At 41.7% G+C, this 288,358-nt stretch overlaps 2 protein-coding genes and 2 pseudogenes across 17 annotated transcripts; 2 read left to right on the top strand and 2 right to left on the bottom strand.

Annotated features, from left to right (window-relative positions):
- Positions 1 to 75,212: 75,212 nt before the first annotated feature.
- Positions 75,213 to 76,540, top strand: LOC308253292 (nuclear prelamin A recognition factor-like; annotated as a pseudogene). The gene has a single exon. The product of its transcript is annotated as a nuclear prelamin A recognition factor-like (transcript).
- A 23,723-nt stretch (positions 76,541 to 100,263) lies between these two features.
- On the top strand, positions 100,264 to 220,120 carry CAST (calpastatin). 12 transcript variants are annotated; one of them, XM_080682326.1, is made up of 32 exons: positions 100,617 to 100,861; positions 117,776 to 117,838; positions 136,859 to 136,930; positions 162,359 to 162,418; positions 167,784 to 167,849; positions 168,427 to 168,468; positions 170,653 to 170,709; positions 171,210 to 171,323; positions 172,356 to 172,433; positions 176,274 to 176,342; positions 178,752 to 178,850; positions 180,668 to 180,748; positions 181,557 to 181,595; positions 182,082 to 182,174; positions 182,307 to 182,396; positions 183,753 to 183,854; positions 186,801 to 186,884; positions 187,816 to 187,863; positions 188,998 to 189,093; positions 190,747 to 190,842; positions 196,083 to 196,181; positions 196,680 to 196,763; positions 198,313 to 198,363; positions 198,530 to 198,601; positions 200,294 to 200,395; positions 203,549 to 203,650; positions 204,825 to 204,917; positions 206,218 to 206,253; positions 206,657 to 206,746; positions 207,832 to 207,903; positions 217,094 to 217,159; positions 218,048 to 220,120. In XM_080682326.1, exons 1-31 carry the CDS (start codon positions 100,787 to 100,789, stop codon positions 217,142 to 217,144), a joined length of 2,376 nt encoding a protein of 791 aa, XP_080538452.1. In that variant the 5' UTR covers positions 100,617 to 100,786; the 3' UTR covers positions 217,145 to 217,159; positions 218,048 to 220,120. The 12 variants fall into 12 exon arrangements, with proteins under 12 accessions (XP_080538456.1, XP_080538455.1, XP_080538452.1 ...); XM_080682322.1 differs by having other exon boundaries at positions 203,546 to 203,650; XM_080682328.1 differs by lacking the exon at positions 100,617 to 100,861 and adding an exon at positions 101,368 to 101,535.
- LOC308255214 (small ribosomal subunit protein eS27-like) lies at positions 128,803 to 129,054 on the bottom strand (annotated as a pseudogene). Its single transcript has one exon. The product of its transcript is annotated as a small ribosomal subunit protein eS27-like (transcript).
- A 922-nt stretch (positions 220,121 to 221,042) lies between the features above and the next one.
- Positions 221,043 to 258,460, bottom strand: ERAP1 (endoplasmic reticulum aminopeptidase 1). 3 transcript variants are annotated; one of them, XM_080677917.1, is made up of 20 exons: positions 258,163 to 258,236; positions 255,517 to 255,604; positions 252,140 to 252,685; positions 249,241 to 249,379; positions 245,557 to 245,691; positions 242,377 to 242,497; positions 241,456 to 241,610; positions 241,005 to 241,118; positions 239,695 to 239,826; positions 235,354 to 235,485; positions 235,125 to 235,196; positions 233,648 to 233,802; positions 232,116 to 232,195; positions 231,364 to 231,547; positions 229,923 to 230,079; positions 228,872 to 229,056; positions 227,851 to 228,012; positions 226,413 to 226,553; positions 225,813 to 225,894; positions 221,043 to 221,702 (listed from the first exon to the last, which is right to left on the bottom strand). In XM_080677917.1, the coding sequence occupies exons 3-20, from the start codon at positions 252,664 to 252,666 to the stop codon at positions 221,547 to 221,549; spliced, it is 2,829 nt and encodes a 942-aa protein (XP_080534043.1). In that variant the 5' UTR covers positions 252,667 to 252,685; positions 255,517 to 255,604; positions 258,163 to 258,236; the 3' UTR covers positions 221,043 to 221,546. The 3 variants fall into 3 exon arrangements, with proteins under 3 accessions (XP_080534043.1, XP_080534042.1, XP_080534044.1); XM_080677916.1 differs by lacking the exon at positions 255,517 to 255,604 and having other exon boundaries at positions 258,163 to 258,460; XM_080677918.1 differs by lacking the exons at positions 235,125 to 235,196; positions 255,517 to 255,604 and having other exon boundaries at positions 258,163 to 258,460.
- Between the last annotated feature and the right edge of the window lie 29,898 nt (positions 258,461 to 288,358).

Raw genomic sequence — 288,358 nt, 5'->3', positions numbered from 1 at the left:
CTCTGGTTGGAAATTGTGCCATGAGGGGTCTGGAAAAAGGAAATTACCCTGATATTCCAAAGGTATGTTATCCTAGATGCAAAAAGACAATAGACAGGATCATTAAGGTAAAGATTGACCTTTGTCAAGGAAGACTGGCCTAGGACATGACTTGCTTTTAGTTAGGAAGTTTTAATTTCCTATGTGGTTACTTTAGGTCTCTGAGTTTGTAAGGAGGCCTTCCCTGAGCTTGTCAGGCTTAGCATGTGGTCCCCTTTTTGTCCACAGATGTTTTAAAGAATCCCTATCATACCTCATGCTAAGGAGCAATAGCAATGTGGTTGGCAGATAACAGGTTCAGTAGGGAGCCGAGAGGGCTGCGGTCCTCAGAAGAGAGCCTTGGAAGGGGCAGGGAGGTGACTGGCCCACATTTCCTCAGTGCACAGCCATGGAGGAAGCGGGGTTAATTATTGTAATCCACCTGGTGGTTTAAATTCAAATTTAAATGGTCTGGATGTTTATAAAACCTTGGTTTTAATTTGTCTTTGAAAAAGTGCTATCTCAACTTTAAAAATCCCCCTGAGCTCTGTGACTCATACCATCAGAAATCTGACCTTTCAACCAAAAGAGAACAATCTAAATTGTTACCTTGACAACAAAAGGTAGGCAGTATGCTTTGAGCTCTGGTTTCTGCTATAAATAATCCATCTTTGGCTAGACACCAGCCAGAAAAATATTACCGTGAGCATGGAGAAGGATAAGCCAGGTTGGCTGTGAGGACAGTCTACATTTCAGGAGATTGTTTTAATAGCCATTTTTAGGAGTCATTCCCAGAGACTCTTTTGCAGCAATTAACCAATAAACCATTAAAAGGGAATGAATTCAATTTTTAAAAATGGGAATTTACACAAATGAAGAGTGATACGGTTTTTTTTTGTGTGTGAAGGCTTTCTCTATACTCCTGCCGTTGTCTAAATTCTGTTGTTTGCTTTTGGAATATTTATTTTTTGGTTTCCCAACAACCTATAAAACAGAACAAAAGAAGCTGACAAGGAATTTTGGTCCTTCAGCCATACTTTGCATGTTCCTGCATGGTAGCAGAAAAGGAGTAACAATAAAATTGAATGGCTTTTTAAGACTGTGGATTATTAAAACAGAAAAGAAATCAAAGTCCTCTTTTGGTAGGAAGTAACAAAAGATGACTTAATTTTAAAAAAAACCAGCTGTACTATGGATGGGTTTAAGATTTATGGCTGTGATTATATTTTTGCTTGCTGACGTAAATTAGTCTTCTGGGAAGTCCAAGTTATTTCTCAATAAGCTTTAATAGTCTGTGAGTCAGAGTAGGTGCTGCTGATAATGAGTCTTGCAGGGTTTATAGGACAGCAAGTAAAAAATTGAGGATCATGTCCACCCAATGGCCTTTGGAAATAGTGGCTAAAAATATTTTCTGAATAAGAGCCTTTGCTACAGTAGAAGGATTCTAGCTGCTTTTCAGTAAATATACTTAACCTAGGGAGATTTTCTAAAGTTACCTTCCATTTGGATGAGATTCTCCTTGACAACTAATGCTTATTGCTGCAGTGGGGTCAAAATTGACACCTTCAGACTCACATTAGCAAAATAGCATAACTTGATTTATTTTTTTCCAGCTCATCTTGTGTTTGTTTGTTTGTTTGTTTGTTTGTTTGTTTTCTCAAATTCCTGCTCTGGATGATTGCAGGGGGAACTGCTCTCAATGGCGACATCCTTGATTTATCTCAACTCAAGCCAACTGGAAATGTCAATGTGAAGCGAAGATATTTAAAATAGACTGTACATTAGCTAGTCCATGAAATGATTGTTCATTGCTTAAGGTGTGTTAATAGCCTTGTGTAAATGCTATTGTGGTAATTGGCTGTATTTCTTGACATGCCTACTGAAGTCCATAGAAGCATAATGACATATGCTATCTAGGATTTGCCGTACAATATTTTTTCAAAACAGAGGAGTAGGCTATAGAGGAAACATGTGGCAAAAATCTATATTAATAGTGATAGGTATGTGGGGGTTCATTATACTATTCTATTCTTGTATTTGTTTGAAAATATTCATAATTTTTAAAAAAACTTTTCTAACCTAAAACAGTCTCTCTCTCTCTCTATCTCTATCTCTCTCCCTCTTGCTCTCTCTCTCTCTCTCTCTCTCTCTCCTCTTTTCCAAGACAGAGCCTTGGAAGGACGGTTAGCATATCCTACTGTAAATTGTGTAGGGGGTGATATGGAGTCAGACCCTCATGGTACTCTCATTTCTGAGTCCTCACCGGGTCTGCCTCTGAAGAAGTCTCTAACATGTAATTGAGTCAGGTTGAGGCCCCATGGTTTCCTCTTGCCTATTTGTCTCTCATCTCTGTTTTCGTTGGTGCTACTGGTGTTCTGTGACAGAGATTGCCTGTGGTTTGCCCAATACCCAATCTTCCCCCTTTCCTTAAAGGCCCAGTTGATAAACAAGAGTCATTTGGGACCATGAAGCGAAATTAATACTAAAAGCTACACATTAAGAATGGTAGAGGGAAAGAAGCTTGGCTTCCTGCTAATGTATTAGAGCCACCACACTAGCATCGATCATCTTATTTCCCGGTTTCATTTATGTGAGAAGCAACCCCTCCCCCAGTTTGTTTAAACAATTGTGCAGGTAATAATTCTGTTTTCCCTCGGACCCACTCCTGCGTGTCCAATTCTGTTCTGTATTTCAAGAAATTGCACTTCCCAGGCTCTCTTGCCTTCTGCTTTTCAGAGACAGTCAGCTAATGGGAGGCACTGGATAAATACCAGAAAGCATTCTCTCATTTTAAATTCCACAGAGCAAAATTCAGTGCTTGGTCACCTCTGTCCCCTTGTGGTCCTCTTCAAGGGAGGATACACCAACTACACCAACAGCCCAGACTGGGTCTGCACATAATTTGTGTGCAGTGGTACAGGGTCCTGGCTTATTTCCTTTGGTGTGGCCAGTTCCTTTACTGTAGTTCAGCAATGCCACCTCTCCCATATTTGTTAGGTATACTCCATTACAAGAATAAACCCAAATTTATTCATAAGTGATCACAGATGTGCAAAAGGTTCAGAAGATTGCCCAAATATTCATTTATTATTCCCATAGAGGTTTCTTTTTAGACCATACAGAATTAAAAGTTATTTTTCCCTTTGCACTCTCTGCCCTGTCCTCGTGGTATCTGTGATCAAGGCTAACAAGGCCTGTCCCTGTTTCTAGCCCCAAAAATCAAAGATAGATTTGTAAATCCTTCAGTGTGCCGCACCTATATAAGACATATGCTATCTAGGATTTGCCATACAATATCTTTGCTAATATTGATCACGTCTCAGATCCTAACTTCAGTGTCTGCATGTTCTGTGAGATGTGTCCCTCTCCCTTGAGGGCAAGAATAAGGAGGAATAAAGAAATTGACACCAGACTCCATTCTGCTATAGAAGAGAATACCCAATGTGTTAATTTTATAATAATGAAGGAAAATCAGAAAATTTATTTTTAAAAAAGTTTTAGGGCAAATAGAATTGGAATAAATAGAGATGAATAAGGATTTCCAACAAAGATCCATACAATTAAGGGGTCTTTTTTCCTTTAGTCTTTCTCTACGTAATTGTTGTTTTATAAATAAATCTTTTTCAAGAAATACAGATAAAGACAGGCTGATAGATAAATCTGCAGTTTATACCCAATTATCTATGAAGAAATTAACATGATAAATTAACATGGGAGGATAGAGAGTCTTGTATACATTCTTTCTACAAAAGCAATTCCTTCTTTCTTTTTTTTTTCATATAGAAAGTGTTGCAAGGGGCATACAAATGCTGTGAACTGAAATGGAAACATCAATATATTGCTTTTGCTCAAAACATCTCTGCCCCGGTTCACTGATCTCCCACACTCCTGAATAACACCATGAATCTTTGAGTTAAGTGAAAATAACAAATTAGATTTGTTCTAAATAATTCCTTATATTTTTAGCATGTTGCCTTTCCTCTTGCTATGAGGCAAAGAAATAAGTTGACCTGGTGCCTTTTAACATCCATTCTCATTTCTCAGGCAGAATTGGGAGAGTGCAGAAATCTACACATCAGCGAGTTTCTTATTGGTAGGTGTTTTCAATGGCAGAGTGATGTGCCCTAAATCATACATTTGCTTTGAAAAATATATATATATAACTCACTCTCACCCACTCCCCCAAACAGATTTTTCTTCTTTGATGAAAATGTTGGGTAACTGCCCCGGCCGGCGGGGCAACAACGAGGGCACACAGGAACCACCTAAGAGAATGAAACAAACAAGGAACACGAAGAACGGAGGCAAGACAGGATTCTGATCAAGCCTCGTTTTTTATTCGAGCGTTGTGGTATATAAGCACTTAGGAGGGGAGGGGTAGGATAAGGAGTTGCCATGGGATGATTGATTGGGGACTGGGTATCTGTCCTAGCTGATTGGTTTTTCTGATGTGGGAGGTTCTTCTGGCCCTTGGCGCGCGTGGGCTTTCTTCTTGCTTAATCAGGAAGTAGGGCTGACCAGGAAGTGAGACCGAACTCTGCTTTTATGGCTCCCGGCAGGTTACAACACAAATGATAAGAACGCATGTGATTTAAGTCAGTTAGCTAGAGTTCAAGACTGCCCAGTGGCTTGGCTCTCTGTCATATCTAAGCATGCTCAGCTCTGACAGAAGTGCACTTTTACTTCCAATATGCATTTATAATTGGGAAATGAAGCGTGATAGACCATCTTCATAGAGAACTTGGGTGCTCCTGGGGAAAATACCCATCGCTACTATACGTATGGAATCACACATTCAATCTGAAAGGAACCACAGTGATAATTTTATTCAGCCCCTTAACAATGTGAAGAAAATTAGGAAGCCCCTAGGCTGTCCTGATTTTAGCACTGGAAGTCTCATGTGCCAAGAAATCCCTCATTCCTGAGCTGTTGGAAATCCTAAGATTAGGTCTAGATTTCGGGTCTTCTGATTACTGATTCAGTGAGGTTTGCCCCACACATTTTTGTTTTTACTGGGATATTAGTTGATCTACCATTAAAGACAACTTGAAAATAAGTTTAAATGCTAATTATGCATTCCTTACATATTTAAGGAATGAAAAAATGTTGGTTTCACTCATGCATTTTTTAGAGGCTTATTTCCATATGAGACATGCCTAAATATTATTTTACTTCATTCTCTCTCCTGTCTCTCCTTTCTTTTTATTCCTGGAAAGATGTAGATTTGTGTTGTTATGCATGGCTTAGGCTGATAAATCAAATCAGTAGACATTTCAAATAAACAAACAAAATGAATTTGAGAGGTTATTAGTGTTTGCAAGTGTCACCGTGGAGACCAGAAAATGGATTGTCACCATGGAGACTTGCATAAACACTGCCTGTATGATTTTCATGTGAAATCAGATACAGAGGATATTAGGGAAGGAGGATATATAAATGGAGCTGGCAATTAGGATGGCTGGAGTGAGTTGTGTAAAGCGGCTGGCGGATATTAAAGCAAATTGACAGTCTAAAATGTGTCTGTGCTCACTATTGCTCCCTCAGTGAGCAAGAAAAACCTTCAGGGAAAACCCCAAAGTTTAGAGAGTGAGAAGGGTGTGTTTCATCAGCTACTAAAATCCTACAGGATTGGAGGTGGTTTCTACCCACTCTTTCACTTCTTTGTTCACACTGGCTATCTGTTACTGTCATAATGTGATGTGATAAGAATGACAGCTAGTCTTTTTTAAGTCTTATCACTTTGAAGGGACTGTGAAAAGCCCATTATTGTTATTATCACATTGAACCTCAATACTTATAAGAAAATGCAAATATTATTCTCATTTTACCAATGAAGAAACCAATGCACAGAGAAGTCAAGTATCTTATCCAAGGTCACACAGCTAGAAAATGGTAAAGCCAGGATTCTTATCAGGCAGTCTGGTGGCAGATCCCATGTTCTTAAATACTATATTCCAAAGAGAAGATGAGGTCCTTGTTTTTGAGGTACTTCAAATCTAAATAAGGAAATAGGAATGGAATTGAAGTATATCATTATACACTAAGGCCGTGGTCGGCAAACTGCAGTTCGCGAGCCACAGGTGGCTCTTTGGCCCCTTGAGTGTGGCTCTTCCACAAAATACCACGGCCTGGGCGAGTCTATTTTGAAGAAGTGGCGTTAGAAGAAGTTTAAGTTTAAAAAATTTGGCTCTCAAAAGAAATTTCAATCGTTGTACTGTTGATATTTGGCTCTGTTGACTAATGAGTTTGCCGACCACTGCACTAGGGCAACAACATGTGTTTATTAGCACATATACACATTTTAGCTAGTACTTAATTATAGGTTAATATCCACATGAATCTTACTCCTTTTCTGTCTCTCCTCTTTTTCTTTTTTTTTTTTTTTTAAATATATTTTATTGATTTTTTACAGAGAGGAAAGGCAAGAGAGATAGAGAGTTAGAAACATCGATGAGAGAGAAACATCAATCAGCTGCCTCCTGCACACCTCCCACTGGGGATGTGCCCGCAACCAAGGTACATGCCCTTGACCGGAATCGAACCTGGGACCCTTGAGTCCACAGACCGACGCTCTATCCACTGAGCAAAACCGGTCAGGGCTCTGTCTCTCCTCTACAGGTATTCTATCATTGGGGTTCTTAGTCTCAGAGAATAGAATCCATATTAGCTAGCTAACGAAGAAAAGGACTGTATTAAAGGGTATCAGTTTGGTCATAGGATCGAAGGGTCAGAGAGTCAAACTTGAAAGCTACAGACCCAAATTACACCTTATTCCTATTTCAGTGTATACCCACCAACCCACCAATCACATTTGCCTTAAAATGTACATTTAAACTTTCAAGGTGGATAGACTCCAGGTTAGACTCAGTTGGAATAATGCTGGCTTCTCTAAGCTCTAATTTCTCACAGCAGCCCATGGCCAAGCTTCTCTAATGGTTACAAAGCTCTAGATAAGGGATTCCCAGTGATCTCAGGAAGCTTTGTGTTGGGCCAACCAACCATTCCTGAGAAGCGTTGTCCGACAGCAAGGATCAACAGAATTTATTGCAGTCTTAAGAAGGCTGTAACTATCAATAACCTTGGATAAAGTCCTTTGACTCAAATCTTGTGGAAGACTCCTTTACAAATGAATGGTACACAGCATGAGACGCAACCTTGATTTTGCACTAAGTACTTAGCAGATAGCAAAGTATGCAGGACCTTCTTTTTCTGAGGGGAAGCAAAGGACACTGTGTGAAGTGCACTGGATCCGTACTAAGATTGAAGTTGTTTTGAATATTAAATTAGAAAATATGAGGGTAGTGCCTGGCCCCGAGCAGACATTCTATAACCGGTAGTTCACTCCTCCACCCTGAGACCATGAACATAATTCCAGACGAGGCTTGTGAAAGCCAGATTGGAAGCAGTTCGTTGTGTTTTTAACCCTTTAGATACTGTCAGTTAGGTAAAGAGGTTGTTTTCATTTTTTATTGATTGAAAGTTAACCAAATCTGTGACCCAACTTTATCTAGCAAATGCATAGGATTTTATGGCAAGATTTTTAATGTACACCTAGCTTCATCTTACTTTCTAATCCTCCTTTCTCTTTCTCTCTTTAAAAAACTATTTATTTGTACTTTATTTCACTACGTTGCATGCATCTTTTCATGCTTCAATCCGTTTTTGGAAAAAAGTGGCAAAACCATTGAACCACCCTGCAATACCCCAATCACTCTAATGTTGGAAGAGGAATAGATCTTTGAATTGTTTGTGCCACTCACACTGAGGGTAACAGGACAGCCTATCAATAATTTATCATGTTTCCTTCTCAATGGTGTCGATAGTTTTCCCTCCCTCACCCTGAAAAGGTGGCTAAGCCTTTTGTTCCTATGGCCAAGCTCTTGTGTTATGGGGCCAAGAGCAGAAGTGGCCAGGTACCTAGCCAGTACACTAAGCCTCAACTTTTGTTTTCAAGGCATAAGCTCATGAAAGCAAAGTAGCAAAATACTTAAAAGGGAAAGGGGAGTCCAAAGTTTGAAGAAAGTAGAATTGGATCAATTTAAGGGGAAGAAAGGCTTTAAAGCTTCCTTGGGGATGAAGGGGTCAGGGCTTTGGCCATAGGCCAGGGAGTGAGGACCAGCACCATGCTCATTCGTAGCACGGGGCACACAGGCATCCTGTGTGAGAATGGCCACGTGCTGTGACTCAGGCAGCCAATGTGGGCGTGGAAGGACCTCTCACACTTGGAAATGTATCCTATGCCCAAGCTGCCCACTTCCCAGGAAGCAAGACCTGGATGAACCCAACAGTAGGGTGTTCTTCTCTTCTGCTGGACTTACAAGTCAGCTAAAACTATAATTTAACCCTGGAGAAGTGGGGAAGCACCTCCAAACAGGATTAAGGATAAATTCTGTACCATCCATCCCAGGCAGATATAAGCTTGGGGAGAATCTTCTTCTTTTCCAACATAACGTTTTTAAAACCAGCATGTTGTTGTGTTAGTATTTATTCTTGCTACGCAGGGTAGAGCTGGAAGCGGAACTCAGGCCCCCTGGGTGTTGACCTTGCAGTATTCTTGTGTAGCTCTGCTGTCTCTCAGAGTCAAGGGTAGGAATAAGGGAAACAATATTGATCCCTGAAGAATGAGTCATCCTAATTTCTCATCTTGCTTCCTTGGCTCATCATTTGTTCTGTTTTCCCCCATATTAATTTAATCCTACATGGTCACCTTGTAGGCTAGATACTTCTTGAGGGCAGGTACTTGGTCTAATCTATGACATGGACCACAGGTGTGTTGACTTGCTCACAGCTTGTCATTTCACCAATCCTTCATCAGATCATCATGGCGAAAGTTATTAGCCAGGATTTTTCTGTTTGAGCTGGATCGCTCAGAAATCAGATCTAGAGAGGCGCGATCCCCTCGACAAAGTTGTGAGAAAGAGGGATACCACGGTTCTTTCCCTCAATCTGGGGCTTGTTACAGATTTAAATGCCAGAACCCGGTCTCCAAAGGAAACCCAGGGAGCTGTAACCAGTGATATTAATCATTTAGTAGGTAATAGAGGGTTTTTTTTAACTTTAGATGAAAGCAGTGGGTTATGAGGAACCATTGTTCAGCTGAGTCATAGAAACAAGTTCCTGCCCTCTTGCAGTTACAAAAGCATGAAGCATTTTCAAAAGGCTATTGAGAATGAGGCTTGTTTACATCCTTTCTCTTTCTTTACTTAAATATTGTCCATATGATTACACTTTTGGAGGTTTCCACTTTTAATGAATTGTAATCTGGTGTTTTTAAATGTGAAGCCTGGTTACCACTTAGTGAAACTAAAGAAAAATATAAGCATTATACGGAAGCCAGCAACAAAACAAAATATAAATGTCAGTGTGTTTTACTGTGCTTTGCTACAAAGGTTGGCAGGCTTTGAAACTTGGCCTGCCAAGGCTGGCTCTCTCCCCGAGGTGGATAACACAAACTGTTAACTTGAGGCTGGAAACATTTGTCAGCTACTGGGTTTTACTGCCCCGTGGTAGTTCCCTCAATCAGAGGAAACTGTGGTTGGGGGGTAGGGTGGCACTTGATCCCTGACAATGAAAACTGGTCTGTGTCTCCTAATTGGCCCAAGTGCCACAGATTGCCGGTGTCTGCATTGGTACCTCATAACTGGATTTCAAATATTAAGTTTTGCAGCCATGGTTCTCTGAGATGCCATTGCTTTTGCTATTAGAAACATAAAAAGACATCAGAATATTTCCCTTGGCTGAATATTGGAAGAAAGTCCAGGACCTTGGAGAACTTACTATTTAAAGACTGATGATGTCACATAATGTGCTGCCCTCTTGTAGTTAAAAATGCATGAAGCTTTTCAAAAAGCTCTCGAGACACAGCACTAGACCTCCCTCCCCCAGGTTGCCCAGCTCCTTGACCCTGATCTCACAGAGCCTAACCCGTGGAGATTCTAACCTTGCCAGAGTCCCCCACACCCATGGAGAAGTTCAGTAAATCTCTCTCTCTCTCTCTTTTTTTTTTTAATTTTTAAAATTGATTTCAGAGAGGAAGGGAGAGAAATAGAGAGAGAAAAACATCAATGATGAGAATCATCAATTGGCTGCCTCCTGCATAGAGGCAACTCGGGCATGTGCCCCTGGCCAGAATCGAACCCAGGACCCCCCAGTTCATAGGTCAGTGCTCTATCCACTGAGCCAAACCGGGCAGGGCTCTTTGGTCTCTTTTTGTATGCAGCACTTACTCCTCCTTCACAGCAGGCTCACCAGTGGTAAAAGGCAGATGTCAGGACTCTCCAGAAAACTTAGCATTGTCACTGAAATAATAGAAATAACAATGATGATGATGATGATGCCACCGCCCTTCTCAGAAAGGCACACCCTAGGACCAGTAACTATGAGTAGGAGGTGGGACTATGCTGATTCCTATAGGCCCCAGTCACGTCTTTCACCTCTGAATCAGGGGGATATTGAGCCAAGGGTGTGTAGAGCTTCACCCAAAGTATAAAGGCCTTGTAGGGGTGGGTAGGCAAAACCAAACGAGAATGCCACATTTCCAAAAGGAGGATGAACGATGGCAAGGTAGCCGCAATGCCCACAGCAACTAACACTATTTATTTAGCACTCACTTTATCTTTTCACAGTTTTAACAACTTTTTCACTTAATCCTCACAAAAAAAAAAAAAAAAAAAAAAAACCTGTAGAAAGAGGTTTCAATTTTATGTACCTTTTCAGATGAGAAAATTTAAACTCAGAGAAGCTAAGTAACTTGGTACAGTCACACAGCCAGGAAGTGGCAGAGCTGATATTCAAATCTGCGTGGTCTGACTTCAAAGCTCAAACTTATCCATTCTCCTCATAAGGAAGCGCTTCCAAGTTTAGGCAGAGCGCCCCGAGGGAGGCAGGAGCCATTCTGGGCCTAGGAGACCAGCAAAGCTATAGAGCCAGAGCCAGTTAATTACACAACTTCCTCTCCACCTGTGGTTCTGGCAATAGTCACCTCTCCAGGCAACCATCTACACCCTCCGCTGGCTCCTCCCGCTTTACTTTACACCTCCCCTGAGAGCAGAGGAAGGCCTTACAAGGGCGGTATGACTTCCTGTGAACAACATCCCCATAGGGTGGGGGCAGCCTGCAGGGACTAGTGCAAATGCTTCAAGTGTCTCCCTGGAAGAGAGGGTTAGAATGGATGCCCTCCCCTAGCAATAGCTTCCCCTCGGATGTGATAAGACAAGCTCTTGTTGCTACACAAATGATGTACTCTAATTTAAAAATGGGTAAAAGGTTAATTTCTAGGAATTTTCCTATTAAAATAATGAATTAAAGCATATAAGATTGTCTTTTCTTATGACAGCTAATAGCATTTGTAAGGTTAGCCCAAATGATAATAGAAGGCTCTTGTGGTACTGACTAGACCGGGAAAAATATCACATCTACAACCGTTAGTAATATCTTATTCTGTCAGTTTTGAGGGCTTAGTTCTCTGGATAACCAGTCTTGGGTTTCTGTTTTTTCCCTGAAGAAGTGGGTGTTGGGAATCAAGCCAGGAATTGGTAGCGGGACAATTGACATGTATCTGGTGAATACAGCTCCTCCTGACAGTGAGATCCTCTCGATTCATCTGATCTAGTTCATGACATTTTATTTGGCAAGTTTAAAGGAATGAGATACAGAGAGCTGTCTGGGTTTAGCAGGAAGGTCTCTTGCCTCTTTATTGTTCCTGTGTTCTCAGGTGGTGTCATGATTCATAGTTCATTCTGAACTGAACAGTTGTGGCCCTTACCAAACAAACCATGTTAATTTCATACAGTTGGATCAAAAGGATGAAAGGAAAAGACTGGTAGGAAATTTATTTGGAGGTATAAACCCATAAATGGTTAAAGAGAACTTCAGGAAATTGTATATGCCAGTTAAAAGGCATCCATTATTGTTTTCTGGACTAAACCATTTTTATAAGTATTACAGTCATATGTTTTAATTGAGCTACATTTTTCAGGTTTGAATTAAAATTTAAAAATTAAATAAGATAAGCTGTTACAGTATTTTTGAGGTCCTTTGAGGCAGTTTTAAGATGGTTATAAATAAGAAAGCTTTTGAGATTTCATTATTTATTTTAAACATTATCTACACATATTTGTTAATTTTCTCCTATTTGTCAAGCACTATGTTAGTATTGGAAAAGCAGTGATGAATATGGCATCATAGTCCTACCTGGAGTAGGCCTTACCACTTCATAAGAAAGAAGGAAAATCAGCATAATAAATAATTTCAAACTTGAAAAGTTCTATGAGGGTTGATAATAGAGTGCCGAGAGATAGAATAACAATGTGGAAAGGAGGGACCACATTGCAGAGAAATTATGGAAGGCTTCTCTGAGGAGACACCAAAGTATGAGAAGAAACTAGCCAGGCAGATAGAGAAGAAAACAGTATCCTGGGAAGAGGAAACAGGATGTCAAAAGGCCATGCAGAGGGAAGGCGCCTTAACTGAGATAGGGAGCCCGAGAAGAGGGGATCCTGGAAACCAGTGTTTGAAGTATCTGTGAAACACTGAGATTTCACGTAGGCAACTGGAAAAGAAACCTAGAATAGTGATTTGCAACCTTTTCCATCTCATGGCACACATAAAGTACTTACTAAAACTCTGTGGCACACCAAAATATATATTTTTTTGCTGATCAGACCCAAAAATAGGTATAATTTGGATTCATTCACAGCAGATGACTATTGTTGTGTTGGTGTCATTTTTTTATTTTTATTTGACACCCTAGGTCAGTGCCCCTGACTAAATAGTCAGTTGTTGCATGTTTTAAAAATTCTTGCGGTACACCAGTTGAAAATTGCTTCACTAAGTCCAGAAGTAAGGTCAGGGTGACACCCCCCCTTACTCAGCCCTGCATTCTGATTCTCTGGGGAGAAAAATCCTATAGGGAAAACTGGAGGCCTGCACTCTCCAGCTTCTAGAAATTGTCTGGTATAAATAGTTTACCTCCATGAAAAGCACCTCAAAGTAAAATCTGTGAGCTGAGAAGGTTTGCCCTATACCCAGAGCTCCCAATTAACTTTTTTATTGTTTCATTCTGAAATGTGAATAGACAAAGTTCACGAGAATGTTTAAAAGAAAATCTCTAACATGAAAGAAAGAGATCAAGATAAATCAATAGGTAAAAATGACACTGGGGGAAGTGAAAATTTAATACATGGAATAAAAAAAAATTCCAAAACTTGATTTCTCATCAGAGAGATTTGAGAAAATATTGTGTCATAACACAAGGCAAAAGACAAAATATAAGAAAGATGTCTTAAGTAATAAGATATGACTACCAAAAAGAAATATTCAATATAAAGATTACAAATGAAAATGAAAAAATTACTTGGAAAGTAGAAAATCCAAAGAGATAAAAAATATTATTTAAATATAAAATTATAAATGTGGAAAGAAAATTAAAGAATATATTCAGGTATTCAAAAAATGGACTAATGGAAATTCCAAAAAGAGAAAACAAATGATAAAAAATGATTATCAAAGAAATAATGCAAGAATATTTCAAACAACTTAGTTGCATGAATGTAGATTTCAAAGGTCTAATGAGGGTTTATAACAATGAATAAAAAAAAAATGAAAAGACCCACACATAGGCACATTGTGTTGAAACTTGGAAACACCAAGGATATAAACATAATCTGAAATGCTTCTAAGGTGGCGGGGGTGAGGGGTGGCGCGTATAAAGGAAACAACTTAGAAATAAACAAGAATCACCTTCTGATCAGACTTAGCAATAGCAACACCAAGTGCTAGAAGGCAGTGGAGCAACGGGAATTTTTGAGGGAAAATAATTTTCAAACTGTTATTCCACATTAGCTAACCATCATGTGTGAGGATAGAATGAAGATTCTTTATACGTGTAAGGACTCAGAAAAATGTGCCTCCCATATAACTTTCCTTGTGTTGCAATAAAACCAAGAGCAAACAACAGCAACAAAAGATGGCATGGGATCCAGGAAACCTAGCTCTAACCCACAGCTTGGAAGGGAAGTCTCAGGACTATAGCCCAGAGAAAAAGATGTTAGAGGGTCCTCAGAGGAAGGTCTCCAGGACTAGACTAGATTAATGGTTCTCAAATCGAGCTCCACTGAAGAACATGGAGACCTTTGCAGGAAGACTGTGAGACCAAAACTCTTTTCATAATAATACTATGACATAACATGCCTTTTAATTGGCTTTGGCATTTGTACTGATTATGCATAATAGAAGTTAAAATTGTTGATACTTTATCATAAATCAGTGTGGGGTACCTAGCAGACATTGAATTCTTCTTTATCAAGCACTCTAGGAAAAAACAAAATGCCACTTTTCATTTAAGAATACAATAGATGAAGCAGTGAAAGTTACTAATTTTATTAATCTGGGTCCTTGAATACATCTTTTCAGTATTTTGTATATCAAAACAAGTGTGCATAGTCTTCTATCTACCCCAGGATGAAGTTGTTCTTGGGAATAAGCACTGTGCAACTGTTTGAGCTGTGAGCTGAGTTTAGATGCTTTTGCCATGGCATACTATTGTTACTTGACTGAACAAATGGTAGGAAAACTATGGTTATTCAAACTTGGAGTTTGAGCAGACATTTCCTAAACTGAATGAAATGAGCCTGTTGCTTCAAAGAAGAAAAAAAAAATGACAGCATTTATTGCCACTGATAAAATACAAATTTTCATAAGAATTTTGGAAAACTTGTATCCACTACTATGAACCTGACACACTCCCCATACTTAAAGTTTCCTGATAAGATCAGTGATAATATTAACAAACTAGAGGCCCGGTGCACGGGGGGAAGAGGGGTGTCCCTCAGCCCGGCCTGCACCCTCTCCAATCCGGGACCCCTCGAGGGATGACTGACTGCCTCTCACAATCCGGGACCACTGGCTCCTAACCACTCACCTGCCTGACTGCTTGATAGCCCCTAACTGCTCCCCTGCTGGCCTGATCGCCCCTAACCGCCTCTGCCTTGCACCGCACCCGGGACCCAAGATTCCCTCCTCCGGGCCAGTCGCAGGCACCCAGGACCCAGGCTTCCCTCCCTCTGGCCAGCCGCAGGCACCCAGGACCCAGCCCAGCTTCTCCTGGCCAGCTGCAGACACAGGGGACCATGGGCGAGCGGCTTTGCCCGGGCTGCAGTCACAGGCACTCAGGACCGTGGGGCAGACGGCTTGTCCCTCTCCCTGGCCACAGCCTGGCTGGTCCCCATTCCTCCCTCATGAGCTCATTTGTGCCTGGCTGGTCCCCATTCCTCTCTCACAGTGTTGAGTGTCTGAGCAGTTCCAGCTCGAGGGGCATGAGGGTGTGACGACCATTTGCATATTAGCTCTTTATTATATAGGATGTTATTTTTGATGTTGTAAAATAAAATGTGTCACCATTTGGAAAATCTGCATAACTCATTCAATCAACATTTTCTAAATAACCAGTGCATGATGTTACAATATAATACATGAGTAAAAGAGCTCTTCAAAGTAAGAGACAGACCAATAGATTTTATTTAAGTCCTCACCTGAGGACATTTTTCCATTGATTTTTAGAGAGAGTGGAAGAGAGAAGGAAAGACAGAGCAAAATATTGATGTGAGAGAAACACATCGATTGGTTGCCCCCTGCATGAGCCCCAATCAGGGCCTGGGCCAAGGAGGAGCCTGCAATTGAAGTTCATGCCCTTGACTGGAAACAAAACTGGGACCCTTCGCTCTGCAGGCCAATCAGAGCAATAGATTTTAATGTGACAGGGTGTGAAGATATCAGATTCCACACTGCAATCAACTTGTAATAAACTATTATTTGTCCTATTTTGGTGAAATATTTTAAAAAATATTCACAATAGGAATTATTAGCTCTTCAGTGAACAATATTTACAAAGTCACAATAATGTAAGCACTTTGTTGATTTTCAGTATTTAGAAGCAACTTATTGGCCTAATTATTGTTAGAGAACAGATGGTAAATAGTATCAACCTTGTCAATTCAATAGAGCAAGTACAGAAGCCAGAAAGTGGGACATACACCTGGGAAAAATAGATAAAGAATAGGGCAGGAGCACTAGTCCCCTACCTTACAAAAAGATCAAGCTGTTACATATAGTTGATGGAATAAGAATTTGATAGTATTGGCATTTTACTAACTGCTGTAAGGAAACAACAATTAACAAAGAAAGTGTAATTCTATTGAGAGAATGGGAAAATGAGGAGAGAAAGGAATAGAAATTATGCAATGAAACTAAATCCTCATTTAGTATCACAGAAGCAAAGAGATAATGTCAAAAATCAAGAAATTTAAAAATATTACTTACAAATATGGAACTATCAGAAAAAGCAGCTTATAAAAATTAGGAAGTATTGCTCTGGCGATGTGGCTCACTTAGTTGGTTGAGTGTCAGCCCATGCACAGAAGGGTTGCCAGTCAGGGCACATACCCAGGTTGCAAGTTCAGTCTTCAATAGGTGTGTGTACAGGAGGCAACTGATCTATGTTTCTCTCTCACATCAATGTTTCTCCCTCTCTCTAAAATCAATAAAAACATATTTTAAAAAATTAGAAAGTATTGCTTCTGGGGAGCAGGACAAGGCATGGGACATGGTGGAATGAGTTAGATAAAATATAACCAGTTAAATTTGAATTTCAGATTAAAAAAAAGAATACTCTTTTAGTGTAAGGATGCACATGTAAAGTTTAAGACGTACTAAAAAAGTAATTGTTGTTTATCTAAAATTCAAATTTCACTTGGTGTCCTATAATTTTGTTACATCTGATAAGTACATGGATGGTGCTTTTCTTTTGTCTTGTTTTGTTCTAATGGCCCCTTTATATGTTTACATTTTTAATCACATGTTAAATTTTAATATTTTTTAAAGGAGGAGGAGGGTGAAGGTAGACCAACAGTGTCCAATGCCAGTGAGAGGGTGACTAGGCAAGGGTATAGGCGTGTCTACTGCATTTGGCACATGAAGAGCAATGGTGTCTTTGACAAGAACAGTTTCAGTGCAGGGGCTGTACCGAGACTGTTTGAATTAAAAAGTGAATAAAAAGTCAGGAAGGGGAGGTAATTATAAAATCGGAAAAGAGAAAAGTAAGGCACAGGCATGAGATTTGAAGAAAATCCTTGGATTACAAAGTAATGATACATTTTTCTTTCTATGTATCCCTCACATATTTTAATCTCTTTTTGAGCTATCATATCAAATCTGTGCAACATTATGAAGGATATGAAATTCTAAGAATAATTTGGGATAAGTAAGGGTCTGACCTTCTGGTGGAGGATATTTGGAACAATATGAACATTCTTTATAGAAAGGAGGAAGTAAGTAAAAATATAATATAGTGATTTGCCAAATATTTCAATCAGATATGGAGCTGGGTGGGAATTTGCAATCCCATTCTCGTTGATAAACGTCACCAAAGCACCCTAACTTCTTTCAGGAGAACTTGGAAGTCCAACTCTCATGGGGTTTAAATCTACCCAGTGCTTGTACTGAGCACATACAAATATGCCGAAGACATGGAGTCTGCTTCCAGGGAGGAGAAGCTTTCAGTATAGTGGCTGGACTAGTCAAACGTCCTCTGACTGCCGATTGACTCGCTGGCGTGGTGCCAAATCAAAGACTGCCCCTGCTGAGCTCTGTCCCATACATACACCCTTACCCGGACCCAGTCACTATGCTTCACTTCCCCCAAAGCTCCTCTCAGAACTGGATTTGAACTGGCTTCTTTACCAAAAGATATAAAACCAACCTGACTCCTTTCAGCAGATTTTATAAAAAATGTCTGAACACATTTTTCTCTAGTTGAAACAATATGCAAGCCATCCTGACATCTTTTAAGCTTTCCAAGTACTCTTTGTTCCCCATCCGCTGTGTTGTGATTTTAAAAAGCCAGCTGATTTGTATTGCTGGAATCACATATGTGTATGATGAGCCATCAATAGCTTTGAAATGAGAACTTATTAAAAACCCTTCAGTTATATTTCTCTGAGCAACACAGGAAGAGTAAAAAAAGAAATCCCTATCTTTTCATCTTTCATGGCCAATGACTCATCATTTCCTCTCCTCCTTGGAGGTTACCCTCCTTGGAACCTCATCTCACTTCTCTATCACTTCTATGACCTCCAGACTCTGCCATCTTGAAAGCGGCAGGAAAAGGAGACAAGAGCAGCAGGAGGTGGATGACTTTCCCTTTGTGTTAGAAGTGCTTCTTCCGGGAGTAATCAGGTTGTCACGAGGCCCTTGGGCCATGCTTCCTTCTCTCTGAGGCCAGTTTCAGCACCCTTTCCCTATCAAACCTGCAAGATGTGCAATGTATATGTTTGCTAATACTTTTGAGAGGAGGAGGAAATTATGTTGCACATTATGTAGTGAAAGCTTCCTTTATGTCCTCACTGATCATCTCAGCAATCCCCTAAAATGTCTCCCTACAGCAGCATCCACTCTTCCAGCCTCATTTCCCACTTAACCCCTCTCTTCTCAGGCCCTCAAGCAATCAGGCTCTCTCTGTTCTCTCCCTTCGGACCCCTGAAAACCCCATTCAGATAATGTAAAACTACACACAAGGCAAACACTGATTAAACAACAGCCCAAAAGAGAAGTATGCTTTATTAAGCACACCAGGGGCACCTTGTATCCTTCAAGCCTTCCAGCGAGTAGCTTCCTTTCAGCCACAGAGGTTATCAAGAGCAGTGTGGGTTCTAAGGATAGCTCTTTGACGGGATACAATTACCAGTTCATGTGAAGCATTTAGGAAAGTAGGTCATTAAATGGTAACATATATGGATGTAATCCTTATATCATGAAGGAGAATTCCTCTTCTCCTAAATTCATTTTTTAGAAAAAATAATGAATGGTTGAAAGTCTTTTGCAAGCCTACTTGCTTTGAAAAATATTATTAAACTTTGGAACATCTCTTGATTTATGAATTTATAATATAATTGAAATCAGTGGGAAAGCTAGAATATGTTCAAATAGCTATAAAATGGACCAACCTCAACCTTAAATTTTTGTCCTTTATAATAAAAAACGTAATATTGAAATACTGTGTCATCAGAAATACCTAAGGTTTCCATACCTCACTCAGCTATATGGTCTTCTGGTCAGAAATTGAATGACCTTTGGGATATAATCTCTGTTTCACACTGTTGGATAGAAATATCAGGTTACTGCAATCTGGCAGTTTGGGGCTTTCAAAAATATTTTTAAGGAATTAAAGATAAAAAGTTGATATTATGTGACTCATGGAGGCATTTTTTAATGGTTCTGCTGCTGTCATGTCATCCTAAGAGAAAGCTCTTCAGATTTGGTCAATATGGTGACACTACATCATTCTGAATTTTATATGAAAGACCACAGGATTATTTTCATTATAATGATCCTGCTATGATGATTCCATCAACCACTAACGTTTGCAGTTAAACTATATGCAGACTTTGTTCTCTACTATTTGTACATTCTCATAAAATATGTATGAAAACAATCAGAGAAAATGTCAAAATATCACCCTTTTTGAAACTTAACAGGACTGACTCATGATGTTCAAAATTGAGTAACATATTGAATGGCTGAAAAAAACAAAAAACAGTCAAAGTCTTAGGATAACACGCTTAAGCCTGTTTGAATGGACAATGAAATCCTTATATAATGCCAACTAGTTGAAAGTGAAAGGTGTGATGTGACAGCTTACATTCTTTCATTATGTTATTAAATGTCTAAAACTATATATAGTTGATTAATTGACCCCCTTTATCATTATGAAGAGATACTCTTTATTCTGAGTAATATTCTTTGCTCTGAAATCTCTCTTGATATTAATATGGCCACTCCAGATTTCTTTTTATTAGTGTTATATCCTTTTCTATCCTTTTACTTTTAACCTGATTATGTCTTTGTTTTAAAAGTTTGGTCTTCTTTTTTTATACAATCTACTAATCTCTAACTTTAATTGGTATATTTATGCCATTTACATTTAATGTTAATATTGATATCTTTGGGTTTGAATCTGCCACCTTGTTCCTTGTTTCTATTTTGACCTATCTGTTCTGTACTCCTTTTCTTCTGTCATATCATGGATTAATTTAATATATATATTCCTCACTTGAAGATATGTTTTTATTTTTTTAATATATTTTATTGATTTTTTTTACAGAGAGGAAGGGAGAGGGATAGAAAGTTAGAAACATCAATGAGAGAGAAACATCAATCAGCTGCCTCCTGCACGCTCCCTACTGGGGATGTGCCCACAACCAAGGTACATGCCCTTGACCGGAATCGAACCTGGGGCCGTTCAGTCCACAGACCGATTCTCTATCTACTGAGCAAAACCGGTTAGGGATGTTTTTATTGATTTTAGAGAGGAGAAGGGGGGGAGAGAGAGAGAGAGAGAGAGAGAGAGAGAGAGAGAGAGAGAGAGAGAGAGAGAGAGGAAACTATCCATGTGAAAGAGAAACATCGACCGGTTGCCTCCCATATATGCCCCAACTGGGAATGGAACTCGCAACCTAGGTATGTCCTCTGACCAGAAATCGAAACCCCCACCTTTTGGTATATGGGATGACATTCCAACCAACTGAGCCAGGGCTAATTGAATATTTTTGTGGTTAATTTTATCTTGTTTTTTCACTTGTTAGATATAACTCTTTGTTGTTATTTTAATGGTTGTTTTAGGATTTATAGTATACATCTTTATTTTATCACAGTGTAACTTTAAATAGTATAGAATAAACATCTTACAGTAGGTTTTTCCCATTTCCCCCCTCCTGGCATTTATGCTATTATTGGCATACAACTTGTGCATATATCATAAACTCCACAATACATTTTTTTTTTGTTTCAAACAGCTGATTATTTTTAAAAGAGATTTAAATAATAAGAAAAATTTCAACCCACATAGTTTCCATTTCCAGGACTTTTCATTCCTTTGTATAGATCCAGATTTCCATGTGGTATCATTCTTCTGCCTTAGGATCTTCTTTAACACTTCTTGTACTGCATATCTGTTGTTGATGGATTCTTTCAGGCTTTCTAAGTCTAAAAAAGTATTTGTTTCACCTTCTTTTTGTTCTTCCAATAATTTTTTACATTAATCAACTGACCATGCTTAGAACTGTTCTAGAGTCACAGAAAATAAATATGAAAATTTTCATTTATCTCCCCACAGAGCTTCCTCTATTATTGACATCTTACTTTAATATGGCACATTTGTTACAATTAGTGAAACAATATTGATACTCCATTATTAACTAAAATTTGGTAGTTTATTCAGATTTCCATAGCTTTTATTGAATGTCCTCACTCTCAGGATCCCATCCCAGATACCATATAACGTCTAGATCTCAAGTTTCCTTAGAATCCTCTTAGCTATAATAGTTTCTCAGACTGCCCTTGTTTTTGATGACCTAGATAGTAATGAGGGGTTTTCAGCAAGTATATTATAGGATGCTCCTCTATTGGATATTGTCTGAAACTTTTCTCATGATTAGACTAGAGTTGTGAATTTTGGGGTAAAAGACCACAGAGGTAAAGTGCCATTTTTATTACATAATATTAAGGATATATACAGGGCGTTCACCCCAAAAATGTATACACACTTTGAATAATTATTAATTTCAATAGTTTAAATCTGAAAAGAAAGAAACATCAATTGAGTTATCAGCTGTTAAAGTGTGTATACATTTTTTGGGACACCATGTACCATAAATGAGTGTGATTGATCACTGGTGATGTCCTCCTTGACCACCTGGCTGAGGTAGTGTTTGTTAGGTTTCTCCACTGTAAGGTCACTCTTTCCCTGCCCCTTCCCATACTGTACTCTTTAGAAGGAAGTCATAATGCACAGAGCACACGTAAGGAATGAGGTCTTATGCTCTGTCTTCTTTAAGGTCGAGTATCAATATCATTTATCATATGAGAGATTTTTCTGTTCTCCCTCATTTATTTATTTATATCAGTATGAGCTCATGAATACCTACTTTATATTTTCTATTATAATCTAATATTCTTCCTTCCTCCCTTCCTCCCTCCCTTCCTCCCTCTCTTCCTTCCTTCCTTCCTTCCTTCCTTCCTTCCTTCCTTCATTCCTTCCTTCCCTCCTTCCTTCCTTCCTTATTTTGCTTTTGTTGTTCCAGCCTTGGCTATGCAGAGCTCTTTCAGTTGGCTCCTATGTCCCTTTAATATATATAACAATATGTATATTTGTTTTTGAGCAATTACTTATTTCTGGCACTAAGAGATGCCAAGCTGCTTCAGGCTCATCCTCTATACATACTGTTCCAGTCCTAGAAACAGCCATTTCTTCAAGGAGCCTTGTTTCCTCTTATTGGAGAATGCTATTAGAAACCCAGATCAGGGTTGCTAAGTCTGCCCAGGCTAATGGTATATCATTGCATTTAGATCCTTTCAACTGATAGAGCAAAAAAATATGTGTATACTAACATGTAAACACTTAATGGCCAGATTATTATGATCTCTGAATGCATAATAATCTGGCCACTCAGTGTGTATCTTATATAATAAAAGGTTAATATGAAAATTGTCCCCTTGACCGGGAGTTTGATCAGCAGGCAGGCCAGCCAACCGCCCAAGTCCCCTCCCCCTGGCCAGGCTGGCGGGACCCCACCCATGCACGAATTCATGCACCAGGCCTCTAATATATATATACTGAGTGGCCAGATTATTATGCGTTCAGAGATCATAATAATCTGGCCACTCAGTGTATAACACATATCTATAAATATTTCTATTTGTAATTATCTGTATCTACTGTAAATCAAATTATATACTTCCAATCCTCAATGAGACAAGAGACCCAGACTCCCCTGAAATAATAGATTTGGGGTCTGAAACTAAGTGAGAAGCTAGATTGTTCATTGTGGTTACTCAAGTCAGGTTTTTACAACCATAGCTGGAGTTTCTGCGTTATATAGATCAACAAATACTCTAGTCGATTGCCCATAGAGGGTGCTAGGGACACTGTGATCAATTAGTTACCACCAAAGATCCTGCAGGACAAGGCATTCTGGTAACAGTGCTTCCCTGTTGTCCTTTATGGTAGACTAGAGGCCCGGTGCATGAAATTTGTGCATGGGCGGGGGGGGAGCATCCCTCAGCCCAGCCTGCACACTCTCCATTCCAGGACACCTCGGGGGATGTCCTGAACCAGTTGTCGGATATTCCTCTCACAATCTGGGACCGCTGCCTCCTAACCGCTCACCTGCCTGCCTGCCTGATCGCCCCTAACCACTCTGCCTGCCAGCCTGGTTGCCCCTAACTGCCCTCCCCTGCTGGCCTGGTTGCCCCTAACTGCCTCTGCCTCAGCCCCCACCACCATGGCTTTGTCCGAAAGGATGTCCAAAGATGTCTGGTCTAATTAGCATGTTACCCTTTTATTAGTATAGATAGCCTCCCTTGTTTGGGGGGTTAAGTACTGCCATTGGCTTCTGTTATTCTGGGTTCTCATCATCCCCATTGAATTTATGGAATCCATTTCTGTGGCAGTACCCCCTATGATCACACCCAGCCCACAAAGATGAGCAACCATAGAGTTTTCAAGGTTGCTGATACTCCTTTTTCTAACTTATTTCTCGATGCCTCAGTCAAGAGAGTATCTTCTGAATAGGATTGCCAGATTTAGCAAGAGCAGAACAAAGAAAGATGCCCAGTAAACTTGAATTTCAGATAAATAACAATACCAAATTTAGTATGAATTTACCATAAGCATATTTCTGTTCTGACCCGAGTTTTCCCAAGGCCAGAGCTAGTTCACAGCTGGCAGGCAGAGTCTCATGGACAGGCAGGAAACTTTGAGTCAAGACTGGTAAGCAGAAACTCCTCCACAGGAGTATCAGCAGACTGAGGCCGGTAGGCAGGGAAACTGAACATGAGAAATCATACCACCAGGATGACAGTGGTGAAGACTGGTGGGCAGAGATCCACAGACCAGGCCATGCAAACTTGAAGGTACATATCACTGAGTGACTTGCATGCTACTGGCTGCTGGAGGAGCAAGCCAAGAAAACTACAAGAAACCAGAAATAGAAGCCATTTCCTTTTGTAGCTACTCTCTTGCACCCTCTACTGGCAAGGGAGAAACACTTACAGGAGCCAGCTCCAACATCCCTGGGGGACAATGAAGGGTAGATTTAGAGCTGGATTTAACTGATACAGATACAAATGATAAAATTCTGTGCTGCTAGCATATGAGTGGAACACCAAAAACACCAAAATAGATTTAAATCATTCTGGCACTTGGCATATGAAAAATTAGGCATTTCAAATAAGTACAGGGAAATGGGTTATTTAAAAATTGGTGTTGAAAATAGCAGAAGGGCTGTTTGCAAAAATAAATTGAGCTAGATCCTTATTTTGCTTACTAATTTAAGAGAGGAACATTGATTTATTGTTTCACTTATTTATGCATTCATTGATTGATTCTTGTATGTGCCCTGACCAGAAATCAAACCTGCAACCTTGGCATTTCAGGAAGAAGCTCTAACCAACCATATTTTATTTCTCATACAAAAATTCTAGGTAGATCACAATTTAAATATTCAAAAAATTAAAATATAAAAACACATGGGAATGATACATATGTAAAATATCAGAGTAGAAAAGTCTTTTTAAGTATAATAGAAAACTGTGAAGTCATTAACAACAAAAAAAATGTCTATACTAAAAACATATATAGGGTAAAATATTTTGAAAAGTCAAAAGAGAAATGACAAACCTAGACAGTTTGGTTCAGTGGATAGAGTGTCGGACTGTGGACTGAAGGGTCACAGATTCAATTAGGTTCAAGGGCACATACCTTGGTTTTAGGTTTTAGGCTTCATTCTCAGCCTAGTCAGTGGTGCATGCAGGAGGCAACCACTCAATGTGTCTCACGTCGATGTTCTCTCTCTCTCTCTCTCTCTCTCTCTCTCTCTCTCTCTCTCTCTCTCCTCCTTCCCTTCCAGTCTCCCTAAAATCAATGGAAAAATATCCTCTGGTGAGGATTAACAGAAAGAAACAAAAAGGGAGGGAGAGAGAGAGAGAGAGAGAGAGAGAGAGAGAGAGAGAGAAATGACAATTGAGAAAAATGCTTGCAGTTTATCACAGATCAGATGAGAACACAGATCTGTGTAGGCTCAGGAGGCCTCACCAATGAACAGGGAGGGCAGGCTTCATATGGGGAGAGGGCTCCTTGCCAAATTATGTTCCTTTAAATCCAACTAATAATGGAATCTAGTCATTGCAGCAGGAGCATAACCAGTAAGCTGTAATCTTTGAACATTTTTAAAAAATACTTATTTTTATATAGGTAATACATGTAATATGGACAAAATTCAAAAAGTTATCTACTAGTAAATGTAGACAGTTCAAGTATGCCTTATCCCCACTCCCAACAATTCAATGTTCACCTCATTAGAGAAATCACAGACAAATCAGTAAGAGATAAACAATTAAATTATTTGCAAAATTACATGAACAAATATTTCATAGAAAAAATGATATAAATGGTCTGTAATATATAAAAATGTTCACTATAAAGGAAATATAAATTTCACTCATAATTAAAATCACAATGAAATGCAAGTTCTTACCTCTTAAACTGAAGCACTGAGCAAAAAGTTGTATAACACATTGTGATAGTAGGGGTGTGGGAAAATAACTCATACATATTGGATTGGAGTATGACACTACTTTCATCATAGGCAGTTTTGCAAAATTATTAAAATTACATGGAAACATACTGTTCCACTCAGCACTTGTACTTCTACAAACTTTACTGTAGATATACTAGCACTCCTTGCACTACTGTTAGTGATAGCAAAAGATTAAAAACTACCTCAGTGTCTGCTATGGTCTGTTTGTGTGTCATCCCCCCCACCACTTCATATGTTGAAATCCTAACCCCCAAAGAAGATGGTACTAGTAGGTAGGGTCTTTAGGAGGTGCTTAGGACATGGGGATGGAACTTTCACTAAGGGCACTAATGGGGTTATTTTAGTCTTATAAAAGAGACCTCACAGTGACCCCTCACTCCGTGTACCACGTGAGGACACAACAAGAAGATGCCAGCAATGAACAAGGAAGAGGGCACTCACTCGATCATGCTGGCATGCTGACCTTGGACTTCCAGCCTCCAGAACTGTGAGAAATACATTTCTGTTGTTTCTAAACTGCCCAGTCTGTGCTTTTGTATTATAGCAGTCAGTCTGAATGGACCAAGACAATGTCCATTAAGGGGATTTATTAAGTGCTTATGATATCTCCACTCAGGGAATACAATGTGGCTCATTTGTAAAAGTGAGGTGGCTTACTCCCATTTGGAATGTGGAATAATGTCCAAGAAATATTTTTAAGTGAAGAAAATCAAAGTGCAGAAAATATGCATAGCATTATACTACTGCCATGAATATGTATATGTATCTATAAGCATGGGGTCCCTGGAAGGAGACACAAGAAATTGGTAATGGTGGTTTTCTCTAAGGAGGTGAACATTGACTTGTTGGGAGTGGGGGTAAGGCATACTTGAACTGTGTCTACATTTAGATACTTTTTGAATTTTGTACCATATTACATGTATTACCTATATAAAAAATAAGTATTTTTAAAAAAATGTTTGAAGATTACAATTTACTGGTTATGCTCCTGCTGCAATGACTAGATTCCATTGTTAGTTGGATTTAAAGGAACACAGTTTGGCCAGGCGCCTCCTCCCCATATGAAGCCTGCCTTCCCTGTTCATTGGTGAGGCCTCTTGAGCCTACACAGATCCGTGTCCTCATCTGATCTGCAGGGTTCTTTGCGTTTCACTGAGTGTTGGCAGCACTCTGTGCTGTTAGCGTCTGTGGAGAGCATTCATCTTAGAAGGTGTTGCTTGAATTTCTGAGCTATGGAGTGACGCAGGCTCAGTAGTTATAATTTTGTAGTTATAATTTTAATTTAAGAGGCTCTGTTTCATCATACATTTCATAAATAATGCTTTCTTCTTCATAAGGCTGTTGCCTCTGCTTCTACACAGTGTTTGATATGCAAGAGAGAGACATGCTTTTATTCACCCCACAGAATCACCAAATACCTTAGTTTTATAGGCAATAGATGCAATAAGGGATCCTCTTATGTCCTACCAATTAGAAGGAACATGGAACACTTTTGCTCAGTACCTTTTTCTTTATTTGCTTTGGAAATATAAAGGATGCCTCTCACAATATATCAATTCCAGAGAAAAGGAGAATTGACCATATGGTCTTCAAAATCAACTTTTTCACTTAGATCTGCTCTGATTCCAAAGACTATTTTCTGAAGCTGCTTTTGTTTTCCAGATTTTTTTTTCTTTTTAAAACAGAACCCCATCCTGGTGTCCAGAAAATATTTTGAGTTCAAGAGGATTAATACACATTGAAAGAAGGAGCAGCTTTTCCAACAGACACCACCTGGCTATAATGAAAGTCCTACAGGCCCCAAGGCGTTCAACTAGAGAACACATCCGTTAAGATGCCACGCTAAACATCATCTCCTCTGTGAAGCTTCTACCCACTCACCCGAGCAGAGTTACTCTCTCTCCTTCCTTTGAATTTTTAAAATATGCACATACCTCAATAAAAACATGCATCACATGTATTATAAGCATTTTTATACACATTTCTTCCCTCCCGATTGGACCCTTCCCTCTAGCTAAACCAGCAGCTAAGTATGTTGCTTAACATGATGCTTGGCCCATTATCATCACTCTTTAATTAATAAATAAATGAGTGAGTGAATAAGTGAAATGGTACTGAGCCCCCTGAGAAGGAAGCATTTAAACAGGTGGACCCCTGGGTGAGTCAGGGAGAGGCCACTGAAAATAGGCTGCCTAATTTCTCTGGAGCCAGCCTAGAGGATGTGCAGAACAAATACAGGAGAGATGTTCAATCTCCCCACAGGGTGGACAGGGCAGGAGGGAATACCTGCCCTCCCACAGGGTAATTGGTGCTCAAATCAAACCTAGAAATCCTATATTCACCCTCCCTTTTAGTGGGAAACACTGTCTGTCTAGCTAGAATTTCAACAGACATATTCCCAACTGCCTTTAATATCATGACCTAAATATAAATATCATGGCAGGAGCCAATGAGGTGGGAGCACGATTTATTCTAACTGGAAATAGAGGTGGAAAACATCAGCCTTAGTATCCTCGATACTAGAGTAGGGTTGCCATAGCAACCAGCTGAGTCACTAATGAAAAACGAACAGTTGTGCTATGACTAGGCTGACATTCTGTGACATTCTCTTATTTTACTGTAGCTCTAATGATGTCTTCAGTAGGAATGAAAAAGAGAAAGTGTCTGACCTCTCTATTAAACCTGCAACTGCCTTGACATGCTCTGCCTTTAGCCTAATGCATGTGAATTTCTGTGTGCAAATTCTGCCTTGGAGAAAAGCACTTTAGGAATCTGTCTGATTCATATATTAAACTTGTTGATACCATTGTTCCTTTAATGAGGTCCCTTCTCTTCCAAATTAAGATGGCAGTGCTGCAGATGAGCCTCAAAGCAAAATAGGAAGGGAACAGAATAGTGAAAAGATGCAACAGGGGCATGCTAATCCATCACTGATGACATGAAACTGAGGAAAACAACCCAAAGCAGTGTCTGCCCCTTCTTCAAACAGGATGAACCACAGGCAATTAAGCAAGACATCTAGGACACTCTGCAAAGACAGGGGGCCCTGCTGGATATGGTCAGAGAGCTTCATGACCCACGTACTCACTGGTCGCCACAGTCAGAGCCCTGAGCTAGGCACTATGGGTGTTGCAAAGAAATGGTATCCTCAAGTCATTTGAAGTCTAAAGCTGAAGGAGGGGGTGAAGAGCATTAGTGACTTAAAGTGCAAACTACACGTGACCCCTACCACTGCCAGGAAACATGTGCAGGAACCCGCACATTTATAATGTTAAGTTTTCAACATTGAAGTTGATAAAATAGAAAACTGCCACAACATTGAGTATACACGTGAAGTTTTAAAAATAAAAGTGATCAAGACACTGTCGCTGAGTTTGTAAAATAGTGAATGCTTTATTTATGTTTTTCCCCAAATGTACTTGTTTGCAAACATACGGACTTGTTTTAAATCCAACATTGGGTTGCTTTCATCTGCACAAGAAGGGCCACAAGAACTGGTGTCAGCATTTGCTGCACACTGTGTGGGAGTTTCTGAATGTGCGTGTAGGCATATACATCCCTTCATCGGCAGGAGAGAAGAGAGCTCCTTCGTTATTAAACAGCCTTCCAGCTACCCGCTCTCCCGTCGGCATAGCAATGCTTGACAAGTTTTCTTCATCTATGACTCGAATCATGTTATTCTTCTCCTCGAGGTCTTATTTACCCTTTCACATGTCACTCTCCGGTTCAGAGCAGATGGTGGTTCCCCTGCAAAACAGATCACACCCAATTCTGCTGCCTGATTTGAAATGCCCTCCACGGTTCTGCCCCAGCATATCTTATCCACACGTATATCTAGTCCTCCCCAGCACCAGTCTTCCTTCCTGCCAGGCTGTCTCCTGCCTGACCACAAAACGGCGTTGCTAGTTCTCACCCCACAGCGTTCTCTCTGCCTGTGCAGTGCTAACTTGTCCAGTGGGAAACAGCAAGGGCCACTTCTGAGTTCTCGGAACGGCTGCTGCTTTTGTAAACAGGCCTTCGCTCCCCTGACTACTCAGCATTTTCCTAACATCTTCTCATTTTTTCTGTTGACTACATTGTCTGCCCCTTGAGAGAAGGCCTCACATCCTATCTTTCTTTTCATGTACATATTCTCCTAGTTCATTTACAGTCAGTCACACCAGAATGCATTCGTTCAATAAATGTCTATGAACATTAGGCCAGGGTAGCTCAGAAGACCTGTGGGCATCTTCATGTGGGATATTTAGACTTCGCGGCATCTGGAAGGTAGAGAAGGGATGATGCTGGCGGGGCGCTTTGGAACCAGACAATGGAGAGGATTGGAGACACCTAAATATTTTGTTATTTAATCAGCCCTGCTTTGGTGGAGCGACAGGGTCTCATCCAGGGGAGGGGACAGCAAGAAGGGCAGGTGACATGCTTTTTTCTTGATTTAACCAGAGCAGTTTTGCTTACATCTATTCTGTGGATTTAGATGTCTTGCACTTGGAGCTAAAATTTCTTTTGAAGTAAGGGCCCTTTTTGACTGAACATTTGAAACCCTCTTTTCTGGGTATTGGAGAGCCTTTAGTGTTTGTAAGTGAGGAGGGAAGAGCAGGTTTCGGCTCTGAGTCGAGACGGAACCCACCACAGAATTCAGTACATCACTTAGCCCTCTGGGGGCTTTCACACCGGCCGCATCATGTATCTCTGACAGATGTTCCTTCACTGTTTGTTTGCTAGTAAGACACAGAAGGTAAAGGTGGTTGAATTATCCCCTTAATCCTGAGAGGCTTTGGGAAAAAGTATTCTGTCATTATATTTTGTCTTCGTTTACCAAGAAATAAGGTGCTTCCTTCTCTAGTCTTTCTGTGTTTATTTCTTTTGTTTTCATAGGGGATGTTTACTTTCTTGGCTTGTCACACAAGGGAGTATTTTAAAGGCAGAAGACAAGTAAAACAGATCTCTATCATATTGTATGAGAACTGAATCTATATCTAGGTAGAATACAGTTAACAAAAGCCAAGCATACTAGTAAGGGACAGTGGAAGTGGCGTGGAAAGGGAATACTGTATGTGTGAGAAATCAGCACAGAATCGGCCTTTGCTATTGATATTGAGTCAGAGCCCAAAATAGAAGAGTGGCTGGTGCAGCACAGCAGCCACCCTGCACAGGCCAGGCCTCTGACGCCGCACTCCAGAAACAAGCCTAAGGCTGCCACCTCCTCAGCTGCTGCTGTGACATGTTTTAGGCTAATGAGTGGAAGCAACTCCCTGAGGGTTTCTAGGTGCCAAACCAATAGAAACACCCTTCATTTTATAGAATGCCTCTCTGCTGAAATAGACATTAAAAAAAAAAATTCCTAACACTTCAGCTCCTGAAAGAAACAGGCACAATGAGAGAGACCTCTCACTCATAGCTCTGTTTCTGTCACAGGAATTGACATGTGTGGCAATCAAGAAAAAGCATCGTGTCAGAGTCGGAAGCATTCAGGCTTGGAAGTTAGATGGTGCTATGTTCAAATTCTGGCTTGGCCACTTGAAGACAGAGGAACAAAAATTAGGAATAATTATCTTGCTCCCTCGGGCTTGCACACAGAAGGGAAAGTCCACTGGGAAACCCACTGAACACCGTATCTCTGAGACCTAGAGGCCACTCCCATCCTGCTGTCCTTGTAAGCCACATCTCTGCACCTATCACCCTGCTCCAAACATACCAGACTCTGCATGTCCCCCTCCCTGAGCTCCCATAGCATGCCGCTGATTTCTACATCAATCTTCAATTTCCTTTATTGTGATTCTTAACTTCTTCTTGTTTCACTGCTAACTTAGGAATGATAGAATTTAGAGACTGAAAGTCTCAAAACAGCAATAAACAAGTCATGAATATTGACAATACAATCACAGCTCCAGTATAATATGCTGTGGTGCCTATAAAAACACCCACGGTGATTGCATTCTTCATTTGGACACCCCTCAGCACTGTTTTACTGTTGGAACAGAACTGTTTGCTGCCTGCCTACCCTCTCCCATGTGCCCAGAGCAAATTACTCCTATGAGTCAGTAAACTGGACAATCTGATTATGGCCCTGGTTTGACATTCTGCCTCACCTATTTCATTTGCTGAACACGCATGGCACCTGGTTCTCAATCACATTTCTCCGTCTAAGACCTTCTCAGTCTAATTCCATCTGAATGACATCACAGGGACAGGTTGCATCCTCAGATAGAACAAAAATAAATGTATATATAGCCAGATCTAAAATCGGTGGCTCACTTGAGAATGTTGAACAGCACTATAGTTGAAAACCACAAGTTTATGAATTTGACTGCCTCACAAGACTGTGAAATCCTTAAGGGTCTTGGGAAAAGTGATTATGTCTTGTTCTCCACTGAATGTCATGTGCTGAGCAGATGTCCTGGTCTTCTCTTCCCTTACCCCCTCCAACTGTAGCTGACCTGGGCATCAAAATAAGGCTTGCACGGGTCCCTCGGCTGAAAATACAGCCTGCTTGCTGCTAGTCTCTGCACTTTGGACAGGCTTACTGTTTCCTCCAGCATGTGCCAGCCAGGAGAACAGCTGTGAGCCTGTCGGAGCCAAGAGGAGCTCTGTATTTGTCCACCAAGTGTCTGTACTCCTGGGGGGTATGGCTCATAGCACCATGCACAGCCTGGTGGGAGTTGGTGAGACAACAGGAAGAAAGGTTAAATGAATGGAAGAGTTGGTGAGACAGCAGGAAGAAAGGTTCAATGAATAGCAAGTGTGCTCAGGACAGAATAGAAATAAGCTGGGCAGGGAGTTGAGTGGTGACAGGAACAAGTTACCTGATGACTAATTGGTGGGGAGGACAAAAGCTGTGAAACTGAAGGACAAGGAAGAGCAACACATGGTGTAGGTAACTGCTCTGGTTGCTGAATCTATCCCGTCAGGTGATTTATTTTATTTTTTATGTTTTATGGTGTATGCCCTTGGATTGTGCACTGAGTGTGATGACTCAGATGGTTAAGAGCCAGATGGTCTTCTACCATATCTCCATGGGAGTCCCCAGACAGGCAGAAATTTGAATTTTAAGCCATTTTCTGTTACCATAAAGCTTACTTTTTCTTGTTTTTTATTTTGTCTATTTATGCTTTTTATAAAATAACAAGCACAGATTGTAAATATAAATGTACAGTCTGATGAATGTTGACAACTGTGCCAACCCATGCATCCTGCACTGCAAACAAGATAGAAAATATTGACATCAACTTAGTGAGACAGCCCCCTTGTGCTCCTTCCCAGACAGTACCACCCACCACTCCCTCAAGCAACCACTCTCCTGATTTTCTTCATGGTAGGTCACTTTAGCCTATTCCAGTACGTCATAGAAATGCAATCATATAGCATATACTCTTTGTTTTCTGGCCTCTTTTGATCAGCATGATGCTTTTGGGATTTATTTCATGATTTATGTATTAGTTTTTCATAAAATACTAACACATAACACATTTTTATTGCTGAGTAGTATTCTATTGCAAATATACAAAATTTGTTATCCAAACCCTCATGTATTTGCTCATTTTCTAATTGAATTGATTGGTTTGGTCCTATTAGATTTTAACAGTTCTTTATGTACCAATCCTATATTGACTATGTGGCCTGTAGATGTGTTCTCCCATCATGTAGCTTAGCTTTTCAATGAGGGCTTTCACATAGCAATAGTTTTTATTTTGATGAGGTCCAGTGTATCAGTGTCTCCTGTTATGGATTGAACATTCTGTGTCAAGTCTAAAAACTCTTCGCCTGCCCCTGGATTCCTAAAATTTTATCCTGTTGGGTTTTTTTCTAAAAGTTTTACAATGTTACACTTTACATTTATGTCCATGCTCCATTTTTTGGTTAATTTTTAATGAGGTATAAAGTTTAAGTCAAGTTTATCTTTTTTGCCTATGAATATTCAAGAACTCTAGCACCTTTTGTTGAAAAAGCTATAATTTATCTATTAAATTACTTTTGCACCTTTGTCAAAAACTAGGTCAGCATATTTGTATAGGTCTATTGCTGGGTTCTCTATTATGTTCTGTTGATAAATGTGTCTATTCCTCTCCCTATGCCTTTCCAAATAAATTGTAGAATAAGCTTGTATATTAAATAAATACATATATACATACAAAATAAATAACCAGCCTTACTGGGATTTTGACAGAAATTGCATTAAATCTTTAGATCACTTTTAGGAGAATTGGAATTTTTATTGAGTCTTCCAAACCAGAAACACAGTAAATCTCTCCATTTAATGAGGTCTTTTTAATTTTTTTATCAGCATTTTGTAATTTTTAGCATGTAGATACAGTACCTATTTTGTTATGTGTATACTCTAGTAGTTTATTCTCTGGCATAATCAAATGGTATTGTATTTTTAATTTTAGTTTCACATGTTACTCATATAAAAATGAGATTCCTTTTTATGTGTTGTTCTTACTGAACTCACTTAGTTCTAGGAGGGTTGTCTGTTTGTTTTTGTGTATTTCTTGGGATTTTTCTGCATAAACATTAAGACATCTACAAGCAGAAAAAGTTTCATATATTCCTTTCCAATTTGTATGTTTTTATTTCTTTTTTTCAACTTATTGCAGTATTATGTTGAATAAGAGTGGTGAGTGAACATCCTAACCCTGTTCCTGATTTTTTGCTGATGGTGTTTGGCTAGTTTCAGAGGGATTCCCCTTCAATCTAGGGGAGGAATGAGCCTACCTGGCCTGCCTCCATTGCTAGCTTGTGAGCCAGGAAATACTAAGTCTGGGTTACCTTCTTCTGTTATGTACATAAGGCCTGCAAGATACCCTACCATTGTGCTGTTTCTCCTGTCTGGACTCCCAAACCAATGTGCCTTCTTCTTATCAGTTTTCAGAGTTTCCTTTGGTTATCTTCTGAGTTATTTCCAGGGTTTATAGTTGTACTTTGTAGGGATGAGCAGGGAAAAACAGGTCTACATTATCTTCTTCACATTGGAAGTAAAATGTACCTTTAAAAGAGGAATTATTAATAAATTGAGTCCATTCCATTAAAAAAAATAAAAGAGGAATTATTTTTGGTTCTCAACTGTGTTTAGTAATTCTAGGGCCAAAGCCATTGTTGCAGTAATCGTTTCCAGACATTGCTAATTTGAGGTACTAACACAACCCCCAACTTTCTTCTGGGACTAGATGCCTGATTCTGGCCCAGAAGCAGGTGGTAAGGATGCGGGGTCAGCACGTGGTTGTTTTGAAAAAAAGCAATGAGGTCACTCAACCACCACCACATGCATAAATATCTTCAGTTAAATGTTGTATATTATTATATTGCCCTCTTTATCCTTCCCCTGAAGGCTTATTGTAATATTGATCTTAATTGGATTTAATATGTCCATAAGACAAAAGAAAGGGTAGAGGGAATTATCGAGAGTCTGATCATACCTCTTTATTCAAAGTTTTAGATACATTTCCCCCAAAACTGAGTAATGAGAACCTCTACATTAAAATCCAGATTCAATATTTAAATAACATATCATAAATCAGAATTATGGGTTGAAATGAATACAATGAAATTTATTGGGAATAAGGGTAAAATCTTTTATTTAGGTACAAAGTGTTCATTAATAAATACACAATAGGGAAATGGTTTAACAATAGTTTATTTGAAGGCAGGATAAAGAACTTAGTTACTGTGACTTAAATACTATGGTAATCCTATATAATAAAAGGCTAACATGCAAATCAACCCAGTGGTGGAACTACTGGTCACTATGATGCGCACTGACCACCAGGGGGCAGACGCTCAATGCAGGAACTGCCCCCTGGTGGTCAGTGCACTCCCATAGGGGGAACACCTCTCAGCCAGAAGCTGGGCTCACAGCTGGTGAGCGCAGCGGCAGTGACAGGAGCCTCTCTCGCCTCCACGGCACTGCTAAGGATGTCCCACTGCCAGCTTAGGCCTGCTTCTCATGGGGAGTGGGGCGAAGCCATCAGTCGGACATCCCCCAAGGGCTCCGGGACTGTGAGAGGGCACAGGCCGGGCTGAGGGATCCCCCTGCGTGCATGAATTTCATGCACTGGGCCTCTAGTCTTACTATAAATATCAGAGCCAGGGGCAAGAATTAAAGACCCTTCATGCTCTGTTACAGTCTTTCTCAAGTCTTAGTATGTATGCAGATTACCTGGGTACCTTGTAAAACTGAAGCTTCTGATTTAGAAGACCTGGAGTAGGGCTTGAGAGTCTGCAGTCTAACAACTTTCAGGTGATGCTGGTCCTAGTCAGTGGACCACACTCAGAAGCCCTACTGTGCAGGTCACTTTTAGGAGATATTCACTTATGAGCCAGCAGCACATCTTATGAGAATCATTGAGAAGCAAACTTGTAAGGCAGGATAGAAGTTAAAACATAGTTCCATGAGTAACAGTAGAAAAGTCAACGCTTAATCCACTAAGAGCTCTTTCAAATTGGTAATATAAACCATCCAAAGACAACAGGTAAACAATTAAACAACAACAAAACACATAAAACCCAAATACAGATAACCAATTAACATTCAAAAAGATGTTTGACTTTAGTAGTGATCATGGCATGCCGATTAAAACAACAATGTGATATCATTTTGCTCCTGAATAGGCAAAATTTAAAAACTTCGTAAAATCCACCCTCGCTGGTGTGGCTCAGTGGCTAGAGTATCGACCTGCGGACTGAAGGGTCTTGGGTTCAATTCCAGTCAAGGGCACATGCCCCGTTGTGGGCTCAATGTGGGTTGTGGGCTTGATCCCCAGTAGGGGGTGTGCAGGAGGCAGCCAATCAATGATTCTTATCATTGATGTTTCTGTCTCTATCTCTCCCTCTCCCTTCCTCTCTAAAATCAATAACAATATATTATTAAAAAATAAAAACTTGATAAAATCCAATGGGAAAATAGGCATTGTCATACCCTATTGTCATGTTGGTGGAGCATGAAGTACCACAGTCTTTTTTAAAAGTAATCCAGCATTAGCTATTAAAATAAAAAGGGTGCACATATACTTTGACTCCATAATTCCACCTGGAGGAGTCTTTGCTGATGAAATAAACCTAGAATTATGGATATACTCACAAAGATGCTTATTGCAACATCATTGAGAAAAACTGGATGTTCACCCACTGGTGATGGACTATGTGCCCTGTGCGATGTTAGAGAGAACTTGCTATAAACTCCTGCCTCCCAAGGGTGGAATGATAATATAGGAGGCTTCTTACACCAGAATGCTCAGTCAAAGGCCATCAGAAATGCTATTTAGGAAATCCTGTGGAGGCAAGACATTGGTCTGCATGAGTTCCAAGTTTCCTTCCGACTATAAAACGCTCTGATTCTATCCACGGAGCACAGTGACCCTTAATGAAAGAAAAAAGAGGAAGGGAGGTGAGTTATCTGCCCCATTTTTGTCTGCTTTCCTCATTGTATAATTGGGACTTTGGGAGCAGGTTTAAGAGCTGGAATATTTTCATTGGCATGTACAGAGGCCACAGACTAAAGCTGTTTCATTTAGAGACATAATAAATGAAGAAGAAAACTTGTTATTGGTTTCTCTGTCCCTAATTGTTGAAACAAGATCCCTGTTTCAGGAATGCCTCCTTTATATTCACAGTCACTAACGGAAAGTGACTAATTTGTGACTGTGCAGGGACACAGCGTCAAACACCCTGAGCATATGGATAAGTGACTCTCTGTGTGTCTAAGATCAATGAAGCCTGATGCCTGCTGCTTTGCCTGTGCGTGGGCCAGCATAAATGCTCTCTGGAAAGGGAGCCGGCATCCCATTACACACTGGTATGGGGTGACGCCTCCATTTCCCTCCTCACTGGTTTGCACATTATGATACTTCCTCAGAGGTGCTTCTGGGCCCAGCAAGCATTTGTTTAAAATAAGTTTTAATAATTATTTTTTTAACAATTTAAATAGTTATTTTTAAAACTGTAAATAAAAACTAACCAGCAAACACATTCAAATGTGATGGACATATGCCAAATTTTAACATTTGATTGTCTGTTTAGAAAGTAAATATCAATGTCAATGCTTAAGGTAAGTTCATATAAAAAGTACTGTTTTGCTTGATCTATGGTACAATATAATATTTTATTTGAAAAATAGAAAATTGTACTGCTATAATGTTTTATAATCACTGCCCCAAATAACAAGTTAGGGAAGACGGAAAAGTAAAAGTGGAATAAGTGAAGCCTGAGAAATTACTATTAGAATAATTAATTCATATATATCTCAAATCTTTCAATAGTCCTCACCTCCTTCAGAACATCCCACTTGAACACAAAAAGCTCTTTTTTTTTTTTTTTTTGCACTTTAGAACACTCGAACCTATTTTGTTTCTTTTCAGAATCTGAGATAATGTTCTTCTTCCCTCATTCTTAGGTTTTACTGTCATTTTGAGGGAGTGGGGATTGGACTGGGAGTTGGAGCTGAGTTGAATGTTGGTGATAAGGGTTAATGTGATGACTTGCATGACTGTTTCTGTTCAAAGGGCGGGGGTTCTTCTCAAAACATTCAATTCTTTTTCTATTGCAAACATATTTTGAAAAATTAAATGAACCAGGAAATCTTTCCAGTGCAGGTTCTGGAGTTTGAGCACCTAGGTTCAAATTCTAGGTTCCCCATCAGTAACATCCTTAGATGTGAAATAAAGAACTATCTGGAAGGTTTTATTAACCAAACTTTTAGAATCTATTGTAATACTTTGACAATAATTAAATGTCTTTTCAAAAATAAAAACAGTAGCTAACATGGAAAACTTCTGTGTCAAGCACTACTTTAGGCACTTTACATACACTGTCTCATTTATGTCTCACTAGCTCCCTATAAAGTACATGCTTTTATTATTCCATTTTACAGATGAGAAAATTGAGGCTCTGCGAAGTTAATTATCTTCCCCAAGGTCACACTGCTACCAGGTCCCAACTAGCTCTTTGAGAACTAATAAGAAGACAGGTCAATAACTTCTTGAGAATTACCTTTCCGTTTTCCCCGTGTCTAGAAATAACTTTTTTATATCTGGTTTTGATAATTTGAGATTATCAAGAAGGATTATAATGTCAAGAAATACTATAATGTAAATGAGTCAAAATTTGCTTTGCTTAAACAGAAATGTTATATCCATAGGTGGATGAGGAAGCCACATCTCCTAGCCTAGAAGTTGAATGTCATACTCAGCAAATCAGAGACAAGATCTTGCTGCAGCAACAGTGTGGTGAGCAATAGCTCTTCTAGGTAAGTTATTAATCTAGTAATCAACATGGCAGAAGGCTCCAATTCATGAAAGCAACCATTTACTGAAGGCTCCCACTTCCATGATAGTTCTGACCCTGCAATCAGGATCAAAGTGAGGAAAGAAAAGCTGCTGATCCACACAGCACAGGCACATCTCGTTTTATTATACTTGGCTTTATTGCGTTTCACAGGTGTTGTGTGTTTCTTTCTTTCTTTCTTTCTTTTTTCTTTTTTTTTTTTTTTTTAGACAAATAGAAGGCAACACCCTCCACCAGCAAGAAAGATTTTTGCTTGCTTTATTGCGATACCGGCTTTATGATGGTGGTCTGGAACCGGAACCACAATATCTCCACAAAGTATGCCTATAAGTAGTTCCAGTATAAATTACTACAAGTTAATCTGGGGTTAATGCAGAAAAGTGAGAGAAGAGGAATAAAAATCGCTACTATTCATCAGGTATCTACTATGTGTTAGCCAGGCACCATGTTGAGCCCTCTCTATAAGTTATCCCATGAAAACCCCAAGTGAACACCCTCAGGTATTTTTATCTCCATATTACAGATAAGGAAATAGAAGGTAAATTAGACTGCATAGCATGTTCAAGATCACCGAGGTAGGAAAACTGCCTTCAAACTCAGGTTTATTGCGTTTAAAGACTATAGTGTTCTACTGCTTCAAGCTGCCTCAGCTATTACTGGATGCTATTTGTTTCTATAATTGTTATGGTTATTTAAGCAATAGAGTTTTGTTTGCAGAAAATAAGACCCTCTTTCTCAATTCACCACTTCTGCTAGGAAGGTTCGTCAAGTAGCTCTTAGCTCTGAAAAACAAAATTGACCCATTAACAGCAACCTGTTACAGCTGCGGGAGCCATGGCCTCTGTAGCTCAAAAGGTCTATAGCAGGTGCCTGCAATCCTACACAGCAAGGTAATAATGCATTCAGTCATTCCAAGGATAAAGAGTCAGAATTGAGAGTGGCTCGCTGGGAGAACGGATGGAGACTTTCCGACCAGGGAAAGGATAGTAATGTTGGTAAGAATAGGAAGGAACAATAAGAAATATTATTTCTCGAATGGTTGCTACTCATTAAGTTGGTAAATATTTTGAGTGTCATCTCTGTGAGAAGTGAATTGTTGGGGCACAGAAGGAAAATGATTGTTTCTTTGTTTTTAAAAGGCATGTGACTTAAGCAGAAAGAGGGGTAGAAAGTGGGTAACTAATAAGAACATTAGACAAATTAATCATGATAAATAATACACTTATTGGCAACCTCAGTGCCTCGAAGATGTTCCAAAGGCTTTTAATTTCAAGTGATAGTTAGTTGTATTCAAGTCCAGAGGAAACGACTGATTGAGAAACGTGGAAGATCGTTAAATTCCCAAGACTACCAAGGTAAGAGTATTCTTTATTTTTGTTCTAATTGTGCATGGTATTTAAATAAGGAACATTACGGAAGTTCTGTTTAGCTGTTTCAGAAGAGCCTTTATTTTTATGAAAAATAGTCTTTCTTACAGGTAACACTTCTTATGAGAGCACATCTGCCAAGTGCCTGGCACAGTGCTTACCACGGGGTAGCTCAGCTCTCTTTCCCTGCTTGGAACTCGAGCTGTTCGGACACATTGCATGATCCTGCACCACCTGGGTGTAATTACCTGGGCTGGAATCACTTCAGAGAAAATAATTGCTTCAGCTTCTAGAGTGATATTTCTTTTATTTACCAAAAGCTTTACAATTAGATAGTACAGCCCATGCTAAATTCATATTTTCTTCATAAAAATAAGGTATCAGTTCACCAGGTTTTGTCATTTGATAACTATAGTGGTCTAAATCTAATTCTGTTGATGTAGATAAGAAAAAAAAGGGCTTTTTTTTACCCCACTAGATGAAATTACAGTGAGGTGGCTTGAAAAATGATTTATGTTCAGATCCCAAGAGAGTAATCAATTTACACTCTGAAGCATGAAATCCGATTGCCCTTTTCTCTAATGTAAAACACCATGTACTACAATTTATTGACCATAAAACTACTCATCCATAGTCAAAGCATTTCTTTTATAATTTCTCTATGCAATCTCCAGAGAAAGGATTGATGTAAGATTGATCAACTATTTTATTTCATCTAGAGAAAGCCCCACCCACCCTTTTTTAGCTCTCCATAGAAGGGAGGCCTCCATAAATTGGTAATGGAATTTTGCAGTTCAGTTTCATAATTTATTTCATTCAAATGCATAGTTATTTTTTAGGCCTCCAGAATAATTAGTCTTCCCACATAAGTATTTTTTATTCCCTAAGTTAAAGGTTGACAACACTTTTCTTTTTCAGCTTTTTAAGGTTATTGCTATAACTACCCTGCCTTCCAAAGACATTTTCATTCAGAAAACAATTATTTCACTTACATTACTTTAGAGATAGTAGACTTCTAAATAATGTCCAATTCTCTTTCTATTAATGTATATTTAAATGTCTCAAATGATGCTTATATTACAAGGATTGTTAGACTAAATTGCCAAATGATTAATAAACTTTTCAGAGGTTGAAGAAAGGTGTTTGGATTTTATATAAGTAAATATTTTCATAAAGTTTTTCAAATTTTTTATAATTTGAATTTGAATAGGAATATAATTTATTTTAAATCTCATAGCATATCAATGCTTTCTCTTCAAAAACTGGTATGTATAAAATTAGAACACTTACATTTGTTATTTTCAAAATGCTGGAATTTTGGGAATTCCTTTCCTCTTTCAAAGAAATTATAATGCCACTGAGCTTATTTTAAATGCCACTTTCTGCTATATCTAAAAGTCATTTTTACATTTGCCTTTAAATTTATTTCCATTTATAGTCTCCAAATCTGCATTCATTGACAGCTGGACAGAAACAGTAACAGTTTCTAGAGCAAAAAATCTTAGTCACAATCTGAGGAGAAAAGGATATTTTGTTTAAGTTCAAGTGATTCTTTTAATAGTTTCTCTACATCAAAGGTCCAGGAGAATATAATAATTTTAACATAATTATGCATTTCTTTGAGTACATTCAATCTAGCAAAAACATCTCGATAAATAATCAGCTCTCTGCTTTGCAAGGGTCTTTCTTTGATTACAAACAAAAACAAATTTAATAGTTTTCTGCATTCCAGGCAAGTGTTCCTTATAAGAAGAACTGTTCATAACAATGACTTTAAAATAGGTTTAGGGTGTTACCAAGAACAACAATATGAACCTAATCTAACATATTGGATGTGCAAAACTGAATCAAGGCAGTTTTAGTCAAATACAAAAGTTGGACTTTACCTGAAATTCGAAAGAGGCTGTTTTATACTGTTTCTGGTTTGATATTCCGGTGACTAATATTAGAAGTCAGGACGTTTTATGAGTTTTATACGTTTTCTAAGTTATATTACTTTTTTTTTAATTTTGCAATTTTTCAGAGAAAGTTGTACTAATGAATCATCCAGCTCCTTGTTACACCAAATATGGTCCATGAACCACACTGGTGTCTCCTGGGAGCTTGTTATAAATGCAGAATCTCAGACCTACTGAATCAGAATATGCGTTTTTAATGAGATCCCAATGCACTGCATAAGCATATTAACATCTGAGAAGCACTGAGCTAGTTAACATTGATACTTGGAAGGACTAGAGACTGTTACAGAGCTTCCTGCCTTACATGCTGAGGCAAGATGCTGGGCTGCAAATGGGTTGCAGGTGCACCCAAGTAAGGGCTCCCTCAGCCTCAGCAGATGGGTAGGGACTGACACAATCGGAACCCCCTACAGTTGCAAGTGTCCTTGTCCATTAGCCTCTGCGTGCCATACAGATATTATCATTTTCTATGTGTGCTGCTACATGAAAAAAGGTAGCAGACCACTGCTCTGATGAATTAGATTTAAAGGGTGAAATGTTTTGATGGGGAATATGTTGATGTTTGGGACACAGACAGATCTAAAGTGAGGAAGCCAGGATGAGACTGGAAATTTGCTTCAATTTTCTGGTTCCTTGCATAATAAGTAGAACTTATGCAACAGCTAAACGATGTTGGAAGAATAGTTCCTGGCTCATAGATTTTATTTTTTCCCCTAGCTCTAGCTTTAAGATAAACCAGCATCGTCAAAAACATGTTTAAAATTCTTCAGCAGTAAATCCTTGGTAATGGCAACAGAAGGATCACAGAATAATAGTAGGATATAGACCAAATTTTAAAAATAATATTTCTTTTAGCCATATTTGTTAAAGCATTTGTCCAGGGCTTTGAGGAGAGTGGCTTGGAAATTATATAAGAATCTAACTCTATAGCAATTGTGGTTGCTATAAATGACATTGTGCTTTAGTTAATATTTTCACTTTCATTCTTCAATATGAGTCTGCCTTTCTCAATGATTTTTTTAAAGGGACAAAATTAAAAAATCCCACAGTCTGAGCTTCTCTCTTGTAGCACAGCAATGGTTTCAAATCGGTTTCTCTTGCTATAGTTTCCCTCCTTCAAGCCCGTCATTCACATAAAAAAAGGCCCTTTGCAAATACAAATCATTTTATGTCACTTTTCTGCTTATACTATCCAGTGACATTGCATAGCTTTCTGGATCATTTAAATCCCCCATTTGGCACTCACATGCCTTTAAGACTCCTTAAAAGGATGGCACCATCTTTTACTTTTGGGGTCCAGGGCTCATATTTATCATGGTTATGAGGGCCACATCAGGAAACATTATGAAAAATACTTCCAGAACACCTTTTAATTTCCAGGCTTAATTTGACTTCTTAAGATTTTCTAAATATCACAGTCTGACCAGGAATTTACCCATTTGCCCTAAGAAAGAGAAGTCAAGGTTAGATATTGTCACCATTTCCTCAAGCACCTATATGAAATGCTAATTACAGAAAGGACAACAGAGAAAATACTGTCTTTTTGTAGAAACCATGCAGCTGGGGCCTGCTACCAGGAGATATTTATACAAACGGGAATTGCTCTCAAGCAGGCCACATAGGGTACCATCCCAGCTCCATAAAGTGCCTGGGGAGCTCCTCTAATTACCAGGACTAGAGACTTAGTCTTGTATCTCTTTCAAATAATGTCAGCAGCAGCCACGACAGCCTGCACCTTCCAACATCACACTCCTTCATTAGTGTGCTCTGACTCACCCTCCTCACATCCGACCCAATAAACCTTTCACTGGGTGATTTATTTTTCCATGTACTGAGTAGCACTGAAGCCACTGCCTTCTTTCTTCTTTATTTTCTACCAAATAACAATCAAGTGTTTCCTCTGTGCAAGGACATTCATGTAGGCTATTTTATTTATCATATTTTTAAACTTTAAAGTGCAGTTGACATACATTATTATATTAGTTTCAGGTGCATACAGGCTATTTTATTTAGGCCTCACGGTAACCCTGTTGAGTAGACATCACCCTCTATAAATGGGAAAAGTGAGTATCAAAGCAGTTGTGTGGTCAGGCAACAGTGTTGAGTCATCCTGATGGGCATCCAGAGGGATGGGGAGTAGGGGGAGAGCGGGAAGGAAGAGGGAGAGATGGGTGGAGGAAAGAAGAGAGGGGCCAGCAATCTGCAGCACAGTTAGCTGAGCCCCATCTCTGCCTTCCCTCCAGATCAATACGGCTCCTCACATTCCCACAGTTTTATGCCCAGAGACTAATTTTATGGGAATTCATTGTAATAGAAACTTGAATAACCTACTTGATGAGAATTGGTTGGACTTTCTGTCCAGACAGGGCAAAACTGTAGAGCAATTCTATAAATAAGCTGTGACTCCCATGCCTAATGAGAGCGTACAGTCAGCCTGAGGGAAAATATACTCTATCTTTGCTGTCAATTTCTTTTTGTCCCAAATGCAAGAGAAGTGACATTTTTTTCTGCCTTTTCCCCATATACTTCTCTCTATCCAAGTTGGGATAGGGCCCCAAATCTGCCCACAGCCCAGCCAGTTTCTCTGTTCCCAACCTACACCCTGGGCAGGACCAAGAAGGACTGTCATGTCCCACCCACCCAAGCACCAGGTGAAACAAACTCCTCCCCACCTGCCCTTTCTCTAGGGCAGCAGCCTTGATTTCTTCAGGAGAATAAGCAATGGCCTGGCTCTAACCTCTTTCTTCCTCTCTGTGGCTTCTAAGCTGGGCCACAGGGACTGGTGCCACAGGACAAACCAATGAACACAGCTCTGCTTCTGTTTTTCTGTGAAAAAGGTGACGATCACTGTTGCAGACTGAATGCTTGTGTCCTCCCAAAACTCATAGGTTGGAACCCTACAGTGTGATGGTATTAGGAGGTGATAGCATTAGGAGGTGGGACTTTTGAGAGGTAATTAGGATTATGGGGTCATGAGGATGGAGTCCCCATTATGGGATTAGTGCACTTATTAGAGTCACGAGAGAGCTTGCTTCCCCTCTCTGCCATCTGCCATGTGAGGAGATAAGAAGTCCGCTGTCATAACCCAGAAGAGGGCCCTCATCAGAACCTCATGCTGGCACCTGATCTTGAATGTCTGGCTCCTGGTACTGTGGGAAACAAATTTCTGTTATTACCTACCCGTCTATGACATTTGTGTTACAACAGCCTGAGATGCTTAAGACAATCACTGAGCCACAACTTTGTGAGACTTTTAGCATTATGGTTATGTTTATAGAAAAATTTCAAGTTGTCAGACAAATGCACAATGTAAAAACCATTGCCTGGTAACTTAGGGGATTGAAGAGAGGAGGGCCTGGTGGCTAGTGTCCCAGTCTCCCCTCAGGCTGCTTGAATTCACTGTTGTTCCCAGTGCTCAAATCAGTGCAGGTGGCATGATCCCCTGTCTCTAATTATTTGGGGGATTCGAGAAATACCCATTTCTATAAGTCAGGTGAGGTACAAGTTCAGGCATACATTTAACCAAGTTATAAGGAAATTCATCAGAGGTAATATTGAGACTGGCTGCCTATTCAGTCTGATAAGAACCTGAAAATCTTACAGGGTATCCAGAAAACACTTGAGACCATCTGCCTTTCTGGGGTCTTCATTCCTTAATCCACCCTGGACACCACTGACTAAGCTCACAGAGGTCCTTCAAAGTCTGGTAAGTTAGGTCACATAGGAGGAACAGAAAGGTTTGCAAAGAGGTGGGTGCAAGGACACCCACTGCCCACAGACCTCTCTCCCTTTCTTGCCACAGGGAAATATTTTTGCTCTCTCTTCTCTTTATCTTCTCCCTCAAAGAGCTTATTTAATTCCTGTATGTCTCATTCCCCTCTACCCAAAACAATTCTGCATTATGGTTTCATTGGGCTTGGTTTAAAAAACAAAAAACCTCCAAAGTTATTAACTTTAGATGGCAAGTTTGAAGTGTTTCGTATCAGTTCTTCTGGATGTAGTGACTAACCTTGGCTTTGGGTTGGTGAGGTACATGTAGTGCTTTAACTAGGCTGCAGGGCACTGTGGAAGCCATGTGCCCAAGAGGAAAAAAGTCTGATATGCCTGGTGATTGATAATGAAGCTGTCCTAGTTTAAAGCATCTCAAACCTCCTAACTCACTCTCCCTGCTCCTCCTTTTTCTCTGTGTTCCTTCTGCTCTCTCTCTGTGTGCCTACCTCCCACCTCCCCCGCTACCATTTATCTATGATAGGACTCCCTTACTCTCCCCCTGCCTCCTCCCTTTCCTTTCTCTCTCTGGCCTCTTCCTTCTGTGTGAACGTCTCTCCCCCATTCTTCTTCGGTGTCTCTCATTCTCTTTTCCTTTCTTCTCTTTTCCCTCTCTGGTTACCTCTCCCCCTATTACTTTCCTTACTGTCCCTCTTTAAAGATTACAAAATGGAAAGGAAACGTATTTATTAGTGCTTGTCATATTTTGTGTTCTATTTTTTATTTAATAGCCGGTGAACATCTACTTTATTTTTTAATGAAAGGAAATACCTAAGCAAGCTACTTTTGCATGTGTCCCTCAGCTGATTGTTGTCTCCAGTATTCTGTGGCTTTGAGAGAAAACAGAGGTTCTCCAAGTATAGGGCTCTGCTTAGAAGGTTACCAGGGAAACAATAGATTCTCTGATCAGTTTATATTGGAAATAATTTTTTTAAAATCTCCCTGCTGTTTAAATAAAAGAGAAAAGAAAGAGAAAAACACAATCCATTATTTACTAAATTAGATTGTTAATCCAAAAGGGACAGAGCTGTTATTGCAGTGAAAATAGTGATTTTAGTTTCATTATACAGAACTTATCTCTCTTGGTGGTACCCTGAAGCTGACATCAATCGTTCCACTAGGTTAGTTTAGTAATGTTCCCATGTTGCACATTTACTTTGTGAATCTGAAAGTAAAGTTTCAGAATACATATTACTCTTCGTAGACCAAGTCCAAAGCCCTTGTCATAATTCTTATTATCCTGTCAAATGATTAAAATCCCTTTTGGCATTTAATGTCAACAGAGAAAGTTATCCAGCATTTGGTAAGCATTCTAATGCTAATTACTCCCTTTTGTATCCAGGAGCTTAGTCTCCTGCCACCTAGTGTCTTAATAAAAAATTGCAGTAAATGATCCATTCAGTCAAGTCTCCCGGGCTCCCTCTGAACTCATTGAACTCCTAGGGTTTATGTTCAGATTCTTCTCTCTGTGAGAGGCTACTAGACCTGACTTGAACAGCATAAACCAATAAATTCTTTTCCCTCTCCTGCAACAGCAGAATCCCATCTGTCACAGTCGGGAGAAGTCCCTCTGGTCTATATGTGAGTATACCCAAAGGAATGCTCTTTCTCCGAACTTTATGGGAGAGCAAAGGATGGTTGAAAATAGCTGAAACATACCCAAATCATGACACGAAAAGTACTTAAAGTACATACACTTAATGTTATATTGTTAACTCAACAATAATTACATGTAGTGATTGCACTGACATTTTAATTTAACATTTCACAAATGTTTAAGTGTAATATGCGCTGGGCATCATGCCAGGAACTGAGAATGAGGCAGTGAGTGTCGGATGAGGGTCCTGCCCTCACAAAACTTATGTTCTTTGGAGGAAGATGGGTGACAAACAAAACAAGATAAATCCACATTGGGATATATATTATAAAGGAAATAAACAGGACCATGAAATAAACTTATTGGAGAAGATGACTTTGTTTGAGGTGGTCAGGGAAAGCATTTCTGAGCAAGTGGCATTATAAAAGTAGCTGGGGAAAGTTGCAGAGGGGTCAGCAAGTGCAAAGGCCTGGAAGAAGAAAGGGACATAATGTGTGCAAGGGCCAGAAAAAAGGGCACGATCATTCAAGTGTGATGAGCGGGAGGTAGAATGGTGTCTGTTTGTAGACATTGCCGATTTAGGATGTGAAAAAAATAAAGTTGTCCTCTAAGATTTAAATTTTGAAATCAATGCATAATGGACTATGTATTTATTGCGACTCTTTAAACCAAACCAAATTAAGGGGAAACAAAGTCATGTTGCAGGAGAGGGAAAAGAATGTATTGGTTTATGTACCCAGAAAGGATATTAAATGTTGAATGTTGAATTCAGTCATTCTAGCAGGAGAAGCATGGATCCTGGTAGCTCTGGGCTTACATATCCTAATCTAAAGCTTCTTTCCTCCCGACTCAGGGAAGGACTCTGATTGCCCTGACTCTGTGCTCAATCCTTGGGTCCAGGGAAGTGAGGAACTATGCCTTGCCACCTGCACCATGTGCCCATCCCTGGGGCCAGGTCACTTACTACAAATGGAAGAGAAGTGTGTGGTGACACAGATATGGCCCCTGGGATACTGAGCTATTTTTGTCTACCAGAGATGAGAAGAAAGATATGCTAAATCATATTAAGACTAGAATGCCAATAATATGAATATGTTTCTTTTTTGTTTCTTTCATTTATTTTTTCTTAATCCTCACCCTATGATATTTTTTTCATTCATTGTTTAGAGATGAGACACATCCATTGGTTTCCTCCTGCACATGCCCTGACTGGGATGGGAATGGAATCTGCCACCCAAGTATGTGCCCTTGACTGAGAATTGAACCTGTGACCCTTAGGTGCAGATATCTAACCACTGAGAAAACTGGCCAGGGCAGTAATATGTTTCTTTAGGTTATAAATAAAAGGGGAAAACAAGGGATTGGATAATGTTAATACTATCCAAAGAGGCGGGGGGGAACAGTGTCCTTCTGAAGGAATCTCGGTCAGCCATTAAAATACAGATAAGAGGAAAGCCACTGAGATGAACCTTGGTGAGTCTCACCTAAACGCTGTCTGGGGGAGAGGAGGTCTTGGCCAGTGGCCCTTATGGTAAGGTGTATTGTTGAGCTAGCCAATCTCTCTGAGCTAGCACCTCTGTGGGCTATTTCATTTTAACTCTACATGATCAGTGCGTTTTTGATTTTAGTTTGAAGTACATCCTCACTGAAGAACTTAAGAATCTTTGCCATAGTCAGGATAGTCTTAGTTCTTTTTCCAACCAGGTCTTTTTCTTCTTGCATGCTTCAGACTCTGTTGATATGCTTCTATGTCCCCATACCAGTTCAGATAAGATTTTGCCTTCTTATAATATTGTTAACAGGAAAATCTAAGTCTCTGCATCATCTATTGCTGTTAGCTCACAAAATTTGGCGTTGTTTTTGCTAATGACACTTTACTTCTCTCTAAAGGGCTCCACAAAATGCCCTCCTGCTAGTTACTTGCTATAGGAAAATAGCTTCTCACTCGATTTTTATGGTACTGCTGCTCAGCTCTGTGTGTGTGTGTGTGTGTGTGTGTGTGTGTGTGTGTGTGTGTGTGTGTGTTTCCCTCTGGCTCTTAGCTGCCTTGTTAACAGTATGATCAGCATTCCACCTTTTGGAGAAGGTCTTATATAGCATTACTTTTGACATAAAAAGTAACATTTAACCCTGCTGAAAACAGATCTAATGTTGGACAAAATTATGAATGATAGTAAAGATCAAAACAAACAAACTCATAATTGAGTCACACAGATACCCATAAAGCAGTGACTCTCAACCCTGACAGCACATTAGAATCACCTGAAGAACTTTTCAAAATACTACAGCCCAGGGCCCCACCCTGAGATTCCAGTTTAATAGACCTGGGTGGGGCCCAGGCACCACTAAGATGCTAATAGATAGCCAACATGGACAACCAAGGACTCAAAGTGAGCAGATCAGAGAAACAAGAAAGAGCTTTGGAGGCAGATAAACCTGAATTTGAGCTCTACTTCCCTACCTCCTGGCTTTGTCACTTTTGGTAAATTAACTTCTCTGGGTCTCTGTTTTTCATCTGTATAGTCAGAATAATACCTACTTCATGGAGTTATCCTGAGGATTAGGCATAGGCTGTGCCAATGTAATAAATGTGGATGGAGTGGCTGAGAGCCATGAGCGCAAGGACAGAGGAAGGGACCAGAGGAGGATGAGAAGCCAGAGCAGAGAGGCAGGCAAGGGGACCAACCAAGCTAACTAACCTGCCTCACCCTTATAACGATTCAGTTCCTGACTCATATTTCCTTGAAATCTAGGAAACAGAAAGAGGTTAGGTCAGAAGGAACAAGGACTTTTACCCTGAGGAAGCCCTGCAGTGTGGAAAACCTGATGCTCCCAGTCACCCTTCTCATGCTCTCTGACATGGGAGGGTGTGCCCCACCTGTGCACAACGTAGCACCCAGCTCCTGGGGTTTGACACTTGCTCTAGAACATCACACTCCCCTAGTGGTCCCAGACCAGTAGCAGCATGTGGAAATTTATTAGAAATGCTAAATCTTGAGCCCCTTCCTAGACCAACTGAATCTGAGATTGTATTAAAGTATTATAGCAGGTGCCCTCGGCAATAACAATGGTTAGCAATAAGTAAACACCAGAGCACTTTTCATTTCATTCACTATCTATCCTATCTAATAAAATAGTAATATGCAAATTACCATCACTCCGCTACACCCTTAAGCCACACCCACAAGCCAATCAGGAGCAAATATGCAAATAAACCCAACCAAGATGGCTACGGCCACAGCAGGAGGGAGGCTTGGGTTTCCCCGGCAATGGAGGAAGCCAAGCTTTCCGCCTGCCCTTGCCAGCCTAGGCCTCCACTCAAGGCTACAAAGTTTCAATGATAAAAGATACATAAACCAAACAGAAATGGCGGCAGCCACAGAGCTGGAAAGAGCAGGAGGCTAGGGTTGCCTGCAGCGATGGAGGAAGCCAAGCTTCTGCAGCCCTGGCTGGCCCAGGCATCTGCTTAAGGCTACAAAGTTTCAATTATAGAAGATACATAAATCCCAACAGCAATGGCTGCCACCACGGAGCAAGCAGAAGGCTTGGCTCCGCTCCAGGCTACAAAGTTTCAATTGTAGAAGATAAATAAACCCCAGATACCAGGGCCTCCGCTTGGGTCGCCAGGGGGCGTGGCTGGCCTGCAAACCACCACAGGCCTCTCGCCCAGGCCACCCCACGCCCCAAGGGAACCCCCACCCTGATCCGGGACACCCTTCAGGGCAAATCAGCTGGCCCCCACCCATGCACCAGGCCTCTATCCTATCTAATAAAAGAGTAATATGCAGATTGACCATCACTCCAACACACAAGATGGCTGCCCCCATGTGGTCAAAGATCCTGCCCCCATGTGGACACAAGATGGCCAGCAAGGGAAGGCAGTTGGGAGGGACCAGGCCTGCAAGGGAGGGCAGTTGTGGGTGATCAGGCCTGCAAGGGAGGGCAGTTGGGAGGGACCAGGCCTGCAAGGGAGGGCAGTTGGGGGTGATCAAGCCTGCAGGGGAGGGCAGTTAGGTGTGACCAAGCCGGCAGAGGAGGGAAGTTGGGGGCGACCAGGCCTGCAGGGAAAGGCAGTTGGGAGGGACCCAGGCCTGCAGGGGAGCGCAGTTGGGGGGGACCCAGGCCTGCAGGAGAGGGCAGTTGGGGGGGACCAGGCCTGCAGGGGAGGGCAATTGGGGGGGACCCAGGCCTGCAGGGAGGGCAGTTGGGGGGGACCAGGCCTGCAGGGGAGGGCAGTTAGGGGTGACCAGGGCAAACAGGCAGTTAGGGCAAACAGGCTGGCAGGGGGGCAGTTAGGCATCAATCAGGCTGGCAGGGGAGTGGTTAGGGGGTGATCAGGCTGGCAGGCAGAAGCGGTTAGGGGCAATCAGGAAGGCAGGCAGGCGCACAGTTGGGAGCCAGCAGTCCTGGATTGTGAGAGGGATGTCCAACTGCCCGTTTAGGCCCGATCCTGGTGGGATCGGGCCTAAACGGGCAGTCAGACATCCCTTGAGGGTCCCAGATTGGAGAGGGTGCAGGCTGTGGGGGACACCTGCCCCCCGTGCACGAATTTCATGCACCGGGCCTTTAGTATATATATAAAAGCCAAGTGGCTGGCACACCTGAACGACTGGAACGACTCGTTGCTTTGACATGCACAGTGGCCCTGATCAACCCCCCAACCCCAATTGGGGGCAGGGCCGGCTGGCCAACCTCCCACATTCCCTCCCCCTGGCCAGCCGGCCCCAATCAGGGCGGGCCAGCTGGACCCCACCTGTGCACAAATTCACGCACTGGGCCTCTAGCTGCTAAATAAACTCCTAATTTTTGCCTCCTTGGCTCAATACATTTAATAAATGAGGAGATATCCAAATCATTAAATTCTCTCTCAGAAAGAAATAGGCAATCATCCTTTAGAGTTCACTTGCTAAAACTGTCAGACAATACTTTTTTTACATGTTAACACTGGTATATCTACCTGTGTATGAATGTGTGTCCTTTCCTATGTTTAATATGTATTTATTCATTTGTCCACCTTTGCAAGGATTTCCATTCACTATCACGTTTCTAGATGTCTCAGGTTAATCTGCTGCTCTTCCCAATTAAGTGTGTCCAGAAAGGTCTGCCACTGGTGAGCCTGTTATACGTCCACGATGCTCTTCACAGCGCAGGGAGAGACTGCCGCTGCAGGACGCAAAGGCTTAGATTCTGCAGTCAGCGGGAATAGGTTTAATCCTATCACCATGTATAATATACACAATGCCAGCTTGTATTTTGGGATAAATTATTTAATCTCTCAGAATCTTGTTTCTTATCTATGGAAATGGAATTAATAATATTACCATGCCTACCTCATAAGGTTTTTGAAGAACATGTTAAATACTCAATAAAAAATACTTTTTGGTACTATGACTTTCAGAAGTCTCTTTTCTTGTAATGATGATATGAAATACTTGTAGCTTTTTGAAATAAGAAGACATGATTGGAATCCTAGGGTTTTTGTAGAATTTGAGATAAAGCGTTCAAAGCAGTGCTTTTCAAACCTTAGCATGTGTGCGAACCACTGGAGGGTCCTGTGGCAATGCAGCTGTCGGTCCAGAATGTCTGAGGTGGGGTCTGACATTCTGCGCTTCCAACAAGCTGGCAGGGGCACCAGTGCTGCTTGTCCTGACCGAAAGCACTGTGCGTGTGTCCTCCCACGTGGCCAGCACTCAGTAAGCATTAGCTCTTGGTATTGTGACTTCCAGAAGCCTCTCTGCTTAGAATAACAATTTGAAATACTTGCAGAGTTTTGAGCAGAGTTTTGAAGCACATGGGCATTAAGTGGAATCTATATCTTCCCAAACCAGGAGATGCTTATAAGATCTCGCTATTCTTAATTGCTTTGTTTAGGGAAAAGTGGGGAAGGGACTACTTTTTCCTCTTTTTAATAATGAGCTGCTCCTACACACACCCCCGCAGAGGGCTTTTCTACATGTGCTTCCATTTCCCTTTACCTGAAATGCGCCCCCCTTCTCTTCCTTACCCTCTCAAATATTAGCCTGACCTCAAGGTGTGACTCTTATTTTTTTTAATATATTTCTTTATTGATTTCAATTATTTATTTGGCAGGATTTCATTTTTTTGCATAACATGAGGAAGGGAGAGGGAGATAGAAACATCAATGATGAGAGAATCATTGATCGGCTGCCTCCTGCACGCCCCCCCCCCCCCCCCACTGGGGATGGAGCCCACAAACCCAGCATGCGCCCTTGGCCGGAATCGAACCTGGGACCCTTCAGTCAGCAGGCGAGGGCAAGGTGTGGCTCTTTTAAGAGAAATCTAGCTCTCAGCGGGCTCTACTATACAACATTGCATCATGTGACTCTACAGGGATAACAACACATTTTAAGTAAAAAACTGCCCGCACCGACATACTTGACGATGGATGTTGTTCTCAGGACCATTTTAAGAGATTGGGTTCATGATGCTGCTGCCATCGCTTACAACAGTTTTTGGGACTTGCGTGGGGGCGATTGCCTCTGTGTTAGAAGGCTATGTTGCATGACAAAAAATGGCCCAAAATTGTCATTAGCTTAATGCTGTAAAAGCTTATTTCTCTCTCATCATATTCCATTGCAGCTAAGGGGCTTTGGTGGAGGCTCTGCTCCAAATAGCAATTCAGGAAGTAAGGCTCCTCCCATTGTCTGATTCTGCCGTCTGTCTTAGCCTGGCTACGGGCTGAGGAGGAAGAACGTGGACAGTTGCTCAGGAGGTCTGTGATCAGGTTGAAAGGCGTTCCCACATTCCAAAACCTAGTCAGGTGATTCCAAGGTCGCCGCTAGCAGGATCCGGCAAACTGTGGGCCTCCAAAGGGAGAAACGGTACTGGAGAGCGTCGGCCAGGTTCTGCACACACTGAGTCGTTTTGCAGGATGTGCAGGAAGGTGAGCTGCTCTGTGTTACAGAGCTTTTCAACCAGGGTCTGAGGTCCGTGGTGTGCAGTGATTAGTCACAGGTACGCAGAGGTACTGCATCCCTCCGCTCTCAGGGGGCTGGGCAGAGGGATATGGCAGCTTGGAGGGCCCCCCAGGGCAGCCACCGCGGTCATAAACAGCCTCATACAAGTATCATCTTGTCATGGAAAACAAAAGGAATCACTACTATGTGGTCATGCGGAGTCATTGACCAAAAGTCATATTAACTAATTTGGCTCTTCTCCAGAATCAAACTTAGCTCCCAGATGTCTTTCTTATAGAAACTCAAGCTTTAGTGCTATCTACTCTAAACGTTATTCCAAAAGGGGCTCCAAAATTATTTTAGTTACTAATGATATCTCCGGGATAAATGTTACAAATCGTGAGGGGCTGCTTTGAAAAGGATCACCTTCATTTTTATGTGTGAAAGGGTGTGCTTGTTAAAATAGCAGTATCATTGCATCGCACAAGTAGACTCCATCCTGCCTGGAATAATTATCTTTCTCTTCCTCCTCCTGCTCTTTCTCCTTCTTTCTTATTTCAAGTATGCTAGCAACCAGGTATTCTGCTCCTGTATTCCCCTCACAGTAAGTAGCTTGGTTCCAGGACCCTGATAGGTGCCCAGAAAATAAATGATTGTTTGATTACTTTGCTCGGTAGACATGTTGATAAAAGAAAATAGATTTAAGCTAAAGTATGTTTTAAATTTTCCTCCCAGAAATAAATATTTAATATCAGAATAATTTATTTGGCAGGATTTCAATCCTCTTTAATAATCACAAATGCATTTTAATATGTGCCATTCATTTTATGTACATTATCTTTCTCTCTAAACTGTTGCAAGCATATAAAAATTCCAGAGAACATTATAAAAAATGTATCTAAGCACTAACCTTAAATTATTAAACATTGCAGATCTTACTGAAACTCTGTATCCTTACTGGAATGCTATCATCTCTTCCTTTACAGAAGTAGCTACTAACCTAAATTTAGTATTTATTATTCCTATGCCCAAATGGTATTATATTGTTCATATATCTTTGACAATTGCCTTTTTTTTATTGCATAACATGAGCTTCTGAGATACGTGTTATGTGCAGCTCTAATTTACTTGTTTTATTGCCTATATGGCATTCAGTTCCAAGAGAAAATATATTCACCCATTCTGCTGTGTTAATATACTTCTAGGTTATTTCCAATTTTGGGCTTTTGCAAGAGCTTCAATAAAGTCCTTGTGAATGCTTCCTTGGTGCCTGTGCTAAAGTGTTTCCAGGATAAATGCATAGAAGTGGGGTTGGTGGCTTTGTAAGGGTGTGCTTTTAACTTTACAAGGTCATGCCAAAGTGTCCTCCAGGGATGCTTGGTTGGTGTTCACCCCCCCACCAACCTTCATGGAAAGTTCCTCCTGCTTCTTCACTTGGTATCATCAAACTCAAGCTGGTGGTTATAAATTGCTATCTCATTTTTCTTTTCTTTTTAAAATAATTTTATTGAGGTATAATTGACAATATTAGTTTTAGGCATACAACATAATGAATATATATATATATATATATATATATATATATATACACACACACACACACACACACACACACTAATAAAAGAGTAACATGCAAATTTACCATACCTTCTCAACACCCACCAGCCAATCAGGAGTGAGTATGAAAATTAACCCAACAAAGATGGTGGGCTAATTTGCATATGCAGGCGCCGAGCGGCCAGGGCCGTTCCGCACTGCCCCAGCCGCTCAGGGCCTCTAGGCAGTGTGGGAAGGCGGAAAGGCAGCTCCAGCCAGAGCGAAGGCGGTGCCGGCAGCCAGGGGAAGGAAGGCCCATTCTTGCACGAATCTTCGTGCATCAGGCCTCTAATATATATATATATATATATATATATATATATATATATATATATATATATATATAGAGAGAGAGAGAGAGAGAGAGAGAGAGAGAGAGAGAGAGCTGATCACCACAATAAGTCTAGTTAACATCTGTCACAATACGTGGTTACAAACATTTTTTTTCTTCTGTGTCGAGGAATTTCAAGATCTACCCTCTTGGTAACTTTCAAATATGCAATATAGTATTATTAACTATAGTTACCATGCTGTTTATTATATTCCCATGACTTATCCTATATAATAAAACCCTAATATGCAAATCGACCAAACGGCGGAACGACTGGTCGCTATGATGCGCACTGACCACCAGGGGGCAGACACCCAATGCAGGAGCTGCCCCCTGGTGGTCAGTGCACTCCCACAGGGGGAGCACCGCTCAACCAGAAGCCGGGCTCATGGCTGGTGAACACAGCGGTGGTGGCGGCAGCACTAAGGACCTCTTGAGGAATGTCCGCCTGCTAGCTTAGGCCTGCTCCCCACGGGCCTAATCCAGCATGCAGACATCCCCCGAGGGGTCCCAGACTGTGAGAGGGCGCAGGCTGGGCTGAGGAACCCCCCTCCCCGCCCCAAGTGCACGAATGTCGGGCACCAGGCCTCTATTTTATAACTGGAAGTTTGTACCTTTTGACCCCCTTCACACATTTCACTCATCCCCCACCCCCTGCATCTGGCAACCACAAATCTGTTTTCTGTATCTGTGAATTTGGTTTGTTTTGGTTTTTGGTTTTAAAGTGTGTTTTTTAGATTCCACATGTAAGTAAGATTAGATTGTATTTGTCTTTCTTTGTCTGACTTCAAATGGCAAGATTCCATTCTTTTTATGGCTAAATAATATTTTGTTATATATATATATATATATATATATATGGATTGTTTCCATATTTTGGCTATTATAAATAGTGCTGCAATGAACACGGGTGCATATAGCTTTTCAAGTTAGTGTTTTCATTTTCTTCAGATAAATATGCAGAAGTAGAATTGCTGAATCATATGGTAGTTCTACTTTTTGATATTTTATGCTACATCATTATTCAGTTTGCATTTTTCTCTGTTAAGTGCTGAGACTGAGCCCTTTGTCTAATAGACATTGATATATTTTCTTTTGTGAAGGGCACGTTCACATTTTTTCTCCATTTTTCCAATGAGTTATCTTTCTTTGTTTTTATTTATGTACTCTGATACAAATCCTTTGTCAAGGATGTATTGAAATATCTTCTCCCATTTGGTTTCTGGTCTTTTCATTTAATTTATGGTGTCTTTCCATGCACAAATTCTGCTTTTCAAAATGCTCCTTTATTTAGGCATTCACAAATAGCTTTCAAATAAATATTTACTTTTTGCATAATTGCACATCTTTTGTTAGATTTTATATTAGGCATCTTACATTTTTTATTATTACTGCTCATGTTAACTACATTTCCTGTTTAAATCTTCACAAACGCATGCGTTAGATATTTTATAACTAAGGAAACTTGATTTAGAAAGATTCAGTAATTCACCAATGTCACAGGTAGGACATGACCAGGTAATACTAATACCATTGGTCCAAAGGACTCACTTGCGAACCACTGCTCTGGAAGTCTCTGCAACGACCTTTAATTAACAATGACTAAAGGAGAGCGCTCCACCAGATGGCAGCAGAAGCTCATCATGTCATCTCGAGTGTGTTTCCACTTCCCTCTGGATGCAGACCCCCGATTGTTAGGCTGTTTCAGGAAAATGAATCGGGTTCCCTTCATTCTTGCGGCTCCGTGACCTCCCACCTACTACGGCGCGTCAGTATTGACAAGGGATTTTCATCAAGAGCACCCAGCTGGGTCAGGGTGTCGCGCCCACAGCTTCTTCCATAAAGCTTATTTCAAGAGGCTTGTAAAGGAGGATGAAAAATTGTTTTCCATCACTTGCTTTTTCATCACAAGGAGTTCAATTTAGGCACTTAACCAAGAATGGCAGGCATAATTTGAAATATTTGGCAGGATATGAAAGGAGGAAATGACTCATTCCCTGTGGGGGAAGGGAAAACTGTTCAGGCAAATAACCCCAAACAGAGTCCAAAGATCCAGGGGAAACCCAAGCAACGAGTTGGAGGACCATTAGCTTCACGCCAGAGCCCAGGTTCAGCTTGTACGGAGAGGCCTCTCCCCTCACCCAGTCCTTTTCTTTTCTCTCTGAACCTGAAAAGAAATTATTTTTAAACATGAAAAGGAGTCCATTATCTCCTAATGATCCCCCCCTGAGCATGGTAAGGTAGGAACCCTCCAGCCTCATGAAGGAGGAAACGGACTATTGATTTTTAGTTACTCAAAAGCATGAGCTTGTGCCCTGGGGAGGCCCTCCCCCAAGTCCGCCTTCAGCGCGCTCAGGCAGGCTGAGGTGTTTGGTGCCACTCAGTAGTCCTGGGGAGGTCCCGCCTCCTCAGCTCACCTCACTCTGTGGTGACCATTGATGTGGTCAGCACTCATCTTGCAGAGACTCCCACAGGTTTCAGATGGCTTCATCAGTGGGGCAAGTGGGCACCTTGGAGAATTAAACAAACCGAAGGGGGGAGTTTGAGGCTGTGCTGGCTGGCACTAGCACTGATGGGACCCCTAACACGCTCCAGAGCTCAGGGCACCAGGGAGGCAGGGAGCCTGAGGGGGGCAGCTGGGGTAGAGGACCAGATTGTCAGGGGCCCTGTTGTTTAAGGGTTCCTGCTTCAACACTGTCCTAGGGGGCGGGAAGGAGGACAGAGAACAGGGCTCATGCCACTGAGGCCCAGAAATGAAAGCTTAGAGAGGTCAGGCCACTTCTCTAGTCAGATGGGCTACACAGTGTGGAGCTGAGCTGAGGTCCAGGCTCTGAGGTGTAGGCTCCAAAACTCAATAGAGGTCTAGTGAACTTATCTGTGAGAGAAGTTGCACTTCGTAACAAACAAACAAAAAAATACAGAAGAAAACACCAGACATAAAAAGCCAATCGTCTAGAGATGGGTTAGTGGCAGAGAATAGGAAGGTCCTTGGCAATTGGCTGTGGACCGTGGACCCCACGGCTCTTTCCTCTGGGTCTCGGGATCCCAGTCTCACACAGGGTGTGGTGCCGGAGATGGGCTTTCAGCCACACTTCCCCGCCACTTCCCTGACCGCACCTTCCTTAAGGCTCTCGGATTTCTGCCTTTGATGCATTGAGGCTATAGCCTGAATCATAGGCTAATACACTGGGATAAGTTGCTGCTGTGAATCATTTCATAAAACAAAGACACCTTTTGTAAAAAATAAAATTTCTTCCGAGGTAATTCTTGTTAACTCACCAGTGGTTGTCAAGTATCTTTTGATCACAGACTCCTCTAGCCTATAAAAGAGGACACACACACACACACACACACACACACACACACACACCACGCGCAACAGCGCATACAACTTCAGGGAGGGTCATGTACCCCAGAAAATCCTATCCAGAAACCCTAAGCTGGGAAATCCTGCCTTAATGGCCATTATTTGGAATTTTATTTAAGTTGAGACACAAAATTTTATGGTTGTCATTTAGTAAGGAATAAGCTAAAATCGGAAGAGATGAAATTGGAAGTTATCTTAAATTTGTACCTTTTTAGGCAGACATAAATAATAGTTCTCTTAAAACCCCATGGAAAGTATTTTAATAGGAAAACTTTAAAGGTATTGTAATAGTTTTAAGTGGCCACATTGGGTGGAAAGCAGGGAGAAGGATGTGGAGAACATTTCAGCACCGTGCGACAAGGACGCGGGCTCTACTGCACGCAGGGCAAGGCTCTGCTCCCGGCAGCACAGGGCTCTCCTGGGTGTGAGCCACTGGGTGTGGAGCTGCAAGTCCCAGCTTAGATGGTAAGAGAGCGCAGAGGACACTTTACTTCCATCACACAGTCCTGCTAGCTCTACTCCAGGGCCCTCCTCTAGTGATGGGAGCAGATCCCCACCCCGAAGGTGAAAGTTGAACAACCTTAGGATGTTCTGAGGACATCTGTCTGAGCTCTGTGCCTGTTGGAGCTTAAAGCTAAGATACACTTAGCATGATACTCTCTAGGTCTCTCCATGCTGTCTCGAAGGGTAAGAGATCCCTCTTTTTCATAGCTGCATAGTATCCCACTGTGTAAATGTATCACAGCTTTTTTATCCACTCATCTGCTGATGGGCACTTGGGATGTTTCCAGATCTTAGAGATAAAATTAATAAAGAAAAATAAAGGTAATATAACACAGCTTTGTGGTCAGACAGCTAGAGTGACCAGCCACCTTTGCCTGCTGCTCTTCTGGTAGTTCTGCATCTCAGGAAACGCCTCAGTCCTGGGCAAAAAGGCACAGTTGGTCACCCTACTTGAACCCTAGGTAGTGACCTTGGGCCAGATGCTTAATCTCTCTGAGCCTCTGTTTGCACTTCTGTAAAATAAGGTTAACCCCCTGTGTTCCAGGGCCTTCGTGAAGACTAGATTAGGGACAATGCATGTCAATGCCCAGTGTTTGGTAGGCAGTCAATAAGCAGAATGGTAGTCTTTTACTGTTGTTCTTTTGTTGTCATTGTCCTCCTTGTCTTTGCCTGGAAGGCCAGACTTTTGGAATGCCTCGGGGCTACAAAAATACTTTCAGTTCCCTTATCCCTGTCCCCTAGGGCCTCTGAGGCAGGTCATGAGGCCCCAAATCCAGGAGGGTTAGTAGAACAGGCCCAAGATGGAAATGTGATAGAGGCAAAGCATCTTTAACTCTCACTTTCCAAATCCTTCTCTCTTCTGCCCACCCTGTTCCTCGTCAAACTCCTCACCGGCCCCTTGAGCTCCCTGTCTTCCACCTTCCAGTCTGCCTCAGGAAAGGAGCTGCCAGAAGTCATCTGCCCTTTAGGTGGTTTAAAAGAACCTCCCGAAAGTGATGGCATGTTAAATCTCTTGTCCTGAAAATAAAAGTCTAATGTCTCCTTTTAAAGGAGATTCGCAGGAGAATTTGACCCTTTGACAGCTGTGTCAGGGAGGCTAGGTTCCGCTGCCAATACCCAACACATAAAGTTATAGTAACTTAAGCAAGATGGGAGTTGATTTCTCTCTCGTAAAAGGTCAGGAATGGCAGTTTCGCAGACATCATAGACAAGGCATCTTCCATCTTTCTCCCCCTCCACCCCAGTGCTGGTTTCTAACTTAAAGGTCACTTCCTGCTCCCAGGAAGCTGCTGGAGCTCCAGTCCTTACAGGTCATTAAGGGCAAAAGAAAGAAAAAAGCTAAAAGAGCAGAAAGGATACCTGCTGAGTCAGTTCCTTTAAGCAGCCTTACTGAAAGTCCTACCTCCTTGGCCAGGGCTTAATCACATAGGCACCACTAGTTGCAAAATATATTGGGAAATATGCCAAGGAAGAAAGGGAGAATGCACCTAAAAATGCGCCCCCCCCCCCCTTGGGGAGCTGCACTGGTGAAAGGTTTCGCCATTTCCCTGGTAGCTGGTTTATCAGATTCACCATAGTGGTGACCAGTGGGAATTAGGCACTTCTCAGTGACCAATAAGAGAAAGAACGAAGGGAATTACACTAATATTGGAGGGATTTGAGTTCAATTGCTGGTCACTGGGTCAGATTTTCAGGGAATGTTCTATCTCAGGATTGTAAAAACCTGTTTTAAAAATCTTTATCACATATCTGGAGGTTTAAAGATTGTTCTATTCTCTTATGATTTTATTTATAGCTTTATAGTTGTTTCTCAACTATGTAATGAAATTAACTTTTAAAAGCAGTCAAGCCCTGGCCAGGTGGCTCAGTTTGTTGGAGCGTCGTCCCACACACCAAAAGGCTGCCAGTTAGATTCCCAGTCAGGGCACATACCTAGGTTGTGGGTTCGATCCCTGTGGCATGTGCAGGAGGCAACTGATCAATGTTTCTCTTTCACTTCAATGTTTCTCTCTTTTCTCTCTCTCTCTCCCTCCCTCTTCCTACCCCTCTCTCTAAAATCAATAAAAACATATCCTCGAGTAAGAATTTAAAAAATAATAAATAAATAAAAGCACTCAGAAACTCTTAAAAACAGAGACTATTTCTTTCCCAACTCAGCTTGTGAGTTAGAATTGCTAATGTAGCATTGGTAATATAGTGGGGGCTGATTTCTGAGGAAAAATTTAATCCTGTGGGACAATTTCTAGCCTGTCCAAGGAGTAAATCATGTCAGCTTAGTTGCTATGTGCAAGCAGGAGCTGGGATTTCTCTCTAACATTACAAATGACATCAGACGAATGCAATGCACATAGTGCTGAGCCTGATGCCAAAAACATTCTCCTGACTCTTTTTCTCTGGATACATGATTCTTTTAACATTCACGTTTAAATCTCAGAAGTATAGGCAATAAACTAAATCACCCTTTCAGCTAAAAAGCAATGAGTAATGAGTGCAAGCCTAGGGTTGGCTGCACAAATAGGACAGCTATGATCCATGAGGAAAGCACCCCTAGATATGTAAGTCTGGATGACCATAAAAGAGAGTAGGAAATATTAAATGCCCTAAAGCACATTTACTATTTAGGGAAAACATTGAACACAAAGTCAATCAGGAGGTATATTTATTTTGAACTGAAAAACAAGAATGAATAGTCCTTTTCTCAAGGACGAAACACAAGATTTGAAATGGACAGTCAGTTGCATTTGCTGACCCATCCTTTGTGGAACCTCTTGGAGATGTTACACCACCAGCCACAGCAGCAGCGGCCTGAGCACATTAGTCCTGATGGAGAAAGAGTGCGTGGCACTGTTTTCTGTATTCAAAACATTCATGTCCAATTTTGTATTTTAGTGAAATGCCTCATTCCATGAGGAATATAAATCATTTTTCCTTCACAAGTAGATTGTACCCCTGGCATTTCATAAATTGCATCATATCCAGTGTGCTTCAATAATTGTTGTACCCATGCTCTTAACTGTCCTCTTCTGTGATTGTCTTAGTGACAGGTCACAGAATCTCACATGCATTAATAGCACCTGTTTCCATCAGCTCCAAAACAGCAAGTGGAGTGACTGTTACAGTGAACGGACACCGCAGATTCATAGGATAGCACCTGGGCGTGAGATGGAACCCTTGGTTTAATTCTTTCAAAAATCAGCAATATTAATAGCAGCTGTCAAGGGGAGTACCCACTTTGAGCCAGGCACTCTAAACATAGCTTTACATTCATGGTCTCTTTTAATTCTCCCGACAACCTTCTAAGAAAGTATTTATATCTCCATTTTTTAAAAGAGGAAAGTAAGGCTCAAGGTCTTATTGATATCAAATGGCAGAGTCGTTATTGAAATCTGGGTCTGCCTGAACCCAAATCCATGCTATTTTCTACATTTAGCTGCCTCATGAAGGTTCAGATTTCATTCTCCTCTGATTATTTTAGCATACCTTCTTGAAATAAAGGAGAGAAAAGTTAAAGTTAGGGCTTTTCTTTTTTTAGATTACAATAATTTTGTTAATAATACTCATGCCATATTATTTTAACTAGATCTAAGTCACACCCACAGCTTTCTGTACATTTTCCTAGATTAAAACTAGGCCTGTCCTTTTTTTCCTTAATAAATCTTTATTGTTCCAATTATTACAATTGTTCCTCTTTTTTCCCCCCATAGCTCCCCTCCACCCGGTTCCCACCCCACCCTCTGCCCTTACCCCCCCCCCGCCACTGTCCCCATCCATAGGTGTACGATTTTTGTCCAGTTTCTTCCCACACCCCCTACACCCTTTTCCCCCTGAGAATTGTCAGTCCACTCCCTTTCTATGCCCCTGATTCTATTATATTCACCAGTTTATTCTGTTCATCAGATTTTTTATTCACTCGATTTTTAGATTCACTTGTTTTTTTTTTTTTTGTTTTGTTTTTTTATTGTGTATGGCTAATTTATTGTATTTTCTTTTTTTTTTCTTTTTTTTTCTTTTTTTTTTCATTTTTTTCAAATTTTTATTAAGGTATTATATGTGTACATTTCTTACCCTTGCCCCCCACCCCACCCCACTCCCATACATGCCCTCACCCCCCAATGTTTTGCATCCGTTGGTTACTCTTATATACATGCATATAAGTCCTTCAGTTGATCTCTTATTTCCCCCACCTCTCCCTAACCTTACCACTGTAATTTGACAGTCTGTTTGATGCTTTACTGCCTCTGTAACTATCTTTTTGTTCATCAGTTTATAATGTTTTTCATTATCCCCAAATGAGTGGGATCATGTGGTATTTTTCTTTCATTGACTGGCTTATTTCACTTAGCATAATGTTCTCTAATTCCATCCAAGTGCCTACAAATGGTAGTAATTCCTTCTTTTTTACGGCAGCATAGTATTCCATTGTGTAGATGTACCATAGTTTTCTGATCCAGTCATCTGCTGATGGGCACCTAGGCTGTTTCCAAATCTTAGCTATGGTAAATTGTGCTGCTATGAACATAGGGGTGCATATATCCTTTCTGATTGGTGTTTCTGGTTTCTTAGGATATATTCCTAGGAGTGGGATTACTGGGTCAAATGGGAGTTCCATTTTCAGTTTTTTTAGGAAACTCCATACTGTTCTCCACAGTGGCTGCACCAGTCTGCATTCCCACCAGCAGTGCACGAGGGTTCCTTTTTCTCCGCATCCTCGCCAACACTTGTCGTTTGTTGATTTGTTGATGATAGCCATTCTGACAGGTGTGAGATGGTATCGCATTGTCGTTTTGATTTTCATCTCTCGGATAATTAGTGACTTTGAGCATGTTTTCATGTGTCTCTTGGCCTTCCTTCTGTCTTCTTTCGAAAAGATTCTATTTAGGTCCGTTGCCCATTTTTTTATTGGATCCTTTATCTTCCTTTTATTAAGTTGTATAAGCTGCCTGTAGATGTTGGAAATTAAACCTTTATCAGTGATACCATTTGCAAATATGTTCTCCCATACAGTGGGGTTTCTTGTTGTTTTGTTGATGGTTTCTTTTGCTGTGCAAAAGCTTTTTATTTTGATGTAGTCCCATTTGTTTATTTTCTGTTTGGCTTCCATTGCCCTAGGGGCAGTATCACTGAAAAAGTTCTTTTGGCATATGTCTGAGATTTTGCTGCCTGTGGATTCCTCTAGTATTTTTATGGTTTCCCGTCTTATATTTAAGTCCTGTACCCATTTTGAGTTTATTTTTGTGTATGGTGTAAGTTGGTGATCTAGTTTCATTTTTTTGCATGTATCTGTCCAATTTTCCCAACACCATTTATTAAAGAGACTGTCTTGACTCCATTGTATGCTCATGCCTCCTTTGTCAAATATTAAATGCGCATATTGGTTTGGGTCGATATCTGGATTCTCTATTCTGTTCCATTGATCTATATGTCTGTTCTTGTGCCAGTACCAGGCTGTTTTGATGACAGTGGCTTTGTAATACAGCTTGAAATCTGGTATTGAGATCCCTCCTACTTTATTCTTCTTTCTCAGGATTGTTGTGGCTATTCGGGGTCTTTTTTTATTCCAGATGAATTTTTGGAGAGTTCTTTCTAGGTCTGTGAAATACGCTGTTGGTATTTTAATGGGGAGTGCATTGAATCTATAGATTGCTTTGGGTAGTATGGACATTTTAATGATGTTGATTCTACCAATCCATGAACATGGTATGTTCTTCCATCTGTTTACATCTTCCTCTATCTCTTTTTTCAGGGTCCTGTAGTTTTCCGCATATAGGTCTTTTACCTCCTTGGTTAGGTTTATTCCTAAGTATCTTAATTTTTTTGGTGCGATGGAAAATGGGATTGCTTTTTTAGTCTCTCTTTCTGTAAGTTCATTGTTGGTGTATAGAAATGCCATAGATTTCTTGGTGTTAATTTTGTATCCTGCTACATTGCCGAATTCATTTATTAAGTCTGTTAGTTTTTTGATGGAGTCTTTCGGGTTTTTTATGTACAATATCATGTCATCTGCAAATAAGGACAGCTTTACTTCTTCTTTTCCAATTTGGATGCCTTTTATTTCTTCTTCTTGTCTAATTGCAGTGGCTAATACTTCCAGTACTATGTCAAACAGGAGTGGTGAGAGTGGGCATCCCTGTCTTGTTCCTGTTCTTAGGGGAAATGGTTTTAGTTTTTGCCCATTGAGTATGATGTTAGCTGTGGGTTTATCATATATGGCTTTTATTATGTTGAGGTATGATCCTTCTATTCCCACCTTGTTGAGAGTTTTTATCAAGAAAGGGTGTTGGATTTTGTCAAATGCTTTTTCTGCATCAATTGATATGACTATGTGATTTTTATCTCTCAATTTGTTTATGTGATGTATCACATTTATTGATTTGCGGATATTGAACCATCCTTGCATTCCTGGGATAAATCCTACTTGGTCATGGTGTATGATCTTTCTGATGTACTGCTGGATCCTATTTGCTAGAATTTTATTGAGGATTTTGGCATCTACATTCATGAGGGATATTGGCCTGTAATTCTCCTTCATTGTGTTGTCTTTATCTGGTTTTGGTATTAGGGTGATGCTGGCTTCATAGAAGGAGCTTGGAAGTGTTCCTTCCTCTTGAATTTTTTGGAATAGTCTGAGGAGGATAGGTTTTAGTTCTTCCTTGAATGTTTGGTAGAACTCTCCTGTGAAGCCATCTGGCCCCGGGCTTTTGTTTGCCGGAAGCTCTTTGATGACTGCTTCAATTTCTTCCATAGTTACTGGCATGTTGAGCTGTTTAGATTCTTCCTGATTGAGTTTTGGAAGGTTATATTTTTCTAGGAATATGTCCATTTCCTCCAGGTTGTCCAGTTTGTTGGAATAGAGTTGTTCGTAGTATTTTTTAACAATCCTTTGTATTTCGGCGGGATCTGTTGTTATTTCACCTCTTTCATTTCTGATCTTGTTTATTTGGGTCCTTTCTCTTTGCTTCTTGGTGAGCCTGGCTAGAGGTTCATCAATCTTGTTTATCCTTTCAAAGAACCAGCTCTTGGTCTTGTTGATCTTTTGTATTGTTTCTTTGGTCTCTATGTCGTTTATCTGTGCTCTGATCTTTATTATTTCCTTCCTTCTGCTTACACTGGGCTTTTCTTGTTGCTCTTTTTCTAACTCTTTGAGTTGTTGGGTTAGGTAATTTATTACCCCTGTTTCTTGTTTTTTGCAATAGGCTTGTAGAGCTATGAACTTCCCTCTCAAGACTGCTTTCGCTGTGTCCCATAGATTTTGGATTGTAGTGTTTTCATTGTCATTTGTTGTCATGATGTTTTTTATTTCTTCTTTGATCTCTCTGGTAACCCAGTCATGGTTTAATAGCATGCTGTTTAGTCTCCATGTGTTTGATTTCTTTGGGTTGTTATTATTGTAGTTGATTTCCAGTTTTATGCCACTGTGGTCTGAGAAGATGCTTGATATGATTTCTATCTTCCTGAATTTGAAGAGACTTTGCCTATGTCCCAACATATGGTCTATCTTTGAAAATGACCCATGTGCACTTGAGAAGAATGTATATTCTGTGGCTTTGGGGTGAAATGTTCTGAAGATGTCAATTAATTCCATCTGGTCTAGGGAGTCATTTAGGATTGATGTTTCCTTGCTGATGTTTTGTTTAGAGGATTTGTCCAATGGTGATAGTGGGGTATTAAAGTCTCCTACTATGATTGTATTGCTGTCAATCTCTCCCTTGATATCCTCCAGGAGTTTTTTTATGTATTTGGATGCTCCTGTATTGGGTGCATATATGTTTACCAGAGTTATTTCTTCTTGTTGGATTGCTCCCTTTAGTATTATGAAATGGCCTTCCTTATCTCTTGTTATGTCCTTCAGTTTGAGATCTAATTTGTCAGAAATAAGTATTGCTACCCCAGCTTTTTTTTCAGTTCCATTTGCCTGGAAAACCTTTTTCCATCCCTTCACCCTCAGTCTGTGTGCGTCTTTTTTTCTGAGGTGGGTTTCTTGTAGACAGCAGATATATGGGTCGTGTTTTCTTATCCAATCCGTTATCCTATGTCTTTTGATTGGGGCATTTAATCCATTTACATTTAAAGTTATTATTGATAGGTACTTATTTGTCGCCATTCCTATTCTTTACCCCTGTGTTACTTCTTTGCTTCCTATTTCTTTCTTTCTTTTTTTTTTTTACAGCAGACCCTTTAGCATTTCTTGCATTGCTGGTTTGGTGGTAATAAATTCCCTTAGTCCTTTTTTGTCTGTGAAGCTCCTGATTTCACCTTCAATTTTGATTGACAGCCTTGCTGGGTACAGTATTCTTGGATTCAGCCCCTTCCTTTGCATGACTTTGTATATTTCATTCCATTCCCTTCTGGCCTGATGAGTTTCTGTTGAGAAATCAGTTGCTAGTCTGATGGGGGTTCCTTTGTATGTAACTTTCTGTCTCTCTCTTGCTGCTTTTAAGATTCTTACTTTGTCGTTGGTGTTTGCCAGTTTAATTATAATGTGCCTTGGCGTCGGTCTTTTGGGGTTCATTTTGCTTGGGACTCTGTGAGCTTCTTGGATTTGTGTGTGTTTTTTCTTCCCTATATCTGGGAAATTTTCTGTCATTATTTCTTCAAAGAGGTTTTCTATTCCTTGCTCAGCTTCCTTTCCTTCTGGAACCCCTATTATGCGGATGTTGTTTTGTTTCATGTTGTCCCAAAGTTCCCTTAGACTCTCCTCCTGCCTTTTAATTTTTTTTTCTAGAAGTTGCTTTTCTTGGGTATTTTTTTCCATCTTGTCTTCTAGCTCACTGATGCGGTCCTCTGCTTCTTCTAGTCTACTCTTGATGCTTTCTATTGAGTTCTTTACAGCAGCGATGTCATTTTTCATTTCTTCTTGGTTCTTCTTCATTTCCTCTTGGTTCTTGCTCATATTGTCGAATTTGTCTTCCATTCTTTTCAGCCACCTTATGACCATTTCTCTGAATTCTTTTTCTGGAAGGTTGCTTGCCTCCATTTCGTTTACTTCCTTTTCTGGTGATGCCTGCTTTTCTTTCATATGCGGGCTGCCTCTTTGTCTCCCCATGGTCTCTCTTCTCTGGGTGTCTGGTTATGTAGTTCTCTCTCTCCTGGGTTGATTTAAAGGCACAAAATACAGCACTACCACGTACAACTCACAAGGCACTGAACAGGAATGTATTCACGATATTAATAACCTCCAATAAAGGTGACCACCAGAGAAAGGCAAATTAGGTGATAGGAGAGAAAGAAGAAGAGGAAAAAAGAAAGAAAGGAAGAAAAAAAGAAAAAAGGAGTGTGAAAATGAAATTGGGAAAAGGGAAAGTAAAGAGAAAAAAAAAAGTAAGAGAGACAAGAAAGTGACTAAGAGAGAAAGGGGAACAGACTATATATATTGGGGATAAAACTCCAATAGAACAATCACTAATCCCAGCAAATGCCAGCAACAAGTGCCTGGGTATTAGTACAAACTACAACACTAACTAATATGGAGTGAGGCAAGGGAAAGCTGAAGCACAAAACAAACAAAAAAAATAAACAAAAGAAGAATAAGCAAAACAATCTCACAAAAAAGCATAAAAATTGGATATAATCTACATTCAAGCAAACAACAACAAAAGGACAGAGAGAAGGACAAGTTTATGGATAGCTCAGACAGTGAAGGGAGAGGTGTATGTGGACTTGGAGCAGGGGATTGGAGATTAGATATGTAAGTAGGGTGAAATTTTAACAAGGGGTAAACAGAAAGAATAGGGAAAATCTAAAGCAGTAAAAGGGTAAGATAAACAGGACACTGAAAAGGGGGAGGTTAGGAAGAGAGTGATGGCCTAAAGGTAGAGTTGAGATAGAGTAAAACGATGCTAAAGGAAAGATAAAAATAGAATGTAGAACCCTAATCCCAAAATAAAATGAAGAGAAAATAAAATGACACTTTAAAAAAAAAAAAAAAGATAAAATAGCAGTAGTAATAATACGGATTGAAAATAAAAATGTAATAATTAAAAAGGTAAAATCAAGTGATGAAAAAAGAAAAAAAAGTTTCTTGATTAAAAGATGCAAAAAATGAAAATAAAAAAAATAAAAAAATAAGAAAATAAAAGGTAAAAATAAAATGTGAAGTAGTGAAGGTCATTCACTTCCTCTGTTTTTCTGTTTGGCACGCCTGTTTCTCAGTCCAGACAGTATTGCAGTTCCCTGCGATCCACTGCTCTTCGGTGTTGTAAGCCAGTCCTGATTTTAAGCAGGCGGTGTGTCTTAATTTCTCGTATTCCTTTATTTTTGATTACACAAGAGTCAATTTGTGATTCAGCCCCTGGGTGGCAGTGTTTCTGGATTAACTTCCGGGTCTATCTATGGCCTCTCTAGGCAGTGTTAGAGCCTTCTTTCCCTGTGGCACTCGCCACCGGCCTGTGGGAGTGGTCTGCCTCAGAGCTGACTCTCTGATGGTCACTTCCCGTTCCGATCCCCAGGTTCCAGAAAAACAACCTTCCCCTGCAGTCTCCCAGGGTGTCCCCAACTGGGTGATCCTATGTATTGGGCTTAGTAATCAGAAGCAAGAATTTCAAGAGGAAAAAGCCCAGTTGTGCGAACTCCGGGACTGCGCATAAGCCCAGGCACCCAGGGAACGCAGGGGCTGCGCGTAAGTCTGGACTGCCTGAAATTCTTAGGGTGTCCCTGCACTTCAGATCAAAATGGGTTGCTTTTTAGAGTGCCCTTCTCTTAGCAGCTCTGAGGACCCCTTTCCACAATCACAGATCACGCCAGCCCCTACAGCCACGGATTTTTCTAGGCACAGACTTCCCTGGTCCTCCAGCTCCCGCAAAACGCGCGTTCCTCTCTCCCGCCGGGACCAGAGACCTCACCTTATCCCAGGCGAAATCTGACCTTTCCGTGGTGGAGTGTAGAGCTCCTCTGAACCCGTGTGCTTGCGCCAGTTGGGGTGCGTTGTTCTGGGGCTCGCAGCTGTTCCTGGGGTGCCGCAGTTGTGGATTCTCCGGCTTCAGATAAGCTCCACTTTCCGGATCAAGATGGCGCAGACTCCGCGTCCAACCCCGCAGCTCCGGGAGGGGACCCAGCCGCAGTTGGTGCTGCCAGGTCAGGGGAACCCCGTTCAGCAGTCCCCCACCTCCTTCTGGAATTCAGCTGTCTCCCAACCAGCCAACAAACACTCCTTGTGCGACCCTCAGCTGTTCTTTCTTTCTGCTCCGGGACAAGGCTCGGAACACGTCTGTCTATTCCGCCGCCATTATTCTAATTTTTCTAGATTCACTTGTTGATAGATATGTATTTGTTGTTCATAATTTTTATCTTTACTTTTTTCTTCTTCTTCTTCTTTAAGAATACCTTTCAGCATTTCATATAATACTGGTTTGGTGGTGATGAACTCCTTTAGCTTTTTCTTATCTGTGAAGCTCTTTATCTGCCCTTCAATTCTGAATGATAGCTTTGCTGGGTAGAGTAATCTTGGTTGTAGGTTCTTGCTATTCATCATTTTGAATATCTCTTGCCACTCCCATCCGGCCTGCATAGTTTCTGTTGAGAAATCAGCTGACAATCATATGAATATGCCCTTGTAGGTAACTAACTGTTTTTCTCTTGCTGCTTTCCAGGTTCTCTCTTTGTCTTTTGCTCTTGGCATTTTAATTATGATGTGTTTTGGTGTGGTCCTCTTTGGATTCCTCTTGTTTGGGGTTCTCTGTGCTTCCTAGACTTGTAAGTCTATTTCTTTCACCAGGTGGGGGAAGTTTTCTGTCATTATTTCCTCAAATAGGTTTTCAGTATCTTGCTCTCTCTCTTCTTCTGGCACTGCCATAATTCGGATGTTGGTACACTTGAAGTTGTCCCAGAGGCTCCTTACACTATCTTCATATTTTTGGATGCTTTTTTCTTTTTTGCTTTTCCGGTTGGGTGTTTTTTGCTTCTTTGTATTTCAAATCTTTGACTTGATTCTTGTGATCCTCTAGTCTGCTGTTGGATCTCTGTATATTATTTTTTTTATTTCAGTCAGTGTATGTTTAATTTCTAGTTGGTCCTTTTTCATATCCTTGAGGGTCTCACTAAATTTATCGGCCTTTTCTAGAAAATTCTTGAAAAACCTTATAACCATGGTTTTGAACTCTATATCCAGTCATTTGCTTTTCTCCATTTCTTTCATTTGTGATCCATTTCTTTGTCTCTGCATTTTGGCTGCTTCCCTGAGTTGATAGAGTGGCTTTGTGTGGTAGGTGTCCTATAGGGCCCAGTGACTCAGCCTCCCCAGTTACCTGAGATGGACACTCTTGGTGCACCCCTTTGTGGGCTGTGTGCACAGTCTTGTTGTAGTTAAGCCTTGATTGTTGCTGGTATCACTGGGAGGATTTGACCTCCAGGCCAATTGGCTGTGAGGATCAGCTGTGTCTACGCTGGGAGAATTTCTGTGCTGGAGACTCCCTTATGAGACAAGACTTGCAAAAGCCTCTGTGCTCAGGTTGGATGGGGCAGAGTCTCAGGGCGGAGCAGACAGCAATGGCTTCCCATCAGCCCTTCCCTAAGAGGCCCCTGGGTTTCAGTGTCCCATGGTAATTGCTGCAAGTACCTCTGAGAGAAAGCCGCCCTCGAGTTTCGCCTGCTGCCAAACAGTCCAGTTTCTCCCCGAATGAGTCTGGGTCCCCAGAGTCTCACCTGGAACTGGAGTTCAGAGCAGTTGGGAGCTTTTGTCTCCCTCCCGCTTGAGAAAGCCAGCTGCGTACTCAGTTGCCCGCTCTCTCAGCGTGCGCGCCTTGGTACCTCTTCCTTCCACAGTTCTTCTGAGTCTCAGTGTGCTTTTTTCTTTCCTGAAAGTCCAGTTTCACCCCGTATGAGTCTGGGTCCCCAGAGTCTCGCCCAGAACTGGAGTTCAGAGCAGTTGGGAGCTTTTGTCTCCCTTGCGATTGAGAAAGCCAGTTGCGTGCTCAGTTGCCAGCACTCTCCGGGCGCGCGCCTCCATACCTCTTCCTTCTGCAGCTCCTCTGAGTCTCAGTGTGCTTTTCTCTTTTCTTCTAGTTGTAGAATTTCCACTCAGCCAGCCTTCTTGTGGTTCTGGATGATGTCTGTTTTGTCTTTTAGTTGTAGTTTTGAAATTGTTGTGCAAGGCAGCAGTTTAGGTGTTTACCTATGCCGCCATCTTGGTTTCTCTCTGTCTTTTAACCATGTGCTCTACTGGGGATTTCCACAAATGTTTGTGGGTATAGTGAGGAAATAACCACAACTAATTCAAGGGAACAGTGTTCTGATACCCATCCCATTGTGTGTGTGTTTTCTTGGAAGAAATTCTAGGCACAACCTTCCTTTGAGAAACAGACAGCTATTCTTAGCCAGACAATGAAGCACTGACTAAGAATATGACACTGAACAAGTTTAAAAGAGTCTGGGAAAATAGAATAGATAGTGTGATTCCAATCTTGTAAACACACACTAGCACATGTCTAGTTCATTGTTTAATATATGGATGTAATTATCTGGAAAGAATTATACCAGCATCATAACAGCAACTACTGAATGGTAGCATTAGTGATTTTTCTTTTTTCTTTTAGGTGTTTTATAAATGTCCTAAAACAAATGGGTTTTACTAATATAATGCCCTTCTGAAGTAATATTTTTAACAGGCATAAAAATTCCCAAAACATTGAGTGAGTTGCGGGAGGCAGAGCCATGTTTCATAAGACTTCTTAGTATGGCACCCATCTCTTATTTATGAATGTAATCATTAATAATAAGATCTTTGCTATTTCTTTGCTACTTTTTCATTAACTGAAAAGAGAAACTGGTCTCAAAAAAATGGCAAACTCAAAGCGTTTACCATGGGTTTAATCTCTGTGAACCAGCATAATTTAATAAGCAAATATTCTCATCCATTTATGTCTTTGTACTTGTGTTCCTTTTATGTGAAAATTGTTTCTAGAGATAAGAAATCACTGCATCATTTTTGGTTATCTATTTCCATGGCAACACATGGATTCAGGGAAGAGTTCTTGCTGTCTTGGCTATTTGTTATGTGCAATTTTTATAGACACATGGTCCTTCTAAGTTAGTAAGGTTAATGTTGTGTAAGACTGCCTCAGTTGTCATTTTTCATGACAATTTCTCTTAAAAGGTCACAAAACAAAAATCTTTTTAGGATTACTAGTTAGTATAGAGTATAATGATGATGGTGTTTCTAGTTAAGGTTCTACTTTCTCTCGAATGCACACACACACACTCTTAGAAATCAGAATATGGATTTTTCTTAATCTTTAATAAAAAAGAATAGACAAAAATGTAGGCCAGTATTCCCTCATTGAAATGTTTTTCTGATGAATGCTTCAAGCTAGCAATAAAATTGCAAAAGCTAGGAGGCAGAATTCTGATCTTTTACCACGGTCTCTGTAATCTTAGGCAATTTTTCTAACCTCTTTGTGCTTTCAATTTCTCATCAGTAAAGTAATATCTATATATATAAAAATCAGCCACCTTAACAACCAGAACAACCCATAGACCAGTCGCTATGAAATGCATTGACCACCAGGGGGCAGACACTCAGTGCAGAAGCTAACCCCTGGTGGTCAGTGCGCTCCCAAAGCAGGAGCGCTGGTCCTGACCAACCCGTTCAGGCAGCCCACCAGCCCAGTGGCAGCCACTCACTCCCTCAGTAGTCCTGCAGGTTTAATCTCCTGAGGACAGGCCAGGCACCAACAGACCAGCGCCGCTGGCACGATCCCAACAGCACTGCTGCCCTCCTGGAACTCGGCCTTGGCACTGTGGCCGCTTCCCCTCCCTAGACGCTCCACAAGGAAGAAAGGATACCACCAGCAGCGCCAAGGGCGACCAGTGGTGACTGCTCGCCCCGTGCTTCCTCCAGATCACTCGAGCTGGCCCATGCCCGCTCTGCTCCTGATGAAGTGTGATCACTATACACGGAAGGAATGTAGTAAAAAAAAAACATAAATCAATGACCAAGAGAATGCTGCAGTCAACGTCCGGAGTCTGGCTCAGGAGAATGGAGAGAAGGGAGAATTCCATAAGTTGGCCGATGCCAAGATATTTCTGAGTGACTGCCTGGCGTGTGACAGTTGTGTGACCACAGAGGAAGGAGTCCAAGTTTCTCAGCAGAATGCCAAGGACATCTTCCATGTTCTGAACCTTAATAAGAAATGTGATACCTCACAGCACAAGGTGCTGGCAGTGTCCGTGTGTCCTCAGTCTCTGCCTTATTTTGCTGCTAAATTCAACCTCAGTGTCACTGATGCATCCAGAAGGCTCTGTGGCTTCCTCAAAAGCCTTGGGGCGCACTGTCTTTGACATGAAGATAGCTGCGACTTCAGCATCGTGGAGAGTCAGAAGGAACTTGTGCATTGGTACTGCCAGCACCGTGAGGAAGAGCCCCGGCTACCCAGGCTGACCTCCACCTGCCCCAGCTGGGTCCGATATGCAGAGCGCATGCTGGGTCACCCCATCACCCCCAACTCTGCACGGCCAAGTCTCCCCAGCAGATCATGGGCTCTCTGGTGAAGGATTACTTCGCCAGATAGCAGAACCTGTCCCCAGACAAGATTTTCCATGTCATTGTGGCCCCGTGTTATGACAAGAAACTGGAGGCCCTTCGAGAAGATGTTCCCACAGCTTTGCATAGTTCCCGGAGTGCTGACTGTGTGTTAACCTCACGTGAAATTGTCCAGATAATGGAGCAAAGTGACCTCTCCGTGAACGACACTGCCGTGGACACTCTGTTTGGAGACGTGAAGGAAGAGGAGGTGAGGCTCTACGAGGGTGCCAGCTCCGACGGGTACCTGGCGCACATCTTCAGGCACACGGCCAAGGAGCTGTTCAACGAGGACATGGGGGTGCTCACCTTCCACACCCTGAGGAGCAAAGACTTCCAGGAGGTCACCCTTGAAAGGGACGGAGCGGTTCTGCTATGATTTGAGGCTGCTTACAGCTTTCAGAACATCCAGAAGTGGTCCTGAAGCTGTAGAGGGGCAAGTTCCCCTGCCACTTTGTGGAGGTCCTGGCCTGCGCTGGGGATGCCTAAGCGGCAGGGGCCAGGCCCAGGCGAGGACGGGCGTGCAGACAGGGCACTGCTGTGGCAGATGGAAGGCATATACGCTGCCATCCCAGTGTGGCCCCTGCAGACCAGCACCCATGCGCAAGAGCTGTACCAGGAGTGGCTGGGGGCGGGGAGGGGCGACTCCCCCAGGACCCAGGCAGTCCTACACACCACCTAGTAGGGCCCAGGGCAGCCTGCCAGGAAATGAAATGGTAAAGGTCCAGCAGACGCCCGGCCTGCAGGCCGCCTGAAGAGGGGTATCAGACATGTGAAGGAAAGGCTTAGCATCTCTGTCATCGCTTTGGTTTTCAGAATTCCCTGCTCCCCGTCTGTCGGCTCCCTTCCTCTGAGGGGCACTGTCGTCGTCACATGGGTGCAACTGGAATACTGTATCTTGAGAGGATTGCCCCAATGTACGTATCCTTTTATTCAACGATGAGCAAATCCCAAAGAACAAGAATGGAGACAGACTACTGTCCTTTAGGCTTAAAAACAAAACAAAACCCAGCAGTGTCCCCCAAAGAGCTGAGACTTGGTTCTGTCCACGTGCCTCAGGAAGATTGGATGAGGAAATGGCCCGGTTTGGCCCTGACTTTACCCACTTATGTTACTCTTGAAAGTGCCTTTGCCACAATGTGAATAAACTGCCATCTTTTGGAATAGGGGCTCATACGAAAGTCTGCATTGCCAACTTTTCTTGAAACAGATCTATGTTCTGCAGCTGTGGCCACCGTCCTGAGATCAGGTCCTGTCGACCAGGTCCTGTCGCTGGGAATCAGTGGGCACTGGAGTGGAGGCCCACCCTTGTGCCCTTTTACATTCAGGGATTGAGCTGAATTCACTTAGGGGAGGCCTGGCAAGGGTGACAGGTGTCACAGATGGAAGGATGGAGAATGGAGAGGCGGACACCCTGCTCGGTCCCTCCCTGGGTGTGGTCAGGCAGATGAAGGCGGGCCAGCCCACCCCATAATTGGGTGAGATAGCGTCCTCTATTTCCACCTCTCACACTGTGGGTCCAGCCACTCCCCTCAGCTCCAGGCAGCCCTCTGCGTTCCCTGACAGCATGCTCTGCCCTCACGTGCTGCTCGCCCTAAATGAGAAAGAAGAGAGCAGTTGGCCCACAGACAACTACACAGAAAGATACGCAGCCATCACAGAGCCCAGCACCCCATGCACGGTAGGGCTGTCCTGTGACGTGAGGCCTGGTGTTGGTTTCTAGAGCAATTAGATTTTGTTACCATGTGGGTGACATTCTTGAACCCCTCAGCCTGTTAGATTTCCCTCATTTCTGTGTTATTGTAACTGTGCACCCATCTGGGTTGATAACTGGGACATTGTGTGAAATTACCTATTTTCTGCTTTCAATCTATTTACAGTGGGGTTTCATCCTCTGTGGTAACGTAGATCCATTTCTGATTATGGAATAAACAGTTGAAGTGTCAAAAAAAAAAAAAAAAAAGCGGCTGCCAGGTGGCTCCTGACAGCTGATGGGAACATCTGTGGGACGGATCCAGATCCCAGGCCCGCAAGGATATCCCACTGCCCGCCCGGAGGGCCAATCAGGTCCTGGCTCCTCCCCACCCGCTTTGGGACCCTACTCATGCACGAATCCATGCACCGGCCCTCTAGTAAGCTAATAAAAGACAGGAAAACCAGTTTGAAAAAAGAGTTTAAAAAAAGAAAATAAAAAAGGATTTCCACTCCACACAATTTCTGTTCGTTTTCTCCATAAGTGCAGGATTCATAGAAGGAAAGAAAGAATACAAGAGGCCCCCTTGCTGTTGTCCAACCACACATATAAACCCCCAGAAAATTTCAGTTTGTCATTTACTCCAGGCTCAAGCAATGTACTCCTAGGCCCCAAAATTCATGCGGCTGGGGGTTTATCTAATACTCCATTACCTAATGGTCCATTAAATTTGTACCTACCAAGACTAACTAGGCAGTCAAGGATTTTCTTCCAGATTTTCAGAGCAGCCCTCTGTCTTCTTCTTTTACTCTCCTTAGTACTTTTTTTTTTTTTAAGGAATTTATTAAAGGATACTAGAGGGCTCATAGAATTTCCAACAGGGCCAGTCTCAGAGAACATATTTAAACCCAACATAAGTAAATGTTTCTCTGGGGACTGAAAACCCAGAGAGAAATAATAGTCACAAGTCAGATTCTGCCGGCTGAGCAGACTGGTGGGTGGCTGTAACCTGGGAAATCCAGGAAGACACAGTGGCCTTGGCCTTGGCCTTGGGACAATCACTCTAATCTAACCCACAGGTGAGCCAAGAAAAGGGAATTGAACCAAACGAATTTTATCCAGCCCCTGGGCCCTGTATTAAAACCCCAGGCCCTTGGGGCAAGCTGATTGCAATCTTTTTTTCTAGGGCTTTCAGGTATTACTAAAGTGTCCCGAGTTTTCCTAGCTGGTAAGTAGCTAAGCCAGGATTCCAGCCCAGGGTCTAGGTTCTTGATGCTCCACGTGTGGTTTGTGGGTGCGCAGTGTCAGCATCACCAGAGCGCATTATTCCACATCTCGTAGCCCACATTCCCTGACAGGTAACATGAGAGTAATTCTTGTTCACCTTCTGTAAAGGTTGGAGGGTTTTTGACAGAGTTTTTACTGCTCTGCAAAAAAATGAGAAAATTCAGGATAATATACTGAATTTTCCAAAAAGTTCATTGAAGGCAATTTGAAGGGCTTTTTATATTAACTGACCGCCTTGCTCCTTTGCTATGACCATGGCCTTTCTTTCATGAGTGATGGTAATTGTATATGACAACCTTTTTCTCTCTCAAAGATGGTTATTTAACAAAATACAAAGTTGGACACTCTAAGTTGCTATTCCTTTTTTTATTTTATTTTACTAGTCTGGGAAACCCAAAAATCTGCAATCCACCATATGAAAATGCTTGGAAAGCTGCAAAAATGTTTAAAAAATAACATGAGGTGTTGCTATTTTCTTAATTAAGCACAGATTACTTCCTGAGAAAGAAGTTTATGCTCAGGGCACACTAATGTCAATGTTTTACTGTCTCCTGGATTGTGCGGCTGGTTCATGGAAAGAAAGAGAAGGGCCTTCTGGGGTGACTTGCAACTTGTGCCCTTAGGATACCACTAGAAGCTGCTCCGGACCCTCTTCAAGTCCATGCCTCAGGCACCCTGAGTTTCCTGGTCCCAAATAAACCCTCAAGGTGAAATTTACCTACTTGCCATACTTTCACTTTCATTTCACTGGGCACGTGCTTTATCCCACAAAGTGAAGAGGAAAAACTGGTTGTTTGCTTGGTTGCCATCAGTGACTTTATTGTAGGAGCAGAACACTCCTATATTAAAAGTGCACATAAATATTACCCTTTACTGTACAAATATTTAGAAAGGAAATAAATTCTTTTCATCATTGTTGATTTTTTTAAAAGCATTCTTTTAAAGGGACCACTTCAGTGCACAAAAACTTTTCTCCACTTAATTGTCTATTTCGCTATGCCCCAAACAGTTTTCAGTTTTCAGCAACTTGTTCAAATTGCTCTATAAAAAAAGACAGTTAATAAATAAATTATTCTAGCAGATCAGACACTCCCCCATGGCTAACATGTTTGGAACTCAAAAGGGTATCACCCAACCTCTTGTTGCTCAGAAGAGACTTCCCCAAAGATGACAAGAATCAGTTTTGACCCTTCTATAAACACATAACATTACAGCTGTGGGTACAAACTGAGTAAGGTTTCTATTTCTATGTGATAAGTATGCCCTAATCATACATGAAGCATTAAAAATATAAGGAAATTTAGAAATCATCCAACCAACCTCCTTTAAGGATCCGGAAGGTTGAGTGATACAGCTGAGATCATGCAGGCTTAGAGCCAGGCAGACAGATCTGCCCTGAGCCTGGCTCTGCTGTTTGCCAGCTGTGAGGATTTAGGATGTCATTCATCGCTCCTTATCTGTGAAGTGAGGATAATGATATTCTGAGATAATCTAAGTCACAGAGACCTGGGCAGTGAACTGGCTTTCTCAAAGTGACCCAATTAGTTTAACCTTCAGAACCCAAATTAGAAAGTTGTTTGGGTGCTGTTTTCCCTGCATAATCAAAACGTAGCCAGTGAACAAAGAGCTTACTCCTGAAGGGAGCTGTCATGTGATTACCCAGCTGCTTTTTATCTCTGTGGCCCTGCTTAGGGCCAGCATAATGCTGGGAAGGAGGTTCTGAGTGAACTTGAAGTCTGCACTGCACATCTCGTCCTGAAGTTCCCAGCGGAGTTCAGCGTCTATAACAAATACTACCTCTCCATGGCGGCACAAGAGACAGGCAATGCCTTTGACTCCTCAGAGTCACTCACCTGTCTTTGAAGGGTAATGCCTCCTCGTTAAGTGACAGTATGAAAAGTTCACCTCGAGGAGCCTGGCACTGGAGGTAGGCAATGAAGTTCATTTCCTCCGTCCCCTTATTCTCTTTCTGTAAAAATAACATCACAGGTAGAATTAAACGGCTTCTAGCCAAAAAGGGAAACATGGCCTTTTTTTTATCAGGCGATGGTCTTAAAAAGTCTAAATGATTTTAAAGTCTTATATTTCAAAAACCAAACCAAGGAGAAGGATATCAGAATGTCATCTTTGGCCTAACAATGTCTCAGGAAGAGTTAAGGAAGATGAAGGGGTCCTCCTGCGTGCTACCTATTGTTTAAAAAGGAAGGAATTTGATACTATTTCTTATGGGCTAAGCAAGGAAGATAAACTATCCCATGGACAATATTTACAGTGAAAAAAAGTAAGGAAAAAAGCCCTGTTACAAATGTCAACCGATGCTCGGGTGGGCTTGTGTGGTAGAGGGGGGACCAGCGAGCAGACCCCCTTCAGGCAGACTTGTCCAGCTGCAGAGAACCTGGTCAGCAGGCAGCCTCCACTGCAGCTCCCTTCAGGGGGGCTCCGCTGCAGAGAACTGCTTGGCCTGAGGCCGTGCCCTCACTGGGCAGCCTGTATGGCCACTGAATGGGCGCGCAGGGGTGGGAATACAGGGCCGTACGTTTGGCAGGATGTGACCACCCTGTTGAACAGTTCTCTTTCCAGAGCCCCCTCTGGGTTGGCTAAGGAATTGTCAACCCTCCACCACAGTTAACATCTCATGCCACAGACTGTTTTAGCATCGCCTTCAGAGAACCACACCTGCAACAAGTGTTACACCTTCCTATGAAGTATGGGTTGGCACTTGCCTCACTCTCTCTCCAGCAACGAGCACATTGCTAAACGTGAGCGCTGTTCTAGATCAACCAGGCTGATTTCAAACTCTAACATATCTCAACCTTTCTTCCAACCTCACCCTCCACATGCCTCCCATGAGCCTTTCACTCAGCAGCATGGGTTTGCTTGCTTCCCATCTTCAGAACCCACTGGTCTGCTGCCTGAGAGCAATGCCCGCGCCTTTCTGCCCCACCTTCACTAGTCCAGGCCAAGCCATGCGTCACCACCCTTATTTGGGGTTGACTTTGGCAGAGATGATTTTTTCCCTCTGTCAGGTGCTATAAAGTTTGCAAACACAGAGTTTAACCACAGCCAAGCCCTAGACCAGCTAAGCCTGGGCTATTGTGGACCAGGCTGGACAGAATCAGCTTCAGAACAACAAGGCAGTGCCGGGCGCTCTGGGCCGGTAATCTGAGGAGGCTTGTTCGACCATCCCTGCTGTCTGCCTTCACAGTTAGTCATTCATTCAACTAATTTTTATGGGTCACTGTCCTAGGCAGTGGTTATGTCACTGAAGAAAACAATTGTGTTCCCTGTCCTCAGAGTTAGATATAAAAAGCCATCAAACAAGTAAATAACCATAATTGCCTGAGTAGGACACTACCGAATGCAGTGACGGGAGATAAAGGTGAGCAGTGGGAATCTACCAGGGGGCAGGGGCAGGGAAGGCCTCTCTAGAGAAAGACTTAAGTTGGGCCTGAAAGAGACAAGGCATGAGCCCTGGGGAGCCAGGGGGAGTGCATTTCAGGCAGAGGGGTGATCCCCAAGCATTCTTTGTTTATTGATCAACTAAATTACTTCAAAGTTGAGGACCAAAATGCAGAAGGGAAGAAAGCCATCTTCTAATCACACAAAAAATTAGTGCTGTATTGACTTATTTTTAAAAATTTGTTTTTTGTGTTTTAGCCTATAACTGATTCTTTTTTTAAAATATATTTTTATTGATTTTTTTTTTTTTTTTTGAGAGAGAGAGAGGAAGGGAGAGGGAGAGAGAAATAGAAACATCAACGAGGAGAGAGAATCCTTGATTGGCTGCCTCCTGCATGCCCCCAACTGGGGATTGAGCCCGCAGCCATGTGCCCTTGACTGGAATCGAACCCAGGACACTTTAGTCCGTAGGCTGACGCTCTACCAACTGAGCCAAACCAGCCAGAGGGGATTCTGCTTTTATTGAGTCAGGTATGGAGGCCCAGTGTTTCCTGGGCTCACTATTGGTGAATGTAAAACATAAGAGTGGCTAATCAACATGCTGTTGTCTGTGTCTATGAGTTTTTTGTTTGTGTGTTTTTTGCTTAATCCCTTAACCTTTTTCATCCAGCCCTGCAACCCTCCTCCCCACTGATAGCTGTCAGTCTGTTCTCTCTATGAGTCTATCTCTATGTTGTTTATTAGTTCATTTTGTTCATGAGATTTCACATATGAGTGAAATCATATGGTATTTGTCTTTCTCTGACTGGCTTATTTCACTTAGCATATTGCTCCCCAGGTCCAGCCATGGTGTCGTAAAGGGTAAGGTTTCCTTTCTTATGGCTGAGTAGTATTCCATAAATGAAAAAAAAAACCCACATAAGACCAGGAATATAAAGCATGGAGAAGAGAAAACAAATAAATGTACAGATAGTTACTGAAATCAACTAAGATCTCTAAAACAAACAGCCTCCTAGTGGGAGGTGGCTGGGATCTTTACTCTTGTGGCTGGAAATGTGTTTATTCCGATATTGTTTTTGTTTGTTTTTTTGTTTAAGTGGATGCCCCTCTGGCTATCTCAGCAATCAAAGCTTAAGTCAGTCACTTGCATTACAAAAAAGAAAAAAAAAAAAAAAAACGTCAGGACTTATGCTACATGTAGATATTTTTAAAGTTTTTTAAATAGTTGCTTGCAGAGTCCTGAACTGAATAACATATTGCTTCATGGCTCTGTGCTTTTGTACATTTGATATTCTCTGCCTAGAATTTATTTCTCCACTGTCCACCCATAGGACCTTTCCTTGCTTATTCTTCACAACTCACTTTAAGCATTTTTCTTTTTTAAATAGCATTTAAAAAATTAAGATATACTTCATATGACATAAAATTTACCATTTTTAAATGTGTACTTTAGTGGTTTTTAGTGTATTAACTATGTGTTGCAATCAATACCACTATCTAATTCCAGAACATTTTCATCACCCCATAAAGAACTTTAGTACCAATTAGCAGTTAGTCCCAACTCCACCCCATCCCTTCACAACCACTTATCTGCTTTCTGTCTGGACATCTTCTATAATTGGAATCATACAATATGAGGCTTATTGTGTCTGGCTTTTATCTTTCATTTAGCATATTTTCAAGGTTCATTTTTGTTGTAGCATAGATCAGTATTTTATTCATCTTTATGGCTAAATAATATTCCAATGTGTAGATATACCATTTTCCAATAAAAAGAATCAGAATGCCTTGAAGAAATGGTTAATTCTAGTGCTGCAACAGGGAATACATAAACGGGCCTGAAGCATCTTGTAAGGCCAGAAAGAATGTTCAGAGATAAAATGATGGGGTATGTCAAAGGGAAACAGAGCTGACCCGAAAGAGCTCCCAATTGCTCATGCTGGAACATTTCAGCAACACAATAAATAATGTAGTATAAACTATAACCCAAAGTATAAAATACATATCCATGAGTCCATACTGATAGAAATACATCAGTAGGGGAGAAGAGACAAATAGCCCATACAGAAGAACTGCAACTAATACTTCCTCCTCAAGAAAGTAGAGCTTAACTTTCCACCCCTTGAATGTGGGCTGTCTAGTGGCTTGCTTCCAAAGAGTATAGACAAGTGTAAAAAAGTAAATTTATAGTCATAGAACCTGACAAACACTACAACAGCCAAGTGACCCAGATTAATATGGTCAGTGGTAAATCATGTTAAAAGTATGTACCACTGATACATTCTTATAACAAAGGCTTATAAGAAGGGCCCTTTGTTTCTATGGTCCTGAAAGTCTGAGAAGCCTTTACAGCACAGGGGAGCCTAATGAGACATGAGGACTGACTGTAATGTGGTGTCCTGGATGGGGTTCTGGGACAGAAAAAGGACATCAGGGAAAAACTAAGGAAATTAGAATAAAGTCTGGTTTAGTTAACGGTAACATACCAGTGTTGGTTCATTGGGTGTGACAAATGTACCATGGTAATGTGCAATGTTAACAAAGGGGAAACTCTCTATACTATCTTTGCAACTTTTTTTGTAAATCTGAAACTATTCTAAAATTTAAAAATTATTTTAAAAAAGAATTAGTAATAGATTTTCATACAAATATATACTTGAATCAGAATTTCTATAGAGTAATAAATAACAGAGACAAACACCAAGGTGAGCATCAAAAGTTCCATTTGCTGGAGGCCATCATATTCTTACATAGTGGGTAAGCAGACAGCATAGTGGGTAAAGCACACAACCTTTAGATCCACCCAGCTGTGTTCAAACCCCAGCTCTGCCACTTACTGACTGTCTAACCTTGAGCAAGTGACTTAATCACTTTGAACCTCAGTCCCTTTATCTGTTACCTGTGGATAATTAAATTGGAATACCTACTTTCTAGTGTTATTCTGAAGACTGGATGAGGCAATGTATTAAAGCACTTAGTACAGTGCCTCATGTATGATCATTGTGTACTACTGCTGGTTGCAATTATTGCATTACATTTATTACTGTTCATTGAAAAAATTTAAATCCCAGAGCATCCTCTGGACTGGGGCAAACCAATTTTGGCAGAAGTCAGAAGCAACTTCCTTCCAGCTGATGAATGTTGTTGTTTTTTTAATTTTCTAAAGTTTTACATATGTCTCCTTTTTCCCCAACTGACCCCCCCCCCCAGCCATTCCCACCCCCCCGCCCGGGCAAGCCCCCACCCCCCCCAGTGTCTGTGTCTATTGGTTATGCTAATATGCATGCATATAAATATTTTGGTTGCTCTCTAACCCCTTCCCCTCCCCTACCATTTGTCTCTGGATCTATTCTTGTTCATCAAATTATGTTGATCAATATATCTCACATATGAGTGAGATCATGTGATATTTATTTTTTTCCGGCTGGCTTATTTTGCTTAGCATAATGCTCTCCAGTTCCATCCACGCTGTTGCAAATGATAAAAGTTCCTTCTTTTTTATAGCAGCGTAGTATTCCATTGTGTAGATGTACCACAGTTTTTTAAACCACTCATCTGCTGTTGGGCACCTAGGCTGTTTCCAAATCTTAGCTATGGTAAATTGTGCTGCTATGAACATAGGGGTGCATATATCCTTTCTGATTGGTATTTCTAGTTTCTTGGGATATACTCCTAGGAGTGGGATCACTGGGTCAAATGGGAGTTCCATTTTTAACTTTTTGAGGAAACTCCAAACTGTCTTCCACAGTCTGCATTCCCACCAGCAGTGCACGAGGGTTCCTTTTTCTCCACATCCTCACCAGCACTTGTCATTTGTTGATTTGTTGATGATAGCCATTCTGACAGGTATGAGATGGTACCGCATTGTTGTTTTGATTTGCATCTCTCAGATGATTAGTGACTTTGAGCAGGTTTTCATATGTCTCTGGGCCTTCTGTATGTCCTCTTTCGAAAAGTGTCTATTTAGATCCTTTGCCCATTTTTTGATTGGATCGTTCATCTTCATTTTGTTAAGTTGTATGAGTTCTCTGTAAATTTTGGAGATTAAACCCTTATCGGAAATATCATTGGCAAATATGTTCTCCCATGCAGTGGGCTTTCTTGTTGTTTTGTTGAAGGTTCCTTTTGCTGTACAGAAGCTTTTTATTTTGATGTAGTCCCATTTGTTTATTTTCTCCTTAGTCTCCATTGCCCTAGGAGCTGTGTCTGTAAAGATATTGCTACGACATATGTCTGCTATTTTGTTGCCTATGGAGTCTTGTAGGATTTTTATGGTTTCCCGTCGTACATTCAAGTCCTTTCAGCATTTTGAGTTTGTTTTGGGTTTAAGTTGATGATCTAGTTTCTTTTTTTTTTTTTTTTGCATGTATCTGACCAAATTTCCCAGCACCATTTATTAAAGAGACTGTTTTGACTCCATTGAATGCTCTTGCCTCCTTTGTCAAATATTAATTGAGCATAATGGCTTGGGTCGATTTCTGGGTTCTCTGTTCCATTCTATTGGTCTATATGTCTGTTCTTGTGCCAGTACCAGGCTGTTTTGAAAACCGTGGCTTGAATATAGCTTGATATCTGGTATTGTGATCCCTCTAACTTTGTCCTTCTTTCTCAGGATTGCTGTGGCCATTCGGGGTCTTTTTTTATTCCAGATGATTTTTGGAGAGTTTGTTCTAGAACTTTGAAATATGCCATTGGTATTTTAATGGGGATTGCATTGAATCTGTAGATTGCTTTGGGCAGTATGGATATTTTAATGATGTTGATTCTACCAATCCATGAACATGGTATGTTCTTCCATTTGTTTATGTCTTCCTCTATCTCTTTTTTCAATGTCCTGTAGTTTTCTGAGTACAGGTCTTTTAAGTCCTTAGTTAAGTTTATTCCTAGGTATCTTAATTTTTTTTGGTGCAATGGTAAATGGGATTTTTTTTTTTCATTTCTCTTTTTGTGAGTTCATTATTGGTGTATAAAAAGGCCATAGATTTCTGGGTGTTAATTTTGTATCCTGCTACATTGCCAAATTCATTTATTAGGGCTAGTAGTTTTTTGATAGAGTCTTTGGGGTTTTCTATGTATAGTATCATGTCATCTGCGAATAAGGATAGTTTTACTTATTTTTTTCCAATTGATGAATGTTTTTGATACGTCCCCATTCAGTCAGCCAGCAGTCCAGACATTCTCCAAACCATAGGGTGGTCCACAGCTGAGCAGTACTCTAGGAAAGCCCTGATCTAAACCCACATATCTGACTGAGCTGGCAACTGGAACTCATCCTGGTGTGTTCATCCTTGAGAATGGATGCTTTTTTCCATTTCCTCATGAACTTAATTGAGGTATTTGTTTTATTCGTGTTTGTACTGATAGGATTTCTGGTTATTGAAACAACTGCAGCATTTGCTAGGCAACCAAGAAAACAACTTTAGGATGATGCATTCATGGTAATGAATATACCAAACCCCAGTCCTTTAGTATCCCCATCCTGAGGTAATGGCATGCTCATTATGGGCCCTCAGACCTGAGGCAACACTGAAAACTGAGTCACACAATGAAGTACTCTGGCTGGCAAGTGTATCTCTCAAATTATATTCTTGAAATCTGGCTGTTTTCTTCTAACTTCCATTCCTCTCACAAACACCATTTTATTGAGTGAATTTCCTATGTAAAAATGTTAGCAGCCAAATTCTCTCAAAGGTAAACAGCTTACTTCAGTGCTTAGCAAACCAGATTTTCCTTTATTTTTTTTATATTGTCTTTCACATTTTTTCTTTTTTTTTTTTACTTCTTTTTTTAAAATAAATCTTTATTGTTCAGATTATTACAGGTGTTCCTCTTTTTTTTTCACCCAGAGCTCCCCACCACCTGATTCCCCACCCCACCCCATGTCCTTACCCCCCGCTACTGTCTTCATCCATAGGTGTAAGATTTTTGTCCAATCTCTTCCTGCACCCCTCACACCCCCTTCCCCCTGAGAATTGTCAGTCCACTCCCTTTCTATGTCCCTGATTCTATTATATTCATCAGTCCATTCTGTTCATCAGATTTTTTATTCACTTGATTTTTAGATTCACTTGTTGGTAGGTATGTATTTGTTGTCATTTTGTTGTTCATAATTTTTATCTTTACCTTTTTCTTCTTCTTCCTCTTCTTAAAGAATACCCTTCAGCATTTCATATAATCCTGGTTTGGTGGTGATGAACTCCTTTAGCTTTTTCTTGTCTGTGAAGCTCTTTATCTGACCTTCAATTCTGAATGATAGCTTTGCTGGGTAGATTAACCTTGGTTGTAGGTTCTTGCTGTTCATCACTTTGAATATTTCTTGCCACTCCCATCTGGCCTGCATAGTTTCTGTTGAGAAATCAGCTGACAGTTGTATGAGTACTCCCTTGTAAGTAACTAACTGTTTTTCTCTTGCTGCTTTCAAGGTTCTCTCTTTGTCTTTTGCCCTTGGCTTCTTAATTATGATGTGTTTTGGTGTGGTCCTCTTTGGATTCCTCTTGTTTGGGGTTCTCTGTGCTTCCTGGACTTGCAAGTCTATTTCTTTCACCAGGTAGGGAAAGTTTTCTGTCATTATTTCTTCTAATAGGTTTTCAATATTTTGCTCTCTCTCTTCTTCTGGCACCCCAATAATTTGGATGTTGGTACACTTAAAGTTGTCCCAGAGGCTCCTTACACTATCTTCATATTTTTGGATTCTTTTTTCTTTTTTTTTTTTCTGGTTGAGTGTTTTTTGTTTCCTCATATTTCAGATCTTTGGTTTGATTCTTGGGGTCCTTTGATCTACAGTTGAATTTCTATATATTCTTTATTTCAGACAGTGTATGCTTAATTTCTGACTGGTCCTTTTCCATTTTTTTGGCGTTCTCATTAAGGTCCTTGAAGGTCTCACTAAGCTTCTCGGAGGTCTCATCAAGTTTCTTGGCGGTTTTTAAAAGATTCTTGAGTAACCTTATAAATATGGTTTTGAACTCTATGTCCAGTAGTTTGCTTTCCTCCATTTCTTTCATTCATGACACGTTTCTTTGTCTCCGCATTTTGCTGCTTCCCTGTGTTGATGGAGTGGTTTTCTGTGGTAGGTGACCAGTGGTTCAGCCTATCACCTGAGGTGGACACTCTTGGTGCACCCCTTTGTGGGCTGAGTGCAAAGTCTTGGTGTAGTTAAGCCTTGATTGCTGTTGGTACACTGGGAGGAATTGACCTCCAGGCCAATTGGCTGTAAGGACCCACTGTGTCTATAATGGAAGAACTGCTGTGCTGGAGACATGCTTATGGGGCAGGACTTGCTTCAGTGGGGCTTTGGTGCTCACTGAGTCTTGCCTCTTGAATGTGTCACTTATGGATGTGAGTAGTTGAAATCTGGTGTCGTCTCACACTGACCACTAGATACACTAGCTTCTGGATCTCCAATGGGGTGCAGGTCAGCTACTGTCTGAGGCCACCCAGCAGGAGCTACAGCGAGTTTTCTCCTCTTTGCTTGGGGTTTGGAGGTTTTGGAGCTGTCTGACCAGAGCTGCAGTTTGTTAGGTTAAGCTGCGATAAGGCAGACCATTTATATGCAAAAGCCGCTACGTGGAGCTTGGGTGGGTTTGTAGATTGTGCGGGGTGGGGTCTCAGGGAGTCACTAGGCGAGGGCATGGCAAACAGCGATGGCTGCCAGTCAGCCGTCTCTGCGTCTCCGCATTTCCAAGTCCCCGCATCCCGCGCCCCAGCGCAGTAAACAATGATTGCTGCGCGCACCTCTGCAAGAAAGCCACCCTCACTTTCCGACCCGATGGCAGACAGTCCAGCTTCTCCCAGTAGGAGTTTGGATCCCCAGCGTCTCCCCAGAAACTGGAGTTCAGAGTAATCGGGACCTTGTCTCCCTTCAGGTTGAAAAAAGCAGCGCACCGAGTCGCCCGCCGCCAGCCCGATTCACGCGCCTCTGTACCTCAGCTTTTCAGCGCTTGTGCATGTCTCAATGCTCTTTTCTCTTTCCTTCTAGTTGTAGAACTTCCACTCAGTCAGCTTTTCCATGGCTCTGGGTGATAGTCGTTTTTTCTTTTAGTTGTAGTTTTGAAATTGTTGTGCGAGGCCCGCAGTTTAGGTATTTACCTACGCCGCCATCTTTGTTCGGATCCAAGATTCTCCTTTAATGTGTTGTTTCTGTCTGGAATTTACCAAGACAAAGTGGTCTAAGAATCAATTTTTATTTATAAGAGTTATTATACCCATGTGAGACAGTTTTCATATGAATTATCTTATCCTTTCTATATATCCTAATCTACCCCTCCCACTCAAAGTATAGTCACCTAGCTTTTCCTTCCTCCTTGCCCTCATTTCTTCTTTCAGCATGTCTTTTACCCATTAATAAATATTTCTTGCAGTGTACCTAGAAGGTATTTAACCTGGGCTGATATGCTGAGCAAACCATATTTCCTCACTATAGAGAAAAAGAAACCACAATTGGTCATCAATGTGACTCACCCAGGCTTCTGCCACCACACCCAAACCACATGTTACTGCAAATGCTTTGGTTAGATTTAACCAAGAAAGAAGTCATTAGCAGAGCAAGATTTTGTATATTAACATATGCCTAATGTCACATTTCTTTGGCGTTGATAATAGTCTTAATCTGTCTTATTTCTGATCACTTCACATTACATAAATAATGGTGTTGGATTTATATTCCCTCCCCTCCTATATTTCTGTTGTTTCAAGCCCAGAGGACAATGTGCCCTTTCCAAGAGGCTCCTCAGTGGACTACACACCCATCCCATGTCCAGATTTCTTTTTATTGAGAAAAATTATCTCTTCAATTATAATACTCAAGGTCATTTTGGGCACTTGCTAATCTTGATTTTTATTTTATTTTATTGCAGTACATCTTTAAAGAGTCCCTAATTTTTTGAGAGCATGCACAGGACCATTTGGAGTATCCTCCCAGCATGTTCTAGTTCCTCCTTCTTTGGACTAGTTTCCTAGAGCTCATTATGGCCTCATCACTCCACCCCCTTCCTCCCAACCCATACTTGATGGGACCAAGGGTAGACCTGACTTGAACTGACCCAAACAGGGTTGCTTTCTTCATTGGGAGGTGAGGCCTGGATAGAAAGGTTAAGAAGACAGAGAAAAACTTTCTAAATGACAACTATAAGAAGCGTGTAGAACTGGGATTCATTATGGGAAGTGACAACCCAGAAAGCCAGCCTGCAGAGAAAGAACAGGGTAGGTCCCTGAGGGAAGCAGAGAGACGGATAGAGATAGAGGAGGGTGAGCTTCCTTGTAGCCTTCCAGCCATGAGTTCCAGTCTGAAGTGAGGCTGGTTGCACTTCAACTCTTTAGTTTTGGCAGATCCCTTATTTCCTGGAACTAATCTGCCCTCTTTTTTGTTTGAACTTATACAGTTGGCTTTTTCTGTTACTTAATAACAAAAGAGTTTCAATAAATACAGAGCATAACTAGAAAATCGCTCCTCTCACTACTGTACATCACGTTCATGATTCTCTTTATGGAGAAAGACTGTGGGCTACACTCAAACCTATTCCTCCCTATTTGGTTCTCAGAGAGGATAAAGAAAAGTTGCCCTAAACCCTCCCTTCTCCCAGCCCTACTCACCCTCTCCACAGGAAGCCAGCTCTCTCCCCCTTCTCTGAAGTTTTCCACATTGCACTGCCTGGAGAGTCTCATCCCCTGATTATTTAAATCCTGCCTATGCTTCAGGGTCCAGCGTAAGCCCACCCACCATGAGGCCTGGCCTATCACTTACCCCACAGTTTTCTCTTCCCTTTCTGATCGCTTCAAACACTTCTAATACATATTTATTGACACCAAAAAAAATATTCAAGATCCTATTTTAGGTAAATAATGCAGTTACAAATACCTTTATCTACATCTCTGTCTATTACAGAGATGTAGATAAAGATAAAATTATATATCAATAACTTAACTGTGTATTGGGATTTGGGGGTAATTTTATTTCAGTTTTATTTTTCCTGTTTATGTTTTATTAATAATAATTTCTACAATAAACATAATAAAAGGAAAAGTCTAAGCTCCTTGACCTGGCTTTTAAGGACTTCCATAATTTGCATTCTTCCAAAATTTAGCACAAACCCATATTGTCTTAAATTGTTCTCATTTATTCAGGTTAGCTCCCACTTATAAATGTATTATAATATACTTAATATTTTTATTGGTTTCAGAGAGGGAGAGAGAGATAGAAACATCAATGATGAGAGAGAATCATCGATTGGCTACCTCCTACATGCCCCATACTGGGGATTGAGCCCACAATCTGGGCATGTGCCCTGATAGGGAATCAAACCAGCCATCTCCTGGTTCATAGGTTGATGCACAACCACTGAGCTGCACTGGCCAGGGCTGCTGTTCATTTTCTGTTTCCATAATTCTGATGTAACAGTGAGTTATTAATTGATTTATATATTCTTGAAAACATGAGTAGTCATGTAGAAGCTCATACTATGTGTAAATGTGTGAGTTCTTTCTGAAAGATGCAATAGTCAGCCTTTCATTGTTGGAGTCGACTCCTGTGACCACCATTTCTGTCACCAGACTCTTTGTTTCTGGGAGACTTCAAGTATCACATCTTACATTTTGCAATGCATCACTTCAATATAGGCGAGATAATCACATGTCCAAATAAGACATGTCAAGTGTGAGTCTTAATAAGTAAATGGCACACACTCATTCCTTGAGTGGGCTTGGCCAAATGCTGCACATCAGGAGGTTCTCTGACACAGGGCGTTTAGTGGAAGCTTCACCTAAACGTGTATTTTCCACCTTGTAGGTGTGTCATGAGCTGATTGTATCTGCAGTTAAACTTATAATTAGGTGCTGTGGATTACTCCCTCACTTTTCTGCTTCACATCTCTCCCTTTGGGTTTTAAGCACCATTTAATACTTTAGCTAAAATGGTATTAAATCAATTATCTTTGCTTAAAAATATCCTTGTGACAACATTTGCTTTGATTATCCAACATAACAAAGGCAAACAGAGTTGGAAGAAAACCTTAGGGTTGTCTAGAACTTGCATGACCTGTATCACGTGCCCTCCTAGGACTACCCCTGACAGAGGCCGCCTCGCCTCTGCCTAGGTGACTACTGCAGGTAGGATGTGTCCTGGTGAAGGGCTTGGGCTTTGGGCTCAGTTAAATATAGGTCTGAATCTTAGCTCTGGTACTTAGCTGGGAGCTTTTAGGCAATTTACTAAACTTCTCTGAGACTCAGTATCTGCATCTGTAAAATGAGCCTACTAATCCATACTTTGCCAACAAAATTGTTGCATCAATTTATATTTCAACCAGCAGTGTGGAATACTAGCTCTTTCTTTACATTATTGCCAGTGTTATGTGCTGTTAATCCTTTTTGTGTTTTCCAATCTAATAGGATAAAAATGGTATCTGATTGTGGTTTTATGTGTTTTTGCCTTATTTTGAATCAGGTTGGAGAGAATTTTCACTTGCTAATAATCCATGTAATGTCCTTTTTCTGTGAAATTTGTACTTGAGACCTTTACAATGTGATGTTTCTATTGAATTGTTGGTTCTATTATTGGTGAATAGTCATTTTTATGTTATCTTTTTTATATACTTATTTTCTGTGAGAAAATTTTAATGTAGTCAGATTTATTAATCTTTTCCTTTAGGGCTTCTAAGTTTTATGTCATATTATAGAGAGAGCTTTCCAATCTAAGATTATGAAAAATATTCTCCCATTTTGTCCTCTGAACTAGTAAAGTTTGAGTGCTTTTACTGTGTTTCCTCACTCATTCACATCTTAAAATTTTTTAAAAATCATAATTTTAAAAGAATTATACATACACACATTTCACCTCTGGGAAAGTAAGAGTCACACTGTCTTATAATTTAGAACATATTTCTTTCCAAAGCACTAGAATCTAAACAATTTAAAGTTTAGTATTAGATGTTAAAGAAAAAGAGAATCCCAGTCAATTGTAATAAATTTTGAAATAATTTTTGAAATAACTGGTGAAATTCAAATAAGTCTGGAGTTTAGTTAATAGTACTATCCCAATGTTGGTTTCCTGGTTTTGACAAATGCATTTGAAAAATATGAAAGATAGTCATATTCAGGGAATCTGAAACTGGGAACCCTCTGTAAAAATGCAACTTTTCTGTAAACCTAAAATTATTTTAAAATAAAATTTTATTAGAAAAAGTTTTATGTTTAACAAGAATTTTCTAAAAATAAAAACCCCTAAAATATTTGAACTAAATTTTTATTTGTAATAACCATTTTAACAGATTTAAAGGTAATTTTCCAGCAATACATTTATTGCTTGAAGTAGCTGACCAACATGCAGTGTGAAACCTCCCAGCAGGAAAACTAGCCCTGCTCTGAGTATCTTTCTAAAATCCCTGGAGGAGCTGCACATGTAAATGGGTGAGTAGAAGATTAGGTGATAGCTTTGTCCTGTAGATGGATCTTAAAGTGTCCTTGTGAAATTCATAGTTATCATGTTGAAGACAGGTTTGTAAGGAAGCATTTTTTAATAACAACTTTATTTTACATACTATACATTTCACCCATTTAAAGTGTACAATTCGATGTTTTTAGTATATTTCTTCAATTTTATTCAGACACGTAAATTGCCAGTTTTAGAACATTTTCATCATCTGAAAAACAAACAGCCCAGCCAGTGTGGTTCAATGATTGAGCTTTGACCTATGAACCAAGAGGTCATGGTTTGATTCCTGGTTGGGCCACATGCCCAACTTGCAGGCTCAATCCCCAGTAGGGTGTATGCAGGAGGCAGCCAATCAATGCTTCTCTCTTATCAATGATGTTTCTATGTCTCTCTCTCCCTCTCCTTTCTTCTCTGAAATCAATAAAAATATATTTAAACAAACAAACAAAACCAAATTTCCAAATCCTTTCCTTATCGCATCTTCTGGTTGGTTTTGGAGCGTATAGAAGTTTCAGAGCACGGGGGAGTTAAAGGGAATAAGGTAAAGAGAGAAAGGAGTAAGATGTTCAGCTGAGTGTTCAGACTGTGTGCCCGCTCAGGCATTTTCAATTGCAGTAAACATTAAAATGCTTTTCATTACCTTGGCAATGCTGGACCACTGTTGCTTTAAATACAATCTGCATTTAGGATTGAGCCATGCAGATTCTGGACCTTATTTGGGGTATAGACAGTTACAATAAATGAAATGTCAGGGAAAGCTGGAAAGAGCTTTGGGAATGGAAAGGGAGGAATATTTTAGGGGATGGGAAATGAGCAAAAGCCAAAGCATGCTCCAGGATCTGAAAGAGGAGAGCACGGTGGATAAAGGCATGTGGAGCCCCCAGGTCAGATCTTGCAGCACCTGGGAGACCATATCAAGGGGTCTAAACTTCATCCAGAGAGAGGCATCTAGGAGCCATCAAGGGCTATAAACATTGAAGAAGACGATTCCGCAGGCTGGTTATTTGCTGGCCTGCAGATTGTACTAACCCCGAGAACTGTGCTCTTTTCATAAACCCATACCCCCAAGGATGGAAAGCTGCAAACCTGAGGGGAATTAGCGATGGAAACAGAAGACAGGTGAAGGCTCTTAGAACTTCATGGCAAGCCGCGAGTGTCTTATACCTACCTCCTTGCCTGCTGCCAAACCTATAGAGCAATCTTTTTTGTTTTAATGTTACTAGATAAAACAAAAAACATAAAAATTTTATTTTCCCTTTATTTCTAACCATTCTTAGCAATCACCACTGTAAAAATGTTGTTTCTCTGTATCTAGATAGTCATATTAACAGCTTGGCTGCTCTGTGAAACAAATTGCTCTTCAGTGACCCCTCTTGAAGGCAAAAGTCATTATAAAAGGGGAAGAAATTTAATTGAATGGGTAATATTTTTAAAACTAATGTTCTGTTAAATAGCAATTTGACAACATGCTTTTGCAATATTTATTCCCTCCTCCATTCTATCTGCAAAATTGTATGATGTTGTATAACATTGAAGAGTGTAATGGGTGTGATAAGCTACCCTTCAGGAATAGAAGAGCCCTTATCTCAGCCTCTGGGAGTGCCACCAACAGAGAACCCTCATCTTCCAGTCCCCTTTGGGGGTTGCCCCAACTCAAGGGAGCTACCTTCCTCCCCTAAAGCCATGTTCCCGCCCCCTCAATCCTATCCAGGGACTGGTTAATTCCAGCTTCAAAGGCCCTTTCTTGCCAACACCAGCCATCTCTAAGGCCATCTCTAAAGGGCATCCATGTCATCCTTCCCTGCAGGTTATCTGCGGCTTCTCCTAGATAGGCATCCCAGCTCAACTGCTGCCTTTGCCCATCCTTGCCTCCCTTCCACAGACATGTAATCCCAAGTGACTCTCTAATAAATCCCTGACCGGCGGTAGGGGGGGGGGGGGATGTAATTTCAGTCCTCTTTGGTCCACATAGACAAGAAGCAGGAAATTTTGTCATGCTGAAGAATAGACGTGAAGGTATTTTTAGGTGTTTAACTATCTGGAGGGACATAAAGGATGAGACAGAAAACCTGAAGTCCTAACTATAGGCATGTGTGTGACTCGAGTTCTTGTCTGGTAGTTCTTGTCTGGTAGTGAAAATTTAAAACTACTTCCTCTGCTGTTTATTTTTTTCTCTTCTGCCTCTGTCTCTCTGTCCTTCCATCTCCTCCCCTCCCCCTCCCCCTGCCGCCATCCATGCACAAGCCCATGTGATCTGAGAAGCACAGTGTCTTAGTCCATTTGGGATGCTATAAAAAAGCAAACAAACTATGGACTAGGGAGCTTAGAGGCAACAGAAATGCATTTCTCACAGTTCTGGAGGCTGGACGTCCCACATCAGGGTGCAGCCTGTTTGAGTGAGGGCCCTCTTCTGAGGTGAGGCTTCTTGTTTCTTCACATGGCAGAAGGGGCAAGGGAGCTCTCTTGGGCATTTTTTTTTCCAAGGGCATAAAGCTCTGCCCTCATGACCTAATCGCCTCCCAGAAGCACCCCCCCCCACACACACACACCTACTAATGCCATTGAGATGGGCATTAAAATTTTGACCTATGAATTTGAGGGGCACACAAACATTCAGACCATAGCAAGGCTCCGGTGGTCTACACGTATTCTCCAACTGACTAGCACCTTCCTCTCCTTTGTTTTCATAAACCCACACCCCCAAGGATGGAAAGAACTTCCCCACTGAGGCTTCATTCTACAGTCAGATGCACGCAGCTCCTACTCAGATCCATGATGGTATAAGGGAAAGGAGGCTGAGAGCCTTTGCATATTTGCTAATTAGTCTTTGCCCGTTTACAAGGATTATTTTTTTTTTCTTCTTCTTCTTCTGGTTTACTCAGGAAAACATCACTGTGGAGTAGAGCAAAGTTGACCCAGAATCTGGAGATGGCAGATAGGACAAGTATGTTTCAGTGGCATTGGAGGACACTGGGATGTCAGCCAGAAGATCTAGGGTAACGTCCCTTCCTGGGGTACGTGGTGGTGTAGGAAAAAACACCACCCAAAGTGAAGGGGACTGTCCAAACTGTGGGTACCTCAGAGAAACACAGTCTCCTTCTCAGTTTTACCCATTGACTGTTAATCAAAAACCTCTCAGCTGTCACATCAAAAGGACACTCTTCATACATTGTCCCTCCCACCCTTTGAGTGACATTTTTTATTGTGGAGCAGCCCTTCCTTTTAGAAGGCCCCTCCCGTGGCCTTTAGCACCACTTCTCTATTAGCTTCCTTCTGCCCCACCGAAGCTCTATCTTGGGCTCCACTGCCTTCTTCTCTGGATTCCATCCTGTCTTTTTCTCATTTTATATGCTTCCGGATGAGAAGTGATAAGTTCCCAACAATTACAGGGATGAAGAGGAAGAGGTAAAACGTGGAGCTTACTTGGAGGGGATTTCAACTCACTCAAGTCAAACCTGGGGGGAAGAAGCTGCCCCTATGCTCACCCGCCCCTAGGTCAGCACGAAAAGCCCCTCCTAGGACCCTACAGCACACTTGAAATACCGCTCCTGGCCGTAGTCCTCACCTGCGGTCACTTGCTTGTGGATTTATTCGTTTGTCTTTCCTTCTGGACTGTGATGTCCTTGAGTGTAGGAGGTCCCTGGTTCCTCCACAGAGCCTGACACACAGTAGGTATCCTGTTACTGAGTGAATACAAGGATTAAATTCTTATAATATATGCAAATAAAAATGTAGCAAAGGTTGCCATATATATATTTAAAAGGAGCTTCCCAAAGATACTCAACTGCTGGTTCTGGTATTAAAGTTTCGAATTCCTCACTGACTGCAAGAGAAATTGAGACCATCCCCCTCTTCTTCAACTTTCTAAAAATTTTTCTTTACTCACAGTCATCAAATCAATGCACTGTTTAGCCTGCAAGTGTTCTGCTTATATGAGTTCCAACTATCTCTTCCAGATTTTGGTATCAACTATCTCATGAGCACAGTGTAGCTGCTTAATAAGTAAGTTGATAAATGGATGAATGGATTGCTCCTGAACTTGGACTAGCAACTTCAGCCAGGTGGATGGGCACTTTTTATTTCCTGAACTGCTTCAACCCTTTCTTTTTCAGTCCACATCCCGCCAGCGAGCCAGCCCACTCAAGCCTCCTTTCTCTTCCTATAATCACAAAAATCCACAGAACCCCCAACTCCTAAAACACATTTGTACTATTCACACATTGTGTGTCTCTCAATGACACCCAAGTGATCACATGTTATAAATGCCACATGGCTTCAGCTAAAGTGCAAATCGCTAGAGGGCAGAAAATGTGTATTTAAATCTTTATTATCTTTTTTGTTGTTGTTGTTAATCCTCATCTAAGGATATTTTTTCCAGGGTACCTGCCCTTGACTGGAATGGAACCCACAACCCTTCAGTCCATGGGCAGATGCTCTAACCACTGCGCAAGCCAGCCAGGGCTAAATCTTTATATCACTCCCTCTACAATTCCTTTCACAGTGATATACATGGAAGCCTTTCAGGAAATATAAACCTAATTGGTTTAAATTCCATTTCAAATATTCCCTTAGAAGACATCTCAAACTTTAATGAGAACCGTTCTTCCAGATTCATGTTCTCTGGGATCTAACACCCAAATCTAGGGCCTCTAGGCTCCTGAGTTAGGAAATGGTTCCAGCTCCTGGGCCCGAGGTGGGGCTGCCTCTCACCTCACCCCTACAGTTTTACTGCTCACTTAAATTACTGCCTTCGTTTGGTCACAATCAGAAAAGCATTTTTTTCAGGCTTATGACACTTTCCCCAACTATGCATGTAACTGATGCCATCAATCACTTTTTCTTGAAATGACAATCATAGACCCCATATCCAAGTTGTTTCTTTTTTTATGTACAAATTCCTTTTATGTATAAATTCCAACACTGTAGCTTGCTTGTTGGAAATGCTACATACCTAGACAGTAAGGAGAACACCTTAAGAGGAAATGCATTTAAATCATCCCTCCGTCCTCCCCCAATTAAGAATGAGGCTAGCCAGTCTCTTGAGTAAAGGGGAATCAGAATCCCTAAAAATGAGAAAAAGCAAGAAGTCCATGCTGCCCAAATCCCTATAGCCTGACAAATCTTTCCCAATAATCTGGCCTCTCTCTCTTCAACCTGCCTAAAACACAACGCTGTGGTGACCCTGAGGCACAAAGTGTCAATGCCATTAAAGGGCAACAGGTTTTATGGTCGGGTCTGATCACAAACAGGCAGCAACCGCAGGCTGACAGTCTCTGCGGACGAGCGTTTTCTAGTCGGGCTTATAACATTTCACTTCCACCCCCAAACCAGGAAGTGCTGTGTAAGATGAGCCAAAGACAAAAGCAATCAGCCTCAGAAAGAAAACCCGCCAGGCTCCGGAAAGGCTTTAAGGGTTTCAACTTGGGACTGTTGTTCTATTTGGATCGGGACTTGGCAGCTTCCTCCCAAAAAACCTTACTACATTTTCCAAATTGCAACACCACTCCCCCACTGAAAAAAAACACAAAAAAACAAAAACAAAAAAAACCCCCCAAAAAACTAAATGACAGAAAACATATGCAGGCGCTCGCGCACGCACATTCACAAACAGACCGATTTGTTTTTGTGATCCGCTTTCCCATCCGGACGGTCCCGGACCAGATTTGGGTTGGTAAATTCTAGCTAAGTCAGGGCAGACTGCAGAAAAGGTGTCTATTTCTCGAGATTCTAAGGGAGAAGAGTCCAGAAGTAGACGGCCACACCCGGGTCCCCGCTCTCCCATGGCACAACTGCACAAGTCTGCCCAAGTCTAAGAAGGAACCTCGGACCTCCTGCCCTCCTCTCTGTGACCCGCAGGGAACCGGGCAGGCCAGGGGGTGCGGGGGCGAGGGTCACTGAGTGAAGACGGGACCGATAGTGTTAAGTTTCAGGCCCGGACCGCTACAACCCGCAGCGGGCAGGAAGGGGAGGGCCCAGCGGGGCTTGGGGCAGCCCCTGCACGGGCTCGGGGCTGGGTCGGAAAAGCCGCCTCACGGGCGCGCCCGCCGGCCCCTCCCCGCCCCAGGCAGCCTCCCTTCCAGTCTCCGCTGCGCCCTCCCGGAGGCAGCGCTCGTTGCCGCCTCGCCATGTCCCAGTCGGGCCAGAAGCCCGCCGCCTCCCCGCGGCCCCGGCGCGCTGCAGCGGCCCGCCGCACCCAGGAGGTGAGTGGCGCTCCCGTCCGAGCCGCAGGGCCGTGCACTGGGAGGACCCCAGCCCAGAAGCCGCGGGCCGCCTCCACTGGGCGTAGCCTGCCTGGCTTGCCACCCCGTGCGCCGCCTCCCGTTCTGGGAAGGACTCTGTGCCCGCCGCGGGCAGGGCAGGTGGCGGGAGGTGGCCAGGGATTCCCGGGCCTGGGCTAAGTGCGCTGGGCGTGGCGCGACCGGATCGGGGGTGTCCCACGTCGGGAAAAGTTGGGTGGTGAGACGCGAGTGAAATGATATGAGGATGAAAGGGACCAACGTTCATTCGGGACCCCCCCCTCCGCCCCAGGGTGGGTGGGGTCGTTCAACTGCACAGCTGGCTCGGGTCTTCCGCGTAAAGACTGGGCTGCAGGGCGTGGCTGCCGGGAGGAATAACACCTCTGCCTACCAGCCCGGAGCCAGATGGGGGCGGGGCCAGCCCGTTTGGGGCGGGGCCTGTGTCAGGCCCAGCCCAGGTGCCCGCCCCCCTGGCAGCTGCGGGACTCGCTGAGTTCTGTGCCAGCCCGGCCCTGGGCAGGTGGAGTGGAGCCCAGCGCCTTCAGCACCGCACCCCGAGTTCTCGCTGGGTCCTGCGTCGTGTTGCTCAGAGCAAACCGGTTATCACCATGGCATTCGCAAGCTGGTGGTACAAGACGGTAAATAGAAGCGAACGCCCCTGGGCAGGACCGGGAAGGGACGGGATTGTGTTCGCTTTGCCTTTCTGGGCGTGCGGACGAGGTATTGTCCGGGTTTGGCGGGGAAGGGGTGGAGGCCGGGTGAGACCTCCTCTCATATCTTCAGGCTAGGCTCCGGGAGAGGCCCAGACTCACCCTGCAGTGGTATGTGGGAGCGCGCCCGGACGTGCAAGTCTGTGTGAGCAGATGCACCGGCCTCAGCTCATGCTCAGAAGTTGAATGAAACAGGAATTTTTGCTGGAGGAATTCCGCCCCAGGACGGGGATTCCTGGATGAACTCGGACTCAGCTCTTGAGAACTAATATCTAGTGTTTGTTTTTAACCCATGAGCAAAGCTTAAAACTGAGGCATGTTGTTGGCCGTGCATTCTCCAAAGCAAAGGAGAGGCAGCTGGGATGGAGGCGTGGAGAAAACCCCAAACTCCAAGGAGCAGAAGCAACTGAGTGTGGTTAAGACGCTTGTGGGGAAGGTGGGAGGTAGCGCTGCTCTGTACTTTATTACTTTGGATGAGGGACAAAGATGTTCCATTTGTTTAGTGTTTTGAATGCCAGGCCAACCGATTAGGTGTGATATCCAGTCAAGCTGGCATTTTTGTAATGTGTAGGAACTAGGAGGCGATTTAACATTAGATTACATTAGTTATGTATACCAGTCTCTACCAGCATGCAATATTGTGTTTTTTTTTAAAAAAAGGCAATGGTGTTGTAATCAGACCCTGTTTAGAAAGCAATCTTGTGTTGGAATTAGTAAACCGTCTCTTACTAGCCAGTGACCATATACTGAACATCTATGTGTCAGGCAAAGTGCTAGCTTCCAGGTACACAGTGGAAAACAGGACAGGGTTCTTGTTCTCAATGGGCAATGAGTCAACTTTTTTGAACCTGTTTCCATATCTATAAAATGGGGGTGATAACAGGCACCACATAAGGGACTTGTTAGATTCATGAATCAAAGTACCATGGCTATATACTTTTAATACTGGGAATTCCAGTTTCCCTTGAGATATTTCTTCATGACTGTTTCCCATTATGTATTCTGGGCTTTTAAAAGTTTGCTTTGAGTCATTATTGTCCTGAGGTTATCAAAATGAAGTCTGCAAATATGGATGTCAGTGGTTCAGAGCTGATATCAGAATCCTTCCAAACTGGTGATTCTCTAAAGGAAATTATGGGGGAACATTTGGAGGAAAGTAGTTTAAATCTATGCTTTTAATTCTTACTTTTAAGAATAGGGTGACATTTTTGTTAAAACCTCTATTAGAATCCAATTTTGGAACTATAGTATTATAGAAATTGTTTGCTAGTAGGAAGGTCCTAAAGTCAGTAATATGCCTGTGGCCAAACTTGGACTTTTCCTAAACCAGCGCTGTCCAGTAGAAATATAGTGAGCCACATATGTCATTTTAAATTTTCCAGTAGCCACATAAACAAAAGAAACAGATAAAGTTAATAACATATTTTATTTAGCTCACTATATCTCAAACACTATTTTAACATGTAATCACTGTATAAATCATTTATTTTATATCTTCTTTTTCATATTAATTCTTCAAAATCCAGTTCACACTTGCCACATTTCAAGTGCTCAGTAGGCATGAGTGACTAATGGCTAAAAAGGTGGACAGTACAGCTTAGGCTCCTAACCAGTTATGGTGATTGTGAGGGGGTGATCAAAGACCATTTAAGAATTAAATGCAAGTTAAGGGCCATTTTTCCACAAAAGAATATATACTTATACACCAAAAAACCCACCAATAAATCCCCTAAAGGTCCATGGAGCCAATTTATAACATATATACATATATGATATGTATGCATGTTTGTATATATCATAATATATACTTATATATGTATAATATATTGATATATAATAGCATGGCTTTTGGTAAGTCTTATAGCAAATATCTTTAGTGGGATTCTTTAAATATTGAAAAAAATTGTGACTGGCCTAACTTTAAAAATTTAGGCAAATATAATTAATTAAAAGACATGTCTGTGATGTGTTTGTTTAAAGGAATGCCACATTCCCTTAAACATTGCAGTGTATATTTTCACATTGAATAACATCAATATCATTGATCTTCTGAAGAATTATGTATAAAGTTAGAGTTGAAGAACATCTGATGAGCATCATAATGATGAAGAGTAAATTTGGTTTACACCAGTAATTACATTCCTGAGTCCTAAGTTGACTTGATTAGTCCATGTTAATTAAAGGTGTTCCTTAGCCTAATTAGACCCGTGGGCCCCGTGGCAGCATGATCAAGGAGCCCAGTCATTTGGGAGGCCCATCCTTGCAGCCAGCCTGGGAAGAGTGTCTGTCACAAGCCTTCCATGGCTGGACAGACCACTTGGCTGCAGTGATGCTTAGGAGTAGGAATGCAAATTATAGTGTCTGCAAAAAGGGCACAGTCTTTAGGTGAAGAGAGAATGAAGGTCAGACACTTTAATCTTTAGTTTGGCAATTTATGAGTTACTTTGCTTCCCATTGCAGATAAGACTTTTAAACTAAGAGTGCTATCTCATGATAGTGTTCTTTAATCAGTTTTGACACTTCCCAAAAAGTTAATTATATTCTACAAGTGCTTTTTAAAGAATGATATAGCTTGCTGGGGGTGTAAAAGTGGGTGGTCATTTGAGATTCTTAGGTGAATGAGTAGATAATTCTGAGTAGGTTGTTTCAGTGGAATACAAGACTTCTCTAAGCAGCACATTTCTATTCTATCTTTTCCTTGAGGTTTTTTATTTTTGTTTTTAATTGTGGTAAAATACACATAACATAGAATTTACAATTTTAGCCATTTTTAAGTGTAAAGTTCAGTGAAATGAAGTATATTCATAGTCTTATGAAGCCATCACCACCATCTATCTCCAGAACTCTTACCTTGAAAATATTGAGACTCTATACCCATTAAACAATACATCCCAATTTGTTTTACAAACATGAATTCAAATATATAGAATTGTATTTAGTATCTATGTTCTTTACCATTTTCCTTTTTTTATTTTATTGTAAGGACATTTAAGATGGTATTCATATATATGACATTTTGTTTATTCATTCATCTGAGAATGAACACGTAGGTTGCTTCCATTTTAGCCATTTTTAAAGGAACCACCTTACTGTTTTTCAAAGTGGTTGTACTATTTTACATTCCTACCACCAGTACACAGAGGGTCCAACTTCTTCACATGCTCACCAATACTTGGCCCACTGCCTTCTGACTTGTAAGGTTTGCAATCTTATTGAATATGCCTTGTATGTGACAGTCAATTTTTTCTTGCTGCTTTCAATATTGTCTTTGTCTTTCAACAGTTTGATTGTAATGTGGATTTATTTGAGTTCATCCTAATTGAAGTTTGTTGAGTTTCTTGTTTATATTCATATCTTTCATCAAATATGGGAAGTTTTAGGCCATTATTCTTTAATCTACTGCCTCTTTTTCTCTGCTCTCCTTCTGAGACTCCTACCAAAGATCCATTAAGTTCTGTTCACTTTTCTTTAATCATTTTTCTTTCTGTACCTCAGATTCAATAATTTCAATTGTCCTATCTATAGGCTATTATTATATTTCTTCTGACTCCTCAAATCTTCCTTTGAAAATTCCTCTAGTGAATTTTTCATTTTAGTTATTGTATTTCTTTGCTCTAGAATTCCTTTTTACTTTATTTTTATCTGTCTTTTTACTGATGTTGCTTTTTTTAATATACCTTTTTTTTTTTTTTACTTTCTCTACTCACTGATTTTTTAAACGTAAATATACCTCTTACATTAGCATTCTCAATGCGTTTGGGGTTTTTTAATTAAAGTAAAATGGGCGAGTAGGGAAATACATAGTATTGAGATAAGAGGACTCCAAATTTTTCAAAAATTTTTATCACAGAAGAAGAGAAAATAACATAATGAATTCCTCATGTGCCAATCACCTGACTTCAATAATTATCAACATTGTAACATTATGCCAATCTTGCTTTATCTATCCAGCTTCCAGCCTCACCAACACACACACACACACACACACCCTTCCAAAGTATTTTAAAGTGTGGGAATCAGTATAGGTTGTTTGGAAAATGAATTCTCTTTACCCTGTGTACTTCATTTTCTTAGATATAATATGGAAATGTGAGATTAATATAATACACAGTCATGATATAGACAAAGTCATAAACATAAACTTATCAGATGAACCTAGTTTCTTTGTTCTTATAAAAAGCAAAAAATAAAATCTCTGTTCTAATATTTATAGACTTAAACTTTTGCTTGCATCTCATATTCATTTTACTGCCTCATAATTCGCCACAATCAGATTAGTGCCAGAGAAAAAGAAGGGAGTGGAATAGCTTTTATTGTAGTATTCTTAAAATGAGCCAGGCAATGGGCCAGGTTTCTCATTAATTCAGCCAATTTCATAAATATCCCATAAATATCCCTGGGGGTAGGTACCATTAGCTCCATTTTACAAAGGAAAACACGCACGCGCGCGCGCACACACACACACACACACACACACACACACGAAGGTTAAATTATTTGCCCAAGGTCACATAGCCTTTACTTCCATACTTTTTCTGTCCTATTAGAGTTTGTCAGGGAATGGAATGCAGGGAATTGGTTACACAGGTTATAGAAGAGGCTGGGAAGCCAACTGGGGTGGGTGAGGCAACCCAGAGATTAGAAATTGCAGGAAACTGCTACAATTCCTAGGCTGGAAAGACAAAGGGAAGAGCTGGATCACCCTGCAGAAGCTGGAACCACCATTGGCTTGTCCTTCAGGAGACCCTGCTGCAGAGGCTGCCAGAGGCAGAGAGGAGGGGAAATACTGCCCACCCACCACCTCCAGTCCCTTGCTGGTGCCTCCCACTGGCCAAACCCAGCCTGAGGCCATCCATCTTGGGAGCCAGCAAACATCCCTGCTACACCAACAGGGCAGGCTCAGGGCGGCCCAGAACTGCACTAGGGAGACTGTGTTAAAGCAAAACCAGCGTTACATCTTGGTCCTCCTTGTTTGCTGAGCAATCCTGTTTTAGCAAGCGAAATATACAGAAGAATGGATTCGAAGGGATTTGGCAGGAAATATCAAATTTGCACAGTGTCTTCAATATGTATATATATATATTAGCTTTTTGTTCTTTCATCTAGTTTGTGGACCTGAAAAGAGCAAAAGTGCTTCACAGGGAACATTTAGCGATTTGTGGAAAGAGGTTTGTGGAAAGTATTCATTCAATCAAGATTTAGTTGTCATACCCCCACCATGGGAAAAAAAAGAATAGAATTTACCATGTGGTTAGGAAGGCAAAATATACATTTATGAAGTAATCAGTGAGCAAGAGAGTCTACAATAAAGTGCTAATTAGTTTGCTTTACTAAGAAAATAGAGACTTATGTGCCGACATGAAGATATGATGTGCCATGCATAGGGCAAGGCTCAGAGTTAGTCAGGAAGCGCTGGTGTGAACACAGGCCCTGAGCCACCAGCGCTCACCCAGGAGGCCCAGAGCTGCCCCAGCCTGCCTGACCAGGACAAGCCCCCATAGAGGCTGACTCAGTGGGTGATTTGAGGAGCAGAAACCTCCACTTCCAGTCATGGTGCCACAAATCTCCCTGCAAAACCAGTGGTTTCCAATCCTAGCTGCATATTAGGAATTTTAGAAACTATATTCATGTCCAGGCCCCACCCTGAGCAAACTAGCTCCAAGTCCCAGGCTCCGGTGTGAGTGTTTCCAAATGTGCCCCAGGTCCTTGGGCCCTCTCTGAGGGTGGGACCCCCTGCTGACTGAAGGCTTTCTGACCTTAGGAGGCCCTGAGACAAGCCTTCCTCAGTAGGTGCAGTGGTGGTGCAGCGAGAGCTGAGCTCTGTGCACTGGGAAGTCCAGAGGGCACCAAGATAACATTTTATTGCTTCACGGTTTTGGTACAGTGGGCGCTGGACATGCAAATACTGATCTCTGTGGCCTTGTCTCCAAGTTGAAGACGGAAAATTTTCAAATAACTTTTATGGTTTTTTTAAAACAACTTAAAAAATATAATTTACAAACCATAAATTCACCCATTAAAAAACATACAATTTAATATTTTTTAATGTACTCATAGGGTGGTACAACCATCGCCTCAATTTAATTTAATTTTATTTTTAATATTTTATTGATTTTTTTACAGAGAGGAAGGGAGAGGAGAGGGATAGAGAGCTAGAAACATCGATGAGAGAGAAACATCGATCAGCTGCCTCCTGCACACCTCCTTCTGGGGATGTGCCCGCAACCCAGGTACATGCCCTTGACCCGAATCGAACCTGGGACCTTTCAGTCTGCAGGCCGACGCTCTCTCCACTGAGCCAAACCGGTCAGGGCTCAATTTAACTTTAGAATGTTTTTGTCACCCCCTAAAAGAAACTGTATCTTTATTTATTTTTTTAGTAAAGCAAAGACATTTCAGTGTTGGGTGCTCTTTCACAGCTGGCCTTGGACTTGGAAAAGCTCATTTGTTTCTGCCTTCTCCCCTCGTTCACATGTGTAGAAGTTTGTTGATTGTGTCTTATTCTGTGCAAGGTATGCCCTTGTCTGTGTCTGTGTCATGGTGCATCTGGGTAACAATAGGGAGGGTGCCCAAATGCTGGAAGGTCCTCAACTGGGTGGGAGCAGGGGCTCCAGTCTTACTGCTCCTGGCTCTCGTTATTTCCTGACAGGTTCAGGGTTTGGTTTGCTAGGGTAGAAGATTTTAGCATATAACTGCTGTCTCCTAGAATGAGGACAAAGGCAACTGTACTTCCCAAATACGTGGTGATGTCAGGGGCTGGAAATCGTTTGGAAAATTATTCCTTTTTGAGGGAGGAAAGGAAAGCCCTTCATTTGATTTGTTTCCCTGCGTCTGAGCTCCTGTCTTCGGGGGCCTGGCCTTCCCAGTGAAATGTTCCTTGCTTTAGGGCTGGCCTCCTGCTCTCCCTTTCTTTGGCCTCACCTCCAGCTGCTTCTACAGGATGAATGTACAAGTATTGTGTGTCTGACTGATTTTATAAAACAAACTAGTCTTACAAAAGAAGTGTTTTGTTTTGCCTTTTTTTTTTTTTGGAGGTGATTTTCATTTCAGAGCATTGGATTGAGATTGTTTTTTGTTAATCCTCACCTGAGGATATTTTTTCCATTGAATTTTAGAGAGAGTGGAAGGTGAAAGGTTTGGGGTTGGACCAGGGTCACACAGAATGGACTCAAGCCTCAGTGTAATCAAAATGATATTTATTCATGGCACCTGGGTGCACGTGGACTGATTTCGAGAAAGAAACCAGTGGCAAATGGGGAGGGAGCAGGCTTTTTATGTGCTCAGGGAGAGCTGCAGATGGGCCTTCGGCTTGACACACGTATCAGGACCGTGACCCGGTCGTAGTTTTACAGTCTTGCCCTTTTGTCCTTCTGCTGGTGCCAGACGTCCTTCCTCCGGGGGGCTGTGCAAGAATTATGGTCTTCAGGAATTTCTGTAAAATAACCACTCAAGGGGAGCATGTTTGTGCAAGGCTGAGGCTCGCAGAAGGAGCTTTCTTTTGTTAGCCCCTGCTGCGTTAGCTCTGTTCCTTGATTAACCCTTTCAGAAGGGAGGGGAAGCAACAGAGAGAAACATCGAGGTGAGAGAGACACATCGATTGGTTGCCTCCCGCATGCAGCCCAACCGGCAACTGAGGTACATGCTCTTGACCTGAATTGAACCCGTGATCCTACGGTCTGGGGACCTATGCTCTAACCACTTAGCAACACAGCTAGGGCTGGATTGAGACTTTCTGGATGTGAATCTCAAGATCTCAGCTAGCTTTTAACTAGATGCAGCGTAACCCAGCCTCTGGCCATAGACTGTAAACCTGACATGTGGTGTGACCAGGGAAGACCTCACCTTTCAGATCCTCTACTTTTCCCCCATTTTATTTATTTATTTATTTATTTTAATACTTTATTGTTGGAAATTTTACATATGTCTCCTCTTTCTCTCATTGACCTTTCCCTGCCTGCTCCCACCTCCCAGTACATGCCCCCACCCCCCTATTGTCTGTGCCCATTGGTTATGCTCATATGCGTGGATACAAGTCCTTTGGTTGATCTCTTACCACCCCTCCTCCTCCCTCTCCTGCCTTCCCTCTGAGATTTGATGGTCTATTTGATGCTTCTGTGTCTCTGGATCTATTTTTGTTCATCAGTTTATGTTGTTCATTATATTCCACACATGAGTGAGATCATGTGATATTTATCTTTCTCTGACTGGCTATTTTGCTTAGCATAATGCTCTCAGGTCCATCCATGCTGTTGCAAATGGTAAGACTTCTTTCTTTTTACAGCAGCATAGTATTCCATTGTGCAGATGTACCACAGTTTTTTAATCCACTCATCTGCTGTTGGGCACTTAGGTTGTTTCCAAATCCTAGCTATGGTGAATTGTGCTGCTATAAACATAGGGGTGCATATATCCTTTCTGATTGGTGTTTCTGGTTTCTTGGGATATATTCTTAGAAGTGGGATTACTGGGTCAAATGGGAGCTCCATTTTTAATTTTTTGAGGAAACTTCATACTATTTTCCACAGTGGGTGCACCAGTCTGCATTCCCACCAGCAGTGCACAAGGGTTCCTTTTTCTCCGCATCCTCGCCAGCACTTGCCGTTTGTTGATTTGTGGATGATAGCCATTCTGATAGGTGTGAGATGGTACCTCATTGTAGTTTTGATTTGCATCTCTTGGATGATTAGTGACTTTGAGCATGTTTTCATATGTCTCTTGGCCTTCTAAATGTCGACTTTCAAAAAATGTCTATTTAGGTCCTTTGCCCATTGTTTGATTGGATTGTTTATCTTCCTTTTGTTAAGTTGTATAAGTTCCCTCTAAATTTTGGAAATTAAACCCTTACCGGAGATAACATTGGCAAATACGTTCTCCCATGCAGTGGGTTTTCTTGTTTTGTTGATGGTTTCTTTTGCTGTGCAGAAGCTTTTTATTTTGATGTAGTTGCATTTGTTTATTTTCTCCTTAGTTTCCATTGTCCTAGGATCTGTATTGGTAAAGATATTGCTACGACATATGTCTGATATTTTGCTGCCTATGGACTCTTCAGAGATTTTTATGATTTCCCATCTTACGTTTAAGTGCTTTATCCATTTTGAGTTTATTTTTGTGTATGGTATAAGTTTCATTTTTTTGCATGTATCTGACCAAATTTCCCAGCACCACTTATTAAAGAGACTGTTTTGACTCCATTGAATGCTCTAGCCTCCTCTGTCAAATATTAATTGACTATAATGGCTTGGGTTGATTTCTGGGTTCTCTGTTCCCTTCGATTGGTCTATATGTTTGTTCTTGTGCCAGTACCAGGCAGATTTGAGAACTGAAGGGTTTTGTTTTGCCTTTTTTTTTGGTGGTGATTTTCATTTCAGAGCATTGGACTGAACAGTGGCTTTGTAATATAGCGTGATGTCTGCTATTGTAATCCCTTCAACTTTGTTCTTCTTTCTCAGAATTGCTATGGCTATTCAGGGTCTTTTTTTATTCCATATAAATTTTTAAAGAGTTTGTTCTAGCTCTGTGAAATATTCCCTTGGTATTTTAATGGGATTGGATTGAATCTATAGATTGCTTTGGGCAGTATAGACATTTTAATGATGTTGATTCTACCAATCCATGAACACGGTATATTCTTCCACTTGTTTATATCTTCCTCTATCTCTTTTTTCAATGTTCTGTAGTTTTCTGCATACAGGTCTTTTACCTCCTTAACATTAAAAAGATCACACACCATGACCAAGTGGGATTTCTTCCGGGGATGCAAGGATGGTACAATATCTGCAAATCAGTAAATGTGATACTTCACATAAACAAATTGAAAGACAAAAACCACATGATCATATCAATTGATGCAGAAAAAGCATTTGACAAAATTCAACACCCTTTTTTGATAAAAAAGTCTCAGCAAAGTGAGAATAAAGGAACCATACCTTAACATAATAAAAGCCTTTAAGACAAACCTATAGCCTACCTAATACTCAATAGGCAAATACTAAAACCATTTCCCCTAAGAACAGAACAAGACAACCATGCCCACTTTCACTGTTCCTATTCTACATAGTATTGGAAGTGCTAGCCATAGCAATCAGACAAGAAAAAGAAATAAAAGCTATCCAAAGTTGAAAAGAAGAAATAAAATGGTCATTATTTATAGATAACATGATATTGTACATAGAAAACCCTAAAGACTCCATAAAAAGACTACTGGATTTAATAAATGAATTTGGCAATGTAGCATGATACAAAATTAACACTCAGAAATCTTTGGCATTTTTATACACCAATAATGAGCTCACAGAAAGAAAAACTAAAAAAAATAATCCCATTTACCATTGCAACAAAAAAAATTAAGATACCTAAGAATAAACAGATCCTCTATTCTTTTTAGTAGATGCTTAGCACATGTTAGTTTCTTTTTCCTCAGGGAAAACTGCTTGGATTTATCGGGTTTGTGGTTCGATTCTCTTCCCTGACCTCTCTCTCCTTCCCTTTTAATGCTCATCACCTCTCCCCATCTCACCAGCCTCACGTAGTAGCAGCAAAGTTCTCTCTCTTGGTTCTTAGAAAGTCTTCCTGCAGATTCCTAAACTGTATAAAATTTGACATATTTCCTAAATATTTCATTTCACCATCTCAATTATGTCAAAAGTGCTCAATTATTCTGTGAATTAAAACATTAGGCACTTTGACACTCTCTCAGTAAAAAGATATAATTGATTTTATGTCATTAATTGAATGCTGAGTGTTGAATGAGCCCCAGAAAAGGGTCAGGGCAATGGTTCATTCAGAAAGTTGCTATGTACTGGAAATTGAATGGCATTAATAATACTTGTTAATCTCTTAAAGTGATGATGGTGGAGTAATATGGGAAAAGTCCTCAATTTAAGGAGAGGCATGGTGAAATATATATCTATAATATATGATAGATACATAGATACATAGATACATAGCTCTGTGCTAATAGTTGTTGAATCTAAGTGGTGGGAATATTGGCATTTAGTGTATTCTTTCAACCTTTTGTATGTTACCAAAATCTATATATATAAAAGGCTAATGTGCTAAGTCCCTCCGACCGTCCGACTGGTCACTATAACATGCACTGACCACCTGGGGGCAGATGCTCAATGCTGATGTGACGCGCACTGGCCATTTACAAAGAAACGTCACTGCAGACCTGGCGCCAACAAAGTAACATTTAGCTCTTCCCAAGTAGGACACAGGCCCCCACCACCACCCCAGAGCAACACCCCACCAAATCGCAGCCAATGCTGCTGAGACCCCATGGCGCAAAATGTGGCCCACAGCCCAGCCCATCCTGGAAACAGTTGCTGTGGGCTCCAGGCAATGGCATCACATAGCAATGCATGGCTTCCTCTCCCTAGTGACTAGCCTCCTTGGAGTTTCTTCAGCCCAGGAACATGACTTGCTTTATAGCCAGGTGCAAACATTTTACAGTTTAACCAAATGTCTGTGAGGCATTTTCCCATGCCTCATCTTATTTGATCCTCACAGAAGTCCTGGAGTAGGTAGATAGGAGACTCAGTATAATCCTATTTTCTTTTCATTAGCCGGAAAATGGAGATTTAGGAAGTTTAGAAACTTGACCTGACTGAAAAGTAGTAAGAAATGGTGGACCTTGAAAATGACTTCAGGTTTTCTCACTGCACAGAATATAGTCAAACACTGCTGCAGTTAAATATTTTACCCTTTGTTCTTTCTACATGATCTATAATAATAATCTGCTTCATGTTGATATTTATTGCTGTGTTGCTGACAATTATCTGAAAGAGAAGTTGGAGTGCTTCACTGGGCTGGAAAAAGTTTAGCTAAATCAGAAAACAAGTCTAATTAAGCAAGTTTATTCTCTACTAGTGGCCTGGTGCATGAAATTTGTGCACAGGGGGCGGGGAGGGGAGTGTACCTCAGCCTGGCCTACACCCTCTCCAATCTGGGACCCCTTGGGGGATGTCCAACTACCAGCAGTCGGACATCCCTCTTGCAATCCGGGACTACTGGCTCCTAACCGCTCACCTGCCTGCCTGCCTGATTGCCCCTAACCACTCTGCATGCCGGCCTGCTTGCCCCCAACTTCCCCCCTGCCAGCCTGCTCACCCCCAACTGCCCCCCCCACCAGCCTGATCATCCCCACTGCCCCCTGCCAGTCTGCTCGCCCCCAACTGCCCCCCCTACTGGCCTGTTCGTCCCCTCCTGCCCTCCCCCAACTGCCCCCCCACCAGCCTGCTCGCCCCCAACTGGCCCCCCCTGCTGGCCTGGTCACCCCCAACTGCCCCCCCCTACCGGCCTGATCACCCACAACTGCCCACCCCTCTTGGCCCCTAACCACCTCTACCTCGGCCCTGCCACCATGGCTTTGTCCAGAAGAACGTCCGGAAGGTCTCCTGGAAGGTCTCCCAGTCTAATTAGCATATTACCCTTTTATTAGTATAGATAGAGGCCTGGTGCACGGGTGGGGGCCGGCTGGTTTGCCTTGAAGGGTGTCCTGGATCAGAGTGGGGGTTCCCTTGGGGGCAGAGCAGCCTTGGCGAGGGGCCTGTGGTGGTTTGCAGGCTAGCCATGCCCCCATTGGGGTGGGAGTCCCCACTGGGGATGGTGCTGGCCTGGGTGAGGGGCTGGGGCAGTTTTCAGGCCAGCCATGCCCCCATGGGGTGAGGGTCCCTGCTAGGGGTGTGTGTGGCTAACCTGGGTGAGGGGCTGAGGGCTGTTTTCAGGCTGGCCATACCCGCTTCAGGGTGGGGGTCCCTGCTGGGGTGTCTGGCCAGCCTCAGTGAGGGGCTGATGGCTGTTTGCAGGCTGGCCATGCTTCCCAGCAGGGACCCTCACCCCATGGGGGCGTGGCCAGCCTGGGTAAGGGGCTGAGGGCCATTTTCAGGCTGGCCATGCTCCCGAGCGGGGACCCTCACCCCTATGGTGGCATGGCCAGCCTGGGTGAGGGGCTGAGGGCCGTTTACAAGCCCCTCCCTTGGCGGCCAGCCCAGGCGACCCAAGCCTCCTGCACACCAAGGCTGGCTCCATGGCCCCTCCTTCAGTGGCCGGCCAGGGCGGGCAGGAAGCGTGGCTTCCTCCATCTCCGATGGCGACCCAAACCTCCTGCTTGCTCTGGCCTGCTCTGTGGCTGCTGCCCACAGGCCTCTCTTTTGGCGGCTGACCCAGGCAGACGGGAAGCTTGGCCTCCTCCATTGCTGGTGGCGACTCAAGCCTCCCGCCCACTCCAGCTGTCTCCATGGCCACTACCATCTTTGTCCCACTAATTTGCATATTCCCTCCTGATTGGCTGTGGGCATCGCAGAGTGATGGTCAATTCCCATATTGATCTTTTATTAATAGGATATATACAAGGCTAAGTTGACTCATGCATGTGCGATACATATAAAGCTCTGGCTGGTTCCAGCCGCACATGTGTGTTTCGATCTGTCATTGTCGATCGTTAATTTGGTTGACACTTCTATTATAGGGAAAGGGCAAATAGTGATTTTAAAATATTTCTTCTGATTAATTTCCTTTCAATGTGCATGAATCCATGCACTGGGCCTCTAGTTTTATAACAAAAAGCCAGGTTAAAAAAGTAGAAAATGGGAAAATACAATACATACAGTTCCTAAAATTTTTGCCACTTGTTTTTGTGATTTTTATTTGTCATTATGCTTTTGAATATTATAAAAAAGCTTCCTATTGAGAGCAAATATTTCTTTTGAAATGACAAAATGCCAATTCTTAAAATCCATAAGTTTTATTTATAAGTTGTCATTATAACAACATTTAAAAATATTTGTTATATATATATATATATATACATATATATATATATATTCCAGACTATTATTTAGAACCATTATTTTGAATAATTTTGAGCATTTCAATGAAAGCATGTAACTGATATTGTTGCTTAATCTGGAGAACTGCAACTTTGAAACAACTTTTTAAAATTTTCTGAAGAAAAATAATCTGAATACCAATAGAGAGAAAAGCTGTACATTTACTGTGGGATAATAAGTCATAACATATATTTGCTACATGAGTAGAAAGCAGATTGAGACCTTGTGGAGAACATGGAACCTTGCACTGACTAGTGCAAACTGCTCTTTATTTGTTTTTTCTTTTTAAATATATTTTATTGATTTTTACAGAGAGGAAAGGAGAGGGGTAGAGAGTTAAAACATCAATGAGAGAGAAACATCCATCAGCTGCCTCCTGCACACCCCCTACTGGGGATGTGCCCGTAACCAAGGTACATGCCCTTGACCGGAACCAAACCTGGGACCCTTCAGTCCTCAGGCCGACGCTATATCCACTGAGCCAAACTGGTTAGGGCTGCCTCTTTATTTGTAAAATGGAATAATAATACCTCCTGGCAAGTAAATGAGACATCCTAGACAGTCTGTTCAGTAAAACAGTGGATACTGTTGTGTTATTACCTATATCTAATCTGACAATGATATGGAATTGGAGATTATAAATGAATGTGATATCATGGCTCTAAATGACCAGTTCTGGGAGGAGACAGACTGAGTAAATCTCTATCACTGCAGATCTGTCCCTCTCAAATTCTGTCTCCAAGTGTCGCAGAATTCTTCCCCCTAGTTTGGTCTTTAGGAATCTTTTGCTCACCAAATATTCTAAAACTTACCAATTCCCACCTTGCTCTGGTGCATATGGGCTTTTAAATGGCGTTTTCCCCCAAGATTTATTAACTACTCAGCACTGGTTGCTCTCAACTGTGGACAAGCAGACTCCTGACTGGGACCCATGCGTAAAACGAGGCCTGTGTAGAGGGCTTCATTCACGGGCCAGTGCAGCCGCTGCCTGCTTTTCTGCGGATCCCACACACAAATTCGTGAGAGCTTGTCCTATGGGGGAGAACTTTCCAGTCATGAAAGTGATTTCTTCATAGTCTTTCATACAAAAATGCCCATGTGTTGGGCATTCCTTGGCCTTTTTTTTTTTTTTTTTTAAATTTTACTAAAATATCTGTTGATATGATTAAAGGGAATAGTATTCTATCTTGCTGTTTGTATAATGACAAACAACAGATTTTAAGTCACAAGACTTGCTTTGTAAAGTTTTCCCATTTGTTAGGTGTCTGTCCTTGTGAAAAACACAGCAATTGACTCTCATTCTTAGTATTTTATCCGCAAAATCATATGAGCCACTTTTATTGTCAAATAAGAATGTATCTGAAAGTGCCTTGTAAATAATAAAGAATGATATAATTATTATTACTATTTCAACTCTTATTAATCTGACTAATTTCAATTACCTACATATCAGGTTATGATTCTGCTCTAGGGAATGTAATAGAATTTTATATTTTGGTTGAACTGAAGATAATTGTGATTGAACCCAATGATGAGCTTTTTTTAAAAAAAATTATTTAGGCTTCCTTTTCCCACTTTTTTGAATATCCCACAATGTGCAAAAAAATGAAATAATTCTTTGTACTCTCTTGTCAGGATTATGCAATGTTCAGTTTTCAAAAAAATCAATAAACTTTATAGCTTATTTTACCGTAGCATCAAAACAAATGAGCCTGTAAGCTACTTGAAGCTTTTATGTACCACATACAAAACTTGCATTCATCCCCAGTGTTCTAGTGAGAAAAATAATTCTGTTTCTGGATATTACAAAGCCATAGTGAGTGGAAGTTGCAGGTGTGGTCTTGCCACTTCAGGGTTTATCTCTCTGAACTGGTGAATGCTTAGAAGAGCCGTAGGGAATTCCAAGAGCCATCGAAGTGATGGCTGACTGGGAAGATCTGGTCCTCCCTCTTGTCCATGCTGACGGAGGCTTAGGTATGGCTTTACCCTCAGCATGACCCTCAGACATCTCATCTCCCTCAGGAACCAGACGTCTCCCACACTGGCAATTTGGCATTTTGTAAGAGATGAGATGCCACCTTAGCATCACCATCAGATCTGTGTCTGGTTAATTACAGACTGACTTTCTATACCCCAAATGCATGTCTGTAGTTTCCCTTGAGTTTTGAAAGCCACCCACATCATTGGGGATAGAATTATCAACATTCCCAGGAGGAAGATTAAAGGGGTCCTTGTTCTTGACAGTCTATATATTTAGCCCTTTGGGATGAAAGTCACTATTATATTATCTTGTATCACCTCCCTCTATTAAACATTATTTATTTATTTTTTTTTTACAGCATGTCTATGAAAAAGACAGTGGATCGCCTTCCAGGTCAGGAGAAAAGAAAGGAGCAGATGAGGTAATTTCCACAATATGGGCTTTCATTTTCTCTTGCTTTTAAATTGTGAATTCTTCATTGAAACAAATAATGCGGTAGCAAAGAGTTCCTACTAGTATATCGGCAAACTTAGTTTTAACTAAATTTAATTCAAGAATATAAATGGAAATCATTAAAAAATAAAATGCTTGCCCTGGCTTGTGTTGCTCATTGGTTTGAGTGTTGGCCCACACACCAAAAGGTCGCGGGTTCGATTCCCAGTCAAGGGCACGTACCTGAGTTACGGGTTCGCTCCTCGCTCTTGATTGTGGTGCGTGCGGGAGGCTACCAGTGGATGTGTCTCTCTCACATTGATGTTTCTCTCTCTCTTTCTCCCTCTCCCTCCCTCCTTCCCTCCCTCCCTTCATTCTCTCTGAAAAGCAGTGGGGGGAAATATCCTCATATGAGACTTAACAATAAAGTAAAATGCTCCTGGAGAAAAAAATTTCTAGAAAAAGAACTAAATTATTTAGGGTATTTTTCCCATAGGAATTGGTGAATCTTAAATGTTCTGTTGTGAACATGGCAGATTGAGAAGGGGAAACCAAATGCTGCAGCAGAAAAGGAAATCTTTTTATTTTATATTTTATTTTATTTTTCAGTTATAGTTTACATTCAATATTATTTTGCATTAGTTTCAGGTGTACAGCATAGTGGTTAGACAATTATATATATTTTACAAAGTGATCCCCCGATATTTCAAGTGCCCGCCTGGCACCATACATAATCAATACAATATCATTGACTATATTCCCTATGCTGTACTTCACATCCCAGTGACTGTTTGGTAACTGCCAATCTGTACTTCTCAATCCTTTCACCTTTTTCACGCAGCCCCCACTCCCCTCCCCTCTGCAACCATCAGTCGGTTCTCTGTATCTGAGTCTGTTTCCATTTTGTTTGTTTATATTGTTCTTTAGATTCTACATGAGGAAATCCTTTTAAAATTGGAGTGCACAGTGAAAGGAGGACAGTGATGGCCTGGATTAACCAGTCATTCAAGTTCCTAAACAAAAGGAAGAGAGAAAGAGCTATTTTTATTTGGAGTGATTCTGTGGAAATGCTAAAACCAAACCTCCCCACTTTGAGTTGGGTTTTCTGTGAGCCTGTGAGTTTCTCCTTTCAGTGAACGATGCACCATTGTGTGCACCGGCAACACTGGCCTGCTTCTCCAGGGGAAGGTCATGTGAAAGTGCTGTCCTTCAAAAGCGACTGGACTTGCCTTCCTTTTGCTGCTTTTTACCTTTTAAATCTCAATAGGTAGACTCATCTTCATTCAATAGAGATTGTTTCATTCCAACTTGCTAAATAGCTCCTGAAGACGATGTGCAAAGTTAGAACAGCATGAAGTGATCTTTTTATTTTTCTCTATTTTATCAACATGTTTATAGAAAGTTCACCCCGCTTTCTGTTTATTTTCTGCACTTTTGAAATACTCAATATATTCCATATGTCTGGAGGACATAATGGCTAGAACCAGCCAGGAATTATATGCACTAAGGTTTACTCCTTTGCTTTCTACTACCCATCCTATCTAACAAAAGAGAAATATGCAAATTGACCATGCCTCTGCTACACTCACAAGCCACGCCCACCAGGCAATCAGGAGTGAGTATGCAAATTAACCCAACAAATATGGCAGTGGCCATGGATCTGGAGCAAGCAGGAGGCTTGGGTTGCCCCTGGCAATGGAGGAAGCCAGGCTTCCTGCCTGCCCTGGCCTGCCCTGGCCTCCGCTCAAGGCTACAAAGTTTCAATTATGGAAGATAAATAAATCCCAGATACCAGGGCCTCTGCTTGGGTCACTGGGGGTCGTGGCTGGCCTGCAAACCACCACAGGCCCCTCGCCCAGGCTGCCCCACATCCCAAGGGAACCCCCACCCTGATCCGGGACACCCTTCAGGGCAAACCAGCCGGCCCCCACCCGTGCACCAGGCCTCTATCCTATCTAATAAAAGAGTAATATGCAATTGACCATCACTCCAACACACAAGATGGCTGCCCCCATGTGGTCAAAGATGGCTGTCCCCATGTAGATACAAGATGGCCACCACAAGATGGCCAGCAGGGGAGGGCAGTTGGGAGGGACCAGGCCTGCAAGGGAGGGCAGTTGTGGGCGATCAGGCCAGCAGGGGAGGGCAGTTGGGAGGGACCAGGCCTGCAAGGGAGGGCAGTTGGGGATGATCAAGCCTGCAGGGGAGGGCAGTTAGGGGTGACCAGGCCTTCAGGGGAGGGCAGTTAGGGGTGACCAGGCCTGCAGGGGAGGACAGTTGGGGGGGACCAGGCCTGCAGGGGAGGACAGTTAGGGGTGACCAGGCCTGCACGGGAGGGCAGTTAGGGGCAATCTGACTGGCAGGGGAGCAGTTAGGCATCAATCAGGCTGGCAGGGGTGGGTAAACTTTTTGACTCAAGGGCCACAATGGGTTCTTAAACTGGACCGGAGGGCCGGAACAAAAGCATGGATGGAGTGTTTGTGTGAACTAATATAAATTCAAAGTAAAGGAGCGGAGTGGAGAGCAAGAGAACCCTCCGCTCTTTCGGCTCTGTGGGCCAGATAGAACAGCCGAATGGGCTGGATCTGGCCCGCGGGCCGTAGTTTGCCCACGGCTGGGTTAGTGGGTGATCAGGCTGGCAGGCAGAAGTGGTTAGGGGCAATCAGGAAGGCAGGCAGGTGAGCAGTTGGGAGCCAGCAGTCCTGGATTGTGATAAGGATGTCTGACTGCCCGTTTAGGCCCGATACTACCGGGACATCCCTTGAGGGGTCCCAGATTGCAGAGGATGCAGGCTGGGCTGAGGGACACACCCTCCCGTGCATGAATTTTGTGCACCAGGCCTCTAGTGAGAATATAATTTAGATTATTTCTTACTAAGAAAATTTGCAGTACATTTTTGTAACCATGGAAGGCAAATGTTTTTTGAAAGAGAAAAAGTAAAATTTTATTAAGCTTTTTATATGCTTCTTGGTTAAATTATTAAAAACTGAGTGTTCATATGAAAAACACATTTTTCCTCTTTAGAAGCATGAAAATCTATATACTATTATTCAGTTCCCTTATCAATCTTACTCTTAAAATATATTCCTAGATAAGTTTTCTATCAAATAATGTTCTTTTTTTTAAAAAAAAAAATTGATTTTATAAAGGAAGGAAGAGGGAGAGGAAGGAAAAGAGAAAGAGAGAGAAACTGGAACTTGCATGTGAGGGAGATTCATCAATTGGTTGCCTCCCGTATGTGCCCCGACCAGGGATCAAACCCATAACCTAGGTTAGGTATATGCCCTGATCGGGAATCAAACTGGCAACCTTCTGGTGCAATGGAACAGTGCTCCAACCAACTGAGCCACACTGGCCAGGACTATCAAATAATTTTCTATTTGAAAACTGTAGTGTTTCTTTATTCTCCAAATAAAGATGTAATATTTTTAGATGTTATTCTCTATTAATATTATTCAAGATTAAACTATTTGTACAAAAAAGAAAATGGTTTTGAATACAGTCAAGTGGTTAGTAGTCTAGTTTTTATGGGCTATTTCTCCCCAATTATGTTATCATTATGTGGATGCTTACGTGTTACATCTGGAGCGTGCATGCATTGTTGGGTGTGCGTGACTGATAACATAGTGTTGGGACTTATTTTTTATAATATCTGGACTATAAAGTGCCTTGTTTCCGTTTTTATAAAGGGCTTGGCAAAACTGATAAGGAGCCCTGTTACAGATGCAGCCAGGGGAGAATTCGAGATTTCTGTCAGAGGAGGCAGACTAAATGAACTTCTACCTCAAGAAAAGGAGGAAGCAATTTTTCTTCTCTTTATCAACCGATTCAAACAGTTCCAACATTGTTTCATAACACATGAGAAATTCAGATTTACAGCTCCTGTACTTGTGTTGGAGCGTGGACGTGTGGGTCTGTTCTGCTCTGTGCTAGCCAATAGAAGCAAGGAGAGGGTAGAGGCTTGTCCCTGCTCCCATAGAGTAAAGCACTGTAGAGATTCATATAGTCTGAGGTGGAAGATTGTTTATCATCTCACCAAATTCTGCCCAGGCCTACTTACCGGGGCGGACAGACCTTGGGTGGGATGACTTGGTGGGCAAAGAGCCTCTAATTCTGTATGTTATGTGAAAATAAGTATTGAGGAGATGCTGTGGCCTTGGAGACAGTTCAAGGAAGTCATCCTGCATTAGGCATTATTTTAGCCTTTGTATTCACAATTATGAAACCGTGAACAATCTGGAATTGTTATCTACCCTGCCTCCCACTGCGGTTGCTTCTCAAGATTACAAGAGAAGGATTTCCCGAAACTGATTCGTTCTCCCAAATATTTTTCTTACTACTGCTCTGCTGAACAAGAGGTAAGATTAGGAAACGTATTTTGGGTTTTGGTAATCCATTTTCAAACTAGCATGCATTCCCAAGGTTAAATATCTCATTGTCCTCAACATATGTAAACATATTGGTTGGACTTCCAAGGACAGACCTAGGCCTTTGAAATAAAGTCAGTTTGAAAATTTGCTTTCTATGCTCAGGGTACTTCTTGGTGGTTTTTCTTCTCCCTTTATTATTCTGCTGCATTTCATTTGGAGGTGCAAGAAAAAAAAGGAAGAGGACTTTGGGAAGTTGCAACCAGGAGAAAATAACTGGTTTTATAATTCCTCTATCTCTGAGAAGGACCTAGCAAATTCATAATGATTGAATAAACAGACAAATACATTCTCATAGGCATTAACTCTAATCCAATCTCAAGCGTTTGCATTGCAAAACTGCCTTACAGTTTTCTCTCTTTGACCTTTACCTTTGCGTTCTGGGAGAGTTTCTGAAGTTTATCCCCCATATTTTTATTTCTGTCATCTAAAGTCTGCTCTTTGAAACTTAAAATACAGATTTAAATTTTGCCCTTTTTTTGGGGGGGCGGGGAGGGTGTTTACTTGCAGCCCCCTCTACGGTCCACTTATCTTTCTGTCTCACTCTGTTATCTCTCCATCTCAATCAGTTCTGGACCTGCAGCTCTCAGGTTTCGTGGAGATAAGACCATCTTGTTTCCTATTAAGGATGCAAACTTTTTTCCTAAAATTTTCTTCTTGTAGCATATCATTTTGTGAGATCTATTCTCTTTTTCAGTCTTCAGGAAAATGATGCTCTCTCTCTTCCTCTGCAGTGTCTTTGAGAGTCCAGATTTCTTTATTTCTGTGTGATCATTTTGAAGTAGAACTCTGTGTGCATCTGGTTTGCCCATACGCATGAGCCTGTCGCCCACAGCCCCGCTCTGGCCACGTTCAGGCTGGTTCAGTCTCCTCAGATCGACATTGTTTGGCAGGTGGATATGTACACTACTGGCAAAATCCCCGCTAATAACAGGCTTTCGTTCAGTACAGAAGACTGTCATCTGTGCGAAATGACATGCATAGAAAAACGTCACTTCTTAGCCCATTTACTGCTAAAGGGGCTCTTCTTACCCCTGTCCCCAAGGAGACCACTTTACTTAGGACAACTGCTCTCCCAGGCTGCAGTGTACCACCTCCACACCTGCCCCCAGCCCCGCCCTCCCACGTCTTGCCCCACTCCACTGAACCCACTCCGAATGCTGCTTCGTTGGTCCTCAGATTTGGGAACCTTGGCTTAGTTCAGAAAGAAGAGACGCTCGCATAGAAAGAGGCACCAGTGGGGAATAAAGGTGGACTGCCTCATGCCTCGGCTTGCTAGGTAGTTGCATTTCAAAACGAGGAGCCTGAGCGTTCCGGGAAAGGAAAAGGCCTCTCAGGGACGCGCAGGCTTGCTCTGTTTCACCACTCATGACACGGGTGGTTCACCAATTGTGAACATACAAAGTGTTCTGTCAGTGCTAGCTGCTGTTACTGTTGTTGTTATTGTTACCATTACTTTATTATTATTATTATTAATTTTCAGGGCAACAAAGAGAGCTCCCATGGCGATAAAGGCGAGCCCTGTATTGGTTTCTAACCATGGGATGGGACAGGACTCAAATTCCTTTCTTGATTACGTATTGCAGAGCCCTACCCATGAATAAAGGAAGAAAGTTTTGTAGTTCATTAAGCTAAGTCTTCTGTTTTAAAACCAACCAAGTGTAACATCTAGAAACATATGCCAAAACCTGTGTTTAAAATAGAGACCTTTTGTATCATCATTCAATAAATAGTTTTATGAGAAGCTGTTTTATGAGAAGGTTTTAAGCTAATAATATTTCTAGTTGGAGATATTATAAGTCCCTGTGGAGCTGTTTCTGCTACGATTGTGAGGGAGTAAGTGGGGATTCTGCACTGATGCCTCTTCTCTCTCAGTGTCATACATGGATTCATGTGCTGAACATCAGATAAAGCAAAAAAAAAAGTTGAAATCGGTGTTTATACAAAAAGAGATGTGTGTGCCAAGATGCATTACATGTTACAAATTTCTTGAATTATTTCCCAGTTGTTTATAGGTAAATGGATTCAATGGTTAATCGAACAATAGCTAATAGGGACATTATTTGGAAAGAACTCACGAATGATTTCCAAACGTATATTTATCTTCATTCCTAGGGCTCTAGACTTCCTGGTTGCTTATTCACATTGAGTTGGCATCCCTGGGCTTTCCCTTTTGCAGATCAAGTCTTTGATTCCTAGATCATCTAATTTGAGCTCAAGGAGCAGAGTTTTGGGACGTTAGTATAGCCCAGAAATAGATCATGCTGAATCTGCAAATACAGTGTTGAAGAAAAACATTTCTCTTTATAGGAAACTGAGAGCTAAAATGATATCCTATTCCCATTCCAATTTTGGTTTCACTTAGCACTTGGATAAAAAATTGCTTCTCTGAATATAATTTTGTTACTCATTTTTTTCTGCTTCCTTTCTTTAAACACTGAGTTACACTCAGTAAAATCTGAAATTATTCATCTATTTCACTGAATAGTGAAAGCTGAACAGAAAGCTGATGAACTTTAAAAATAACACGTTTAAAAGATAATGAAGGTTCGTACTACCAGCTACACAGACGAGATGTTGCTGAAATACTTCTTAGATATGGTACTGTGCTATCTATCTGCCGAATGCTAAATGTATAGTTCAGGGGACACCCAGTGGTTAAAAGGAGGAAATTCCTTGTTGTTGTGCAGTGTTAACAAATGGATGGAATAAAACATTTCTAGCCTCAGTGGTGGGAACACATATTGATTTTGTCTTTCTGAATTAGCATATGTTAGGGTGTGTGTGTTTCCAGAAAGAGGCTTGCTTTTGACTTCTCGTGTAAAATTTCTTCAGATATTTGAAAATTTATAAATTATAAGATTGAAATGTTAGAAATATGATTAAACTTAAAAAAACTTTATTGCTGAGAGTATTACAGATGTCCCACTTTTTTTCCCCATTGCCCCCCTCCACCCAGTTCCCGCCCCATCCCAGACCTTCACCACCCTGTTCTCTGTGTCCATAGGTAATGCATATATGCATATAAGATCTTTGGTTAATCTCTTCCCATCCCCACCCCCCTTTCCTCTGAGATTCATCAGTCTTTTCCATGTTTCCATGCCTCTGGTTCTATTTTATTCATCAGTCTATTTAATTCATTTGATTCCTTGTTCATTTATTTTGATTTTGTCTTTAATAAAAACATAAATGACATTTAGAAATGTGAAATAAGTGACTGAGATTAATGCACAAAATAATATTTAAACCTTTTTGACCCAGAAATTCTAATTGTAGGAATTTGTTCCAAGTACATAACCGGAGGTGTATTTGATGGCTATGCACAAGTATATTTATCCTAGCTTTACTTTATCATTATAGCAAACTAGGGGAGAAACAGTTGTACAGCAGTAATGAATTAGTGAAATTATGGTACAGATGTAGTGACTGAGGCATCTTTAACACCATGCTTTGAAAACATTTAATGAGAGAGGAAAATGTTTGTTAGGTTGAAAAAAGAGAGACTTACAACTCCATTTATATAACATTTAAAACACATATTACTTATTTTTGTGTTTGCATAAAAATAGAAAATAACTGAAAGTAGTTGTCTTGCATGGCAAGATTTTGAGTGATTTGCATTTTTTCTTCCTATTTTTCTCTTTATTTTAAAACTAGAGGCCCAGTGCACGACATTTGTGCACTCGGAGTGGGGTGGGTCCTTCAGTGCAGCCTGCGCCCTCTCACAGTCCAGGAGCCCTCGGGGGATGTCCGAATGACTGCTTAGGCCGGCTCCCCACTAAGCCGGCAAGCAAACATCCTTAGTGCTGCCGTGGAGGCGGGAGAGGCTCCTGCCACTGCCGCTGTGCTTGCCAGCCTGTGAGCCCTGCTTCTAGTTGAGTGGTGCTCCCCCTGTGGGAGTGCACTGACCACCAGGGGCAGTTCCTGCGTTTAGTGTCTGCCCCCTGGTGGTCAGTGAGCATCATAGAGACCTGTCGTTCTGCCATTCAGTTGATTTGCATATTACCTTTTTATTATATAGGATGTATGTTTTTTAATCAGAAGAGAAAGAACAATACACAGAATAGAGATAATAAAATAATGGAAGAGAGTGTTTTAACAATGATCAGAACTACATCTCTGCCTTTGTCTGCTTAGGCCTTGAAAGAGAAAAGTGTTTTATATGCTTTTTTCCTTGGGAACCTATAAGAGATAATTCTAGAGCAAGGCTGCTGCTGCTGCTGTGTGTGTGTGTGTGTGTGTGTGTGTGTGTGTGTGTGTGTGCCATTGGGGGGGGCGGGGATGGGGTGAGGCGGGGGAGGGAGTGCACGTTTGAATACAAGTGCATCTCTTAGATATGGATAAAGAATAAGAATTTAAGCAGCTTAGAGGGCAAAGACTCTTAAATATTTTTAGTGCATGGTCCCTTTGGCATCTGGTGAAAACTGTTATCTTTTCCTCTGAAAAGTACACATATATGTGAATACAAAAAAATGCCCCCTAAACGTGACCACAATTTAAAGAGGCTTAAAGGTACATTCCCACCCCTGAAGGGGCAATCTTATCAAGTAGGTGGGGATATGTAGGAGGCACCAGGTAATAATGATTTCCCAGGTGGCTTGTTGTTCATGCCTTAAAATTCCACCATTAGCAACTTCCTTAACCTTTGAGTTGAAACATTACCTTCCTCTGGGTCCTCTTTTAAATTGTCCGTATTCCTAGGAGGGATATTACTATATTAATTAGTAACACTTTAATGAGAACTAGTTTACAAAAGGGGAGGAGAATTACATAAACACTATTTTCTATAGATTTGATAAAGGTAGTTGAGAACTGGAAGTCATTGGTTGAGAACTAGAGATTAAGAATAGCTAACACATATATAGGCATTACACACACACACACACACACACACACACCTTACAGCTACAGTCTACACACACACACACCTTACAACTACAGTCTACACACACACACACACACACACACACACACACACACACACACACACACACACACACACCCCTTACAACTGCAGTCTTCTGAGGAGGAAATTGAGGCACAGCTTAAGTAACCTGCCTGAGGTCACAGTTATTTAGTAGTGGAGCTCAGAATTGACTTATTCAGAGTTTGTGCTTTTAACTAGTAATGATACTAGTTATAAAATTACCTATTTTAAGAATTCTACCTAAGGCAGTTGTCGGCAAACTGTGGCTCGCGAGCCGCGTTTGCCACTCTGTTGACTAATGAGTTTGCCGACCACTGACCTAAGGCAACGCCATAGATTTTTTTTTTTTACTACTGTTGCCCATTTTTGCAACTTCCTTCTCTAACTTTTTCCTTCTTTCTTCCTTGTGCTGTGCCCTGTTTTCATTCAAAAGATCATAAAGTAAAATAGTCATTCCAATTCCCAGTGGAAGAAAGTGTTAGGGACAGACATTCCCTCTTTCTTAGGTGGAAAATGTGGCTTGGAGGGAAGCCGAGTCGCAGCAGAGGCAGAAGTGGGAGAAGGATGGCATTCTCCTGCCTCCAAGTCAGTGCAGCCACCTGGAAACTCCAGACTTGAGCTGATGATGAATGGGCACTGAGTCATCAGGAAGAAACCCCACCTCACTGAAGTGTGGCTCCCATAGTGTGTGTCATTAAGGCCGTTGTATATGGTACATCTCATTTAATTCGTGTCTGTGTAATCTTGTGAGTTAATGGATAACTTACTCATTGTGACTGACTTACCAGTGTTTCCCAAGGCCGTCACATCCTATTTGCTGCATTGCCCTTGTGGTAGCACACATTTAGACTTCTTTTGGTGATAAAAGCAATTTGTACTTCTTTGCAGACTGTTTACAACCAGGGTATGAAGGAACATTTCTAAATAAGAGTCACAGATTTATAATTGCTAGTGTTGGTAAATCTGCTTACCCTTTTGAAAAACGATCCAGTTCTAGAGATTATTTCCCCAATAAAGCATGTGTTTTCATGTGGAAATACAATACTTGTCATTTCACAGGGTGACTATTAAGTAGTGGAACTGATTTGTTAATAGATATGTCAAAACATATATTTTAATGAGAGTTCTTGTCCTGAAAACTACTACATTTCATCAAGCTTAAGATGCCACTGATAAAAAAAGAAAGACTGATTAGAAAATGCTAAGAAAGAAAAAAAAAAAACCCTATCAATTAATTTCTGACCACAGTTTTCTTATACTGGTTTTAAGAAGCATCAGGTGTGAAAGAGGAAAGAAAAGTGACATTAAGTCAATGAAATAAAATTCAGTAGTAACCTGAAAATGTATGTAGTTAAGGTGTTCTCTATTGTTTAGTTAATTTTGAAACTAATTCTACTTTTCCATTCAGGACACAAAAAAAGTTTTCTCTTCCCCTCAATATTTTTTTCACCAAAATCAATATTGTCCAGCTTAATAGCCTTCCCATATTTACCAGATATGAATCTGACTAACTTTTGATAGTTTATTTTATTTTTCTTTTTTTGTATCCAAAATGTGTTTATTGGGATGGTTTCCCACTCATCTTGATTTGAGGTGCTTTTAGTGCTGCTTCCTTCTGAAGGAGCATCCTTCTGTAAGCCTTGCTTTTCCTCCTGTTGGCTGACAGAGAACAGTGCAGCAGCCAACACACAAAACTACCGTTTGTGCGTGGCTCGGAGTGTGGTGATTTATAGCATCCCGGGCATTTTCCATCCGTGAAGTAGGAGTTGGGGCTCTGCACCAGGTGCTTCTTCTTGTGTTTCCTCTCCTCCTCTTCTGGAGAGGGACGGAGGAATCCTTAGCGAGAGGCATATTGTCACGGGGAGGTCGTCACCGCCGGAAAGGCTAACCTTTGATAGCTTAAAAAAATGTGATTGCCATTCGGAGGATAAATATTTGTTTTGCCTTTAAGCATAATCAAGTGATAGGTGGCAGTTTCTGAAGACAGATAAACAGGGTCTCAAAAATAACGTAAGCAATTATTTGAGCATGCCAGCTGCTAACTTGAACCTTTGAGGCTTTCCATACTCATTTAATGCAAAAGTTTTCGTGTATTTGTGTGCTCAAAGTTTTTGCCACATGTAACTCCGATCTGTTACTCGTGGATCATTGCCAGCTACAGAATCCCCTGGCCTGCTCTCTTTTGAGAGCGCCCTGTGGAATATTTGCTATTACTTTGGTTGAAAAGTGGTCTAGCCCCCTTTCCCTGCACTTTGGGTGGAGAAGACAATCAATGGGTTGCAGGCTGCAGGCACTCTGACCAGCTACACGGCAGGGAAAGGCACCGAGTCTTAGCTGGGGCAGGAGGAGGAGCTCTCTCCCCACAGATGGCTATTTGCTCGTCACTGGAAGTCTTTGAGGATGTCCATCTAAAAACCAACTTGCCCCTTTCTTCACTCTTCCTTGGGATTTGCTGAGCTTGAGTGGTGGGCTTACACTTTCATCAGATGTTTTAACCATTTTTTCTTCAAATACTTGGTTTTGTTTCTCCTCTCTCTCCTCTCTGGAAGCTGGGGTTGTACGTGTATTAGCTGCTGGAAGTTGCCCCACGCTCACTGGTGCTCTGTTCCCTACCCTACAGTCCTTTACTCTCTCTTTCATTCTGGGTAGTTTCTATTGCCACGCCTCCAAGTTCACTGATCTTTTCTTTTTCAGTATCTCATTGGTTCTTCTTTAAAAAAAAAAAAAAAAAAAAAAAAAATATATATATATATATATATATATATATATATATATATATATATATATCATTGATTTCAGAGAGGAAGGGAGAAGGAGGAGAGAGATAAAAACATCAATGATGAGAATCATTGTTTGGCTGCCTCCTCCATGCCCCACACTGGGGATCGAGCCGACCTGGGCATGTACCCTGACTGGGAATCGAACTGTGACCTCCTGGTTCGTAGGAAGACGGTCAGCCACTGAGCCACCTCAGCCAGGCTCTCACTGGTTCTTTATCCCAATGTAGTTTTCATCTGAGATCTTGTATTTATTTAATCCTTAAACATCTGATTTGGGTGTGTGTGTTTTTAAGTATCTTCTATGTCTCTCCTTAATATACTTTTAAAAAGCTTTTTATTTTGAAATAATTATAGATTTCCATGACCTTGCAAAGACAGTTTGGAGAGATCCCATGTACCCTTCATCCAGTTTCCCCATTGGCTGAATCTAATGTAGGTATAGTACAGTATCACAGCTAGGAAATTGACATTGGTACAAAATGTGTTTATGAGTTCTAAGCCAATTCATTACATGTGTGATTCGTGGGGGCAGTTCTGCAATCAAGAAACTATACTTTTGAACATTGTATTTCCCTGCATATGGAAAATAAGTTGTATTTTCCTGCTTCTATGCATGCCTTGTAATTTTTTATTAGATGCCAAACAGAAGTACATTTTGTCTTGTTGGGTGCTTGTTTGTTGTTGCCTTAAGTTTTCTTGAGCTTTGTTCCGGGACACAGTTAGGTTACCTGAAAACAGTTTGATCCTGTGGGGTTTGCTCTGAAGCTTTGTTTGGCTGGACCAGCAGCCTGTGGAGGGGGACTACCTTTCATCTGCGTATCCCACCCAGTGACTCACCGCTGGGAACACGTCCTGGCCTGGCCTGTGCGAGCCCCAGTGCTTATGCCTCTGCCCCAGACTCCAGCTTTCCTAGGCTTTCCTCGGTATCTGGCGCCCTCTCTGCAGCTCTCCTCTCTGGTGCTCTCCCTGGAGCCCCTGGAGGCCCCAGGCCTGGGGAACTGCCAGCTCCTCGCCCTCATACCAGGGAGACCAATAGCTTCTGCCAGGCCCCTCCTCCAGGGCTGTTCCAGTAGCCTGGGAACTCGGGGCAGCAGGCTGTGACAGCCCTCCCCTCCCTTCTCCTCTCCCTCTTAGGGGCACTGTCCTGGGAGCCTGCTGTCCAGTGTCTGGAAACCACTATTTCATGTAATTGTCTGGGGATTTTTAATTTAAGGTAGGAACACTTCTCACTTTTGAATCTAAATATCCTTACCTAAGGACGTCATTAACACAAAAGAGAACTAAACCTGTTCTCTTAAAGGGGTTTGAAAATAGTTCCGGAGTTGGGTTATAAAGTTTTTCTCAGCCATAAGCCTTATCATTGACTTGCTTTTCTGTCCCTATACTAATGAGTTTAGTGCTTTCCAGATACGCTGCTGAGGCTTAACTGCAATAAAAACTGTTGAACTCGCCTCAGCAGTGTCCTGCCCTGACACCCGTGTAGTACCTCAAACGGGCCCTTGCAACTCTCAGAAACACACTGAGGTCATGTCCATTCCTGTAGATGTAATGACTCTGAGTCACCCCTTCCTCCCCGACTCCCAGACCCATGTGACAGTGTTGGCACCTGGGGGCCCCATCCCAGCAAGGCCAGAGGGGCAGTCATCTTTGACATCAAATGCAGGACAGCTGGGACCTGCTGCTGGCTCTGGCAGGCCCCCTCCGTGGACAGGCCTTTGAGCGTGAACGCTGTGAGTGGTCCCGGGCTCCCCAGAGCTGAGGTGTACTGAACGATTGTAGGTCTGTCTGTCTGTGGGCTAGGTGCATCATGTTTATACTTCCATGTAATCCCCAGAGCTCGCACAGGGCCAGGACAGGACATGCTCCCACTAGTCAGAATCACCGGGTAGAGTCCTCAGAAGGGTGTCATCTCTGCTCCTAGTCTCAAAGCTGCTCTCACACAACAAAGCTTAAGAGCCAACCTCAAAAGAATCAAATGGTTTCCAAGTAACTTAACTGTGTCCCTTATTAGAATCATAGTTAGTCCTAAGGAAAAGTCACTTTTTTTCCTATCCAGTGAAAAAAACAATTATTTTTTTGATGATGTAAATAATAAAATCTCTTGGAAGATTCTCTGGACTTCCCATGCAGTAAAACTAGGCCCTCAGGTGTTCCCCTGGGGAGATCAATGTGTTTGATTGATGTCAAGAACTTTGGGCCTGTCTCTTTAGAGGAGGGATTTCCAGCCTGTGCAACAGGCCTCAGGCCATACCTCATCTCATTTCATCCTCACACTCTCCCTCGCAAGTATGGGTAGGGCCATTCCATTTTTCAGATGAGAGAATTAACTTGTCCAAGTCATAGCTGACGTTTGGTGGAACCAGAATTGTTGCCACATATATCAAAAGATAGAGCCATATTCTAGAGAATGCGGTACTTTCTTTACAGAGCCACCAAATCTCAGGCTGACCTGAAGCTTCACTCCAAGGGCCTTTCCTGAGATTTTTTTAGGAGATAGTCATTGAGCAGCTCTCTGCCTGCCTCTTGGTGCTTCATTGCTACTTTGAAAAAAGCTTTTAAGACTTGAGTTCTGATTCATTCAATAAAAATGTTTATTATGCACTACAACAAATGCAAAAGAAGTTATGTAATTCTTTTCATGCCTTTCTGCAACTGCAGATAGAGTTGATCTAATCTGGACATTCTTTATTGAACTTCTCTGCTCAAGCATGAGGTGCCTCTTTGTGTGTCTCTTGGCTGTCAGACTCTGCACCCGTTTTGGGGGCGGGGAAGGCTCCTTACAGGAGCAGGCGTGGTTTCATAGTGCATGGAGTCAGGGCCTGTGCATACTCAGGAGCCTGTGCCTGAGCAGGAGAGATTACTCATGCTCTCTGTAACTGGACCAGACTTGGTGTCCTGCAGTTTGAGTCCAGTAGAGGCAAATAGGGCGTGGAGGGTTACACTTCTGTCCCTGTCAATCGGGAGGACTGAGGCCCTGTGACATGATGAACTGCTAGGAGGGCGTGACGCAGCCAGGCCTGCGATTTGACATGTAGGGGTGAGGGGCAGGCTGCTCCTGATAATTTCCTTTCTATAAAACTTAAACAAAGAAGAGCTCACAAATTAAAAGGAAAATGATTGGTTGGCAAGGAAAAAGCTGCTCCATGGCCTTTAGTCTGTAGGTTTATGGAAAAAATAATGTAACTCAAAATTTGAATTATCATAGTATTGACATCCTCATTTAACATCTTAATCTTTTAAAAACTAGAGTTAATTTGTATGTTAGGACAAATGCAGAGTCATAGATAAATGAGCTTATTTTGAGCCTTCTGTGAGTAAATGAATTAGTTCTGTTTTATCCGAGGGTAGATCCAGCCCTAGAACTAGTTAGTGAGTATGCACACCCACCTAAGTGAGAGATGTGTCCAGGCCTGAGGACCAATGATGATGGTGAGGAGCTGGGGGAGTGAGGGTGAGGAAGACACCTGTCAACTAAGCAGGAGGTGACCAGAAGCCAGAGGACTTTGAGAACGTTTCACTTGGAGGCCAGGGAGGACTCACGGGGGCTAGATGGCACCCAGAAAAGATCAGGAAGCAGGCCAATGCTGGAAGAAACTGTTGACCTCAAACACACCTGACCGTGGGGCCATCCTAAACCTCTGTCACTTCAGTCCAAATATCTTGATCCAGCATCCTGTTTCATCTCATACCACATGCCTGTGTGCACCACACTGCACCTGCACTAACTTCCTTTTGTTCCTCAGACTTGCCAAGCGTATTCCCATCTCAGGACCTGTGTACATGCTACTCTGTCCACCTAGAATGCCTCCCCTCCCCCACCCCATACGTGCATGATCGGTTTGTTTGCAGTCAGGTCTCAGTCAAACATCACGTTTGTCTATCCCGTCGGAAGCAGCCCTCAGCCAGTCACCGGCTTTAGTGTCATTACCCTGTTTTAGTGTCTTTATTCGCTGAAATCATTTTGGTTTTTTGTTGGCTTATTTAGAGTTCTCTGACTGTAATGTAAGCACTGTAAGAGTAGGACTTTTTTCTGTTTAAATGATCATTACATCCCTACTGCCTAGAATAGGACCAGGCTTATAGCCAGGGTTCAATAAATGTCTGTCCAATGAGCAAATGAATGAAGGGATGAGTGCGTAAAGTCAGACACAATTGGAGAAAGAGAACCAAGTCTTATATATCAGCCAAATAATCTATAGTTAAATGTTGGTTACTAGTCTGAGAATAAAGAATCTGTGATCTGGTGTTTGTATGTATTTCTAAGCTTTTCTGTTATCTTTCAAGTGACTGACATTGACTCAGGGCTTAATAAAAATTTGTTAGATAAAAATTTAAATATATATATATATTACAAATTCTGCCCTTGTTTCAGCTGAATTAAATGGGTCCTTTGTAGACCAGGTAGTCCAAGTGGCTCAAAGGACAAGGCAAGCTTCGAGTGACAGGCCATTCCCATAGGAAAGCTGAGAGGTCCTCAACTTTTAAATCATCTTTTGAGTTAGAAGACATTGAACTTATTAGTAAGTCAATATTTTAAAAGTACACTTTGATTTGATATACAGGTAAAATAAAAACCAGCATGTGTTTAAGTAGTTATTGTTTTTAACTTAATAGTTCTATAACTCAGACAAAGGCAAGTTTTTGAATTCTTGAGTGTGGCAGTGGAATTCCTTTACAGATGAGCCAGGGTTCGGAATGTGGGCTTGGACGCGATGAATGGGAGCTCTAGTTAGCACAGCACAGGAATGTGACCTTCCTTGGTTGTAGCTGAGACCAAACACTAATAGCTGGAGTGTGGGGCAGCTGGGGCGCATGGGACAATGGCCTGACCTCTCTGGACTGAAGTCCCCTCCCTGCAAAATGAGGAGGTTGAAAGGGTAACAAGGTTAAGATGAACAGCCCCATTGCTGTGTTCTTGTCTTTATTTCTTACGCTTGGTCCCTTACACTGAATCCAAGTATACACAGTGGTTACCAGAGCTGTTTGTTAGTACACTTTATATTTTTAAAAGAGCTTTGTGATATGGATAAAATTTAGGCCATCCCCTCCTTTCACCACTCGCCGTATCACACCTGCATTGCTAGCTTTTTAGCAGCCTCTTTATTTCTATCAATTTACCTAGGATTTTTCTTCCCTTGGTTGAGGGTGGTGCGTGTGTGCTTTGGAGAGACGGTTTAGCCTGCAGGTGATGCCTGGGAGCCTGGGACTCCTGCAAATGCCTCTGAGGCCCTTTCGATGCCCATTTTATAAAATGTGTCCACCTTCCTGTTTCAGTGACCGATCTTCCAGGAGCGCTCTGAGAAGGGTCAGCCACTGGGCACCTAGAGATTATACTTTGAGGACAGGAAGCTCAGGTTTGGCTTTTCTTCTTGCTAAGGCAACGTGTACCCTGAAGGAAAACGAGGCTTCTCCTCAAGCTTCCGTGGCAGGCATTTTCAAAAATATGAAGCAAAGCAAATTTTGCTAACTAGTCTTACTAAATGTTAAACCATTAAACCAACATTTTCTCAATTATGTATTTTTTTAATTTTTTGCTGCATAGACATACAACTCTTTAATGTGTTATGTGTCAGCTAATTAGTGCATTACCATCCCTCCTGTATTCTGTGTATAGAGTCCATTATTCATATTTTATAGATGGAGCCTAATCTCACCATTTTATATGATAAAACTTTATAGTTTATATGTTTGCTTCTTTGAAATATGGATGTTAATGAGAAATATAAGCTATCAAGGCCTTGTTCAGAAAGTAACTGTGTATTTTACATTTCTCCTCATCCCCCCATTCATTGTCCTTTTATCAGTTGAATACATTTATATAAGAAAATACAAAAAAGCACAATGAAGAATATTTTTAAAAATCACTCTTAACCCTACCATCAGAAAATAACCCATATGAACTTCAGAGATAGTATCTATCTGCTATTTTATAATCTGAATTTCTTTACATAAAATATGAATATTTTCATTTAATGAAAGGTTCTTCTCAACGTGAGTTTTAATAATGGCATATTTCATCCTGTAGCTGTCCATAGCATAACCCCCGATTGCAGGAGGCAGGGTAGGAGATACGAAAATAGGGTCTGAAGCAGACATTCTCCTTTTTACTAGCTGTGACCATGGCCACGTTTTGTACCCATTCCACTCCTCAGTCCCCTCTTCCATAGAATGGGGGTAACAATAGTACCAGCATTATATCGAGTAATGTAAGGATGAAATAAGTTACTATATGCTTAGAGCACTTACAGTAATACCCTCAGATATTCTATTATTAGAGCATTATTATTCTATTATTATCTATAATTCCATTATTCTAATAGAATAATTGCCTGGCCCATGGTAAGTACACAATAAGCATTCATTCTTACTTACATTGTCTTCAAATTTTTGATGTTATACTACTGTGATGAGTATCTTGGAAGAAAAAAGGCTTTTGCTGTTTTCATCTTATTTCCCTAAGGTAGATTTTTAGAAGTAGAATTTCATCTTTGCTACTTCCTGCCAGGTCACCCTGCATAGAGGGTGTATGTACCATGTTCTCTCTATAGCACTGTAGGGAGGAGGCAACTGCTCCTTAGTTTCTGGAAGCGCACTGTGGTGGAAAACAGCAATGGCCTATGTGAGGATTTTTCCTGTTCTCCAAAATCACTGAATATTGACCAGCTGGGATTTATTCAGCTTACTCTTCCTTTTCAATATTGATGTAGTCTTCATGCACAGGTATAAAAAATTAAAAGACGTAATTTTTTGTGTGTGTGCTTAGTATGTGATAGTCTGATTTTTACTTGAGAGGATATTTGTATTGGTATGAAAATTTGCACTTTACATTGTTGAGATGTTTTCCCCCGTTGAAACAAATATTTTCTATTTTCAAGAAAAAAGCCACAAGCCATGAGAGCAGTCAGCCCTCCAGAACCCATGCTGGTGGAAGAGTCCCGGCCACCAAGGTCAGTCATTTCCTAATAATTTTATTAATAAAACCATGAGAGGACCTTACGCTAGGGTCTACCATTAGTGGGTGGGGCTTACAGTGTCCGAAAGATTTTCAACAGAGTATCATTTGTGCATTCGAGGGGCGGGGGGATGCAATTTCTTAATGATTTGATTTAAAACCTAGTAAAGCCATTTATATTATAATTTTCACTGGTATAGTTTAATGTGTACAATGAATATTATTTTCATAAATATCCAATATAATAAAAGCCTAATATGCTAAGTGTCCGGTCGTCCAGTTTATGTTTCTCTCTCTGTCTTTCTTTCTCTGTCTCTCTCTGTCTCTCTGTCTCTCTCTCTCTCTCTTTCTCTCTCTCTCTCTCTCTCAAGTAAAAAAATCAATAACATATCTTTGGGTAAGGATTAAACTTAAAAAAAAAACTGAAGCTGTAAAATCTTTTTTTTTTAAATATTTTATTGATTTCAAAGAGGAAAGGAGAGGGAGAGAAAGATAGAAACATCAATGATGAGAGAGAACCATTGATTGGCTGCCTCCTGCATGCCCCCTACTGGGGGTCGAGCCCACAATCCGGGCATGTGCCCTTGATGGGAATTGAACCCAGGACCCTTTAGTCCTTAGGCTGACACTCTATCCACTGATCCAAACCAGCTAGCACTGAAGCTGTAAAGTCTTAACTTAAAATCCTTCCCATAATACTTAGACTAAATCCAAATTCTTTACCAAATCTTTACAAGACTCCATAATCTGACATCTGCTTCTCCATTAACCTTTTACTTTCTTTGCTCATTACACTGGCTCTCTCACTCTTCCTTTAACACTTAATTTTTACATTCTTATGAGTAAGAACTTTTGCAATTATTGTTGTCTGTACCCAGAAAGCTCTCCTACATATCTTTCCAAGGAGTTCCCTCTTTCAACATTCAGGTTTCCTTTCAAATATTATCTCCCCAGAGATTGCCTCTTTGCCTGCTCCATGTAAAATATTAACCCCATCCACCCATACATTAATCTGACTTAATTTTTATAGTGCTTATTACCAGAATCTTATTTACTTAGTTGTCTACATGCTTATTCTGTCTTCCTCCATATAAATCTATGCTAATAAAAGAGTAATATGCTAATTAGACTGGGAGACCTTCCGGGCGTCTTTCCTGACAAAGCCATGGTGGAGGGGCCAAGGCAGAGGTGGTTAGGGTCGATCATGCTGGTGGGGCATTTTTCCTTTAAAACTGGTGGCTCTCCTAAGGAGGTCTGTGGATTTTCTCATGTAGGTTACTTGCTTGGTGAAGTTAATTTTTATGCCTTCCAGACCCCTAGCTGCTTTCCAAGCCCCTAAAAGGTGCCAAAACCAAAACTCAGCCGAGAAATGAGAAGACATTGGGCACAGAGTTGAACACCATACTAACTAAAAACAATTTTTCCAGACATGTTGTCTTCCCTGGTATTAGGACCTTTAACTTAAGTTATGCCTCTAAAAACGAGAAGCCTCATTGGCAAATCAGCAAGCCAGTGAGATTTAGCAAATCGTTTGTAAGTGGTTTCCAGAATTGTTAGTGCCTAAACTCTTGGATGGTCTGTACATTGTGGAAACCACACTCAGTTTTTCTTGAACTTTGCCGTAAGAAGCAGTACCTTTCCCATCTTTTATTTTCACACGGGAATTATCATTTAATCATTCTGCAGTGGAATGGTTATGGAGAACTAGATGTCTCCCCCAAAGCCTGTTCTGCCTCAGGAAGCTTTGGGGGCGGGTCATAGCTGGGAGGTGGAGATCTTCCAGCCGTGGGCAAACTACGGCCCGCGGGCTGGATCCGGCCCATTCGGCTGTTCTATCCGGCCCACGGAGCCGAAAGAGCGGAGGGTTCTCTTGCTCTCCCCTCCGCTTTCTTCTTTCTTCTTTTGATCCAGATTGAAAAGGCTTTAACTCAGTATCATTATCACTTTTTTTAAAAAAATCATTCCTATGATTAATTAGCTGGGGGTAATAATAGCATTTGTGATCATTTGAAGCTTTTATTACACACAGACAAAAATAATATTTTCTCAACACATTTTAAAAAGGCATGACAAAGTAATAGATATAATTGGCGGTGAGAATTAATCCTGGGTTGTTGTTTTTTTTATTTTGGACACATTCTACTTGAAAGTTAAAATAAATGATACATTTACAATTATTAAGAAAACCAAGTCTGTATTTAATATTAAATACTTAATTTGAAGCTTATGGGTAAGCAATGTATTGTAGAATAGTCACCATGTATTTCAGAACTGCTTAATAAGAATTCTTACAAAATGAGTAATTACATGCATTAATAATATCACTGATGCTGTGAAGTGCGGGTCTTGGAAGATCCAAAGCGTTTAAGTGGCATTAGCAATTTCTTACTCAAAATAATTATTGTAAGATTTTTAGGGCTTAAAATTCATTTTTTTGGTAAAATTAATAATGAAGACTAATAAGGCTACAGAAATTATATAGGCTTTTACTAAAGCCTATTGAAGGTAGTTGTGATTCATAATGTCATACAATTTCATTGCTGAAAGAGTTGTCAGCCAACTTCTGTCATAACTACCTTCCTGTTCAGGTGAGGAAACCAAGGTTGACCCTGGAATCTCTCTGTAGAAGACCACAGCTATTAAGAAGATGTATTGGCTAAGGTTATTAATTCCAGTTGGAACCCACTCTGACTAGTCCAAGCCAAAAAAAGAATTTCTTAAAGATAGCAGGTAGCTCCTAGAGAAATCAGAAAGCTCCGGCAGGAGGACCCTAAAGTTTCACAGCCAGAAGCAATGCCCAGCCACACCGCGGGAGCCTCTCCTGCTGCAGCTCCGCTCAGCACCTATCACATGTAGGACCAGATGCCAGAAACTCTGCCGCTGCCAATCTTGAAGACTGACCAGCCTTATCGTAACATAGATTTCCTAGTGGACAGTGCCATCCTCACACTGCTTACTTCCAAGCTCATTCTTCATTGGCACATCTGATTGGCCAACACAAGTCACATGCCTCCACCTTGCTGCAGGGGAAAGTGAGGTTGTGCGTATTCTGGATTCTACTTTGGGAAGGTGAAGATTGAGTGGGGGGAGATTATCAGTATGTATGAGGGTTTGTCAATGTGTGTGGTCAGCCGCCAACTGACAGACACCCACCATGGAGGGGAAAACAAGGGAATTACCTAATTGAGCTGAAGGGAATCACTGGTGATAGGTTGTTTAGTGACATTAGGGCTTTTAAACAGAAGAAGGTACACACAGCTTTTCTCTAGCTAGAGGGGAGAAAATCCAATAAGCACCATCAGAGAAATGCTTGGTGACTTTGGTCCTGGTTCTGCCGTAAATAGCTGCGCTAACGGTGCCCACACAGCTCTCCTCTCCGAGGCACTTGCTTGTCTCCTCTGTTATCTGAGTGAGGAGCTGGCTATACTCTCTGTGTGTTGTGGGAGGTATTCCGGCCTTCGGTGTCAGCCTCACCCACTTGGGCTACCTGTAGTTAGTGAGATGACTCTGTGTGTTAACAGGCAAGTGTTTTTATTTTAATAATGGTGCATATATTTTAATATGCTATAAAGAAGTAAACTAGAACTTCAGACACATGATCCCATAACTATTTTTGCTTAAGACAAAGCTAAAGGAAAAAGTTAAAAAGTAAATCTATTTTTAAATATTAAGTAAATAAAGTATACTAATTACAGATTAAAAATATGTATTATAGATAATATACAAATAACACGAGTTTAAGAAGCAATATCTTGAGCAGTAATTCTCATATTTTAATGTGCATATTAAGTCAGGGGGAGGGGTTACTAAAATGATTCTGATTCAGGAAGTCTGGGGTGAAGCCAAGCTTCAGCTTTTCTAACAAGCTTCTGGTTGATGCTGAGGTTTCTGGTCTGGCAGCCACATTTGAGGAGCAAGGATGCTGAATTGTGCTGCAAGTGGGTAGTTTGGAGTGCCTGCACCTTAGATCGCGTCAACGTTGATTGGAGAATTGAGTTAAAACACAGATTCTCAGGTCCCAGCCAAGACATTCTGACTTACCAGGGTGGGGTAAGGCCCAGGATTTTACATAGGCAACAGGTACCCTCAGGGGTTCAGATGCAGATGTATGAGGACCACACTGGGAGAAAGGGTGAGCCTCAGCGACTGGCTAGCCACAGAATATCATGGTGCATTAAGGTCCTTCTTCATCTCTTAGGAAAGGAGCCACTTTCTTCCTGTCTTGCGAGATATGAGTCTTTGGAACTTTATTACATAAAGTGTGATTGCTCATCTGTACTCTTCAGGAGCACACAAACACTCGCCTTATTGTTGGAGATATGCTGCCTAGCACTGGGGACTATGGAACCCAGAGTTCATTGAACCCTACTGGGGTGTGGCCCAAATAAGGCACCCTGTGCTGGTTTGTCACAAGAAAAATGAATATCAGTAAAACCTAGATGAGCTGAGGTTTAGATTAAAAGAAAAAAGAAAAAAAAAAACAGGAGAAAGAAAATACATTAAATAAAACAGGAATTTTTAATCTATATTTTGATTTTAAAAATTGCAAGGATAGGGTCTTCTGCTCAAGGGATTATAGAATATTAGAGTTGGAAGGGCTCTTACTTCAGCTTTATTTAACAGAAGTGAGTGAAAAATGAAAATAAATAGGTGGCTGTGAGGAACATGTTGTAGGAGCAGCAAGAGGGAGCCCAGCTGCTCTGACTCCTGGTGGATGGGTGGGTGAGGGCACAAAACTGTGCAGATGGCTCTCCAGCTGTGTAATGCCAGCGGGCTGTCACCTCTGCCTTGGCTGGATGCTCACCTGTCACTAGGTGGGTCTGAGGTGTCTGCTCCTCCACCACTGACCACCACCATGTCCTCCGCTCACACCCCAAGCTGAGTGTCCACAGTCTTCATTGTCATTGGTTTATGGGGTTGGGAAAAGTTGGCTTTCCATATTTCTTTTAGAATTTCATAGCTCTTTTCTCTAACCCCATCATTCATTCTATATTTATTCATTCGCATTCTTCTCTAAGAAAAAGCATTTCCTTTCCCCCTACCTTCTTATTCATTCATTCATTTTTCTTTTCAACAGATTAAAATCGATTCTTTTTTATTTTGAAAAATTTAGTCACAATTTTTAGCAAAATCCTGACTGTTAAACTGCTCTTTAAAAAAAATCCATTATACAAATTAGAAATGTGATTTCTAATCCCTGGTTGTGGTCATGATTAATTTGCTATATAAGTTAAAAGAGAGATGGACGTGGGGCATGTATTTGCATAGAGCACCCACAAAGAACACCCACTGTTGCTCCCTTATGTTGGTAGAATCCAAGGATGACCGCCTAGGAGCGGCAGACTGTCAGTCAGCCTGCAGCGTGGCCTGAATCACAGGCCCAGTTACTCAGTTAGCCAGCCTCCGGGAAGCCACCCGGTGACGAGTCACTGAGGGAGGAGGGCGGGGCGCAGCCTGCGTCGTTTCCCAGGACCGCCCCATAGCTCTCTGCAGGCTCAGAGCTCTAAACTGGAACCGCGGGGCGAGCCCCACCAAGAATGCAAACACCCTGAAACCCCAGCTGAAGTCTCTGGGCCCGGGAGCTGCACGCAGAGTGAGTACTGATTTCTGCCGCTTGCCTCCAAGGCTGCGTCTGCTTCCCGGGCAGCCCAGCCGCCACCTTCCTGGGGCGGGCCGTGCGTCCCAGCCTCAGACCCAGTCCCTGGCTTCCCTGGGCTTGGACATGCGCTCTTCTCTCTAGTCTCTTACTTTCCTTTCCAAATGGGTTCTAAATTAAAGTGTGTTACTTGTCGACCCCTGTTGACAAATTGGTAACACTGTTGCTGGCTGGTGACCAGACTTGGCAGGGTTATAAAACCAGAGATTTGTGTGACTCAGAAATAATGCTGAAAGAATTAAAACAGCAGCTATGTCTGTTTGGTTTGGCACTTTTATCTCTGGGGGTTTGTCCCTCGCCTTCTCCCCGGCCCTCCCCCCACCGCCGAGTGACCTCAGTTTTAGAGAATGAGTTCACTCACTGTAACCTCTCCATGTACCTGATACATGCTGGGTGTGGCGTGGCAAATGTTGCAACATGTTTCTGTTTCCGTGATCAAAACCTGAGACCCAGATGGGATACCATCCCTGAGGGGTAGTTGGTATCTATCTTTCAAGAATGCGAAGTGTTTTTACTAGAGATTTAACAATCTCTTTTGTACTCTTAGGGTCCCAGCGTTCCTCAGTTACAAATGCCCAGGAGGCCAGCTCTTTATTCCCATCGCATAGCTTGAGAAATGAAGCAGAGAGTGAAGGAAGCTCCCCTCAGGGGCGGGACCTGGGAACCCACCTATGCATCAGTGGAACAGTGCTGCTTCGTCAGCAGCCCTGGAGCATTTGCTATATGAGACTCTCCCAGAGAGAAAACCTCTGCATTGCAGGGAACATCAATAAGGAGTGGCATCCACAGTCCCAGGGGAAGTTTGTTTTCTGATGAACAACTACCGAGTGCCTCTTCCTGATGTTTTGTTTGTGGGCACTGAATTCAACTTTTGCACACTGATTTCTCAGTATCTGAAAGGGTATTTGTTGCTGGGAATGTAGTGGGGCAGGAGTGCTGTCTGGGTTCTAGGAGACAGTATAGTGACATTTGCCCTGGCTGGTGTGGCTCAGTTGGTTGGGAGTCACCCTGTGTAAAGGTCAGGGGTCTAGTCAGTGCACATGCCAGGGTTACAGCTCGATCCCAAGTAGGGGAGGTGCAGGAGGCAGCAGATGGATGCTTCACTGACACATTAATGTTTCTATCTCCGTCTTCCTTCCTCTCTCTCTAAAAGTCAAAAAACTTTTTTTTTTTTTAAATAGTGACACTTAACATAATCATAGGAAAGGCCACATCTGCTGACTGATGGAGAAGGGGTAGGTGGCCAATCTCAATGAGGATGTAGCGGCAATCTGTGTGTGTGCAGCACGGACGCTTAATGTCTGTTATAAACTGGTGAGCTTTGCAGACTGCACAGCAGTGTTTAGGAAGCAGCACATTGAAATGTAAATGTTGGCTTTGGTTCAGTTCATGTGTGTTGAGAGAAGTTCCCCAATGCACTAGAGCAGGGGTCCTCAAACTTTTTAAACAGGGGGCCAGTTCACTGTCCCTCAGACCGTTGGAGGGCCGGACTATAGTTTAAAAAACAAACTGAACAAATTCCTATGCACACCGCGGGCCCGGGACGAGTCGGCTGCTAAGCAGGACAGGCAGCGGCACCCAGCCGGCTGGATAAATGTCCTTGGGCCGCATGTGGCCCGCGGGCCGTAGTTTGAGGACGCCTGCGTGAGGAATTGGTTACATAGTACTAGTGGTGAGTTTAGTTCCTTGATTGTTCTCTGAATTGGCTGAGTATAATTCCTCTCCAACAATGAAAATTTAAAAGGTGTCACATATAATAACAGTTTGAAAGAATGAAACTGAGAGCAAGAAAGGGAGGAAGGGAGACAGGAAAGGAGGTAGGGAGGAGGAGGGAGAGAGAGAAGCAAGAGAAAGCCATTAGGAAAACTGAAGAATTAATTTGAACTAATTTCTTAAAATCAGCCAACTATTTGTGTTCCTATTCATTGTTTATAATAACAGTTATTTTGTTTACCTCTACACAAATCTTTATAGCTGTTTTATCAATAATCGCCACAGCCAAGTGACCATCAACTAATACAACTGGATAAAAATCCAGGGCACATCCATATAATGGAATACTACCCTTGAATAAAAATAAACTACTAATACATGCAAAACATGTACAAAATTTAAAAATCAGATAGTAAAGACTAAAAACTCCACTTACTAGTACTTGAATTTCTGGGGAAGGAAAAAACTAGAGACAGAAATCAGATCAGTGACATTAGAGATCGAGGGTGAGGGTAGGAGACTGAGAGAGTTATAAGGGAAATTTGGGGGGTTATGGTAGTAGTTACACCATTAGATGCATTTGTCAAAAGGATATCTTTTAACAAAATCTACATTTTCTGATTGTTTCTAGCACCTAGAAATACAGTTGACTTTTGTATATTTATCTCTGATCCAGCACACTTGCTGAACTTTGCTACTAGTGTTAGTGATTCCTATGTAGACAATTACATAATTTGGGAATTATAAGAATGGTATTACTTCCTTTTAAATTCTGCTATTTTTATTTGTTCTTATTTAATTACTAGAGGCCCGGTGCACAAAATTTGTGCGAGAGACTCGGCCCTCGCAGCCCTGGCTGCCTTGGCCGGCTCTCGCAGCCTCGGCTTTGTCTGGAATGTCATCCGGACGGTCTTTCTGCTGTTCGGTCTAATTAGCATATTAGCTCTTTATTATATAGGATGGTGGTTAAACTCTTTAATAAAATGCTATCCCTGAACTAGATAAGAATGTTTCTAAGATTTTTTTTACCATTAATTATGATATTTGCTCTAATTTTTTAGAATATACTATCAAGTTCATAATGTTTTCTTATATTCATAGTTTGCTCTGAATTTATAAGTGGGTATCGAATTTTTTTAGTTTTATTTTTCAATTACCCTTTACATTCAATATTATTTTGTATTAGTTTTAGGTGTACAGCACAGTGGTTAGACAATCATATACTTTACAAAGTGGTCCCCCCCGATATTTCAGGTACCCACCTGGCACCATACATAGATCCTACAATATTATTGACTATATTCCGTATCCTGCACTTTACATCCCCATAACTATTTTTGTGACTATCAATTTGTAGTTCTTAATCTCTTCACCTTTTTCACCCAACCCCACAATCCCCTCCCCTCTGATAACCATCACTGTTCTCTGTATCTATGAGTCTGTTTCTATTTTGTTTGTTTATTTTGCTCTTTAGATGAAATCATATGGTATCTGTCTTTCTCTGACTTATTTCACTTGGCATACTGCCCTCTAGGTCCATCAATGCCATCACAAATTGTAAGATTTCATTCTTTTTTGTCACCAAGTTATATTCCATTATGTATATGTACCACCGCATTTTTACTCACTTGTCTATTGATGGGCACTTGGATTGCTTTAATTTCTTGGTTATTGCAAATAATGCTGTAATGAACATAGGTAGGGGTGCATATATACTTTCAAATTTGTGTTTTGGGTTTTGCTGGATATATATACCCAGAAATGGAATTGCTGGGTCATGAGACAGTTCTCTTTTTAATTTTTGGAGGACCCTCCATACTGTTTTCCACAGTGGCGCACCAACAGTGCATGCGAGTTCCCTTTTCTTCACATCCTAGCTAACACTTGTTTGTTGATTTTTTGGTGTGTTAACCATCTGACAGGTGTGAGATGGTATCTCCTTGTGGTTTCATTTGTATTTCTCTTATGACTAGTGACTTTGAGCATCTTTTCCTGTGTCTGTTGGCCATTTGTATGCCCTCGTTGAAGAAGTGACTATTCAGGTTCTTTGCCCATTTTTCAATTGGAATATTTGGGTTTTGTTTTGTTGTTGTTTTTTTTAATGTTGAGTTGTATAGTTGGACTATACAGAGCTTATCTGTATGTAGTCTTCACCTGGACTTGGCAGTGCACTGAAATCTTGGTGAGAATTCTAGCTATCTACAGGGTCTTAGAATTCTGAATCATACTGAGGTTTCCCCATGAACTGAATTAATTGATGTTCATGTCCCACATTTGGAGCCTAAGCAAGGATCTGACCACTCCCATTGCACTCAAAGTTTCCATAAGAGATTGAGTCCAGCCTACTATGTGAGCATGCTCTCTGGACTCTGGACTGGATTGAGGGCCTCTGCACAAGTGACTTAAATACAAAGACTTCGACCAGACGTTGGAGCCTCTAGAGTTGCCCATAACACAGTTGTTGTCGGGGGATGAGAAAGCCTTGTTCCTACAGAGAAACCAGGGACTCAGTCTCCGTGTTGTTTCTTCATTGGCTATTCTAAGAGGGCGGCCAGAGAAAGACGCAAAGAGTAGAATTATTTGTATGTTTTCAGTTACATATAGTTTTTTAATTTCCTATTATGAACATAGGAAATTGAGTTCATGTCCAAAAGGGCAAAAAAATCCTTTTATATAATTCCATTACTAGGTCTTGCCATCATCATGCTAACAATTTATCTAAAACAGTGCCTCACTGGCTTTTAGACATGCATCTTTTCATGATATTTTATTTACAGAGGTGTATCAGGGTCCGAGGGCTTGGTCTACAGCAGGAAATTGAAACTGGTAGCCAGAATATTTTATCATCTAGGATTCTTAACCTCTCTTATATTTATTATCCCTTAGATTATCTCTTTATTTATTTAAATTTTTGTTAAATTTTATATAGTATTTCTGTGTGTCTGGAACAGAAGAGGATTCTTCCATTAGCATTCATACTAATTTCATTAGGCCTCCATAATGTATTAAAATGTTTAACCCTGGCCAGTAGCTCAGTTAGTCAGAGTGTCATCATGATATGCCAAGGTTTAGGGTTCAATCCCCCGTCAGAGCACATGCGAGAATCAACCAATGAAACCATACAGAAGTGAAAGAAAAAAATCGATGTTTCTCTCTTCCCCTTCCCCTTTCTCCCAAATCAGTTTTTTAAAATGTTTGAAAGCCTTAAGGTGAGGAATGTATGCTCAGATCTGTTACAAAGTCCACTACCCCCTATCCATACTGGCCTGATATACTCCTTCACATCACCCAACACATATTTTCATTTGTATTTTAGACCCCTGACCTACAAAAATAGACAAATATTACTTTCTGAAAATTCAATCACTATGTCATTTGAAAATTGCACTGTTAAAAAAAATCCTTGTAGATGAGCTGTATACTTGATGTGTATACTATTAAGTGTTTCTGTAATGGAATAGGATTTCTGCCTATAAAATGACAGCAATATTGGGATTGGTGATGTGTACAGCATACAATTCCTTAGAGTATAAAAAGGGTGTGAGCTACAGGCATAATCGCATACAGGAGCTGCTGGGCTGTAGGGCCAGAAGACTGAAGAGGACAGATATTCTTGAGGCACTACAGGAATATCTCTTCAGGGAAAACCTGGGCTGGCAATCTTAGCACTGGCTGGAAAGTACTTTGGAAAAGTAATTTTTTAAAATGTTTCCTAATATCTCGTGTGGTCTGGTTTCTTTCTTTTAACCAAATGAAGAGACTGAGTTTGTCACCCGGAGGAAAGTGCCAATGGATAACAATAGATGGTAGGAAACAATAGTCATTTCCCTGACCCACTCTACAGCCATCTTTAAACTACCTAAAGTGGTGATTCTTAATGTCGGGGAGTTTCAGAATCACCTAAGGGGCTTATAGCTTATTGGGCTACAACCCTTCCTCTCCCTCCTGCCCTTTCCTCTTTGTAAGTGTTCATGTCCTTCACCCGCCCTCCCACACACTGCCTGTGACTGCTCTGTTCCTGGGCCAAGAACCATTGTGCTAAGGTGTTAATGCTTGGCCAGTCACATTGCCCAATGACATGACATAGCATTCATTGCCAAATCATTATGTACATTTTATGATAAAATGTTTAAATAATTATCTATTTCTGCACATTTTGCTTCTCGTTTCCATGATTAGAACTAATGATCATTTTTTCCTAGCAGTGTTATAAATCTAAACTATCTTCGATGTGGTATCTTGTTCTAACCTTGATGTTTAAGTCAATCAATTAATTAATCCTTAATTGTTTGGAATTTTGCCACATTGCTAAGAAACAATGTATCCCCTTACTGAATATTCAGAGATCAAAAAGGGAAGGTTAACCTCTTCTGGCTATTGAGTTTGATCCTTCCCCCTGGTTTTAAAATTTTTTGTGGTAATGGGTTCTCAATTATTCTCAGTGGGGTTTTTTTTGGTAGACCAGGATTCCTAGCCCAGCAAATTAAAATTGTTTTCTTCTCTAGTCCTTCTGACAATCATATTCTTATACCTCTTCACATGTTCCCAAAGATTGGATATGATGAACACTGATCTATATATTTGCCATTAAAATCTTGGCAAAATACACCAATTAATTTCCGGTTCAATCACTGGTAAACCATACCTTCTCTGTGTATGTATAACTTGCACACATTCTCCCATAGATCAATGAACTGAAGATTTGGTTACTATTCAAAATGGAAAGACAACAAATAAAACATAACAAAGGACATTCTGCCTAGTTCTGATCATGTGAAAATAGTTCTGGAATGCTCTGAGAGAGGGGTTAGGTCCAGCTGCATCTATGTAGTTTGGATAAGCTCTCCAGTATCCAGAGATTTGAAAATACACGGGAAGAAGAAAAAGAAACCAACCATTTGTTACTTCACTGAACAACTGCTGTGCTAAGTGATATACATAGGATTTCATTTAATCCTCTTAAGAGTTGAATATTTTGCAACTAGGTAAGTAGGTGATAGGGCAATTTTATAAATGAGAGGACCAAGACCCTGAGAGATTAAATAACCTACCCTGGCTCACTCAGCAAGGTTCTATTTAATTCCGAGGCTCTTTTCAGTAGACTAGTCTTATAAAATCCTCCGCTCAGTAGTCTCTGTCTCAGCAGTTTAAATAACAGAGAGGAATTTGTATCTAAATTGAAAAGAGCACTAGAAATCAGTATTGTGCTCTCTATTGTTATGCTCAATATCTCCATGCTGTTGAAATTCTCTGATGGATGAGGTTTCCTGCTTGTGTGAAAGGGAGAGTATTGTACCCTGATTGGAATTAGCAGATAATAGTTTCGTTGAGAGTTTCTTTAGACATTTTAATAGGAGGTTGAGAAGGGATAAATTAGCCATCTTTGAACATGGTGAAATTTTTAAACAGCAGGATTAAAGAATACTTAACTAAAAACTTTCTATTGTGTAGGAATGCAGAACTTTTGCTTAGGTTGAAGGATAAGCAGCAATGTTTAGATTTTACATCCATTTCAAATGAAGCCTACTTTAAAATCATTTTTTTCTATTCTCCTAAATTTTTATTCTTGAGGAAAGTGGAATGACATTCAGTAGAAGGTGCTATTATTATTCCCATTTTATAGATGAGGAAACTGAGGCACAAAGCAGTTAAGGAATTTGCTCAAGGTCACACAATGGGCAGCAGAACTGGAATCAAACTCAAGTGGTCTGGCTTCACAGCCATTCATTCTCCTAATGACTACAGAACACTACCCCTTTCGTATTTGCTAAAAGATTAAACTTGCTGTTAGTATACATTTGTGAATTTATTATTTTTATATGGTTTCCAGAATGAGATTTTAGTTCACGCCACATTTTTGTTTTGATGATTTAAAGGTCAGCTTGGACAAGGGAGCCTTGTTATAATTCCTTTCATGTAAGCCTTATTAGAGCATGCTTCACCGAGAAGCTGGCTGCAAGAATGCACATGTGAGAGGCCCCTATCTCAGCTGCCACATGATTGGCTCTATCTCAGCGTTTCCTTATAAATTCCCACTTGCTTTCCATTAGAGACATTTGAGTCTATCATCCTGGTAGAGATTAGGCTGGCAATTGGTTTGCTAACACAAGGACTGTAAAAGTCCGCATGTCCTCTCACTCTCCGTTCGGTTTATAGCTAAGAAATGAACTTGAATGCGCTGTGGAAGCCAAGCTGGAAGGCTCTGAGACAGTTGTTCAGGAGAGCTCAGAACTTTTTACTCTTATCCTATATAATAAAAGCCTAATATGCAAATCAACTGAATGGCGGAACAGCGGTTGCTATGACGAATACTGACCACCAGGGGGAAGATGCTCAAGGCAGGAGCTGCCCCCCAGCCCGCAGGCCCCAGGCCAGCCAAGGCAAGTGCCAGTGGGCCTTCCCCCCGCCTCACCCCACTGGTCGCCCTGCAGATCGGCCCTGATCGCCGGCCAGGCCTAGGGACCCTACCCATGCACCAATTTCGTGCATTGGGCCTCTAGCGCAGTAATAATAACAATAGCCACATGTGCTTTAAGTGAGCTCATAATCTTTCAGGATTTGTACAAAGCTTTGCTGGCACCGAGATTCCTTTCTCTGTATTGACTGGAACCTAGACCTAAGCAAGCCATGCATTTGAATCCAAAGAAAATGCTGTAATGCAAAATAATGTTGCCCTATTTTCTTTAAGGAAGATAAACAACGTTAGTGTGTAACTTCTCAAAGCAGTGGTCACCGCAGAACTGCACTTCCACTCAGAGACTGAGGAAAACTTTTGAGGCTGCTGCTGTTCATAAAACAAAAATCACTGCTGTTTATGGACTTACCATGTGCCAGGCACTGAGCCAAACACTTCATAAACACGCCCTCATTTAAGCCTCACAACCAGCTTATGACATGGTATCATTTTTATACCCATTCAACCCAGATAAAAACTCTGATTTGGAAGAGTGAAGCAGCTTCCCTGAAGTTACAGCTAAAATTAGACCCCAGCTTGGTGGGACTCCAGAGGCCAAACTCTAGTCTTTCCTATTTGACCATGTATCATTGGCTACATTATTTAATAAGCTTCATATAATTACAATATATAACATCAGCGATGCAGCACTCCAGAATTCTTAAGCCTGACAATTTGCAGGTGAGGAAACTGTTCCAAAGAGGTTAAGACTCAAAGGTTACATACCTTGCAAGGGCCTTCTACTTCGTTGTTCATTATGGAGCATCTATTATGCTGCAATTGCTTGACTCACAGGCTTAAGTAAATCCTAGCTGGACAAACTTTTTCTCTGGGAAAAACCAGAAGAGGAGGGCGGGTTGTCTTTTCCGGGTCTAACTTCTCTACTTCGCTTTATGTTGGGCAGGCAACGTCAGACATAGTTGGAATTATTTCATGCATCGAGAAAAGCAATGGGGGGGCGGGGGGGGGGGCTGGGTGGAGGTGGCAAAAGGGGGAGGGGGAAATGAGGACTTCTGTATTAGTGTCAACAATAAAAATAAAGTGGAAAAAAAAAGAAAGAAAAAGAAAATCATTCAGGATCCTTAGAGGCAGGAACATAATTTCAGGAAAAAGGTGGCTTTTCTACTCTTTGATAACTAATCCAGGCACTTGCTCTTTAACTTGCCCCCAAAATAATTATCATTCCAGAACAAAACCAAAAACAAAACACGCCCCACTGGAATTCTGGAGCTTGCAAAGCAATGAAAATGAATCAATTTTCTTGTAGTACCGGAAGTTCAACTTCATGCCTTCTGTGGATTTTTTCTAAGCACTTAGCGTGGTCCAGTGTTAGAGCTCATAACCAGACACTCAGCAGCGTGGCCAAAAGTCCTGCAGCCTCTGGCTTGGACTGAGATCACAGATCGGCTGTGGCTATTGTCCTGGTTTCCAGGCAACATTAGGATGTTTGTGTTGAACTCTGCCCACATGTTGCACCAGAGGCCAAAGCTTCTGTGCTTTTCACTTTCCGGAGCAAGCAGAGAGTGGATACTCCATGTTTATCCTGCCTGTGGTCCCTTTTAATGGTATGTTTCATGAATGCACAGCATACTCAGCTGCAGTGGAATCAACCATCTTCTGTTTCCCCCCGAGGATGCTCAGAGCGCCTCGTTTTGCAGCGCTCCGCGTCATCTAGCCGGCTGCACTCTGGATTGAGTGTCTCTGATACTTTCCCACCTCTAGGCCTAGCTCATCTGGAATGACAAACACATCTCAGCCTTTATCGTCATTTTTGAAAAGTTCAAATATTTTATTTTAGTTTTTGAAAGTAGGGGAGTCAACTTGTTAGAGCAAAAGATTCATGAGCATCATTGTCATCTGTTCAAATCCAAGCTCCACCGCTTCTTAACTGTGAGGTCTTGGATAAGTTACCTAACTTCTTTGCCTCAGTTTTCTCATTTCTAAGATGCAGATAATAACGGTTACCTCCTAGGATTCTATACAGATCTATTGAAATCAGACAGGTAAAGCACCTGTCACAGGGAAGATTTGATAGTCCCTGCCCCTCTGTTGGCACACAATTAGTATAAATACTAAGTAAGTAGTTCCCACCTCCTCTGTGAGGTGTTTCCTAACCATCTCCCAAACCAGCATCTCAGAAATCGTCTCCCTCTTCTGATCTCTTACAACATCATACTGCACTTAAGGTCCTATTGTACCAGTTAATAATGGCAGATTTTGTAATCAAAGAAAACACAATAATTTCAAGAGAAACATCAAAAGTGCTTTATTCAAAGTAATGTCCATTGCTAGCTACACATTTCCCCCATCTTTCAGGTAATTTGTGGATACCATCTCAATAGAACTTTTCTTGTTTTGAGGCAAACCATTCAGAGACCCAATTTTCCACTTCTTCGTATGTTTTGAAGTGCTGCTCAGAAAGTGCGTGTGCCATTGATCAGAACAAGTGGTAATCTGAAGGAGCAAGGTCTGGTGAATACAGAGGGTGGGTTAATACTTCCCAGGCAAGATCTTTTAATGTGTCTTTAACTGGTTTTGAAGTGGTGCGTTATCATGAAGCAAAATTACTTTGCTGTGTCTTCTGGCCCATTCTGGTCAAAGCGTGGTTCAAATTGATTATTTGTCCTTGGTAGCAATCAGTATTAATGGTTTCACCTGGTTTTAGAAGCTCATAATACACCACACCTTCCTGATCCCACCAAACACAGAGCATTGTCTTCTTTCCGAAGCGATTTGACCTTGCAGTCGATGTTGATGGTTGACCTGGATCAACCCATCATTTTGTGCATTTGGGGTTCTCAAAAGAAATCCACTTTTCATCGAAAGTAAAAATGCGATGCAAAAAAAGACTTTCTTCTGTGCTGTTGAAGCAACATTTTACTGATGACTTTTTGGTTTTCCATTTGTCTTTTGTTCAGTTGATGTGGCACCCATTTTCCTTCCTTTAAAATCTTTCCCATTGCTTGTAAACGATCGGAAATTGTTGCCGAGCAACGTTTAATCTTTCTGCAAGTTGTTTTTGAGTTTGACACATATCTTCATCCAATAATGCTTGTGATTGTTGGTCTTCAAACTTTTTCAGTTGACCTGGACGTTCTTTGTCTTTCACATTGAAATCATCACTTTTAAAGCATTTAAACCAGCGTTCACAAGTATCTTGAGATGGAGCATGTTTACCATAAGCTTCCCGAAGTATACGATAACTTTTTCTTCAAAATAATGAATTGAAACTTCCTGCAAATGCTCTTTTTTTGGCACGAAATTTGACATTTTTAAGCGTAAAAATATCTATGATGTTAACACCTTGACATATGAAGTTTTGAAGCTTGCTGTCAATACAACAAAATAGCATACATATCAAATCGCATATATATCAACATATGTGTAACTCCATCTATTGAAAAAAATCCGCATTATTAACTAGTACACCTAGTATGTTATGTATGTGCTGAGATGTGTGTATGTTGGTGCCCTAAGTAGATCTGCTGGCACAAAGGGATGGCTCAGCTTCACTTATAGATGATCCATTATCTTTCATCAGAATCATGGTCTTGTTGTGATAAATAATATACTTTGTTAGGTGACTGTATTGCAGGTCTTTTTAAAAGCACCATTATTATGCTATGTTAATAATTTAAGGCATTGCAAGAATGTATGCCATGGTGTGACAGCATGGCTAACAATAGACAAACCCGAACATCTGAATATTCTTTTGCTGAAGTGAATAAGCCATCACTGCAGACACCTGTAGTCGCTGGGTCCCCAGGTGCTGTTTGTGAAGCACAGAGGAGCTCTCCTTAGAAAGCAGCTCCCTCAGCCGCCGGTTGCTTGCTCTGGTGTCTTACAGGAGGCAGCCCCGGGATTTTTGTGTATATGTGTTTTTTACGTTGTACAACTGCCAGGTTGATGACAATAAGCTTGTAAGTGACTATATATTTAAACTAGGTTATCCTAACCAGTTTTCTGACGTGCTTTGAGCAAAATTTCTGATAATTGTAAAACTCATAATGTTGCTTTTGAGCCATCAGATAATATTTTTGTGTTTATTCATGCACAAATGCCTACACTTATTTAACAAATATTTAAAGTTTGCTTAACCAGTGAGCTATGCTGCCTGATGAGGTGCCCACGAGACAGGAAGGACGCCCTGGCTGAAGGGGAGATGTGGGCAATATTGAAGAAGGTAGTGGAATAGATTAGGTCCGTGGTCAGCAAACTGCAGCTCGTGAGCCACATGCAGCTCTTTGGCCCCTGAGTGTGGCTCTTCCACACAATACCACAGCCTGGGCAAGTCTATTTTGAAGAAGTGGCGTTGGAAGAAGTTTAAGTTTAACAAATATTTAAAGAGTCTAAAGTTCATGGAGAAGATTTTGGGCCTTATCTAGGACACAGTGGGAAACTATAGAGAGTTTAGTATTTCATCAGAGTGAGAACATGTGTGCCAGGCTCTGGGGATGTGCAGCAGCTGAAACAGGCATGGCTCCTGTCCTCGTAGAGTTCAAGTTCGGGTCTGCATTATAGCTCCTGTGAGGAAAGAACTTAAAAAATAGCCAGTTTCCTCTTTCATTATTTGAGATGTGTTATTAAATAAGAATCTTATGGTTCAGAAAACATATTATTTGTTTTTCTCTTGTGCATCCAGCAGAGAGAGTTTAAAAAAAAAATAAAAGTTAAAAATCATTATTGATTTGTCCAAGGTTTTAAATTGGGAATGTTTTTAATACTTATTTTGTGTTGTTGCCCATCTTGCCTGAGTATGTTGTATCTGACTTGACTCTCTTAGCCCTGTGGGGTGCATGCTATTCCCACTGTGGGAAACGAGATGCTTAGTGGACTCTTGGTCACTAAGAAGCCATCAGACTGAAACGTAAGCATTCTAATTTATTAATTATATTCTTGAGTCTAGCATTTTTTTAAAAATGAGTTATTAAAACTATACCTCATTCATTTTTAAGTGAAATTTTAATTGATGAGAAAATGGAAACAAAGGTTTGAATCAACAGTGATTTTTTAGTTCTTCTCTGCAATAGTACACTCAGCGTTATAGTGCATGGGAGGGTGCAAAAATGACCCCTGTCTCTTGAGCAATTTATAGCTTCATTGACAGGCCATGGCATACATTTAGAAAAGAGCCCCATAACCCTCCAACGCAGCATGTATGAGTAAGTGTTCACGTGGGAAGTACAAACATGAGTTGAGAAGATAACCTGAGCTAAAACAGATACAGGTGTTGTATCTTGAGCTAAATCCTCAAGGGGAGGGGTAAGTGGGACCTGAACAGGGAAAAGGCTTTGTAGGGGATGGGAATGGCAAGATGAAAGGCTCAGAGGTGGAATGTGGCGTGATGGTGGTGATAACACTCGCTGTTGCCCAGCAGGTATCTTTGCCAAGCACTGTTACTGGTTCATGTACATTAACTTATTCTTAAAACAACCCTATGAAGTAAGAATTGTTACTATTCCCATTTTACATATGTGAACACTGAGGCACAAAAAGGTTAAGTAACTTGCTTGAGGTTGCACATGAATTCAGTGTCAGCTGGAATTCCACCGGACAGTCTTGAGTCCAGACTCCTCTCACACGCTTAACCAGTGAGCTATGCTGCCTGATGAGGTGCCCACGAGACAGGAAGGACGCCCTGGCTGAAGGGGAGATGTGGGCAATATTGAAGAAGGTAGTGGAATAGATTAGGTCCGTGGTCAGCAAACTGCAGCTCGTGAGCCACATGCGGCTCTTTGGCCCCTGAGTGTGGCTCTTCCACACAATACCACAGCCTGGGCAAGTCTATTTTGAAGAAGTGGTGTTGGAAGAAGTTTAAGTTTAAAAAATTTGGCTCTCAAAAGAAATTTCAATTGTTGTACTGTTGATATTTGGCTCTGTTGACTAATGAGTTTGCTGACCACTGGATTAGGTCAAAGTCCAGTAATGGAGAGTCTAAAGTTCATGGAGAAGATTTTGGGCCTTATCTAGGACACAGTGGGAAACTATAGAGTTTAGTATTTCATCAGAGTGAGAACATGTTACACATTTATTTCCGATAAATTAGTCAGGCAGCCAAAGAGAAAGGATTGGGAGCTAGAGATGAGGGTTGGGATGGGGGTGGGAAAGAACCAGACCTGGAAACTATTAGAAGGGCCTTGATATAATCCAGGTGTGGGAGATACGTGATTAGATCAGGCAAAAGAAATGAAAGAGTGGCATGGTGGTGAAGACTAGCATTGTGCCCAACGCCAGTGGTTCCGGGCCAGAGGAGTTCCCCACATTCCGTCATTTGACCTTTCCATCAACTCCAGTGGGAGGTGGTGTTACTCCCAGTTTAGAGTGAAGGCAGTGGAGTCTCCAGGAGGTTAATTAATGTGGATTAGCAAGTACTGGAGCAGGGATTGGAGCCTGCATCTTTCTTGGCTTCCTCACTTTAAGGAAAAATAATGTAGTCTGGTGATAAAGTAGGGCTGTCAATAAGTTAGGGAGAATTGTTCACATAATCATAGTAAATGATAGTTAAGGCCATGGGGAGAAATCAACTTCCTGAGATAGCAATACTACAAGAGAGAAGGAGAGGGTTTGTGACTGAATAATAAAGAACACAGAGCAGGATGGGGCAGGTGGAAGAGCTTCCGGAAGGAAACAGTTCAGATGGGGGTGGGGGAGAGGGCCTGTCACTCTAGGGTCACTGTGGCTGTGGGCGAGGGCGGTCTGTGATGCAGAGTGAAACTGCCAATGGATGGATCATCGGATGGAAAAGGCGAGTACCTCCGTGCGGCTGGCGTTCCTAGCAACCCTCCACAACACAAGCTAACCTGACCAGGTGTGTGAGGGTGGCTAGTGTTGCAGGTGGGAGGACACAGGAATGCTGCCGGTGAGGGGCGGGGAGAGGAAGCAAGCTCTGGGCTGAGGTGCAACCACTCTGACTCACTCTAGTGCGCTTTCTGAACCACCCCAGCCAGTGACAGCGGGAGATCCAGGTGAGGCCCTGTGGGTCTGGACGGGAGGGAGTGTGGAGTCCCATAAACCTGATGGAACTACCCAGAAAGACTCTGAAAGTCTTCTGGGAGACCAGGCAAGCGAGAGGACGCTATGACGTGGAAGACAGAGAAGTAAAGAGCTGAAGGGATGACTTTGTCGGCCAGATTTGATGGCAGCAGAATGGATGAGTAAGCCCTCGAGGTCCACCCCTTCTAAGGGAGCCTTTAGCTCTCCCCGCGTGGCCCTTCACCAGGCTCTGTGCGGAGCTCACAGCTTCTCCACTCACAGCCAGCATGGTAGGAGGGTAGAGCATGGTCCTAGGTCTTATATATATTCTTGTGAAGCTTCACTGGAAACCCTATGTAAATTAGAAAAAGCCCCACATAGAGACCTGCTGTCAGAGTGGGGGGAGCCAATTAGTGTACCCAACAGACAGCTCTTTTAAAGGGACCCCATGCGCTGGAGGGGCCATTCACGATGCGATTGTGTGATGACCTGCCTGTGCATGGCACTGTGAGTAAGTGAGTGGGGGCTGGAGAAGAGTGCCCATTAAGGAGGGAGCTAGTGAGATACACATCTGAAAGGAAGGGCAAGTAGGATTTGGATATTTGGGGAAGAGAAACATCTCAACCAGTGGCACTTGTATGAAAACCAAATAAAGGAAAGACGAAGAAGGTAAGCTCTGAGACAGGATGGGCAGCTGTTCTGAACTGGGAGATGGGGTGGGATTGGGATCTTTAAGGGCAAGAGAAAGGAGTTTCATGTGATACAGTGGGCAGCAGGAGTCATCGCTGGTTCTGCTTTATAGAGAGACATGTGCCTGAGAATGACCAGAGAGGGTTAGAGAGCTGGAAGGCTGTACCCTGGGGGACCTTTCAAATATTTGTGAAAAAGGAGAGCAGTTTCCATGTTCCGAGGGTCTTAAAAGCATACCGTCTTTCCCTCATATATCTAATCCTTTACTGCAGTAAACTTCCCAAATCCTTTTTTTTTAACAGTGAAAGGATTTTTTTTTTACAACATATTTTACTGATTTTTTATAGAGAGGAGGGGAGAGAGATAGAGTTAGAAACATTGATGAGAGAGAAACATCAATCAGCTGCCTCCTGCACTACTGGGGATGTGCCTGCAACCAAGGTACATGCCCTTGACCGGAATCAAACCTGGGACCCTTCAGTTCGCAGGCCAACGCTCTATCCACTGACCCAAACCAGCTAGGGCCCCAAATTCTCACTGTGGCAAGTAAACACACTTAAAGAGACTTTGTGGAATAATGCCAGAAGACAAGATGCTACATTTGATAAGTACAGGATTAAATATTAATTTTTCCTAAGCTCAGTCACTCTCTTTCATCGACATTGGTTTATCTTTTATGTAACTTGACAATATAGCCAGATTATTTGAGGTGGGCCTAAAACTGACTGAGCACTCAAACATTCGTGTTGTCACCCAGCATTCTCTTCATGCTTCTGTTGGAGGCCTTAGGTTGTAATGGAAGCCTGCATGCCGTCCAGGCCACCTCAGGGGGCTACAGACTCTTCCAGGGCTCCGCTGTGTCTTACTCATTGTGCATCCTCAGCGCCTGGCTTGTTGCCTTTTAAATAGCAATTGTGCATGGGTGCGTGAGTGGAGAATGATTATAGGAGGTAGTTTTTCTCGACTTTGTTACTCTGGTTTATGCCTTCATTCAAGCTTGTAAATGACAAACAATACTCTGGACGTTAAGAGACTTGGGTCATTTGGGAAGCAAAGTATTGTTATGGCTGCAATTTAGTCTGATTTACAGTGCTAATCCGAATGGAGCTATTTTTCTTACATATGAGCGCTGATGGTTGTGTTTTAAAATTGGCTGCCCCTGGATGTTGACAGGACCTGCAAGGGTAGGTCCTGCAGCAGAGTTGCTGGTTCGGAAATCAGGCAGCCTAGGTCCTAGCCTCGCACATGCCACTCAGAGGGTCCGCTCTGGCCTTTGCCTGGGTGATGCCTCCTTACCTTCAGTTGCCACATTAACTGTCACTTCCTCAGCATCACCTGTCCTGACTGTCTCCTAAACTAACTCTGGTTGCCTAGTCTATGCTCTTGTGGGACCCTTGAAAACACAAGTAATGATTGAAGCGATTAGTCTGTTAATGTTATCTCTGATGAGGCAATAACTTTCGCAAGGATAGGAACCCTGCCTATTGGTTTCACCACCGTGTTCTCATCACCAAACATAGTACCTGGCACTAACTACCAGTACACTTGAATTAGCTCTTCAAAATTTTTTAAATTGTAAGTTATTTATACCCATGATTAGAAATTCAAACAGTACAGATTTGAAATGAAAGTATATTCAATCCCTCGCGAGAGATAACAAGTATTAAAGGTTCCTTGTCTTTACAAACAGAAGAAACATTGAACAAAACTGCAGTTGGTTGGAGTTGAATGAATTTGCAGTGGGAGGGGATTGCTTTCCTTCTTCCAGACCCTGGGAAGCAGCCTGCCTATTTCAGTTCCCAATGTTCCATGCCTCAGTGATGGGATAACACTTCCGCGGAGGAATCTGTGCTGAGAACATATGGGGCCAAGACCCTGAGCTAACTATCCATAACCTGCTCCGTGCTAATTATAGCTATCTTGATGGGCCTCTGAAAATTATTTTTTCTAGGAATAGAGTATTACATCCAGCTATTGCTTAATAAAGTAGTAAGGCAGGTTGGAAACTCCAGTGATTTGGAGAGTGTTTTAATAAAATTGGATGTTTAGGAAATAAATTAATGTTCACTTGAAGATTTGCAGCTTAGAAAGCATTTCATGTAGCGTGTTTGGTCTTCGGTGGTTTTATATGGTGAGGGAATTCATTGAAGGAGTGGGATATATCAAAGCAAACTTCTTGAGTTTGAATGGAAATTTGTACAACCACTTCTAAATGTGGAGAGACAGAATTATATGTATAAGGGAATGTTAATCCCCACAAATTAAAAAAATTCTCAAGGAAAAATAAATATACATATTTTGTCCATTAATTCAGTGTGGAGGGAGGATTTATCTTAGTTCATCTTCCAGTTCTTTATCCTGAAGATGATGTGAGAGACCACTCCATGCCCTGCTACAGGACCAGGTGTGAGTGTGTGTGTGTGTGTGAGTGTGAGTGTGTGTGTGTGTATGTGTGTGAGAGTGTGTGTGTGTGAGTGTCTGTGTGTGTGTGTATGTGTGTGAGAGTGTGTGTGTGTGTGAGTGTGTGTGTGTGTGTGAGTGTGTGTGTATGTGTGTGAGAGTGTGTGTGTGTGTGAGTGTGTGTGTGTGTGTGTGTGTGTGTGTGTTGGAGTGGGGGGGATGCTCAGTTGGTGCTGAAGTGTACTCAGAAATAGTTAAATTCATATGATCATTTGAAAAATCAGTATATTAAAGCTTTGGACTTTTATCTGTAAATTGTAATTTTATATAATTATATAAATTTCATAATTTATAAACCTATAATCAAGATGCTTTACATTAAGTCAGGTCTGAGGGGAAGGTGATATTGTTCGTGGGCATGGGCTGTAGTGGGTTCATACAGCCACCGAGAGAGATGTCGTGTGGAGGAGGGTGAGGCAAGGGCCTCGCAGGGATGGGCTCATCCTGCCCCGGTCTCAGCCTCTGAAGTGGCTCAGGGCCCGGCATCAGAGACGGGGTCCGGGGACTGTTGGCAGAGCAGCAGCTGTTTACTGACAGCCAGTTATTTAAGGAGGCAGCGTGTGCCAGATGGAATTCCTGGGCTCTAACACCTAACGACTCAAATGTTAAGGAGGTTTAATGAGCCTGGGTTGGAACTCCCAAAGATAGTAATTGTCTATTTAATATTAACCAGTGTATTGCAAGCTAAGTACTAGAGTAGTATTCAATCCCATGCAAGTATCACAGGCATGTTCTACAGTTTGGGTGGTAAGATATCAGGGGCTCATCTCCCCTCCCACTGGCATCGCTAGGAAAGGTGTTTCAGGTACCATTCATCCCCTTTTGCCTTCCAGGTAGGAGCCTAGATGAGACAGATAATAGAGCAATATTTCCTCCACAACCCTGTCCGCACCTTCTCTTCCGTACATGACATTGGGAGGACAATTCTAATCTCCCTGAATCTGTTTCCTAGAGCTATGCCTTGTTCCTTCTATTTTGTTTAATATATTAAGAATAATGCATGGGCAATTTAATGAGCACCTACAATATGCTAAACACTTTATACACATGATCTCAAATATAACCCTACAAATAGATATTATAGGCCCTGAACAGACTCAAAGTCACGGAGCTAGTAATTGGCAGAGCTAGCATTTGAACAACATTGTTTCAAGCTTCAAAGTCCATGCTTTTTCTAAAAAGAACACACACAATAATTATAGTATTTCCTGAGCTCTTATGTACTAGTCAGTAGTAAACTTATAAGGTAGTTATCTATTGAAGAAAAATTGAGAAAGGGGGAAAATGAAGATCAAAAAATTTAAGTAACTTGCCCAAGATTATTTGGTAAGTGGCACATTCAAACTTGGAACCATTTTGTGGGAGTGGCACTCTAGATGAGGTAAGAAGAGGTAAGAGCAAGTATGGTTAAGGGGATCTGAAGGATGAAGTAGGCTGTGGGTTAACTAGAATCATACTTTGTTTCTTTCCGTCCTTAGGTGTCTACTTCCTCTGCATCAACCAGCAAGTCTTCCAGTATGAATACCACAGAAAACAAGGTATGGAGAGTCTTCCAGGGTCAAGTTGGGTGGATGCCTTTAAGGTGATTAATGTAAAGCAAAACAAATGTGGATTGATAGTTGGCAAATGAGTTGTATGTCCTAGGGAGCTTATGTTATAGAAGTAAATGTTTTCTTCCTAATGTGTGGGGGTTGATGGAAACTCAAATTTCCTTTCAATATTCACCTCAAACATCGTCTATACGCTTCTACATCCTTGTAGAATATCTAGAAAAGACTGGTCACCCAGAGGTTTTTTGGTCTTAGACTGGAGTGAGTTTTTTTATTTGTAAGATAACCTAAGTACATTTCTCTGGGTCTAAATAAGAGTATGAATTTTTAACTTCTTACTAAAAATATGTGATTATTATAGTCATTTAAAACTAAATATAAGAATGAAAAGTGACCTAAGTGAACATAGATGAGCAACTGATACTGATCATTTCAGCTGCTTTCTGAAGTTTCTTCCTGAAATTTGAATCATGTGGGGCACCATATTATTGGTAAACCTTTGTTGAGCTCTATTTGGGATTTATTCTAATAATTATGTCTTGGAATTTCAGAAGAAAAATATAAAAGAATGTCCTCTAATGGGATTGCCACATAGAGGGAGTCTAGTTCTGAAGAGCTGGCCTTAAACCCGCACCCTCTGTTACCAAGTCTCAAGCTCTGTTTCTTGGGAGTATTCTTGGGTGGAGGATTAAAGAGGGACTCTTTTCAGAGGTTCTCAACTTTATGAGGTGATATTATTTAATGCCTCTAAGAGCTACCCCAGCTCCATTATTATTAAGTTGTCTTTATTTAAAATCCCCAACATAATTTTGCTTTCTATCTTCCACCTTACTTTGCTGTCCCAGTGGGCTCCTACACCACAATTTAATACTGCATTGTAATTTAGTGATATTGAAGGATCCTATGGCCTCATCTTGAACTGTGTTTAAAGGACATTGCAAATATCTTGAGACACACTGTTTGAATATAAGCTCTTATAAATGTTATTTAACATTTATTTTAATTTTTCAATTTATTATTAACCTAAAATTGTTATGGAATATTTTACATTTATATATTTATATGAATTTCTTATTTTCATACACACACACACACACACACACACATATATATGTATATATATTATTGATTTTAGAGAGGAAGGGAGAGAGATAGAGAGATAGAAACATCCATGATGAGAGAGAATCATTGATTGGCTGCCTCTTGCACACCCCCTACTAGGGGGATTGAACCCACAACCCGGGTATGTGCCCTTGGCTGGAATCAAACCTGGGACCCTTTAGTCAACGGGCCAATGCTCTATCTACTGAGCCAAACCAGCTAGGGCTAATTTCTTATTTTCAAAATAATACATAATCGGATTCATAATTAACCTATTAGCTGACACTACTTATTTATACCTCGCTTAATCTTAAAAAATAAGAAAAATCTAATTTCAGTCTTAAAATAATCTTAAAACTATGGTAAAAACATCTACCAAAAGATAGTTCTCACTGACCTTAGAATGCATGAAAACTTGAAGAAGTAAATAGAAAGGAGAGCCAGAAATATAGGATTTCCTTTGTATTATATTGGTTTGCCTTTGACCCATTGTCTGATTCTAATCATCCCCCCAACTCTCAGCTTGAGGACCAATGCTTAATTCAAGTGTACCCTGTTTTCCAGAGCAAGTGTCAGCAAACTCTGCAGCCATCTATCACTAAGCATTAAACAGGAGATTCCTGGAGGTTCCGGAACTAGAGGAAGGGAGGGGGGAGAGGAGAGTAGGTGAGCTAAAAGAGGAAGGGACAAAAATAAGATGCACTCAGTGAAGTATCACCAGTGGCTGACTCGGGACCACTTTGGCCTTAATTCTGTGTCCTTGGTAGATTTCAGTCACTGTTCTCATTAATCATCTTGGTGTGCTTCTGATGTTGGCTCATAAACATTTTTACTAAGCTCCTCTGAGAGGTTTTTGTGAACTTGATGATCGTATTCCTCTAAATATTTTGAGTTCCTAAAGAAAAGATTTTAATTCAAGTTAATACCTAAACCAAATCCTTGCCATATTCTACACCTTTCAAATGAAAGTTAGTCTGGCTCTGAAGGGGGTGATATGTCTAGATTTAAGTTCTCTCTTGCCCCTGGCACACAAGAATTGGTAGACACACTGCTGTGTCTGAAGTGGAATTAGATTATTTTTAATAAAATTTTCAGGGTGAGATACCTAAGAGTATATGTAGTGTGGACACTGGAGCCAGATGGCCTTGCTTAGAATCCTGCTTCCACACCAGCTGGGATGTTGGAAGACATCATTTTTGCTTTGGTTTCCTTATGTGTACAGTCTGGAGGAGAATGATAATAATACTTATCTCATAAGACTGTGTAAGGAAACAAACATATAAAACTACTAGAGGCCCAGTGCATGAATTCATGCACTGGTGGAGTCCCTCGGGCTGGTCAGCAATTGGGGCCATTCAAGGCTGTCTCGCCCAGTCCCGATCGAGGCCAATTTGGGCCATCCGGCCAGGGGGAGGGACCGCGGGAGGTTGGCTGTGGGAGTGCACTGACCACCAGGGAGCGGCTCCTACATTGAGCATCTGCCCCCTGGTGGTCAGTGCGCGTCATAGCGACCAGTCAACTGGTCATAACAGTCGTTTAGGCTTTTATATATATAGATTGGACAGTGCCTGTCCTAGTAAACTCAGGTTAGGACATCTTTACTTATGGTGCCCAGTAAGAGCTGGCAGGTACTCCAGAGACAATATGCTGATTGAGAACACCAGGAGTGTGCCTCAATTTCTCATCCATGAAGTGGGGAAGATGATGATGATGATGATGATGGTGATAATGATAATGATAACAATACCTATCTCACAGGACCATTATTGGGACTGAGTTGGCATGTGTAAAGTTTAGGACATTCCCTGGTACTAAGAGGTGATCAATAAGCATTAGTTATTATTGTCACAATTATTTTGTTCAGCACCACAACCACATAAAATAAATTTAGGTAGTGTATTAAGTGATTTCTAATTAAAATGCACATCCTATATAATAAAAGCCTAAAATCAACCGAACAGTGGAACAACCACTTGCTATGACGTGCACTGACCACCAGGGGGCAGACGCTCAATGTAGGAGCTGCCCCAGCCTGCAGGCCCCAGGCCAGCCAAGGAGGGTGCCAGCAGGGGCCCCCCGATCACCCCGCTGGTCGCCCCACAGAAGGAGGTGACCGGAGGCGGTGGTGGGGGGCGGGGCCAGCTGGCAAGTGGGAGGCAGCAGGGGGTGGGGCCAGCCGGTGAGCAGGTGGCGCCAGGCCAGCCAAGGTGGGTGCCAGCGGGGGCCCCCAATTGCCCTGCCAGTTGCCCCACAGATCGGCCCTGATCGCCAGCCAGGCCTAGGGACCCCACCCATGCACAAATTTCGTGTACCGGGCCTCTAGTTTTATGATAAGCTGCTTGCATCTGTGAGTGTACATTCTTAATTGTATTGTAGAATTCTTCCATGCAAAATCTTAATTGCCAAATTAGAAGCTACAAATAGATTCAAACCATTACAATACCAGCTGGCTTATTTTCTTCGTTAATCACTTAAAAAGTGACATTTGCATAAACTCAGAAAAGCATAGTAATACATATAGAAACTCATTAGCAAAGATCCAGTTTGAAAGGGTCCAAAATGTAAATGTTCTTTAAAATATTTCTTTGATCATAAACTGTGTTTCTTCCCCAAACCATAAGTGTGTCAGCAGAACAAGGGTTTAACAGGGGTGGGCAAACTTTTTGACTCGAGGGCCACAATGGGTTCTTAAACTGGACCAGAGGGCCGGAACAAAAGCATGGATGGAGTGTTTGTGTGAACTAATATAAATTCAAAGTAAAGGAGCAGAGGGGAGAGCAAGAGAACCCTCTGCTCTTTCGGCTCCGCAGGCCGGATAGAACAGCCGAACGGGCCGGATCCGGCCCACGGGCCATAGTTTGCCCATGGCTGGTCTATCATGTGAGGGACATATGGACCTTCATTACTGAGGCACAAGACATTATAAATTAAGAGGATATTTGGTGTTACCCTTTTCAGATCTATATATATAAAAGCCTAAGTGACCATTACAGCAGAACGACCAGAACGACTGGTTGTTATGATGCGCACTGGCCACCAGGGGGCAGATGCTCAATGCAGAAGCTGCCCCCTAGTGGTCAGTGCACTCCCACAGGGGGAGCGCCGCTCAGCACTGCTATATCCCCTCAAGGGTCCCGGACTGCGAGAGGGATGTCCAACTGCTGGCTTAGGCCTGATCCCAGTGCTGTTCTCTGTAGAAGGCAGTCAGTCTGAACAACTCAGTGACTCAGGGAAGTGCAGGGAACTCAGGGTGAGCCTTCCTCGGCTCTTGACTCACCCACTCAATGGTGTTCACAGGACAGACCGTAGTGGCCCAACCCATGCATGTGCAGCAGCTGCTGAAGCTCAAGCAGCAAGCCATGCAGCAGCAGAAGGCCATCCAGCCACAAGCCAGCAGTCAGACATCCCCTGAGAGGTCCCGGACTGCGAGAGGGTGCAGGCCAGACTGAGGGACACCCTCCCCCCGCCCCCAGGACACAAATTTTGTGCACCAAGCCTCTAGTAATAGAATAAAAATAAAACTTTGTGCTAATATTACCAAACAGATAAATGGGAAAGAAATGACAGGAAGCATTAGACCTAATTGTTAATCTCTTACTTTGAAAAGTTCATAAAATGTTTCCTCTCTGTTTCTGTATCTTGCCTGTACTGAGAATGTATGTATGTGCTTAAGGAATTGCCTCTTTGACACAGGTTACCTTTGGTTGGGTACAACTCTGTAGAATACGCCACTAAAGATCCTAAATCACAGCCTGCTCTTCAGAATTATTCTAGAACTTTAGATTAGATCTCTAGATTTTTATCATGCAATACCAATCCATGCACTATTTGCAAAATTGTTGTAAGATCATGTTGCCAAAATTTCAGAAAACTTCTGACAACACCTGTGACTACTCCTTTGAAAATAACCAAACATTAGAAATATAGGTGGAAAAAAATATTGTTTAAGCAGCCTTTACACAGGAAAGGAGGGGGAAGAAAAGAGATCCAAAATTAATTTTATCAATGGGAAACTTACAGATTTCCTCTCACACACACACAAAAAAAAGAGTAATTTCAAACTGAAATATTTGCTTGAGACTTTAAAAATTAAGAGCCTGCAACTTCTTGGAGTTGTATCCATCTGCATAGAGTAAATGCAATGCATGAGTAAAATGGGTTTTGATATAAACATTTTAGCCCTATTTGTACATGGTACTTATTTTACTGTCAGACAAATAAAACCACACTTGGGGCTGTGCTCTTACGTTAGGCCATTCCAGTCAGCAAACAGATGGAAGGAACACCTCCTCCTCACAAGAAAAGACACAAAAAACAGGTGATGTGGCTCATTGTACTAGCTCACTTTAGCTGCTTGGCACGTGCTTATTGCAGTTCACAGTCTCCTGTAACTCTCTGACCCATCACAGACTTTCTGGCTTAATCACCCATTGCCCACATTCTGGCACTAAAAATAAACTCACTGCTCTCTGTTCTCTTGGTTCTGTCACCATCCCATTGTTTCACAATGTCAGATGAAACCTACAATGACAATTTTACTCACACAGAGACTGATCATGCTAGTGTGGCTTTGAAGGATGAAGGTTTTTATTTTATTTTGCTTATGTATGTGCTGCAATGTTCATAGTAATAAGTCTTTATATATCTTTGATACATATAGGAAAATGTAAGATGTAAATTGTTATTTAATGATAAGAGCAGATTATTAGTGTGCTTAAGTGTTTATCTAAAGAGTTACAACTTCAAGCAAAGTAACTCATCTTAACTCATAACATTTGCATTTATAAATACATCAAAATCATCTCTTTAGCTTCCTTAGTTGAAGAAAATCTATGATAAACTTTGTAAATAATGTCCATTTTTCCTTCCTTCCTTCTTTCTTTTTCCGAATTTAGGCTGTAAAATCAGAACCTGAAAAGAAGTCACAATCAACTGAGGTAAGTGTTGTAAGTCAGCAATGAGTTATTTGGATTCTTTGCAATAATAATGAATAACAAAGTTCCTTATTTGCTGTACTGAATGGTAAAAGGATTTTTGTCAGCTAATTTAATTAATTAGAACATAGTTTTATAGAGTATATGTAAAATAATTATAACATTAAATTTACATATAACGAAAATTAATGTATACTAATCTATACTAATAAAAGGGTAATATGCTAATTAGACCACACATCTTCTGGATGTCCTTCTGAACAAAGCCACAGTGGCGGGGGCCGAGGCAGAGGCAGTTAGGGGAGATCAGGCCAGCAGGGGAGGGCAGTTAGGGGCGATCAGGCCAGCAGGCAGAGGTGGTTAGGGGCAATCAGGCCAGCAGGGGAGCAGTTAGGGGCGATCAGGCCAGCAGGGGAGCAGTTAGGGGGTGATCAGGATGGCAGGGGAGCAGTTAGGGGTGATCGGGCAGGCCGGCAGGCAAGTGGTTAGGTGCCTGTGGTCCTGGATTGCAAGGGGGATGGTCAACTGCCAGTTTAGCCCAAACCGGCAGTCGGACATCCTCCAAGGGGTCCTGATTGGAGAGGGTGCAGGCTGGATTGAGGGACCCCCTCCCCCCGTGCACGAATTTTATGCACTGGGCCTCTAGTCTATAATAATAAAAGCATAATATGCTAATTAGACCAGATGTCCTTCTGATGATCTTCTGGATGAAACCAGGGCTGCAAGGGAAGCCAGGGTCCCAGGTGCCAGAGGGTAGCCATTGCTGGCAGCTGGCGGAATGAAAGCCTACTCTTGCACAAATTTCGTGCATCGGGCCTCTAGTTTATAAATAAAAATAATATGCTTCAGAAGGAATTTTGTTCAAATCTATATATTCTTTTATATTATTTAAAAATAAGCAACAGGAGCAAAGGACATAGTTTGAAGGGTAATGAGTGTCCAATTACTTTAATGATGAGCTATCCAGAATAACTGTGTCTGTTGAATCTAGCACCCAGATAATTAAAGCTGAGAGTCTGGCTTACTCCTGACAGTCTTGTCTTGGTTGGTAGAACTAGTTACTTAGGAGACAGCTCTGACTTCCCCTTGGGTGTAGCTTCCCCGGCTTTCTTGACTCAAGGCTGTCTGGACTGAAAGCCAATCTGTGTCCACATGGAGAGTGATCCCAGAGTGTCTGCAGCCACTGCAAATGTTCTCGTCATTCAGGTGCTGCTCTTTCTTTCTTTCAAGCCCACTTAAGCAAATACTCAGATAAAACCGCAAGGTTTCCTGTGGGAAAGCACAGAGGTGGTTCTGGCTAAAGTACTTTAAGTGCAGGCAAGGGTGAGGTCATCAGGGTGAAAACTGAGGCTTGTCTGATTTGGTGTGAGGCATCTTGGCTGTCCCCGAGGATGGTAATTCCATAGTCAGCTCTAGAGGAAGAAGTCAGCAGCCAGGTGGGGGTTGTCTTCTATTTCATATTTAAATGCTTTTGGTTATCTACCCAATATCAAGAGAATTATAACACAGAAAAGACTACGTAAATCATTCAGTTTAAGAAAATGCAGGTTTTTTAAAATCTCCTGTGAAAGGAGATTTTTTAAAAATTAATTTCTAGCCCAGCCGGTGTTGCTCAGTGGTTGAGCATCAACCTATGAACCAGGAGGTCATGGTTTGATTCCCGGTCAGGGCACATGCCCAGGTTGCGGTCTCGATCCCCAGTGTGGGGCATGCAGGAGGCAGCCAATCAATGATTCTCTCTCATCATTGATGTTTCTATCTCTCTCTCCCTCTCCCTTCCTCTCTGAAATCAATACAAATATATTTTTAAAAAATTAGTTTCTAGAGTAGAATCCCTCTTTTTCACCTCAGAGGTCACAATGACCACTTGTCGTCTCTGTGGATAAACCTGCAGTTACCGAAAGAACTGCATGAATTATGAAAAACAGCCCATAATTTAGAGATACATAACTATTTGAAAAGTTGATCTAGGTGAAAAACTAAATTTTTCATTATTCTTCTATAATTATCATTATCAGACTGTTGGTAGGATTGCTGTTGACCAGACAGCACATGTCTGCTTCTCTAGTTGGGTCATTCTTAAGAGAGGCAGACGGTCTAATTGGGAATTTTGTTCTTGAGCCTGTTTGAAATTATGAAAACAATGAACTCCAATGTAATTGATGTTTTATCTTTTGAAATTGACAGCCGCCTCTGCTTAATGACGGAAAAAAAGTAGAAAAAAAGCCAAAGGAACAACACGAGGTAAATGATCAGCATTAGTGCTTGGTATCATAAGGTGAAGCCTTTTGTGTGTGTGAGGGATGAAATACTAAATTCTCATCCATCAAGACTTACGTCCCCAGAAGGATCATTTTGTAAATTATATGATCGTCTAACCACTATGCTGTATAGCTGAAACCAATATAAAATAATATTGAATGCCAACTGTAATTGAAAAACTTTTTAAATTGCTATAGAAACAAATCCTGTGAGGCTGGCTGGTATTTGCTTTTAGCTAAAATAGCACCACCACGTGGCAATAGAAGGATTTGCAATTTACTCATGATTCTTGCTGAATTTGGGGGGAAGGATTTGCATTATTTCAAATTTTGTACCTAAGGTGAAATTTTATCACATTGATATCACACTAATTTAAACTTGCACAGTTTGAAACTACATAAAACACAACTGTTTTGAACACTTCCTACTCTATTAGTGAAGTATTTGCCATCTTGTTAACAATGTGATGTGTGTGTTTTCAGCCAGAAAGCCTATCCAAAGACACATCACATACAGCAAGCAAGCATGGCCATAAAGAAAAAGCAGATTCCAGGTCAAGTGAGCAGCCAGCGTCAGAGAAACCAACAAAACCAAAGGTAAATAAATCAGATTAATAGCGAGGAAAACACTAACATCAACCAGGGGGTGAGATACAGGTCCTCTCTCTCCATGGACATGTGGAGGTGAATCTGCTGAGCTATGCCGAATATATCTTTGGTTGTAATGATTTGTTGCGATCATGTTGCTGGTTTTGCAAATAGCCTTGTGGAAACATGGGCCTATAAACGGCCTGAGAAGAGCACCAGACGGGTCCAGGGGATGTTCCATCCAGTCCTCTCCTACGGGCCCATCAGGGCCCAGTCATGACGGCAGGGCAGCAGGCTCCCGTGCCTCACAGACAGGAAGCTGCCTGGACCTTAGGGGCTGTGGGAAGCCAGACGCCCTGCATGATCTGTTGACATGAAAGCCTGAGAGAGTTTTTAGAGTCTTGTGCCAGAAGAGTTGAACTTATAGAGTGAAAAATCAGAAAGAGTCTCCATATTTCTAGAACCACTAGAAATACCAACTATTAGAAGAATAAACAAATATGAGAGGAACTTTCCCACTGACAGCTCTTGCAAGACAAGAACCAGTCCTGCTTAACAGTGTACTTCCTATCAGAGATTATAATCTCTGGCCCACCAGTTAAAGGCAGCTCATGTGTGTTTTGTTCAAATGTATTTTGTTTGGCTTACATATTATTTAAATTAGCTACTGACAATTAAAGTCAGAATATTTCACATAAAATCAATGTCTAGCTTCTCTAGAAAAATCAGGATACTTGGTAACAGCGGGCTCCCATGGCAAGAATTGACTAGAGCTTGACACCTGGTATATGTGCTCCAACTTACCACAGTCCCTCCCTGGCCCACTTCACTGTTTGTGTTACCTGCGCGGACTCTGTAAGCTCTGAGTCCAGCCTATGTGGATGGTGCTCAGCGTTGCATCATGTTCAGTGGAAGCTAGTGACCTTTCCTATACAAGATGTCCACAAGGGCAAACGGGCTCAGCAGTGACATTTGAAATGCATAATCTCAAGAACAGTCACTCAAAGAGACTGAGTTCTGTTCATCTTTCATCCTCCTCAGACTAAATCTCAGGACACAGGTGGAGAGAGTGCTGCTGCTGGTGGTGCGGTTGTGGCCTCTGGCAAGTCAGACGACAAGGTGAGCACACACAAGCAGACGTGGGGTGTGCGTGGGCCCGATGCTTATGAGAAACATGTGCTCAGGGGGGTCCCATTCTACCTGGGCTTTACCTCTGGCTCTCATGAACCATTTAGGGTTCTGGTGTTGCCACACTTAAATAAAACTGAACATTGTTCATCTATAAAAATTTGTGAAGAGGATCACGTAGCTAAAGGATATAGAATGAGCAGAATACTGAAATTGATTTTAAAATCCATTATATTCAATAAATATTTATTGGTCACCTGCCATGTATAAGGCCTGGTATCAGGATTGAGGAAATTGACATGTGGGTTGACTCAAAGCCTGCCTTCAAGATGTACAGGTTTGAAACAAAGCAAATAAAATTGCTGTGAGCATTTGAATAGCATTACTCTCAATTGTCAACAAGTGTGCTCCTAGTCAACCATGAATAGTCACAACATCTACATGAATTGATATGGGAGCTTTTCAAAGGGGACAACATAAACCCCCTCAGAAGAGAGTATATATACCCTCCTGGCCAGTGATGGGGCAAATTTTCCTTAGGTCCTTGATGAGCCAATTAAGATTCTAGCCTGGAAATGTAAGATGAGATGTAGTCTGTGTTTCCACCCATGCAATACAGAGTGTTACCCATGTGGAGCCATCTCCCTTAGAAATGCTAGTACTTATTTCTCTGGAAACACAAGTAAGTAATGGAAGCAATAATGAGAAGATGAAAATAGAAAGAAGGAGTATGTACGTACCTATTTTCCTGCTTCTCACAATGGAAAAGATATTCTCCTGAAGACTCAATGGTAAGGAAAGTCGTAGGATAAATTATGGCACATCTGCCCGAAATAGCCAATTTTTCTCAGATTTGGGGAGAAAATGCACATTGTTTTTGTTCAAATTAATGCAGATATCTTAGAGTGTAATGGTAAACTTTATGTAAACTTTTAAATGAAAATGCCCAACTTTAGTTTAAAAAGTATTTTCTTGCAGTAGACCACTTGAGACCCCTACCCCCAACCCACCCAAAGGGTACACGTTACTCTCTCATGTTGATGAAATGGCTTGGAAAAAGGGTGGATTTAAGACAGAGGATTAGATCTGATAGAATAGATTTTTAAATTAAGCAAAATTTTAAATTTTACTTTAGATATAAATTAGAGTTATCAGTGAAATCTGAAAAATAAAATTAGGAGAGACATATGGAATTCTAGTTTGCACTGATTTGAGCTGGATATTGTGGCAAATCACTTCACTTTTCTTTCTCTGATTTGTCTCCCATAACATGGGATTGATTAGATCTGCATTTTTTTAAATTATTTTTTTTAGCGCATACCAGGCTGAAAGCACTGTGTCTGACACCCGAGCTGCAGGCTGGCCGTCTAGGGGTGGGAAGAAGACACTCTGCCTCAGCTGCAATTCAAGGCAGGTTCAGACAGGGAGCTGTTTGGTGAGGACCGAGTAGGACCTGATTGTGGGAATCCACAGGGACCTCGAGTAGATCCAGTCTGAGTGAGGCGTGGAAGCATAGCCTGGATTGCAGGCTTGCAAAGGCATCAACATGGAAAAGGAATAAGATGTGTTCTGGGCTGAAACCGGTTTGGCTCAGTGGATAGAGCGTCGGCCTGCGGACTGAAGGGTCCCGGGTTCGATTCTGGTCAAGGGCGTGTACCTGGGTTGTGGGCACATCCCCAGTGGGAGGTGTGTAGGAGGCAGCTGATCGATGTTTCTCTCTCATCGATGTTTCTAGCTCTCTATCCCTCTCCCTTCCTCTCTGTAAAATATCAATAAAATATATTAAAAAAAAAAAAAGATGTGTTCTGGGAGCAGCATGCATTCCAGCGTTGGGTGAAGCGCAGGGCGGTGAGCAGTGGGACTGTAAGACCAGAAGGACAGGTTGAGGCGTTGCTATAGAGACTGCTAAGGTGAGTTAGTGATTCAACAGGCAGAGGATAAGCAGTGTGAAAGAGATTGGAGAACAGATGCAGCGGTGCCATTAAAACCAAGCTGCAAAAGGATTCTGAAAGTGACCACAGGGGGATTACAGATAGGAAGGTGGGAGGTTGGCCAGGGCTGTTCCAGTAGTCCTGGTGACTCCTAATTTAGTGTAAATTCGAGCTGAGATAGAATAAACTGGTGGGGAGAAAGGGAGGAGGCATTGCAGAGGTAAATCCTTCAGGTTTTGGGAGATGATTGGGCAAAGGTAAAGAAAATCTCAGGCTAACCTGGGGCTTGAGTCTGAAGGAGCTGGGTTGGTAACCCTAAGGGGAGGGCTCCTGCCAGTGCAGGGAGAGTGAGTGCCTCCTGAAACTGTGAGCCGGCCCCTGGTTGCCACTGGGAGGTGGACACAGTTCGCCAGAGGAATTGGTTGAAGAGGAAATGTGGTGTTTGATTTTGGACAGGCTGGATGTGTTTGAGGTATCCCAAGAAAGATGTGTAGTAAGGCAATTAGAATACTGTTTTAGAGTAGCAAAGAAGGGGGAGAGAGAGAATTGGGGATGGCCCACACAGTATTTTTAAAATCTTTACCCAAGGATATGTTTATTGACTTGAGAGAGAGAGAGGAAGGCAGGGAGAGAGAAAGCCAAACAATGTGAGAGCGGTAACCTCCCATCCGTACCCAGATGGGGATCAAACCACAACCTTTTTGGTGTACAGGGGGGCGCTCTAACCAACTGAGCCACCAATCCAGACCCCTCCTCCCCGACCTCCGCCAGTGTTTTTAATGTGACAGTCGCACAGTCATTCATTTAACACTTTCTTAAATTAAGCACTCACAAAGGGCTCAGTGTGTGCAAACACTGGCTTTCACACTTTCATAGATTCCTTTACCTAATCCTCACAAACCCTGAGGTGGGTGCAGCCACTCTGTCTGAGATAGAATAAACGTGAGGACACTGAGGTGCAGCCAGAGCTTGTCGGGGTGCAAACCCAGGCAGTTGGAGTCTGTGCTCTCCGCCTCCAGACGCTGCTGCCCAGAATTCAGGGGCCCGCAAATGGGACATAGTTTCCTACTGTCTTCATCCTGGCATCATCTCCCATTTAGTTGCTGCCAGGCCCTGAAAGCATTTGGCCCCTGGCCCTAGAGAATGATCTTGGACTGGACCACCAGCACAGGGCAGAAATGTGTAGGCTGTGTGCAGGTGGGGGTAAAGCAGAAGAGATGTCAGAGGTGGCAGAGAACAGGGGCCACAAACGCCCGAGTAGAACCAGGATGGTGCTCGGTCATGGCTGCCGTGGGAGGTGAGAGTCATAGAGGGGTCCTTGCCAGGGTCTGGGGAAAGGCATGAAATCACAGATTGGAAAGTTATTGGCAATCATTGATAGAGCAACAGAAGCACTAGTTGGAAGGAAATTCATTTTAGGGAAATAAAGGGAAGAGTAGGTGATGAGATATCAAACCAAGGGTTGTGGAGGTCTTGTTGTGTGGGGAGCAGAGACTGAAACAGCAACAGCTAGAGGAAGTGGACACTTACAGAAAGAATTTATGGGACCCACAGAGACTGGCTGTGAGCCCCAGGAGAGGCAACCAAGGGTAGTGAAGAAAGTGATGGGCAGTTCTAGATTCAAATCTTGGTTCTGTGTTTTTTTTACTGTGTGACCTGGGAAAAGTTACTTAACCTCTCTGAGCCTTGATTTCCACATCACTAATTTATATTATGATTTATTAATATTATTTATGTTATTCTGAAAAAGGGTATAACACATACAACATAGTGTCTAGCACTGAGCAGATTCAGCATATGATCAATGCTATTATATTGAATTCATTTTAATATATGTAATATTTCTGAATTTTATAAATGTATGTGAAAACGTTTTTATTTCTTTCTAAACCTCCACCAGAAAAAAGAGAATAAATCATTAATGTCGGCTGTACCAGTTGAGTCCAAACCGGGTAAACCATCTGGAAAGGTATGAAGATAGCAGTGCATTTCTAAGATATTTATTTGTAGCCTCTCTAGCATAATCTCATTTCTTGAGGGCAGACAATATGAGGTGGGGGTAACTGAAAGGACCTTTTTAAGGTCCTTGTTTCAAGATAATATAACTGGGTTGAAAGTGTGGTTTTCCCACATATGTTTGTAACATTTTATAGTATAACCCTCTGTTCTGCAAACTCCAGTTACATCTCATAAAGTTTTCATTCCACTTTCTCTCCTGCAAATATATCTTCTTTAACCAGAGGTATCACTAAAGAATGTCGGGTACTTCTTCACTCTGAAATTCCCAGTTTAATCAGTCTAAAGCTAGCAGGCCCCAAATTCTAGTACATTACCAGGGGAGTTTCTAAAATTGTAGTGTTAATATAATAGTTATTTTTACTAATTAATCTGAGTTAAACTGAAAGGTCTTTCCCCAAATTGTTGTTTTCCCCTTTAAATTCAGGTTATCCTTCACAATGAGTCATTCTTCACCTCAAAATTAGAATGAAGGCATTCTTTCATTATCTATAATATAAAAGCCTAAGCTACCGGCCAACCGGCTGGTAGCTATGACGTGTATTGACCACCAGGGAGCAGATGCTCAGTGCAGGAGCTGCTGAGCGACAGCAACTTTGCAGAGTGCCCTCGCACTCTGGGACCCCTTGGGGGATGTCAGGCTGCCCGTTCCAACCCGATCCCCACTGGGCAGGCTGAGGGACCCCCCGGTGCATGAATCCGTGCACCGGGCCTCTAGTACTGATATAAGCCTTTATTGGTAGAGTAAACTGTCACTTCTTGTAAGTTTAACATCCCTTTAAGGTAATTTCTGTTTGTGAACATCTTTGGGCAATAAGTAAACAAACAAACAAAAACAAAACTTCACAGATGGCTGAGAGAACACAGGGCAGTCCATTTTGACATATATTTTATTTGGAAAAGGTGCTATGGAGAGAGATTTGTTGAGGTGGTTTGTATACATAACTACAGAAAACTATTGATCAGCAATAAATAGCAAGCATTTCTCCTACTGCATATAGCAATATGGTCATGATTCTTTGTTTTTCCCACCCCCCCCCTTTTTTTTTAACAGCCAGTACATTGGTCTGGAAGCTTTAATGAACCATACATTTGTTCATGTAGTTAATACCTTTAAACTTAAAAAAAAGTTGCAATTCTTACCTGAATATGGCTTTTTATCTTCAACCTAGAATCTGAACTCTGAGACTTTAAATAATAAGGTTTAACTGAAACCAGATTTTTTTTCAGGTAATAATTATTTATAGACAGCATTTTTCTGCTTGTTAATGGAGGACAATAATAACAGGAAAGGTAGAAAATAGGAAGTTTCAGTTCAAATTATGTGCACATTCACAGCATGAGATAGTAAAGCCACTCACGTCTTTTTTCAATTTAACTTGAATAAGTCATACATGTAGCATAGTTATCTTCTAAAAGGAAACTCCCTGACTCATTAGAATTTCTTATTTTACACAGCACTGAAACGACTTTAAAAATAATTGTGTGTAGGACTTACCAACCAAATACTTTTTTTTTAACTTTTCACTTTCCTTTTAAAGAGGTGTGTAATATTGACATAAGGTAATTTTTAAAAAAAAAAAAATATTTTTTTACTTATTTCAGAGAGAAAGGGAGAGAGAGATAGAAACATCAGTGATGAGAAAGAATCATTAATTGACTGCCTCCTGCACGCCCCACACTGGGAATTGAGCACACAACCCAGTCATGTGCCCTGACTTCAGAATCGAACCGTACCTCCTGGTTCCTAGGCTGACGCTCAACCACTGACCCACACTGGCCGGGCAAGATAAATTTTTTTAAAAAGTTATTTTTACTAAATAATAAAGTGTACTTTTTTCTGTAAACCTTACATTGCTAAATTTTTCTTTAAATTAGTTATAAGTCATTATATAGTCTCAAATAGGCCACTATCTTGTCATATTTTTAGAGTGTTTCTGCCTTTTTTCTCTGAAGACTTCTTTCTCTTCAATACATGTAAATATTTCTTGCTTCCATTTTCATTCTTTTTTTTAAATTGTTGACCCTATTACAGATGTCTTCCATTCTCCTCCCCCCACCTTTGCCCACTTCCACCCATCCCACCCGCTCCCCCAACCTTCACCACACTGTTGTTGTCTGTATCCATCGCTATACATATATGTTCTTTGGCTAATCTCCTCACCCTCTTTTATCCAACACCTCCCTCCTCCTTCCCTTCCCCCTGAAATCCTGAGACCAGATTTTCACTATTTTGATATTTGAAGAACTTTTGGTGTTTGGTATTTTTCTACACAGATTGGTGTTTTATAGTTTTTAAAAAATCAAAAGTGAAGTATGTGTAACAAATAATGTTTAAACATCTGCTCTCTCTTCTTTCCAGTCAGGCATGGATGCTGCTCTGGATGACTTAGTAGACACTTTAGGAGAACCTGAAGAAACTGGACAAGATAACACAACATATACTGGACCTGAAGTTTCGGTAAGTGACCTTAATATCTGTAAAGATTCACTCTTAATGGGTAAGACAGCAAAATAAGGTCATGATGCACAAAAGTCCACTCATTGTTCTGTTACTTGGAGAGAGATAGGACGGTGTCACTATCAGTAACAGCAACTGAATTAGTGTTGGGATGGAATGGCTGTTGATGCAGGAAACATTTATTAATTGTCTGTGCTGAGATTATTGCTGGCATATAGTCCATTGGACCACAAATACTTTTCTGTCCTTGAGATTGTAGTTCCATGGACTTGGATTTATTTTGATTTCTAGCTATTTATCATCCTCAGTTCATCCCTATTCCTAATTCCTTAAAAGCAAAAAATTTATATGACATTTTATTTAAAGAAAAAGACATACCGTAGAATGGAAGGAAATATTTGCAACAGACACCACAAAGGATTTGTGCCAGAATTTATGAAGAATTTTAAAAAGTGAGAAAAAGACAATCTAATAAAAAACTAGGAGAAAACTTGCTGGGCTAATAAACAATGCGAGTTTCCCTAGTAATTAGGAAAGTGATACTACAACATGGAGAGGTGTCACTTCACACTTATTAGATTGGCAACTCCCCTGGAGCTCATGGATGCTCAAGATGTGCATACCCTGCAGCCAGCAATTCCGTGTCTACATAGATTTCCCAGGGAGCCTTGCACGCCTGTGCAAGGAGTTATAAGAACAGCTGCAACATTCAGAAATGGTTGTGTTCAACAGGAGTCAAGATAATAAAATGGGATACTTTTATAGTGATTAAAATGAATTATTCATTTATCAACATGGATACATTATAAACACATGATTTTGAATATGATATCAATTGTATAACATTTGAAAATATGCAAAGTAATGCTGTAAATTGTTTGTGGATACCTGCATGTAGAATAACCATGTTAAAATATGCTCACTTTCAGGGGGTGGATATGATACACTTAAAGTTAACATTAGTAACTAACTCTGGTTAACAAGGAAGGGGAATGGGATTGGAAAGGGCCAAACAGGAGACATCATTCTATCTAATTGTTTTGTAGAAATTACATAAGAAATGACTATAGATCTGATAGAGTTGGGTGTTGGGTTATATAGAAATTTATTGTTTTTGACTGTATTTTTGTATGAATTGGAAACATCAGACAATGAAAAACATTTTAAATCCAATGTATTTTAATAGAGGAATAAAATTTAATATAGTGATTTGAATATTTTCTAGCATTACATATGGGTTAAGCTACTTAAATAAGGGAAAGTATTTATGTAAAAAAATTTCAGAGTTGTGTAAAGTATTGGCTTCTTTTTTTATTTTATTTTTCTTAATTCTTTTTTTTTATTGTTTAAAGTATTACATACAGTACATATATCTCCTTTTTTTTCCCCCATTGACCTTCCCCCAGCCTCCCCTACCCCCTGTCGCATGCCCTCATCCCACCCCCACAGTGTCTTGTGTCCATTGGTGTGCTTATATGCATGCATACAAGTCCTTTGGTTGATCTATTTCCCTCCCTCTCCAACACTCCCCAGCCTTCCCACTGTAATTTGACAGTCTGTTCCATGCTTTACTGCCTCTGTATCTATCTTTTGGTTCATCAGATTGTAATGTTCTTTATTTTCCATAAATGAGTGAGATCATGTGGTATTTTTCTTTCATTGCCTGGCTTATAAAGTATTGGCTTCTTAATAATTTATATTTTATTTCAATAGTTTCATAAATTAAGAATGGAATAGTACTTTGGTTTCAGAATATGCATATAACATTCTCAGATAATTAATTATATAATGTACCTAAATGTGTGATTTTATTACAGGATCCCATGACTTCTATCTACATAGAAGAATTGGGTAAAAGAGAAGGCTCAATTCCTCTAAAATACAGGGAACTTTTGAATGTAAGTTAAATAACCATTTACTTTTACTTTACTATTTCCTTTTTGGAATATATTCGTTATCACATCAATATAGTTACAATTTTTTAAATTTAGAAAATAAAATGGCCAGATGAAAAGTTCATGACTATGACATTCACTGTATTAGTTTGCCATGGCTGCCATAACAAAGAATCACAGCCTGGATGGCATAAACAACAGAAATATATTGTCTCACAGTTCTGGAAGCTGGAAGACTGGAATCAAGGTGTGGACAGAGTTGGTTCCTTCTGAAAGTCTTGTGGAGACATCACTCCTTGGCTTGTAGAGAGCTATCTTCTCCCTGTATCCCTTCACGTGGTATTCCCTCTGTATCTTTGTTACATATTTCCCCATTTTATGAGAACACCAGTTATATTGGATTAGCCCCATCCTAATGCCCTCATGGAACCTCAGTTATCTCTTTTTAAAAAATGTATATTTTTACTGATTTCAGAGAAAAAGGGAGAGGGAGAGAGAGAGAGAAATATCAATGTTAAGAGAGAATCACTTATCAGTTGCCTGCTGCACGCCCACCACTGAGGATCGAGCCTGCAACCTGGGCATGACCTCCTATTTCATGGGCCAACAATCAGCCATGCTGGCCAGACTCAGTTACAAAGGCTCTATTTCCAAACACAGTCATAGTCTGAGATACTTATGATTAGGGCTTCAATAATATGCTTTTGTGGAGGACATAATTCAACCCATAACAGTCACTGAGTAACACATTTTGCTGATTGTAAGGATTACTTTTGCATTCTCAACATTATCAAATTGATGTTGGTTTCAGAAAACAGAAGGGATCACAAGGCCTCCTCCAGACTCTTCGGTGAGTTTACATGAACGTCTTCTAAGATCCAAGTGAACATTTTTTGTATCTTTGGTTGGTGGAGAGGGCTATCAATACTGCATTATGGCTAAAGTAACCTCTAAATCAGATGCAGTTTTCATCTGTTCAGAGAAAGGGAGTGTATGTGGGGGTTGTGTCAGTACTCATTGGTTTCATATGGATTTTTGTTTATTTTTTTGAGAGGAAGAGAAATGGAGCCCAGAAAGTTTTAGGATAAAATAAGTGTTAATAAAAATAGAATGGGAACATCTTAACATGTAATACATTTAAAAGAGGGAACAGAAAAATAATAGTGCAAAACCCATTTCCTACCAGACATGGGTTTTCATCTGCGATATCTTACTAACACATCTCGTTTGGTGGTAAAGGAATTGCCAGAGTACTTTCTTCCTTTGCTGGTGTATAATCTGATCTTTCGCCTGAATGATTCCCCTGTGATACCCATCCTGGTATCTGTTTCTCTAGAAACCCCTGGGGCCCGATGACGCCATCGATGCTTTGTCATCGGACTTTACCTGCAGTTCTCCTACCACTGGTGGAAAGAAAACTGAGAAAGAGGTATTGTATTGTGTTTAATGTTATAGGGGGACTTGTTAGAAGCCCTCCCGAACTTTAGGACAACAAGTTTCTAGTTTTGGTTATTACATTTCCCTCCTCTACACGTTTAATCTTTTGTATTTTGTTTTTCAGAAATCTACGGGAGAAGTGTTAAAAGCTCAGTCAGCCGGAGTAATCAAAAGTGCTGCTCCACCCCATGAGAAAAAAAGAAAGGTGGAGAAGGTATAAACAATTGCTTTTTGGAAAATAACCATGTTTCGAGGGACAGCGGCAGCCTTCCTGAGGCTGATGTAGCTGATGCCAGACAGTCCCGAAAGTGCATCACGCATCCTGGGGCAGGCGGAGGGAGGGCGAGGTGGGGCATCTTCCTCCCCGAAGGTCGTGGAGCCGTGAGATCAATCAGGGCAATACCCATCACCTCCAGGCTGGTCTTCCTTGTCTCTGCAGCAGTTTATGGGAGATTTCAGCACAGTCTTCTTGGTTGTGAATTAAGACCATCTTACCATTCCAGTGCACAGAGGGTAGGGTGCCAGAGAAATGACACTCTTGGAACATAAAATAATCAACGTGGTTTCCTCAAGGAGTTGAAGCCCTGTGAAGCCTCTAGAGGGGTCTTGTTGTAGCTGCTTCTGTCCACCTCTCTTAACCACAGTCAACTCGGACTAAATCTCACAAACCCTGAGATGTGGTCCTCCAGCTTTGGGCTGCAAGAGAAAGCATGACCTGTGTGCAGACAGGCCAGATAATGCGAGGAGCAGTTGCTGTCAGAGTGCTCTGCCTCTCCCCTCCTGGAGGGGACGGTTTATTTTTATCTGGCTGGTGGAGGAGCAGTAAGAGCACCACACCCCTGAGAGTGGGTGTTCCCACAGGGAGCAGCCTTTGTGCCTTCAGAGAAGAAGTCAGCGGGGGCCACCCCAGGTGCCCCTGCTTTCTGGGCTTAGCTGCTTTGCTCAAGGATGGTCGCCAGAGTCATTTTTAGAAAAAGAAAAGCAGGATAGTGAAAGTTCACTTTTTGTAGCTTTTATTTTGGCATGGGTATTTTATAATGGCATAGTTATAATTATAGTGATACTTCTAGCTTGCTAAGTAAGAGGTGCTGTGTGCCCCTGGGGCACCATTACTGTAGGAAAAGTCTTAGCCCCCATTTTCACTCACTGGTAAGTTATTTATTCTTTCTTTCCTTTGCTAGGTTTCAGGTAAACTTGCCTTCCTAAAGTCCTTCCCCAACTCACGATTCATCTTTTAGATTTAAAATGTGTATTTCACAAAGAAGTGGATGGATTGTTCAGGCTGAGGAGATCCTCTCTTTTTTATTTTTATTTTTTTAATTTAATTTCTTTATTGATTAATGTGTTACATATGTGTCCTTATTCCCCCATTACCCCCCCTCCACTCATGCCCTCACCCCCCTGGTGTCGTGTCCATTGGTTAGGCTTATATGCATGCATACAAGTCCTTTGGTTGATCTCTCCCCTTACCCCCACCCTCCCCTGCCTTCCCTGAGGTTTGACGGTCTGATCGATGTTTCTCTGTCTCTGGGTCTCTTTTTTAATGGACAGACTCTTTCCTTTGTCACAGGACACAATGAGCGACCAGGCACTGGAGGCGCTTTCGGCTTCGCTGGGCCGCCGGAAGTCAGAACCCGAGCTCGACCTCAGCTCCATTAAGGAAGTTGACGAGGTACTGACTTCAGAGCATGTTAGTCTGCAGGTTACAAAACTAAACGTGCTATGCGTGTTTCGAATGATTGCACAACTTTTATTTTATTGGAGAGCTAAAATGGACTATTCTTCATCCTGCCTTCCTTTCAGGGTCTCTGGTTAATCTAGAGACTTCTGGCTGGACAGTTAGCAGCCAAGAAGGATATTTGAGTGTTAGTCTTGTAAACCATCTATAATTTTAATATTTAAAATTAACACTAATCTCCTCTGCCAATGCTTGAATGATACCTGACTAAACAAGATAACATGGAGGCAGTGGGCTGTTGAAAAATAGGTTTGTCTACTCTTATGGAAGTTGGAAATTTGTTTGTATTTTCAGAAGGGTGTGGGGTGACTCTTTATAAGGAGAGAGGCAGCTGACGGTAGATGTGTAGGGAGATATATAACTGTGGGGAAAGATGTTGAAAATTTGTCTCAAATTAGAATAAAATCCAGCAGCAATTACTCTGTAACTGAAGCTGCTGTGTGCTTAGAGCGTGATGCTGGGCAGTTTTATCCCACCTCACTTAACAAGATCTTAACAAAGCCAAAGCAAGCTTGTATTGAGTGGAGTTTTAATATTAAATTACAGTTTTTAAAGAATTTTCAACTGAGTCCTGTGGGGGAAAAGAGGACAGAAGAAAATTGCCCTGGGACATTCCCAGCAAGGCAGTGTGTGTAGGCGGGGGGCGGGAACGGGGCGAGGAGAGGGGAACATGGATGTGCAGCCTGGGCCCTTAGGAGCAGCATCCTGTCAGCTGGGGGGCGGGGGGTGGGGGGGCAGAACTGGCAGGTGCCGCTGTCACAATGCCACTGCCTCCGCTGTCACTTCCTGTTCTGACTCACTGGGGAAGGTGAGTCTCACGGACTCCCAGCAACTCTCCCTGAGTCTGGGACCACCCTGGTCCACAATGGGCCAGTTTCTATCTTCGACTTTCCTCGAGGGCTCACCAGATGCCGTGTGGCACAGCACGCTTGGCGAAGGCGAGCACAAGGGAGCAGGGGAGGCGGCCCTCGTCTTCCAGGACCAAGTAATGTATTGGGAAGAGAGGGAACCGATTAAAACACAATGCGGGACGCCCGTTACTGTCTACGAGTGGTCCAGGCAGAATCCAGGAGGCAGGCGTGTCAGCCCAAGTTGAGCTGGGGTTCCACCACCAGAGGGCTCCACGGCCATGAGTCTCAGGCTTCTTACAGAAAATTAGGGTGATTTAATGAGACAGTCCTTAGGGGAGGGGAGGTATCAACATAAATCCCAGGACAAAAAAAAAGAGTCTTAGAGGGACTAAAATTAGGTAAATAGATATAACAATAAATTAAATAACATAACGGAGTAAGCTGACGGTTTACTATCTGATGGTAAATTCGTTACTTCCTGGGTAGTCTGGTGTGATAAGACTGGTAAAGATCATATCCTCCAGGAGTTCACCGCCACACCGTACATTCCACCAGGGAGCTCTCTGAGCAAAAATTACATAGTGCTTCAGAGAAGGGGCCCATGCCTACTGGTCATTTTTATAAGGTATCGTAACACAAAATAATATTTATAATGATACCTCATTAGTCACCTCCCCCATTTCTATGTGTAGTTACGTCGTCTGGTGCTATTTCAATTGAGTAAACGTTTACTTCCCACGCCTACAGTGCAGGCATTTAAAGAATATTAAGACCAAAAGAATAGAAGGGATCTAGCTGGGCAGGTACCTCTCCTTGTGGGCAGGCCTGAGCAGAAGAGGGGGGCGGGGGCAGTCCTACCAAACAGGTGACCGTGCCTTTCATGAAGACTGGTTTATAGGCAGAGACCCCACAAGTCTCTGAATTGAGGAGCACCACTAATCATAGGGCTTCTTCCATATCTGCAGTAGAATATAACTGGAAATGTTAAAAAAAAAACAACTTGCATCCCTTATTGAGAGTTGTTATGCTATAAAACATATAAAACTGAAGAGCATATATAGAACAATAAAAGTGTATCCCAAATCCTAGAAGGGTGCCTGGTTCATTAAAGTGCTTAGTAAATCCTTTTAAATGAATCAGTTAACTAAACATTCAATGGAGAAGTACAGTCTTAGGCTGAGATGTAGGTGGGAGCAGTGGGTTGAGCTGGAATTTGCTGCGTGACACCTGCCCGCCTTTGTGCCCAGGAGCTCCTTGGTTTAAATCTATGCCTTGCTATAGGTACACATTGTGACATATCACGGAACTTCACCTTACTCACCAATTGCTTAAAATGCAGATGTTATGTCCTGGAAGCCAGCGATCTATTACAGAACTACTGTACACTTTTATGTCTAATGGAATTGGTAGCTCATGGTTCACTAATCCAGTGAAGTCCTGGTGATATTGAAGGGAGTCCTTGTAAAAGAGGCAAAGCTAGTTGTCCATGGATCAGCCAAGATTTGTGATGGGCTGTTTCTCCCATTTCCGAGCTGTGGCTAACACTCAGGAGGACTGGGTTTCTCCCCTGCACAGAACTGCCTCATTGAGTAAGAAAGATGAAGGATGTTGAAATAATTGCAACTAACTTCTGCACTGTGCCTGACTGTCTCAAAGGATATTTTATTTACTTTTCTCTGGCGATCCTTCACAGTCAGTAGCTAGGCAAGGATTATTAGTAGGCCCATTTTATAGTTGAAGAAACTGAGCCAAAGAAAGACTAAGTGGCTTCCCAAGGTCATGCAGCGCCTGAGAGCAGGGCTGGGTCACTTCCCCGGGATTCCTGGCTGTTTTTCTCAGTCACCCCACTTACTGCCTTCTTCAAAGCCACTCACCATGGTCTTTGCTTTGTAGTTTGCAAAGCCCTTACAGACACTTTTGTCTGAATTGGTCTTCTCTGTACCACCTATGAAGTACATAAAGTAATACCATCTCGTTGTACATGTATTATCCAAATGTTTACTTATTCCATTGTCTCCATGTTCATCAGGCAAAATCCAAAGAAGAGAAACGAGAAAAGTGTGGTGAAGATGATGAAACAGTCCCAGCGGAGTACAGATTGAAACCAGCCACGGTACATTGTTAGCCACGTGCACACAGCAGCGCACGCCTCTGGCTTTCCGTGATGTTTTGGGTGTCTGTCCCAGGATGCAGAAGGACCGTCTGTCCTGGTTTCTATACTAACTGAAAACCCTGGACCCTTTCATCTCTGCTCTCTAGAGTTGGACCCCATAAGGGATGGTTTCCTAAGTAGTGACCATGTGGTAATTAAAATTCCCACAAATTCAAGCTTTTCTACTATTTACAATAATTGATGTACATCCTTTACCTTAAAGCAGAAGGGACAATTTGGGAATACTTTTTTTCTCTAACTGCTATCTGGATAAAAGCACCATAGATCTCAGTGGTGGATAGAAACGTAGGCTATTTCTCATTGTCCTCAGTTAAGGTTTTGTTTTGAGGTCAGAATGGTGGACTAATGCCTGTAATTATAGCTGTAATATATCTTGGAAGTAATCACATAAACATATGATAGAATATAGTTGTGATTCTCATATATGTTCATAAATGAAAAGTTTTTCACTTTTAGAAATACTCTGAATTGTGAAACCTCATATCCAAAAAAACTAAAACAGTATTTTAGGAATAATATCTACCTCTTCACCCTGGGTTGGAAAATTGACACTTAAAAAAAATTTCATTAATGTAGTTGCATCTTTCTTTTCAAAGATATTTTAAATTCAATTTTCCTATTGAATAGGTAAAAATTTTAAAGTAACTTTTAAAGAAAAGTAAATGTGCATTATATTTGGTCTCTTGATTTTTACATCTCAACTCTTTATTCTGATACTTCATAAAAGATAAATCTGAAATAGAAATTCACTCAAATATGAGGAGAAAAAAGCTCTCTTCTCATATCCTGCAATTTTCCAAGACAAACATAATGGGGTATGAAAGCAAAATTTTCTATTTAGTTTTCAATGAATTTTCAATTTCATTTGCAGGATAAAGATGGAAAACCACTATTGCCAGAGCCTGAAGAAAAATCCAAGGTTGGGAAATAAGTTTTTTCTGGATACTTACAGAACAATAGAACTGTAAAGTACAAATTGAGATAATTGCGACAGAAGGATAAGGAGAGGAAAACTGCTGATAGCAACTCTTGGCTCAGATCTGTGACTCCTTTTCACATATTTATATTATTTTCCTCATGAAATAGCACTAGACTATTATAAGTTGCGAGGTGACATCCACTGCACATTAGGAGCTAATATCAAGAGGGCCTTAAATTAGATTGTTAACACTTTACTTGAGTTTGATTCTAATCACAGCAGCAAATACTCATGATTCTGCACTTCCATTACTTAAGTTGGTTTGGTATCAACCAGCAGCATTTGTTAATCACTTACTATGTGCCTGATATTGTGCTAGATGCCTTTCATATGCTATCTTTTTGAGTCCTCACTAAATGAGGAAGGTGCTATTATTATTCCCATTTTACAGGTGAGGAAACAGATTATGTAAATAGCCTAAACTCACACAGACAGAAAATAGCAAGGCCAGGAATCCAAATTCAGGCTGCCCAACTCGGGGTCCAGATTTTGAATTCTGTCATAGGTCACTCTTATTAGGCAAAATCACCACATATCCTAAACAGATAATCCACCTCACCTGCAGGAACTAAGGATAACAGAACTTTCCTGCCAAAACCCCACGTAGTCATAGGAGAGGAGTACATAATCTATTCTTCCTCTGATTTATTCAGAAGGGAAGTCAGTGGGGAGGAGAAAAAACAGTCGCAAAAGAAAAACTACACACATCTTCATTGGGAAGACCAGGCAATTTTATTTGAACAAAATTACTCTGTAATTGAAGTATCAAGAAAACTTTAAACCATTAACATTTTTGTGGCACTGAGGTGTCTAGTATTCCTTATTTGTTGCATAACATCTTACATTGATAAATGAAATGTCTATAAATTAGCTTTTGTTCACATTGATGTTTCTTTCTCTCCTCCCTTCCTCTCTCAAAATCAACAAAAATATTTAAAAAAATAAATTAACTTTTGGTTTTAGATCTCATATGTTCTAATTTGTGTTAATCAGAAACAATTCTCTATGAAAACTTTTTTTTTAACAAAGTAGAAAATACTGACTTCATAATATACAATGTCTCTTGTATTACAGCCCCTGAGTGAATCAGAACTCATTGACGAGCTTTCAGAAGATTTTGACCAGGCTAAATATAAAGAAAAACAATCTAAGCCAACCGAAAAATCAGAAGTATGTTCCTAAAAATAAGTCTCTAGCTTTGTTTTTTTAAATGATTTTCTAAAATCTTAACAGTATGATGCCAAAAGTGTTTTAACATGAAGTGGTTAATAAGAAAGCCCATCGTGCTGTCTTTTTGTACATGCAGCTTTGTTTTGCCTTTTTCTAAAGGTGCTTTCTTTCCCCAAGCTGACCTTGACTTCCTTGCAATTTAAGACCTGTAATTATTCCTTCAGGAAAGCGTTCACACCCGTGCTTTCCTTTCTATTCCTGCCTCTGTGACTGACCTAGCTGAAGTTGTCATCACCACTCTCCTCAAGATGGCAATGGCCTCTGTCTTCAGTCTCCTTCCAGTCCATCCTATATGTCCATCAGAATTCTTCGTTCTTGAGCATGCTTGTAGCCACGTCGTTCCCCTGCGCCAGCCTTCAGGAGCTACCCATTTCCTGCAGAAGAAAAATTTCTGCTAATGTGTTCTGGCCCCAGCTTCCTTTTCTACCCAGGTGCCTCCCCACATCACTAAACTATCCCATTGAATGTGTGTCTCCATGGCTTTGCTCACGTGCTTCCTTCCATCTGGAATAACCTTCCCTCCTAATTCTATGTCAACTCAAGTCTTAGTCATCCCTTGAAGGCTGTGCTAAAATATGGCCTCTGTCTCCTGCTTTTCCCTCCCCAAACCTGACCACACTTCCAATTCTAATTAAGCAGGATATAACTCGCCAGCGAGTCTGTAGTTCTTTCTTTATATATCCCTGTTAAGACATTTGTTGCAAACAAGTTATTAGTTCTTGGTCCTTCTTTACACCTTACATTTATACAAAGTTTTAAATAGTTCTTTGAAGAAGAAATACCTTATTAATAGTCATCTGCTAAACACCGTGCACATAGGATATATTTCCATAAATGCCTGGATTATAAATAGTTTATTTGAATTCTTACCTTGTGATAAAATAAAGCTCTCAAACTTGAGCATACATCAGAATTGCCTGAGGGTCTGCAAAAACAGATTGCTATGCCCTACTCCTAGAATTTCTGATTTAGTGTGTTGGCATGGGGGCCCGAGAATTTACATTTCTAATAAGTTCTCTGGAAATGCTGAGGCTGCTGGTCCATGGACCACACTCTGAGAACTCCTGGGATAGTATTACTACTTGCATTTGTATATAGCTATTTACAATGTGCAGGGAGCTCTTAGATACATAAAAAGGATGTATTTATGTAAAATATTACATTGTGATAATCATATATGATTAATATATGATAAATAATTTATAAAAATAAGAAATAATAGCTGCTAAAATTTATTGCATTTACTGTTTCCAGGTACTATGCAAAACACTTCACATGTTTTATCTCCTTAAAGCCCCCTGTCAACACTTGATATGTAGGTACTACTGTCGTTCTCACTTTTCAGATGTGGAAACTGAGTCTTACAGAGGTTAGGTAACCTATCTAAGGAGAGAGGTAAAACTAAGTTGAAATAATGGTAGCCGAAGAGCTTTAATGTGCCTTGACTTACTTACTGTTCAACAGCCTTAGGTGTCCAGGAGAACTACGCTCACAGCGTATACTATAGCAGAGTGTATTGTTGATTCATCATTGTGCAGTGTTACTAGCCTGATGGCTCTAAAAATTCGTCATCGTACCTGCTTCTTCCCACAGGAACCGCAGGCCACCGCCCCGGCTCCGGTGGGAGAGGATGTGCCTCGGGCCTCCCTGTGCAGTGTGCAGTCAGCACCACCCAAGCCCGCGGCCTTGGTGAGTGGTCCTCTGGGCACTGAGAAATGTCTCGGGACAGTAATATTCCTCCCATGCACTGTCTGCTTTGTACACCAACATATTATTTTATTCTGACACAACAAGAAAATCTTCTCTAGCTGCAGTCGCTACTATTTGGGGCTTCAGGGGGTGCTAGAAAGTCAGGCTATATCTAAATTTTTAATTAGATTCCTATAAGCTGTGTTTTTTCTTGCACCATCTGAAATTCTTCCTAGTTCCTTCGTGATTGTGAATAATCATGCTTTTTCACTTTCCTGCATTTTTTCGAGCCTATTTGGAGTTCCACAAATAGCCTGATCTCCCTTTTCCTGACTCCCGGGAGGGTTGGGGTGGGGTGGGGAATAATCCTCACCAGTATCATCAGGACCCCCACTCCCACCTGAAGGGGGAGAGATTGACTCAGCTCCTCTCCCTTCTTCATCTCTTACCTCTCTCTCACTTTCCATCTTTTGGATGAATTCTGGTATTTAACTAGTTGAATCTTTGTTTCCTTTTGAATTCACTAGCCCATAGAGCCTGACTTAGAGAATAACACCAGTGGATTATGTTTCAGGACTATGGACTTGGTGGCTCTCTACTCTGAATAGCTAACCTGTTCTAGATGCTTTATAATATCTTCTTAAATTCTCACAGGGACACGATACAGGCTGATCATCTGTTCTAGATGAGGGAACTGAACCTATAACTTGACCTTGAACAAGCAACTTAACCTTTCAGAGCCATAGCTGCAATGAAACTATGGCTCCAGCCCTAAGCTACCTTCAAGTCTAGTGTGGATATGGGTCAGATCTCAAGCTTACGGCACAACTTGATCACTCATGTGGAAAAGGGCAGAGGGACTGTGGGTGCCTCACCCTCCAGGGAGAATGAGGAAAGGCTTGCAGGTGATGGGCAGCGTCACACTGAGATGGTGAGAGTAGCGCTGTTTTGTGGGGAGACCAGTGAACCGAGGACAGGCCAAGCACTGGGGTGTGCGGCACTTGGTATACTTGGGATGTGTGCATTGAGGTGTTTGAGGTGCAGGGCAAGTGTCCTGGATGTCCTGAAGTGGCTCTTCCCACCAGGGAAGTCCTTGGTGCCAACTGCAAATCCCCTCAAAGCCCAGGGTCTCCCTCCTGCCATATGCAAGATTTGAGCCCTCCCCCCCTTTTTTTTGAGGTTTCAGGGTACTCTCTAGAAGTTCAGCATTGTGGGAGCCAGGCACAGGCCATGGTGGCAAAGACCGGGAGAGAGGAGAGAACCTGTGAATAGATTGGAGAAGGAACAGGGACAGAGGCAGTGATGGAAATCAGGACGATAATAGCCAACATTCCAGGGCAGAACCCTCGTGACCTAAGTATGTGTCATCTACTCCTCATGCCAAGTGTGACTGCCAGGGCCTCAGAGGGCTCAGTTACTTCCTGTCCAACTTCACCCTGACTGTAGAGCCAAGCATTGGGCGTTTAGTGAACAGAAAATAAACAGGGCTTTTGTTTTTCCATTCCCTGACTCCCTTTCCCGGGCCTCTGCCCCAGCAGCTCTGGTTACCACAGTTGCCAAGATGACCGTCACCGAGGTTCGTTGGCATTGCTGGGATTGTGACACCCTTGGGAACCAGAGAGAATAGCTAAGTGTGCGATAAAGGTCAGAGGACTCGGGAAAGGCTTGAGGATTAGTGAGCAAAAGGTAACAAAGACCAGAGGCAGGAGGTGAACATGTGCCCAGTGTGGTTCTTATTTGTATAAAAAGAACATTTATTGAGGAAATCCAGAGACCCGAGTTCTAGTTCTGAATCTGACAACATGAAATGCTATAGAAATAGAAGTTTTAATCTTTAGTCCTATTTCCAGATTCCTTAGTTCTTAAGACTGCTGCTGCTTCTCCAAGCTTTTCTGTTGCACTTTTTTTTCTCCCCATGAAATGTATTGGGTGACGTTGGTTAATAAAATTATATAGGTTCCAAGTGTACAATTCTATGATTTACCATTTGTATATTGCATTGTATGTTTACCACCCAAAGTCAAATTTTCTTCTATCACCACATATTTGACCCCCTTTACCCTACCTTCCCTCTAGTAACCACTATACTGTTGTCTGTGTCTATGGATTTTTGTTTGTTTTTCTTGTCTGTTCATTTGTTGCTTTCAGTTTTATATCCCACATATGAATGAAATCATATGGTTCTTGCCTTTCTGTCTGACTTATTTCTCTTAGCATAATATCCACCCATTTTGTCACAAGAGGCAGTATTTCCTTTTTTTTTTTTAAGGCTGGAAATCACTTATTAAGTCAAAGGAAAGAGGCTCAGGAAACTGGTTTCAAAAGATTCTATAGCAGAGCATAGGAGAAAGCAGACGAGTGTGAGCAGGTGTCTGGGATCAGATAGCAACTCGAGTTGCTTGGCTAAGATTTGGGATCGCTGCAACTCTTGCAATCCTATCTAATAAAAGAGAAACATGCAAATTAACCATCACTCTGCTACGCCCACCAGCCAATCAGAGCAAGTATGCAAATTAACACAACAAAGATGGCGGTTAATTTGCATACACAGGCGCCGCGGCATGGGTCCCGGGAATATCCTCTGGACCCAGGCTGCTCCTAGCCTGCAGGCCTGTGCTTACACCCTGAGCAGCAGGGGTCCCAGAACGCCCCCTGGCCACTCTGGGCCTATGCGTGCAGGTGCCAAGCAGCTGGGGGTGGGGCGGGAACATCCCCATGTCGCCATAGCAATGCGGGGATGTTCCCGCCCCATCCCCAGCTGCTTGCACATGCTCTGGCACCAAGCGGCAGTTCCCGATAAAGGTCAGAGGACTCGGGAAAGGCTTGAGGATTAGTGAGCAAAAGGTAACAAAGACCAGAGGCAGCCATCCCCCAGCCCGGCGCCCACGAAGGGGGGATGGCTGCCTGCCTCTGGGGTGTGCGGAGACCCCAGCAACTGCCACCAGTGGCAGGGACACACCCCTAGCCCAGTGGACACAACGCAGGGGCTGCATTAGCTGCAGAGGAAACACCTTTTTTAAAAAATAAATATTTTATTGATTTTTTTTTACAGAGGAGAGGGGAGAGGGATAGACAGTCGGAAATATCAGTGAGAGAGAAACATCAATTAGCTGCCTCCTACACACTCCCCACTGGGGATGTGCCGCCAACCAAGGTACATGCCCTTAACAGGAATCAAACCTGGGATCGTTCAGTCTGCAGGCCCACAGTCTATCCACTGAGCCAAACCAGTTTGAGAGTAAATACCTTTTCTGACAGCTCATTGGCTAAGCTCCCTGTATAACGCCACTTGCAGTGTTCTTGGTAACTTGGGTTATAAGAATCCAAGAAGGTGATCTAGGGTTTTTCCACCACACTCCTGGAGGAAAAAACGAAGGTCTGCTGCTGGAGGGGCTAAGAAATGTCATATCCTGCCCTATCCAGTTTGGCTCAGTGGATAGAGCCTCGGCCGGCTGACCGCAGGGTCCGGGTTCGATTCTAATCAAGGGCATGTACCTAGGTTACAGGCTCCTCCCTGGCTGGGGCCCAGGTCAGGGCTCATGCAGGAGGCAACCAATCAAAGTGTCCCTCTCACACTGATGTTTCTCTCTGTCTCTCCCTCTCTCTTCCACACTCTCTAAAAATCAATGGAAACATATCCTCAGGTGAGGATTAAAAAAAAAAAAAGGTCATATCCTATGAAAGACACATCTTGAAAATGCCTAACGAAAGTTGTCATTTTTTCACAGTGAAGGGACTAGAGTCTGTGTTGATGAAAACACCTTGGTGGCTGCAGTGGCTGGCAGTGGCTGCAGCAGCGGGGTAATGGGGCTGATGCCTTCCCTTGTCAGCCTGGTCGCCTTTCGCAGAAGGTGGCCAGACGGTGGCTGAGGCCTGCTCCCCATGGGGAACGGTCCTAAGCATTCAGTAGGACATCCCCTGAGGGCTCCCAGTCTATGAGAGGGGGCAGGCTGGACTGAGGGAACCCCCCACTGTGCACGAATTTCATGCACCGGGCCACTAGTTTAGATACAATCCCAAACAAATTAGATACAGCAGGGATTGTTGTTGCTCTTGGAATAAAATCTTTGCAGTGTCCAACCACTAGATGGTGATACATCACTTTCCTCTTAGGCTCCCGTTCCTCAGTGGTGGTACTTCCTTAGGCAGTGCCGTTTAGCAAAGAACCAACTTTCTTTGCTTGGAATGACAGCCAAGCTATACAAGAGAAAGAGACTTTTACTCTAAAATTCCAATATATACTCAATATGAGGTCATAGACTTTTCTGGTAAGAATAAAGTTTGGGAGACTGTTTAATTCAGGGGCTTTCATATTTTTGACCAAGACCAATAGTCAGAAATGTATTGCTATCACAACCTAGGACCCACACAATAGAAACAGCAGTTTGATAAGTAGTACTTATCCTTGTTATGCAAGATGTCTTCTGTTCTACTCTTTCATTAAAAAACAAAAACAAAAACAAAAAAACAGAATGTCCTGGCCATGAACTCTAAGTTGATTTTACGAGCCATTAACATGTGGCTCATGGCCTGTGGTTTGGAAGAAGCCAGGTATAGTCCTTTCTTTTAGCCCAAACATAGTTTCTTCTTTATTTTCCCTTTATACCACTTATGCTCTGTGTCCATCCACTTTCTCACTGCATCTTGAGAGGAGCACATTTCATTTGAACAACCGGACCACAGTGTCATTGTGCCACTCAGGTCAGTCAGCCACAGGTGTTCACCTGGATCAGCGTGAATCCCCTTTGACCAGGTGAGGCCAGCTGGCCGACGTAGGCTTCTGTGCCTCGGCAGGAGCCCACCTCTCCGGGACGGCCAGGCTGGTTCACATAACATTGAGAAGAATGTCCTCTCCTGGGCTTCTCTGGAAATCTTTCCTTTGCCGCCTCAAAAACAGTCACAGAAAGTCACCCCTTTCTTCTCTCCTGGCTATCAGCTTGTCTGTGGTACACCTATTCTATTGCCTGCTTTATATCCAAACCAAAACCGCTGGGTTAGCGCTTATGTTTCTCAGTGTCAGTATATCAGTTGCACACACTTAATGCTTAATATATGAAACTTGCTCTGATTTCTAACGTTTTAGATTCTAATTCACTTGATAATTCAAATTATTAAAAGATAACATGTGCTTCTTATCTAGGTCTGAAAGAAGGATATGCCCTTTGAATTGTTCGATGCAGTCTCTTTAAAAGGAGGCATTAACCACCTATTTCATACATCCACTCCTGTACTTTTAAAAGGGCATGGTGCCAGACGATGCTGTGGAAGCCTTGGCTGGCCGCCTGGGGAAACGGGAGGCAGACCCAGAAGATGGAAAGCCGGTGGAGGATAAAGTCAAGGTAATGGCAGCTCAGATACTCCTAGAAAGTAGCTACCATTGATCACCCTCAGTCCCCACATAAGTTCGTCATTTTTTAGAATGTTTTCCACAACATGTGACCAGCTGGCTTTCTCTGTTGCCGCACATACCCTGCTTAATAAGCTCAGCCTGAGTGAGCATCAGGTGTAAGCACAGCGGTGGGTGGACAGTATGCTCGTGTCAGAGTTCGGGGTCTCACCTGGCCCACCTACACTCCTGTTGCCCAGGGCTCGGGAGAGAAGTGGCGGTTGCCTGCTTCCTCGGGACTTCCTTGTAGCCCAGCAGGCTCCGTGGTGGGTCTGCGCCTGCTAAACTGGTGCACTGTGAAAGTCTAAGGTGCCATCGGAACTCTGCACATAGGGTCATCTGTAAGTTCTAACCTAACGATGGCTATATGTACCTCAACTCGTGTCATTGAGGCATCTGCTCTATGGAGAAAAGATGTAGTGACAATGGAAATGGTATGATTTCTATTTAGGAGAAAGCCAAAGAAGAGGATCGTGAAAAGCTTGGTGAAAAAGAAGAAACAATTCCTCCTGACTATAGACTAGAAGAGGCCAAGGTAAATAGGCTGGGGTATTTTTTCTACTTTACTTTAATTCATACTGAATTCCACACATGTAAAAAGGGGCATGGAAGCAGACCTGGAATATCAAGATCTTGTTTCTTAATACTTCAAACACCAAATAGTATTGATAGTGCACCACATGTGAAGCTAAAATATTCCTAACTGGCATTTTTAGTCCTCCTTGAAGGGAAAATAATCTAAGGCCTAAGCTACCTAATTTTTTTCATCTAATCCATGGTTTGTTACAATACCAGAAATAAGAAAACTTAGAAACCTTTATATAGATAAGGGAAATGGACAGTTGTTTGCTACGAGGGAAAATTTGCAACTTTTAGATATAAAGGAAAAAAATAAGAGCAATGTTTTCTTTATTTTGAATGTACAGATTGTTCAGAACAAGTGACAGGGGAGACCCCAGTATTAACCTTGTAGTTTAAGTTTGGCCACTTGAACAGGAACAGATGCATGGGCAGTAGAAGAAATGCCAGTCATCTCCATTATGTGCCATTACTTAAGAGGATATCCAACTCAACATGAACAGTTCAGCAAAATCCATCCTCGTCCATGTGCTCTAGTCATTTGTCTGGCAAAGACAGGGGCTCTATTGAGCTCTCCCAGGTTAAGAGTTCATTATTCTGCTTGCTTATGCATTTCTTTTTGTTTTTTAATTCTTACCCAAGGGTATTTTTCCATTGATTTTAGAGAGAATGGAAGAGAGAGGAAAAGACAGAGAGAAATATCCAAGTGAAAGAAACACATTGATTGGTTGCCTCCTGCAAAGCCCCAACCTGAGCCTGGGCCAGGGAGGAGCCTGCAACTGGAATCAAACCCGGGACCCTTCGGTCCACAGGCCAGTGCTCCATCCACTGAGGAAAACTGGCTAGGACTGCTTCTGCATTTCACAGTTCAGTTGAAACCGTGGCATTTCCATTAGTAATACGGGCTTGTGTGTTTGCTGTTGCAAGGTTTTTAGAGAACTTCTTAAGGGCCATGTGTTCTGTCCCTACTCACCCCCTCCCCAAATTTGTAGAGGCAGGTAACTCTCTTCCTCATGGGATGTTGGTTGCTTTCTCGCTCCCTTTGCTGAATTTTAGTAGTTGATTGGCTTTCCCTGACCACTTTGGTGGAAGTTTTGTGTTGCCTCTACAGTTAACCAGCTTTTTCTAAGCAACTTCTGTAAAGCCCTCCGACCCCCAGGCTCACCCCAGACTCCCAGTGTCCTGCAGGTGCCCAGTCACAGCGCCATGCGCCACACTACGTGAACTGTTCACGTGTTTTTTCCAGCACTTGTTTGTAGGCTTTCGAGGTCACAGGCTGCTCCATCTGCTTTGTAGCCCTATGCCCAGGGTGTGCCTGGTATATGTGAGCTGTTGGTTGTCATGAACTAATTATGGCATATTCTCTGGTGAGAGACTCTGTTTCCAAATGATGATCTAATTGATAATGCACAGCGACATCAGATATAACCTGATAATGCTTACAAGCGTTCATACTTAGGATGAACGCGAAATGACTCAGTGCCATGTTTTTCTCCCCTGGATAGGACAAAGACGGAAAACCACTCCTGCCAAAAGAGTCCAAGGAATCGCTTCCAGTAAGCAAGCCAGTTTTCTCTGAGCATGTCTTTCTCACGTGGCCCTGATTGTTAATTCAGGAAGGGCATAGCTTTCTTTTTAATGAGTTGACCAGCTTATGAACAGTAACATCATTTTTGAAGAGGAGACAAATGAGGTGTCTGATACATTTCCTGGTTCTTGCAGCCCTTGAGTGAAGACTTCCTTCTTGATGCCTTGTCTAAGGACTTCGGTGGACACCCAGACACTTCACCACTTGTAAGTCTGAAACTCCTGGTTTTATTTCCTCACTTTCAGAGTGGCAGAAATAAATGGAAACCTGTGACTTAGAATCTGACTTGGGAGCTGAGGAAACAGTCACAGAATTAATGGCCCTTAACCCCCAGTAGCCACTAAAAATGTGTTGCATCATGAAATAGTAAATATAGTTCCAGCACAGTTAATATTTTCAACAGCATCACTAATGAAACCAATTACACCTATGAAAAGAGAATTTCAAATTGAGTTTATCTAAAATTACTTCTTAGACAACTTTACCAGTTGATATTCTACAATTTGGTCATTTTCCAAATTACCTCTAAGGAAACTTAGCTTCCTATGGAATAGATAGGCCTTCAAAGGGAATTCTGTTACTAAAAAGTTTGGAAAATGTTGGGTAACATAAGCAGGTTTCTCCACTGCAGGATTTTCAGGACTTTTTGTATGCGAACATATTGTAAGTCTTTTGGAGTTCACAAACGTATGTAAGCGCAGAACCTTTTCTGTGGAGTCTGGGTTATTTAATCCTATGTGGACAATGGCATGGAAAATATGTATCAGTTGAGAAACAGATTTAAGTGACAAGTAGAAGAAAATAATGATTCCTTGGAGTTGTCAGAAGTTTTTGCTCTCACCTTTGTACATAACATTATGTATGCTATGTATAGTAGTAACAGATTAGAAAATATAATTATCTAACAAGATATAGACATATATAAAGAAAACTGCAATAAAAGACATAAATAAAAAAACAAGAATTAGAAGAAATTAAAACCCATACATCTAAGGCAGTTTGATAAATGTCTTAAAAGGATGACCATTATTTCCAGTCATTTTTAAGTTAATATTTTTTATTAAAATAGTAATAAGTTATTTTAATATAACTCAGTTATTCTGTAATATATTTGAAAGTGAATGCATAAAAATGTGAAAAAAAATACTGAAAAGCATTTTCGTTCTTTTTAGGGAAGATTCACCTAACTAAACACTAGGCTTTATAATACAATCATGGTTAGAAAAATACAGTTCTGATTCAGAAAGCAGTCACAGGGCAATGAAAAAAGAAATCGATAAATGAACATAAATGACAGATTTAGTATATTTTTAAAATGAGAGAAGAGATCATTTCATAAAGATTCTGGAATAATAATAAAACTGAAACTTCATACAATATAACAGGTAACAGTAGTACATCATACCTAATATATTATCAGGATTTGAAATAATGTGATAAATACCTCATTTGGGTGAGCAAGGCTTGCATATTCATTGCTTTTAACAGTATAAGTTCCTAGTAACTTCTGAGAGGGCAGTTTGGCAGAATTTAGCTAACACCAAAAGAAAAAAGAACCACTGCTAGAACTTTGATTCAGGGCAACTAATTACACAGAAGAAAGCTGAAAAACTGCGAAAATATAACAAGAAATGTGTAAACCAGCCATGAAGCTCTAAGTCATTAGATTACTGAACACCATTTAGAATCATAAATAGGACTAGAAGTTGTGCAAAATAATACCACAGAGTAAGAAATAGAATAAAAATTGCTCTTAAGAGTCTATGTTACTAGGCTTTCCGTTTGGATCAAGAGAATGAACAATCGTAAAGCTATGTTAAGAGTTGTATTTAAGTGATGGCATTGTGAACATACTTTTGTATATAACATATTAACGATCAAAGTCTTTCTTTTAACAGAAGCCATTTGACAATACTAAACTCACAGCTGCCGTCTCCGAACTGGTTTCCCAAACCCCAGCTGCAACCACGCACTCTGCAGGCCCATCCCCTAGCACTCTGGTAAGCAACATATTTTATAAATACTTTTTCCACGGCAGCAACAGCAAGAGGAAAGAAAGTAGGACTCCTGCTTAGAGTAAGTGGAAATAGACAAAAATTGTTAGAAAGATTGGGCACCTTCAGAAGAGAGAAGACTGGCGACTTAGGGAGATGACAAAATATTGAAAATGATCAAAGGAAACAATATGTGTGAAAATATTTTATGCATAGTTGAGGAGCTTAAATTGTTGCTTTATTAGAATTGAAAGTGCAGTGTGTACATATTTATTAGATTTTTAAACTTTTTTTCAGCTTTCCTGATCATTTTTCTTTTTTTCTTAACACATAATGTAAATACTGTCCATTATTTAACTTCAAGTTTATTCTTTGGAATTGTTCAGTATTTGAGCTTCTCCCCCCAAAAAACTAACAAACGTATCATGGACTGGCATTGTTTTCCTCCCATTCACACTAGTTAAAAATGTGTCGTTTTCATGCTAGCAATAGAAAAACCTCAGCATCAATACTGTTTTAATTATTTACATGTTCTGAGGCAAGACTGAGGGATCAAAGTTCTTCCAGACTTCCTTGATTAATTTTCTGTGCAGTACCAAATGTGAAATTATCGAGGAGACTACGGCACATCAAAAGATAGAGATTGCTCTAAACCAGACCCCCATCTCCTCTGGTTGAGAAGTTCTGGGTTTGCTAGATGGAGATGAAGTAGCTTTAGTGAAGTCAGCTCTGCTTCCTCTCCTTTTGATGTAGCATCAAAGCTCACTTAGTGCTGTAGTCAGAGATTCTGAATGAATTTTCAGCCTGTTGGGTCAGCCTCAGGAGCATCTGAAAATATCCAGAGGCACAAATGACAAAGGCCAGACCCTGCGGCGTAATCCTGGGCTCTCATGGAGCACAGCTATGATCCTGGGCTCTCATGGAGCACAGCTATAATCCTGGGCTCTCATGGAGCACATAAAGTAATAAAATGCTGTATGTGTACATGACACGTGATGAAAGTCCCTGTGCCACAGAAAGGAGGAATCATTAATAACCCAGGCTGCCTTGACACTTCAGTTCTTAATACTCAGGTGAGAGGCTCTGCCCTGACTGAGGCTATTAGTAGACATCCACAATCAAAGGCCTTTTTCTTTTTAAGCCAAAAGATTCCTAATTTTATTTTCTTTCAATTGTTTTTCTTTTTCCACTACAGTTTACATCTAATATTATTTTGTACTAGAGGCTTAACCAGTGGGGTCCCTCAGCCTGGCCTGCAGCAATTGGGCCGAAACTGGCTCTCCAACATCCCCCGAGAGGTCCCGGATTGCGAGAGGGTGCAGGCCAGGGGACCCCACCAGTGCACGAATCTGTGCACCAGGCCTCTAGTATGCATGTAAGATCTTTGGTTAATCTCTTTCCCCCACCCCCTCCCCCCTTCCCTCTGAGATTCATCAGTCTGTTCCATATGTCCATGCCTGTGGTTTTTGCTCCTGCGTTGAGCTTCTGCCCCCTGGTCGTCAGTGTGTGTCATAACTACCAGTCAGCCGGTCGAACACTCAGCACGTTGCTTAGGCTTTTATATATATATAGATTAGTTTCAGGTGTACAGCATAGTGGTTAGGAAATCATATACTTTACAAAGTGTTCCCCCCATATTTCCAGTACTCATTTGGCACCATACATAGTTATTAAATATTATTAACTATATTCCCTATGCTGTACTTTATATCCCACGACTATATTGTCACTTCTCAATTTCTTCACCTTTTTCACCCAGTCCCCCAATGCTCCTCCCCCGTGGCAACCATCAGTCTACTCTCTGCATCTATGAGTCTGTTTCAATTTTATTCTTTAGATTCTACATAGAAGTAAAATCTTATTTTTCTGACTCATTTCACTTAGAATCATACCTTCTAGGTCCATCCGTGCTATTGCAAATGGTAGGATTTTGCACTTTTGATGAACACTTGGGCTGCTTCCAAGTCTTGGCTATTGTATATAACGCTGGCAATGAACATAAGGGTGCATATTTCCTTTCAAATTAGTGTTTTGTGGAATTTCTTGGTCATAAGGCAGTTCCTTTTTCTTTTTTTTATGAACCTCCATACTGTTTTCATAGTGGTTGCACCTCTCTGCATTCCCACCAACAGTGCACAAGAGTTTGCTTTTCTCCACATCCTCACCAACACTTGATTTATTGATGATAGCCATTCTGACAGGAGTGAAGTGATATCACGTGGTTTTAATTTGCATTTCTCTGGTGATTAGTGACAGTGAGCATCCTTTCATATGTCTATGGGCCATCTGTGTGTCCTGTTTGGAGAAGTGTCTATCCGGGTCCTCTGCCCATTGTTAAATTGGATTGTTTGTTGTAGGAGTTCTTTGTAAATTTTGGATATTAGCCCCTAATCATTGGCGAATATGTTCTCCCATTTAGTAGGTTGTCTTTTTATTTCATTGATGGTTTCCTTTGCTGTGCAAAAACTTTTTAGTTTGATGTAGTCCCACTTGTTTATTTTTTATTTCTCTTGCCTAAGAAGATATGTCAGAAAAAAATATTGCTAAGAGAAATGTCAGAGATTTTACTGCCTATGTTTTCTCCCAGGAGTTTTATGAAGGTGGTCTAGTTTCATTTTTTTTTTTGTATGCATTTGCCTTTCACAAGTATATTTTAGAATGATACTTTTTTTTAATCAGTTTTTCCATCAGAGGTCTAGTTTTAGTTAATATTTTATTTGGAGCCATCACCAAAATTAGGTATAATCTTTATTTAAATGAATATACTCCAGAATCAAAGAGTAAACTAAACTATAATAATTCATTGCTGGAGACATTAGATTGTCACCAGTAGTGTTACATACACTGAAAGCATTTCAAGACATATTTCCAAGCAAATCAGGCCAGGGAAGCCCATCTTTTTAGGAAAGACCTCTTTTCTTGGACAGTGCAAGATATCTGGGGGTGGGGCAGGGGTAGACAGGTGCCAAGAGGTCGCTGAGAGCCAGAGAGCAGAGAAAAAAGCACTGACCAAGGGTTGGCAGTCCAGTGCCTTCCACCCATGCAGTCCTTCTCCCTCATGAAAATCCTCCTGGGAGTATTAGTGGCGGTGCCGAAGCCACTCTCCAATGGGTGACCTGATTTGGCCAACCAGTGATTAACTCAGATTTTCTTTAGCAGAGGGACAAAGAACTCGACGATGCCCTGGATCAACTTTCGGACAGTCTAGGGCAAAGACAGCCTGATCCAGATGAGGACAAGCCAATAAAGGATAAAGTCAAGGTAAAAGAAAATTTAAGGCTTTTTTTCACAGCATAGAATACCCTCTACACCTACACACACACACACACAAAAAAATGACTTCCAACTTTGTCTGGAGTTAGTGAATACTTGGATAACTGTTTCATTTTTCCCCCTCTCTGTGGTCTATGTTGTATTTCTTTACTTCCTTGGTGAGGATTATGCTGTGTCACAGATTCAGGCAAATGTACTGTTTGTGAGACCAAACCTTGTTATGATGGAAAAGCATCTGACATCCTTAAGTGTGCATTTCTTAGGTTGACACATTCTGTACATGTAGTGGCAAAGGTTTCCCTAGAAGCCTTCTCTGCTGGCATAACTAACTGCGTGCAAATTCCAAAAGGAAGAGAGTGTGGAACCAGGAGTTCAACACTGTGCAGAGGTGTGTCTACCAGGCACAAACTGTTCTCTCTCCATATCTTATACAACATGTATGTATACTTAACATACAATATTCAACAATCCATTTAGCTTGGAGCCAGGAAGTAACTGACCATCCAAACTGGTGTCCCAAAAACAAGACATTTCAAAGAATCATTACATCTTGATTCTGCCATTATCATAGGAATACTGAAAATGTGAGCTTAAACGATGCAGAAAACATCTAAAGCACTCCCTGGGCGGGAGGGAGAGTTAGTGTCACTGAGTTTGGGGGAGAGACCAGCCACGCCCCACTGAGATGGGATGCTAGGCTCTAGGTGCTGCTTACTTAACAGCAGGTATCTTCTCACCTGCAACACCAGCCGTCAGCACATCCATTCAGGGTTGCTAAAAAAAATAGTGGTTACCTATCTAAAGCCAAGGTACAGTGACTTGATTCTTTTATTTGAAAAGTGAAACTCACAGAAAAAGGTATTTTATGCCCTTGAATTTTATCTCTTTATTGGTTTCTGGAATAATTGTTTAATAATTTATTTCAGTTTAAAATACAGGTGGAAAATTCACAGATGTAAACTGACATAGAAGCACATGAGTTTACTTTTGTTCATCAACTAATAGTATGCTCAAGTCATGCATTTTGTTCTCTTGCTTAAGAAATAAAAAAGATCGTATGTTTTGCCTCAGAAAATAACATACAATAAATGCTGCATTTCAGAATGTATTCTATAAGCAAAGGAGGAAAGGAATATTAATCATATCCATTCGATGATTATAGGAAAGAGCGAAAGCTGAACATAGAGACAAGCTGGGAGAAAGAGATGACACTATCCCACCTGAATACAGACATCTCTTGGATAATGATGATAAGGTAAACGAAGGCAAATGTCTAGATTGGATATATACAACAAAGCCTTTTAAATTCAACCCTCACTTGACATGACTAGGAGGGTACACTTTAAGAGTAGCATAAAAATGTAATGTGACTATTTTTAATGTGCCCATGATGAGCAGGCTTTCTAGGATTCTATTTAATATTTTAATATTTATTGACACCAATATTGTTTGATGTTCAGTTATGTGGACACCGTGGTGTAAAGAGAGTTGACTAATGTGCAATCACTCACTGATGCTCAACAGAGATTCCAAGGCATGTACACAGATGAATTCTTTTTACAAGAAAAGGCTATCAAAAAGAATAATATTTGTAACCCTAACTGAAGCAGTCTCTCTCTGTTTAAGGAGCTAGAATTGGAATAATTCTAGGGCAAACAAGGCACTTGCAAACCTGGGGTCTCCCTTTCTTCCTTCTCCTTCACCCGCAAAACCATATCCTCAACCACAAGTCCCACTTCTATATCTAAACATATTCTGTCAAGAAATTCTGGCCTTTGCCTCTAACATAGAAGCCAGTTTTTCTTAGGTCAACCTGGCCTGTATCTCTGCCCATTCTGTTTGGCTCCTCGTTTCAAGTCCATTAGATGACACAAACCCTTTCCAGGCCTGTTCATCAAATACAAACAAGGGAGTCCAAATTACATCTGTCTTTCTGTGCTGCGTTTGGTGTAAAGGAGGTTACCTACCAGCTTGAGAGTCTCTCTTAAAGGAATCAATTCTCCTTGCTTTCATTCCTCATGATAGCAATTCTGCACCCAGCTAGAATCCACCCTGCTTTGGTAGTCCCACCTGATCCTGCTTGAATCTTTGGGAAATGGATCATTTAATGTCCTTGCCTTTGTAGATGGGAAAAATCCCTGATGTGTTGTGCTCATAAACATCTCATGTGTCTGAAGACTGCTCCTCAAATCCTTCTGACCTATAATATATTAGCTGTAGTAACTAGGACATAAAGTCACAAGTTGCTTTTGTAATATTTTAAGTAGAATTCTAACACATGATGACAGAAAGTTCCTAAATAATTCATGTTTCTTTCACTTCCAGGACCAGACTCTCCCTCTTGCATTTTCTCCCAGGATATTGAAATAGTTATAGGGTGGTGATTAAGAAAAGCTGGTGGAGAAGAGTAGGGACCCAGGCTAATCAGTTGTTGCAAATATAATATACTATGCAAGTCAAGTCATTGGATAATATTGATTATATAAATGCTGACTACACCTAAGTAAACCTTTATAAAGATTTATGTCTAACCAATAGTCTGCTTTGCTTTTAAGGACAAACCAGTGAAGCCACCCACAAGGGAACCAAAGGTAAATACCATAGGTGCATATTTCTATAAAAAGATTTTTTTTAAATTCTAGCTGCAACTTTTGCAATTTAGAAATATTTATTGAATGCCCACCTTGTGCTTGGTGTGATGCCAAGAGTACTTAAGAGTGTATTATTTTCTTTCATTCAGTCTTCCCAAGAACCTTTCAAAATAGGCAGTTTCATTTTCCATATTAGAAAATCAGGGCTCTGAGAATACTAAGCAACTTGCTGTCAATATTTTTTCTGTTTTAATATCTCCTTTGTAATACACTACTTCATTAGAAAAAGAATGTCACCAAGTTTTTTTTAATAGGGATGTACTACCCAGCATTTTTTCCTTGCTTTCTTCACTGGTGGTTATTTCTATGATCTTGACTGATGGTTTTCCTATTAATGTTTCAGAAACCTGCAGATGATCAAGACCCCATTGATTCCCTCTCAGGGGATTTTGACAACTGTTCAAGTACAGAAACCTCAGAGAATACAGCAAAGGTACTGTACTTGGTCATATTGACTTTCTTTGAATGTGTGTCTACACATATATATAATTTTAGACTATAATGTGTGTCTACACATATATATAATTTTAGACTATAAAGTAAATTGATGCCATAGAGGAAAACAATATAATTCTACTACCCTGCAAACACTACTTAGTACATTTCTTGTCTTTTTCCATCTAAATATAACTATAAAATATATAGAGTCCATCAAATAAATTGCATAACATTATTTCATAAATGTTTTCCATGTTGCCATCATTTTTTACTGCCACATTATATTGCTGTACAACAATTCTTCCTCATCATCTCTCCAGGCCCAGTTCAACCATCAGCTCCTTCAGGAAGACTTTTCTTACCACTTCTCCCTTCCCTGCCATCTGGGTTACCTGTGATCACATGTGTATTATATCACTCAGCTGTGTACTTTACTTAGTATATGCCTTTTACCTCCGTGCTCAGCATTAGCAAAATGCCTGGTATATAAAAGATGTAAAAATGTGTGTAAGTGTGTGGCATTTTACCTTTATATATTATACCCTTCCATAAATCAGGAGAAAAAGTGAAATTGACCGTAGATCTCGGTTTGCTATTATGTATATCTCCCAATCACTGACTTTCCAGTCCTTCCCCTAATGGGTGATTTAATTTCTAGTCTACCTCAGCAACTGATTTCTCATTCCTGGAAACACATAAATAATGTCTTTTTGGTGAGTGGGCTTTATTTTTATAAGTGACTTCCCCAGCTATCTGTGGTTATCTCCATTTCTCTTTGTAACACTGAAAACAATGTCCTATTCTTACTCTTAATGAGAAAAATAAGGTCTGGGTGAATCATGCATCATGGAAATTGTCAGAGCATCAGTGTGACCCACATTTCCCTCATTTTTATACTTTTACCTCCAACCTTAATCACTTCTGTATACATTCACCATTGTTCAAAAAATCCTGACTAAAACGCCCAAAGTGTTCCATTATTTAATTAAATTGGAGATCTCCATGCTACTAAAAAGAATAGTCTGAATTGATAGATGGATTAATGATAGCAATAGCCTCATTACCTTTCCTTTGCTTTAGGACAAAGACAAGAAGACCGCTTCCAGCTCCAAAGCACCCAAGAATGGGGGGAAAGCAAAGAATTCTGCAAAGGTAAACAGAGCAGTTAAATAAATTACAAATTAATTTAGCAGTTATATTTTTCCTCTTAGTCACTTAATTTCTGATTGGAATCTATTTAGAATAAAAATTTAAGCATTAAACACTACCTATCCCATGTCTTGGTAAAGAAATTGAAGTTTTAAAGACTTTTTTAAAAAAACTAACTGGTACTTTAGAAACTTAAATGAGCATTCTTATCACAATCGTTAAAACACCACTAGAGTTGCCCTAGCTGGTTTGGCTCAGTGGATAGAGTGTTGGCTTGCAGACTGAAGGGTCTCGGGTTCGAATCTGGTCAAGGGCACATGCCTGGGTTGTGGGCTCGATCTCCAGTAAGGGTTGTGCAGGAGACAGCCAATCAATGAGTCTCTCTCTCTCCTTTTCTCTTCCTCTCTGAAAAAAAAAATTAAAAAACAAACAAAAAATACCACTAGAGTCCTATTCTCATCTAGAGAATATCACACAAAGTACTGATGGTGTCCAATGTCAGGTTTTCACACTCCCTTCCCAGCCACACCCCATCTGCAGATGGCCTTGCGACCTACTTCAAAAAGAAAAATTGAGGTCACTGCAGAAAATCCCTAAGGTCCTCTTCCCACTTACCCATTGACAAACCCTCTCTCCCAGCAGTCAATAATCCACTCCCTCCAAAATCTTCAGTTTCTTCATCTCAATTTTTCCCCCCTTATAGTAAATATGTTTAAGTTCTTTCATCACTCTAAAAGCAATATTCAAACTTAGTAGCCCTCTGCCTATTTCCCTCCATCCTTGAAAGATCTAAGATTTCTGTTTCCTCTTCTTGAGCTCTGCCTGAGATCAGCAATGCCATGCTGTTAGCTATATCATTAATCTCTCTTAGATTTGATGCTGTCATGTGATTGAGAGTTTAGGGAATATTGGGATGGGTGAATGCATTTTGCACCTTTGCCTCTCTAAAGACCCAGGCCACCACTTCCAACTGAACATTTCCACTTGGATAACACATTGACAGTACAGGTTCATATACTGCATCTCATTAAATTGAAATTACCATCAATAAAATAAACCATTACTTTGTGTATCATTAAGGAAAAAAAAGTTAATTTGATCATGATATGCTATTCATTGTAAGAACCATTGCAAATTGAGATATTTTAAAAGGTGGGGGGGAACACCACCAGAGAATATGGTTTATATAAATTTAAGAATATAGAAGTAGTATATAGAATTAGGGAAGATCTTAGAGTTTCAATACTATTGTATATAATTTTTCATGTTGCTCTCGAAAGTAGAACTAAGGCTGAGTGGAAGCTTTAAGTTCCAGTTTCAAGCTTCTCCTATTATTTAAATTATTCAAACTGTTATCAGTAAAGGAATGGAAATTGGATTAGACAATTGGACCCCCTTCCAATTCTTAAACATATGATTCAGATGGTTATTACTCTGATCCCCTAACTATCATGAAAAAGTAAAGGTACAGGTTTAAAACCAATAGTCCAGCTACATCAAAACTCTTTACAAGATACTTCCAATTCAAGATGGTAACACAGGAAGAGCCTGAACTCGCCTCCTTCCATGGACACGGAATCTACAGCTATAGGTGAAACAATTTGCTCTGGAAAAAAAAAAAATCCAGAAACTAGCTAAGTGACTCTTACTCATTGGACAAGTGAGGAAAAAAAACCCACATCAAAGCAGGTAGGAGAGGCTGAGATATAATCTTGGCATAAACCTTACCCCTAGTGTGGCAACCCATAACTGGGGAGAACTCAAAACCCAGAACTTCTCCCTGAAGAACTTAGTTTGAAGCCCACTTTGGCGCCCGATTTTTAAGAACTGCACCTGAAAGACAAGGCCCCAAAACAGTGGTCAGCAAACTCATTAGTCAACAGGGCGGCAAACCGCGGCTGGCGACCCGCAGTTTACCGACCACTGCCCCAAAACATCTAGCTTTGAAAGCCAACAAGGCTTGTAGCCACAAAGCTCTAGTGAGCTGATAAAACGGTCCTTAAAGGGCTTGCACGCTTGGACTCAACAGCCCAGCACAGAGGCAGCCAATTGAGAGGCTCCTATACTTTTATGAAAGAGGCTTAAATGGCTTGTCAGCCTGAAGGTTAGGCATCTAGCACAGACCTAGATGAATCACTTACCAGGGACAGAGGCTGATGGGTGCTGTCGTTGCTCTCCTTTGCTCCAGCCAGCAGGTGCCATCTTTGTGCTCATCCACTGCTTCACTACAGAGCTTGCCAGCAGCTCCTGGAAAGGAGCTTGCACCCTGCTCTGGTGCCTCAATATTTGCAGCTGCTCCCAGGGGACACCCCTAGATCACCTAGTTCTGATGGCCAGTGCAACTGAACCCTTGGGATTCCACATAACTATACAGTATATTTGCATACTTTAAAAGCTGCTACCTAGGTCCTGACTGAGATCCTCCCCGCTTTGGAACTCTGATAGATATCAGCACCTCCTCAGCTACTGGGAGCCGCTTCAATTACATAGGCTGCTTGGACAATCACAAAGGTTTGAGAGACAACTAATAGCTAGAACAAGGTTCAATGATAAGCTTCATCTCCTCCAGGAGGCCACTCCCTTAAGACCGGAAGAGGTGGCCGTTTTATCTAAAGCATAGAAACCAACACTCAGTATCAGGAAATGAAGAAAGAGGAATGTGTTGCAAACAAAACAAGATAAAGCCACAGAAAATGTCCTTAACCAAATGGGGATAAGGAGTTCAAAATAATGGTCATAAAGATGCTCATCAAACTCCATGAGACCCACAGAGGAGGAAACTAGATGAACACAGAACTTTAACAGTCAGAAAATATAAGTACCAAATACTGTAGAAGTTACAGAGCTGAAGAATACAATAATTGAACTTAAGTATACACTAGAAGGGTTCAACAGCAGACTAAATGAAGAAAGAATCAGAGTAGCAAAACAAAAAAAGATGGAAAAGAAAATGAAGATAGCTTAAGGAACTTGTGGGACAACATTTGCCTTATAGGGGTCCCAGAAGGAGAATAGACAGAAAACTTCCCTAACTTGGGGAAGGAAACAAACATCCAATCTAATGTTGTAAAGGTGGTAGATTAGTAACTTACAACTAGTATGAGGTTAAAAGGCAAAAGGTAAAAAATAACTAACTACAGAAATTAAAGGATATATACAACAAAAGAGGATGTAAAATGTGACATCAAAAATAAAAAATGGGCTGGGGGTGTAGAGCTCTGGAATGGATTCATATTTGAGTTATCCACCTAAAACAGACTGTTATAAATATAGGTTGCCTCATGGTAACCATAATTCTGAATGATATAGTAGATTCACAAAAAATAATGAGAAAGGAATCTAAGCATACCACTACAGAAAGTCATCAAATCATAAACGAAGAGAGCAAGTAAAGGAACTGCAAAAGAGCCAGAAAACAGTTAACAAAATGGCCATAAGTATAAACACATCGATCATTCCTTTAACTGTAATTCTCCTATCAAAAAACAGATTAAAAAACAAACAAGACCCATCTATGTGCTGCCTATAAGCGATTCACTTCAGATCTAAGGATATACATAGATTGAAAAGTGAAGGGATGGAAAAAGATATTCCATGCAAATAGAAACCAAAAAAAATCTGGGGTAGCTATATTTAGACAAAATAAGCTTTAAAACAAACACTGTGACTGAGAATGATGTCAGCATCATGGCCATGTGAGTCGTTCCTTTTTCCTTTCCCCTTTGATTTACAACTCTTCAGACTTTCATAACCGAGCACAGGTGACTGCACAGTACACCAGGATACCTGAGGGGTCCTTCCGTCTGTGCATCTGAAAAGGGGTGGATTGAACTGCAGAGGAGGTGCAGAGCCAGGAGAATGGTGGCATAGTGGCAACCTTGCTGGCAGAGGAGGTAGAGGGTGAAGGAAGTGGGTGGGGATCTTCCCAGCCATGCATGCTGCAGCAAGGGGGACCCACTGCTCAATTGAGAGACTGCAGTGATGCCTTGGGGGAATGGGGACAGTGATGCCTTGGGGGAATGGGGGCAGAAACAGAACTGAGGGCAACTCATTTCTGCCTGGGAATTACAGCAAAAAGTCTGCCAACAGACTTCCAGGACTCCCCAACTCAAGGACACCCCCCACTACCGGGCCATGGGCACACCCAAAGCCCCATGTGCTAAGCATTTATCTCTCCCCACACTGCCACCAGCCTTTTAATTTTTTTTAAAGCCAGCTTATTTTCACAGGCACGCTCCCAACTTTAGCAGCAAATCAGCTCTAGTAAGAGAAACCAAAAACTTGTGCTATGCAGCCAATGTCTGGAAAAGTATAAGTATTCTAATTGCCAGTCAGTTAAACAGAATCAAAAGTAAACAAAGCATCACCTAAATAAGAAAGGTGTTGTTACTTCAGATGCGATGGCAGAGGCACATTTCATGGAACACTGTGAAAAATCATAGTAATACAGTATCACAAAAAGAAAACCACAATTTTGCAACAACCAAACTCAAAGACATATGGAATATTATTATCTAACTGATAATTCAAAATAGTTGCTATAAGATATTCAACAACCTATAAGAAAACTCAAGCCATTCAATTAACTAATGGAATAAAATTAATGAACAGAGGAGTACTTTATCAAAGACATAAAAATTGTAAAAAAGAACCAACCAGAAATTCTGTAGCCAAAGAATTCAATAAATGAGATGCAGAATACATTAGAAAAGCATTGGAAATGGGGCAGATAAGACTGAAGAAAGATTAAGCAGTCTGGAGGATAGGAATCTAGAGATGATTCAGGCAAAAGAGGAGAGAGCACTAAGACTTTTTAAAAGGGAAGAAACCCTATGAGAGCTATCAGACTCCATTCTAAAAGCCAATGTAAGAATAATGAGTCTACCAGAAGGAGAAGAGGGCAGAGAGTTTACTTAAAGAAATAATAGCTGAGACTTCCCAAACCTGAGGAAGGAACTCAACATAAAAATCCATGAAGCTAATAGAATGCCTTATTATCTCAATGCAAAAGACCTTCTCCAGACATATTATAATGAAACTGTCAAAAGTCAATGATAAAGAATTTTAAAGACAGTCAGGGATAAAAAGAAAAGAATCCCCATTAAGATATCAGCAGATTTCTCAGCAGAAACTCTATAGGCTAGGAAAGAGTGGAATGACATATTCAAAGCATTGGAAAATGAAAATGGCCAGCCAAGAATATTCATTTTGGCCAAGTTATCCTTCAGATGTGGAGAAATAAAGGCTTTTCCAGACAGACAAAATCTGAGGGAGTTTTGGTGCTGGGAAAAAATATATATGTAATTAGAACTGCCTTTCAGGAAATGCTGCAAGGAGTTCACACTGAAGAGCAAAGAGAACAGTACACAAAATGTTGATTACGGTGATATTCAAAATTAGAAAATGTATTCTTAGAAAGGTGTGTTAGACAATTATAGCATAAAGGTTAAAGGAAAGAAGCATTAAAAATAAATACAGCTACTACAATTTATAACAAATTCACAGCATAAAAAAAGATAATATGTCATATTAAAAATATAAAGGAGGAGGAGTAAAAGGATGTAACCTTTATAGGTGAATGAAGATAAGTTGCTATCAGCAGAAAAAGGACTATTTTTCAATTTTTAAATAATTTTATAATTTCCCAATAGATTTTGTCTATGAATAAAAAAGAAAAAAAGAACAAAGTGTTTACAATAATTATCAAGGCAAAGTTGATTATAACACACATTTCTTTGAAGTGTCATTATTCTGTCAGTAACATGATTCTGGCCACTACACACATACACACACACACATGGAGGCAGTGGGTTTTTTGTTTGCTTGTTTGTAACCTGCATGGAACCACAAAAAAATATCTAGAGCAGAGACACAAAACAAAAAATGGTTGGTTGGGGTGGGGCGAATGAACAAATCACCATGAACAACTATCAGCTTAAGAAGGTAGACAGATCAGAAGGAAAAAGAAACAACAAAATTATAAAATAACCAGAAGGCAAGATATAAAATGACATCAGTAAGTCCTTACATATCAATAATCACCTGGATTAAGCTCCCAATCAAAAGGCACAGAGCAGGTAGACGAATTTGTTTTTTAAAGACCCAACTACACGCTGCCTACAGGAGACTCATTTCAGCTCTAAAGACACACAGGTTCAAAATAAAGGGATGGAAGATAATATTCTAAGTAAACAGAAACCTAAAGAAAGCAGGTGTAACCATCTCAGAAAAAATAGACTTCATGCCAAAAATGGTTACACGAGACAAAGAAGGTCATTATATAATGATAAAGCAGTCACTACATCAAGAGGATATAACAACTCTAAGGATCTATCCTTCCAATACCCAAGCACCAAAATAAGCAAATACTAACAAATATTAGGGGACAGATATACAATAAACAATATAGTAGGGGACTTCAATATCACATTATCAGAAATGGATAGATTAATCAGACAGAAAGTCAACAAGGAAATGTGGGGAATTGAGCCATACTTGAGAACAAATTGACTTAACAGACATACAAAGAACATTCCATCCAACAGCAGCAGAATACACATTCTTCTGCATTCGGAACATTCTCCAGCATAGATCATGACAAGACAAAAAACAAATTAGCAAGTTTAAGAAGACTGAAATCATACCAACTATCTTCTTTTACTGCAATGGTATAGAACTAGAAATGAACAAGAAGAGAGATCTACAAATATGTGGAAACTAAACAACACTCTGAACAACCAATGGGTGAAAGGAGAAATTAAAAGGGAAATAAGAATTATCTCAAAACCAGTAGAAATGGAAATACAGCATATCAAATCTTGTGGAATGCAGCAAAAACAGTTCTGAGAGGAAAGTTTATAGCAATAAGTACATATATTAAGAACTTAGAAAAGTCTCAAAAAAAAAACACCACCAATCTAAATCTACTAGTACACCTTGAGGAACTAGATGAACAACAAATTAAGCCCAACATAGAAAGGAAATAAAAAGCAGAGTGGAAATAAAATAGAGACCAGAAAAAAACAATAGAAAGGATCAACAAAACCAAAAGCTGGATCTTCCAAAAAAAAAGACAAACCTTTATTACTTATTAGGAAAACAGAAGACTCAAATAAATTATATTAGAAATGAAAGAGGAGACATTACAACTGGTACTACAACTACTGATAAGAACATAAGAAATTACTATCAACAATTATATGGCAACAAATTACATAATTTAGAAGAAATGGTAAAATTTCTTACCTAGCAAGACTGAATCAGGATGAAACAGAACATCTCAACAGACCAATAAAGACTAAAGAGATTGGATCAGTAATCAAAAAATTCCCAACACACACACACACACACACACCAGGACAAGATGGCTTCACTGGTGCATTCTATCAAACATTTGAAGAAGAATTAACACCAAGCTTCTTCAAATGCTTCCAAAATAGCAGGAAGGGAGAACACTTCCAAAGTCATTCTACGAGGCCATCACTACCTTGATACCAAAACCAAATAAGGATGAATATAGATGCAAAAATTCTCAAAATATTAGCAAACTGAATTTAGGAACACATTAAAAGAATTATACACCAAGACCAGTTGGGATTTATCTCTGGATGCTAGGAGAGTTCAACATACGTAAATCAATAAATGTAATACATCACATAAATAAAATTAAAGATAAAAATCACATGATCATCTCAATAAATGCAGAAAAAGCATCTGATAAAATACAGCATCCTTTCATGATAAAAACCCTTAAACTATAGGGTATAGAAGGAACATACTTCAACATAATAAAGGCCATATGCAACAAACCCAGAGCAAACATTATACTCAATGTAAAAAACCCACAAAAACCTGAAGCTTTTCCTGTAGGATCAGGAACAAGAAAAGGATGCCCACTCTCCTATTCAATACTCCTATTCAATATAGGAGGTTCTAGCTAGATCATTTAGGCAAGACAAAGAAATAAAAGATGTTCAAATTGGAAAGGAAAAAGTAAATTGTTCGTATTTGCTGGTATGGTTTTGTATACAGAAAACCCCAAAGAGTCAACCAAAAAAAGTGTTGGAACTAATTAGTAAATTTTCAGGATAAAAAAAAAAATCGACATACAGAAATCACTGGTATTCCTTTACACTAATGATGAAACATCTGAAAAAGAAAATATCCCATGCACAATAGCATCAAAAACAATAAAACAGGAATAAATTTAACCAAGAAAGTGAAAGATTTATAGACTAGAAACTGTGACTGCTGAAAGATATCAAAGACAACATAAACCAATGGTGAGATATCCCATGTTCATGAATCAGAAGAATTAACATTAAGATGTCCTTAACACTCAAAGCCTATCAATGCAATTTCTATCAAAATTCCAATGGCATTTTTCACAGCAATCTAATTTCTATGTATTTCTCCAAAGAAAATGAAAACACTGACTCAGAAAGAGTCACCCCCATATTCACTGAAGCACTATTTATAAGAGCCAAAATATGAAAACCTAAGTGTCCATCTAGGGATAAATGGATTTTTAAAACTGTGATGTATATATGCACAATAGAATATTATTTGTCCATAAAAAAGAATTAAATCTTGCCATTTGTGACAACCTGGGTGGACCCTGAAAGCATTAGTTTAAGTGAAATAAGTCAGAAAGACAAATAACCTATGATCTCACCTACGTGTGAAATCTAAAAGTTGCTCATGCCATTTTCTCAAATAGATTAATTTGCTTATTATTTCATTTCAATTATAGAAAGCATATGACCAATCCTTTCACAAAAAGTAAAACGCATAATAACCCTACATGCTGAGTGGGTTAGCTGGCCAGCAATACCCCCCATTGCAGGGAGAGGAATCACTGTAGAATGAACAATTCCATCCAAGAACACCTACATATTCTTTTCTTCATTTACCTTGGTCTTCAAAAAAATTGAAGTCTAGAGTAAAACATTTAGAATCACTTAAGGTTATTTTTAACTTATAAACTTGAAGGGGAAGAATTCGTAGTGCTTTGGCTAAATAAAAAAAAAAAATAATTAGAAAGAACCATCTCATTTTCCCTAATTGACTACCAAGTTTTGCCCCTTTAATTTTTAGAAGCCCATCTCCTCATAAGGATCTTCTGGTTGATCAGTTTTATGATACTTAATCCAGGAAAGAAAGAGCTCTTTGATGGTTTTGCTTTCCCTTTTAGGCAAAGGAGGAAACTTCCAAGCCAAAAGCTGATGAAAAACAAACAAGTTAAAGTTCACACTATTTGGTAAGTTGGATGTTTGTTGCAAATGAGGGCAATGGTACCTTCTACCAATCAATGTGTTATAGGCGAGAGAAACTAAGTCTGCTTCTTGAGTATTTCATGTTCTCAACTATTGGCATGAAATGCACATTGCAAAATCTATAGAGTAATTCTCTGAAAAGCACTAAATGGGATGATTGTGCTATTGGAATGTTAAAAAACAATCTTATAATAAGACCTCTTTTAAAGTATTAGGCCAGGCTCTTGAAGAAAATGACCATCTAAGTCTAGTTGACTCTTTGACACCCAATTGCTCATAATTTTGCAGATTACTGTGGCAAAGCAAAATTAGCATGTTGTAATACCTCTTATAGTAAAATGCCCCTATGTTATTGATTCCAAGACATAATGGGTGCGGAGAAGTACCCCTTAAGGTCTGGTGGAAAGTACAGGGTTTTTGGAACCAAGGGCAGAGGAAAAGATTGACTACTTTTGGCCAAATACTGTTTGATTATACATTATGATGACTCACGAGCTTGTATTGATGAGGGAATCTCTGAGATCTATCTTGAGAGCTGGACCCTTAACTTAAGAAGAGATGTTATTATAAAGTATAAAAGCTTATAATTGCTTGCCAAACAAAGCCTAAAGGAAATAAAAATATAGATTTCTCTCACCATGTTCCACTTTTAGTTCCCATAATGAGGGAGGTATGCTGATGAGAGCTACTCTTAAAGAATCTCTCCAAAATTTAAAAATTCTGTGAATAATCCACTTTCATATTTACTTATAGGAAATTCCTTCTTGTTTATATATATGCTTTTGCTAAATGTTACATTTATTATGCCTTATAACAACAACAAAAATTACATACCAAAGTGGTTCACTGGATTTTTGTCTGAATTTTTCAAGGTATCTACATTTAAGATCTTCAGCTGGTGGTTGGTGACTTCTGAAGAACAAAAGGCTTTGACAACAAATTTTTCTGGGTGGCTTCTAGACAGTGATCTTTGCTGAGTGTTTTGACATCCTAAACATTGGTTATTCTTTTCCCAGAAAGAAATTGAATTTGTCTGGTTCACCTGTGCTATTGTACTGAGTACTGATAAACTTTGAATTTTTAAAAATTGCCTTCAGTTGGGAGAGAAAGGAACTTTATATTTCTAAGAGATATATTTGATAGTTTCTTAAAGCAACACATACACACACACACACACACACAAAAAAAAAACAACAGGAAAAACCTTTGCAAAATTTTGCACATTCTACACACAGTGCCTGTAAATCTCATTAGTATTTTTGGTTTGCACTTAAGTTGTTATTGTTAGCATTTGGAAAACAATGCTGTAAACATTCGCCAATGTTCTGATTTCTCATTACCCCTTTCCTCTTGGGCTTTTGAACTGTATTTGATGTTTCTCTGGGTTAATGTTTATAAGCCCATTAAATATTGTACATCGGGCACATATCTCCTCTTGGGCTGCTAATAATAAATTGATAGGTAACCTGGACCGACCAGGAAGCACTGCACCTCTTTTCAGGTTAAACTATTTGCCAGAGGTTAGGACTTATGCACCTTATAGCCGCGCAAAACACACTGAGACTTGAATCAAGTCGGAAGAGCAAGATACAGACTATACTTCACTGCATAGCAAGCTCCAAGAGTAAAATCTACTCAGAATATGCATACGGCTTGAACTCGGTTGGTTTACTATGTTAGGCTGTGCTTCCACTCACTCTGTACAAAACCTGAGTAGCAGTTGTTTGCTTAGTCTGTTGCACTGTACCGCACCTGGCTTCATGGGAAGTTAGGTTTACCAAATACAAAACCGAACTTCTGCTTTAGAAAAAAATCTGGAATTTAAAAATTTGCTCCCTTCCCGCACAGACACCTAAGAACTAGGCTTTGTTGTCCTGCAACTTCGAATGGTTTCTTAGATCTTTCTGAATGAATTGCTTATAAACATAGCACTGAGGTCGTCATTGGTGAGATTTTGATAAATATTTAATTTCATCTTTACTTCCCGGTAGTGACTGTAGGAAAAGATATCAGGTACATATCATACACTGATTTGGAATTTCTTATTTCAGAGAGCACAGCCTTCCTTAGCCTATGTGTGAAGGTTTTATTTATTAGGACTTAGCTGACTTCACTAAATATATCATCACCAATACTGTCTAATAAGGGGGGAGAGACAAAAAAACATTAACACTGCTTATAATGGGCATCAAATTTTGTTAAGACCCTCTATAAATTATCTTTAAAAATCATGCAGTACCTATGGGATTTCAAGCTTCACCCACTTTAAATGCTATGTCTGTCCCATCAGAGAGACAGGGCATTTTTCTATTATTCTACGTCTGGGAAATATAAGCCAGTGTTATGGTGACTGAACAGACCTCTTCAAGGCACTGACAAGAAAATACAACACATGTTTCCTGAGGGATTTTAACTATGTATCTAATTCTTCCATTTGGGTAGTACAAAGTGGGTTTTTTTGTTTGTTCAAAAAGGTAAAACCTTGGACATTGACAGATGTGTTTGCAAGGATATGGCTGCAGTATTAAGTTGATGCATATATAGTATTTTTAAACAACATACCAAAATCCAGAGATTTAAGAAATGCCTGTAAAAGTAAACCTTTAAGGTACTCTATGCTTTTTTATTAGAAATGTCTTCAACTGTTGGGTGTTTGTTAGTAATTAATGATGGCTTGAGTCAGCTTCAGCATCCAAAGCAGTCCTTTTTACCCATCTAATTAGGAGGAAATAATGGCAAATATCTGCTTACAGGTAAATTATAACCTTTTACTACCAAACAGGTTTTGCACATTGTTGTGGCAATATTGTGTCCATTTAGGAAATGGACTTCTCCAAAAGCAACGGAAAGTAGGTTGCTCAGGTGACTAAACTGAAGATCACTATTTCCACGTTTCATATTTCATTAATCAAGATGTAAAATATAATTAAAAATATTTTACATTCAAATCTTGGCTTTGTATGTTTTTGGACGGAAAATACCTGGGGTAGAAATTACCAGTGATTTGTGTTTCTATTTCTCAAACCATTAAACCATGAAATATGTTTAAAAATGGAATTGTAAATGCATTTAGGTCCAGAAAAGTCACTATTCCTAGTGTATGAGAACACATTTTGACATTTTCCCTATCACATTCCTTTATCTTGACAATTCTGCAGTACATTAAAAACCTTATAAAAGACTTCTCACTTAGAGGAATATAAACAAATATTTTCAGTTTCACAGTACATTGTCATTTACAGGAGACTCTGCAATGACTTATTGGCAATAACTGGCAATAATGCGTAATTCAGGAATTGTAAACTAGGCCAAACAACGAGCAGGGAGGGGAAGAAGCACCTACCTAAGGATCAACAGCTCTCAGGTTCAACTTCAAGTGACAGGTTCCTTCTCTAGACCTGAAAGTACTCTGTGTTTCAGAAGGGACACTTATCAGTCAGGATCCCTGAGGAGTAGATGACACTCAAATTAGGATTACTTGAGGAGGGTGTCATACAAGGTGGTGGTTTGTTTTTAAACAAAGGCAGGACAGGGATGTATGGAAACCACAGGTGCAGCCACGACTAGTAAAAGCCAGGCTGCCGCTTCTCCCCTCATCCTGAGGGGATGAGAAGGAAGCAGTTGCTAGAACGCAGAGTTGGGGAAGGCTCAGTGGGCAAAGGGGCCACCTCCAGAGTGGAGACCTTCAGTGAAGGCCCACCTGAGGCAGCCTGAAGGGACCTAGGGGAGTACACCCACCACCTCTCTCCCACCCCAGCTCCAATCTGCCCTCCTGGAGACTGACCACAAGCCGGAGGGCAGGGAAGCCTGAGGAGGCGGCCCCACATTCGCCCCAGGGCATGGGCAAAGAGAAGGTAGAAGCAGATCAGACATCCTGGCTTTGAGTGTGTCTATTTAATGTGTATTCATTCCATATATACACACAGATGCAAACTTAATCTTTTTAAAACATGATATCTAAAAGGTAAACACAAATGGTCACTGTCAGTAGTTCCCACTGTTCACAGAGTTCCAAGGAGACTAACAAAACAGTTTCTGAATGACAAACGTGGGAGGGAAGGGTTTGGAGACTGTGGGACTTAAGTCTAAAATAAATAAGAATAAGGTACTTTACTCCTCAATAGAGAGAAACCCGCCACTTGGGTTTACAATGCAGGCAACACCTGTAAATGAAACACACAATAGAAATAACCCATTGATGGAAAAATTAACAGCCAGGCTTTTCCAGGACCGGTCAAAGGAGTAAGAAGTTAAAGAAAAAGGAGGTATCTTCAGGGGGGAGCCCAAACAGCCATCTCTAGGTTGAAGGTATTCACATTCAACAAAATTTAGGTGATTAGAGATCACAGGAACCAACAAGGAAACGGATTGTTAAAGCAGTTCAAGATTTTGGTTTTGGAGCCACACTCTGATTTTATCAAAATTCTTATCCATCCAACGTATGTTTTCCTCAATGGTTTCAATTGTTTGTTGGACACAACGGAGCTGAGAACCATTTTCTTTCAAAGAGCTGAAGAATCCTTTTACCTTGTGAGAAAAAAAAAATGAGTTTTTAAAATTTTGCTTTATTACATTATACAAGTCCAGGCTCGTTAAAAGAAAACTGAAGCCAAAATTCCAGCATTTGTCAAAGTTCTATACAGAAGGCAGTGCCAGGTGTCTGGATACGATTATGTACACAAACTGAAGCTGTATGAAATGAGCTCATGCCTCATGATGTCAAGTTGTGTGTGTGTTTTTTTCTCTCTGCAGTTTTTCAGTTTGTTCACAGTTGCCAGATTCTAAAAGACTTCACTGTTTACCACTTTATAATTAAGGTTTAATTGAGTGTGTCTGTTTAATGTGTATTCTGTTATAGACACACAGATGCTAACTTAATTTTTTAAAACATGGTATCTAAAAAGCAGAATGTGCAGAGTGTCTTCTTTGCCAAGCAAAACAGTTTCAACCCCATAAGTGTAGTCTTTCTCCACGGACCTGGCCTTGTGTGTTATTATAGAAACACTGTGGGGAATGGGGTTCTTAGCAAGTTATGGTGGTAATACCCCAAACTTTGCCAAGTTTTTATCTGAATCCACAATTCAGGTATTGTTCCCTTAAGATAAAATCCATACAAAGTTCCCCATGGTTTTAAAGTGATAAGAAACTCTTGGCTATCTCCACGAACATATATTTTTGTTGTTTCATTGCTGGGCATCTGAACCCCTGTAAGCTCACAGGAGGAATAGGCCGGCTTTGCCACACCATTGATCATTGTGCTACTCTGTTTCACCTTAAAGGGTTCTTAACCTTCTCCCATAAATTTTCACAGCGTTAATCCATCCACTTTTGATTTTGCAGACAAAAAGCAAGTCTAGGCCAAGATGTATTGTTTATTCAGCATGGATTCCAGACAGTTAATTCCTTAAGAAGAAAAAAAAAAAAAAACCCACCATGCCATAATATCATAAGTTTGAAAATAAGAGGGAGGTCAGAATAGGTTTTTAAAAGACCAAATTCCAATTTTACATGATGCACGGTTGTGTTAAAATTATCCCAGTGTAACTTTTCAATGAGCTTAGAGGCATGGCCTCCTGTTGCAGCAGCCTAGAAAACACTGCTTCTCTGTCCCAAGTTGCAACTCAACCTTCTTTCCCACTGAACTCAAGATTAATTGATACTCAGCTAAAAAATCACTCTGAGCACTCCTCAACAGTCACACCTCAGCGACAGTCTTACCCCTTGGTCAAACTGTCTAAACCTGAAGGAGCCCATCACGATAATACCACTAAAGAACACCTACAAGATTGGCAACAAAACCAGTTTTTAACACTTGCTCTTAAATTTTTTTCTGACGACCCCAAGTCTCTCTCCTATATGATCTGATTTGGGGAACGCAGCATGTCATCTGAGTATTTGGTTCAAACCTGCCTCCTTGAGAACATTTTCTGTGCAACAAGCATGAAACAGGGATAGAAAAAACAGGCTTATCCTAACTTGTTGGACCTTGAGCAAATGATTTAACTTCTCTGGGACTGTCTCCTCGTTTGTGAAATGAGGGCCATCTCTACATTGCAGAGGATGTGGTTACAGAATGTGGTAAGGTCCAGAACCTAAAACCCAGCTGTGTCAGGGCTTCGACCGCATCCATTTAGTCATGCCTGTTTACATTGGTACTTACTCACCCCTTGCCTTGGTTACTGTGCTAGAACTGAGGATGTGGCCGTGAATAGAGCAAGCACCCTACGCTCAGGGAGCTTACAGTTTCCCTGGAAGACAGGCAGTAAACTTTCATTACTATAAACTGTGAAATAAACTAGGGCAGTGGTCGGCAAACTGCGGCTCGCGAGCCACATGCGGCTCTTTGGCCCCTTGAGTGTGGCTCTTCCACAAAATACCACGTGCGGGCGCGCACGTACAGTGCGATTGAAACTTCGTGGCCCATGCGCAGAAGTCGGTTTTCGGCTCTCAAAAGAAATGTCAGTCGTTGTACTGTTGATATTTGGCTCTGTTGACTAATGAGTTTGCCGACCACTGAACTAGGGCTATGACAGTAACTGTGGAGGGGGTGGCCTGCTACACACAGAGTGGTCTGGAAAGGTGACCCTTGAGCTGGAACCTCTAAAGGATAAAATGAGCCTTTCCAGTGAAAAGTTGGGGAAAGAGCAAGCCAGGCAGAGAAGAAAGTGCAGAGCCTTTGAGATCAGAGAAATAGCTGGTGGCCCAGGAGCAGGGGGAGGCCGAGTGCCTGGAGTATTGAGAGAGAGTGAACAAGGAGAGCAAGTGAGAACTGGCTGGAGTGGTGGACAAGAGCCAGCTCATCCCAGTTTGGGCACACAGGAAAGAGAGGTTTGGGATTTATTGCAAGAACAATAGGTGGGGTTACAAGAAGGGGGTCAATTCAGTTTTAAATGTGGAAAGTGGTTTGGTTAATGGCAAGTGGCAGGAGGGAGGCCAGTTAGGAGGTGATCACTATAGACCAGACTAAAAATAAATAAGTAAGAAAAGCTTGGATGGGGTAAGTGGCAGAGAGAAGCGCAGAGATACGATGCATATGCCACAGAGAGGGCCGGCAGGACTCAGGGATGGACTAATGTGAGGAAAGAAGGGCTCAGGAGGACTCCTATGTTTTAAAAGGCAGTAGGATGTTCTCTATTATGACAGTATCTCAGGCTTCTTCATTCCCATGGCCTACCTCAGTTTGTGCACCTGATGTTTCCTATGCACACAACCCTCTCCTCCTAGATACCTGCATTTCCTTTAATGTCCAGTGAAACGTCTCTGAATCATCCTATAAAACACAGCACCACTCCCCACCCCAGGCACTCTCTATCCTTACCTTGCCTTAGTCAATCTTCAACCTGACAAAGGTGGTTTGTCTGTAATTGTCTCATTCCCCCGGTAGAATTTAAGCTCCATGAGAGCAAGGGCTTTGTCTATTCTGTTCATCTTCATTCCCTAGAACCCCAAACCAAGCCTGCCATATAGTAAGAGTAGGACGTCTTGAATGAATTAATGAGAAAACAAATGAACAAGTGAGTGAATAGAATATTTTGTTGCCACAGATCTGGTCTATGGACAGCTATCTAGCTAGTTCCAGCCTGTGGACAACTCTCCGGTCATCACACAGAACACCTCTGCTGTAGTCCTCAGTGGAGGTCAAGCTTGAGATATTATGTGCAAGTTAATTTTGCAAGCCCAGGTGAGGCTGGGGACGTGACATTTCTTTTGCATATTCAAAGCACTCTTCCTATATCCAGCTGGATCATGGTGTAACCAGACTACATATGAAACTATTCCTTAAAAAATTAATATTTGGCACTCAGATCTTATCTGAACGCAGCCTAGTTTTGAAACCACATAAAGTTTGTTCTACGACCTTACTATAGAAAACGTTATCATAGAAGGGACACCACAAACAACCCATTGATCCGATTCCTCAGAGTTTAAGACTCAGAAAAAAGTATGCTTTTGTAGTTCCCTCTTACTGGACAATGAGGATAACTCATACTGTTTTCTCATTTTTCCTTGACTGCTAGGAAGCTGTGATAAAGTTAGAGTTCGAATGCAATAAATTATCCTCTGCATAAATTCTTCAGACAGTTACCTCTTTCTGTCCATTATGCAGCTTTTTGTTCTTTATTTTAACATTTATTTTATACCTGGACCTTACAAGTTGCCTAAAATTCTTTCTGAAAAGTAGATGGCATATAAATAAGTAGCAGGAAATCATGAACCTGGAAGTGGAGAACCTGGATTCCAGACCTGCCTCTTTCATAATGGCTGGATGGTCCCTTCAGTTATTTATACTTCCGACGATCACTTGTATCATCCCAAACAGGGATTCCATATCTAAAGGAGCCTTTAAGCTCTAACCTTCGTAATGGCCAGGCTTAGGGCTCCTTCATGTGTTTGGGAAGAGGCACAGTTTTTACTAGTTCATTCATAACTGATTTTTGCTTATGTTAACAACACTACAGCACCCAAAAGGAACATCTACTAAGGGTCAGGATTCATTGCTAACTCATCACACCCTTAAAATATTTTGTCTACCCCATACTTATTAGCTAATTGTCACTTAAGCTTAAATATATATATATATATATATATATATATATATATATATATATATATTTTTTTTTTTTTTTTTTTTTTTACCTCTTCAAGCCGTGCTCTTGTGGAGAACTGATTTGTTGTTCCCATCACCATGTGGGCTATGGAAGCCGAGCCAAGGTCAAACCTAGAAAAGGAAACTGTCGCATTATATTGTGAAATATTCCTTCTTTCAACATATATTTCTAAGTGCCCCTTATGTTATAGCATTTAAGTAAAAACTGGTTAGGCATGGAAAACACAGACATGATCCCTGCCCTCCAATGGATAAGATCTAGTTGCAAAAAATAGACACCAACAGGTGAATAATAGATGAAGTACCCAAAAGAAAATGATAGAGGTAGTGATGCTACACAAATTAGATAAGAACAGATGCAAATCAGCAAAGGTACTGAGCGGGAGACTTCTAATAGGTCAGTGGGTGCGGGAAGGGATTATTCCAGATGGAATAGAAAACCTGACTATCCAGATTCACGGGCTAGCAACGAATTAAGAGTTTTGTATTGTCTAAGGATATTGTAAGGACCTCTACTTTCTAGCTTCAGTCAAAAACCCCCTTTGGATGGCCACTGTTGTTTTACAAATTAAAAAAAATAGCTGGGTTGAGGAACTTCCCCAGGCACAGCAATCTTTGGCACTACTTACTTTTGTGTAAGTTTATTCCAATTGTCCCTCAGAAACTGCCAGGCCAGTGGATATCCCACTGGGTTTCTGCCAACAGAGTAAAGAATATCTGGAAACTCTTGAGTTTTTATTACATCTCCCTTAAAACTTTGGTCTAGTAACCTAGAATGATTAAGAGAAGACATGTTAGCAATGAATATGCCCTGGAAAAGTTATGAAAAAGTTATTCCATAAAATAACTTAAAGCCAGCCTGCCAGTAACAAAGACCGAAAAGATAAATAGGTAACCAGAGCCCTGGTAAACTTGCTATAGCTATGTAACAATAAAACTGACGCACAGTATTCACAATACACATTCTCACATATACTCTCATTTTCTCATAAGAGGAGCTAAGAAAGTAGATGTTTTTAAATTTGTTATTTTAAAGATATACAAATATATGCTCCTTTAAATATTTTTCATGACACCTGCTTCTCCCTAATTATTTACCACTAGAGGCCCTGTGCATGAATTCGTGCATGGGCAGGGTCCCTAGGCCTGGCCGGCGATCAGGGCCTGCTAGCCGGGGAGGGGGCGGGGAGGGACAGGGAGAGGGAGCATGGGCCAATCGGGGACTGCCAGCCGGGGTGAAGAACGGGGCATGGGAGGTTGGCTGTCTCAGGAGGTTGGCCACCGGCCCAAAGTAGGGAGCCAGCCCTCAGCTCTGCTGGGAAAGGGGCCTTGTCCACAGCCACCCACCCCCCGGTTCCCCGTCCTAGCCCAGGGCCCAAAAGCCCCAGCGGGGTCAGGAAAGGAGGTGACAGTCACCAGGCCAGGCGTGGAAGAAATGGACGCAGGTGACCCACCACTGCATGGTTCCCAGCCTCGCCCCCTCCTCCTTCCCTTACTGCCACGCCACCACTGTGGCGGGCGGGCGGCAGGCCGATCGGGGCCTGCCAGCCAGGAGGGAGGGACAGGGCATGGGAGGTTGGCCGCCGGCCCCGAGGAGGGAGCCAGTCCTTGGCCCCCCTGGGAAAGGGGCCGTGTCTGCCACCACCCACCGTCAGTTCCCCATCCCAGCCTGGAGCCAAAGGCCCCGGCAGGGTCAGGAGAGGAAGCCATGGTCACTGGGCCAGGCACAAAACGAATGGATGCCAGACGCTGACACCACCAGCTGGCCACAGGAGGTTGGCTGTGGGAGTGCACTGACCATCAGGGGGCAGCTCCTGCATTGAGCGTCTTCCCCTGGTGGTCAGTGCACGTCATAGCGACTGGTCGACCAGTTGTTCTGGTCCTTTGGTCCTAACGGTCGCTTAGGCTTTTATATATATATTAGATACTTGTTAGCTGTCTCCCCACTAATATAAATGTTCCCAGCAGAATAGGCAATTCCTGGTCAAAAGAACAAAAATAGATGCGAGAAGGATCTGATCTAAATTAATTCCTTTGTTCATACATGAACACGAATGAATTACTCACCACTGAAGCTTTTCCTTGTTTTGGCTAATACAGAGGGCAAATTCAATTTGGTTTTTCTCGGTACTGGACAGAGAAGACTGATATTTACGATAGAGAAAATCCCATCCTTCATTGGTCTGGGCCCCCACAGCAAACACTGCCAATGTCACATCATTGGGCAGCCTGTGGGAAAGAGCACATGGGCAAGAGTCGGAGTTGTAGGAACTGTGTTTGAATGCAGAATGATGACCAATTATGAACTGATAAATGACCTCATGATCAGAGAAGCCTGGAAATCTAAACAAAAATAACCTTTCCTTCAGTTAAATTTTTTGAAAGAGGCAAGAAAAAATATCTAAAATTCAGTTGTGAGTAGTCTTCTCAAAAATGTTAACATGAAATGCCACTTTCACAAGTACCTATGTGTCTAACACACTTTAATGACACTGGGTGACTCCCAGTAGGTGGTCACTTTTCAAGCTAAAAGGAAGAGTTTCAAACTAGACTCAAGATGTAACCCATGAACAAATACTGGAATCCAATAGGACCACCACTTATAAGCATGTCTTTCTATGGGCTTAATGTTTCCCCAGATGGGATTTAATACCCAGATATACCTAAGTAGAGTGAGAATTAGTTTTCCAAATAGAGGAAGAACTGTACTTAGGCAGCATCAGCAACTACTATGCGCCTCCTGTCAGGGACTTTGGAGACCCAAAGAAACTACTGCGAGAGGCATTGCCTCTGTTCCTGGCAGTGTGGCTTTCTCAGTTCTGGTAGGTTTTGTACCCTTGGCTGCATAAAGTGGGAACTATTCTAATCCCATTCTAACTCTCCAGATATTTGAATTTTGTGCATAGAAGTTCTCTCCTAGCATTACTGCAAGTTGAGAGATAGACAGATAAATCTTAAAAAGTAATTTATTTTCCTAAAAAGGGAGGCCAGGGAGGCTTTTTGTAGTTGGTTTTGCTCCCAACATGTAGCAGCAATGATAGAAAGGCACCCCTTTCATGAACGAACTAGCTGTTTGCTAAGGACAGACCTCAAATCTCCATCGGTTTCTTTCCACGCTCTGAAGTAGCCTTCTGCCCTCTGCACGCAGGGCTGATACTTGCGCACACAGGCAAGGAGGAGGAGCTGGCTCCGCAGCATTCGCTCTGAGACAGAGCCATCGTCGGTCCATGTCTGATTGTCAATGAGGCCCCTCAGCAGCCCGATGAGAAAGCCCTGAGGGAAAGCCATGCTGTCAGCAGTACAGTCCCAGGTCCCCGCATGTTTTATGTAATCCAGTACACTCAGGTGAGGGGGGATATTTTACAAAGTGTAATAACAACTCTTTTATTTCTAAAACCATGCAGTTCTGTTTATATCCTATATAATAAAAGGCTAATATGCAAATTGTCCCCTCGACTGGGAGTTCGGTCAGGGGGCGGGGCCAGATGGCCGACCGCCATATCTCTTCCCAGTCTGGCCGGACCCCATCCGTGCACAAATTTGTGCACCAGGCCTCTGGTTTCATTATAGAAGTTGTCAGACACAAGAAATGATGAACTATTTTAGTATTTGCATAACAATCTTTTATAAATATATGTTTATCTACTTAAAATCAAGATAAACGGCCACTTAAAAAAATAAACTAACAGAGTTTATATGACTACATTTTGAAGGCAAATTTTACAATGGAACTTCATGACCTTTTGCCAAAAAATAACAACTTTGTACTTCTTCTCCAAGTACCTGAGTCCCAGAAAATCTTAATAGCAGCCATCATAATACAGAAGTAAAATGAATTAAAGAATTTGCAAAAGGAAGGGAATAAGAAATCCATGAAAATTAAGTACGGAGTCTCATAGTCCCATGTCTACTTTTAGTGCTAAAATAAAACCAAATATATTTGCTAGTTAATCCAAATACTGAGTTAATTTTTATTTACTTTTCTTTAATATATACTGATATATATAAATATATGTATATATATATATTTACACACACACACACACACACACACACACACACACGACAGTAAGAATTCTTGCACACCCATATAAAAGCAAACCACTTAGGTAACCACTCAGTTTATTTCAGGCTTTTACCTTGAATTGAATTTCCACTTCATTCATATCTCTTTTCTCCATTAACTTATACATAGGTATCAGCTCATTCAAACCTTGGAACACAGGCATAATTTCTGTTTCATGTTTCAAGTACAGGGTTAAATTCAAGGCTTTTTCAATTGGTAGCTTTCCAATGCTGGTCAGGAGACACCATGGTGAGAGGTTTAAAAGAAAACTTAGGAAATCAACTTTTTGTTTCAAAAAATATTTTAACAATCTACCAGCAAAAAATTCAAACAGTTATTAATGCCCCTCATAAATAAGGATCTTTCTATTAGTATCTTTTCCATCATAAATAACACAACATCGGCATGTTTGCACGGTGGAGGGAGTTGCTCAAACACAGCAGAGCTAGGGCTAACTTGTGGTTAAGACAAAAAGCAGGGCAGGGTCTGTTCCTCTACGAAACGTTGGACTGCGTGCTGATCTTTAATCGGGATTTTGATCACAGATCCTTCAGGAACCTAATTGGAGAGACTGCCACTCAGTTGACATTGTAAGTCTCTGGAGTCAACACATCCTCTTCTCCATTCCAACAGAACTGAATATGGATAAAAACCCTTCGTTATAGAGGGTTGATGCTAAAAGCCTCAGAGGTAAGGTATATGCTCATAAACACAAGATCCTCTAAGATTTAAGCAGCAGTATGCTACAGAGGGGAATATTTGTAGGCATGCGGAAACAGCTGGCTAAGCACCCCCTATCTTTATCCCCTATTGCTACTTTTCACCTCAAGAGGCCCCGATGAGGAAGAACTTGACATTTAGAGCAGAGGACATGGGGTATGAGGAGAATTATAAATTATTCCTTTCTATCTGAGTGATTCCCCTTAGGCCTTCTGTTCTGCCTAAATACTGAGGAAGTGTAAGTTTTTGTCTTGCAGACTATTTCCTTAATAACCATTGTCATGGGGCAAAAATCAGAGTAAACACTCAACAGCTCAAAGGTCATTTGTTTGGGCAGCATTTTATGAGCTGTATTCCATTAAGAGGCTGTGAAGTTCAGGAATCTGAGTGTGAGCAGGGGTGGATGGAAACCCCTTTAAAACCAATGGGGGAGGAACCAGATCTGGTAAAGCAGGGCCAGGGCCAGAGAAAGCCACAGGACAACTCTTTAGAAACCAGCCAAGGAGCTTCTCCAGGGAGTAGATCTCCTGATTTTCTACACTTTTGCCTCCATGTGATCATAGTTATTAATGAAAAAGGTTAAATACAGATGCCTTCCTTTACCTGACTCAGCAGACACAGACAGGAGGTTAACCATACGGCTACAAGCAACCTTGGATTGTTAGAAGAACTCAAGGGAAAACACCCTTCAACTTCTTGTTAGCAATCAATCATTTTCATCTTTATAAATCAAGAATTTGAGTGATAACAGCTGCTTTCAGAAATAAACCAAGACTCTGAAGAGCGTGTATTACCTGACAAGCTGGAATGCATTGTTAATGAGACTGGCCCGATCATTACTGCTGATTGCTGTGTGCGTTCCCTGTAAAAGGCCAGTCAAAGAATCCCATCCATCATCCTCATAATGCACAATGTAATAGCCATTCATTCCCACGTTAAATTTGATCCATTCCACCTCTTCTGGGAGGATGAGCACATCTAGAGCAAATAAAATAAATCATAGCTCTATTTTCTCTCTTGACGGATGAAAGCTTTTCTGATCAGAGACTAGACCACGAAACTACAGGCAAGTTTAATACTGAAATGAGTTTCATATTGAACAAGTTTCTTTTAGAAAACAAAAAAAAACAACATCCCCATTGACAAAAGCCAACACTAGTTTTAGGCACCAATTTCGTGAGATTTATAGATCGATGAGAAGAATGCAGCCATGTTTCAGGCCATACATACGATATAACCCAGCAACGTTAAAGTAATGGGGATTTTTCACTCGTAATCCCTTCTCTTTATCATTACATAAATCAACTGTTTTAATCTCTATCTGGCAAGATACTGGCCTTTTTTGCAACCAGATAGGATTTTCAACCTATAGTCTTCACTAGAAAATGAAAGCCAGAGATCTGCTGAAGATAAAGGTGGACCTGGTCCTTTTTGTTTTAACCAAGATAAATAGCAAAAGAAAGGTGGTATCTAAATCCTGCACATTTCTATAGTTCCTTCTTGCACATTTCTATAGTTCCTTCTTGCATTTCCCCCAACAAATTACCTGTTTTTGTCTTCAGCAAAAATCTCTGGGCCGATTCTGATTTGCTGGTGATGAATGTCAATGGAACATGCCACAGGTACCTAAAAGAAAGGAGGATGAATTGATCATTTGTTGATTCAACTGAACAAGCAGTTATTAAATCACCTATCATGCGCCAGGCACTGGCTAGTTTAAGAAAGAATGGTACCAAAGCTGCTATAGACAAGAGATCAAAACACCCCTATCCTGTTTTTCAGGCCACACTATTCATCCTTCTCAGGCTCCTTAAGTAGAGTTAGGAATTGGGGCCCAAGCGAGCCCTGACAGCCTTTACAGTGATTGGCTGGGAGCTCACAGAGCCGAACTTAAAAACCGTGACCACTAGTAATGACACAAATTGACATCATGTGCCTCCTAAATCATACACTAAGAAGAACACATCACTTCTATGGAATTCCTACTAATGATGCATAAACTGAATCTGATCATGAAGAAACAGCAGAAAACCAAGCTGGAGGACATTCCATAACATAACTGGCCTGTACTCTTAAAAAATGTCAAGGTCAAAAAAGACAAAGACTGAGGAGCAATTTCAGAGAAAAAGGACTAAAGAAATGTGACAGTTAACACAATGTGACCCTAATACTGAATCCTGCCTGAATCAGAATATTTTTTTTTCTTTTGCTACAAAGACATTATTAGGACAATTGGAAAAACTTAAATAAGGTTTAGATTAGATAATAGCATTTCATTAAATTTATTTCATAATTTTGACAACTGTGCTATAGTTATATAAGTGAATGTTCTTGTCTTTTAAAAAATACCACACTAAAGGATTTTGAGGTAAAGGGTTATCATGTCTCCAAATTACTCTCAAACAGGGGAAAGCCATGTATATAATATACACACATATATATGGCATATATGAAGAGAGAGATAAATATAGAGAAAGCATATCTTTACTTACAGAGAGAGAGAAATGTGGTAAGAAGTTAACATATATCGGGGTTAAAAATACATGGGAATTCTTTGCACTCTTCTTACAACTTCTCTATTAAGTGTAAAATTATTTTGAAACAAAATGTTTTTAAAATAGTGGCCATCTAGGGCCAGTCAAGCTGCAGTGTGTCATTTCCAGTGATGTCCTTCTGTCCTGTTAATCTGGCAAACAAGTTCCAGGATCCAACTCAGGCTTCCCAAAGAAAAGAATTGAGACTCTCCTAATTCCCAGAAATTGTAATTTCCAGGCACTATTGTAATTTAGTGACAGTTACTTAGATCAGAGCTTATTACAAGCTAATAACTGGACATCAGCATCCCATCAAAGTACAAAACATGGTAATTATACATCATCAGCTTCACCGAGATGAACCAAGGTTTAGAGCCACCTTCATCCTCCTGGGGAGATGGTGGTGTATAAGTCAACTTCATAGGATAGGCAGATTTGATTGAAATATTTTAGCAATAAAGGGCACTACTTCAAAAATAAGGTTTTATCCTACAAGGCAGATGTTACCGAAGCAACCAAGTGAGTTTTCCTCAGGGCCCCTTACCCAGACTCTGGGCTGCCTTCAGAGCCTTTCATATAGTGCTCTTGCTTCAGGTGGACGTTCCTCCCTTTCACTGTGACAGTTATCAGGGGAAAGCCCTTCTGCAGCGTCCAGGTGTTCATCATGGTTTTCACATCAAGGCCTTCCTGGTGCCAGTGCTGGTTTATACAGAAAAACACAGATGCATGACCCACTTAGACCCAACTAAAAAAAGGCAGAACCTGAGCTTTTGCTCACAGACGGAGCTGCTATCAGTGGCCACCTCCCCTGTGAAGCTCCTTCTCATCCCTCCTCTGCTCCCAGCCCCTGCCCTGCTCCCTTTCCCACTGTCTCCAACCACAGCACATGGTCCATGAAAGCACTGACAGTTACTTCTTGTTCTCTTTCTCTACACATGTGTCTTGAGAACAGGTACCATATCTGGTTCTACTGGGCATACCTTGGGCGTGGCCCCGGGCACAAAGTAGGCATGTGCATGAATGAATGAATGAATGAAAGTAGAGAAGGGAAAGTGGCCAGGTGTGCAACACCTACACAATGATGCTGGCTCTCAGACAAGCAGGTGGGGGAAAGTGTTCAAGAGCCTGTACTTCCAAAGCCCAAAGCGATAACACCCAGATGGCCCACACTCCACAGCAATCATGAACTCAAAAGAGGATATTTTCTTTGATACTAAGAAAAGCTTTTAAGAAATATTTAAAGTAAAAGGATAAAATATGCTACAGAACTAAACTACAAACTTCTGAAGAAAGCTGCCTCTAAAAACAAACAAGCCAAGAAAATAAAAATATGATGGATGAAATTCTGTTAAATCTCCAGACTAATCCATAGCCACCTAGGAAAATAGTCCAGAAGTCCAGATAAGCAGAGATGTAGACTGTTTTGTGATTCAGATTTCTTTTTTTGAATTCTTTATAGCTTATTGGTTAAAAACACAAGTTAGAACTAAATTCAAATCCCAGCTCTATAATTTACTAACCACATGCCTTTGGATTTCATATTCACATCTGTAAAAATAGGGATAATAGTGCCCCACTCATAGGCTGACTGAAGAGTAAAGGCGGTAATGCACATAAGTGCGTAGCACGTGCTTGACGCGGAGTAAGTGCTCAGGAATGCTCACTGCCATTATCTGTTTCCTTCCAAATGAAGAGCTCTGGAAATGATCGACATAGCCTGACTGATAAAGCCCTAACTCTCACAGAAACCTGTCATAAATTCACTGCTTGACCGAGAGTGAAGCTGAAGAAATTAGTATCAGTGAGACGTGTTACCAAAGAAGGCTATGCAACTCCCTTGTGTAGATAACTTTTTAAAAATTGTAAAAGGCTGTCAGTCTGGTATGGTTTAAATGCAGTCTTATCAAGAGTGAGGGTGATATAATCGAGGACCTCAGAGAGTCTGGCACAGAGCCGACCTTCAAAGGCTGTGGTGGAAAAGAATGCGAAGAGGGGTACCGTGTACAGATGTAAAAACTTACTGAGGATGAAGATGAATGTTGACCCCTAGAGCAAAAGCCCTCCATCCTTTGTGTGCTGTCTGTAGGGCAAATCTAAAAACCGAAAATATACACGTCACTCTCAGGCAGGCCTGTAGAAAACCCTCATGATTCTTCTCAGAGGGATTAATATGATACAGAAAAAACAAACACCCAAAATGATAATAAGCCTGTCAATCCCAGACGCATGGATACACAAAAACATACTCACACTTGCCATACTGTTCCACAGGTCCTCGTTCTTTGTGTTTTTATAACTATATGTCTGGAGATAATGTACAATACCACGTTTAAATATATCGGCACTAAGATAATCTCTTAGCATATTCAGAATACAAGATCCCTGAAAAAAACAATATAAATAAGTGTTAACTATACTTCCTCAATCTAATCCACCATCACACTTTATTTTGGAGTAATTCTTTTAAAAGTCTCCTTTTCTGGAAGAATTTCCTAGGTCCCTTCAAGGTAGAGGTAGTCTCCCTCTCCCTTTGGCTGTAGGGAATGGTGGGGTCACAAAATAGGCAAAGCGTGGATCCCCAAATTTCTACATGAAGTACATATCCCTGCCAATAGGACTGGTACTTATTTTATTGAAATACTAGAGGCCCGGTGCATGAAATTTGTGCACAGGTAGGATCCCTAGGCCTGGCCGGCGATCAGGGCCTATCGGGGCCTTCCGGCTGCCAGCCGGGGCCTTCCTTCATTCCGCGCCGCCCCCTGGTAGTCAGCGCACGTCATAGCAAGTGATTGAACTTCCGGTCTCCTGGTCGAACTCCCAAGGGGACACTTTGCATATTAGCCTTTTATATATATAGAAGATAATGACATAGCATTATATTAGTTTCAGGTGTACAACATGATTTGATATTTGCATATATTGCAAAATAATCACAATAAGTCTAGTAAACATTCATTAACACATATAGTTACAAAATTATCTTCTTGTGATGAAGACTTAAGATCTACTGTTAGCAACTTTCAAATATGCAATACATCATTAACTACTGTCACCATGCTGTATATTACATCCCGTGACTTTTTTATGTTTGTTTGTTTTTTAAATATATTTTATTGATTTTTTTACAGAGAGGGAGAGGGATAGAGAGTTAGAAACATTGATGAGAGAGAAACATCAATCAGCTGCTCCTGCACACCGCCCACTGGGGATTGTGCCCACAACTAAGGTACATGCCCTTGACCAGAATCGAACCTGGGACCCTTGAGTCTGCAGCCAACACTCTATCCACTGAACCAAAGCGGTTAGGGCCCATGACGTTTTTATAATTAGAAGTGTATACCTCCTGACTCCCTTCATCTATTTTGCCCAGATCCCCTCCCCCATCTCTGGCAGCCACCAATTTGTTCTCTATGAGCTTGGTTGTTTTTATTCTTTTTTTTAAAGATTCCTCATACAAGTGAGATCATACAGCATTTGTCTCTCACTTATTTCACTTAGCATAAAGCCCTGAAGGTCCATCCATGTCAGAAATAGCAAGATTTTCTTTTTATGGCTGAATAATATTCCAGTGTGTGTGTGTGTGTATGTGTGTGTGTGTGTGTGTGTGTGTGTGTGTACACACACACACTGAGTGGCCAGATTATGATGATCTCTGAATGCATAATAATCGGGCCACTCAGTGTACTTATATATAAGGGAAAGCTTGCAAATCTTGATATGTCAAGGGACCAGGAGATAGTGGCTCCCAGCCTCTGGCTAGTAAGTCCTCTGCTTCTTTCTAACTACCCACAATGCAGTTCTTATACATGGAAAAAGCTTATTTTAAAATCCTAACTATGTGGTCAGTCTACACTGAGTGGCCAGATTATTATGCGTTCAGAGATCATAATAATCTGGCCACTCAGTGTATATACATTCTACAGGCCTAGTGCACAAAATCCGTACAGAGGTAGGGTCTCTAGGCCTGGCCGGCAATCAGGGCCGGCTGGGGCCTTCCTTCCCCCAGCTGCCAGCTGTCGGCTGCTGGCTGGGGCCTTCCTTCATTCCACGCCGCCCCCTGGTGGTCAGTGCATGTCATAGCAAGCGGTCAAACTCCCGAGGGGACAATTTGCATATTAGGCTTTTATTATCTCTATATATAAAAGCCTAAGTGATCGTTAAGACCGGTTGGCCAGTCCCTATGACATGCACAGACCACCAGGGGACAGATGCTCAACACAGAGCTGCCCCCTGGTGGTCAGTGTGCTTCCACAGCCAACCTCCCGCAGCCAGCCAACTCCTGCGGTCCCACCCCCGGGCTGGCTGGCTGGCCCTGATCAGACCTGATTGGACTGGGCTAGACAGCCCTGCTCAGCCCCGATTGCCAGCCAGGCCGAGGGACCCCACCTGTGTACGAATTCATGCACCGGGCCTCTAGTATAGGATATGTGCACACGCACTACACACCCTTTATCCATTCATCCATCAATGGATATTTAGTTGTTTCCTTATCTTGGCTATAGCAAGTAATGCTGCAGTGAACATGAGAGCGCATATATCTTTAGGTGTTTTCATTTTCCTTGGATAAATACACAAAAGTGAAATTACGGGATCATATGGTAGTCCTATTTTTAATTTTTTGAGGAACCTCTACATGTTGTCCATAGTGGCTGCACCAATGTACAATCCCACCGGTATTCAAGGGTTCCCTTTCCTCCAAATCCTTGCCAACATTTATCTTTTTCATAGTAGCCATTCTAACAGGTGTGCGGTGATATTTCATTGTGGTTTTGATTTGCATTTCCCTGATGATTAGTGAAGTTCAGCATCTTTTCATGTACCTGTTGGCCATCTGTATGTCTTCTTTGTAAAATTTCTATTCAGTTCCTCTGCCCATTTTTTTAAAAAAGTTTTTATTGTTGAAAGTATTACAGATGTCCCATTTTTCCCCCATTGACCCCTTCTAGCCTGCTCCCACTCCCCACCCCCGGCCTTCACCACACTATTGTCTGCCCTTTTTAAAATCAGATTGGTTTTGTTACTGAGTTGTATAAGTCCTTTATATATTTTGTATTCTAACCCCTTATTAGATACATGATTTTCAAATATTTTTCCCATTCTACATGTGGCCTTTTCATTTTGTTTCTTCTGCTGTGCAGAAGCTTTTTAGTTTATTGTAGTCCCACTTGATTTTGCTTTTGTTGCTTGTACTTTTGGTGTCAAGTACAAAAAAAATATTGCCATGACCCCTGTCAAGGAGCTATCCTCCCATGTTTTCTTTCAAGATTTTTATATTTAAGGTCTTACATTTAAGTCTTTAATCCATTTTGTGTTAATTTTTGTGAATGGTATAAGATATGAGTCCAGTTTTCCCAACACCATTTATTACAGAGACTGTCCTTTCCCAATGGTATATTCTTGGCTCCTTTATCATAAGTTGACCACTTATGTGTACTTTATTTCTGGACTCTCTATTCTGTTCCATTGATCTATGTGTTTGTTTATACCCGTTTGATTTTTTTTATCTCCCCTGCACTATTATAAAAACATCCAAGCAAGAAATACTTTTCTGTTTGCGACAAACAAAACAACAACCAAGCACAATGATAAATGACATATTTTCCGCCTCAGTGAGAAGACAACAGAAATGGTGACATTGGGAGGGAAAAGTGGAAAAGCAGAAACCTGACCTCATAAAGGAGCCATCACTTAGCTGCAGCCTATGTTGCCAAGGGAAGGAAATATGGGCCCCATGTGACCAGAAGCCTCCCCCCTCCCCCAAGAGAAGCCATAAATCTGGATTTTTATGTAAAATCTTTCAATTATTGAATGTTGGAAACAATTTCCAATTCTGTTTTTAAACACGTTATGCAGGACAATACTTTGCAGCTCAACAATGTACACCATTCCTAAAGGCTTAGAATGTTAAGCTACACAAGGGCAAGAATTTTTGCCTCGAACAAAGTCAATGCTCAATCAAGACCTATTTGTTGAATCTCTATATATAAAAGCCTAAGCGACCGTTTGTTTGACCGGTTGACTGGTAGCTATGACGCGCACTGACCACCAGGGGGCAGATGCTCCGACTGGTAGGTTAGCTTGCTGCTGGAGTCCGGCCAATGGGGACTGGACGAAATGGGCTGGACACACCCTGGAGCCCTCCTGCGGACCCTCCCCACCCCTGATCATGCACCGATGGGGTCCCTCAGCCTGACCTGCACCCTCTCGCAATCCGGGACCCCTTGGGGGATGTCGGAGAGCTGGTTTCGGCCCCGATCCCCACAAGCCAGGCCAAGGGACCCCACCAGTGCACGAATCCATGCACTGGGCCTCTAGTAATAAATAAAAGGCAGAGTTTTGGTAGGCCATGAATTTTCAACTTACAACAGAGTAAATAAAGCATTTACCAAAATTTAATATTTAGGATTATGAGACAAATTGCAAGTTAGACTTAAACGGTGAACTCCAGCCAGCTCAGTTCAGAACAGAAGGCAATGAATCTGGATTGCTCCTTTTGAAGGGACAGTCACCCCACAACCCTAGCTATAACCTCTCCACCCCAGCATTTATAAATTTTAGTGTCCAAACCGCACCCTTACAGTCCATTTTTACCTTATCATAAGAAACCTCATCAAACATCTCCCGAATCTGAGCAGGATTCTCCACATGTGTGGACACAGGGTGTGAGGAATTCAATGCGTCTACCTCCATTGCATTAAAACACTTGCCAAGGAAATATTCTTCCTATTGAGACCGAACAAAGACACATCAGTTATGATTTACATGTAGATGAAAAATATAAAAGGAGGATAGCTTGATCTGGGGCAACAGATTTATACTTCAAATTTCTGGTCCAATATAGTCTATATTTCTAGAATTTACAAAATAAAATAGAATTACTATCTTCTAAAGACCATCTAAGAAACAATGGTTTTAGGTAAACATTTTAAATTTCCCTCATCTTAAATATTTACTTATCACTTTAGAATAAAGAAAAGTTCATATTAATTTAAAAACAAACCATTATGCCTTTAGCCAAAAAAAAAAACAAAAAACAACAACAAAAAAAATAAACTAAAACGTATAATAATTTCAACATTTCCAATCAGCCTATATTATTTTAAAGCTAAGAAATTTAGCTTTAAATGCATGTAGTGAAAGAAAAATAATGGAAGAGGACAAATTCCAACTATAACCTGATTATTATGGCCTATTAACCAATAGAATAATACGCCTACCTAATCATTTTTAAAGATTATGTGGAAACATAGACAAACATTTATGATCTATTATAGTGTAATAATTATAACTATGTATAAATTATGTGTATAGGAAGATGAATATGAAACATTGAAATCATTATAGAAGAATAAAGAATTTTTTTACATAAAGTTTACATAGTTTTTTAAAAATTTTACTGCATGTGATTTTCACAAGTTAAACACATGACTTTTAAAATAACATATAGAGGTTCCAAAGCATTAAATCTGTGACCCATGAGTCTAGGTTCACATATAATCAAGTGTGCAGTTACCTTAAGCATAATTTATTTGATTTGGCAAGTAGAATTCTACTGAAATAGCAATCTGTAGCTAATACTTCAGTGAGCAACCTGATGGTTGGGGAAATGATACAGAACAGACAGGCTGTCATTATTTCTAGTTCTCTGATATTAAAGGAGGACAAAATTTAGTATAATTTTACAACAATCATAGATTCACAATTTATTTGGAAATAAGCATTTGTGATATATATCTTGAAAGTTCACTAGCATTTTGGGAACATAATTCATATATAAACTCCCAAGGAAGTTATTAACCTATGAATTCTGTCATCAAAGCTCAGTAAATATTTTCCAGAAACACTGAACAAAACAACAGACTAACCTAAAATGTAAAAAATAATAAGTAAATACTTCTTACAACTTTCAGTTCTGGATGAGTCACACTGACAGACACAAACTCCATAAACTTGGCAAATCCCTCATTGAGCCAAAGATCATTCCACCATTCCATAGTGACCAGGTTCCCAAACCACTGGAAGGAAAACATTCCCCAGATTATTCACACATTTCTATGCAGACTGGCTATCTACACAGCTATAAACATAAAGCCTTTAGAAGGAAATACATTTTACATGTGTAATGTCCGTTATATGGATGTTAACGTCATAGAACTCATATTTTATCAAAAGAAAAGCATTTTAATATGCATTATAAAACATGGTATCTAATGCTTTAAAGAAATCATTTTTCTTACAGAAAAAAAGACAAAGCAGACATTGTCCCTAGACAATATGAACAGCCTCATATGTCCCATGAAGCAATTCAGACGCAGTTTCCACTATGTAAGAAGTGTGAGTGGGCTTCTGTACCTGGTGGGCGAGCTCATGGGACACAGTCATCGTGATGCCAAGCTTACTTGATGCAGAAGCCTTTTCCACATCAAACAAGAGAGCAGATTCCCGATACGTGGTCAGTCCCCAGTTTTCCATAGCACCAGACTGAAAGTCAGGAAGAGCAGCAAGATCTTGGGACAGAAGCAATAAAAATATATTTAAAAGCTACACATTTTGCAAACACCCTACCTTTCAGAATGGACGGATGTAGTAATCAAAAGAAAGTCTAAGCTGCCCATGCAGGACTCATGGAGTTCTGGACTGGAAGAACCTTTCACAGTGGAGAAAAGGCGCTTGGTGACTCATTCAGAGTCACTGTGCTACCATGTGACAAAGTCAGACTCGGGTCTCAGGCCTCCTGACTCCATTTCTAACTTTCTGACAAGGAGTTTTGGAGTGAATAATTTTAACAACTGACTCAATAATCCGCTCTACTTTGAATTCCTAAGACCTCCATACACCTAAAAACCTCAAACACAAAATAATTTTAAGGGGTCTTATAAGAAAATGCAGATTTTCTTCTGCTGTGTAAATTCATTCATTCAAAAAATATTTTTTTTTAGCATCTTATGCAAGTATGTGCCAATAATGGAAAAAGTGCAGCATTTGCATTTTGCTGTCTGCCCACAGACATTGTTGGGTTTCTCTTTGAAGTCCAAAGGCAAAATTATTTCCATGCCATGTGCCTCAGGAACTGTATCAAGATCTGCTTTTACTATCACTAGTTTACTGAACAGATCAGAGGTGAGTAGGATCAACCCAATGGTTGACACCTGCCAGGGTTTTAAAGACTTGAGGGACTGGCGCAATAACCAGGAGGATGCTAATTAGGGGGATATAATCGATGGCTGGGTTCAATAAATGCCACAATTTGTAATATCTGTGCCAAATCTCTACCTTGTTTGGGTAAGGGATATGGAATGCTAAAATAATCCTCATAAAATTCCAGAAGAGTCACCGCAGCATCCAGTGCATAGTCTGCCTGATTGATCTTGTCTGGCGCGGCATACACGGACACCTGAAGAGAAAGGCATACAGACTTTACTCAAACGCCATCATGGCTGCTCTCCACAACTGCACATGTTTAACAGCTTCATATTGTGAGCAGGGTTGCCAATATCAAAGAAGGCAACTGGAAGTTCTATTTCTTGTATTCATGCTGACTGTTCCTGATCAACTCCCCTTCTGAAAGCAGCTACAAATGCTGGATAACATACACAAGAAGGTCTCTTTAAATGTTTTCATGAGACAGTGATAAAGACAACTTAGAGGCCAGAAGTGAAGTGACAGTAAGACCCTCAGAAGTCAGAACAACGCCGCCAGATTTTGCCCTATACCAGTGGTCGGCAAACTCGTTAGTCAACAGAGCCAAATATCAACAGTACAACGACTGAAATTTCTTTTGAGAGCCAAATTTTTTAAACTTAAACTTCTAACGCCACTTCTTCAAAATAGACTCGCCCAGGCCGTGGTATTTTGTGGAAGAGCCACACTCAAGGGGCCAAAGAGCCACATGTGGCTCGCAAGCCGCGGTTTGCCGACCACTGCACTAGCCCAATACAGATAGATTTGAGCTTTTATTTTCATGGTATTGAAAGATTCAGGGGATAGGAGACAAAGTCCAAAGCCTGTTTAAGATGGTCAGTGTAACAGGAGACGCACCTCAGCAAAAGGCTGCACCCTGAAGGACATGCCCTTACTGTAAGGCTTACAGTGTAAGCGAACCAGAAATAACCACACCCCCTTCCTCAAGAAGAGTGCATTGAAAAAAGATGGTTTTCAATCTTTGCCACTATATGGAGAATCTGAACCAAAAGCTAACCTTCATGCTGTTTAACAGTTAGATTCACAATAATTAGATGGTCCAAAAACCTAAAGCCAGTAATTCAATTTAAAGTGCCGCCTGAAGTGCTTCCAGTCACCCGACAAGAGCAAACCTAAATTCTCTCTGGAAGAATCCACCTCTGACTCAGGTAATACAAGTTCACAGACATAATCCACAATAAAGGAACAAGACACCGTGAGCAAGAGACAGCAAAAACCACAACCACAGAACCAGATACACAAAGATTCTAGCCATGACAATTACTATACAGAGAGTATAAAATATGTGTTTAATGCATTTAAAGAAAAAAAAGGACTGAAATATTAGTATGTAAAAGGGATTCTGGGACCCAGTTCCAATGTGGACGGGTGTGGGGAGTTGCAGGGGCTTACAGGAGGAGTTTCCCCCACATTACTAAGCAATTCTCCAACACCAGCTGGGTGTCCTACAATTTAACTCAATTCTGACACTAACTAGAGATAGTGTCCGATTCCACAGTTTAAGGGTTCAGCCCTCCATGACTGCCCCCCACTCCCACCTCAGATGCCAGTCCCAAGTCCAGGTTGTCAGCTGCGCCTCTGACTAGCGGATATGAATTGGAGGTTTCAACACCCGCTCCTTGGGCTTGCTTAATTTGCTAGAGCGGTTCACATACCAGAAGTTGACTTACTAGATTACTGGTTCACTGTAGACATATAACTCAGGAACAGTCACATGGATGAGGTAGGTAGAACAAGGTACAGGGGAAGGGTACCGAGCACCAAGCTTCAGTGACCGCCGCCCCCCCCGCCTAGCACGCTGCCCTCCCAGCACATCCACACATTCCCAACATGTGGATTTTCTGACCCTGTCCTGTGGGTTTGGGTGGAGGCACAGACACAGGCAGGGCTGATTATCATCCTCTGTTGGGGCTGGAACTCAATCTCCAGCCAGGTCAGGGGTGGGTATTCCAAGTTCCAACCCTCCAATCACCTGGTTGATTCCTGGCAGCCAGCCCCCAACCTTAGGTTACCTAGGGGCTTTCCAAAGGTCACCTCATTAGCAAAACAAGAAACACCTTTATCACTCCCTTAGCTTAGGAAACACAAGGGTTTTCGCAGTTCATTGCCAGGATCAGGAGGAAGACGAAATAGGCATTTCTTATTATAAACCACAGTATCACAGTAGGGAAGAGACCTTATAAAAAGAGTCATAAATGATTCACAAAAGAGGGCAAATCAGTGAGTGGGTGTTTTTGTTGATAGTTTCCCTGCTGCATTGAATTGCTCCCTACATCCAAGTCTCAGCATCACCTGCAAATCCCCAGGTAAGTGGCGGTTTTTCCACAAGGAGAAGCAGCCTCGGCCCTTATAGGAACAAAAGGTAATTTAACAGAGAAACCCTAACTACCCAGGCCTCAGTGAAAACCAGTACAAATAAGTGATCTATCTTGAAATCGTGTCCTGCAGCTCCTTGCAAAAAAACGCATTTGCATTCAGTGTCACAGAAAAGTTGTATGGATTATTCACTACCCAATGGTACCCAGACAAGGAGCGAGTGCTCCTTGAAACGAGAATTTTTTTCTCCAGTATTCCAGTATTCCCTAGCCCAGTGGTCGGCAAACCGCGGCTCGTGAGCCACGTGCGGCTCTTTGGCCCCTTGAGTGTGGCTCTTGCACAAAATACCACGGCCTGGGCGAGTCTATTTTGAAGAAGTGGCGTTAGAAGAAGTTTAAAAAATTTGGCTCTCAAAAGAAATTTCAATCATTGCACTGTTGATATTTGGCTCTGTTGACTAATGAGTTTGCAGACCACTGCCCTAGCCCAACGGCCCTCCCCAGAGCCATTTAATACTCCAAGCCGACTGCTCTATCTTTCTTCCTTCCAGAAATCACCTGCTCAGATAGTGGCATTCATTTCCAAACTGCAGGAAGTTATAGCCAGAAGCCACCTTAGAAACCATTGCAGGTTCATGTCCAACTAAGACACTTTAAAGACATATAAACCAGTCCCAAAGGGAGGGAGGCGGGCTGAGGTCAGAGAGCCAGGTGGTGGTGGAGCCAGGACCATGACACAGGCCAGGCCAAGCTTCCCCACGTGTTTTTGTGATTAGAACCTCACTGTAAATATGAGCATCTGTGACAGGAGGATCACCAGCCCTGGTTTGCCCCTGACTGAGGGGTTCCCAGGATATGGATTTCCAGTTTTAAAACCAGGACAGTCCCAGGCAGACCAGGACCAGCTGGTCACCCCATGTGACAATCACAGGTTCACCTTGACTCCGCTCTTGGTCATCTTGCTGACAGACTTAAAGTCTGAAATAATGAAGGCCACGAGGTAGGTGCTCATCTTGACAGTGACATCAAAATGGTCTTCTATGAGTCCTTCAGCAATAGTCTCCGATTTAACCTAAAACCAGAATAACTTACATCATCAATAATCCAATTTTATAATTTCCTACCAGACACATCATTGAAAGTATATGGCATGACATGTGTATAATTAATTTCTCTTTCCAATATTTGATTATAATTTAGATATCAATGAAACCAAAATGTGGGTTTTTTTAGTCCAAGTTCATTGTCTCATGAAACTGAAAAATGAAGTCGTGGACAAAAATGGTTATTGGAACCGAAGTTGATTGAGAGATGCCAGTCCTGGAAAAGGTGCAGCTGGGGTTCCAGGAGCAGACCAGCGTCCAGAGCTTCCCTTCCATGTTACAGTCCGGAGTAGTTCAGCATCCAAGAGAATTAAAGTCTATTAGTCCACGTGTGGAGGCCCACATGACTCATGGCTATAAGCCACATGGGCAACAGGATGTGCGCTCCCACTCCCAAACCACCCTCCCACCCCCCTAACCCCCCACCCCCACCACAGGAACGAACATCAGGAACCCATTGCCTGCTGGGTAAAAGGAAGAGGGTGAGAGGAAGCTCATGCTTTTGAATTTAGGGGGTGGGTACAGCCTTGCTAGCTCCTGATTGGTTTTTTCAAAAAATTCTGCCTTAATAACATTCTTGGGATTGGTTATATGCCTCAGTCTTGGGACTGGTTATCTGCAAGCTGCCTGTCTTAGCAACATCCCTACATTTTAAAGTTCATGCCTCTCATTCGCCCTTCCTTCCCCGCCCAGTTGGGCTACTTTAGTAACTCCACCTAGTTGGGTTCCCCTCTACCTAGCTTCCTTTAGTCTCCTTGTTAAGGCCAAACCATTCTATTCAATTTCTTTTTTATTGAGATATCATTTATAAACCATAAAATTCACAATTTTAAAGTATAAAATTCAGTGGGTTTTCAAAATTACATTCAGCGTTGTGCAACGATCACCACTTAATTTCTTAAAAATAACCCAGATAATCACAAACTGACTCATATTTGGTACATGAGGATTGGTGATATGGATGGGACAAAGCAAAACTGAGATTGCTGGTTTTGCCAAGATGTAGTCCACTTGTCCTTAAATACAGGTGTGAGAATTATCTAGAAGTGTGATGTCTAATTTATTTTCTATATTGGGCAAGTATGTAATGATGACACAGCCTACGGAGAGCTTCTAAGTAACCCATGCCTGGGCCTGCCCCTGCAAACCTCCTCCAAACTGATTTGCTTCATTGGAATCAGCTTTTCAGTGCACTCAGGAAGCAGCCTAGCAGAGTGGGGTGGGAGTGAGGAACGTACAGTCTAACAGGTGTCCTCAAACTACGGCCCGCAGGCCACATGCGGCTCGCCGAGGACATTTATCTGGCCCGCCGGGTGCCGCTGCCTGTCCTGCTTAGCAGCCGACTCGTCCCGGGCCCGCAGTGCGCATAGGAATTTGTTCATAGTTTTTTTTTTAAACTATAGTCCGGCCCTCCAACGTTCTGAGGGACAGTGAACTGGCCCCCTGTTAAAAAGTTTGAGGACCCCTGGTCTAAGAGGTCTGCTCCCAAAGAAGGAAGTCTAGTACCTCAGCCAACAGAAAGCACTGGGCCAGGATTTGGAGAAACGACCCTCCAAAACTAGCCTGGAACATTCCATTGTTAACATATGCATTTTTCCTTTAATCTTATTTCCACCCAATTTCTGGGCTCTGGTCTTTCTTAATATCCACCAGCTGGTCACCCTCTGGTCATTCAAACTCTGATGCTGATAGCCAACCTAGGTTTACACTTGGAAGGACCCAAAATTACCTTTTCTTTTTAAAATGCCTTTACCAACCCCTAACCATAATTTCCGTTCCTGATATTGTGCTAATGATTAGAAAAGCAAGCTAAATAAACTGATAAATGTGATTAACTATTTGCTTTTCTAGCCTCCAAAAAAGATCCTTTGAGTTTTCATTGTCTTTCCCCTCAACTCCAGTCTGCAGCCTGATTCAGGCCACTCCTACTTGGCTTTCCTGTCCAAAGGGCAATATTACATTAGAGATTTTCCTGTCCTCAACAAGTGGGTCCTGGATATTCTTGGATTTAGACTCTAGCATCTTCACAAAGCCCTGGGGGCTCCTGACCTTCCCCCTGCAAGCCTACGAGTTTCTCCACCAACCTGTGTAATCAGTCTCTCCTGGTTCCTTTATTCTCTTAAAGCTGTAATTCTCTAATTAGACAACTCACTCTCATCCCCGGGAGCAATACCATCACATTGGGGGAGGGAACTATGAAAAAGCATGTTCACTATCTCAAATTTATATTAGAAAAATGACAAATTTTTTCCTTATCTTTTCATACATGAATGTGGGGAGGGGGAAACAAAAGTTCTTAGCTGGCAGGGATTTTCAGAGAATGTTTTTCACAGGGGACAGCTCTCTATGGGGGCCTGTCAGAACCCTGTTTGAGGAAGGGATCCTTCAGGTATTTAGAGGGGATACAGAGTTTTAAAGGTTGATAAGTACTGTCCTGGAGGTTGGTCTATGGCACTCTGGGTCCCTTCATGGGAAGAAGTTGCACAGGGATAAGGAGGGTCACCCTTCAGGGCTCCTGACAAGGGGTCCACCCTGAGTCTCATCCACAGTGAGCCTCTCAGGACTGTGTGCTTCAGGAGCTGGCGTGCATCTGTTGCAGAATGACAGCTCAGCTGGTGTTTTTTTCTAAGCTACCAGAATCATAGGACAGTGGCCCTTGCGTCCTATTCATTTGGCACAGTCATTTCTTCTGGCCACTTTGAAAAATCAGAGGAGCCCTAACTGGTTTGGCTCAGGGGATAGAGCATCGGCCTGCGGACTGGAAGGTCCCAGGTTCGATTCCGGTCATGGGCATGTACCTTGGTTGCGGGCACATCCCCAGTAGGAGGTGTGCAAGAGGCAGCTGATCGATGTTTCTCTTTCATCGATGTTTCTAACTCTCTATCACCCTCTCCCTTCCTCTCTGTAAAAAATCAATAAAATATATATTTTTTTAAAAAAAGGAAAATCAGAGGAAACACTTCCACATCTTTGAAATTTGAAGGATAATGGTTTCTTTAAAGGAAACTGAGCTACCTATCATTACTAACCTTTAGTACTGTAATATTCTGAAAAAATGACTTTTTCCCTTTTTCTATCCACCCAATTTTGTGCATATGGTTACAAACTACACAGTTAATGTTAATATACAGAAATTATAGAAAATAACTACAGACTAGAAATATGGCCCTATTTGACAAAGCATGCTCTTTAAAATCCCTTTAAAAGATCATATGAGAAAACGTAAGTGAAAGTGCTTTGTGAAGGACCTGAATTCGTCAGACTGAATCCCTCCTAAAAGCACTGATGACCTCTTCCTGAAATCTTGCATGTTTTTAGAGACATTTTTTTCTCTGACTACGAAGAAATGGTTGCTTGAAACAAAAGCATGGGTTAGAAATAAACAAGAAAAGTTAGCTATCTGTCAGGCAATAAAACAAACGAAACAGGGAGCTGAATAATAACGATTGTTGGGGTAACGCAGTCGCAGTGAACCAGTGGGTTTTCCTGTGAGAAGGCGTAGAGGAGCTCAGGCTCACCAATGGCATATTGGAGATGGCGAGGTGCCTCGGGTCCCTCCTGATCTTGATGGAAAAACTCGCTTTGAAGGCAGGTTCATCGAAGCAGGGAAAGGCCATTCTGGCTGCAGTAGGTTCAAACTGTGTTGATGCGAGAATCCTAAAATGACAGCAAACAAGATAAAAACTCAGCATGAAGTACCAGGGGCTCTAAAATAGGTGTGTGTGAAGGGTGAGCCTTCACCCAATGTGACTGATGTCCTTATAAGAAGTGGAGATTAGGACATAGTCATGTACAGAGGGAAGAGCATGTGAAGACCCAGGAGAAGACAGCCATCTGCACGCCAAGGAGAGAGACTTCAGAAAAAAAAAACAACAACACCCTGTTGACACCTTGATCTCAGACCTCTGGCCTACAGAACTGTGGAAAAATATATTTCCATTGTTTAAGACGAATAAATAAAATCTCTATAAAAGCCTAAGCGACAGGTCCACCAGTAGCTATGACACACACTGACCACCAGGGAGCAGATGCTCAATGCAGGAGCTGCCCCCTGGTGGTCAGTGTGCTCCCACAGTGGAGCACCGCTCAGCTGACCAATGGGCATCAGATGCCTGGCTCATGGCTGGCGAGTGCAGCTGCGGCGGAGGGAGCCTCTCCCGCGGACACACCCCCGGCGTGCGCCTCCCCCATCTGGACCCGACTGTGGCAGCAGTAGGTGCAGCGGGGCTGGGATGAGCGAGAGCAGTGTGGCACCTGGCCTGGGCTCAGGCTGGGGCTGCTCCCTGGCCGACTACCGCTTCGGCACTACTACACCCCTCGGGGGATGTTGGAGAGCCGATTTCGGCCCATCCCCGCAGGCCAGGCCGAGGGACCCCACCGGTGCATGAATCCGTGCACCAGGCCTCTAGTAATAAAAAATTAAAAATTAAAAATTAGCCCTGACAGGTTTGGCTCAGTGGATAGAGCATCGGCCTGCGGACTGAAGGGTCCCAGGTTCGATTCCGGCCAAGGGCATGTACCTTGGTTGCGGGCACATCCCCAGTGGGAGGTGTGCAGGAGGCAGCTGATCGGTGTTTCTCTCCCATCGATGTTTCTGGCTCTCTGTCCCTCTCCCTTCCTCTCTGTGAAAAAGCAATAAAATATATTTTAAAAAAAAATTAAAAATTAAATAAAATAATAAATTAAATAAATAAATAAAATAATAAAATAAAATAGGTGTGTGTGTTTTAATTTCTAATGTTACCATGAGATAGATGGATTTTATACTACTAAAAAAATATTTTACAGTTTATGACAAAAGCTATCATAAACTAAGTGAAAAGACAAATAAAACCCAGGAAAACTGAAAGGTATTTGACAAAGGGTTAAGAGTCTTAACAGATAATGAGCTCTTAAAATGAGTAACAATACACTGAGCAACCAAGTGGAACAGCAGACACAGGTCATAAATAGACAATTGACAAAAGAAGAACCTTCAAGTAGTAAATATATCAAGAGCTGCCCAACTTCCTCAATTATCAATGTAATTTAAATTAAAAGGAGATATCTGTTGGCTTCTGGCTCTAAGAAGATTGCAATACACAAAATTGATTAGAGGTGAGGAATATGGCAAGGAAATCAAACATTTGTAGACGCTTTGACTTAACAATTTTAGTTCTAGGTATTTATTCCAAAGAAATAATTTATGAAGATGTTCACCAAAGTGTTGCTGATGTTATAAATTTGGAAACAACCTAATCTCCATCAGTGGGGGATTAGTTAATAAATCAGTGCACAAACATAGATTTTAATACTCACTAAAATGATGCACAGTGATAGCCATCCATATTAAACATCTTCTCAACATATTTTTAAAATTCCCTTCTAAAACAGAAAACAAAATGTATCTTCCATTTACATAAAGTAATGTATATACATATTCAGAGAGAACTCTTTAGGTTGTTCCTCTAAAATAGAAGTAGTGGTTATCTCTAGCAGCTAAGAGTGGGATAAGTTTTACTTTCTTTAAATATATATATATATATATATATTTGGTAGCATCTGACTATTTTTTACTTCAAAAAATACATAAAATCAGAAATGTAAGTATAATCTACTGACAAATAAAACTTAATTTTAAAATGTAGCATAAAATCTCCCAAAATAAATTAACTCCTTAAAAACAGAACTAAAACAAGGCAGATGAAGATCCCTAAAAACTTTTAACCGAGAGGAAAATATTTCCTCTAATAGACTGAGTTGAATTATGTCTTCCAAAAGGATATATTGACATCTTAATCCCTAATATCTGTGAATGTGACCTTACTTCAAAATAGGGTCTTTGCAAATGTAATCAAGTGACTGGGGTCCTTATAAGAAGAGGGAAATCTGGAGAATGGCCCCATAACAACAGAGGCAGAGACCGGACTTGTGTAGCTACAATCCAAAGAATGGCAAGGACCAATGGCCACCACAAGTGATGAAGAGACAAGGAAGAATTTTACCCAGACTCAGAGGACGGGCCTGCTGACACCTTGATTTTGAACTTCTAGCCTCCAGAACTGTGAGAGAATAAATTTATGTTGTTTTAAGCCACCTAGTTTATGGTATTCTGTTATAGCAGCCCTAGAAAACTAATACATAGGCCAAGAGAATTAAAGATGCTTATTACATCCCAGAAATCTAATTAAACAAAATAGGTATTCACTCTGATAGAGCTGAAAGCAAGAAAATTGGTTAAAACAGAATGAAAAATGAGATCCAAAAAAAAAACAAAGAAAACAAACTATTGCCATTTTTAACTCTACAAAGATGTAAAAACCAAACACCAAAGAAAAAGAAATCAACATTTAAGGGAATTTTAAAAGGCAATCCATTTGAAATAATAAATGTAGTGTGGGCAGTACTTGAAGCTTTAAAAAATAATAGAAAAAATACCTCATTTCCCCTTCCTTGGTTCTGTAGGTGCTTTTATAAAATCCATGGAAGCTCTCAGAAAGATTGCCAGCATAATCAAGGACAACTGTGTACGGAAGCCCAACCTCCAGAGGCGTGGGAGCCAGGAGTGCGATTTGCTCATGAGGTGGGTATTCCAGGACTCGCAGGGGTTCTTCAGACTGCATCTCTCCAGCTCCCTTCTTGAGGGTGGCTTTCAATATCTGCAGGTGCTGACTATGCAGGATGATGGCACTGGTGGGCTGGCTGGCTGTGATGTTGATTGCCGTGGTCCCCTCGAAAGTCAGAGTGGTGAGATTGGCATGGATCAGGAGATCATAATGAACTGGGACGACGTGCTCAGGAAGTCTCATCTTATTCCAAGGAAACAGGGTCCCATCACTAGTTTTTGGAGGCACAGTTTCACTACTCTGACACCAGGAAGGAGTTGACACAATTAAGAGAATCAACAGTGAGGAAGGTAGAAATGACATGGTTCTAAGTGACCATTTGCTGGACAGAGATATCATCTTCTTTGTTCAAACTACCCTAAAAAAAAAAAAAAAAGCAAAACAACAACAACAACAAAAGTCACTAAAATATTATCAAGACAGCATGATTTCAGAATGTATCCACCTAGAATTGGCAAAAGCAGATAAAAACTTTCAACAAAAGTATTTGGTCTTTTCCTAAAAGTAAAATTACCTTCCCGATGTTATTGCTTCATAGAAGAAGAAAGCTTATGGTTAGCAACAATCATTAACACCTACTCAAAGGCATCATCTGGTTTTCAAAGTTTAAATTAATTTTATCTAATTAGGGTTCTTGGTTGAAAGCAACAGAGCAAGCTCTGGCTGAGGACCCTGAATAGCTCACTAAATAGGCTGCAGAATTGCCAGGACTTTTGGGAAACCTATATAAAAGCAAAGATGAACCGCCAGGACTTCATCAGAGAAGCATTGGACCAGAGGACCACTTTCCCCGACCCACTGCTTCTCCCTCCCCCCACCCCACCCCACACACACACATTGGGGCTTGGAGGAAGCCAGCCATTTTGCTGCCCTGGAGATCAGATGCTTGGCACAGCTACAGGCACCACTACAGTGAGGTCTGCACTGCTCCTGCAACTGTGCTTTGCTTGTTTCAGCTTCAGGGTCCTGACTTTCAACCACGACTGTCTGTCAGAGCCGAGGTGAGGTGTCCACACTACCAGGCAGGGAGGTGGAGAAAGCCTTACTTCCACAAAGCTTACAACCAGAGACTTTTTAAAGCCTAGGGAGCACAGGAAGCAGATGTAGATACTGAGTAGCAAGGGGGCGCAAGGCAAGTATCCATAGCAGGATCCTTCAGTAACATGGGTGTCTTTGTCAAATTATTGTGCCAAAAGTTAATTTAATATTTATTTAGCCACGAATTACTGGAACAGTTTATGGTGATTTTCACCATAATGTGTGACAAACCCACCAGTCACCTGGATTCTCTCTTACAATCAACCCAGCACATACGTGTTGAATGCTGGCTACATAGAAGGCCATGTGCTGAGCACTACATGGAATATAATAACACACAAGACACAAATCCCACAGTCAAGGACTTTAAAACCTAGAAGGGCAGAAAACATTCATACACAAATAATGAAACACAGCAGAAAGTGTGGAGTGCTGTCAGAACAATAAAAGAGGGTGCCCGGGAAGAATGGAATGATGTTTCTAAAGGAAGAGAGTGACTTGGCTGCAGTGGCTCTGGGATGCCTCCATGCAAGACCAACCTTTGAGTGTGGTCTGAAAGATTCGGTCGGATCTGGAAATGAAGGGAGGACATTGAAAGCATTCATTGCAGATGGAGCAAGCCAGGGCAGGAGCTAAAGCACTAGGGAAGAGAGGGCTGTTCAGGCAATTGATGTGGACCAAGGGAGCCTCAGAAGAATGTAATGGAGAAGGATTTTTCATAAGCTAAGAGGAGGTGACTCTGAGATTATGCTCAAAGCATCCTGGGAGTCATACCATATTTTGCCCTTTATTTTAAGGCTGCAGAGCATATTTTTCCCTTTATGTTAAGGCCATAGGACACAAAAGGAATGTGAATCTTAAGGGAGAACCCAGCATATTTCTGTCTTTGATAAAGACATATCTCTAATGGGTGTTTGCCAGGAGGGGTCCCTGTCAGGTGAGCCCAGGTAATTCCCTCAAACTCCTCTGTCTCCTAGACATTTGGATCAGATGAGGATAGTAATGCTGCAATAAGGATCCCTCGAAATGATGGTGGTGCATGGGATTCTCCCCCTACATGTCAGAGGTTTTCAACTCTGGCTGTGTATTAACATCACCCTGGAGACTTTTTAAAATAACTGTTGACTAGATCCCTATCTAAAACAATTGAACTGGAAGCTATGGTGATGGGGATGAGGCATCAGAATTTTTATAAAGACTCCCCAGAAATTCTATTGAAGGGACAGGTTGAAAAGCTCCTAGATAATTCTTGCCAAACTCTGGTCTTATCCCTTGAACCCTACGTGGGGGGATAATAGTTCAAGGTAATCACTGATGTGCTCTCCCCCCCCCCCCCCACACACACACACCACTTTCCATCCTGTTCCCTTCCCAAACACACAGCTAAGGGCACCTACCTCCCCTTCCCCATGGAGCAGATCTTCAGGCTAAACAGAAAGGATACCAACGCAGTAGAGACAGCCAACCACAGAGACACCCAATTCAAAAGCCATCACCCAGAAAAGAGATGTGAACAATGTGAACAGGTGGGAAAAACAGGCTTTTTTTTGTGTGTGTCTCAGAACCAACTACAAGATGCCTCCAGCTCCAGAGGATCAGAGCGATTTGGTAAACAACAAAGATTAAATATCAAAATGGTAAAGAGGTCTTGCCCCTAACTCCTCAGGCAGAATCCCAGGGCAGGAGGAGAATAGTGGATTTCCCTTGAAGTGGGGGACCAGAAGTAAAAGGAGTACGTGATGCTTCCATTTGAAATTTCTGATGGCAGTAGCTTAGTGGGTGTGGCCAGTGACCCAAGATGGGAGAAGAGTGCAGTGAAGGTCCAAGTTCAGGCCTGTGAGGACTCTGGAAGTCCCTGAGTGTTTTCCAACAGCCAAGGGGAAACCTAAACATTCCAACTGGTTCTGAGCTGACGGCAAGGCCCAGGGGCTGCTGAAGAGGTTGGCAGTGAGAATTCACTCAGAGGATGTGCAGGGTTGAGTCCATGAGGGGTGGGGGCCACAGCGAACATGGCTGTGTCCCACGGAGGATGCAGTGCCAGGAAACCAAAATGGAACATGAAATACAGACAACTTAAACGTCAGACTACATGCCTGCACAGACACACAGATATAATTATAGCTCTATTAATCATATATATACTAGGCTTACAGTCAGAAAAATCCTGGCTTTGAGGCCTTGCTCGGCCACATACTGGATGAAGTTGGGCAGGTGATTTAATGCCAGTTCTATTTTCTTCCTGTGTAATATGAGAATAACAGCTCTCTGAGATAATTGTGAAGATCAGATGAGTTAAAATATTTTCAACCACTCGTTCCACAAATATTTATTGAGGACCTATTATGTGTCAGGGGTTTTGCTGACCACTAGCAGTGCAAGATCGCACAGGTCTCTGACCTCAAAGAGCTTACAGTGTGGGGGGAGGAGGCGAAGGCACAGGTGGGCAGGGGCTAACAAGTTGACACAAATATATATATATATAGTTACCAGCAGTGAATACCTATAAAGGAAAAGCACACACATATACTGAAAGAATAACAGGTCAGACCAGTTTACATTGGCACTCTCGTATATTTTTAGCTGAGATTTAAAGGACAAATTCCTGTGAGCTAAGCAAAGAAGGGGAGGGAGAGTTTCCAGACACAGGGAACAGCAATCATATCTGCGGGGGGGGGGGGGGGGGGGGAAGGTGGGAAGAGTCTCACTCTGAGGACAGCATGCAGCAGGAGAGATGTGCCTTGGACAGGTGGGCAGAGGCAGACCACTACACATAGTAGGCTTAAGGATTGTGGACCCGACCCTAAGTGCCACGAGAAGCCACTAGGTTTTGAGCCAGGAGGTCTTAGGAGCCAATTCACACTTTAAGAAAGTCACTCTGGTTGCTGTGTGAAGCAGGGAAGACTACTAGTAGAAAGGAGCAAGAGTGAAGGCCAAGAGACCAGTTAGAAAGTAGTCTAGGGTCTACCAGGGGTGGGCAAACTTTTTTACTCGAGGGCCACAATGGGTTCTTAAACTGGACCGGAGGGCCGGAACAAAAGCATGGATGGAGTGTTTGTGTGAACTAATATAAATTCAAAGTAAAGGAGCGGAGGGGAGAGCAAGAGAACCCTCTGCTCTTTCGGCTCAGCGGGCCGGATAGAACAGCCGAACCGGCCGGATCCGGCCTGCTGGCGGTAGTTTGCCCATGGCTGGTAGACGGAGTAAGCTGGCAGGTTACACTGAGGTGGTATTCATTCAGAGAGGGAGAGGAGTGGGGAGGGGAGAGACACAGACACTGGGGGAGGGAGAGATTCCACCCTTTCCATAAGAAAAGGATGTTGCGCAGGGTTTCTAGAATGAACATCTGGGCGCCCATTACTGAGACAGAGAAGATGAGAGACTGAATACATCTAAAGGGGAGGAGAGGAATCAAGGGGTCATTTTTTTTAGTTTAATGTGTGGTATCTATGAGATAGCTACGGGGAAATATCAAGTAGGCAGTTGAATACACAGGTTTGGAGCACACAGATAAGGGTGTAAAGGACTTTCCTATACTTGACTGTACTCCCTTAGTTTTAAAAACTATTTTTTTAGCATCCGATCTTACTAAAAAATCTTGCACAGTCAATGTTGTCAAGGAAAGTGCAATAGTGACAGTACCTAATTTTAAAGTCAGAAAGAGTGCAAGCTACCTCAGGAACTTTATATAGGCTCCCTTTTCCCACTCACACAGTAAGTCGGGGGCAACTGGGTCTGTTCTCTCAGCCTTCCCTTTATCGGGGCGCTATGGAATGTGAAATCGAACACCAAGAGGCAACTGACTTTCCTCCCAAGTCTTCTGCACAAATTACAAGCACTGATACACTTGTCAGTGCGGGTAAATAATAAAAAATGTTGAATTAATTCTATTTATTTTTACCAGACTAAAATTTTTTCTATTTTTCAGGCCCGCCTGAAAATATGCTAGGTATTAGTTACAACTTCAGCTCCTTAGGGAAACAGGCAACTCTGGCCAATTGAAGTATTTTTTAAAAGTCGTTGACCACACGCTGAGTTGAGCTGGGAGCGCACCCTCTGGGCACCGGGTAGAAAGCGTTTCTCTCCGCACCTGGCCGGCGCGGAGCCTGCAGAGCGCGAGGAGGTGCCGCCGCCCTCGTTCCCCGGGAAATCGCCGCAGCCACCTGCGAGCAAGGCGCCCGGAGCGGGACCGAATTTGCTCCCACCCGAGAGCTTTATCTGAGCAGAGAGCAGCTAGAGGAGAGTGAAGTGAGGGCAGAGAACCGCTGGCAAGAAGTACAGAAGGCGGAGAGCGCTGACCAACACCAATCCCGACCCGCCGATCCCCCGGCCCAGCAGTGGCCCGAAGCCATGTTCGTTTCTCGGGCAGCTACCCGCAAGATGCCCCGGTCCTCCTAACCCCGCCACCCACCCACGCACCCCTCCATCTGGCCCAGCGTGGAGTCCGGGGGCCGGGCGGCTGGCAGACGCCGTCGCGAGGCAGAGCACCCGGAGGCTCCCGCCCGCAGGGAAGCGGCAGAGCCGAGAGCTCGCGGAGCGGGCGCGCCGCCGGCCCTGCGCCCCTGCCTTCAGGGCCCCCAGCGGGGCCCGGCCGGCCGCCGCCCCAGCAGCCCTCCCTGCGGACTCGGGCCCGGGTCCAGAACTGCCCCCGCCTGCGTCGCAGCCCCTGGGCCCTCCTTCGCCCACCCCCGTCCCGGGCCCTCCGGCCTTCTCGGGGCGCAGGGGGGATGCCGGACCGCGCCCTTCTCCAGCCACGCAGCCCCCTCCCCGTGGGGCGCACCCGGGACGGTCCCGCTGTACCTGGGGGTCCGGGACCCAGCCGCTCACCCTCCCGCCGCCGCTTGCTTCGCCGGCCCGAGAGCGAAAGTGAAAGTGGAGCTCGGGAGCGGCACGCGGCGCGAGGGGCTCGTGACCCTCGAGGCTGGCTCGGGGAGGCCGGGCTAAGGCGGGAGCTGGGGAAGGGGAGACCCGGAGTGGGGCTGCGTGACGGAGACAGCCGGTCCCTCGGCGGGAACGCGCGAATCATGTCTGGGAAGCAGTGGGGTTGCCATGCGGGAGAGGAGCACCCTTTCTGACTCGAATCGTTCTCTCTGCGAGTGTCTTTGGAGGTGATTTTTTTCATTGGTAGCATCTGGCGCAGCGGGGTTGGCGCATAAAGAGCGTGCAGGTGCTCCTGGAGCAGGGAGCTGACTCCTCGTCCAGCCTGGACGGGCTCCACCCTCCCCCACCCCCCTTGGACTCAGCGGGTGTCCCTCATTTCTCTCTGCAAATGGGCTGAGAGCTGTTGGCCCGCCTCCGAAGGAATCGGGGACCCAGAACAACCCTTAGCTGCAAAATGCTAAGCCCTCAGGTGGTCAGTGGAGCGTGGTTTCACTAGGAGACGCCTCCAAGGAGGAAGGAGATGGAGATAGTTCCCGAAACCTCCCCACCTCTACCCAGGGGACGTGGACCCCAAAGATTTGCTGCTCCCCACATTAACACGTTCATCTTGCTTTAACAAATCAAGTAACCATTCCTAGGCTCCCTTTAAAACATTAACACTGAATGAAATACACACCCCCATCCCCCGGGGCCCATCTCTGAAGAGTTGATGGTAAACGAAGTCACAAATGTTCATACTCACCCAATGCTACAAGTGGGTGGGGTACTGTACCGCTGTGCCTCTGGGACCCTTTTCTTCCTATACTCAGGCTCTCTCCTCTCACTTCCCTTTCAGCCTTCTTACTTTTCAGAACTGGTGTTTCAAGTCACTGAAACAGTAAACGTCAACTCTTTTTCTCCAGTCTTATGCATCCTTTTGAAAAAAAAAAACTACACTTTGTTTTGCATATTCTCTCCAGTCAAGGATATTTTGTAATATAAAATTAACACCCTGTCCCCAGGTCCAACCAGGGTGTGAATCAAGGGAAAATTTTCACCAAAATTCAACAAGAAACAGGGCTTTGGGATCGGTAATTTCCCAAGTGTGGCAGGGGCACCAGTGCATAGCTATGGCCTCCTAGGCCTCCAGTTCGCTCGGATTGTTGGAGAGTGGGAATTTTTGAGCATGCTTCCTCCTAGTGAGAAGGCTAACCCCTATTTTGTAAAACTACTGTTTGGAATTCTCTGCTGTTTTTTTAGACGAACTCTTATTCTAAAAAAATAACTTTGCTTTCTAGCCTGCTTAAATAATGAGAAAGATAAACTTAGCTGTCTGACCTTGTAGGCCAGAGACTAGATATGCCCATACTCCCAATGCCATGCCAGGTGCATTTTTTAATTGGATAGAACTGTGTTGTTTTCAAGGCCAGCAGCGAGATAACCACTAAGCGCAAATAGGGCTGGCTCTTTAATTAAGGAAAACTGCTTTGTTTTAAATTGTTTTAGACTGTTTGCTCTGCAAAAAACAGGATGTAGTGAATGGGTTTAAATATGGTCAGACACAAAGGGTCGGGGCTGCTCTCTGATCTCCCTGAGTGGAGAGGGGACAGTCGCTGGCCAGCAATAAAGGCTCCCTAAATTTTAATTTGGTCTGGACTCCAGTGGTCTTTACTCGCACTCGCTCCACAACAGGATGAGAGGTTCTTGCCCGGGAAACTCATGCCTTCCTTTCCTTTTACATTTATGTTTTGGGATGTAATGGTTCCCCTTTAGTTCTGAATACAGTTTCTTTTAAAATATATATCTTGAAGATCAGGATGGAAGGGCACCAAGCAGACTGAAGGCTGCTATAAATGGCAACTGAAGGGGGGTGGGGGGTGGGAGGGGACTCTTTGTAGGGATGTGGGCAGAAGAGAGCTGAAATGTCAGTAAGGAGAGTGCTGCCACGGGTCTCTAGACTGTTCTCTCACAAGCTCCTGTTCTCTCACAAGCTCCTCCTTGCTCAGACTTTAGACTCCGTTACACTGGCCATGATTTCCTCTTCAGAATCCAAGTGCACAACAACAAATAAAGCAATAAAACAGAGGGTTTGGCTGCCTTCCCTTCTAATATCAAAGCTCTAGCAGGGATATGAGGGATGCAGACCTTGGAGTGAGGGCTTTAAACTTGAAGCAGTCCCAGTTGAAGAATCTGTGAAATCAAAGCTTAGCAATTACCTAATGTAAAGATAGTATTAGAGGGAAGCGGACTGAACGAAAGGGCACCTGAGTTTGATTCCTTACGATTAGATACTGCGCTAAGTGCTAGCCATATGCATATGTGTATGTCATTTACTCTTTCCCAGCAATCATGTAATGTTATTGTGCTTTATAGGTAGGAAAAGTGAGAGAGGTTGGCAACTTGGTCAAAGGCAGAGAGAAAATAAAAAGTGAAACCTAAATTTGAACCCTAGGTAGGTCTATTTAACTCCAAAGAGCATGCTTTTCCCACTAACTCACACCGCTTCCTCAGTTAGCAGTTTTCCACGTGCTCCTCCTCCTCTTCACTTCACCCCCAATTCACTGGACACTCCCAACTTTGCTCTTTCCCATCCATTTCCCTATGGGTTTTACATCCTGGGAAATCTTCCTGGAACCTCCAGATTTCTTCTCAGTGGACAGTAGGTTATGCTGCTATTATGGAGCAACCCTAAGTTGGAAGTAGGTTAAGAACACAAAGCTTGCTTGCTCACTCAGGGTACACAGCCCTTGAAGACAGGCAGGGTACTCTGCCCTGCGTGGCCACTGGATACTCAGGGTGACAGAGGCTTGTCATCTTATAGGTGCATCCATCTGAAACTTGGCAGGAAAGAGGAAGTACAGAGAATTATGCATCAGCTTTTCCTCACTTAAGTGCTGAATAACACACATCACCTCCACTCACATGTCATTGGACAGAACTATGAACACTATAAACACTAATAATATTGTCTACCACACAGTGTAAGAGGATCAGTTGAGCTCATCCATTTCCAAGGCTTCTCAGAGTCCTTAGTCCCAGATTCGGGCAAAGATGTGGACTTAAGCCATTTAAGCATGAATGACTTTAGGCTACTACTGATCATTTTTTTATATTGGACTAGAGGCCTGATGCACGAAATTTGTGCACGGGGCGGGGGGGGGGGGGAGGTGTGTGTCCCTCAGCCCAGCCTGCACCCTCTCCAATCTGGGACCCCTTGAGGGATGTCCAACTACTCATTTAGGCCCGATCCCAGTAGGATCAGGCCTAAACAGGCAGTCGGACATCCCTCTCACAATCCAGGACTGCTGGCTCCCAAATGCTCACCTGCCTGCCTTCCTGATTGCCCCTAACTGCTTCTGCCTGCCAGCCTGATCACCCCCTAACCACTCCCCTGCCAGCCTGATTGATGCCTAACTGCTCCCCTGCCAGCCTGATTGCCCCTAACTGCCCTCCCCTGCAGGCCTGGTCACCCCCAACTGCCCTCCCCTGCAGACCCGGTCGCCCCCAACTTCCTTCCTCTGCCAGCCTGTTCACCACTAACTGCCCTCCCCTGCAGGATTGATCGCCCCCAACTGCCCTCCTTTGCAGGCCATCTTGTGGCAGCCATCTTGTGTCCACATGGGGCAGCCATCTTTGACCACATGGGGGCAGCCATCTTGTGTGTTGGAGTGATGGTCAATTTGCATATTACTCTTTTATTAGATAGGATAGAGGCCTGGTGCACGGGTTGGGGCTGGCTGGTTTGCCCTGAAGGGTGTCCCGGATCAGGGTGGGGTTCCCTTGGGGTGTGGGGTGGCCTGGGCGAGGGGCCTGTGGTGGTTTGCAGGCCGGCCACGCCCACCGGTGACCCAAGTGGAGGCCCTGGTATCTGGGATTTATTTATCTTCTATAATTGAAACTTTGTAGCCTTGAGCGGAGGCCACAGCAGGCCAGGGCTGCAGAAAGCTTGGCTTCCTCCATCGCTGGGGGCAACTCAAACCTCCTGATCTCTCTAGCTCATGGCTGCCACCATTTTTGTTGGGATTTATTTATCTTCTATAATTGAAACTTTGTAGCCTTGCATGTAGGCCAGGGCCAGCCAGGGCGGCAGAGAAGCTTGGCTTCCTCCATTGCCAGGGAAACCCAAGCCTCCTGCTTACTGCAGCTCCATGGCCACAGCTATCTTGGTTGGGTTAATTTGCATACTCGCTCCTGATTGGCTGGTGGGCATGGCTTGAGGGTGTAGCAGAGTGATGGTTAATTTGCATGTTTCTTTTATTAGTTGATTACAGGTCTTGATCAAATGGGGTTTAATTTTGCTCCAATTGATTGAATCAGTTCTGTCTTCATTAGCTTTTAGTTGATTACTACCAGCATTTGGCTAATTTCTTCTATTTTGCTGCCAAAGCTGCTGCCATTTTGATCATATTACTACACTCCTTTTTGATGTAAAATCTTACCTAGAATCATGATGTAGAAAACACAAAAGCAAGGCTACTCTGATTAAGTAGGATAGCTTCACCCATTCAGTCTTTGCCAGCTGCCTCGCAGCACCTCCTGCCTCGCCTCCACACACATACACACTGTGGTCCCTGAGACACCTCCACAGGTCCTAAGGACCCAGAACTCAATTTCTAAAATGTCAACTTATAAAGGAATGCGATGTCCCTCATTCTTTATATTCTTGGTAGAGAGGATGATACATTTTTTCCCTGTGTGCCAAATTGCAGGAGAGTCCTGCTCAATAAAATCGATATCATTTTATTAATAATCAGAAACAGGGAAGAAGGTATAGATGCCAAGTTAAAAGAATGACTGTCTCAAAGCAGACCTCTGAGCTAATAACAACTAACAAATTCCTCTGAAATGTTGTGGTTTGAAAGCATTTACGTATTCTCTATCTCATTGGATCCATGTGTAGGTGGCTTATAGTTCCATTTTTCTAGAATGAGGAAACTGGGGATGTGAGGTGGTAAGTGACCTACCAGGGGATATCACTTGGGAAGGCCTGCTCTTAAGTTAAGCCAATTCGCAGGAAAGCAGAGGTGACAAAGACAGAGAATAAACCCCACTGAGGCTCTCATATCCATTGTCCTGAGCAAACCCTGCCCTTGAACTTTCCAGTCAAGAGAACCAATGATTTCCTTTCTTAACTGAGCCAGTCTGTGTCAGGCTTTAGAAAGAGTCTCGAGTCACCATTATGACAAGCACTAGAGGAGGGAGCAATGGGTCCCAGCTTCTGGAGGAACAACTGAACTTCTTCCCAAGTGACCAAAACTGCTGTCAGACCACTAGGACCGCCAGATCCTGCAAAACATTCTGGGTGACTTGAGGACTGATTACATTTCCCCTTTTCCCTCCCTTCTGGAACATCTAAAGCAGCCGTGGGCAAACTACAGCCCGCGGGCCGGATCCGGCTGTTCTATCTGGTTCTCTTGCTCTTCCCTCCGCTCCTTTACTTTGAATTTATATTAGTTCACACAAACACTCCGTCCATGCTTTTGTTCCGGCCCTCCGGTCCAGTTTAAGAACCCATTGTGGCCCTCGAGTCAAAAAGTTTGCCCACCCCTGACTAGTTCTTGCAGCCTCATGGAGTCCTGGGGACCCGCCAGGATTTGTCCTCCTCAGTAAGTGAGAGGGCCCATCCATGGCTCTCTAGCCAGCATTTTGTATTCCTATTGCTTTCCCTTTGCTCACTTCATTATGGAGGTAAATCGCCATAACACACGTTCGTTTGTTTTTTAAACGTGCATTTCTTTCATTACTGATAAGACTGAACACAGATGTTGAACATATGTTGATGAGGTGTTTTCACTTATTTCCTCTTTTGAGAGTTAGATGTTGATGCTTCTTGCCCATTTCTCTACTGGAAAATCATTACTTCATTATATAAAAATTATGACAACTAAGAAAAACCCATAAATTCTATTAAAATTTAAGTATCACAATCAGTAAGGCTCTTTTGTTTCAAAGCAATCCCACAAATACATTTAGATGAATCATGGCGATTTCCTAAAATTCAGACCTAAGCCTGATATATTATTTATGTTGGAATTTACCTGATATTGTCAATCTGAACAATTCACCTGCTCTTCGAATGCAACACATAATGCCAACCTCACTTCATGTTTTGTATCCATGTAATTACAAAGACAGAATGGAAAAACAAAAAGGCCAGTGACATTTACAAAAACTAATTTCTATGTTGGATCAGTGAGGATTCAATGCCAGAGAACAGAATTTATTCAAGTCATTTAATCAGAAAAGGATTTATTGCAGGCTATTAAGTGCCTTACATAATCATCAACTAGGCTTAAAGAACAGGTGCTAGCCCCAGTCCCTAATGATGAAATCAGAAAATTTGTACAACAAAGGAGTCTCTCAAGCTTGGCCCCATTTCTTTTCCCTCTTTTGTGTTGGTTTCACTTTTGGGACTGGGAGCTCCAAATCCCAATGCCACATTGTAGAACTTGGCCACCCGTGAAGCTACTTCTCTTGCCACGACCCAGTAGCCATCTGCTAAATCGGGCCGCTGCTATCAATCACAGCTGCAGACTCCAGGTCTAGTCACGGATGCTCCAATCTGTCTGAACAAAATGAATATCTCAAGCCCTGCCTCTCTCTCCACTTAACTCAGTTGCAAAATCAGTTCTCCCACCAGTGCTTCTGTTTGGCAGAGCCTAACTCCCATCCAGAACCCAGGAGCCAGGGAGTCTGGGAAGTGAAGCATTTGCTTTCAGACTGCAGTGGAGTGAAGAATTCCAAAAGGAGGTTGGAAGAAGCACTCAGTGAGCCAATCACAGTATCCACCACAGTATCCACCACAGCATCGAAGCTGAAAAAGAAAAACAACTATGAGGAAGTCTCAAGTAATTGTGAATGTTTTTATGGAAAAGAAATAATTGGGAAATTGATTGTAGATTTAGATTATGAGAGGCAATAGGGCACTTAGGAGTGTGAGGAATATTCCACTTTGTGACATAAGCTTATTGCTAAGCATCAGTTAAGACTTGGAATCGTTGAAATGTCTCTAGGGCTCTTTTTTTCCTTTGTCTATTCAGCACCCCTTCCTCCTTCCTTCTGGTAGACACATAGTCCCGTGACCCAACCTCAGTCTGAGATCATAACACCCCCCTTTCTCTGGCTACAGTGATCCGGCCAAGGATTGGCATGTGAGCAAAGCCAGGGCTGAGGCCTTGCCCAGGAGTATTCTGACTGAAGCTGACAGAGAAGCCTCTTCTTTAATTTTTTTTCTCTCTTAGTGTTCCCTATACCAGTGGTCGGCAAACTGCGGCTCGCGAGCCATATGCGGCTCTTTGGCCCCTTGAGTGTGGCTCTTCCACAAAATACCCCGTGTGGGCGTGCACGTACAGTGCAATTGAAACTTCGTGGCCCATGCGCAGAAGTCGGTTTTCGGCTCTCAAAAGAAATGTCAATCGTTGTACTGTTGATATTTGGCTCTGTTGACTACTGAGTTTGCCGACCACTGCTGTACTATAAGAATGTGGCCTTAGGCAAGTTTCCACTCGGAGGCAATGCACAAGAAGTGAAACCAACACCAAAGAGGGAAAAAAAATGGGGCTGAGCTGGAGAGACTCTTGTGCACACTTTCTAATTTCACCTTCAGGGACTGGGGCTGCTTCCTTTCTGCAGTTATTTCTTCAGTTTGTGAGTATCTGGCATCCTTCCAATAAATACTACCTTTTGGATTAAAATCGTAGATTGAGTTGGGTATTAGTCACATGCAATTTCAAGAGTCCATGGCAAGTCACCGTCTCAATTTTATAACCTACTAATTCCACTCATCACTTGGAGGAAGGTGGTGTCCTTTGTGTCCCATGGGAAAATAGAGTTTTGTGTTTTTTGCTTCCCATACATTGTTTGTTGTTGACCTAAATGTCAATGACACCTAAACCAGAACTACGTTTCTAATCAACCAACTTAAGTAATATTGATAGTGACACTCAATTGCAGAGAAGCAGCCTCTCAGAATAATTCCATTTTAAAAAAAACTCATTGACCACAACAGTGTCCGCACTTTATAGCCACCCGCTGTGTAGTCCGGAGAGCCCCAGAAATGTCACTGTGAGGGGGAAGAGCCAAAGAAAAACTACTGTGAGACCAGGAAGGGAAGAGAATCTATGGTTCCATAGGGCAGGCTTTGTGAGCGCGTGTGTGTGTGTGTGTGTGTGTGTGTGTGTGTGTCTGTGTGTGTGTGTGTGTGTGTGTGTGTGTGTGTGTGTGTGTGACAGAAAAGGAGAAAGAAGAAACAAAAACTTTTCCTACCATTAACACTCAGGTGTGTTGTTTTCCACTTGCTTTTTATGTTTTTTAAAATATATTTTTATTGATTTCAGAGAGGAAGGGAGAGGGAGAGAGAGATAGAAACATCAATGATGAGAGAAAATCATTGGTCAGCTGCCTCCTGCCGGCCCCCTACTGGGGATCAAGCCCACAACCTGGGCATGTGCCTTTGACCTGAATCAAACCTGAGACCCTTCCGTCCACAGGCCAACGCTCTATCCACTGAGCCAGCTTGCTTTTAAGCTTCCTCAAAGCTCAGTTCTACTGTAAGTTTGAAATGAGTAAAACGTGCCCTAGATTTGTCTTTTCAAACACTACAGCATCAAATCAGATGGGCATTAGAAATATGGCATACAAAATAATCACCCTCAAGGAGGGTTTAATTAGGGGTGCGTCCTCATGATGGATGTTCACTTTTCTGAGCACTGTGCTCATTCAGCACAGTCTTCTAATATTTTGTGGGAGATATTGTCACCTTCTAGGACATCACAAAGAATTGAGCATATAATAGACTTCAGTCATGGATTTAATATTCACAGTTTTCACCATTTGAGTGGTGTGTAATTTTGCTGAGGCATGACTTAGAATTGCACGAACTGATGCGACAAAAGGAGCCACTTGACCCTTGAGTGGTTCTGGCCAGCCAATCAGAATCCACACCCCCATCCAATTCATCATCACAGGCACAACTTCTGAAGTGATAAAATCTTAAAAAGTAATAAAAAAATGGAGGCTACATTTCTAGAATTTTATTAAGAATCTTGAGGGGTCACTTAAAGTTTTAACATTCATTTGACTGCATTTTATGGGAGAAAATATGTACTCAAGTGGTATTTGAAATTGGAGTCTTGGAAAATTCTTGCAGAAGTCTGCTATAATTTAAACATCACTCGTTTTTCTTAAGCTGTTGAGAATAGTATAATTCATGAGTAAGGCCACAAAAGTTTTTAGAGTGAGTCCTATAAAACTGCTACTAATTCTGAAAATGAGATTTTCTTTTATTTGTCTTTAAAAAAAAGGAAAAGGAGTCATGTCCTTTGCAAAACTGCAAACAACAAATGCTGATTGATTAGTTGCCAAAATGGTCTTTTCTCATTCTTTATGCCGTTGGTTTTTGTATTTGATGTAGTTTATAACCTTTCTTGAAATCTCTCACCTCCCTTGGCTTTAGAGATACCACTCCCATTAATAACCCCAAATTCACTTATAGTTGTCCTTGGTATCTTTGGGGTGCACTGTGGATACCAAAATCCATGGATTCTCAAGTCCCTTAAATAAAAGGGTGTAGTAATTGCATTTAACCTATATTTGCATAGAGGCTACACCAAGAGTTGCCTACACATCGTTTCATTCGTGTGTATTCAGCACAATGCTTGGCTCACAGAAAATTCTTGTTTTGCTTCTTGGAACTTTCTGGGATTTAAAAAAAATATTTTGATCTGTGTTTGGTTGAATCTGCAGATGTGAAACCCACCTAAACAGAGGGCCAACTGTACTTGGATTTCTCTCTTGAATTCTAGATCTGTATTAACACTACTTAACTCTGGAATGTTCTCTTGGATTTTCCATAAATAGACTCCAAAAGAGACTGCCCTTGTTCCTCACAAACTCATCACCTCCTTCTGTCTCCCCTTTTTGATTCTTTTCTCTGGTGGCAGACCTAGAAGTCAGGCAGGCCTGGGCACTCAGTCCCATGGACCCAGGGGAAGTACAACGTGAAGAAAAGGGCCAGGGGCAGAGGGGTTCCTTATCTATGATCAGGGACTGGTTGTCATGGCCTATAACTAGGTGAGTGCCAAAGTCAAAGCGAGTAAAACAAGCCTAACCTAGGCCTCCGTGAAAACTGGGAGGAGCTCCTTACCCATTTTCCCCCGGCAGTTTCAGTTACCCACAGTTTAAAAATATTAAATGAAAAATTCCAGCAATGAACAATTCATAACTTTTAAGTGGAGTGCCATTCTGAGTAGTGTGAAGAAATCTTGTACAGCCCTGCTCCAGCCCACCAGGGAGGTAAACCTTCACGTTGTCCAGCATCTCCATGCTGTATCTGCTTCCACTCCCTACTGGTTAGTCACTTAGTAGAGAGAGGGAGAAACACCCATTCATATAACTTTTATTACAGAATGCTCTTATAATTATTCTATTTTATTAGTAGTTATTATCGTTAATCACTTATTGTGCCAATTTATAAATTATACTTTATCGTAGGTATGTATGTATGTATGTATGTATGTATGTATGTATAGGAAAAAAATAGTATATACAAGGTTTGCTACTATACATGGTTTCAGGCATCCACTGAGAGTCTTGGTATGTACCCCCTTGGATAAGGGAGGACTACTGCAGTTAAAAAAGGAGCTCTCAAAGCACTAGGAGATCTGAGACTGATTAAAACATGAGTGGACCAGAGGGGCACATCTTAATAATAAGAACAGGTATGTTTTGAGCATTTCTGTGTGCCAACTGCCATGCCAAGCACTTTATATGAAGAGGGCCCTTTAATGCTCACAACACTATACGGTATGCTACCATTATTGTTTTCATGGAGAACACTGAGGCTCTGCAAGGCTAAGTAACTTGAGGGATATATGGCTAGGAATTGGTAGAGCTGGGTTAGTAGTGAATTCTCAAGATTAAGTACTCCTGCTTTTCAAATCTCTCCCAGTGCAGGTTTACTTGTGTGCCATCTTAATTTAAAAGGGACTGGTGAGAATTAGACTATTCCAAGTGTGATTATGATCTTGCCTTCAACCTAGTTACCCAAGCTATCCATTAACATGACATTATCATCTAACCCCTTCATTCCTTCACCACTCAACCTCACCAGGTCCTGTCAATATCACTTCCAAAGGAAGTATGTCCTGAATCTTTCTCTTCCTTTCCATTCCCATGGACTCCAACCATCTCTCCTGTGCTATTATAACATCCTCTTAACTAGTATTTTAACTTCTAATCTCTTCTCTTTCTTCAATCTGTTTTCCATGGTGTTGTCTGTATAAACCACCATCCTGGGCAAGCATGGGGCCCAGAAATGTAAACCAGGAAGCCAAAATTTGGCCAGGGATTAAGACAGAGCAACTACTGTGATGGCAAAGGTGGGGAGGGGCACGTGGTAGGGATGGGGATGGGAGGAAGCAGAACTGAAAACGTTGTCCAGGGAAATGGTGACCCAGAAACCTATAAAAAGTTCAAAGAAGGTATCATTACAACTAGGAGCAAGCAGAGATCCAAAAACTGGGTCTTAAGCAGAGAGGCCATAACTGGATTCAGCCAGATGAACATGTTGAGAAAGAGTGTGAATAGAAGGTAAGACTTTAGATTGGTCTGTGGGTGGGACAAGACAGAACATGGTATTAGTTTTCCATGCTACATAACAAATTTAGCAGCTTGAAACAACATATTTGTTGTCTCACAGTTTCTCTGGGTCTGGAGTCCAGGCACAGCTTAGCTGCCTCCACTGAGGGTCTCACAAGGCTGCCATCAAGGAGTCATCCAGGGCTATGGTCTCATCTCAGGCTTGACTGGGGAAAATGCAATCCCACCTATTCTCAGGGCTCTTCTCCTCTCACTAAACACCCTCTCCTCCACCAACATTAGGAGGTAGCCCCCTTAAGGAGGGAAGCAGGACAGTGGCCGCTGTGTGAGTCACTACATCCTTTCCCTGATTCTCTCCCTTGCTAAACGAGATACCATGTGGTCTGTGTTCCTGTTCTCCACCCAAAGCTGAGGAGTCTCATTTCTCACTTTCTTCTCTGCACTCCAGTCCCACTAGCCTTTTTGTTTATTTATTGCATGGTGTTCCTTCCGGCTCTCCACATTACTACATGTTATTCTACCTACCTGAACTTTCTCTAGTCCCTGCTTCTCTTAACTCTTCCAAATCTCAGCCCAAATGGGCTTGCTTTACCTCTCTGATGTCAAGAGGAGATATAGGTGCCAACCGAGTCTGATACTGTGAAGAACCAAAGTAGCTCCACTGTCTGATCCCTCTGATTTCCTGAGATTACCTCCTAACTCAAGCATGCCTTAGCTCTGTCATTGCTAGCAATGGGTTCCCACTTATTTTTAAAATATTTTTTATTGATTTCAGAGAGAGAGGAAGGAAGAGGGATGGAGAGATAGAAATATCAATGAAAGAGATATATATATATATATCAGCGGCCTTCTGCACGCCCCCTACCAGGGGTGGAGCCTGCAACCTGGGCATGTGCCCTGATTGGGAATCAAACCAGGGACCTCTTGGTTCATGGGTCAATGTTCAACCACTGAGCCACACCGGCTGGGCAGGTTCCCACTTTTTAAAGAAAAAAAATACTATGAGATATTTGACATATCTTTGACCCAGAACCTTGCTAAAGATATTAAATATTGTGACTATAATTCAATTCCTGAGGGCTCTTTTAAGTGTAGTCTACAATGAAATGTCCATCTTTCTCATGATTCTTTGGCACTGCACTTGGCTGTCTTTGATTTCCCATAATTCTTTGGCACTTCCTTGACTGGCTGTCACCAATTTGTTTTACCTCTGACTCTGTGCAATACCATGTCTAGTTTTTGTGTGGCTCTGATATCATGTCCAAGTTACTTTCATATCATGTGTTCCAACAGTAGATTAAAAGACATTTTTGATAGATTTTGAGGGACCCCTTCATAGGCAGCCAGCTCTTTGGGAACCTACAAAAGTGTTCTTCCACCCTGGAGTCCAAAATGCAGCTCAGAAATAGTTGAAGTAAGTTTCTCTTTCCCGAAGGCTGGAGTTACTAAAATGGACACATCTGGGCTGATTACTTTGCTTGTGTTGGTGCCCAACCACTTCCTTCTCTTTCCCTACCTGGACCACTTTAGCAGTTGAAGGGGACATTCAGGGTTGAGCTTGAAGTAGAGTGTGGCACCAAATTTTGCTCCTGCCCAACCCTGTTATGAGTTCTAAGTAAGAAAGTTCCATGGGTCAGTATCCTCTGTACCAATGCCTGTCATGGCTATGTAACTGCACAGGCAGCCTTGCCAGCTGGATTGAATTTAAGAATTAACATGCTATATTCACACCCAAAGCCCAATGTTCAAATGTTCAGCCAGACCCACTTGATAACATGAACGACCTCAGAAATTAGATTCCTCAGATGTTCCACTGGCAGCCTGGTTTGGGGGCTCAGGTGGCTGCCTCTGCTGTAGTTCTTAGGCCAGAACCAGTACCCAAATGCCTCTTCTGCTGGCCCTGAAGTTCTGTCTCCACATATAAATCAGATCCTATTTTCCTAATTAAAAACTCCAATGGCTTGTCTTGACACTTCCCAAAGTTTATAGGACCCTGTATAATCTAACCCCGTATGCCCTTACAAAAAATCTCACATCCCTCTTCTCTTTGTAGGTTTTACCATACTGACCTTCTTTCATTTCCACAAACAGGCTAAGCTGTTTCCTGCCTCAGACATGCTATTCTCTTAGCCTGGAAAACGCTCTCCCCATCCAATCCCCCCGCCTTTCCTAGCAATTGGATTTCAACTTGAATGTCCCTTCTCTGACCACCTTAACAAAAAGTAGTCACATACCTTTTATTCTTTAACACAGCTAAATTTGTTTCCTTTTTCTTAGTCAGTCTTCTTAGCTATTTTGTAAATTCTATGAGGCCGACCTGTGTCTATTTTTTTTCTAAGCAGTACTTTCACTGCATCCTACAAATTTTGATAGGTTGTATTTTTGTTTTGTTCAATACTTTTGATTTCTCTTGAGACATCTTCTATGACTTACGTGTTATATAGAAGAATGTTATTTGGTCTTCAAATACTTTGAGATTTTTCAGTTATCTTTCGGTCATTAATTCCTAGTTTCAATCCATGCTGGTCTGAGAGCATACTTTATATGATATTTATTCTTTTAAATTTGGAAAGGTATGCTTTATGATCCAGAATGTGGTCTATCTTGGCAAATGTTCCATATGAGCTGGAGAAGAATGTGGATTCTGCTGCTGCTGGATGAAGTATTCTATAAATGTCAATTAGATCCAGTTGATGGATAATCATGTCTCTTTTCACCATTAAATGCCCAGGGTTTAACAGAGAACTTGGCCTGTAGAATGTGCTCCATAAATGTTTATTGAATAAGAGGAGAGAGAACAAGCAAGAGGAAGGGAAGAACAGATACAGTGACCTCACATGTTATTCCCCTGACTATAGTTTTCAATATTTAACTATTATCTGTACAATACATTTTAACTATTATTCTTCCTACTCAGTAGTAATATGTCAAAATCATTCACCTGTTTCTTCTGTTGTAACAGATGCAATTATTTTATGTACCACTGTAGAAAGGAGGGGAAAAAAGAAGCACCGCCAATAAAATTGTGAAATGCCAATCAATTTCAAAGATGTTTAAATATGAGAAAAGCAGGTCACAGAGTTGATGAAGTATTGTAGTTAGCTACAAGTCTGCCCTGTGTGCTTATTTAGCTTTGTATCCCCAGCACCAAGCTTGTGGCATAGAATAAATGCTCATTAACATTAGTTATTTGATGTGTCACTCGCTGCCCACCACCAGCCCCCTGGCCATCCTTCATCCCCCAGTCCTGATATTTCCTGTGTTCCCATGCTGTCAGTGTTCCTAACTGGTCAGAGATTTTAATTTCTTTTGAAATACATTTGCTGCATGAAAATCTGATGCTTTTTCGCGTTTCTCAAGACCTGGCTGTGGGCAGTCAGCTACACTACAGATAAATACCTGCCAAGCTCACGTTTGCTCTTAAAGCTACTGTGATTGACTGGCATCCCCTCCACTCTCCTGGCTCCCTCAGCACAACTGCATTGGGCCTAGTGGTAGATGCTCTGGCAAAGCAGTGACGAAAAGAAATTGGGTAGAGAGAAGGGGTAAAGGGGATCAATGGGGGGAAAAGGAGGGACACCTGTAATACTTTCAACAATAAAGGTTTTAGGGTTTTTTTTGGTTAGAAAAGAGGGAATTGGGGCAGAGAGAACTTTGGGAAGCTTCAAAGAAGTTGCTGATAACTCCTTGTCCGTTCACTGGCCTGACCTTTCCCTAAGCTTTATTTATTTCTAATATTTATTTAGGAAAAGCAAAAAGAAGTAAAACTCAGGGATCTTCAACCCCAGTCAAATAAACCCTATTCCTTTTAACCCCTTTTATATAGGAGTTCTTTAAAATAAGGATCCCACATGGGTATCATGGTGGAGTGAATGTAGCCACTCGGTTCAGCCAGAGTGGTGTTTTTTGAAATGTGAATTGGCGGTGCATTCTCCAGTTGGCCAGCACATCACTTCTAACCATTTTATTGCAGTAGATTTATATATTCCTATTACCCGCTGGACCCTTGAACATATCTGAATTTTTGACCCCTGCCTTGACTGTGTGGTTTTTCTTCCCCGGGAGGCCTTCCGGCTCACCACGTACCCTTGGTTTTCTTATCCTCATTTTGAGATTAATTGGCCATTAGAGATGGGTCAGTTTCTCCAATTGTAGAAAAAAACTATACCCTGAAGTTGAAATAAACTGGTTATAGAAATGTTTGTTAGATACATTTATTGGTGTAGGATGTAGCTATAAAAATAATCCCTGCATCTATTCCCACAAGGCCCAAACGCCTTGTGGTCATTATGAAGCAGTATTGGAAGGAGGAGGGTGTGGACAGAATTTTAAAAATTGTCACAATGTTAGTTAACATTTAAAATTGCATGAAGAATTTGGGGATCTAAGACCTCCCTTCTGTCTAGCCCAAGCTTTAATCACAACTTTCAAAGAGATCTTCCCTGAGCTTTTGCTTGGAATTTACTAAATAAAGGACAGGTAGGGGAAGATAGTGTTGGATGAAGCTGCAAAGACTTGGAGTAGTCTCGTAGTGTGTCCTTTAAGGCCTGGCCACAAGGAATAGCTGTTCTTTTGTCTCCTTTATGAAGTCAATTGGGCATAGAAGACAAGTGATTAAGTTCAAAATAAAACTAAAGTGCTTCCCTCTGTTTCAGGAATAAAAATGTTTTTTTCTGGAATTGGTTGCTTTTAATCTTTTAATAGTAGTTTCCATTTCACTTCTCCCCTCCACCTCACCTTTCCCCTTTCCCTGTACCCCCTGCAAGGTATTCATTCCCTTGTATAAAACTGAAGTTCCCCAATTCTTATCTGAAAAATGCTGAGACCCCTGCACTGGTTGAAACCCCGTGAGGGTAATAGAAGAGTATTGCATTCCGAAACACTGATCATTAATTTTTCTACAGGGCTGATTTAAAGTCAAACTTATTAGGTTTCATAATCATTTTCCAAATAAGACTTTTTAATTCACAGACTAACCTATTTAAAGCTACTGTGATAAATGAAGCCTAAATGAAACACACTCATCTTGTAAATTATTTTAAATTTGAACCTGGAATGTATAGAGAAATAAAAATTTTCCACTAAGCACACAAAGAATAGAACCACTAAAAACACAGACACCATCTCTGCTGCCTTTTGTGATGTCTAACCCCAAGTTCCTTCTGTTTTCTATCTATTACAGAGTCAAGTCTTTAATTTATAGGTCTTGTTTCATTGAGAGGTAATTGGCATATTACACTGTATAAGTTTAAGGTGTATGACATGTTGATTTGATACACTTATATATTGTATATTGCCACTGTAGTGTTAGCTAACATCTCCATCATGCCACATTATAATTTCTTTTTTGTTATGAGAACACTTAAGATCTTACAACTTTCAAGTATACAATAGTATTGTTAGCTATAACCACAATGCTGTGCATTAGATCCCTACAATTTATTTATCTTCTGACTGAAAGTTTATACCCCTTTACCAACATCTCCTTAATTCCTCCATCCGTCCCACCCCCATTCTACTCTCTGTTGTTATGATTTGGCTTTTTAGATGCCACATATAAGTGAGATCATATAGTATTTGTCTTTTTCTGTCTGGTTTATTCCACTTAGCATAATACCCCAAGGTCCATCCATGTTGTTGCAAATGTTGAAACTCAAAATCTTGAATATAGCTTCACAGAAAGGAACAACTAAATTGTTAGTACCACTGGATTTTTGTTTCTTCAGTAACTCAATTACATCTATAATTAAAGTAGGATTTCATTAAAGAGAAATGTTTCTGATTACCTCACTCTGTCACAAGAATCTCCTCCAATACATTATGCCGGGATTGACTAGCAGACCCTGAGCGACGGATGAATGGATTACTCTGACATGTTTCTGTGAAAGAGAGGACTAAGGGACTGCTTGGCTATAGGAACCAAGCAGCCCCATTTGAAGTATTTGATGCTATATGAAGGAATAATTTTTCTATTTCACTGTTATTACAAAATCACCGCTGCCTTATGTTTAACCCAGACTGTCTAAATCATCTAATGAGGATTAACTTCTTTTTTGTTTGTTTGTTATGAGATACAAATATTGACACCAAGAAATAAGAGATAATTACCTAGTAATAAGCAGTTTTACAGACCTATTGAATCAAAATCTGATTAGGGGACTAAAAAGGTACTTTTTAAAGAAGCACCACACATGATTCTTATGCACACAAGTAGGTTAGTACCACTAGCATGAAGGCTTTTAGTAATTGCTGTATGTTGAACCCTTCTAGATCTTAAGGAATACTACGGGGCTGTTAGGAGTATTCTGGTGGTTGAAAAGTTTACTTTGATATCAGTGGAAAAGTAACATTACGTCATTGTCTGTGGCTTGAAGTAAAATCATGACATAGCCTATTGAGAAAGTCAAAAGTCTTCTGCTTACTGTTCTGGAAGGCTCCGAGAAAACTGGAGTTGCCACGTAGGGTATGACAAAAGCTGCTTTGGTTCTTCAGTAGCTCCACTACATGTGTAATTACAGTGGGATTTCATTATGGAAGAAGGTGAGGTGGAGGGGAGAAGTGAAATGGAAACTACTATTAAAAGATTAAAAGCAACCAATTCCAGAAAAAAACATTTTTATATTTTTATTCCTGAAACAGAGGGAAGCACTTCAATTTTTAACTTAATCATTTGTCTTCTATGCCCAATTGACTACATAAAGGAGACAAAAGAACACCTATTTCTTGTGGCCTTAAAGGACACACTATGAGACTACTCCAAGTCTTCGCAGCTTCACCCAACACTTTCTCCCCCTACCTGTGCTTCTTTCCCCCAATTGCTTTGGGGCTTGCTGAGTGATTTTTGCCATGTGATGGGGTCCACAAGAACCTGTCAAGTTCCTAATAACTGAGAATTGGACACTGCCCCATTAAATGGCATGAATTGCTACAGAGATCCTGAAAAATATCAACAAAAGCCAAAGAGAGGCCCAAATGCTGGTCTCAAATACCAATCTTGTGGGCAGCATTTCCTATTGTATATCTTTGAACAACAACAACAACAATAAAATAGAACATCCCGTTGTCAGGTACAAGCTCCTCAGCCAGGGATGTGACCCTCCTCCATGAGGAAATCGGAAGAACATGCATATACAAGCAGGCAAATGGGACATGCTTTATTCCACATAAAAGCAGCCATAGCAGGCTGCTCAGCAACAGCGTATATACATGCTCAACCAGAAAGGCATGTGTGCACAGTGTAAAGCTTGTGGCGACCTTGCACCTGCATTATAGTATCTTAGCCTTGAGCATCCCGATTAGGCTCAGGCTTAGAGTGGCCTTGAACATCCGGTGTATTCCAGACAGGGCCCCACACTCCACCCCTTACACCGGATGGTTTCTATGGGATACTCTTGCCCATATTCTAGCACAGTGACCCCAGAGACCACAACAGCAATACAAACCACAACATAATATGAGCAGTACTCCAGCTCCAATACCACCAAATGCCCAGCGCCATGCTCTTGTCAGTCTATACCACTGACCTTGGAGCGGGTAATGGGACAGGGTTCGTATGGTCTGTACTTCCCTGTCTCTCTCTTCTAGGGCACTGGTTACATTCCCTTGATTGTCAGGTATATATGTACAGCATTCTGTAGCAGTTAAAAAATCTAGTGCCATTCTCTTCTGCAGTACCACCTTTTGCATCGGTGTCATTTCATCCATCATTAAAGTAAGGGCTCGCTGGGTCTGATTCAAGGCTTTAGCTATATGCTCAGCTAAAGCTGCTACTTCTAACTCTACCTTAATTGTTCCTGCTGCAGGGAGGAATACAGCTAAGGGGTAAAACCACCAAGGAGTCCGTTTAACACGGTGCCACCGATGGTAAACTGAGTCCCAGTTATGGGGAATTTCTTCTAAAGTCTTGAGAATTCGCCCAAGGATGTAGGGCCTTCCCCAGGTACATCGACCGGACCATTTCACTGGGAGGTAGGGCCAGCCATACCTTCCACACACCCATAAGAATCCTGGCATCATCATACCTGCAGGTTTTGTGCCGGTATGACACTTTCCATCCCAGCACTTCCAGGCCTCAACATTAATGGTTATGTTACGACACAAGTTTGAAGGCAGCCAGCCAACAACATGATTCTTACTGCCTCGCTGCTCCTCCACATACCTGTCTGTAGGTTCTCTTAATTCTACTTGCTCTCCTAACAGCCAACCCCAACCGTTCCACACTGCATAACCAATAAAGGGGTGGGCATTGCCATGGTCCCGCCGGATTAAAGTCTCTATGGCTTGACACACAGGGTCCAAGGAGGCGTTGCCGAAGTCTTGGTCAACCAGCCATGTCCAATTGGCAGTGGTGGCCGGATGGATGCACCATGGAAATCCGCCGGCCTGTCCTGGGGGAATCTCTGTGCACACCCAGCAATGGGAGACATTGTGTATTCGAGCATAGGTGTGTGCCCACGACACTACGCTGTTAGCCAAGCTCACCCTGGTCGAAGAGACAAAAGAGAAACTGAGACCATCATAGGGAGATCACGGCCTTCCGGCATGATGCCAGCAACAGTGTCTCCCCAGCACTGTGGCTGGAATCGGAGGACGACATGGCCGGTGATACCAAATGGGATCTCCCCTTTCATGGGGGCCAGCATCACAGGGGAAGCATTGGGAAATCTGGCACTGGCCAGAGGGCGATAGCATAAGCCCCCTTTAACAATGTTCCCTTCCCGTGTTTACCGGTTTTGACTTGCCCGGTTACAGGCCAGGGCTGGATTAAGGAGTGCAACTGTAACTCGTAGTCATACCTGCTTCCCCAAGGGGATAGGAGGGCTACCCAGGGCCCTTCCCCAGTAACAGTCCATGGCCAGGTCCACACTGCCTACTCCCACTCTGCGAAGGGGGCAGGTGTAGGCAGCAGCAAAGTTCCAGAAGGGTGTACCTTGGGGTGTAACAGTTCATCAGTTGTTTTCACCTGCACGTGCAGTGTCTGAGGATACCTCCGCATCATTAACTCTAAGGGAGCGGCACCCATCTTCCTGGACTGCTCCTTCAGCAATCTGATGGCCGTATCCAATCATCTAGCCTAACCTTTTAAGCTAGGTGGGTCCACCCCTAGATGGAGCTTGTCCTTTAACAGGCCTTTGTACCATTCAATCATCCCGGCAGCTTGGGGATGATATAGAACGTGAAATTGCCAAGCTATGTCCTGGGCCTTGGTCCAGCTCTGCACCTCTTTCCCTGTGAAATGGGTTCCATTATCACCTGCTATGCTAAGGTGGCCCATAGGTGGCCTCCAAGTGTTCCAAGCCTCGGACAACTGTCCATTGGGTGGCCTCCCTTGCAGGGTAAGCGAAGAGGAGGCTCGTGACAGTGTTTACAGCTGTCAGGGAAAACTTAAAAGCCTGGTCTGGAGGAAGAGGCCCAATGAAATCCACCTGCCAATGTTGCTCGGGGGCCCCTCCTCTGAGGACATGGCCCTCCTTCCCTGGAGGCCATATTAACGGGGGTATGCCTGAGCACAGCGGGGAAGAGCCTTGTTCTGCAGCTAGGGCTTCCCCCGTGGGTAGGACCAGGCCCCACCGCTTAGCTACCTGCACCATTGTCCATGGTCCCACATGCCCCAATTTCCAATGGAGCCACCAAGGCTGATCTTCAGGAGAAGGTATTCCCTTCAGACCCTTGCCAAGGCATCTGCTCCATCATTCCCAGGGGCTAGCAGTGGCCCATGGCCACTCAAATGGTATATTGTTGCTTCTTTGGAAGTTCCTATTTCCCATGTGCCCTTCCACATTTCCTGTCCCTACAGGGGTCTATGTCCTACCAGCCACTGCTGCTTGTGTCATTGAGGCAACCGTAAGGTTAAGCCTTTAAAGTCAGTCTAGATCAGCCGTGGGCAAACTACGGCCCGCGGGCCGGATCCGGCCCGATCGGCTGTTCTATCCGGCCCACGGAGCCGAAAGAGTGGAGGGTTCTCTTGCTCTCCCCTCCGCTCCTTCACCAGCAGCAGTGTTAACATGGCAACGTCAGGAAACACGGCCGCAGCTCCTTCTTCTGAGTGGGCGGATTTATATCTGCCCATTCAGTAGAAGGAACAACCTCTCAATCTTCCAGAGGCTCCTTGTAATGCCCGCGGATGCGTCCCCCGACATCACCCTGGGAATGCATAGACACGTTATCGTGGTGATGTAGGGAGACACGCCCCTAGAGAGCACAATATCAGAGCATTAGCTAAAAAGGAGACCAACAACACTGTTCCCACTGAAGTTAATGTTTTAAAGACCAAAAACCTTTCAACCCAGTCTACATTGCCATCTACATCTACATCCGGGGCATAATTTGGAAGTTGCACTAAAGAAAATGTTTAATTTACTGTTACACATTTTGTTCTTTTCTATTTGTTTTAGTTTTAAATTATTTTATTATATTTAAGTTTAATTTGAAAGGCTTTTGTACCTTTCCTTTGTTAGGCAATTTTATTTTGCCTTTGCCATCTTCAATATAAGGTATGTTATTGTGCTATGATTCCTCCATTTTTTGAAGTTTCAAATTATAATAATTAGTGTTTACATTCTTCTTGTTAAAATGTTTGAAATGAATAAAACTATTGAAATAAAGAAAAAAGACTGTACCCTTTTATGTAATGATGTTTACTTTGAATTTATATTAGTTCACACAAACACTCCATCCATGCTTTTGTTCCGGCCCTCCGGTCCAGTTTAAGAACCCATTGTGGCCCTCGAGTCAAAAAGTTTGCCCACCCCTGGTCTAGATGAATGTCCCAATTGCCAAAGGGCCAGGCTCCTTTGTCAAAACTATCCAGACTGCTCTTAGGTCAATCCGTTGACTACTTTGTCCAGTACCAGAATCACCCCACAGTTTGTCTGTATCCAAACGGACAGCCACTGCCATCCATGTAGCAGGGTTCCCCCTACTTGACCTGTCCGTGTACCAGATGGTCTCCAGGAAGGGTGGCATGCCCTCTCAGAACCGACTAGGGAGTAACTCTTCCATAGGAATTTCAACACTTGACAGGATCTCATATGTCATAGGAACCAACAGGCTCTGCAATTCCTGTGACAGAAGACTGGTACTCACTACTGACCTCTGTTCCAAATAGGCCCTTCACTTTGCTAAAGTTGGGGTTTGTGCCACCCCTGACTTGGGCGTGGTCACCCAGGACCTAAGCCAACTGCTAGCTATAGGGCAGTCTTCATGAGCACCTTACTTTGTGTGGTGATTGCCTTACAGGCCTGCAAGGCCACATAAGTGGCTGCCAACTGCTTCTCAGTGAGGGAGTACCGACTCTCGGTCTCCTTCCACGGCTGAGACTGGAACCCAATGGGCACCCTTCTCTGCCCATGCTGTTGCCCCAATGGTTGTGTTGGGTCTACAGCCTGTAAGGTCTGGGTTTGGGCCATCACCCTCTTGGCAGCGAGAAAGGCCTCCTCAACCTCGAGTCCAGTTCCAAATCTCTCCCTTCTGGGACAACTGGTACAAGGGCCGCAACAATTGCACCAGGTGGGGAATGAATACTCTCCAATACCCCCAAAGACCAGTAAGTCTGTAACTGTTTCACTGTGGTAGGATGGGGAAAAGCCTGCACTTTGTCAATGACTGCTTCGGGTATCACCTTGGTCTTACCCGACCAGACAACTCCCAAGAATTTGACAGACAAGCCAGGTCCCTGAACCTTGCAGTCCTTCACTGCCCATCCCCATGAGTCCAACGCCAGTCGCCAGCCGTAGGCTACTGGCAGCTGTGTTCAAATCTGCAAGAGAATCAGAGGTTAGCACAATATTAGCAATATAATGAAACATTGTCACTGTGGGAGGCTTGCCCCAGGTGGCTAAATCTTGGGCCACCAAACCATGACAGACGGTAGAGCTGTGCACATATCCTTGAGGGAGAACAACAAAAGTCCACTGTCTGCCTCCCCTCGCAAAGGCAAACTGCCCCTGGCTCTCCGGGCTATATCTGTGGAGAAGAAAGCATTAACCAAATCCTCCACATAGTGATATTGCCCAAAGACTAAGTCAAACGGTCCATCAGATCTGTGACAGCCGGCACTGTGGAGTGTAATGGGGGCATCGCTTTACTCAGTTCTCTGTAATTCAGTCATCCCCCAGGTGCCATCAGGATTTTTCACAGGCCTATTAGAGCATTGTAGGGGCTATGTGTGGGCCTACAGTGATCTTTGCCTTTGCCAGCTGCAAAACTGTCCAATTTCCTCATGCCCTCCTGGGAGGCGATACTGCTGCACTCACACCACGAGGGTGAGGGTGGGGGTGGGGGGGGTGGGAGGGGTAGGGATGGGAGTGGGGGGGATAGGTAGAGTCACAGCTGCATGATGCAGGTGCCCTTTTGTGGTAGGTTTTATCACATGCACCCGCAGGTGGAATTCACCCTGGGTCATTGCAATAGTTAACCCTTGAAGTACATCCATTCCCAAGATGTATTCAGGTATGCGGGAGATTTACACACTGTAGGCCTTCTGGGGAGGTGGCCAATACCCAGTGTTAAGGTTGCCTGCCATACACGGACAGTCCTGCCTCTGTACCCGTCTATATGGGACTGGGCCATACAATCAGCTGCAGTCCACACACGTATCCACCAGCGCCAACACACATTGCACATTGCGGTGCGGGGCGGGGGGGCGCGGAGGGAGAGGGGGAGAACAATCAATAAATAGTAAGTTCAACATGCGGCCTCCGGTCCTCTGGGTCCCCCCCTAACTGGGTCCCTCAGCCTTTTCCTCAGTCTGTAAGATTATATTCCTCCTTCCTGGGGCAGTCTAAGTAATCTTGGAGGCACACCGGTCTCAGGGAACTGCCTTTCATGGGCAGCTTCTGGAAATGCTGTCCTACTGATAATTGTTCCCACAGAGCCAGTAACACAGCATTAGGCTGTTGATCTATCTTCTCTTTCTGAACTCCTGCAGCCACAACCTGGTCGGGGGGCCACACATCCTCCCACCGGGTAGATGGGGTACTTACCCCAGAATCCTGCCTCTAACTAGCCAACTGTCGGGTGTGAGCTCCTCAGCCAGGGATGTGACCCTCCTCCATGAGGAAATAGGAAGAACATGTGTGTACAAGCAGGCAAATGGGACATGTTTTACTCCACACAATAGCAGCCATAACAGGCTGGTCAGCGACAGCTTATATACATGTTCAAACAAGAGGCACTTTGCCATCAGTATTTTGCTACAGAGAGGCATGTCTACGCAGTGTAAAGCTTGTGGTGACCTTGCACCTGCATAATAGTATCTTAGCTTTGAGCATCCAGGTTAGGCTCATGCTTAGAGTGGCCTTGAACATTCAGTGTATTACAGACAGGACCCTACACCCGTTTATTTGCCTGAAATTCTGCAAAGGAACACCAGATGCTTTTTTTAAAATTTATTGCTGGTTATTTTATTTAGTATTTCTATGATACTTTTAAAGTCTAAGTTTATAGTGTGCCTTTTCCCTATATAACCATATTTTAAATGGTACTAGGCCAGCTAAATTCAGTAGAAACATGAGTAAAACCTTCAAAAAGCCAGCAGTAGCAAGGCTCACAAATAAGGAAGGCCCATCCTATTTGTTTGCTATCAGAAACCTCATTAGCTAGGTCAGGGTCTTCAACAGGAGTAATCAGACCTCTGGAAACTCAAAAACATTCCAAGGACAGCCAGGCAGACAGGTGGTTCTCAGGGAATCAGTTTCCAGAACCCGAATTTTATATGTACCCTATCTAAACATGATCTGAGAACACTCATGTGGTTTAAAGGTCATACAGGATCTCCTTTCCACCTTTGCTTTCACTTTACAAAGACGGGCCACCCTCTGTTCATGGCTAATCTTCCTATGATGCAATTCCTGGCTTGAGAAAACCTCCATGAGGCAAATAAAGAGTAATGTGAAATACTGTTGTTAGCACTAGAAAGCCAGTACCTCTAATGACTGGGTAACTAATTTTCATTTCAAAATTATTTCCAAATCGTTGTTTTCAACAAAATTAAAGGAAGACCTAACTAATAAATAATTAAAAATACTTCTTATTGGTATGTTGCTATGTGATTTGGGGCATATATAAATGGCAAGGAGTTCAAACAACTGAGTAACATTTCTAGAACAAAACTCATTACATTCCCAATATGTGAACAAAGTTTCTCACCCTTCCAAAAAAAAATCAAAACTAGAAATAATTGAAGCTGAATCCTGACTCATTTAAGCAATAAAGAGTATGCACACATATATCAATTAAAAAAATAAGGCTCATTCATTTCCTTAACATAATGTTAAATAATTTGTCAAAATTTACAATATATTTATGTTGTTTTGATCAATTGTGCATCAATGATGGTTGTAATAATAGTGTAAACCATAAGATTAAAAAAATACTAAGCCTTATGAACACTGGAAGTTAAATTTTCATTTCCACTTCCATTTACATCTGTATTTTTGCTTCAGAAAATTATGATAAGGTAAAGACATTAAACCATAAAATATATTAGATGAATATTCTGGGAGGAAGTGAAATGGGGAAGAAGGAAAAAATTCAAACTACTAGAAAAAGAACATGTTCATCTTTTTTAGTGTAAATGTGATAGATAACAAATCCTTATGACATTCACATTCCATTGGACATATTTTAAAATGTAATATAAGAGTTTTAAGTGTCAATATGCCAGAATGGTATCATTTGTCACTATTAATAGTATCTAAGTATTTTGGATATTTAAACTTTAGGTGTAGATTTAAATTTTTTAAAATGTTGGGAAGGTACATAGTTTCTCAAAATTATTTGATAGGCCACTGCAGCAAAAACACTTAAAGACTCCTGGCAGGCCAGCAGTAATCTGCAAATGTCTGGATTGTTAAATGGGTTGTCACAATTAGTGGAAATTGAGGTCCCAGCTGAGTAGCTTGGAGGTAGACCACCTTCCTGAGATAGATCAGGTAGCCCTCAGGGGATTCGGGTGCCAGTAGTCCAAGCACTATAACTTGAGAAGTACCCATTGATCTAGGCTTTCTTTCTCCTGTTTTTGGAAACTTGGTGGTTTAGAGGTGTTAGCCATATAATAGTACTTGCCTTGCAATTTGAATTCTTAAATTTGTGGGATAAAGTTCCCCAGTTTTATTATTTCCTTTCTGCTGTCCATATATTTCCTTCCCAAATCCGTCCATGAAAACAGTTTGAAGCCATGTAATTGTAAGTATAGTGTTTTCCTGAGTTCTGTGAATCATAAACACTGCTGAAGTTCAGTGGTAGGGATTTACCTCTATTGTCTTCCACCTGAACATTCATTCATTCATTTATTCATTATTCACTCATGTCCTAGAGTGGGACCTGAGGGGCTGAAGAAGAATCCAACAAGCGCCCTACTCTCAAGTAGCTCCCAGTCAAATGAGTGATTCAGCTACTTGAACCAATAATTTTAATACATCAGCTAAACTTCAAAACAAAGAACAAAAGGCTTTAGGAACACAAGTAATGAGCTACAAACTCCGCCATGAAGTTGGAAAGGTTTCATAGATGAAGCAACAAAGCTAAGTTTGAGCCCCAAACAGCAACAAGGGAGAACTGAGTAAATCACTCACCATAACACACACACACACACACACACACACACACACTACAATGCAATACAATACAATACAATTTTAAATACAATTCTTACACTTTAAATACAATTCTTACAGTTTTAAATACAAATCTGAAGTTAATGCAGACTTCACAAGTTAAGGGCATAGCCTCCAAAAACAACTGCCCTCACTTCAGATATCAGTCATAAGTTTGGGAAGTCCCTGCCACCCAGACTCTGACCAACTGGCTACACATTCAGGCATTCCCAAGACTCCCTCAGGTTTGATAATTTCCTAGAATGACTCACAGAACTCAGGAAAGTACAATACTTACAATTATAATTTTATTATAAAGAATACAAATCAGGACCAGCCTAATGAAGAGAGAAATGGGCAAAGTCTGAGAGGGTCCTGAAGGCAGAGCTTCCATGTCCTCAGAACATTTCACCATCATGGGTGATATGTATCAACAGCCAGCAAGCTCACCTGAGCTTTGGGAAGCCAGAGGTTTCACTGGAATTGTATTACTTGGACATGATTGCCTGAATCACTGGCCATGTGACTGAAGTCAGTCTCCATGTGGTGTCCCAAAGAGTTGTTCAAACAGAAGAAAGAGTAACCTGTGACATAAGATAAGGTGTGGCATGACAAGGGTAATAAGCAATTTAGACAGAGGACCAGATGTTATAGTATGAATAGAGAAATGTGTTGTGGATGCGTTTACCTGGTGCCCTGAGGTTGGCCTTACCAACCACCAGGACATTAGCCAGATGCCCTGAGGATGGATTTACCCCACTCAGACAGAGGACTCACCTTCACGCTAGCCAAACAAGGGGGAGGAAAGGGATCCCTTTGGACATCAGGGTTGGTCCTGACTCACCAGACCCCATCACCCAGGTGTCACCTAAGGGATGGTTGTTTGGGTGGGTAACTCCATGTCCAGAGGGCAGGCTTACCTTCTGTTTCAGTGTTGACCAGGTGCGTGTAGACAAAGGATTTACTTCACAGCTGACAGGTGTATCCCCACCACTGACCATGAGAACTGACAGGAAAGGTGAATTTGAAAGAGAGTAAAGAAGAGAGAACAAGTCTACCCGTCCACCTTGGGCTCCAGAATGTTACTAGATGGGTCTGGGCCCAGGGTAGGTCTGCCTAGGGCCCACCAGTAGTGTGTGGGTTCTTGACTTTGTGTAAGAAAGATTTCACAACACAAGTCCAAGTGGTTTTTGAGAGTATGATTATTAAAGTTGGGGGCAGTGAAACAAGGGAGGGCTTAAGGTAGGAGAAGCAACAGGAGAGGAAAAGTCAGAGAAAAGGGGGCCTTGGAGACAGGTTTAGGGGGTTAGCCCGGCTTGAGCTGCTACTGCCCACTGCTCCCCTAATTGCAAGTCTCGTGGGGTCCCTTGGAGTTGAAGAGAAAAACAGCAAAGATACAAGATGTGGGTGGTGTGCTCTTGTAAGGGCTCACCATGACTCCTTTGTCTTGAGGCTTTTTATCTCCCTTTGGCCTGCCAGAATCCTAGGGGAGGTCTCAGGGAGGGTCTTAACAGAGTATTTATTAGCTTGTCAGGTGTGTCTTTCAATACGTTGATTCATCACAATGTGCGTATGGAGGGGTCAGGGGTTGTTTTCTGGTTAGTTTTATTTTTAAAGAATGTCACATTATGTCCTGGGACATTCTGAAATATGTAAACCATTTGCTCCTTAATGTCCTGGGTTAGGGAAGATAAAACCTTGTGATTCAGTAGCTGGCTGTAAATTGCTCAGATCAGTGGTCGGCAAACTGTGGCTCGCAAGCCACATGCGGCTCTTTAACCCCTTGAGTGTGGCTCTTCCACAAAATACCACGGCCTGGGCGAGTCTATTTTGAAGAAGTGGTATTAGAAGAAGTTTAAGTTTAAAAAAATTAACTCTCAAAAGAAATTTCAATCGTTGTACTGTTGATATTTGGCTGTGTTGACTAATGAGTTTGCCAACCACTGGCTCAGATGGTTTGACCTTGTTTAATTCTATTGTCTCAGTTACCCTTATTCTACTTCTTAAGGAATCTCCCTAGCTTCTTACTATCCTGCCTCAATATCTCCTAATTTCCTAATTGCTTAACCCTGGTTAAAATACAAATATATTATCTAAAAAGGGACAGTGACTGTATAGAAAACTCTTGGGTAGCTGCCCAGTGTATATAATCCCTTTCTCTTAGGTCACCATGGATATATACATACAGGGTTTGCTATATCTATATTTTATAATCCTGTCTTCCTGGCCATACATAACTAACACAGACGTGGACATTTAGACTGCATCAGTCCAATGATCTCTCTTTAGAATTTGAAGTTTGGAAGAAAGTTAATGTTGCATGCTAGAGTGCTGGGGATGCTTTTGGTAGCATTTGCTAATAGCCTTGTTATAAGTACATCATGGCCAATTTCAAGTGACCAATGTCATATCATTTGGTTTGCAAAACTCCCGAAAAATTAACTGACTCTCCCAAGCCCTGGTGATGTAGCTCCAACAAACATATGGACACAAGTCACGTTAATATCAGGCCCTCAGTAGTATTTAAGCACACTTCTACCCCGTTCCCTACATTTCCCAGGGCTAGGGAATGCAACTCCTTCTTAAATCCTTCTTAAATCCTTCATAAATGAATGGGAGACATCCCTCCTGTTCATTTTCTTTTCTTTTCCTGCTTAAGCTAGTCACAACCCGTTTTTGATATGTGTGATATACAGAATCTAATATAATATGGTTACTCATTAATGGAGTAACATTTTAGTTTGAGTAAATTTATGAGATGCTTAAGTCCCTGCAAGAAGTAGGAAAGCATTTTAGAGGGCAGGCCGGGTGGATGAGTCCAGTGGGGAAGCGCTCAGCATCAGATGGTAGCTCAAAGGCATGGTGTGCTTTTGGGAAGCGGTGAAAGAGGGTCACAGGCAGCCTGGAGGACAATGGAGTGCTAAACACAAACCTTATTTTCA

Source organism: Plecotus auritus, assembly GCF_963455305.1.
Source record: "Plecotus auritus genome assembly, chromosome: 7".
Lineage (NCBI taxonomy): Eukaryota > Metazoa > Chordata > Mammalia > Chiroptera > Vespertilionidae > Plecotus > Plecotus auritus.
This window is presented reverse-complemented; position numbering and strand designations above follow the sequence as displayed.

Coding starts and splice junctions, on each gene's coding strand:
- CAST (XM_080682322.1), top strand. CDS start 100,787: ATGTCCCAGTCGGGCCAGAAGCCCGCCGCCTCCCCGCGGCCCCGGCGC. Junction 117,839..136,858: donor AAAAGAAAGGAGCAGATGAG/GTAATTTCCACA, acceptor TCTATTTTCAAG/AAAAAAGCCACAAGCCATGA. Junction 206,747..207,831: donor CCTCAGAGAATACAGCAAAG/GTACTGTACTTG, acceptor CCTTTGCTTTAG/GACAAAGACAAGAAGACCGC.
- ERAP1 (XM_080677916.1), bottom strand. CDS start 252,666: ATGATATCTCTGTCCAGCAAATGGTCACTTAGAACCATGTCATTTCTA. Junction 241,119..241,455: donor CCCATGAGCTCGCCCACCAG/GTACAGAAGCCC, acceptor TTTTCCTTCCAG/TGGTTTGGGAACCTGGTCAC. Junction 229,057..229,922: donor AAGTGGAAATTCAATTCAAG/GTAAAAGCCTGA, acceptor GCTTTCCCTCAG/GGCTTTCTCATCGGGCTGCT.